This window comes from Pseudopodoces humilis, chromosome 24, assembly GCF_049639895.1.
Source record: "Pseudopodoces humilis isolate 2021_Gansu_Grassland_sample_001 chromosome 24, ASM4963989v1, whole genome shotgun sequence".
Classification (NCBI taxonomy): Eukaryota; Metazoa; Chordata; class Aves; order Passeriformes; family Paridae; genus Pseudopodoces; species Pseudopodoces humilis.
The window spans coordinates 6,312,793-6,587,192 of NC_142223.1; the positions used below are offsets into that span (position 1 = coordinate 6,312,793).

The 274,400-nt window shown below is 56.1% G+C and overlaps 6 protein-coding genes and 2 long non-coding RNA genes across 23 annotated transcripts in view; 5 read left to right on the forward strand and 3 right to left on the reverse strand.

Annotated features, from left to right (window-relative positions):
* Window positions 1–386, forward strand: part of HES4 (hes family bHLH transcription factor 4) — a 2,301-nt gene extending 1,915 nt beyond the window's left edge. For both annotated transcript variants that reach the window (XM_014259162.2, XM_005530442.3), the window contains exon 4: window positions 1–386. This exon is cut by the window's left edge and continues 615 nt beyond it. The gene's annotated coding sequence lies outside the window, so the exon portion shown is untranslated.
* A 24,136-nt stretch (window positions 387–24,522) lies between these two features.
* LOC148182611 (uncharacterized) lies at window positions 24,523–26,047 on the forward strand. 2 transcript variants are annotated; one of them, XR_015774503.1, is made up of 2 exons: window positions 24,523–24,833; window positions 25,639–26,047. It is a non-coding gene; the product is annotated as an uncharacterized LOC148182611 (long non-coding RNA). The 2 variants fall into 2 exon arrangements; XR_015774504.1 differs by having other exon boundaries at window positions 24,523–24,764.
* A 25,824-nt stretch (window positions 26,048–51,871) lies between these two features.
* Window positions 51,872–54,886, forward strand: LOC148182612 (uncharacterized). Its single transcript, XR_015774493.1, has 3 exons — window positions 51,872–52,082; window positions 52,194–52,278; window positions 52,421–54,886. It is a non-coding gene; the product is annotated as an uncharacterized LOC148182612 (long non-coding RNA).
* A 12,860-nt stretch (window positions 54,887–67,746) lies between these two features.
* On the forward strand, window positions 67,747–75,343 carry PERM1 (PPARGC1 and ESRR induced regulator, muscle 1). Of its 3 annotated transcripts, none has more exons than XM_088066675.1 (4): window positions 67,747–67,858; window positions 68,480–71,071; window positions 72,093–72,209; window positions 73,936–75,343. In XM_088066675.1, the coding sequence occupies exons 2-4, from the start codon at window positions 68,482–68,484 to the stop codon at window positions 74,013–74,015; spliced, it is 2,787 nt and encodes a 928-aa protein (XP_087922801.1). In that variant the 5' UTR covers window positions 67,747–67,858; window positions 68,480–68,481; the 3' UTR covers window positions 74,016–75,343. The 3 variants fall into 3 exon arrangements, with proteins under 3 accessions (XP_087922801.1, XP_087922803.1, XP_087922802.1); XM_088066677.1 differs by lacking the exon at window positions 67,747–67,858 and adding an exon at window positions 67,963–68,021; XM_088066676.1 differs by lacking the exon at window positions 67,747–67,858 and adding an exon at window positions 68,317–68,365.
* A 2,755-nt stretch (window positions 75,344–78,098) lies between these two features.
* PLEKHN1 (pleckstrin homology domain containing N1) lies at window positions 78,099–102,355 on the reverse strand. Of its 3 annotated transcripts, none has more exons than XM_014259156.2 (14): window positions 102,055–102,355; window positions 100,512–100,611; window positions 95,476–95,622; window positions 95,096–95,176; window positions 94,004–94,091; window positions 91,620–91,744; window positions 90,910–91,059; window positions 88,501–88,581; window positions 86,247–86,316; window positions 85,844–85,998; window positions 85,122–85,316; window positions 84,112–84,339; window positions 81,470–81,518; window positions 78,099–79,952 (listed from the first exon to the last, which is right to left on the reverse strand). In XM_014259156.2, the coding sequence occupies exons 1-14, from the start codon at window positions 102,132–102,134 to the stop codon at window positions 79,711–79,713; spliced, it is 1,791 nt and encodes a 596-aa protein (XP_014114631.2). In that variant the 5' UTR covers window positions 102,135–102,355; the 3' UTR covers window positions 78,099–79,710. The 3 variants fall into 3 exon arrangements, with proteins under 3 accessions (XP_014114631.2, XP_087922824.1, XP_087922825.1); XM_088066698.1 differs by having other exon boundaries at window positions 81,431–81,518; XM_088066699.1 differs by lacking the exon at window positions 81,470–81,518 and having other exon boundaries at window positions 78,099–79,902.
* Window positions 102,356–107,610: 5,255 nt separating this feature from the next.
* On the reverse strand, window positions 107,611–123,893 carry KLHL17 (kelch like family member 17). Of its 2 annotated transcripts, XM_005530443.3 has the most exons (12): window positions 123,823–123,893; window positions 115,336–115,589; window positions 114,543–114,664; window positions 113,900–114,121; window positions 112,916–113,032; window positions 111,867–112,080; window positions 111,634–111,778; window positions 111,092–111,259; window positions 110,719–110,807; window positions 109,769–109,842; window positions 108,840–109,021; window positions 107,611–108,351 (listed from the first exon to the last, which is right to left on the reverse strand). In XM_005530443.3, the coding sequence occupies exons 2-12, from the start codon at window positions 115,544–115,546 to the stop codon at window positions 108,123–108,125; spliced, it is 1,773 nt and encodes a 590-aa protein (XP_005530500.1). In that variant the 5' UTR covers window positions 115,547–115,589; window positions 123,823–123,893; the 3' UTR covers window positions 107,611–108,122. The 2 variants fall into 2 exon arrangements, with proteins under 2 accessions (XP_005530500.1, XP_087922556.1); XM_088066430.1 differs by lacking the exon at window positions 123,823–123,893 and having other exon boundaries at window positions 115,336–115,671.
* A 1,167-nt stretch (window positions 123,894–125,060) lies between these two features.
* On the forward strand, window positions 125,061–153,818 carry NOC2L (NOC2 like nucleolar associated transcriptional repressor). Of its 4 annotated transcripts, none has more exons than XM_014259192.2 (19): window positions 125,061–125,153; window positions 125,612–125,791; window positions 126,223–126,394; window positions 126,819–126,938; window positions 127,499–127,616; window positions 127,979–128,069; window positions 128,509–128,587; window positions 130,139–130,249; window positions 131,207–131,320; window positions 132,339–132,527; window positions 134,541–134,680; window positions 137,333–137,444; window positions 141,038–141,151; window positions 141,337–141,438; window positions 145,323–145,466; window positions 147,870–147,983; window positions 150,647–150,782; window positions 151,980–152,123; window positions 152,238–153,818. In XM_014259192.2, the coding sequence occupies exons 1-19, from the start codon at window positions 125,134–125,136 to the stop codon at window positions 152,366–152,368; spliced, it is 2,331 nt and encodes a 776-aa protein (XP_014114667.1). In that variant the 5' UTR covers window positions 125,061–125,133; the 3' UTR covers window positions 152,369–153,818. The 4 variants fall into 4 exon arrangements, with proteins under 4 accessions (XP_014114667.1, XP_087922599.1, XP_014114668.1 ...); XM_088066473.1 differs by having other exon boundaries at window positions 152,241–153,818; XM_014259193.2 differs by having other exon boundaries at window positions 126,226–126,394.
* Window positions 153,819–153,960: 142 nt separating this feature from the next.
* On the reverse strand, window positions 153,961–237,770 carry SAMD11 (sterile alpha motif domain containing 11). 6 transcript variants are annotated; one of them, XM_005530445.3, is made up of 15 exons: window positions 237,719–237,770; window positions 236,550–237,349; window positions 235,192–235,283; window positions 212,541–212,719; window positions 208,265–208,315; window positions 197,654–197,778; window positions 184,020–184,112; window positions 177,428–177,592; window positions 171,595–171,742; window positions 163,388–163,503; window positions 162,959–163,037; window positions 162,067–162,776; window positions 157,770–157,894; window positions 156,243–156,353; window positions 153,961–154,666 (listed from the first exon to the last, which is right to left on the reverse strand). In XM_005530445.3, the coding sequence occupies exons 2-15, from the start codon at window positions 237,334–237,336 to the stop codon at window positions 154,430–154,432; spliced, it is 3,018 nt and encodes a 1,005-aa protein (XP_005530502.2). In that variant the 5' UTR covers window positions 237,337–237,349; window positions 237,719–237,770; the 3' UTR covers window positions 153,961–154,429. The 6 variants fall into 6 exon arrangements, with proteins under 6 accessions (XP_005530502.2, XP_087922595.1, XP_014114666.1 ...); XM_088066469.1 differs by lacking the exons at window positions 236,550–237,349; window positions 237,719–237,770 and adding an exon at window positions 235,596–235,852 and having other exon boundaries at window positions 235,243–235,283; XM_014259191.2 differs by lacking the exons at window positions 236,550–237,349; window positions 237,719–237,770 and adding an exon at window positions 235,596–235,852.
* Between the last annotated feature and the right edge of the window lie 36,630 nt (window positions 237,771–274,400).

The window sequence follows — 274,400 nt, forward strand, 5'->3', positions numbered from 1 at the left end:
AAAACAAAACAACTCCTTGGCTCCGTTGTATGGAGCCCCTGTTACGTTTTGGGTTTTTTTTTTTTTTTAAGCAGATTTAAGCAGAAAGGAAGAAAAGGACCTCGCTATGAACGTGCTATTTATTATTTTCAGAGGTTGGGATCTCGACTTGTATTTTTACTCCTTTAAAATGCCTTTATTTGAGATACTTTTTTTAAAGAAACAAACAAACAAACAAAAAAATAAATGAGAAATAGTTTTGTAACAAATATTCAAAAAGTTATAATGCCAAAGTTGTTTGTATCCCGTTGGTCTGTGGGTGTGTGCGTGCCTGTGTCGAAGACTTCCAAAAACGAAAAGAGAAAAAAAAATGCAGGTGTTTCAATAAAGGAACTCTTTGAAATAGACTTTTTTTTTATTTTTATTTTCCACCCTTTCATTTTGTTTGAGAGTGGGCAAGGACGGGCTCATTCTCTGTGTGCAAAAAACAACAAAAAAAAGTAGGACTGGACTTTATGGCCCTATTTAAGGAGAATTGGAAGGGATTTGGGTAAGAAACTGGGGGCTGGGGGAAGTGATGGGGCCGGGGGGGGGTTAAATATCATCTGAGTTTTGCAGTCAGAAGAAGGATTCCTAAAAAAATGGGCATCTGGAAGCTGAGGAAACACCTCCTGCCTGCTACCTGCTCCCCAAGGCGGCTGCTCTCCCCCTCCCCGCGCTCGGGTGGGGGTGGGCTGCACAGAAGTTACTCGGAGCCCACAAAAGCGGCGAGAGAGTCTGTCCCTATTGTCAGGAGGGTAATTAGGAGGTATAAAGGGTCTCATCGAGTATGCAGCGGGCTCTTTGGGAAGTTGGGAGCCCTATTGAAACTCCTGGGAACTCGGAGCTGAGGGTTAATGTGTGTCTTTTTTTTTTTTCCCCGGCGCTCTCATTGACAGGGCCAGATAGACTCTGATACTCAATGCTGTTGTAAATTCAATTGCCTGGCCTCACAATGCCCACCTCATAAAAGAGAATAACTCGGGGTTGTGGCTTTTTCTTTGCCGCTGAGCAGGGGGACTGAGGAAAAGACAGTTTTGCCACCCATTCTGACTCACCCCCGGCACTTGAATCGTGGCCAAGTGGAAGCAATTGCAGCCTCTCGCACACGGAGAATGAACCGCTTCCAATTGTCGCCAATTAATAAGGGCCGCGGTGTGGAGAAAAAAAACATTAAGAGGGAATGCTCGGGATGGAGGGCGAAGCTTTTTGTGCGCTCTGCTCCAAATTTGTGAGGTGGGGCTGTCCTGGAATGTGCAGGAGAAACGCCAGGAGCCGGGCTGGGATGGCCAGAGGCGTCTCCTACCTCGGCTGGGGGGCTGTGGGACCCCGATTTCCCTGATCCCCCTGGGGATTGTCCCGCTGGGTGGGCGGGGGGGATGAGCCCGGTGGGACCAGCAGCATTTCCCAGCTCACAACGAGCTGCTATTTGCAGAGCATCCAATGACAAAAACCCAGGCGGGTTTATTTTTTATCTTTATTTTTTACACTAGAAATGCAATTCCATCCTTCAGGGTCTGCTCCTATTAACAAGCAGGCTGCAGCTTCTGTGAGAGCGGGGCCTGTGTGTGCCGGGGGTATAAAAAGCAGATTATCGGCTCCTGAAGGCTTTTTACAGCTTCCTGATGGCTCAGGCGCGGCTCGATAAAGGAGCGCAGGCTGCTCGGAGCCTGGTACCGATCCAGTCCAGCAATTCCTCCGCACCGCAGCGTGGGCAATCGATCAGTCTGAGAGCCCTCCATCACCCGGGCAGAGCGAGGGATCCGTCTGAATCAGGAGCTTCCCAGGAGCTTTCGTTATGCAATCACAGACATAAAAATCATGTTCCAGCAGTTCTCCTCCATCCCCCACAGCCGGGCCCTACCCCTCCTCTCCCGTCTGAAGGAGGCTCGCAAGAGCAGATGAAAGCCTGGCTGTCGCCTGCCTGCAACCAAATCCCTCCCTGGGGCAGCTCTCACCGCCCGGATCGCCCCGGGACCCGGCACATTCCCTGTCCTGCCGGGGCACTCGGGGCTGAGCCAGGCGGAGCGAGCCCCTCTCCCCGTTCCAGCTTCTGAGTGGTGGCAGCGGTGCAAACGCGCCTTGGAGCTCTCCCCGGGGCTCTGGAGTGTTCCCCTGGGGCTCTGGGGCTCTCCCCGGGGCTCTGGAGTGTTCCCCTGGGGCTCTGGGGCTCTCCCCGGGGCTCTGGAGTGTTCCCCTGGGGCTCTGGAGCTCTCCCCGGGGCTCTCCCTCTGCAGCAGGAGCCCGGAACCCCAACACGGCCTCGCCGGAGCCCCCCGAGCCCCCCGAGGCAGCGCTGCTGCATTCCAGCTGGGGCTGGAATGGCCCCGCTGGGCTGGGCCGCTCCCCAGAAATCCCAAATCCTCCCAAGGAATGGCATTGCCACAGACTCCAGGTGGCCCCAGGAGATGCCCAGGTCTGTTCCATCCCCGGGCTGGAGCCAGAGCACGGATTGGCCCCTTCCAGGTTAGTTCCAGGTTAGCTCCAGGTTATTTCCAGGTTGTTTCCAGGTTATTTCCAGGTTAATTCCAGGTTATTTCCAGGTTATTTCCCCGCAGCAGCTCCCGAGTGCAGCCGCTTTTCCAGAGGGTTCGAAATTTGCCCTTGTCCCTTTAAAGGTGCAGGGCCAGAGCGAAGTGCGCGGATCCCCGGAGGGAAAAGTCCAAAGGGATGGACGCAGAGCCAGAGCGATAATGGCTCAGGAGGCCGGGAATTCTCGGGAATCGTGGAATGATCGGGGTGTGGTGCGGGAAGGAGAGCTGGGAGTGGAACAGAGGGAAAAGTGGAGATTCCTCCTCATCCCAGCCGAGCCGGAGCAGCTGCGCCTCGTTCCATGGGAAAGGATGTGGGGAGAGGTGTTAACGAGCCATTTCCAGCTAAACGGAGGAGCCGGGAATGGAGTTCCAGGCACAAAACTCGCTGGAATGTTCGGCAGGGGCTCAGCTGTGGCTCCACAGAGCCGTGACCCCACGGGCACCCCGAGAAACGCTGCCCAGAGCAGGGAAAGGCTCCGGCCAGGAGCCAGAGCCCTTCCCTGGGCCTGCCCAAGTCACCAGGGGAAAAGAAAAAGCACCTGGAAAATCACTGGAGGTTCTGGATGAGCCTTCCTCCCCTCCCAGCTCCTGTCCTTGGCCTTTCCCCCCGAGCAGGGGCTCCTGAGAGCTTCAAGGCTCCGTTCAGCCCCACCCTGACCACGGTGCTGTGACCCTTCCTGGGATTATCCGGCTGCTTCCTCAGCCTCCCCAGCAGCCTCAGCTCCGTCCCCGCTGCTCCCTGCTCCCCTTCCCTGCCCGGGAGCGCAGGAGAGGCTGGAAAAGGGGGCAAAGCCATCCCTCGCTTCCCACATTTCCCTTGGGAAGCGCAGGCTCCCAGAGGGATGGGGGCTCTGCGGTGTCCCTGATATTCCAAAGGCTGCTGATGAGGGGGATGAAGGCATCGCCGACCCCCGAGCCCCAGGGCAGTGACTGGGGCAATCCCAGAGCAGCCCCGGCCCTTGGGATGGCGAGGAGGAGGAGGAGGAGGAGGAGGAGGAGGAGGAGGAGGAGGAGGAGGAGGAGGAGCGGGAGCCCGGCTCAATGGACGCGGGCAGCTCCACTCGGGCTGTTAAGCTGATTAATTGAAATGAAGTTCCTCCCGAGCCTCGGCGCGTTCTTTGAGGTCAGGGTCACCGCACTGAGACGCTTAATCAGATCTTCCCATTTAGCCCCTCTCAGGCAGGGCCGGAAAGCGGCCCTTTCAAAGCCAAAGTCCTGCTCTATCTCCCTCTCCCATTCCATGGGAGCAGCGAATCCAGCAGGGAAACCCAACCCAGCGCCACCCACCCGGCTCAGGTGAGCTTTCCACCGCCAGGGGAAAGGAAGGGAAATAAAACATCAAATCCGGCAGGTGGATGCTGGGGGTGGGGAGGAAGGGCGGCCGTCCCCGTGGCCGAGGACAGATGTTCCGTGTGGATAACAAATTCCTTCCTCCAGCTGCGCCGATTCTCAGGGAGGTTATGACGAGGTGACCCCGAGCTGTTCAAGGCAGGGATTTTTGGTTTTCCATCGGTCCCAGAGCCGGAGGAATCCCGGCTCTGCTGGGACACAGAGGGCACAGCCCCCGAATGAGAACTCTGAGAGCTCCTCCTTGTCCAGCTGCTCTGCCGGGAGTTTGTGTTTCTGAGGAACAGGACCCTCCGTCCCCGCTCCGGCCCCTGGGAGCAGCACAGGATGTTCCTTCCCCCACCAAGAACAGAATTATTCCTATTTAATATTCTATTAATTACTCTCTGCTGGGGCCTGGGGCCAGCACCTGCATTTCCAACATCCACAGATGGATTAAAAGTGTAACACGAGCACATTGCAGAGCTGCACAAGCGATTTGGGAACCTCCCAGAGCTTGGGAATGCTGGCTGGAACGGGGGTGTTCCCCCCCAAAAAAACCCTTTCCCAAAAGTTGAAGGCAACAGCCGTGAAGTGAGGTTCAAATTCCACATTTTCCTGGGGAGGTAGCTCGGCATCAGCCCCAGGCTGGCTCTGCCAAAGCTGACAGGGCTTTAAAAAAGGATGAGTTTTACTCTAAAAATCAACTTTAAACTGAACAGCGGCATTAAAAGTGTCGGCCCTCCATCAGGCTTTGAGGTTTTAAAGCCATCAGAGTCTGTTCCCAGCTTGGTTTTTTTAGGAATTCAGACCCTCACCAGCTTTTTGCTGGGAGCATCTCCCCGGAGCGGCCACAAACTGGGCGGAAATGGCAAAACTCCTGAATGCTCCTCAAATGTTGCAGCTGGAATCCTGGAATCTGGGAATATCCTGATTTGGGAGGGAGCCGCCTGCTTCACGTCCTCATCTCATGTCAGAGACATCATGGAACAGTCCCAGGAGGAGGTGGGAATTTAAATGCAGAATATGTGAACATGGAATATATTCCAAAGGGAGCTTCTCCCCATCCCTACTCTGCTGTTCCTACGAAAAAAAATCCATAAATGAAATTATTCCTCCCTGCATCCACCTCACCTCTGCCTCTCCATTCATTTTATTCCCTGATTTGCCAGCAGGCAGCTCTGGAGTGATAAATCCTTATTTTTTTCTTCTCTTTTTGGGCAAATTGGGTCTTTCTGGCTACTTGGGAGACGCTGGAATGGCAGAATTGGGAGGATGATCCTGTTCCAAGCCCCTGCCATGGGCACCCATCGCCCACATCTGGATCATTTCCCCCTCACAGCTGGATCCAGGTGCTGCCCGTGCAGAGCTGAGAGGTTTTTCCTCCTCCCTGCTGGAGCAGCAGAACTTCTCCCAGGCAAATATTTGTAAACAGCCTGGTTTCCAAAGGAGAGCGAGATTCCAAGGCCGAGGCACAGAAATAGAGCGGAGCAGATGGAGCAGAGCCCCGAGGATCCGCGGAGGCTCAGCCAAGGCAGCTCCGAGCAGCCCAAGTGTTTCTTGGCAGCGTTTGGGTGTTAAACCAGCAACAAATCCTGAGCTCAGGGGCTGTGTTGGGATTCCCCGGATCCTTCGGGAGCGCAGGGGCTGGGATGGGGAGAAGGCAAAACTTCCCCCAGACACCAAAATCAATCGGCAGCAGCAGGAGCTGAATTGAACAGTTCTGGCAGCAGCCCCTGGCTTGTGTTTGCTCCTGAAAGCTGTTTCCGTGTCCAGAGACCCCAAACCCAAAGGGAAATCACCCAGGGACAGCTCCCAGGTTTTCTCTGGGAATACAAAGCAGGATCAGCTGGGAGAGGGAGGCTCAGATCGTGACCTTGGCTTGGTTTAAAACCTGTCCCCCCGCATGGGAGGAGGCCAAAAAATGATCCCAGAACCTCACTTTCTCTCTGGGAATCCTAAACCAAAGCCCAGTGGGATGTGTGATCCCAGGATTTTTCATGGAGCAATGGAATAAAGCCACGGGGACGCTGATTTAATCGGAATATGGGCGTTTTCCACCCTTCCTGCTCCCGTTCCATCTCCCCTCACTGCTCCTGCTGTCCCCCCTGTTTTGGCACTTGTGGGATGTGGGGTAAACTGAGCTCCTGGGGTCTGTGGGATCCCCTTTTACCCTCCCAGGATCTGGGAGCAAAGACAGGAGAAGGTGGAACAAATCCAGGCACCGAGCAAAGCCAGTGCTGGGTGCTCCTGGTGACACCCAAGACACCCAGAGAAATCAACAGGAATTTTTTAGCCCATTTTTGCTTCTTGGAGCAGCTTTTCCCTTCTAAATCCAGCTGGGAATTATTTTTCTGTCTTTGCCGAGCACGGCAAGCTCCGTGTGTTTTTTTGGGAAGCTCCCAGCACAGGGAGAGGCCACGGAGAGCTTTATTTAACCTCCAAACACGCTCAGACACATCCACCGCCGGGTATTTTTAGTGGGGACCAAAGGGCAGCGACCTGGCCGGGAGCAGGGGGAGGTTGGGCTGCCTTGGAGCGGCTCCAGGGGATGGGAAAGGGTGAAGTGTCCCCGAGGCCGGGCTGGCCGGGCTGGTGGCACCGCCAAGGTGACCTGGGAGCATCCTTGAGAGCCCCGGGCTGCAGGAGGGGGAACTCGCAAGGACAAGGTCAGTGCACGACTGAGAGACACAGAAACATCCTCTGGGAGCTTTTCCTTCTTTCCCATCTTTTCCTCTTTCTTTCCCATCTTTTCCTCTCTCTTTCCCATATTTTCCTCTTTCTTTCCGATTGCTTTTCCTCCTTTCCCATTGCTTTTCTTCCTTTTTCCCCATTGTTTTTTCCCCTTCTTTCCCACCTTTTCCTCCTTCTTTCCCATTGTTTTTCTTCCTTTTCTCCCATTGCTTTCCCTCTTTCTTTCCCATTTTTTCTTCCTTCATTCCCATTGCTTTCCTTCCTTTTCTCCCTTTGCTTTTCCTCTTTCTTTCCCATTGTTTTTCCTCCTTCTTTCCCATTGTTTTTATTCCTTTTCCCCCCATTGCTTTTTTTCCTTCTTTCCCATTGCTTTCCTTCCTTTTCTCCCTTTGCTTTTCTTCCTCTTTCCCATATTTTCCTCGTTCTTTCCCATTGTTTTTCCTCCTTCTTTCCCATTGTTTTTATTCCTTTTTTCCCCATTGCTTTTTTCCCTTTTTTCCCATCTTTTCCTCTTTCTTTCCCATTATTTTTCCTCCTTCCCACTGCTGGTAAAATCCCTGGTGAAGCTCTGCTCTCAGAGCCATGGAATCCTGGCATATCCTGAGCTGGATCATGGATTTTCCTCCCATTCTCTACTTCCCACCTCAAATCCCCTCCGAGGAGTTGGGACAGGGGTGGAAATTCCCCTTTTCCATTCACTGACCCTCCAGGATTCCTCAGACCCAACTCCCACCCCCCTCCACCCCCTGGCCCTGTCAGATCCCATCTCTCAGCCGGGCAGGGATGCTCAGGAAGGGCTGGGATGAGCCGGGGAAGGATTTGCTGCAGCCAGCTCATAATAAATGGATGCTGGAAGTCTCCCACGGCCGCGCTGTCAGGCTGGGCTGGGATGACACGTTCGGAGATAACAAACCGGGCTGTCAATCACCCCCCGCCTGCCCGGCGTGACAGCTCTGCCTGACAACAGCTCTGACTGACAGCTGCAGGGATTGCAGCCCATGGAATGGGAGCGAGCCTCCTCTCCAGCTGGACACAGCCCTCGGAACGTTTTGAAGGCGGGGGAAAAGCAGGCGAGGTTTTGGGCAGAGCAGCTCGTGCCGGCGATCGCTGTTGGGAGCTGCTGGGAATCCCAAATTCCGGATCACGGAATCACACACGGGACAGCTCTGGTGCTGCAGAGATCCCTCACATCCCTCACCCTGCAAGGAGCTGCCTCCCAATTTCACCGCTCAGCCCCGGCTCCGGCTGCTCCCCAAAATCTGAGCAGCCACCTCTGTCCCCAGGGCCATCTGCCGTGTTCTGGGGGTGGCCTTGGTCCCCTCTGTCCCCAGCCCCGCCCGGGGCAGCTCCACGGCCGGGGGGGACCATTTGGAAAGCACAAAATTCCCTGGAGCTGCTCCTGCTCCTTTCGGCCCCAGGAGCTCGGGGTTAAAGCAGGGAGAGCCACGGAACCATGGAATCACCGAAGCTGGAGAATAAATTCACCGGTTCCACCGTGATCCCAGCACTGCGGGGCCAACCAGAGCAGCAGAGCGTGTCCCCAAATGTCACATCCATGGTTCTGCAGCACTCTCAGGGGTGGGGATTGCACCACTGCCCTGGGCAATCTGATCCAAGACTTGACCATCCTTCCAGTGAAGTATTTTTCCCTGATATCCAACCTAAACCTCCTCTGGCTCGAGTTGAGGGGTTTTCCTCTTCTCCTCTCCAGGAGGAGCGGCTGGAATGCCGGGAGGGATGGGCACTGGGGGCACTTCCAGCCATTCCCGCAGGATTTCTGGCACTCTCCCTGCTGCCAGCACCTTTCTCCCAGCACCCAGGGCGGTTTCAGGGCTCAGCCCGGCTTTCCCCATCTCTGTCCCCTCCTCCCTGAAGGCTCCGGGCTGTTTGGGGCGGGTGCCGGGCCGCAGGTCCGTGTCCCAGGAGGGCAGGGGAGGGTGAAATCAGCTGCTGAATCACCGGCAGGCCGAGGCACGCTCTGGGCCGAGCCTTCAGGGAAGTTATTCATCTTCTCCTTCACCCCGGCTTCCCTCGGCCCGGCTTTCCCAGTCACATCCCGGCATCCTGCCCCGGCTCCCGGGCTGGGAGCGGCCCCTCATCCCGGGAGCCTGGGAAAGCGGGAGCGTGCCAGGAGCTGGAATTGTGCCGGTGGCCGCTTGTTTCACGGCGTTCCTCCGTGAGCAGCTTTCGCCTCCCGAGCTGCTGCGGGAGGAGGGCGCGGAAGGCGGCCGGGGCTGGAGCCTCCGTGCTCCGTGCCAGGGACAGCCCGGAGCCAGCAGGGCCAGAGGGGCACTGGGAACAGCGGGCACAGCGCTGGGACGGGGGGTCTGGGATGGTTCTGGGACTCTGGGAGAGAGGACTCGAAGGAATGAGGGAAAAAGGCAGCGGCGTCCCCAGGGAGAGGCTCCCCCACCCCCTCTGTGGCTGCTCAATCCATTTGTTCCCTGTCAGGAGAGCAGGGAACGCTTCCCAAGGGATGGGGCAGATCCTGGGTGGTGCTGAGCCCCCAAACCTCCTCCTGCAGGGATTTGGGATGGCTGGGTGCTCTCCAAACCCACCCATTCCCTGTCAGGAGAGCAGGGAACGCTTCCCAAGGGATGGGGCAGATCCCGAGCGGTGCTGAGCCCCTGAACCTCCTCCTGCAGGGATTTGGACCCTGTTGTACCCCAAAATGTGACCAGAGGAGGGGACACCAGAGCAGGCAGAGACAGAGGGAGCAGAAAAGGCTTTAGCGCCCACCAAAAAGGGAATGAAAATGTCAGGAAGAGCATCCAGGTGTCCCAAATTCCCTTTCAGGACACGCGCAGCTCCCCGGCACTACAGGAGACACAAACCCACCGCTTCACTCATTCCTGCTCCCAGTGCTCCCAGTGTTCCCAGTGCTCCCAGTGCCTCCAGTGCTCCCAGTGTTCCCAGTGTTCCCAGTGCTCCCAGTGCCTCCAGTGTTCCCAGTGTTCCCAGTGTTCCCAGTGTTCCCAGTGCTCCCAGTGCCTCCAGTGCTCCCAGTGTTCCCAGTGCTCCCAGTGTTCCCAGTGCTCCCAGTGCCTCCAGTGCTCCCAGTGTTCCCAGTGTTCCCAGTGCTCCCAGTGCTCCAAGTGCTCCCAGTGCTCCCAGTGCTCCAAGTGCTCCCAGTGTTCCCAGCGCTCCCAGTGCCTCCAGTGTTCCCAGTGCTCCCAGTGCTCCCAGTGCTCCCAGTGTTTCCAGTGTTCCCAGTGCTCCCAGTGCCTCCAGTGCTCCCAGTGTTCCCAGTGCTCCCAGTGCCTCCAGTGCTCCCAGTGTTCCCAGTGCTCCCAGTGCCTCCAGTGCTCCCAGTGTTCCCAGCGCTCCCAGTGCTCCCAGTGTTCCCAGTGTTCCCAGTGCTCCCAGTGCCTCCAGTGCTCCCAGTGTTCCCAGTGCTCCCAGTGCCTCCAGTGCTCCCAGTGCTCCCAGTGTTCCCAGTGCTCCCAGTGCCTCCAGTGCTCCCAGTGTTCCCAGTGCTCCCAGTGCCTCCAGTGCTCCCAGTGTTCCCAGTGTTCCCAGTGCTCCCAGTGCTCCCAGTGCCTCCAGTGCTCCCAGTGCTCCCAGTGTTCCCAGTGCTCCCAGTGCTCCCAGTGCTCCCAGTGCCTCCAGTGCTCCCAGTGTTCCCAGTGCTCCCAGTGCCTCCAGTGCTCCCAGTGTTCCCAGTGCTCCCAGTGTTCCCAGTGTTCCCAGTGCTCTCAGTGCTTCCAGTCCTCCCAGTGCTCCCAGTGTTCCCAGTGCTCCCAGTGCTCCCAGTGCCTCCACTGCTCTCAGTGTTCCCAGTGCTCCCAGTGCCAGCCCAGCGGTAGGAACTGGTTTGGAGGCAGCCGGAGCCACGAGCGGCTCGTGTGGCGATGTCACGATAAAGCCGATAGGCGATAAAGCCGAGCAGGGCCATCCCCGCTCCCTCCCTTTTTCCCAAGCCCATCCCGGGGATGCTGCTCATTGCTCCGGGGGAGCTCCGAGCCCGCTCCCAAAGCCCGGGGCAGCCCTTTGAACCTTTCAACAGCTCCTTTTTCTTTATTTTTATATCGATATATTTATTTTTTTCTTTTCCTTGCAGCGCTCAGCCCCTTAAATCAAACCTAACCCTCGGCTCGAGCTGCCGAGGGAAATCCGGAGCTGCTCGGGGCAAGAGTTAAAATGTGTTAAGCACCGAGATCCAGGCCAGATGTGGAACTCTCCGGGGCCACCACGGGGCTTTGAGCCGCTCGTTTGACACCTCTGCTTTGGACATTAAAAGTCCCAGCGGGGAGGAAATCCTCCTGGCCTGAGTTATGTGTATTTACCGAGGGGGGCTCCCTTGAAAGGAGCTCCAATAAAACCTGGAATAAGAGTAAATTATTAGCATAGGCTGGGAAAAGAGGTTTATTTTTTAAGGCAGCTGGTTTTACAGATTTTCTTTTTTTTTTAAATTTTTATTTATTGGGTTGTTTTTTTTTCAGTGCTGGATGAAGATAAAAATCCTTCTGCCTCTGAGGGACAAGAGAATGCTGGAGAGGCAGGGAAGTGTGTGAAGGCTCCAGGTCCCGTTTGGAAAAGCACTCAACAGGCAATAAACCTCTCTTCTTCCAGCTAAATTGTTGGCATGGGATAGCAGAGGCTTCTCCCCCCGAGTCAGATGTGGGGAGGAAAAATCAGGAATTACTGGCTGGATGCTCCAAGTCCCCATTTGGAATCTCCCCCTCTCTCTGCTCCTCTCCGTCCCCAGGATTTTCCTGTGGGTCAGGGAAGTGCTGGAATCCCTGGAAATGCAGCACTTGGGGACGGGGTTTTGTGGTGACCACGGTTAAAAGTTTGGCTCCAGAATTTTTCCAGCCTTATCCCAGAGCTGTGGGAGCGATCCCAGGATCCTGTCCCGTCAGCTCCGGGATCTGGGAGCCGTGGGAGGGGGATTAAGGATCTGCTCCTGCCTTTCCCAGCTCACTTTCACCAGGGTTGAATCACAATGCATTTCATTCTTTCTGGCTGTCCTAAAAAAACCCCGAATGACCCTTAAATCGCAGGAATGGGCCTTCCCTAAGCTCAGAGGGCTCAGGAATCTCGCTTTTCCAGGGGTCTTCACCCTCAGGTGGGAACCCCACTGGATCAGAGGCCACAGGCATGGACAGAGGGTGGTGCCAGGGCTGGATTTTGAAGCAGGATTCCCAGAATTGGTGAGTGGCTGTGGGCACAGAGCCTTCCCCCGTCCCTGAGGGAGCACAGACCCTGCTGAGGGCACTGCTGATGTTCCTGGCCCCTCTTCCCACGGACTCCAGCTGTCAGAATCCCCGGCCCCGAGCCCTTCCCGGGTGCTGAATCCGTGTCTGTGCGGATTTCCTCTGCCCTGACGTGACGGGAAGTGGCAGCAGCGCTCCTGCCCATCACTGCCTGCCCTTGAGATGTCTTCCAGACACGTTGCTTTTTTTCCCCTTGCAGGGTTTGCTTTCCCTGCTTGTTTGTTTTCCTCCCTGCTTGGTGTCAGAGCGTCCAGAGCGGCTCCAGGGCTCGTTCTGAGGCTGACAGCACCGAGGGGATGGGGTTTTTCTGGCTGCTTTAAACAAATCCTTCTCTTTTTATCGAAAAGGACGCAGCCAGTACTTGCCGGGGATTCACTGGTGCCAAAGACTCGTGGGGGAGAGGAGTAGCAGCTCCTCCATCCCCTCTTCTCCCTGGAAATCCCTCCTGAGGCTTCCCAGGGCCAGCCTAGGATGCTGGAAAGGATTCATGATTCAGGAGGAAGCAGAAAAGACCTAAAAGTACCCATGGGCCAGATTTTCTGGAGAGTTCTGCTCACAAAAAAGCCACCAACTAGAGGCCAGGAAAGCCCAAAGTTTTCCCCTCAGCAGCTCAGATGCACAGGAATTCACAGAGCTTTCACTGGGATATCAGGAAGGAATTGTTCCTCTGGGAATGGATTTCCCAGAGGAGCTGGGGCTGGATCCCTCGGCGTGCCCAAGGCCAGCTTGGACAGGGCTTGGAGAAAGCTGGGATAGGGAAAGGTGGAACAGGATGAGCTTTAAGGCATTTCCAACCCAAACCATTCCCTGATTCTGTGATGACTCCTCGGGGATCCCTGGACAAAGCAGAGTTAGGGACACCGAGGAAAAACCCTGTGGGGTCCCAGCAAAGGCTCCACAGGGGTCACAGGGCAGGCTGGAAGCACCCCCAGAGCCCCCCAGACCCCACTGGGGATGAAATTCCTGTTTACACAGGATCTCCCTGCCCCATCAGCTGCAGAGGAGAGGAGGAACAGCCCAGAGAGACCCACAGAGCATTTCAGAGGAACCAACAGCGAAATGCAGCCTCAGAGAGCGGCTGCTGCCCAAATTCCAGCGGCACTGGAACACCAGGGCTGTCCCAGGGGTGTCCTGGGGTGTCCTGGAGTGTCCTGGGGTGTCCCAGGGGTGTCCTGGAGTGTCCTGGGCTGTCCTGGAGTGTCCTGGGCTGTCCCAGGGGTGTCCTGGGGTGTCCTGGAGTGTCCTGGGCTGTCCCAGGAGTGTCCTGGAGTGTCCTGGGGTGTCCTGGAGTGTCCTGAGGTGTCCTGGAGTGTCCTGGGCTGTCCCAGGAGTGTCCTGGAGTGTCCCAGGGGTGTCCCAGGAGTGTCCTGAGGTGTCCTGGAGTGTCCCAGGGGTGTCCTGGGGTGTCCTGGTGTGTACTGGAGTGTCCCAGGTCTGTCCCAGGTCTGTCCCAGGTCTGTCCCAGGTCTGTCCCAGGAGTGTCCCAGGTCTGTCCCAGGGCTGTCCCAGGTCTGTCCCAGGGCTGTCCCAGGGCTGTCCCAGGAGTGTCCCAGGAGTGTCCCAGGAGTGTCCCAGGGCTGTCCCAGGTCTGTCCCAGGAGTGTCCCAGGAGTGTCCCAGGTCTGTCCCAGGTCTGTCCCAGGGCTGTCCCAGGTCTGTCCCAGGGCTGTCCCAGGAGTGTCCCAGGTCTGTCCCAGGTCTGTCCCAGGGCTGTCCCAGGAGTGTCCCAGGTCTGTCCCAGGTCTGTCCCAGGGCTGTCCCAGGTCTGTCCCAGGGCTGTCCCAGGAGTGTCCCAGGTCTGTCCCAGGAGTGTCCCAGGTCTGTCCCAGGGCTGTCCCAGGAGTGTCCCAGGAGTGTCCCAGGAGTGTCCCAGGTCTGTCCCAGGAGTGTCCCAGGTCTGTCCCAGGGCTGTCCCAGGTCTGTCCCAGGGCTGTCCCAGGGCTGTCCCAGGAGTGTCCCAGGTCTGTCCCAGGTCTGTCCCAGGTCTGTCCCAGGTCTGTCCCAGGGCTGTCCCAGGTCTGTCCCAGGTCTGTCCCAGGTCTGTCCCAAGGCTGTCCCAGGTCTGTCCCGCTCCTGAGTCACCCCAAGCTCCGGGCAGGCTCCGTGCCCTGCCCAGGGAGCCGAGGTTCCCGTGGCCAGCAGCCGCTCTCTGCCGCTCCTGACTCAGCCCCGGACCTGCCGGGCTGGCCCAGCCGGTCCCTCTCAGGTGTGGCCGCGTTATTTGCTCGCTGATTACCGGAATAAAACCATCATTAAAGCTCCTGCTGCCACCCCGCCGGGCGTGTGCCTCCCGTCTGCAGCACTCCCTGACCCCGGGCAGGCTGCTCCGCTCCCCCGGGATGCTCCCGGCTCCTCTCTGGGGCGGGGGTCCGGCCCAGCTCAGACCCTCACATTTCCCAGTTTGTGCCTTATCCCGGCATGGGGCAGCAGGAAAGCACAGGAGGAAGGATGGGGCTTGGAAAGCGCCCAGAGCTCAGCAGCGGCTCCATCCCCGTGTCAGAAAAGGAGGGAAATGACATTTTAAACGGATTTATTTCTTACAAACACGGGCTGAACCGCTGGAACATGAGTGCCCCATCCCAGATCTCGGGCTGAGCCCCGAGGCCACCAGCAGTGGCACTTTGTGGCACTGGCACCTCTGTCCCAGCCCTCGGGCAGCAGGATCCTGGATCTGCATCCCGGGAAAGCCCAGGGAGGCAAAGCTGGGCTGGGACAGTGGTCCCAAACATGTCCCCAGGGCTGGCAGAGACCCCCAGCACGCGGAGCTGACCCCAAATTCCCTCCCCTGATGCTGCCTGCACACCTGGCCAGGTGTGGGGTGGCACAGAGGGCACAGAGGGGACAGAGGGGACAGAGGGGACAGAGGGGACAGTTCCTTCACACGCTGCCAGAGGTACCCAGGGATATTTAGGAGGAGCCCTTCCTCCACCTCTGAATGTTTGATGAATTCCAGGGAAAGAAAAGCACAGAAATTAATTTGCAGCCATTCTCAGATTTATTTTTTTTTTTTTAAAAAAAGTGATTTCCCCCCCTTTTAAGCAGCAATTCCTTCTCACTTCCTTTCCCTGTGACACCAGAACATCCATGGTGACATTCCAGAGGCCGCAGAGCTCTGCTGCCAGCTCCTGCTGGTGTCAGACACGTGGAGCCCCAGGGATCCAGCCCAGGTGTATGAGAGGATGGAAATTCCAGAGCAGAGCAGGCTGGGATCCGGCTGGGAATGTCTCCTGGACCAGCCCAGCCCCACGGAGAGCAGGCTGACATTTACACTGCGCTGGAAACGTGTTAAAGCCGGGAGGATTTCTGCAGGAAAGGGGGTGAATTTGGGTCAGCGGCGCTGTCTGCGTGGAGCAGGGCAGGAAGTGTCTGTGTTTACAGGGCTGCAGTTGTTTCTTCCTGTGGCACACACACGGAATGGTCTCGGAGCCTGGAAACGCTTTCATGGGAGGCAGCAGGAATTGTCCTGCAGGATGCATCAAAAATATTCGCAGTGTAAAGCTTTTGCGTGGATATGGAGGGAGCAGCAGGCAGCAGCTTTGGGAAAGGACTTTCCAAAGGGTCAGGTGGCGTGGGAGGCTGGGAGCAGCCATCTGGGGAGGGATCCAGGGCAGCAGAGGAGGAAAAGGCGCTTTATGACCGGCCCAAATGTTAAAGGCTGCGAGAAACACGGGAATGAATCCATTAAGGGCCAAATGGATGCCATAAACCCGGATTTTCTCCTTTCTTTGGGTTTATTTCTGTTGCTTTCATCCCAATCAAAAACATTTCTCAGCCTTCTGCAGGGGCTTTGTAAACGAGGCTTCAAGAAGGAAGAAGTTCCTTATGGTGGCGTTTTCCCCGTCGCACAAATTCCCAGATTTCCAGCAGGAAATTCCCCTCTCAGCAGCAATCCCAAGGAAAAGCTGAGCCCCGCCATTCCCACGTGCTGCCTGCGTGGTTCCCTCCCTCCCCATTCCCGGGGAGGTTTCCAGGGTATCCAGGGGTATTTAGGAGGAGCCCTTCCCTCCACCTCTCAATGTTTGATGCATTCCAGGAAAAGGAAAGCACAGAACTCTCAGAAATTAATTTGCAGCCATTCTGCAGATTTATTTTTAAAAAAAAAATAGATTTTTTTTTTTTAAATCTGCCCTGATCCTGAGGAGCAGGAGGGGTGTTGGGAGCACCCTGGGGTAATTCATGGGAGACCAGGACTCGTTCCCAAACTTGGAAGCGTGCGGAATGTCGGGATGTGAGGTGGGACTGGCGTCACCTCCTCTCCTCCAGCCTCACCTCAGCACCTTCCTTTCCTCCCCCCTGCTGCTGAAACCACCCTGCACAGGGCTGGGGATGTCCTGCATCGCCCAGATCCCGCTTCAAAAACAAAACCCGCCGCAATTCCGGCCTGGGATGGGAAAATCCAGGACACCACGGGCTCCTCTTGCAGCTGGAAGCCTCTGGCCAGGCTTTCACCTCCCCTTTTGCTTTGTGTTGTTTCTTCTCCTGCTCTCATCAGCTCAAGAAGAGCAATTTTCCTTTCAAATGCAAGGCCTGGCCATAAACTTGGCAGGAAAATCCCTCCCAAGCAAATGGCAAGGAAAGGAGAGGGAATTTTGCTGTCCTGGGGGAAAGTTTTGCTGCCTGCCTGCCCTCCCTGGATCCAGGTTAAGAGCAGCATCAGAATCCTTCAAAAAATGATATTAAAAACCCCAAGCCAAATCCAAATATCCCAAATAAAGAATTTCAGTGGGGTCTTCAAGGAGAAAAGCCAAGTTTTTCCTGGGAAAAGCCGGGAGATTTCAAATCCAGGCGTTAAATCTCCAGCCGAGAACAACTCTGGGATATATTTCATGAAAAGAAAACCTTTTTTTCCCACATGGAGAGGATTTCACTGGTTTAATTGCCATCATTTTTAAGAGCCTACCCTGCCACAAAGGCATTTACCTGCACCTCAGGCACCTGCAGGAATCAGGGGAAGGAAAATGATGGAATTTCTGCAAGGCAGGAGATCTCCTGTATCCCAAGGAGGTGCTGGAAGAGAGCAGCCTCGGGGATGGATCTGGCACAATCCCGGCTGCAGGAATTCCCTCTCCGAGTGCCACAAGACAAGAGGGAACCCTGGATTTTGAGACAAGAGGGACCCTGGAATTTTTGCTCTCCCGGTCCTGGCCACAGGAATTCCCTCTCCCAAGTGCCACAGCACTTCTGAGACAAGAAGGACTCCTGGATTTTGTGCCTTCCCAGGAATTCCCTCTCTGAGTCCTGCAATGCTTTGAGACAAGAGAAACCCTGGAATTTTTGCCCTCCCAGTCCTCAATACCAAAATTCCATCTCCAAGTGCTCTGACACTTCTAAGACAAGGAGGACTCCTGGATTTTTTATTTTCCCAGTCCTGGCTGCAGGAATTCCCTCTCCAGGTGCCACAAGGCTTTGAGGCAGGAGGGAAGCCTGGAACTGGTGCTCTCCCAGCTGCGAGGAGCTGCCTGCAGCCCACCAAACTGCCAGGAAATAACCGAATAAAGTCACACCCCGAGATGAAAGGGGGAATGCGGCCGGTCCCAGTCCCTTCACACCAGCTCCTGGCCATGGGACGGCTCCGAGGGGTGGGGAAGGGAGCAAGGGGGAGCTGAGATTTTGATAGCACCCCCAGCATCCCGGCTCAGACACGTCTGGGAGAAATTCTCCTCTCCAGGAAGAAAATCCGCATTTTCGAGAGCATTGCACGGTTTGGGAAATCAATTATTGAGGAGATTTTTCATTTTCTCTGCTTAGGGAAGGTTTTCTTTGGGAAATTCATGATTTCAGAAGGAGGATTTCTTGCCCAGTTTGTTCTCCCTGCACAGCACTGGTGTGGCAGCTTCTTTCTGGTGACTTTTATGAGCCTGGCTTTCAGGTTCATTCACCAGGGATCCAAGCCCAGGGCTCTCCCAGACTTGGAGGAAGAACAGCCCAGGATGAGGTGTCCACACACAAATCCCGTTGGTTTGTGGGGTCACTGAGCAGAGCTCGCAGGTGGGGCCTTCATGAGAAATCAGCTTTTATTGTCACCCGGCTGCTGCTGCGGTCAGGGAGGGACAACAGCACAAACCCTGGTCTGACACCTGAGTCACCTGGAAAAAGTGGAATTTGAGGGGTGGGGTGAATGTCCTGCAGCTCCCTTGTCCTTGTGGGATGCATTCGGTGCTGGCTGTGGTACCAGGAGGGATCCAGGAGGAATCCAGGAGGGATCCGGGAGGGATCCGGGAGGGATCCGGGTGGGATCCAGGTGGGATCCAGGAGGGATCCAGGTGGGATCCAGGAGGGATCCGGGAGGGATCCGGGAGGGATCCGGGAGGGATCCAGGAGGAATCCAGGAGGGATCCAGGTGGGATCCAGGTGGGATCCAGGTGGGATCCAGGTGGGATCCGGGTGGGATCCAGGAGGGATCCAGGAGGGATCCAGGAGGGATCCAGGTGGGATCCAGGTGGGATCCAGGCAGGATCCAGGACCAGAGGGACCCTTAGCCTGATCCCACTTCAAAAGCTGGGAATGTTCATCTGGAGAAGAAAAGGCTCAAAGAGAACTCAGAGCCCCTTGCAGGGCCTAAAGGGGCCCCAGGAGAGCTGGAGATGGACAAGGCATGGAGGGACAGGACAGAGGGCAGGGATAGATGGGATATTGGGAATAAATTCCTCCCTGTGAGGGTGATGGGGGGCTGGGATGGAATTCCCAGAGCAGCTGTGGCTGCCCCATCCCTGCCAGTGCCCGAGGCCAGGCTGGAGCACCTGGAGGAGCAGAAAGCGTCGCTGGCCATGGGAAGGGTGGGACAGGTTGGGATTTCAGACCCCTTTGACCCCAAACCTCGCTGGGATTCCAGCACCAGGAGCTCTCGCTTCTGCCGCCCCGACATCCGCGCCCTTTCGGCTTCCAATCAAGTGGAAAGCAAACATCTCTGGGACACGGAGAGCCTTTTCTTCCTGCCTTTATCGCCTTTCTCCTCTCCTCATTCTCCCTTTAGCGCTGCCGGGCAGAGATTTCAGCGGGAGCTAAGCCCGGAGCAGGCGGAGGGAGAGGCCTGGGCCCGGTGACTCGGCCTAGGGATGAATAGGCCCGGCCTGCCTGGGCCGGGGACCAAACAGGGCCGGGGGCTGCTCATTGTGGGGCTGCCCGGGGTCAGCACGGACCATATGTCACCATTCCAGTGCCAGGGTCTCCATGGAGCCCCCTCGGCCCGGCCCTTTGTCCCCGTGTCCCCCCAGATATATTCATGGCCTGGCCGGGCCGTGCCCGGGGACAGGAACAAATTGCTACAAGGAGCGCCCGCCCCGCCGGGCTGGCAGCCGCACACAATAAAAGGCCATTGCAGACTGTTTAAAAGCTGGAGAAAGGGCCGTTGCCATGGCGATGGGATGGGAGGCCTGTTGCGGCCCATTAAACTCCAATCACATGTAAATTTATCCCCAGGCCTCCAGCGAGGGGGGACCCCCAGAGCTGCAGAATAGCCCCCGACAATAAGCAGTTTGTTTATCAATTCAGGTGCCGTTTAATTGGCTCCATTCAAGCCCCTCTTTGTTTAAAGTAATAACCTTTACAAAGGCCCGCTGATTTATCATTTCCAGCACTCCATTAGATGGGCTTCTTTAAATCCTTGCAAGCACCTCATCTCCGCGGAGAATAAATCAGGGGGGATGCTCCGAGGTGTGCAGGGTATGGCATCCCTGAGGAGCCTCTGGGATCCCTTCCAGCCTCTGCTCCATCCCTGAGGAGCTCCTGGGATCCCTTCCAGCCTCTGCTCCATCCCTGAGGAGCCTCTGGGATCCCTTCCAGCCTCTGCTCCATCCCTGAGGAGCTCCTGGGATCCCTTCCAGCCTCTCTTCCGAGCAGGTGCAATGACCTCGCTGCAAACTTCAGCTCCTCTGCAGCCTGGAGGAGTGCGAAGGTCACCCTGGAGCTTTGGGATCCAGGCGTGATCCAGGTGGGATCCAGGAGGGATCCAGGAGGGATCCAGGTGGGATCCAGGAGGGATCCGGGAGGGATCCAGGCGTGATCCAGGCGTGATCCAGGCGGGATCCAGGTGGGATCCAGGAGGGATCCAGGTGGGATCCAGGTGGGATCCAGGTGGGATCCAGGAGGGATCCAGGTGGGATCCAGGTGGGATCCAGGACCAGGGGGACCCTCAGCCTGATCCCCCTTCAAAAGCTGGGAATGTTCATCCCCGAGACATCCCTGAAAAACATCCCCAAGCTGATGGGCAGCAAGGGGAAACTGAATTTTTAGTGAGGATCTCCATGGAGGAGGAGGGTTTGCTCCTCTGGAGGGTTTTTAGGGAGAGGCTCAATGTGATGCCACAAGCAGGGACAGAGGGGCCGCTAAAGGTCCCCAGTGGGCAACAAAAGGAGGCACAGAGAAGTTGTGGGTTCTTCATCCCTGGAACTGTCCAAGGCCAGGTTGGATGGAGCAGCCTGGGATAGTGGGAGCCATGGGATGGGTGGCACTGGATGATCTTCAAGTCCCTTTCCAATCCACACCATTCCACAGTCCCACAAAGGGCTCAGGGGGCTCTTTTTCGCTGTTCCTAAACACCAAGAAATGCAGAGTCTTAGTGACAGACAGGGATTGATGGATATCCAGGGATTGATGGACAGCCAGGGATTGATGGATGTCCAACAGCACAGCCAAGAGCTGCCAGATCGGCTGATGAGCCCTGGGGGAAGTCTGCATCCTGCAGCTCCCTATTCCACAGATCCCACTGGAATTCCCTTTATTCCTTGTGTGCAGAATGGGGCAGGTTGGAGCTGGACCCTCTCCCAATCTGGAGTCCCTGGATTGCTCAATGCCTTCAGCTTTTCCCCAGGAAAAGGCTGGAAAAAGCTAAAAATGGAGTCTCCAAAGGGACGGGGATGAGGAAAGCAAAAAAGGACATCAAATATGTCTGGGGCTGGTTTGGGTTTTGTCTGGCTTGGCTCTTTAACCCATCAGCATTTGACTGAGGAGTTTGAACACAGCATCATGGAGTCATTAAGTTTGGAAGAAAGTCCCAGACTTTTTGGAAAAGCTCGGCAAAAACCTCCAAGATCACGAAATCCAACCTTGGAGCGAACACCCACAGCGTTCCCACCGAGCCATTTCTCCAAGTGCCACCAATATCCTCCATTTTTTGAGCTCTTCCAGGGATGGCGACTCCAGCACTTCCCTGGGGTGGCGGTAATTACATCTGCCTAATTAAAAAAGCTCCCAATTGCTTTTTAGCTGCAGAGTGGACAGCAAGGAGAGCGTCCCGAGAGGAGCTGGGATCCCAGAGGATCCCCTTTGGAGCGGGATAGGAGGCCCAGGGAAGCAGCACAGAAGGTCAGGGGTTAAACGGCAGCACTGGGAAGTTTTTTGCAAGTGAAAAGTGGGGTTTGCAAACCTGGGAGTAATCCCGAGGCTTTCCAAAGCTTCCCAAGGTGTCCCCCAGCCCAGGGAAAGCAGTCCCAGGGCAGAGGGAGCAAATCCATGAATTCATTATCCCCTGGACAATGCGCTTGCTCCCGAGCTTGATTTTCCAAATGAGACTTTTAAAAACCCCCAAATCTGACACAAACCTGAAAACCCCTCGGTTTTTCCCTCTCTGTTCCAGGCTCCAGAGGCAGAGAAGCTGCTGGGAATCACCTCCTCCCCGATGGGGAGCCACAGTCTAATTAAGAAGAAACCTCCACAAGCCCCTTACAAAGTCTGAGTGGCAGCTGATTATTGTAGCAAAGTGCAACCTCTGCCATTTTGTCAAGCAAGCCCATCAAATTAGGGCGAAATAAGATGTCCATCTGTTTCCTGAATGGCAGCGCCGCCAAAAAATCAGATTCCCACCAGTTCCTTAAGTCCCAATTATTCCCAGATTATCTTTGGAGATCGGGAGATCGGCGCTGAATAAACCTCGTGGCCTCGTTACTGACAGCCCGGTGCATCTCTAAGGAGGGCAGGGGGGCTCGGTGTCAATCCCCGGGGTGACCCCGGGGCTGGCATGGCCCGGGAGGAATGACAGCGGATAAACATTCCGGGATAAACATTCCCGGCTCCCTCGGGATAAACATTCCCGGCTCCCTCGGGATAAACATTCCCGGCTCCTGGCCCGGGCGCTGCGGGAAGCAGAGGGGACAGGGCTGCAGGAAGTTAAAGAATAACCAGGCAGCAGCAGCAGCAGGAGGGGTGAGGAGTGCCAGAAAACCGGGGATCCCTCCTGGTTTTGGGGGATGTCAAACCAAAGGTGACGGGAATCATTCCGGGAGGAGGAAGGGAAAAGTCATCCTGTGGTCCCAAGCACCCAGAGCTGCCTTTCCCACGGGGGACAAAGCTCAGCAAGGCCCTTCAGGTGACACAAAAATTGTATTTTTAAAGACATTTCCAGCGTTTTCCTGGAGTTTTGTTTCCTTCCCTGTTCCTGCTGGCCAAAAACCTGCTGGGAAAGGATTTCCTTGGAGAGAAAACTCTTGTCCTGCTTTTCCCACTCATCCCCAGATGGATTTTCTCACGCCACATCTCCCCCCTCATTTTCCCAATGAGGCCACTGTTTTCTCTCCCCTCTCTTTCAGGACTTTTGAAAAACAAAATTCCCTTTATAGAATCCCAGAGTTTGGGACTGAAATCCCAGGTTTAGGGTTGGAAGGCTCCTTAAAGGTCATCTCATTCCAAACCCCTGATTTACCTGCAGACTTTTGCTGTGCAATTTTTTACCTCTCAGCTCCCTAAAAATCCATTTAGTTTAAAAAGAGGAATGACACTGGGAATATAAAGTAAGAATTCCAACTTGTTCTCTTCCCTCTGCTTCACCCACTGAGTTTAATCCTGATTTTTCCACATCTAAGTAGAGATGTTTTCTCTTGGAAGCCAACACTGCCCAGAAAGGCAAATTTGTGTCCCACAGGATAAAATTCCATCGTCGTCTTCCCACTGTGGGGCCATGAAAGGAGAGAAGAGGTTTTGGGAGACATCCCCATTCCCACATCCTGTAAACAGGGCAAGAAAAACTCACAATTCTCCCCTTTCTGCTTCCCAGACAGCCCAGAACGTGGAAAAACTTTTTGATGCCTTTTTTCCTTCCTTTTCCCCCCTTATTCCAAGGCTTTGATTGCAAATCCTTTTGTCTCCCAGCTCCAGGGAACTCCCCCTCTTGCAGGTGGTGCTTGGCAGGCGAGGAGGAACTTCAGAGATTCCAGACTGTGCCTGGAGAGAGGCCGGGATGAGCTGGGCTGGGGTGGGAGGGAGGAACTTTATTACACGGATCTAACAAGCAAAGCTTCCCAGAACGTTGCTGGGAGCATCCAGGCTCCAAATCTGCATGAATTTCCACTTCAAACGCTGCACAGAAGCATCTTTATCACTCAAACCGCCCGCCCAGCTCCCCCCAGTGAAGGATTCTCCCATCCCTCTCCAAAAGCTCTGCTGAAGTTAAAAAAAACAAAACCCCGAGTGACACAAAACCGAGGCAAACAAAAGGCCCAGAGCTTGGTCCTGGTGGTTTCTGTCTGGAAACGTCCCAGCTCAGCTTGGTGAGGGTCGAGAGCAAAGCACTGGAGATCTTAAATTGGAAATGAGGAGCTCTGACCGCAGCAGATTCCCACATTTCATCCAACTGCATTCCCAAAACCCGGCCCTTCCTTTGAGCCACATCCTGCGGTTTTCCAATGAAAGCCCAACAGCTTTTTTTGTCCCCAGATAAATCCCCTTCACCTGCTGCTGCCTTTGAGCGCAGGTTGGGATCCAGGATAGGCGGGACAAACCTCCCAGGGATTTTGGTGGCCAGGGAATGAAGTTTCCAGAGGCTGTGGGTGAGCTCTGACCACTGGGGAAGGTGCCCAGCCTGCAGAAATTGAGGCAGAATGAGGGGAAAACCCTGAGGGATGCCTTGGGTTCGGGAGTTGCCAACAGGAATGCAAATCCCGCCGGGAAAATCAGCTGGAGAGAGGCAGGGAGGCTGAAGGAATGCATCAATATTCCAGGGAAAGGTTCCCTGGCTGCACCCTGGGGCAAGGCAGAGCTGTGGGACCGGCCCACATTCCCCACGGGGAAAAGTCCAGGGGTCCCTTTCTCCTCTCCAAAGAGCCCGAAAAAAGGGGGAAAAGCCAACAGCTCTTCCTGCGTGACCCAGATTGTGTTCGAATGTTCCTGGGGAGGGCAAAAATAAACAACAATCTGCTGGATTGGAGTGGGGACACCTCGCAGGTCAAGCCCGGCATTAAATTGTGGGATGGCACCATTTCCATACAAATGCTGCGAGGGGAGAGTTGGGAAAGAGAAAAAAAAAAAAAAGGGGGGGGAATAAAAAATAATAAAAGCCCTCCACAAGCCCCAGCCACAAAACTGCAACTCCCGATTTCATTGTGCGCCGGTGACAAGAGCAAACCCAAAATCAAAGAGTTTCATGGTCATTTTTCTATCAGCAAGTGATGCCGGGTGAATAACTTATTTACATGCCAATGTGGAGGCCTGAAATGGCCCGGGATGGGAAAAACGCAGCCTCTGTTATCAACAATGATAGCGGCAGCTCCTGGGAGCCACCCCGGGAGGAGGGCCCTAACGAGGCCGGGCTGCAGCCGCAGAATGGCAATGGGTTTTTAATTGGTGACACATTATATTTATCAAGCTGACAGCAGAGGGGCAGAGCAGCAACCTCCTCGTTGTGTGTTTGCCTTCCCCGACTTCCTTTGAACCCATTCACGTGTGAAAAGAATTTAAAGGTTATGGGAGGAGGGGGGGGAAAGAGGAGGAAGAGGAGGGGGAGGACGGGAGGGAAGGAAGCCTTGTAATAATCCAGCATCATCCTGAATGATAACACTGAATTATTCAGGAGGCTCCTTAAAGGGGGGGTTAAATCAAGGCTGAAACAAAAGAGGAGCGAGGCCATTGTGAGGCCTGGCTCCTTCCATGCGGAATCCGGGCAGGAGAAGGGAAGCAGGGCCGGGAAAAGTCCTTCCAGAGTCACCCAGAGGAGCAGAATGGACTCGGTGGCGTGGCAGGGCACAGCTATCCAGAAGGGTTTGAGATCTGTGAGCAGAGCTCAGCGAGAGAGGGAGAGCCTGGGAAGCAAAGGGAGGAACCTTCCCAGCCTGGGAAAGGTCACTGGGAGAGTGGGATGGGATCCATGGGATGGGATGGGATCCATGGGATGGGATGGGATCCATGGGATGGGATGGGATCCATGGATGGGATTCATGGAATGGGATGGGGTCCATGGAATGTGATGGGGTCCATGGGATGGGCTGGGATGGGATGGGATGGGATGGGATTCATGGGGATGGGATCCATGGGGTGGGATCCATGGGATGGGATGGGATGGGATGGGATGGGATGGGATGGGATGGGATTCATGGGGATGGGATGGGATGGGATTCATGGGGATGGGATGGGATCCATGGGGATGGGATCCATGGGGTGGGATCCATGGGGTGGGATCCATGAGATGGGATGGGATGGGATGGGATCCATGGGGTGGGATGGGATCCATGGGATGGGATTCATGGGGTGGGATGCATGGGATGGGATCCATGGGATGGGATCCATGGGATGGGATTCATGGGATGGGATCCATGGGGATGGGATCCATGGGATGGGATGGGATCCATGGGATGGGATGGGACTTGTGTCTTTTCCTTCCCCACCTCCTCTTGTTGCAGCCTTCACATCTTTGGCCCCAGAGGAGTTTTGGATGGGGAATTAGGAATGAATCCTTCCCTGGGAGGGGGGGGAGGCACCCAAGACAGGTTATTCCATGGATTCCCCATCCCTGGAAGTGTCCAAGGCCAGCTTGGAGCAGCTGGGGATGGTGGAGTGTCCCTGCCCATGGCCGGGGTGGAACGAGCTGATTTCCAAGTCCCTTGCCATGATTCCCAAGCCATCCCATGATTCCATGATCTCCCTCAGGACCAGGAGCCACCATCCCAAGTGCTGGAATGCAAGATCCATGCCAGGGCTGGAGTTTCCCTGGATTTTCTCCAGGGAGGACCCCGGTGCTGCCTCAGGGGACACAGGATGGTGACAGGCCCAGTGGTGCTTCCCAAACCTCCCTTCCCGGGTGAGGGATAAAGCCGGGATTTGTGTTATCCTCACCCAGCTGTGCTTAAGCTCATCCAGGCTGCAGAGGAGGAGCTTTTCCTCAGAGGGAATTGATCCCAGAATCTCCTGAGCTGGAAGAGACCACAAGGATCTCTGAGTTAAACTCCCAGGTCACCCCAAAAATCCCACCTGAGAGCCTTTTCCAAGCACCGCCAGCCCCTCTGCCTGCAGCGTGGCAGCCTTGGGCTGCCTAAATAAACAGCTTTTGGACAACGTTTTACCTGGGAGAGTTTCTTTTTCCCTTCCCTTTGTAATTCCACCCAGGACAGCAGCACCTCCAAACCCATCTCTTCCCCTCCTAAGCCTCTCCTTTAACCATTTGTTAAAGACTTTTCCCCTCCACATTGGCTTTTTTTTTTTTAATCTCTTTTTTTTTAAGCCTAGAGCAGCCAAAAAAACCAAAGCAAGGCAGAGAGCGTGAGAAGAGCCTGATGAAATATTGAAGATTTGAAGATGATATATTTATTTTCCGTTGGGTTTGCTGGTGGATTTTGCGCGGGATGAGCCCGGAGGAGGTCACCCAGAGCTCTGGGGTGGCTCCATATTGCAGGGAGCTGTGCTGGCTTTGGAGCCAGCTGGGCCACCAGCCCCAGGCCTTTGTGGCCCGGCTTTGTGGCCCCACCGAGCGCGCACAAAGTCGATGGTGGGGCGGCTTTGTTCCCTCCCCGCGGAAAAACAACAACAAAAATAACCCCAAAAAAAGCGCCGGGCATTGACAAGGTGATGAATTCCTTCACTGCTGCGCCTCATAATGGACTCGAGCGCTGCTGCCCTGGCTCGGAGGGGGGAAAAAACAAAAAAACCAACAAAACTGAGCTCGTATCCCACTGCTTCGCTCCTTGGAACCTGATTTTTTCCCACTAACTGCTCCCTGATTTATGGAGCCTCTCCTGCGCCGGGCGGCTGTGGCTCCGGGCGTTTGGCATTCGCTGACATTTCGCTGCAGCGACTGTGAAAGGGCAAATTTTCCTGGAAACGGAGCTGCAGAGGGAAAGCAGCCGGAGCTGCCTGCCCTCCCCTCTCCCCGAGCCGGGCAGGGACCTGGAGCATCTCTGATGAGAGAGGCTGGAGCTCCCCAGGCTCCCTTTTCCATCCAGGATATCCCAAATCCTGCCCTCCCTGCCCCTCCGTGGAGTTTCCGCGCTCAGGGAAGGACTCACAACCACGGGTTATTTTCTCTTTTTTTTCCCCAGAATAACTTGATGGATGGGGATTTTGGGATGAGTTTCCCCCGCCTCCTCCTCTCCAGCAGGGTGTCCCGCTGCCTTGACCCCTTTATCCTGTCCCGCTGTTCACCTTGGGAAGGGAAGCAAACAAAGCCTGGCAGGGATGAACCTTCCTGCCCGAGCTCTAAATCAGCCCCCAGGCCAAGACAGCCAGGATCCCCCAATCCCAAATGGAAAATCCAGGCTTTTCCTGCATCTGGAACCCCTCTGGAGCATCTTTTGACTGCAGGCATTTCTTGGGAGAGCAGGTGAGCAGGGATTGTCCTCGATCAGGGACACCGAGGCTCAGGAACTCCTCATTCCAAAGAAATTCCCAGAAAATCCTGAGCTCTCCCAGGGGGAACAAACCCATGTTTGGCTCCAGTTCACACTCTGTTGTGTAAAGCCCCAATTCCTGCTGCCCTGGGACTGTGAGAAACTCAAGTTCTGCTTAAAAAGTGCTGAAGATACGGCCCTGGTGGCTGAAAAATGTAATTTGAGGAAACCCCAGAGGCTGAAAAAGCTGGGAGGGCAACCAAGCCCCCCTTTCCTTCCCTCTCAGTGTCACGATTTCAATTTCATTTCCCAGCCCTGCACATTTAGGGCCGAGTCGTGATTTTCCCCATGGCTGGGGACACCTGGGACAATTTTTTTTCCAGGTCCCTGAGGGCCAGCACAGAGAATGGAGAATTCCTGCAGAACAGAGGGAATTTTCCCAATTTTTTTTTTTTTTTTGGCTCCATGCTTTTTGAGATGAACCCAGCCTGGGATTTCCCCACGAGTGTTTGTGACAGGGCACAACATCCAGAGCTCCTTTCTGCTCCTCCTGGTTGCAGTTTGAGACACAGAATTCAGTAATAAAGTAATAAAGAATAATAAAGAATTCAGTAATAAGTAATAAATATAAATATATAAATATAATAAGTAATAAATATAAATAAATAAATAATTCCTCATTACCCTAATAAGTAATAAAACACAAGATTTGGGAAGACAAAAAAGGTTTAAAGGCAGGAGAAAATAAAATTTAAAAAAAAAACAAGGAAGGAACCCCCAAAGCATGAACAAACCCCACGAACACATTGGCACCAAAAAAAGGCTCCAGAGCAGCTGTAGGATTTCTCTGTCCCCTTCCCAAATCGTCCCTGTCGGGTTCACTGAGTCCTCTCCCTGCTCTGGGAGCTGTTTGGGAGATCTGGAAGTTCTTTCTAAATGTGGATTTCTCATCATTCACCGCCCTTTTGACAAGGAGCTAAAACGGTGTCGGCTGCTGCGGTAATTCCTGATTTATTGGGAATTTGGAGAAACATTCCGAGCTGGGAACAGACAGCTCTGTGTCACACTGTGCCTCAAAAGGAGGAGATAATAAATGCATGAGGAGCCTATTTATAAAAATGGCATCAGCCAGGCGGGAAAATCACTGGGGAATATTCAGCAACCCCAAAAAGGAGAACAAAAGCTGTTCCCAAACCTCTGCCCACAGGTGGGGATGGGTCTGGGGAGCAGGGGAGCATCCCATTCCAGCAGGGAAGATCATTAAACCTGGGATAACGACTCCGAGGGAGCTGATCCCTGTTACTGCCGCTCGTCCCTGCTCATCCTGACAGGACTCACAGAGAAAATGAACCGGCCCTGAGAATATTCCCAGGGGAAAAAATATCCACAGGCTGCTCCTTGTTCCACAGGGAATCCTGTGACATTCCTGCTTTTGCTGGGCCCAGTCGTTCCTGGGAATTATCTGGGCACGGAGGGGTCACATCAGGGAAGGGTTTGATCAAAGGGATTTTATGGCACTCGTGGCCCCGAGTCCAAGGGCTGAGCCCAGGCTCTGCTCCCAGAGCAGGGAACAGCTCCAGCTGAAGCCTTTGGGCTGAAATATTCATGGAAAAGCCAAATGAATTTTGCTGGGAGTCCTCTGGAGCTGATGGAACAGGGATGGAGCCAGCCTGGGCTGGGGGGGTGATTGGAAAGGGACAAAATATCCAAAGGAATACCCCAAAATTCAGGGGGAGGCAGCTCTGAGGGGGAAATCCCTCATGCCAAAGCCCAGCACCAACCCTGAGCTCCAGTGAGTCTCCAGAGGGAATTCCAGCCGGGAAATGAGGGATAGAACCAGCCCCTCACTCAAAAAACCCCTGCCAGAAATGGATCTGGGGCTGATCCAGCTGATCTGTGAATTGCTGGGAGAGAGGGAGGCTTTGATAGATTTTTTTTTTTAATCTAATTTCCTTCTGGCTATTTTTCCAGGAGAGCTTTCCAGGGAAGCTGGCATGCAAGGCTTGGTAATAAGAATAAATGAGAGCACTTTGGTGAGCTCCTTCAGAGCTGCTGGCTCCTTCCCTCTCCCTGATTCGGGGAAGATTGAGTTTTCAGGGCGAGCCTGCTGCTGCTGCTGAGCCTCATTTCAGCAGAGCTTTTTCCAGTGTGGAGTGGTTTTAATCCAGGTTTCGGCTCCTGGAGTCAAGTGATGTCAGCAGAAAAATCAGCTTGGAGTTGGAATTTATAAAAAAAATAAAAAAATAAAAGCTTTAGAGGTCATGAAATATAACCTGGTGTCCAAAGAGGATCTGCTGTGATTCCAGAGGGGGCTTTGGTGCCCTCAGTCTGCAAATGGCACCAGAGGGAAAGTCCCCTGTGGAAAGAAAACCTGGCTTTTCCTACTTAATTGATGCTGAAGTGCATTGATTTAGCTGTTATTAAATGATCTTTAAGGTCCTTTCCTGCCCAAACCACTGCAGGGTTCCACGATTCTCAGCCTGCCGTGTAGGAAAACCATTTGGCTCTGGCTGTACTGAGTCTCTGTCCATCCTTTCCCAGAAACAAGGATGGATCCCATGTCAGAGCTTTCATCCCTGGGCATTTTCCTGGTGATCTGTATCAGAAAATCATGGAATGGTTTGTGTTGGAAGGGATTTCAAGGTCACCCAGTTCCACCCCTGCCATGGCAGGGCCACCTCCCGCTGTCCCAGGTGCTCCAGCCCCAATGTCCAGCCTGGCCCTGGGCACTGCCAGGGATCCAGGGGCAGCCACAGCTGCTCTGGGAATTCCAGCCCAGCCCATCCCCACCCTCCCAGGGAAGAATTCCTGCCCAACATCCCATCTACAACTCCTTTCTTTCAGTGGGAAGCCATTCCATCTTCTCCTGTCCCTTGCAAATCTTCCCTCTCCATTTTCCCTGCAGCTCCTTCAGGTCCTGGAAGGCCACAACGAGGTCACCTTGGAGCCTCCTCTTCTCCAGGTTGAGCATTCCCAATTCCTTCAGCCTGAAATTCCCACACTGATCTTTATAATCCATTTATTTATTTTTTTAGGAAGTGGGAAATCCCGGAGCAGCCTCAGGGGAGGCCGAGCTGCTGAGCTGAGAGGCCTGGATGAGGTGACAGCCCCAGGGCCAGCACTGCCATGCCATGCCATGCCATGCCATCCCATGGATCCCATCCCATGGATCCCATCCCATCCCATGCCATGCCATGCCATCCCATCCCATGGATCCCATCCCATGGATCCCATCCCATCCCAAAACACTCCCCAGGAAATCACCGGTGCAGGTTCCCCCTGGGCTTTATGGCCAGGAAATGTTCCTTTTCCTAAAGGCTGCGAAAGCATCCAGGAAGGAGCGAGGAGCTGCTCCTGCTCCAGGAACGCTGCATTCCGTGAAAGGGGAAACTGAGGCAGGAGGTGAGTTCCCTGTCTGGCTGATGTTGAACATCTGGGTGAAGAGGCCGAGTTTTGGGGGTAAATAATTTCTTAGGAGTGGAAATGCCCCCGCTGAGAGGCAGGGCTGGGCTCAGGGCAGGCTGAGGCTCCTGCAGAGCCCAAAACTGAGTTTAACCAGCACAACCCCAGCCCGGAGCCCCGGGGGAGGATCCCCCCACCCACCCATCGGGCTCGGCCCTGCCTGGGGAGGGGTCGCGGTGCCAGCCCCGGGCTGGGCAGGGGGTGCGCATCCCCCCAGGGGCGCTGCTGGGGGGGCTGAGCCGCGCGGGGCGGGCTCCAGGGAGGCCTCGTTAGCGGTAATTAATGATCCCTCCGGGCCCGCAGAGCCGTGCAGGCTGTAATCAGCCGCAGCTGGAGCGAGGTTTCCGGGCGGATGGACGGGAGAGTGGCCCGGAGCCCGCCCGGGTCCAGCTCCCGGCGCTTCCCGGAGCTCGGGGGGCTCCCGGGGAGGAAGCGGCTGCGGCCCCCCGGGCGTGGGAACCGATCCAGGCCCGCCCATCCCTCCTCCTCCCTCGTCCCGGGCAGGGAGGGGAGGCTCCCCTGGGCTTTCCTTGGCTAAGAAAAGCCTGCCTGGAAGCCAGGAGCTGCGGGGAGGGCAGGAAAGGGGAAAGGGAAGGGGGAAAGCTCCTCTTGGCTGGGAGGGATGGGAACATCCCGAGTTATCCATGGCTCCGAGGAGCCGCGGGGAGGGAGGGAGGGGATGGGATCGGGATCTGCAGGGAAGGGAATGGATGGATCCAGGCTCTGCAGGGAAGGGGATGGATGGATCCAGGATCTGTGGGGATGGGGATGGATGGATCCAGGATCTGCGGGGATGGGGATGGATGGATCCAGGATCTGCAGGGAAGGGGATGGATGGATCCAGGCTCTGCAGGGAAGGGGATGGATGGATCCAGGATCTGTGGGGATATGGATGGATGGATCCAGGATCTGCAGGGAAGGGGATGGATGGATCCAGGCTGTTCAGGGATATGGATGGATGGATCCAGGATCTGCAGGGATGGGGATGGATGGATCCAGGATCTGCAGGGAAGGGGATGGATGGATCCAGGCTCTGCTCAGCAGTGCCAAGCCATTGGAAAAGCGGCAGCAGGCAGAGCCGGACGCGCAGGAAGCTCCACCTGACCCTGCGGAAGAAGCTCATTGTGAGCGCTGGGCCGGGCAGGCCCGAGCAGGGCGTGGAGCCTCCCGGGCTGGAGACGTTCCAGAAGCGTCCGGCCACGTGCTGGGGCAGGGAGCTGCGAGCACAGGGGCCCCGTGGCCCCGAGCCCTGACCCCGCCGAGGCAGGGGAGGGGGCCGAGCCCCATCCCTGCTCCCGGAGCCGTTCCAGGCTTCCATCCCCGGCGGTGGCCGTGGGGAGGACCCTGGCCCGCTGCCACCGCCGCCGGCCCCCAGCGCGTGCGGGGGCCACCGGGGCCGCCTGACCTCGGAGCTGGCGGCCGCCCAGCCTTGGCAGGGAGAGCGTGAGAAACCAGGGGGCGACACCCAAGTGTCATCACAGCTGCAAAAACTGCTGAGCAGAAAGAGCCTAATTACAAAAATATGCGCCCGGAGGCTTTTCCGTGATGAAAACAGAGCCGCGCTTCAGCCTCGCCTGGCAGGGCAGCAGAGCCGGGCTCTGCCGGGCTGGGGGGGTTTAACGAGCCGGGGGGGCTCCGTGAGGCTTGTCATCACCGAGTGTGGCAGATCTGCGAGATGAAGGAGGAACCTAACACACCCCGTTAAAATTAACAAAGCCCTTTTTCTTCCTGCTTTGCTGTTTCTCTCTCCTCTCCCCCCCTTCCTCCTCCTCCTCCTCCTCCCGGCTGCCTCTCACCCCCGGCTCCTTGGCTGCCTCTGTTTGCAAAGTGACTTCAGGAGCTGATAAAGCGCTTTAAGGGCAGCCAAACACCGTCCTGGCCTCACATGGCAACGCTGGCAGGAATGTCCCACCACCGCACAGCACGGGCGTGACATTAAAATGGAATCTGCTCGCTTGACGCAGGCAAAAAAACAACAACCGACAGCGCAGGCTTGTGCCACCATGTCCCCAAGGGCCGCTGCTCTGTGCCCTTGACACGTGGCTGGCGGGCGGGCAGTGCCACCGGGGCAGCGCTGCTTTATCCAGGAATGGGAATTCCTGCGGTGCACGAGGTCCCTGGGGAAGGGGATGGGTCTGTCCCTCTGCCAAGCCCTGGGACATCACAGGGACAGCGGGGCCTGGCTTTGGCTGTGCTGATCGGGCTGTGGGGACGCTACTAATTAATTAATTGCACATCAGCTCGTGAGGAGGCGGAGGCTGGTGTGACCTCGGCTGGGATGTGGATCCCAGGGAAGTGGCCTTTGCTCCCTCCTCGCCACAGCTCCAGGCATGTGACATCCCACCCCTTCCCCCAGGCAGGGACAGGGCATCCTGTCCCCCTCCTGAGCCCCCGGAGCAGTGACAGCCGATCTCTGCTGTCCCAATGTCCCCAGATCTCTCCTGTCCCAATGTCCCCAGATCTCTGCTGTCCCAATGTCCCCAGATCTCTCCTGTCCCAATGTCCCCAGATCTCTCCTGTCCCAATGTCCCCAGATCTCTGCTGTCCCAATGTCCCCAGATCTCTGTAATCCCAATGTCCCCAGATCTCTCCTGTCCCAATGTCCCCAGATCTCTGTAATCCCAATGTCCCCAGATCTCTGTAATCCCAATGTCCCCAGATCTCTGCTGTCCCAATGTCCCCAGATCTCTGCTGTCCCAATGTCCCCAGATCTCTGTAATCCCAATGTCCCCAGATCTCTGCTGTCCCAATGTCCCCAGATCTCTCCTGTCCCAATGTCCCCAGATCTCTGTAATCCCAATGTCCCCAGATCTCTGCTGTCCCAATGTCCCCAGATCTCTGTAATCCCAATGTCCCCAGATCTCTGCTGTCCCAATGTCCCCAGATCTCTGCTGTCCCAATGTCCCCAGATCTCTGTAATCCCAATGTCCCCAGATCCCTGCTGTCCCAATGTCCCCAGATGTCCCAGCTGGAGCACCCCACTCCTCACTGCTCTCTGAGCCATCCTCACCCCACAGACCCCCCCAACCTTCACCAAAGCCCCCTTAACCCACCACAGGCAGCAAATCTGTCAGAGTTTGCTGCAGCAGCTGGAAGTGTCCCCATCCCAAACTGTCCCTGCTGCAGGACACTGTCCCCACAGCTCCGTGGGACTCCCCCTGGAGAGGGAACATCCAACCCTGCCACCCCTGCCCCAAACAGAGCTGCCAGCCTCCCTTCAGCCCCTTCCCCTCCTGCAGGGGCCCTGGGCTCGTTGTCCCCACACCCCAAAGGTTCCTTTAACACCAGGAGGTGTCTGGGCCTCCAGGAAATCCCTGCTGCTGCACTTGAGTGGCCTGGAGCGAGGGAGGCAAACAAGGGTTACGGTCCAGGGGTAAATACGGGTATCTCCAGCTTTTATCTAATCAAAGTTACATTTTTATCTTTACTGCCACTGATGTTTAAATGTTTGCACTGCTTTTTTAACTGGCAAATGTAAGAGGGGCCATAAATCTGAGGCACATTTCCACTGCAGCAGTTTCAGCTCTGCATTTTCTCTTCCAATTAATACCAAACTCGGTTCCTGGAGTTAACAAATGTGTCCCACAAGAGCCACAGCCATCACCAGGCTGCTGCTGAAGGGAAGATGCCTCACAAGTGGATATTTACCCACGGCAGCCCATTCAGCCCCGCTGTCTCCAGTTAAATCCATCGAACAGCAGCAGGAGCAGGGCTCTCTGCAGGCCCCCAGCTGCAGGTCCAACACAAGATGTTTTTAATCCCAGCAATGCTGTGAGGAAAAGCAGCGAAAGCCCCGTGTGAAGCGCTGGCCCAGGCCTGGGGAGGTGTGCTGGGCTGCACCAGGCACCGGAGGAGCTTTTCCAGCCGGGAAAGGAGCAATCCCCTGGGAGCAGAGTGGGATCTCAGCTCTCAGTGCTCCTCCGCTGGGATTGTCCGGCAGGGATGGGTTCACAGCCCTGAAGTCACTTTTCTCTGTCAGGACACCGGGGACGCACCTCAGGTGTTTGCCCAGCTCCTGCAGGCAGCCACACATCACCCAGCGTGGTTTGGGGTCAAACTCCGGCCCAGGAGGGCGACATTCCCAATTCCCTTCTGAAATCCCACAGGAGGATCCTGCCCCGCTCCTTCCCCACATTCCAGGCACCAAGGGAAGGGTTGGCTCCCCATAAAAGCCCGGGCAAGGCGAGGTCACGGGTGGTGTTTGTCCGTGTCAGGGTCAGCGTGATGGGGACAAATTCCAGCCATAAAAATCCACAAACCAAACAAAAAATGAGGAGAGGGAGAGGAGAGGGAGAGGGAGAGGGAGAGGAGAGGAGAGGAGAATCGATGCTGGCAGCGCCAAAAGGAGTCCAGGCGCAGGGCATGAGTCACCTCTCGGAGCTTCCCAGAGGGAGTGAATGGCTCTGCCACCAGATTTCAGCGCACCAAGTCCCGCAGACAGTGCGGGGGAAGCCTCCATCTGTTCACCCGCGGCCGCTCCTCCCGGAGCCGGTTCCAGGGAGGTTCTGCCCGGGGATTGCCACATCCCCGCTGCCCTTATCGGCCCCCGCCGCGACAGCACCGATAGCACCGATAGCACGGATAGCATCGCTGCTGCGGAGCTGCCAGCCAGGGAGGGGCTCCGGAGGAACCGGGCTGGGTCCCCGCCGGGCCCTCCTGCAGCTCCCCGGGACCGGAGCTGCGCACCCCGGGCCGGGAGCGAGGGGAGCCCGGGAGCTCCAGGGCACGGGGGAGCTGCGGGAGGGTGACACAGGGACCGGCAGGGTGACACAGGGCATGGCAGGGTGACACAGAGCCCGGCAGGGTGACACAGAGCCCGGCAGGGTGACACAGGGCATGGCAGGGTGACACAGAGCCCGGCAGGGTGACACAGAGCCCGGCAGGGTGACACAGAGCCCGGCAGGGTGACACAGAGCCCGGCAGGGTGACACACGGACCGGCAGGGTGACACACAGCCCGGCAGGGTGACACAGGGACCAGCAGGGTGACACACAGCCCGACAGGGGACAGTCACAGCTCCTAACCCGCCCCACAGCCCCCGAGGGACGCATGGCCACGGGAAGAGGGATGAAGCTCCCAGCTGTTCCCAGAAATCTCACTTTTTCCAAGTCCCTGCACATCTGCCAAAGGAGAATGTGATGTAGCACATCCTAAATCTGGGTTTGGGTTCCTTGCAGTGCCCTCCCCACCCCAGATTCCCAGATCTGATCCTGCAGAGCACACACAGGTGCCGTTTCCAGCCTCCAGTGACACAAAGAGGAGAATTGTTGAAAAATTCCTTTGTTTTAAGAATCCAGCTCTCCTCGTGCTGTAACTGGGACTCATTTCAGGACTCTCTGGACATTCCCTGCCCATCCAGAGCTGTGGCACCAAGAAACCCCGAGTGTTTTCCTGCTCCAGCTTCTCTCCCGTTTCACCAACGCGAGCAGAGCTGGAGATAATAAAAATCTAGGGCAAAGCCAAGCCCCAGCTCCCCCTGAGCTCGGCTTTTGTCACGCTGATGAAAGTGGCAGGGAGCCGGCCGGGGTGATTGATCCCTCTGCAGAACGCCTGAGGCTGACCCAAATGAGCTGATCCAAAGCTCCCCAGGCTCCCTCGGAGGCTGGCACAGGCACCCAAAGCTCTCGGGGCCTGGACAATCCCCAGAGCCATCAGGGGAAGCAGGACCTCGGCATGAAGGGGAGAAAAGCACGGCCCCCGGTGACCCCAGGCCTGGCAGGTTCGGAGCGGCTGTGCCCTGAGGTTTATTTAAATCCCAGTCACTGGAGGAACCAGAGAGGCTCCAGCCTCCCCCTGCCACCCCAGAAGTTCCGTCTCCTGTAAGCCAGACACGCTGTGTGCCCCTGGCCTGGACATCTCGTCCTCAGCAGGTGACAAAGTGACACCAGTTTGTACTGGGATCCCTCCCGGGGTCACTGGTGCTCCCAGCAGAGCCTGCTCTGCCCCAAGACCTTCCCCAGGTCTGGCTCCTGCCTTTTTATTGGGAATTAATGACGCCGTGCTCCTCGTCTGGCTGCCTGGCCAGCATCCCACCCTATCCCACCCCATCCCAGGAACGATCGGGGAGGTCCCAGCGCTTTGAAAAGGGATTCAAAGAGGAGCTGGGGCTGCTGCGGGGGTTTGGAGCAGGGAGAGGGGTGGGAGCGGCAGGGAGAGGGGTGGGAGCGGCAGGGAGAGGGGTGGGAGCGGCAGCAGGCACATCCTAATGACCATTTCTCCGTGCGGGGGGAGCGCTTCGTGCCTGGGAAAGGCGAGCCAGGCACGCAGCCTGATCTGCCACCCACGCAGCCGCCACTGGAGCTGCTGGCGTGTGTCACAGGAGCTCCTCGTCATCCTCCCCCTCCTCCTCCTCCTCCTCCTCCTCCTCCTCCGCTCCCTCCCCGGCGCTGTCACTCGTGCAGCCGCCTCGCCGCTGCCAGGGCCGAGCACATCCCCCTTCCCAAAACTGTCTGTGCTGCGTTTCCAGCGTGGGCAGAGCCGGGGCCGCTTCTCCATCCCGGCCGGCTCATCCCGAGAGCGCGGCGTGTGTTTATTTCTGTGTTTGCACACATCCCCTCCCCTTCCTTCCTCCTCTCCACGGCTATTTTTTCTCCTGCCCTGCATTTCTGTCGCTGTCAGCCTCCCCTCCTGCCTGGTGAGAACAAACATTGCCCAGCCGCTAATTCCGATCTGCTCCAGCCAAAACACCGGCAGCTGCCGGGCTGGACGAGACGGATGAGCCGCTGCTGCTGCAGGCTCTGGCAGGGAGCGGCACAAATCCCTGCCGAGGATCCCTGAAATGCCCTTTGGGAGCGGCAGCTCCTCCTGGATAACCTGGATAACCTCCTGCCCTCAAGGGAACGCTCCCTCCTCAGACAGAGCTGGGTTCATTCCCCAAGCACGATGGTGCTGCTCTGACTGTGGCTGGGTGTTTCCTTGTTATCCAGGCGGGCTCCTAATCCCTGCTCCGTGTGATCCCAGCTCCATGTGATCCCAGCTCCATCTGATCCCATCCCCATCTCATCCCATCCCCATCTCATCCCATCCCCATCTCATCCCATCCCCATCTGATCCCAGCCCCATCTGATCCCAGCCCCATCTGATCCCAGCCCCATCTGATCCCTGCTCCGTGTGATCCCATCTGCTCCCTGCCTGCCCCGTGCTGAGCCGTCCTGCACGGAGTGTTTGGGCTGGGATTTCCAGGGATGGAGGGAAATCCATCGTGCTCTGGCTGTCCCTGGCTGTTGGATAATGCCCTTCCAGACATTTTAGGAAGCTGGAGGCACCAGGCAGCGGCTGGGAGCCTGGGGTTTTACAGCTCCTGGAGGATGCAGGGTGAGGATGGCGATGGTTCAGTCACGGCTGCCAGCACCAGCTCTGGCATTGAAACCTCTCCCACAGCCCAGGCCGGGTGCTGAGAGCAAGAACTGGGGCTGCACAAATCCCGGGCTGGCTCTCCAGGAGCAGCGGGATGCAAAGCGTGTCCCAGGGAGGGATCCGGATCTCCCTCCGTGTGCTCCAGGAATGGGGAACTGCAATGGAGCAGGGCTGGGCCGGCCCAGCACAGGGCTCAGCTCTGGTGATTGATGACCCCCGGGACCCCCCTAATGTCCCCTTGCCAGGACCCCGCCCCCTTTCACTGAAATTAAAACCAATTAACCAAATTGCCCTCAGGCCGGGAGCGGGGCTGGGGCGCTCCCGGAGGAAGCGAAACCCAAGGAATGCGGAGTCAGGGAACCTTGGCAAGCAGCGCTCTCCAGGCTTTGCTTCAGTGCTGTCCCGTGGGAAAAGGGAAGCCTTGGGGTTTATTTTTTATCCTTTTCTATCCCTTCTTTTATTTTCCGAGGCTAAGCCATTGGAGCGGATGCGCTATCCCAGAAATCCCATTAATTTTCCAGTGACGAGTGTCATTTTCAAACAAACACACACAAGACAGAGCTCTTTTATTTTGACTTTTTTTCTCTCTCTCTCTCCCCCAAGGACGAGTGAGACGTCCCTGCCTTCACTTGTACCTGGTTGTTATTGTTGGCTGGCAAAGCCTTCCGTGTGAGCGGCTCCTGGGAACGGCTTTTCCAGAGGAACTGGGGATCCCTGCAAGTGTCCAAGGCCAGGCTGGGATGGTGGAAAATGTCCCTGCCCATGGAAGGGGTTGGAAAATCTCAGTCTTCAACCATTCCAACCTAAAGCATTCCACGATTTTCCTCCCAAGGACAGGGAAGCAATTCCTGGGTCCCTGGGGCCGCGCCAGGAGAGCTCAGGGAGGGGGAGAGGAAGAGGAAGAGGCAGCCAGAGCTGCTCAGGTTTTATTGTTGTGAGCTGCTCCTGTCCCGGCCACATCCGAGCTCGGGTGCCAAATTTGTCATTCCTGATAGAAACTGAGGTGCTAAAAATAAACAAGGCAGCTCGGAGGGAAGAACTCACACCGAGGCTGCCGGGGGAGCCAAAATCCTCACGTGGCACCATCGCCCTGCAGCCTGGGAAAACAAACTGGGGCTGCTCCCTGGCCACACCCGGGCCAGAACTGGGATAAAACATCCTAAACCGGGGTAAATCACCCGAAAACTGGGGTAAATCACCCCAAAACCGGGGTAAATCACCCAAAAACTGGGGTAAATCACCCCTAAATCAGGGTAAAACCACCCCTAAACCAGGGTAAATCACCCCAAAACTGGGATAAATCACCCAAAAACTGGGGTAAATCACCCAAAAACTGGGGTAAATCACCCCTAAATCAGGGTAAAACACCCCTAAACTGGGGTAAATCACCACAAAACTGGGGTAAATCACCCCTAAATTGGGATAAACCACCCCTAAACTGGGGTAAAACACCCCTAAACTGGGATAAACCACCCTAAAATGGGATAAATCACCCCAAAACTGGGATAAATTACACCAGAACCGGGATAAACCACCCCAAAACTGGGGTAAACCACACCAAAATTGAGATAAATCAACCAAAAGTGGGATAAACCACCCCAAAACTGGGGTAAATCACCCCAAAACTGGGGTAAATCACCCCAAACCGGGATAAATCACCCCAAAACTGGGATAAATTACACCAAAACTGGGATAAATCATCCTGAACTGGGATAAATCACCCCAAAACTGGGGTAAATCACCCCAAACCGGGTTAAGTCACCCCAAACCGGGATAAATCACCCCAAAACCGGGATAAATCATCCTGAACTGGGATAAATCACCCCAAACTGGGATAAATCACCCCAAACCGGGATAAATCGCCCCAAACTGGGGTAAATCACCCCAAGCCAGGATAAATCACCCCAAGCCAGGATAAATCACCCCAAACTGGGATAAATCACCCCAAACCGGGATAAATCACCCCAAACCGGGATAAATCACCCCGAACCGGGATAAATCGCCCCAAGCCAGGATAAATCATCCTGAACTGGGATAAATCACCCCAAACCGGGATAAATCACCCCAAACTGGGATAAATCACCCCAAACCGGGGTGAATCCCGGCCCCTCCCCTCGCAGTGTGTGCAATAAGCTCGGCCTCCCCGGGGTGCTGTGAGCTTTAATTGCTCGCAGCCGGCCCCGAGCTGCTCCAAGATTTGCAGAAGAGCAAAGGAATATTAATGGTCCTGCCCGGCACCCACATTTCCCATCCTGATCCAACCTGGAGCTCTTCCCAGCATTTGGCTCCGATGCTTTTGCACTTCTTTAATCCATTTTAATTACCTCGAGCTGATTGCTTTTGCCCTTTGTTTAAAACATTGCAGATTTTTAATTGCAGCCATCGCTTGCTGTCGGGGCTGGTTCTTATCAGGCGGGCCGGGTTTGTTTTGCTCGGCTCTCGGGGAGAGAGGAGCCAGGCACTGCTGGGATGGGAGGGAGGCACCAAAACCCCTCTCCAGGTCATGTTTATTTGTTTGATTTCCTCCTGGGCAGGTTTTCACAGCTTCTCCAGGAAAGGGGCCACCCATTCTGCGCTCTGCTGAGCCTCGTTTGAGGCTGGAAGGGGAACAGGGGATTTGGGGCTGCCTCCCGTGCTAAAGGAGAGCACCCGGGGATGGTTTGAGGTGGATGGGGAAGGAGGCTGAGACCTCGCCTGAACCTCACAGGGGTCAGCCCAGGCTGGGCTCGGGGATGTTCCCAAGCCCAGGGTGGGTTTTGGGATGTTCCCAAGCCCAGGGTGGGTTTTGGGATGTTCCCAAGCCCAGGGTGGGTTTTGGGATGCTCCAAAGCTCAGGGTGGGTTTTGGGATGCTCCAAAGCTCAGGGTGGGTTTTGGGATGCTCCAAAGCTCAGGGTGGGTTTTGGGATGCTCCAAAGCTCAGGGTGGGTTTTGGGATGCTCCAAAGCTCAGGCTGGGTTTTGGGATGCTCCAAAGCTCAGGCTGGGTTTTGGGATGCTCCAAAGCTCAGGCTGGGTTTTGGGACCCAAATTCCACTCTGCAGCAGCACCAAAAGGCAGCTGGAGAGCTGAGGAGGAAATCAGCGTGAGGAAGGAAGAAGTCAGCTGAGGAAACTGAGGAAATAAAATAACTGGGCACACACAGAACCCAAACTGGGCACCCACCCTTGGGGACAGCCCTGTGCCAGGCAGTGTCCACAGTCCCTGCCTGGCTGTGGCACTCTCAGGTGTTGAACCTCACGTCCCTTGGGGCCAGCCATGCCAGGGCTCCCCAGCCATGCCAGGACCCCTCCCCAGCCATGCCAGGACCCCTCCCCAGCCATGCCAGGGCTCCCCAGCCGTGCCAGGGCTCCCCAGCCATGCCAGGACCCCTCCCCAGCCATGCCAGGGCTCCCCAGCCGTGCCAGGGCTCCCCCAGCCATGCCAGGACCCCCCAGCTGTGCCAGCTCCCCCAGCCGTGCCAGGGCCACCAGGAGAGGCTCCAGAGGGACACAGGGACACCGTGCCAGCAGCTCCTGGCCAATTGTCACAGCACCCCAAAGCGGACGGGACGGAAAGGTGACCCCAGAGTGACTCGGGATGTGTGAGCAGAGCCTGAACCCAGCTCAGGGGTTTTCTGAGCCGCCTTTGAATGCCTGAGGAGCGTGGGGAGCTCTGTCCCTTTTGTGCCACCCTCAGCCTGCCCAGCCGGCTGTGCTGCAGCTCCTGCCACTCCCGGGCTGCCTCTCCCTCCTGTCCCTCCTCATCCTCTGTGCCCGCAGGCCTGCCTGTCCCCAGGTGCCAGCTGGGACATGTCACAGCCCTGTGCTGGTCACCTTGGGGCTCCTTCCCCGGCGTGCCAGGCACAGCGAGGGTGAGTTCCGCAGCCCTGGGGCCCGTTCCGTGCCCTGCTGGCACTGTCCCCCCGCGGCCGGCTGTCCCCGAGCCTGTCACCCCCGGGGAGCAGCAGCACTTGTCTCCCCCAGCAGGATTTTCCTCCCCTGGCTCTGCCTCGCGTTTAACGATGCGCTGACAGCCGAGATCGAGCAGGCACAAATCTCAGTCCTGGATTCTCTCCAGATTGGTTTTTTTATTATTATTATTATTATATATATTATTTTATTATTTTTTTTTAATCCGCGGGAGCCCAAAGCCTTTCAGCGTTCGGGAAAGCAGCAAGAGGAAACGAGGCAGGGGGAATTTTAGGAGCTGTTGAGATGGCTGCGGTGTTTTCCATTCCCAGAACTCAGCGGGCGGGCGGCTCCTGGCCCATTAATCCTCCTCTCCTGCCCCACAAACACATTCCTGCTGTGCCCATGGAACACGCCGGGCGCGATCCCATCCCGGTGCTCACGGAAAACCGGGAATCACCGGGGCCCACCCCGGAGCTGTTGTGCCGCCTGCCCCAGGCTGGGGTTAAGGCCGGCAGCTGCAGGGCTCGCTGTTCCCAGCCGGATTCCCTGTGGAATTGGGCTGGGGATGTGTGGCTCAGGAAAACCTCCCCGGCGGGATGTGCTGTCACATCCGTGTTTTCCTTCCTCCAGCACAGCTGCCGGAGCTGCTTTCCAGCCATCTCCCTGCCCCGTGCGAGAGCCGAGCCCATCCCACGGCTCCGGGAAAGTTCTGGAGCGCGGGATCGCTCCAGAGCCGGTGTGGATGGAGCAGCACGGCCCGGGGGAGCGCTCGGTGCCCTGGGGAGGTTCCTTTGGAGTCAGCCTCGGGCCCCATCGGCGGGGCCGGCTGAGGGAAGCCACGGCATTAATTGGCATTAATTAGAGGAGCTGTGTGGCTGCCGGAGCGTGCCAGGAGTCAAACCCAGCCCCTGGAACCTCGCACCGGGCTCGGCTGGAATAACCTTGGCATCCAGAGGTGACCACTGGCACGGGCTCAGCAGAAAATCCCCGCTGGCTGCTCCCTCCCCTACCTGCCCGAGGAAACGTGGCCGGGAGAAAAGCCAAAACCTCCTCCCTTTTCCACGCTCCGCTCCCAGCCCGGCCCCCGCCTCCCCCAGCGCTCCGGGGAGCGAGGCCGAGGCCAGAATTCCTCCCCCAAAAGGCAGCTGGAGAGCGGGCACGGAGCCCGGGGGGAGCGGGAGCCTCACACAGGGAGCGCACACGCACGGACACACGCGGGCTGCCGGGGGATGGAGACGGGGGAGAGGCGCGGGGAGGGGGCCTGGGCGGCCAGGAAAAATTTCCTGCTGGCCTCTTTAAAGGTGTGTTATTTGTTCAAGGCTGTCCAAACATTTGCGGAGCGCTGGCAGGCCCGGAATGTGTGCGAGAGCTCCGGCAGCGTGGCTGAGGCGTGGGAAAGCTCTGCTCTCCTCAACCTTTCCAGGCTTGTTCCCCCTCAGGCAGGGATTCAATAAAACCCGAGCCAGAGATTTATTGAGCTGATAATGACAGCTCCAGTCAGCAGGCAGACACCAGCGGGAGGGGGAGAGGGACTCCCAAGTCGCTGAGGAGGGAGCAGAGATCCCAGAGCTTTTCTGGGATGGGATGTGGGACAGGACAGGCTGTGGGGAGGGCTGGGCTGCACCTCGGTGATCCCAAACTGCAGAGGGGGATCAGAGATCCCCAGAACAGGGCTGGGCTGCACCTTGGTTCCCAGTGAGGGCAGAGCCGGGTTTCAGCCCCTGTCTCCCTGCCAGGTGAGCAGAGGCAGCTCCTGGTGGGTGAGGAGCACCCCAGGCTGTGGGAATCTCTGCTGGCCTTGTCCCCAGGGTCATTCAGTGTGTCCTGGGCACCTGTCCCCAGGGTCACAGTGTCCTGGCTGGGCTCTGGGGCTGTGCCACGCTGGCCCAAGGCCACCCACCCAAATTGCTTCACCTCCCACCCTGCCAAGCCCTGGGTAATTCCCAGTCTGAGCTGCTCCCAGTGCTGGAGGCTCTGGAGGCACTGGAAAAAGCTCTGCCCTTCCTGGACAGGCTGGAGGAGGCGTTTGCTGCAGGTCTGGGTGGCCAAGGCTAGCCTGGGCTGCTCGGGGACAGAGAGCCCGGTGTCCCAGCCAGGCCACGGAGCCACCGCCGCTGCCAGAGGCACTCGCTGCTCCTGGGGGTCTTTTCCCACCTTCAGGGCTCTTCTGAGCTCTGGCAGATGCGAGCAGGGCAAGCCCAGCAGCCCTTTTCCCTTCCCTGCTGTCCCCTGCTGCTGTCCAGCCCCTCTGGAGTTAAATCCCACAAACTCACCTGTGCTTATCGATGCCTTTTTCCCAGTGGGAAATGCCTGAGATAGGAGGGGAGTGACTCACCCGGCCTGGCAGCAGCAGCGCCCAGCCTCGCTGCCCCCTGCCCGCAGTGCCCCCGGGCTCTGTGTGCCTGCAGACAGCCCTGGGGGCACTGAAATCCCCCCTGGCAGCCCTGGGGGCACTGAAATCCCCCCTGGCAGCCCTGGGGGGCACTGAAATCCCCCCTGCAGCCCTGGGGGGCACTGAAATCCCCCCTGGCAGCCCTGGGGGCACTGAAATCCCCCCTGGCAGCCCTGGGGGGCACTGAAATCCCCCCTGGCAGCCCTGGGGGGCACTGAAATCCCCCCTGGCAGCCCTGGGGGGCACTGAAATCTCCCCTGCAGCCCTGGGGGGCTCCACACCCATTATTCCTGAGCTGCAAATCCATTCCGCAGCCCCTCCGTGCGTTACCTTGGCGCAGCGGGGAGGGTGGGGTGGGAATTTTTGCTGTTTTCACAGAAAAGCTCCAAGGAAAATCCTTCCCTCGGCCGTGCCAGGGCCCAGAGTCAGCTCTGAGCCTCAGCCTGGGGTGGCTGTGAGGCAGCAGAGGCTCAGAGCAGCGAGCAGAGCGGGATGAAAGGGACCTGGCCTGGCCTCTCTCTTTAATCATTCCCGGCTGTGCTCTGTGCTCTCTCTGGCACCGGGAAGTTGGCAGCAGGAGCACGGATTTTCTGTGGAGTGAGAGTTCTCCGCAGGGCCGAGCTGCCAGGCTTTCCCAAGGGCTGGATCCCAGCAGGATCTGCCCATCCCTGGCTCGGGAAGAGCCTTCTGGGGGTGTGGGGGCTCCGCAGGGCCCTCGGGGATCCAGCAGCCCTCTGCAATCTGGCTGTCAGCAGCCAGGGCAACTGGTTCCTGTAATAAACACCCCGGGAGAGGTTTTCACAGAGCTGCCTGCTCGGGGTGGCTGTGATTTATAACTGAGAGCAAATTCAAGTGTGGAGGCGCTGCCTCCCCTGCCTCGCACTTGGCTCCAGCGCTGGGGCTCGGGATGCGGCCGGAGCTGCTCCTCCGGCGGCTCCAGAGGAGTTTGGTGCAGTTTGGTGTCCTCAGTTCCAGCTGATTTCCCGGATTCCCTTTGCTTTCAGGCAGGAACAGTGTCGGGTTTAGCCTTTACCCCGTTCCCAGAGCCCCGGGATGGATCCTGGGCAGCAGCCGTGGCTTTGTCTGCAGTTTGAGGCACATTTTGTGGTCCCCGAGAGCCCCCCAGCCCCGCCTGGCCCGGGGGAGCCGCCTCTCCCCGTCCTCTGCAGTGCTCAGCTCTTTGGGGCTGCTCCAGAGAGCTGCCTCTGATCCCCAAAACCAGCAAAGCCAGCGGGATTCCAGCTGCTGGGCCATCCCAAAGGATCCCGGGGTGGGTTCCAGCCCCTCCAGCTCCCGGGGGAACGTGGAACTGAATTCACTGGGAAGGGACAGACTGGCTCTGAAAGGGGGGAGTTTGAGGAGGGGCACAAAAAAATCCCCAATCCCACCCAGATTTCCTCAATCCCACCCAGATTTCCTCAATCCCACCCAGATTTCCTCAATCCCACCCAGATTTCCTCAATCCCACCCAGATTTCCCCAATCCCACCCAGATTTCCCCAATCCCACCCAGACTCCGCATGGAGAAGGGAAAGGGTTTGGATGGAGGGAGAAAATTCCTTGCTCTGGGAACCCTCTGCACTGTCCCCAGATTGCTGCCTGGCCCAGGTGTCCCCAAGTGTCTCTGGGTGTCCCCAGGTGTCCCTGGGTGTCCCCAAGTGTCCCCTGGGTATCCCCTGGATGTCCCTGGGTGTCCCCAACTGTCCCTGGGTGTCCCCAAGTGTCCCCTGGGTGTCCCCAAGTGTCCCTGGATGTCCCTGGGTGTCTCCTGGCTGTTCCTGGGTGTCCCCAAGTGTCCCCTGGTGCTGGGGCTGGGATCAATCCGGGCTCACAGCCCCTGACCAGGGCAGCTCTTCCCCATCTCCCTCCTCCTCCTCCCTCCATCCTCGGCCAGAGCTGGGCACGAGAGCTGGCCCAGGAGCCAGCGCCGATGGATGGGGACAATTTGGAGACAATTTGGAGACAATTTGGGATGGGATGTGTGGGAAACCGCACAGGGATTGATGCTGGGAGCAGCACAGCCACAGGTGCGGAGTCCGGGTCTAAAAATTCCCATTTTAGGGTCAAAAATTTCCTATTTAGGGAATTAAAAATGCAAAATAGGGGTCAAAAATTCCCAATTTAGGGTCAAAAAATTCCTAATTTGAGTAAAAAAATTCCCTGCTCTGGGAAACCAGAAAGGTTTTTAAAAGTTTCTATTTAGGGAATTAAAAATGTAAAATAGGGGTCAAAAAATCCCATTTCAGGGTAAAAAATTTCCCTGTTCTGGGATACCTGAAGGGTTTCAAAAATTTCCTACTTAGGGAATCAAAAATTCAAAATAGGAGTCAAAAATTCTCATTTTAGCATCAAAAAATTCCCTGCTCTGGGAAACCTGAAGGGTTAAAAAAATTTCCTATTAAGGAATTAAAAATGCAAAATAGGGGTCAAAAATTCCCTTTTTTTCGGCCTGAAAATTTCGCAGGAGAAAAAACCCCAGAAACGCTCCCGGGGCGGTGAAGGAGCCTCGTGTGGCTCTGAGTCCTTCGGGAGCCAAAGGAGGCTGAGGATTCCCGGGATTCCAGCGTCTCTGGGTTTTCATGGAGCTGGAATGGGGATTGGATCCCGTTCCACCCCACAGACACTTCCCGCTGCTCCGGGACACTCCCGGGATGGGGCAGCCAAGGCTTTCCCGGGACACCATTCCAGAGGCTCCCAGGGAAGGATTTCATCCCAAAATCCCACCCAGCGCTGCCCCCGGCAGTTGGAAGCCCAAAGGCGAGCGATTCCCGATGGATTCGGGGCGAGGTTCAAGGCCAGGACACCTCCGGTGACAGCCGTGGCTTCCCGAGGGAGCACCGGGAGCAGGGCCGAGCTCCACGGCATCCACCCGAGGGCGGGGCGCTGCAATTAACGAGCGGCGCTAATTGCGGGCCATGAGCTCAGAGGGTTCCGCGGGGGCGGCGCTGTCCCCACCACCCAGTGGCACAATCCCAGGCTAGGAATTCGCAGGGATGGATTGGGATCGGCTCTGCTCGGCTTTGGGGAATGAGCGAGGATGGAGAATCCCTCCGGCATCACCCCCGTGGCCGCTGAAGCGTCGGGGAAGCTCCACATGCGCTGGGTTTAGGGGCATTTCCAGGGATGGAGACCCCACCACTGCCCTGGGAGACTTTTTCCAGCTGCTGTGGGGAGCCCAGCCAGGCTCCTTCACTCATCCCGGTATTTCCTGTGCGTTTTTACAGGGTTTTCCAGCATTCCCAAGGCGGCGGGGGCAGGATGGAGCTGAAGCTCAGGGAAAGCCCTGCGAGGCCGGTTCATCCCGAGCTCCCCACCCCCGGGGCCCCGGGTCCCCTCCGGAGCGTGAAAAACGAGGTTCACTCGCTTAATTAATTGTAAAAGGTTTAATATAAACCAAAAGGCAATTAGGAGACAAAGATTATAATAAAGCAAAGGGTTAAACCGGCCGGGTGCCGTGGAGCGCTGCCAGGATCACACCTGATATCTTTGGAACACTCCTTTTATCCCACCCTGCTGTGGGGTTTTAATGCATATTCCTATTTTTCCAAGAAGTATTATTTTGCATGGCCCTGAATCCTCCTTTTTAAAGGTTTTAAAGATTTTATTTCCCTTTATCACATTTTTATTTGGGCTGGGGCTCCTCCTTCTGCAGACCATCAGTGTTGAGAGCAGCCTGGCCCCATCATCTGGAGGTTTTCTGGCTCTGCACAGACAGGACACTGCCCCAATGTCCAAAATTCTTCTTGACCTAAAACTTGCTAGCAGGAGAAAAAGAAAAAGACACAGCAAAAGCGTCTAATATATAACATTCATCTTAATATTTGTGAAAAGCCAATATCACAGTATGGATTTATAACAGGAGCTCGGTGAGGGGCAGCCCCTGGCCCTGTCCCTGCTCTGTGAGGTTTCCCTGGCAGGGAGTTCCTGTCGGAAAGGAAAGGGAAAGGGAAAGGGAAAGGGAAAGGGAAAGGATCAAACCCCAAACTGCAGCTGGACAAACACTGCAGTTCCAGGCTGGATCAGCAGCAAGGACAGGCTGCTGCTCTCTGAGGGGGACAGGGATGGGCTTTGCTGTCCCAATTCTAATTTGGGATGAAAATAGCTCCAGGAGCAGGGTGATGGGTGCCTGGCCCTCCCAGCCTTTCACGGCTCATTTGTGGTTCCAGGAAGGACTTCTGGGCCACCAGTGCTGCAAGAGACTTCATTTCTTTGGGCTGTCAGTTTTCCTTAACTCCCCGAGCGGTGTCATCCTGATGGAGGGAGGAATCACCGGTCCTTCCCCCTGCCCTGTCTCTGTCAATTGTCTCCAGGACTTCCCTCTCTCGCCCACCTTTCCAGTCCAGCTCTTTTTTCACTCTCAATTGCCTTATTGGCATGACACGGTCGGCGAGCATTGCCAAAGTTCATTTATCAAACGGGCCTCCCTGGAGCCGCCTTTTCTCGGCACAATTGCTCCCCAAAGACTGCCGGGGACGCCCCGGCCACGGCTGAGCGCTGCGGTTTAATGTCCTCATTAAACAGCGATGAATAATCGCCCCAGCCCTCGGCAGTGTCAGCCTGGCGCTGGCAGAGCCCGCAGCCTCTGCTCCGGCCCCGGGCAAGGGCTGCGAGCTCACCCCGAGCTGGATTTGGATTGCGGGCACCCATCCAATCCGGCCAGGAAAATCCCCGGCCGGGTGGGCTGGGACACTCAGACACAGAAATGATGATTCCTCTCCTTTTCCTGGCGTGAGGGGAGCTCAGGGGTTTGCCCAGCTCGGGATTAACACACACACACAAAACCAGTTCTCCTTCCAAAGTGTAAATCCAGTTCTGCCGGGCCTTCCCATGGAATTTGCTCCGCTGAGGGTGCCTGGGGCACTTGCAGGACTCGGAGCAGCTCCATCCCCGGCTGGGAAGTTCCTCTGCTTCCAGAGGGATGTAACTGGTGGATGTTGGAGGTGAAACTGGTGGAACTGGGAAGGAGCTCTTTGCAGGGGCACGAGGTGACAGGACGAGGGGGAATGGCCAAGGGTGAGATGGGATCCGGGGAAGGAATTCCTCCCCGGGAGGGTGGAGAGGCACAGCTTATTCCATGGATTCCCCCTCCCTGGAAGTGTCGGAGGCCAGGTCGGAGCTAGCTGGGACAGTGGCAGGTGGCTCTGCCATGGCAGGGGGTGGGAAAATGGGATTTATGTCCCATCCAGGATTCTCTGAGCCACGGCAGCCTCACCCCTGTGCTCACCCGCATCCCCCGGGATCCCGGCACAGGAGAGCCCCGCACGCGCTGACAGCAGGAATTCTGAATTCCTGACTCCTCCCGGGCAGGGCAGGGCTGGCATCCGCACCCCAATTCCCCCGGGAGCACAATCCCCGAGGGGAGCTCTGCTCTCGGCCGGCGGCACGGGCGGGTCCTGAGCCCAGCTCAGCTGAGCCGGGCTCGGTGACAGAGCCGGGACTGAGGGGACAGCGCTGATGGGCGGGCGGTGCCACGGCTCAGCTGCTGCGTGGTGACACGGAGAGCTCCGGTCAGCCCGGCCCTGGGGACAGATCCCAGCCCTGGGGACAGATCCCAGTCCCTGGGACAGATCCCTCGGGACAGATCCCAGCCCTCGGGACAGATCCCTCGGGACAGATCCCAGCCCTCGGGACAGATCCCTCGGGACAGATCCCAGCCCTCGGGACAGATCCCAGCCCTGGGGACAGATCCCAGCCCTGGGGACAGATCCCTCCAGACTCATCCCAGCCCTCGGGACTCATTCCCTGTACCCGGCCTGGGCCACTGAAGAGCTCAGGGGTGGCTCAGGAAGGAACCTCAATTCCAGGCTTCTGCTGGAACCACTTCACCCGGGCTTTTCCCACAGCCTGATGGTTTTTGGATCCTGAATCCTGAGCCACAGGTCACATCTACCTAAGGAAGGCACTGCCCCACCAAACCGCACAGGATAAAGCTCAGAAGATGCCCGGACAATTCCCCCACCTCTCTTCTTCCCTTTCTAGCTCCAAAACCCTCGCGTTTTCCCTGTTGGTTTTGGGGCTGGGCACAGCAGGTTTGTGCACGCTGCATCCAGGTCCCCTTTCCACGGCTGGGAGAGGATCCCAGCTGGAATAGGCAGCGCCCGTGGCCTCACATCCTCCCCGCTCCTCCCCAACCCTCGGGATGTTCCAGATATTCCAGCAAAACAAAGCGGCGGCCTCGTAAAGAGAAAAACCTCCTATGGAGGCACTTGAGGGAAGATTTCCCCATCCCTGCTCCGGGAGACAATGGTGGGAAGGAAGTGGGACTCATCCTCCTCATTGTTCCCAGGTTCAATCGGCTCCCGGGGATTCGCACCTCGGCAGCGAGCTGGGCTTTGTGCAGCCCCGTGGGGCAGAGCCGGGCTCTGCCGATCTCGGCTTTGCTCGGCTGAGGCCCAGCCCGTGGATGTGAGCCGGGAGGAACACCGGGCACAGAAAGGCTGCGGGTTTTTGGGGATGCTCCAGGGCTTAGGGGCCCCTGCACCGCGTCACAAGGAGCCGGCAGGAGGGTGTTTTTCTCCAGAACCTGTTTTCCAGATCCCTTGGCATCCTTCCACGGCTCTCGCCACCTGCGTCATCCTTTTACGAGGCTGCCTCGTTCCCCGGGAGCCCCTTCCCCTCCCCTTCCCTTCCCCTTCCCCTCCCCTTCCCCTCCCCTTCCCTCTCAGCACTGAGATTTTATTTATTTGTTTATAACACTTCTCCTGTCCCCAGGACGCCTTTCATCCTGGAAACACGGAGCCGTTTGGGTGACAGGAGGGAGGGAACAGCCTGGGGACACCGGCAATTGCTGTCACTCCTTAGCGTCCCTTGGGGATGCTCCAGAGCTGATCCCTGCGGGCCTGAGCCCCCGAGGACACGGAGCAGCCGGCCCGGCCACCCTCCACTGCGGCTGCTGCCTGCAGACACCAACTGCGGCTCTTGGCTCCTCTTTAAAGGCATTTTTGGTCACGGATGGAGCAATAATGCCGGGAGGTTCTGCTGCTCTCGATGCTTTCAGAGGGGGCCGTGGGCAGGGGATGCCCCCCATTATCCCGGGTTGGTCCAAACCCGGCCCAGCCTGGCCTGGAACACTTCCAGGGATGGGCCGGGCACGGGAATGGCACAGAAAAGCCCAGGTGAAGCTGCTGGGGAGGGGCAGAGGAGCTCAGGTGCGGCTGGCACAGCTCGGGGAGGGCAGGTTCCGATTTCACAGCCGGGCTGGGGGGAGCTGAACCCCCCGGCCTGGCGAGTGTCAACAGCAATTAGCGCTTCACACCCGGCCCGAGAGGGATAAACACTCCCGAGGCAGCGGGGAAGGAGTGCCAGACAGGGAGGAGGGGAGCCCCCGGGACAATGCCTGCGGATGCCACCGCCAATTTCCCCTTTTTTTGCCAAGTTGGCAGCTCGCTGGGACAGATGTTCTGCTATCCCAGACCTTTTCCTGTCTCCCCCGCGCTGCTTTGGGGTTCCTGGCTGGGGGGGTGGCCCAAGCAAGGGTTTGGTGCCCTGCAGAGTTTCGGAGGGGAGGGGGTGTGCAGGGAGAGCGGAATCACAGCGCTGATAAGGTCGGAAATGACATTTCTGACCAGCAGGTCCAGCCATTCACCCAGCGCCAAATCCCATCAGGCAGAGCTGGGATGGAGCTTTGTGCAGAAAACACCTTGGTTTTTCCGTGCTGGGAACGTGGAACAGGTACAAGTGCGGCAGCCTGAGAGGAGCTGAATGCACACATTGAGCACACTTTGTCACCGAGCCAATTTCCCGTCCTCCTTCTCAGGGAGCTGACGCAAATTTGGCTTTCAGGGTTCTCCTGTTCCTCCTGACAGTTCCCAGGAACCGTGGCTGGCTCACTCCTGTTTGCCACTCGCTGGTGAAAAACAAGAGAGAGGTGCTGAGCCCCGGGGTTGGTGGGATTCGGGATTCCACAGCATTTTCCCTGCTGGAGCCCCACGGTGGGCTGAGAAAGCAGCACTAAGGAGCTGCAACCACACCAGGTCTGGAATTAAATATTAAACCTCTCTCCCCTGCAGCCTCCACAGTGCCACTGCTAATGACATTTCCTGCTGGCACTGATGGATCCGAGCCCTGCCGTGCCAGATGCTGCCGCGGGAGCGAGGCCCTGCCGTCCTGCTGGACAGAGAGGGCAGAGAAATGAAGATTGATTCCTTGTTCCAGCACCCAGGAGCAGAGGCCCAGCAAAACTGAAATGATGATGTCAGTGCCTGAGTGAGCAGATCTCTGAGGAGAAGAGGGTCTGGCTGATTCCATCCCGAATGCAGTGTCAGGAGCTCCCAGGGAAGGCTGGAGCAGGCTGGTCTCCTCCTCAGCAGGATGCAAAGGCTGTCTGAGCCCAGCTCCTGCCCCGGGCTGGGCTCTGGGGCGAGCACAGAGTGCTGGAGGCCCGGGAGCTCCGGGCTGTGCTGATCCCCAGCTCAGGTGAATGTCCCTCCCTGAATGTCCCTCCTGGCCACCAGCCCTATCCCGGCTCCTGGAGCCCGAGGCGGCGCTGCCCCTCCTCTCCCCCAGCCCTGAGCTGCTCGGGGCCGCTCGAGCCTCGCACAAAGAGCCTTTGTGGACACGAGGAGAGGGCAGGCGGGCTCTTCAGGAGCCTGGCAGCAGCGAGTCCTGGCTGCCCATCCATGCTTGCCCTGCTCCCCAAACCTCCTTCCCTGGCTCCCCATCCCTTCCTGCCCTCCTCCCCTGGCTCCCCATCCCTGTCTGCCCTCCTCCTCCTCCTCCTCTCCCCAGCGCTGCCCTGCCCTCCTCACGCGTGCAGGGATGCGCTGCTGCTGCGGAGGGAGAGCTCCCCAAAGCGGGGATGTGCTCCTGCCTGCAGAGCCCGGCAGCTCCCCAGGGAGCCGCTGATCCCACCCAGGGCAGCTCCCGGGGACCGGGAGGAGCATCCGGAGGGTCCCCTCTGGGGGCCCGGGACCCGCAGTGCCCGTGACCCGCAGTGCCCGGGGCTGGCACCGCCCGGGACCCGCAGTGCCCAGGGCTGGCACCGCCCGAGACCCGCAGTGCCCGAGACCCGCAGTGCCCGAGACCCGCAGTGCCCGTGACCCGCAGTGCCCGTGACCCGCAGTGCCCGGGGCTGGCACCGCCCGGGACCCGCAGTGCCCGGGGCTGGCACCGCCCGGGACCCGCAGTGCCCGGGGCTGGCACCGCCCGTGACCCGCAGTGCCCGGGGCTGGCACTGCCCGGGACCGGCACCGCCCGGGGCTGGCACCGCCCGGGGCTCCCCGGGAGTGACAAACATCAGGCAGGCTCCCTGGCAGATGCGCTGCCGTCAGTTCGGGGGTTGTTCCCCCGCAGTCACATGGATCCCATTAGCGCTGCGCTTAACATGAAGCAGAAGCAGCCACAGCCACCAGCGCCGCCCCGGCACAGACACAAATCTCGGGATGAAATCAGGCCAGAGCTCTGCTGTGCCTGGCTCCAGGGCTCTGGGAGCCGGGAGGGCACGCAGGGGCCGCCTGGAACATTTTTCCTCGGGGCGGGGGAAGCCACCCGGGGCAGCTCGCTGATGTCAAGCGGTTGTTTTTTAGTAGAGGGATGGGAACTCCCTGTGAGCTGTAATTCCATGGGTTTCACTTTCTGCATGGGAACTCCCTGTGTTCCACACGTCCTTGTTATTTACCAGCAGCGCTCCATAATCCTTGTTTTCTGGATGGAAACTCCCCGAGCTCCATCCACCCCCAGCCCCGTGCGAGCGGCCCCGGGCAGGCAGCGCTCGCCGACGGCTTTGCAAACATCCATTTATTTTCCTTCAAAGAAAGCCACCGAGCGCCTTTTCCTCGCCCTCTCCACCCCCTGTGTTCGTGCAAATCCACAGAACCCGCGGCCGGGACAGGGATTGCAACACGCGGCTGGTTGGGCAAGAGTCCGGCAGCAGAGGCGGGCGGGGGGCACCCTCCTGCAGGGTGCTGGTGACACTCTGTGGTGACAGCTCTGACACAAGCCACCCCTCCTGGGGGGCTGGCACAGCCCCTCGGGCTCGGCCCGATTCACTGCAGTGTCAAACAATTAACTTTTTCACACTTGCAGCCTCTAAACTCGCCCATAACTCAGAGGCGACAGACTCGGTGTTTATTTTCTGCTTGAGGAGGAGTCGGGTGCAGCTTCCAAAGGAAAACAAGCTCTTCCCAGATTTACAGCCGGGCTCCGGGCCGCAGGACACGCGGCCGGGGGCTGGCACAGCTGAGGGCCGGGTCCTTGCCTGCAGAAAGCGGCATTGAGGAAGCGATTCCAGCGGCATAGAGCCGGGCTGTGGATGAGTCACTGTCCCCTGAGTCACCGTGGATGCAGCAGCAGCCGGTGACACCGATGGTGACACCAATTAGAACATGATGGGCTCAGGGCATGGGGAAAGCCTGGCTGGGTCATGCTGTGCCCTCGAGCCCCATGACGAGGCACAGCTGCTCACCTGCCGAGGATTTTATTCCCTTTGGAAGCTTTTGGGAGCAGGGATGTGAACTTGTCCCGCGGGAATCCCGCATCCACGCTCAGGGCTTTGGATTCTGTCCGGCTGGGCAGCGCGGCTGTCGTGCTGCACCGAGCCCCAGCTCAGCTCCAGCTGCCCCTTGTTCTGCTGCCCACAGCCCTGCACAGCTCCCCTGCCACGGCAGGGTGTGCCAGGGCTGACAGGCCATGGATCCACACAGGAATATTCCCAGCGGGAAGCAGAAGCTCCGCTCCTGCCTGCCCGGGGGCTGCCCGTGGTGGGGCTGGGTGAGGAGGAGGAGGAGGAGGAGGGGGAGGAGGGCTGGGGCTGGGTTTGCAGCAGGTGCTGCTCAGCTTTGCCACCCTCTGTTTGTTTCTCCAGGCTGGAGATGTTTTGGGTGCTGTAACAGGGGAAGGGTTGCATAAAACCCGTGCCTGAGGACAGCCTGGGTTTGCAGCCTGGCCGGGGAGGGACACCAGGGACCAGAAATCTGCAGCCAAAGCTGGGCCTGGCTCGTGAGTGTGGGTCCTGATGCTGCCAGATGAGCCAAGGAATTTGCTCAGAACATCCATATTTTGGTTGGAAGCAGGAGCACCTTCCCAGTCTGCTGTAAGCAGTCCAGTTGCTACACAGGGATTGTTTTTTATAGCAACATCTCCAAGGCCTCAGCCTCGTTATCCCCATTTTTAGAAATGGAGAAGTAAGCAAAGGGAGGTGCTGCTGCTCTCAGAAGGTCTCCTGAGGGGCCAGCAGCACATCCCAGCTTCCCTGGAAGCCCCGTGGGCAGACAGGGAATCATCCTGGGAGCAGCTCCCAGCCCCCCCAGCCATTCCCTGCCCCACAGCTGCTGCTCCAGGCTGACGGGAGGTTAAAAATGCAGCCCGTGGGGAGAGCAAAGCCTGCCCGTGCCTGCAGCAAGCTTCTCGCCTGCAGTTATTGCCTGGGGATTAGCAAAGGTCAGCCTTTAGTGCTCCAGCCCTTCCCAGTCTCTTCCTTTACTGCAGGTTCAGAGATTTTGTTGATTTAGCCTGATCTGGAAGTGCGTGGAAAAATCCCAGCCAGCCCGGGGGAGCCAGGGGAGCAGAATTCCTGCAGCAGATGTCATGGTGCTGGCAGGGTATAATTCCCCACCCCTGGCTGGGAGTTTACGGGGTCCTGGTGGGCACCAAGCTCCTCATCAGCCCAGGCTGTGCCCGCCTGTCCCTGGCACCCTCCCTCTGGAAAAGCTGGATCCTGCTTCACCCTCTGCTCCTGCTGCTCCTGCCTGTTCAGTCTTTTCATCTCTTTTCTCCCTCCCGCCCATCTTCACTTTGCCCTGACAACTTTTCCTCCTGCCGTGCAGGATGTGGGAGGGATGAGAGCTGCAGATAATGAATAACCCCGGCTCTGCTCAGCTCTGCCTTCCTGGGAGAGCTCCGAGATTCCTGCTGCCCCCACCTCTGCCTCCCCCTGCAAGTGCTCTCACCCCAGTCATGTGCTGTCTGTTCCCAGAGCCTGATAAATCACAGCTGGCAGCTCCTGCTCCCAAAGACTCTGCTTTTATGGCTTTGGATCCGGTTTGAGCTTTTCCCCCGTCAGAGGGGTCACTGCAGTTTATCCCCAGGAAACTCCAGTGTGCAGCAGCAGCTCTGTGCTGAGATCTTGGGTAGGAGAGACTTCCCAGCTCCCCAAGGAGAGGAGGAATTGCTTCTCCTGCCTCTGTCCCTTCCTGCAGCTCTGCAGGTGGGTCAGGCTCAGGGCGAGGGTTCCTGATCTCTCCTCTGTGTGCTGCCTCCACTGCTTCCCTGCTGTTGGCTCAGCTGCAAAGAAGCACTTGGCCTGGAAAAAGAAATGATCCAGAAAGGCAAACTCAGCACCTGGACAAAGTGGAGGCCTGGGACAGGACCAGATCGGTGCTGCTGCAGAAATTGCCCGAGCAAAGAGCAGGAAAGCAGGGAGAGGCCGAGGAGAAGCTGCTGCTGAGCTCTGCTCTCTTCCCGAGCCTCGGGGTAAGTCCCACGCTGGATCCATCCCGCTCAGGAGGCAGCAGCCAGGCAGGGCTGAACTCTCTGTGTCACACCAATCCTGCAGGAGCCCGGCCACCAGAAACCTCTCCCGCCCTGCAGAGCCCCGGGGAACACTCCCAGTGCTATTCCATGGTGTGGATGCCACCGGCAGCTGCAGCTGAGGCTGTGGAGCCCATCCAGCTGTGCAGCTTCTCCAGCTGTGCAGCTTCTCCAGCACTCCTGGCGCTGCCAGATCCACTGAGCCGTGCTGCAGAGCTCTGGTGTTATCCAGGTGAATGTTCCATGCACAGAAAGGAGCCTCTGGCATCCCTGCGGGGTGGGGGATGCTGGGGAAGGGCCCCCTTTGCTCCAGAAACCCCCTGGATCCCAAAGCTGGATCCAGCAGCTGGAAAAAGAGCAGCCCTGGGATCACCCAGGTTTATCCCTCTCCAGGGTCTGGATTTGGGATGTGGGGCTGCCCCTTTTGCCACATCTCCCCAGGAGAGGGGCTGAAGGACATTCAGCCTTTCATCCCCCTTTCCAGCTGTGCCCCTTCCCTGTGGGGAGCTGGGGGTGGACACCTCCCTCAGCTCCAGATGTTCACACTGGTTTATTTTGGGTGCTTCCCTGGCTCTCTGTCCCCTTTCCTCTTCCCATTCCAAGAGCTGGAAAAGCCCTGTGACTTTGTTTTCCATTCCTGGCCTGACTTTAATCCCTGTCCCGGTGTTCTGTCCCTGCACCTCCTGCCAGCTGCAGGAATCGAGCATTCCAACACTTTTCCCATCTGCTCCCCAAACCAATATCAACCAAGACCCCTTGGAGGTGAGGGAGAGGAGGTGAGGACGTGGCTGCTCCTCAGAGGGCCCCATCCCTGTGGGATTTTGTGTCTCCTGGGCAGACACAGCCCCAGGACACTTTTCCTCTTGCCCGGGGGATGCTGAGAGAAGAGCCAGCGGTTGCTGCTCCCCACCCAGCGCTGCTCCCTGGAGCTGCCCCTGCTGTGGGAGCACAGGGAGAGGAGGGGCTGGATCCTCCAGAGCAGGAGCACATTTCCACCTCCCACTCAGGTTCACTTAAGGAGCGTTACGGGGCTGGGCTTGGCCCCGAGGCTGCGGGGTCAGCACCACACAATATCCTGTTGACATCACCCCTGAGGGGCAGCTCCCCAGGGGAAGGGGCCTTGCCGAGCTGCTCCTCGGCACAAACACCTCCAAGAGGGCTCTGGCCTCCCCTCCAGCCTCCCCTGGCTCCCTTATCCAGCATCCTCAAGGAAAAGGTGGCGAGGGAAGAGTGGCCCTTTTCCCTCTGGCCCATCCCGGCCGCGCTCCGGGGAGGGGGCCGGGGGTCTGGATAACCTGCCTCATTAGTGGCTGTATGACATCATTATCTCACATTAGCCACACTCTTCCAGAGGTAATTGTGAAGCCTCTGGAATGGCCCTGTGACCTTTAATTAATGCAGCGGGGCCTTTTCCTTTGCGGTTCCTCACTCTGCCTCGAGCAGCTGCTTCTTGTTAAGATGCCAGAGCAGGGGAGCCTTGGTCCCATGCCGGGAGTTTCTGAGCCTCTCTCCCCCGGGGGAGGAATAAAAAAGGTGCAGGAACAGCCTCAGCTGCGCCTGGCTTGCTGCAGCCTCTTTCCAGCAGCCTCTCGCTGGCTTCAGGCGCTGCCTGGGCAATTACCCAGGAGCTGATTATCCCAGCCAGGGCTCCTGCCCTGCCCACGCTGCCGGAAGGGCTCTTGGAAAAGTGGGGATGTGGAACCAACAGAGAGACCAAGGACTTTGGCTTGGAAAAGGAAAAGGAAGAATTCAGGGAGAAATTTTGGGTGGGGAAGTCCTGGCACAGGGCACCCAGCTGTGCCCCTGGATCCCTGGAAGTGTCCAAGGCCAGGTTGGACAGGGCTTGGAGCAGCCTGGGACAGTGGGAGGTGGCCCTGGCCGTGGCAGGGGGAGGGACTGAGCTTTTTCCCAGCCCAAACCATTCCAGGATTCCATGATTTGTCCCAGCGCTGGGTTTTTATGTTTTCTGCTCTGCCCAGGCTGCTGGGAGCCCCCTGAGGCACTGGAATGGATAATCCAGAGTCATTCCTGTGGCACCAGCTCTAATCCTAATTCTGCCTCAGCAACCTCTGTAAAACCCTCCAGCCTGAGGAGATCAGGGCTGGCTGCCTCTCTCCGTGGGGCTTCGTATTCAAAAATGTGGAAACAAATGAAAGGCAGCTCCGTTCAGATCGGAGCTTTTCATTCCCAGGTGAGGGAAGGCAGAGGATTTCAGGATTGGGGAGTGCTCAGGTCCTTGGGAGCCATCAGCAGGCAGAACTTGAGCTGTTCTGACAGTGGCATTTGCACTGCTCAGGCCTTGGGGCTGAGCCTGCAGCTGCTCTTGGCACAGCTGGCACAGCTGGCACAGCTGGCACAGCTGGCACAGCGTCACCGTCCCCCGCTGCCGCCGCATCCACAGGCGCTTGGAAACCCTTCCCGTGGGCAGAGCGGGAATTCCCAAATTCCCGAGAATTTCGGAATTCCTGCTTTGGAGCCTCGGGATCGAGAGGGTTAATGGATGTCCTGGGTTCTGCTCTAATCCAAGCAGGGCTGGAGCCGGGAATGAGCGAGCCGGGAATGAGCGAGCCGGGAATGAGCGAGCCGGGAATGAGCGAGCAGGGAATGGGGAGCCGGGAATGGGGAGCCGGGAATGAGCGAGCGGGACTGAGCGAGCCGGGAATGAGCGAGCAGGGAATGGGGAGCCGGGAATGAGTGAGCCGGGAATGAGCGAGCAGGGAATGGGGAGCCGGGAATGAGCGAGCCGGGAATGAGTGAGCAGGGAATGGGGAGCCGGGAATGGGGAGCCGGGAATGGGGAGCCGGGAATGGGGAGCCGGGAATGGGGAGCCGGGAATGGGGAGCCAGGAATGGGGAGCCGGGAATGGGGAGCCGGGAATGAGCGAGCAGGAATGAACGAGCGGGAATGGGGAGCCGGGAATGAGCGAGCCGGGAATGAGCGAGCAGGGAATGGGGAGCCGGAAATGAGCGAGCGGGAATGGGGAGCCGGAAATGAGCGAGCGGGAATGGGGAGCCGGGAATGGGGAGCCGGGAATGGGGAGCCGGGAATGAGCGAGCCGGGAATGGGGAGCCGGGAATGAGCGAGCCGGGAATGAACAAGCCTGGAATGAGCGAGCCGGGAATGAACGAGCAGCTCGAGCAGGACCTGCCGGGTTTGGCTACAACCAGACCTGGGCCCGATCTTGGGAGCTGCTGGCAGCGGGTGGGATGGGATCAGGGATGGGATCAGGGATGGGATCAGGGATGGGATCAGGGCCGGGATCAGGGATCAGGGCCAGGATCAGGGATCAGGGCCAGGATCAGGGATCAGGGATCAGGGCTGGGATCAGAGCCAGGAACCATGTGCAGACACTACAACACCGCAGCCACAGCGCCCGGGCGGGAGTCGGAGCTGCTGGGAACGAGGTGAGGAAGTCGGGACCTTGCGGGCTGCCAGGGCCCTGCAGATGTGGAACAGCTTGTGTTTGGGGCTGGGCTGGGAGGAGAGGCCCTTTCAACCCCAAACATCGTTAATCAGCGCTGGGACAGCGCGCGGAGCTGAGGCTGCTGCTCCTGCTACCGTTGTCCTTTCCAGCCGGAGCAGGGAGGGGAGAGCTTGGACGCTCCGGGAGAAGTCTCAGGTCCTTCTCCCTTTCTATGCCTCGTTCCAGAGCCTGGCCTTGCTCCTGCTGGCCAGGCTGGTGACCGTGGTGGCCACCAGTGCCCATCCCAAGGCAGCCTGGTTTTGGGTGCAGGAGAGGAAGGGCACAGAGGGGTGGCCCAGGAGACCTCACTGCAGGGGCTGCTCTGGGGAGCAGGGACAGGAGCCAGAGGAAGGCTGGAGCTGTGCCAGGGGGTATTTTTGGGAAAGGTTGTTCCCCCAGAGGCTGCTGGGGCACTGCCCAGGCTCCCCAGGGAATGGTGACGTTCCCGAGGCTGCCGGAGCTCCAGGAGCGCTTGGACAGCGCTGCCAGGGATGCGCAGGCTGCGATTTTGGGCTGTCCTGGCAGGAATAAGAGCTGGATGATCCCTGTGGGTCCCTCCCCACTCAGGACGTGGCTCTGTGAGCTCTGATTTGACTCAGCCTGAGGCTTTTTGCCCCAAACACCCCAAAGGGAGGACAGACCCCACCCCAGAGCCCTTTGGGTGCTGCGGGCACGGAGCTGCTGCTGCCTCGGGGGTTTGGCACCAGGGACCTCCCTGCATCACCGAGCATTTCTGCTCCAGCATGAGGCAGGGCAGCTGGGGCATTAATAAGCAGACAGGACTCAGTTCCTTCATGCAGGAAAAGCAGATTTTTTATTCACATAACTCATTTTTATACATTTTTCACAGGCCTCATGCGCAGCTCTGGGCACGAGTAGTTTCCTTGCCACTAAATTCACTGGTTAAAAGATGTTTTGAGTGTTCGTGCTGAGACTCTTCCTATTCATAGATGTTTGTATTTTTCTTTGTGCATTCTCACAGGACAAATTTATTGTTTATGTAGGTGCAAACTTATTTTTCTCTCTGAGAATAGGTTATTGTGCTAAGTGCCTTCCTTCTTACGATTTTTCCTTATGGGAACTCAGAAGTTACTTCTGGCTTAGCTAGAGCAGCAGAGTCTAAACCATTTATAATGCTTTTGTAATATCTCTGTTTGCAACAGGCAGAGAGTCCTGACTTGCCCGAGGCAGCGTCAGCAAAGACCCCGAGGGTTTTCCCCTCTCCCGGAGGCACCGCAGCAGCCGGGGGGATGCTCAGGAGACCCCCCTGCCCTCCCCGGGCTGCTCCGGTACCACCACAGCCCCCGACTCCGGTTTCAGGATTCCCACAGACTCGCTCCACAGAATTTGAACCCCCGGAGAGGAGTTTAAAAATCCAGGGGAGCCGCTGACTTCGTGGCTGTAAGTGACATCTAGTGGAAGCGGCAGGGAAAGGAGGGAACAGGTAAAAAACACCCGATCCCCTCGGATTCGGGAGGGAGAAACGGATTCCTGGGAGCTGGAACTTCAGCCCAGAGACCCTTTCAGGACTTGTAAGTAAAAAATAAATCGAATAAACAGAATAATGATATGGATTAATAATGGAATAATAAAATAGGATAAAGAGAGAAAATAAAGAGAATAAAGAGAATGGCTTTGTCTGCCAGGGGAGAGATTGTCTCTCCTCAGTGGACAGCATGGGAAGGGAGGTGGCTGGGACATGGCAGAGGTCACCTGGCCCTGCAGCTGCTGTCCCCAAGGCAGGAGCACCACAGGCCGTGCTGTGTGCTACAGAGTCACGGAATCATGGAACAGTTTGGGTTGGAAGAACTCCAAAGCTCATCCAGTGCCACCCATGGCACAGCAGGGACACCTTCCACTGAGCCCTGCCCAGCCTGGCTTTGGGCGTTCTCAGGGGCAGCCACAGCTGCTCTGACCCAACCCTCTCATCCCTTTGGCTCGTCCTGCTGGCATCTCCACCCGGGGACAGTGTCCCACAGCCCGGGCCTGCCCAGACCGAGCTGGGGACTCACAGACCCTGTGCCCTGGGACCACTGCCCGCGAGTCCTGAGCCCTTCCTGCTGCCCCCGGGACATCTCCCTGCTCTGTTCCCCTCTCCCCGGGACATCTCCCTGCTCTGTTCCCCTCTCCCTGCTCTGTTCCCCTCTCCCCGGGACATCTCCCTGCTCTGTTCCCCTCTCCCTGCTCTGTTCCCCTCTCCCCGGGACATCTCCCTGCTCTGTTCCCCTCTCCCTGCTCCATTCCCCTCTCCCCGGGACATCTCCCTGCTCTGTTCCCCTCTCCCTGCTCTGTTCCCCTCTCCCCGGGACATCTCCCTGCTCTGTTCCCCTCTCCCTGCTCCATTCCCCTCTCCCCGGGACATCTCCCTGCTCTGTTCCCCTCTCCCTGCTCCATTCCCCTCTCCCCGGGACATCTCCCTGCTCTGTTCCCCTCTCCCCGGGACATCTCCCTGCTCCATTCCCCTCTCCCCAGGACATCTCCCTGCTCTGTTCCCCTCTCCCCGGGACATCTCCCTGCTCCATTCCCCTCTCCCCAGGACATCTCCCTGCTCTGTTCCCCTCTTTCCAGAACATCTCCCTGCTCTGTTCCCCTCTCCCCGGCGCTGTCACTGTCCCCGCTCCATCTCCCCTCTGTTTCCCCGGCCCTGCCCCGGCCGGAGGGTCCCGCCGGCTCCGCGGCCGCTGCCCGGGGCTGCTCTTGCGAGAGCGAAGCCAAAGCTTGCGCAGAAATCTGAAACCCGGCGAGACTTGGATTAGCAAGCCGAAACTCCGGCCAGGAGCCGGGCTTTGGGAAGAGCTTGGCAGAGTTTCAGGCGAGTGCGGGCTGGGTTTCAAGGGAGCCGAGCGTGACCTTTGCATGAGCCCGCTGCTGGCGGCTCGGGGAGCACGGGCTGGAATTTTAACAGAGCTTGGGGAGCGAGTTTCAGGCAAAAAAAAAAGAAACCAAACCCCAAAACCAAAAAAACTTAATGGGTTTGGGCAAAAACAATGCGGAGCTGGGGTGGTTTGGGGGTGATAATTGCTGCTCACCTGCCCCCAAACCAGCAAAACCAGCCGGGTGGTTGCGGCTTCGCTGCACTCGCAGTTTCACTGCAGGGTTAACCCTTTCCTCAGCTCGGAGCTGTTCCTCCCGGCTTTCCCTGGGCTGGATCCGAATTCCTGTTTTTTCAGGAATCCCCGGGGAAGTTTCCTGCGGGGTCCGGGCTGTTCGTGAGCAGCCCAGCATTCCCTGATCCCGGGCTGAGCTCTGACAGCTCGGACCGCGCAGGAATTTGTGGGAAGGAAGGGATGGATGGGATCGGGGGCAGATCCCGAGCTGGGAGGGCAGGGCGAGCACAAGGCCGCTGCTGTCAGTGCCTGAGGCACCGGGATCATCCAGCTAAAAGCGAAGGAGGAATGAGAAAATAATCACAAATAAACCTCTCTGTCCCGGGAAGGGCCGAGCTTGTCTCTCTCCTGGAGCTGTGGACAGATTTCTTTTTCCGTCGTGCTTTATTTTTTTTTCCATTGCTTTTGCTACAATCTCTCCGTTCCTGCCCTGCCGCGCAGCGTGTGATGGGTGTAGATCAGGGCAGGGAGGATCTTCCTAATCAAACCCACATTTCTCTGCATTGTCTGGGTTCTCTCCCGGGGAACTCAGCCAAACCCCCGCCCTCGGGAGCTTTCGGCCCTGCTTTGGAAAGCTGCACAAAGGTAGAATTCTCCCAAATGGAGTTTCTTGGGCAGGAAGGGAATTATTCCACATTGCCCCGAGAGCTCCTCTCCCAGAAACTGAGGTTTCTTTAGGCTGGGAGTGGTGAGTGCCGAGCCTGGAGCCACAGAAGGTGTCTCTATCCCGAAGGAAGTGCCCTCCACGGCATTCCCGGTTTTCCTGCCTTTTCCATGCCCTTGATCCTGGCTGTTTCTCCCACGCCGTGTCCCGCCAGGCCCAGGGGCCACAGCTGCTGCGTTATTCGGGGCCCTTCTCCCGTTACAGGTTGGCTTTGGATATTTATATCACAGCCAGATCCCAGGGCATCCATCCGGGACGTGCTGGGTGCCATCCACAGCATGGCTGGAGTAACTGCAGCGTCCCAGTGTCATCCCAGTGTCATCCCAGTGTCATCCCAGTGTCATCCCAGTGTCATCCCAGTATCATCCCAGTGCCATCCCAGTGTCATCCCAGTGTCATCCCAGTGTCATCCCAGTGCCATCCCAGTGCCATCCCAGTGTCATCCCAGTGTCATCCCAGTGTCATCCCAGTGTCATCCCAGTATCCCAGTGTCATCCCAGTGACATCCCAGTATCCCAGTGTCATCCCAGTGTCATCCCAGTATCCCAGTATCATCCCAGTATCCCAGTGTCATCCCAGTGACATCCCAGTGTCATCCCAGTGTCATCCCAGTGTCATATCCCAGTATCCCAGTATCATCCCAGTATCCCAGTGTCATCCCGGTGACATCCCAGTGTCATCCCAGTGTCATCCCAGTATCATCCCAGTGTCATCCCAGTGTCATCCCAGTGACATCCCAGTATCCCAGTGTCATCCCAGTGTCATCCCAGTATCCCAGTATCATCCCAGTGTCATCCCAGTGTCATCCCAGTGTCATCCCAGTGTCCCAGTGTCATCCCAGTGTCATCCCAGTATCCCAGTGTCATCCCAGTGACATCCCAGTATCCCAGTGTCATCCCAGTGCCATCCACAGCATGGGGCTGGAGTAACCCTGCAGCATCCCAGTATCATCCCAGTATCATCCCAGTGTCATCCCAGTATCCCAGTATCATCCCGGTATCCCAGTGTCATCCCAGTACCATCCCAGTGTCATCCCAGTGTCATCCCAGAGTCATCCCAGTGACATCCCAGTATCCCAGTGTCATCCCAGTACCATCCCAGTATCATTCCAGTGTCATCCCAGTGTCACCCACAGCATGGGGCTGGAGTAACCCTGCAGCATCCCAGTATCATCCCAGTATCATTCCAGTGTCATCCCAGTATCATCCCAGTATCATCCCGGTATCCCAGTGTCATCCCAGTGTCATCGACAGCATGGGGCTGGAGTAACGCCCAGTGTCATCCCAGTATCCCAGTATCATCCCAGTATCCCAGTGTCATCCCAGTACCATCCCAGTGTCATCCCAGTGTCATCCCAGTGTCATCCCAGTGACATCCCAGTATCCCAGTGTCATCCCAGTGCCATCCACAGCATGGGGCTGGAGTAACGCCCAGTGTCATCCCAGTGTCATCCCAGTATCATCCCAGTATCCCAGTGTCATCCCAGTACCATCCCAGTATCATTCCAGTGTCATCCCAGTGTCACCCACAGCATGGGGCTGGAGTAACCCTGCAGCACCCCAGTATCATCCCAGTATCATTCCAGGGTCATCCCAGTATCATCCCAGTATCATCCCGGTATCCCAGTGTCATCCCAGTGTCATCGACAGCATGGGGCTGGAGTAACGCCCAGTGTCATCCCAGTGTCATCCCAGTGTCATCCCAGTGTCATCCCAGTGTCATCCCAGTATCATCCCAGTATCATCCCAGTATCATCCCAGTATCATCCCAGTATCATCCCAGTATCATCCCAGCATCTGGCACCTGAGAGCTGCAGCCAGGAATCCCAGGAAGGAACGGGAACCAAGATGGAAACGGGCCCCGGGCTCTCCAGTGCCACTAACCGTCCTTGGCAAGGTGGCACCGTGCCCCTCTGCCACCCCTGGGCTCAGGGACAGCTGGACATGCCCCTAAGGCCACGCTGGCCTTTCCTGGCCCCGCTGAAAGGAAGGGAAGGGGTGGCTGAGGTTTCATTTCCCCGTGGAGCTGTGTGGGTTCCTCCCTGGGCAGCCGGAGGGGAACACAGCCTGGGCCGTGTCCTGCTCCTGTGGGGTGTGTGTGGGGTGGGTGCAGCACGGCTGGGGCTGGCCTGGGGACCCCGGCCCCTTTCACGTTCCCTGCTGTGCTCTGCAGGCCGAGTGGAAAGGTTTCTCTGACCCAGCCCGGCTCTGAGAGAAGGAAATCGGCTGCGGCCAAGGAAAGGAAACCGCTCGGTTTCCCCTCTGCGTCTGCGAGGCGTGCGAGGGCAGCCGGAGCAGGGTGGGGATAGGAGGGGAAGGCGACAGCTCCTTCCTTCCATGTGCTCTTGGCCAGGGAAGCGTGTCCTGGGCACTGTCTGCTCCTGCTGCGCCTGGCCGGGGCTCTCCCGGCTCCCTCCCGGCCGTGCAGTGCGGGACAGCAGCCACCACGGGGAGCTTCCATCCCGCGGGATGGCCGGGCAGGACCAGGGCAGGAGCTGTCCCCTGCCCGCGGGGACACTGCCAGGAGCTGTCCCCTGCCCGCGGGGACACAGCCAGGAGCTGTCCCCTGCCCGCGGGGACACAGCCAGGAGTTGTCCCCCGGCTCCCTGGGGTGGACAGAGGGCCATGCCCATCACCTGACCCTGGGGAGGGTCCCCGAGGGGATGCAGAGCCCAGGGGTCCCTCCCAGCTCCCACAGCACCCCGGCCACAGCCATGTCCAGCTGGGGTGTCCTGGTGGCCGAGGGGACAGCTGGAGCCTCGGGGCAGGGCCGGGGGGCAGGGGGGCAGCAGGGCCAGGGGGCAGAACAGCCGGGGGGCAGGGGGCAGGGGGCAGCAGGGCCAGGGGGCAGAACAGCCGGGGGGCAGGGGGCAGGGGGCAGCAGGGCTGGGGGCAGCAGGAGCCTCGGGACAGGGCCGGGGGGCACTCTCGAAGCCCCTGTGCTCAGGCAGCTCTTCAGGGCAGCTATTTCTGGCCCTGGGACAGGGAGGGCGTGCTGGGGGAGGAAGGTGGGAGGAAGGCTCCGGGGCTCGTGGGAGCTGAGGGTTATTTCTGGCTGGGCTTCGTGACCTGCCAGGCCACCCTTGGCACTCTGCAGCTCCCCCGTGCCAGGCTCTCCCTGAGCCCACAGCCCAAGGCTCCCAGCACCATGTGGCCCTGGGTGGCGTGGGACAGCTGCCACACACCCTGCGAGGTTTGTCACAAGGCCGTGATGCTGCCTGTGGTCTCCTGATGTCACCCTGCTGCTGCAATAAATGCCCTGGCAGCGCCCTAAATAGGTGAACCCTGCCCCGAGGTGATTTTGTGTCACCCTGGAGCGGGTGACTAAGGCAGAGAAGTGGCTCTGTGGGAAAAAGGACGGTCCCTGCCTCCCGGGTGTGCCAAAGGCCGGGAGCTCCATGGCCTGCCCCCCTTCCCTTCCCTGCTGGCCACCCCATGGAGTGACCCTGAGGGGAGCGGGGGGCACTGGGACCACCAGCCGTGGCTGTGGCACAGTCACACACACCTTGGCTGGCACCTGGCATGTCCCCACCAGTTCTATATATGGGCCTGCCCTCTCCCGGCCGGTGGCACCGGGATCTCAAGTGACACCGGGGAGGGAGGGGGGGGTCTATTTTTAGCCCCTGAATGGATCTGAGCTGGAGCCGGGCTCTCTGCCCCCGTCAAGGGGACGGCATCATGTTGTGCTGGGAGGGTTCTTCTGCGTGGCTCCTCGAATGGCTCCATCCCCGCCTGGCGCTGGGGGACAGGTACGATGGGCTTTGTCACCTCCCCGCTTGTCCTGCGGCCGGGTCCCCCCGGGCTGGGCTGGCCAGGGCCACGGGCAAGCAGCGGCTACTTCCGTGGCTTTGCTGGAATGTCCCGTTTGTGCTTCGTCAGGAACGCTCAGGAACATCAGTCCCTCTTCTTAAGGTGGATTGTAGGAAAAATGAGTAGGAAAGGGTGGGTGTGAGGTGTGATGCTGCTCTGGGGAGAATCCCAAAGCCCCGGTGCAGCTGTGGGGAGCATCCCAAAGGGCTGGTGCAGCTGTGGGGAGCATCCCAAAGGGCTGGTGCAGCTGTGGGGAGCATCCCAAAGGGCTGGTGCAGCTGTGGGGAGCACCCCAAAGCCCCGGTGCTGCCGTGCTGGGGCGCAGAGGCAGCAGGGACAGGAGGGGGTGGCAGTGGCTTCTCTCACTGCTGCCTGGGTTGTGTTCCAGCACAGCCATCTCCATCCCGCTGAGGCTGCCAGGGGCTGGGATTTCCAGCTGGAAACGGGTGAGGACGAGTAGATGGAAGGCAGGAACCGGGGAGGGGCACACGTCTCGCCTCCGTCTGCCCACACCGCTGGCACCCCCTCCTCCCTGACCTCTCCGTGCTCCCCCGCTGCAGGCATGGATAACTTCGAGTACAGCATCCAGCTGAACGACCGGGAATGGGCTGAGTTCTTCCAGGCTTCCGAGGAGTGCAGCCTGGCGCCCGTCTCGCTGGCCACGGCCGAGGAGCAGTGTCTCAGTGACATTGAGCAAGGGGAAGCTTCGGGACGGGACGGCGAGGTCGCCTCCAGGGCGGGCAGCGAGCCAGGTCCTGGCAGGGCCAGCGCTGCCCCACGTGGGGCCGGCACCGCCCCGCGGCTCTGCCCGGAGCGTGGGCACCGCTCCGAGCCCGAGCTGCTCCCGGACAGCGGCGGCGAAGCGGGGCCGGGCTGTGCGGGCGCGATCCCCGGTGCCAGGGCCGAGGCCGGGTGCCTGGCAGGCTCTGCCATGCCCAGCGCCCAGCGGAGGCAGCCGCCCCCCGGCCCGGCCGGTGCCTCGGCTCCGGGCGGCCCCGGGCAGGGAGCGGCCCCCAGCAGCCGGGTCCCGGAGCCCGAGCAGGGCGGGGATGCAGCAGCGGGACGAGCCCGGGGGGCCCAGCCGGCGGCGCGGGCGCAGCCGGAGGCTCCGGCAGCCTGTGCCCCCGCCGAGGGATCGGCCGAGAAAAGCGCTGCCCCCTCGGAGCCCGGGCTGCGGGGACCCGCGGGGGACCCCCCGAGCCCGGCCCTGGGGACGGTGCCCGGGGCGGGCACGGAGCCGAGCTCTCCGGGCGGATCCCCCAGCGTGGTGAGGCCGAAGGTGCCGGCGCAGCCGAGGAAGAGCCGCAGGCAGCGCGGAGCCACCGAGGGGGACAGGGACCCTGCGGCGGCCGCGGCACCGGGAGCCACTGGAGCCGGGAAGGCCCCTCCGGGCTCCCCGATGTCCCCTCGGAAGGGCAAAGGGAAGGACAAGGCGGCAAAGGGAGCGCTGGTGAGGCTGGGCAGCGAAGAGGCTGCGGAGAACAAGCGGCCGGTGCCCGGTGTGGATGGCGGCGATCCCGGGGCTGCTCCCCCGAAGCAGAAGGGCAAGGAGCCGGGCCTGCAGTCCCCAGGGAAGGCAAAGGCCACCAAGCACCCAAAGGCAGGGCAGGCCGGTGGCTTGGGCGTACGTGACAGTGTGCCAGTGGTCCCTGGTGATGGAGCCGCGGCTCCTGCAGCAGAGGCGTGCCAGGAGATGCCAGGGAAACCTCTCCAGCCCTGGAGCTCGGCAGCGTTTGGAGGGAATGATGCTGAGGGGGCTGGGGGGAAACCTGCAGCTGAGATCCCTGGAATTCCTGCAGCTGAGATCCCTGCAGTTCCTGCAGCTGAGATCCCTGGAATTCCTGCAGCTGAGATCCCTGCAGTTCCTGCAGCTGAGATCCCTGCAGTTCCTGCAGCTGAGATCCCTGCAGTTCCTGCAGCTGAGATCCCTGCAGTTCCTGCAGCTGAGATCCCTGGAATTCCTGCAGCTGAGATCCCTGGAATTCCTGCAGCTGAGATCCCTGCAGTTCCTGCAGCTGAGGTCCCTGGAATTCCTGCAGCTGAGATCCCTGCAGTTCCTGCAGCTGAGATCCCTGGAATTCCTGCTGCTGAGATCCCCAGAAAGCCCTCAAAGGTCCCTGCAGTTCCTGCAGCTGAGATTCCCAGGAAACCCTCAGAGATCCCTGAGGTTCCTGCAGCTGGGATCCCATGGGAGCCTGTGGCTGTGATTCCCAGGAAACCTGTAGCTGAATTCCCTTGGGAGCCTGCAGTTGGCATCCCCAGGATTCCTGCAGCTGGGATGCCCAGGATCCCTACGGTGGGGATCCCTTGGGAGCCTGCAACAGGGATCCCCAGGAGTTCTGCAGTTGAGATCCCCAGGAGTTCTGCAGTTGAGATCCCCAGGAGTTCTGCAGTTGAGATCCCCAGGAGTTCTGCAGTTGAGATCCCCAGGATCCCTGCAGCCGAGATCCCCAGGATTCCTGCCATTGAGATCCCGTGTGAGCCTGCAGCTGGGATCCCCTCGATTCCTGCAGCTGGGATCCCTTGGGGAGCTGCAGCTGAGATCCCCAGGGGGACGAGCCCCCTGTGCTTTGCTGATGGAGCCTCTGGCAAGCCCAGCTCTCTGGATGTGACCTGGCCCGAGATGTACGAATACCTGTTCTGCGATTCCCAGGAGGAGGAGGAGGAGCTGGGCAGCTCCGTGGAGGGGCGCAAATCGCCCTTGCAAAGGGAAATCTCCTGGCCCGAACTGTACGAATATTTTTTCAATGAACCCGAAGGAAGCAGGAAAAAAGGCAAAGCTAAAGACAGGAAAAGAAAGAAGCCCAGCCGCTTGGATCGCCCTGGGCTGCAAAAGGAGGCTCCCAGCTTGGCTCCAGGCGAGGACACCGTGGTTATCCCAGTCCCTGATGTGTATGAACACTGCTTCCCAGAGAGAGCCCACAACACGATGGGCTGGAGAGGGATTTTCTCAGTGGCTCCGGCCTCCGAGGTGAAGAAAGCTGTGGGGGCTTTGAGGTCCCTGCTGCAAAGGCAAATCCAGCTGGGAGGAGGCCAAGCCCCGACATCCCAGGCCCTGGTGCCCAGAAGATGCGGAGAGAAGCTCGCCCTGGTCCCGCTGGGAGGAGCCCAGGTGTGGCCAGAGGATGCAGACACGGCCCTGGCACTGAGAGGTAAATCCTGTTATCCCCTGTAGGGACATGTGGGATTCTCCCTCAGGATTCTCCCTCCCTCTGTCCCCATGCCAAGCGGGTGCTCCTGACCAGCTCCCCCAGCATGGACAGGGAATGTGGGACTGTAAAACCCACTGTGATCAGAAAAACACCCTCAGGAGACCTCAGAGGTCACCTGAGCATTGCCTGTTCCTGGAGGCAGGTGAGAGAAATGGGAATAAAGGGAGAAGTTTGACCCACAAGGACAGGCAGGGGATTTGTCTTTGAGCTCAAATGATGCTCAGAGCCTCAGAGTTAATATTAAACCCAAACAATGAGGGAGCCATCCCAAAGGGAGCCTCAAAATCAAGCTTCCAGTCTGTTTGTATGGAGAAAAAACCCCTTTGAGGTGGTCACAGCTAATTAATAAGCCAGTTTTAATTAAAAGCCTGATCAAATGAATAGGAGCAAAAATAGTCTGATCTTGAGCTAGGCCTGCAAGTTCTTGCAGCAGGGCAGGGAATGCAGGGCAGGGAATGCAGGGCAGGGAATGCAGGGCAGGGAATGCAGGGCACTCAGGGATTTCCTCATCCCTAGAGGAGGCAGGAGAAGGCTGGGGTGCCTGGAGGGATGCTGAGCACTCTCGGGTGCTGTGCCTGGGGACACTGGGGACAGGAAGGACACACAATTCCTGTGTCCCCAGGAATTGCTCTGTCCTAAATCTGCTGCCCAGACCTGATTCCAGCCGCCACAGAGAGCTGGCAAGATCTGCGGGGAGGTGGTGAGGCAGCCTGGGTGGCTTTAACAAACGTTTCCTTGGGGTTTTGAGCAAAGTGTGAGACTGAGAGGGGTGGCAAATGTGCCACTGTGCCCTGGGAGTGCACAGAGCCCTGAGCAGACCCCTGTGACTTCACCCCTGACCCAAAACCACCTTCAGCGATGATGTCCCGGGAGCACCAGGGATTTGCTGTCCCACAGGGAGGGGAGGGGTGGCAGAGGAGGTGGCACGAAGCCCCCAGACCTCGTGCTGGTGTCGTGGCAGGAGCAGCAGAGGACCCACGGGTGCTGAGCCACAAGGACATGTGCCTCGTCTTCTGCGCCTTCGCGTCCTGGGCGGTGAAGACATCTGACCTGCAGGCTCCGGATGCCTGGAAGACCAGTACGTACAGTGCCAGCCTGGAGAGGGCTGGGCAGGGCTCTGAGGGACACTTGGCAGGGAGAAAAACCGGGGTACTTATACCTGCAGTGGGGAAATGCAGCCTTTTCCTGGTTTTCCAGAGTCGTTTCCATGCCTTGTCTCCCCTCTAATCCCGATTCCCGCTCGCTTCTTTTGTGCTTTCCCTACAAAGTGGCTGCTGAGCTGAGCTGTATCCACAGCCTTGCTCCATCCAGCCCCTGACAGGGATTGGTTTGTCAGGGCTTCCTCAGGAGTCAGAGTCAGCAGGTTTAGATTCCCTCATCCCAGCTGGAACAAAATTCCCGAGTTTTTCTGATGTGCTCAGAAGTTTTAATCTTCTCCCCAAACACAGCTCAGCTGAGGCAGCATCTCCTGCACAGAGTCCTGCAGTTCCCTGGCGATCTGTGGGATCCTCTCCTCCCCAACCCCAGCACTTGGAAGCTGGTGGGGAGAGAGGAAGCTGAGGAAACACAAATTCATGGAATCCCACAGGAGGGGGATGGCTGCATGAGCAGGGAACGGCTCAGGGAGAGCAGCATTCCCAATGGCCTGGAGAAGCCTTCCAGAGCAGCATTCCTCAATTCCTGCCCTGGAACACCCCTTCCATGGGAAGAAATGCCAGGATCAAGGCTTCCCGCTGCTTTTCCAGGCGAGGAATGTTCCCTGCGAAGGTCACCAGGAAGCTGACACCCCAGGCTGGGAATAGCTGCTGAGCTAAGGCTGCTCAGTGCCGTCATCACCAGCAGCTCCTGGCCTGTTCCCCTTGGCTGCTGAGTTTTTGGGATGGAGGACGTGGCCCTGGGAAAGGTGTGGAAAGCGGGATATGCTCCTCGTGCCCCGGGATGGAATAACCGGGAGAGGAGGGAGGCAGGAGCGGTTCCACAGCCCGGAGCAGTCGTTCTCTCTGGGCATTTGGGCTTCTAACAAGCTGAATTTGTAGTCCTCTACCACATAAATCAAAATCCAGCCTGAATTTAAAGCTTTGGAGTCCAAAAACACGGCTTGGATTCCCAGTTTTGCTTGGGAATCAAGGGCACTTAAACCAAATCAAAAACATTTGGGTGCAAGTACAGAGCAGAGCTTGATTTGTGTTTCATCCCCATTCGTTATTTCTTGTGTTCCTACATTTTTTGATTCAGAGTTTTGGATATTTTCTGCTTTTGGCTGGGACCAGAAAATCCCCAGAAAATCCCCAGAATGAGAATTTTCTTGGTGCCCTCCTGGTCCAAACAGAAGCAGGAGATGAAGGTGCTGTCCTGAAAATCCTGGTGGGATTTTCCTAGTGTGTATTTCTCATCCAAGATCAAATCTCCAGCTGAACCTGTGGCTCCAACCAATCCATGAAATCCCCATCTGGATCTGTGTATCCACCCAATCCATGAAATCTCCCTTTGGATCTCTGTATCCAACCACTGCACATCACCTATTGAGCATTTCCCTTAAAAACAGCCATTTTTATGGAATGCTGGTGTCTCCATGTACCCAAACTCTGGGATTTGATGTGGCCAGTCAGGCTTTGGGCAGCTGGGAACAAATTCCATCGCGGAATTGTGGAATCCAAATTGTGGTGGGAATGAAAATCAAAGGCAGGAGGGGACTGGGAGAGGGAGAGCAGCGACCCCCCCGTGTCCCACGGAGCAGTTTGGGACCCCCAGGGCTGGGAAAAGATCACGGAGTCACCGTGGGAATGTGTCGGGCTCTTTTCCAGTGTTCCTGGCGAGTTTTGGCACCCTCTCGGCCATCCGCTACTTCCGAAGGCAGGTCAGGGAAGGGCACCCCCGGACTTAACCCCTGCCGCGCCGCAGCCGCTGCCCGAGGCCGCCGGGCAGGGGCCGGGACTTTGTTCTGGACGCTGGGACAAGGCTGGAGCCAGCAGCGAGAACTTCTCCGGCCCCATCCCCGCCGGGCCAGGGAGCGGGAGCCTGCCGGGAACGGGAACTGACGGTAGGACAGGACAGGACGGGACAGGGAATGGCCCCGGTCCCTCCGCCCTGCTGCGGTCACCTGGTGACGCTCGGAGGAAGCGGGGAAGAGCTTCGTCCCGACAAAAGAGCCGGGATATCTGAGAAGGAGGAAAAGACGGCTTTGGGAAGAGCTGGGCTGCGGGGGGATGGAGGGGCCGCTCCCTCGGCACAGCCCGGCGCTCCCAGCACCGGTTTGATCACAGATCCAGCCCCACCAGGGCTCATCCTCTTGCATTTCGCTCCAACAAGTCCCAGCTCGATGCAGCAGCTCGGGGATAAGGTTTCTGTCGCACGTGGCATGCAGGGTCTGTCCCTGGGGACACGTCCCGGGGGACAGGACGGGCAGGGGACACGTCCCGGGGGACAGGACGGGCAGGGGACACGTCCCGGGGGACAGGACGGGCAGGGGACACGTCCCGGGGGACAGGACGGGCAGGGGTCGCTCGGGGGAAGGGGCAGCCGGGGGGACCCTGCGGGACACGCACAGGGTGGGAAGGGCAGCAAGGAAAGGGGCTGAGCTCAGGGAATTCTCAGGAAAGAGGACAGGGGGATGTTGGACAGGAGGGAGAAGGATGTGGGCGGGTTTGGCTGTGCCAATCAGCAGGGAAAGGGTCTGGATATTTGATTTATTTCCTTTTGTACCTCCCGTGCTGGGGAGACAAGGCTGGCTGGGGGAGACGTGGGCTGAGGGGGCCTGGAATGGAAAGTGTGAGAGGAAAATGGAACAGTTCCGTTTGCCCCTCTCCCCAGAGCCTCCATCACCACTCCAGGGCATTATTGAGGAGGAATTTCCTTCCCTCACGGGGCTGGTACCAGCAGCAATGTGGGACTGAGATCACAGAGGCTCTGAGGGCAGTCAGGGCTGCGGTGTGGGAGCTCTGCAGGATCGCTGTGCTGTCTCTGAGAGCAGAGAACACAGGTTTCTGTCCTTGTGCTCAGAGTGCCATCAGGCTTTGGCGTGTGCAGGGGTGGGCTGGAGGCCCTGGATTGCTGCTGACAGGAGGGCACAGCGAGATGTGGGACTGGGAGTTAGAGCTGGATGGGCTCTGTGTGGGCTGGAGCAGCTGAACACCCACCGAGAGGGGTTCTGTGGAGGAGGAGAACACAGGGAATGTGCTGGAAGCTTCTAATAAAGTTCTGTCTCATTTACTACTCCTGTGTCCATCCCTCTGTCTGTGGGGAGCGTTAAAGGAGTCCTGGGCTTTCCAGGAGGATAAATCAATGCCCTGTGTGTGTGTGGCTGCAGAAGGGCAGGGTTTGGAGCCCTGGGCACAGAGCAGGCAGGGGGATGGGGCTGTGTCCCCTGTCCTTGGCTCAGTCCCCGTTCCTGCCCCTGGCTGTCACATGTCACCAGCAGCCGACCCAGAGATCCCTCCTGGCTCGGCTGCCCCTGGCTCGGCCCCAGGCAGCTCCTCTGGACAGAGCAGGGAGATGGAGACACTGCCCAGCAGCACAGCCTCCATCCCCTCCCTGCTCCCACATCCCTCAGCAGCCAGGAACAGCTGGCACTGCCTCCTCAGCTCTGCTGGCATCCGCGGGATTTACCCCTGGCCTAAATGGTTTGTGTCTGTCCCAGGGCTTGAGGATTTCACTGAAACTGGGAGGGTTTCTGGCAGAACCCCTTCGTGCCGAAGCTGCTTTTGGTGCGTGGCCTGCTCCAGGGGCAGGGAATGGGACAGGGCTGGGGTGTGGAGGCTGCCTGTGCCCGGGACAGCAGCATCTTTCCCAGTCCTTCCCATCTTCTCCTGGCTTTGGGGACCAGTCCTGCTCCAGAGGAGAAACACCAGGCCCTTGGGGTGGGGACAGTGCCTCCTGGCTGTCCCTGAGCTGCTCCAGCAGGGAAGGTTCAGTGCCCCCAAATCTTCCCCCTCCAAAGGATTTGGGGGAGAATAGTGGGAATACCCCGCTGTCCCCATGCCTCTATCCCAGTGCTCTTCCCAGGAGAGCTGAGCGCTCCCAGGGGTGACAGGAGGTTCCTGTCACCCTTTGCTGTCTGTGATCTTCGCTGTCTGACCCTTCAGAGCTCGGCTGGGAGATGCCAGCAGGACTTGGCACCCCTCCCTGCCCCAAGAGCGCTCCTGGCAGGTCCCAGCCGCGCTCCACGCTCCTTTTGATCCGCCCTGCAAGGGGAGGGTGGGATGAATATTTCAGGAGCTGGATGCTCTCAGCCGGCCGCAGGAGTGAAAGGAATTATGGAAAGGTCCTGCTGCTGTCGGGTGATCTGGGAGCCTCTGCCACGCTCAGCCAGGGAGGAGAGCAGCCTGAAATTTTAACGCTTGGTTTATTCTCTGACCTTTTCAGCTCTCTCCTCTGCCTCACAGCAAGGCCGAGCGTGCCTGGGATGTTTTTCTCCACGGCCAAAATTGAGACAAAACCTCACAAATTCAATATACCCAAGGATTTCTCCCAGACAAAAGCTGTCGGGACCGAGGGGCTTTGACCTCCTGCGGGCAGCCAGGACCTGGCACGATCGCAGCGACCTTTGGGTGCACCGTGGGCGCCCTGAGGCTGCTGCCGGGAGCGGTGCCATCCCTCCCTCGCTGTGCCCCGCACGTAGCTCCCTCATCTGACACCTCCCCATGTGCCAGGCACATGAAAAAGTCAGGCAGGTGCTCCCCGTGTTTCATCCCTCCCGGACGCTCAGGGATGTCTCTCCCCCTTTGCTTGGGAATGGCTTTGGCCCAATTCCTTCGCTTGGATTTTTTTTTTTTTTCCCTTTCACTTCTCGCTGCTGTAACCGGAGCAGAGCTTCCCGTGGGAATTCCTGCGGCCGTTCCCGGCTTTCCGCTGCCCTCCAGAGGGGTTTTGGGGGGTTGATGCTGTGTCAGCCCCGGCAGAGCAGAGGGAGGAGTGACCCTGGGAGCGGCAGGAGCTCCGCTTGCTCCTCGGAGCAGGGAGAGCTCCGCATTTTTTGGTGGATTCTCCCACCCTCAGGGCGCTCGGGGAGTTGCTCCTCACAGCCCGGAGCGGATCCCGAACATCCCTGGGATTCGGGAAAGCAGGGATGGGTCCATCCCGAATTTCCTGTCCAGCAGAAACTGCGCCCCGAGGAATCCCCCAGCCTCAAATGGCTTCGTAAAGATAATAAAAACACAGGACCAGGCTGATTTCTGCTACTCCCTGTGTGTTCTCATGGGGAATTTCTCCCAGCTCCCAAAGCCAAAGGAAAAGGTTACAAACTCTGCTTTCTTCTGATTATTTTCCCCCGAAATTTCACTGTTTATTCTTCGAGAGGGGAAAAAAAAAGTTTGGAATTGTGGCTTAAAATTCAGAGAGCAGAGAGAAATCCAACATTCCTGCTGCGGCCAGGGGAAGGATGGGCTCAGTGGTCGGGATTTAAGAGGTTTTTGTGTGTTTGCAGGTACCAATTTCCACCTCAATGCAACCCAGACAGATCTAAATAAACCAGTTTTTAAATCCTGAGTCTGCTGAGAAATGTGTTGGAGGAAAAGCAGGAGCAGGGGAATTTTTACAGCCACAAACCTGGGCCAGCATCCGAAGAGGGAAAACCCAAACCCAGGTCCTGACAAACGCTGGGGAGACTTTGGTCAAGGATTAACCCGAGCTGGAGACACTCAGGAGTCTGGAAATCCCCCTGGACATGGACCCCAGACCTCCCTGGGCAGTGGTGATGGGCAAAAATTCACCTTCATCAAAGCAGAGGATGGCAAAGAGAGGGAAATGATCCCGGGGGATGGCATTGGGATTGTCCAATCTCACAGAAATCCACAAGGAACTTTAATATCAACAGGAAAGGGATCTCCCCCTTTGATCATTGCTGTTGTAAGTGCATTAAAATACGATGGTGACCCTCAGAGTGCTCACTCAGGGGCATGGGGACCTCCCAGGGCATTTGAGATGTCCCCTAGCACAGTTTTGTTCAGAATAAATAGATCTTTGGGGGGTTATCAGCTACAAATCCTCTCCCCAAAACAGAGCAAACCTGAGAGAAAACAACAACAGCTCCAAGACCCGAGCCCACACGGCCCTGAGCGTGCCCCTTTTACAGAACTGAACACCAGCCACAGCTAGAAAATTAAATAGCTCTTCAACTCAGCCACATTTACATTTAAATACACAGAACCCACTCAGACTTTACATGTAAACTTTGTTGGATACCTCCTAAAAAAAAGAAAAAGAAAAAGAAAAAGAAAATACAACCAGAGATATTCAAGTACAAATTGTTGTGGTTGCACCAGAGGAAGAACCAAAGCAGAGGTTTTGTTGCTGTGTTTGATTTGCAGCCTCTGCAGGGAACAAAGGTTAAGAATTTAGAGCCTCAGGTGAAAACACTGGGATTTGCTGCTGACCTTCTAAAGGATCTGGCCTAAGAGGCTGGAAAACCATAACCCTGAGATTCTGTCCCTTGTTTGTGTCCTGTCCTGGCTCTGGAGGGGCCCAGAGGGACATCAGGGACATTCCAGCTCCCCTGGCACTGCTCTGTCTGCGGGGCTTTGCCCATCCTGGAGTTTCTCCTGCAGGGAATTTCCACAGGCAGCATTTGGGGTGAGCCCAGATGGGCTGGGAGGGATCCCCTGAGGGGAATTTGGGGTTTTCTCTGCAGGGAGGACCTCAGGGAGCACACATCACCTGGCATTTTTGCTGTCACCAGGTTTGGAGCCAGCACCGGCAGGAAGGAATTTTGCTGGCATAAAGTGGAAGGGAAATCCCACTGCGCTCGGATCTGGTCGGGGTTTTTCCCCCTCCATCCCCTCTCTGCTGCCTCTGGTGGTGCAGGAGGACAATCCTGGGAGCTGCCAGCCCTGTGTGCCAGGGTGGGGAATGTCCTGAGCCTCCAGAGCTCACCGGGGGAAGCTTTGGCTGCTCCCAGGGGATCCTCAGAGGGAACAGCTGCGGGCTCTGGGGAGAAGAACCCAACTAATCCAGGCTCCTTTTTGGTTTAATCCAGAGCTGCTCCCTCTGGACACCGAGTCCCTTTCACCTGAGGGAGCCTGACCCTTTCTGCTCCTCGATTTTCAGGGGGCAAAGCTGTTCTCCCTGAGCCCCCTCCTGCTCCTACAGCCCCACAGAGCCTGGGGCTGCTGTGCTCTGCCCCCACCCTCGGATTTAGGGCAGGGATTGGAGCCCTGGGCTTGTGGAGCCACAGGGAGCAGAGCTCGGGGCTCTTCCCTTCCTCAAATCCCAGATTTAGGGCAGGAATTGGAACCTTGGAGCTGTGGGGCCATGGGGATCAGAGCTCAGGGCTCTTCCCTTCATCCCAGATTTAGGGCAGGAATTGGAACCTTGGAGCTGTGGGGCCATGGGGATCAGAGCTCAGGGCTCTTCCCTTCATCCCAGATTTAGGGCAGGGATTGGAGCCCTGGAGCTGTGGGGCCATGGGGATCAGAGCTCAGGGCTCTTCCCTTCATCCCAGATTTAGGGCAGGGATTGGAGCCCTGGAGCTGTGGGGTTGTGGGGAGCAGAGCTCAGGGCTGTTCCCATCACATCCCTGGGCCCCTGATCCCGAAGTGAAGCCCAGGGAGGGAAGGGCCCGGAGCTTTTCCCCGGCTGGAGCAGCCCTAGACGTGGTAGATGTGCTGGGCACACGGGGAGCAGCGCGAGCCCGGCTCCCTCTCCTCAGCCTCCCACAGGTTGTCGTAGCTGAAGTCGCTCTGGAAGCTCTGGAAGCTCTGGAAGCTCTGGAAGCTCTGGAAGCTCTGGAAGCTCTGGAAGCTCTGCAGCTCGGCGTAGTCATGCTGGGACGGGCAGTCCTGGCAGGGACAGGGGACATCGGCCAGCTCCTGGGGACCTGAGCTGCCACCTGCACCGAGAGGGGGAGCAGCATACATGTGTATATGGAATATCTAATTAGACATGTGTATATGGAATAACTAATTAGATATGTGTATATGGAATATCCAATTAGACATGTGTATATGGAATAACTAATTAGATATGTGTATATGGAATATCCAATTAGACATGTGTATATGGAATAACTAATTAGATATGTGTATATGGAATATCTAATTAGATACGTATATATGGAATATGTAATTGTATATGTATATGTAATATGTAATTATATACGTGTATATGTAATATGTAATTATATATGTATGTATAGAATATGTAATTATATATATGTATATGGAATATCTAATTATATATGTGTATGTAATATGTAATTATACATAAGTATATGTAAAATCTAATTATATATATGTGTATATCTAATATCTAATTATATATTTATATGTAATATGTAATTATATATATGCAATATGTAATAATATATATATGTATATGTAATATGTAATATGTAATTTTTATATATATGTGTGTATGTGTATTTATATAAAATTAAATTATATATCTATAAATATACATATAAATAGATATTTATATTTATATCCATATATATTTTATATATATATGATATATTAAATATAATTTATTATATTATAATATATATACATACATATATATACATATATATGTATGTGTATATATACAATATTATATATTATATATATTTTATATTATATATATATTATATAATATATATAAAATAGATATAAATGTGTATATATAATGTATATATATAATCATATATTAAATTATGTATAATATAATTGCATATTAACATATATATAATGTATAATATATATCGTTATATCTGATATATAAATAATATCTTTAAATAATAATAATAAATTATTTTAATAATAAATAATGATAAATGTAGAATATAGAATAATTTACTATAAAAATAGATAATTGTAAAAATTAATAATATTTTAATATTATGAATAACATATAATCGGTAATTATATTATATTATATTATATTATATTATATTATATTATATTATATTATATTATATTATATATTATGTGACACGGGTTACACAGGTGACACAGGTGACACAGGTGACATAGGACAGTGACACACACACAGGACAGTGACACAGGTGACACAGGTGACACAGGACAGTGACACACACACAGGACAGTGACACAGGTGACACAGGACAGTGACACAGGTGACACAGGACAGTGGCACACACACAGGACAGTGACACAGGTGACACAGGTGACACAGGACAGTGACACACACACAGGACAGTGACACAGGTGACACAGGTGACACAGGACAGTGACACACACACAGGACAGTGGCACACACACAGGACAGTGACACAGGTGACACAGGACAGTGACACAGGTGACACAGGACAGTGGCACACACACAGGACAGTGACACAGGTGACACAGGTGACACAGGACAGTGACACACCCGAGGGCCCGGCTGTGCCCGGTGCCGGGGCAGCCTCACCTGGGGGCCGCAGGGAAGGGCCCGGCTGTGCCTCGGGCAGGGAGCGCACCTGGGGAGAGAGGGACACCTGGTGTGGCTGTGACACCGCTGGGCCACCGCTGGGCCACCCGGGAACTGTCCCTGGCACTGAGCAGAGGGCCCAGAGCCCTGCAGGGACCACCCCAGGCCAGCTGGGACCCCAGCTCTGTCCCCTGTACCCCGAGTGTCCCTTGTACCCCCCGAGTGTCCCCTGTACCCCGAGTGTCCCCTGCACCCCCCGAGTGTCCCCTGCACCTCCGAGTGTCCCCTGCACCCCGAGTGTCCCCTGTACCCCGAGTGTCCCCTGTACCCCCCGAGTGTCCCCTGTACCCCGAGTGTCCCCTGCACCCCCCGAGTGTCCCCTGCACCCCCGAGTGTCCCCTGTACCCCGAGTGTCCCCTGCACCCCCCGAGTGTCCCCTGCACCCCCCGAGTGTCCCCTGTACCCCCCGAGTGTCCCCTGTACCCCGAGTGTCCCCTGCACCCCCGAGTGTCCCCTGTACCCCGAGTGTCCCCTGCACCCCCCGAGTGTCCCCTGTACCCCGAGTGTCCCCTGTACCCCGAGTGTCCCCTGTACCCCCCGAGTGTCCCCTGCACCCCGAGTGTCCCCTGCCCCCCGAGTGTCCCCTGTACCCCCCCCGTGTCCCCCGTACCCCGAGTGTCCCCTGTACCCCCCGAGTGTCCCCTGCACCCCCCGAGTGTCCCCTGCACCCCGAGTGTCCCCTGCACCCCGAGTGTCCCCTGTACCCCGAGTGTCCCCTGCACCCCGAGTGTCCCCTGTACCCCGAGTGTCCCCTGCACCCCCCGAGTGTCCCCTGCACCCCCCGAGTGTCCCCTGCACCCCGCAGGGAATCTCCAGCCTCACCTCCCCCAGGTAGGAGCCCTGGGCAGGTGCCCGCAGGTGCCGCGGGGTGCCCGGGCTGCTGTCGGCGGTGGCCGCGGGCGGTGGCCGGGGCTGGCAGTGCCACCGCTGCGGGGACAGCTGCTGCTGCTGCCCGGGGACGAGCCCTGCGCTCCCCTGGGCCGCTCCCGGCTGCCCGCGGCACCGCAGGAGCTGCAATAAAAGCAGCCCCGGGCTGGATCCCGGCCGTGCCCAGCCGGGAGGAGCCGCCCGGCGCTGCCCGCCTGGAATCCAGCCCTGCTGGAAGCACCGGGCTGCGGATTCCGCCCCCTCCCCAAAAACCCTGCAGGGCTCAGGCGGCAGGAGAGGCCGTGGGGCATCCCCAGGGATCCGGGCGTGCCGGGAGCTGGCCACAAGTGGGAAAAGCAACTCAAGGGATGCAGAAGGACAGGGAAGAGCCGGGAAGGCTCGAGGGAAGGGGGTTGGATCCCTGTTGGATCCCCACGGCTGGAAATGCGGCCTTTAACAGGCGCTGCCTTATCGCAGCCGGGAGTTTTTGGGGCTGGCCAAAGTGGGCTCTGGCTCTGACTCATTTCCAGTTTCGGGAGCCTGGCTCACGTCTCTGCCTTTGTCTGGGGGTTTCTGCCTCCTCCCGGGGGGGTTGTGAGCAGACAGGGGAAACCTGTTCCCCTCTGCCCCGCCCCGAAACGCTGCTCTGGAGTTTCCCCATCCCTCCTCAGATGGCAGGGAAAGAAGCAGCCCCAGGGCTGAGCCAGGAGCCTGGGAGCTGAGTCAGGGCCAGCTGGAAGCTGGAGCCGGCCCCACTGGGAGCACTGGGGGAACTGGGGGTGTAGGGATCCGTGCAAAGGGGGAGCAGCGGCTGCTCCAGGGAGCTGGGAGCTGCTGAGGGATGAATTCCCACCCAGGGCAGGATGGAAACGGGGACAGGGCACAGGCAGCTCATCCCCAGGAGGGGCTGGAGCGAGGTTATAAAGCCCCAAATGCTGCTCATCCGTGTGGGATGGTGGAGATAACTCCCGGCTGGGCCAAGGAGGGGCATTCCTTAAGGAACAGTCACTGAGGGGTTGGGAAAGTGGCATCACTAAAAAACCGGTGGAGACATGCTGGAAAACCCTTGGAAGAGGAGGCTGTGTCCCATGAGGCAAGAACTTCCTGTTGATGGATTGCCTCAAGAACTGGGGCCCACATCCCGGGCCTTGCTCCATGTGCCACTGCAGGGTCCCCTGCCAGCCCCTTTGCCATGGAAATGCTTTCACACCTGCTCCAAGGACCTGCCAGGCCCCTGTCCCTGCCAGCAGCACCGGCAGGGAAAGCTGAACCTGGCTCTTCCCAGGCAGGAGGATCCAGCCCCATCCCACATCCAGCCCCATCCTTCATTCATCCTGATCCTTTATCCATTCTGATCCCACACCCAGCCCCATCCCACACCCAGCCCCATCTCACGTTCATCCCCATCCTTCATTCACCCTGATCCTTTGTCCATCCTGATCCCACATCCATCCCATCCCACACCCAGCCCCATCCTACATTCATCCCCATCCTTCATTCATCCTGATCCTTTGTCCATCCTGATCCCACATCCATCCCATCCCACACCTAGCCCCATCTCACACCCAGCCCCATCCTGCATTCATCCCCATCCCACATCCAGCCCCATCTCACATTCATCCCCATCCTTCATTCACCCTGATCCTTTGTCCATCCTGATCCCACATCCATCCCATCCCCACCCATCCCTCACCCATCCCATCCCCATCCCGTACCCTGCCCAGCTCCAGCTGGGAGCCGTGTGCCGAGAAGGGCTCCTGGTACACCGGGGACTGCATTTCTGCCGCGGGGTTTTGGGACACGAGGCTGCAGACACTCCTGGCTGGCTCCTGGCTGGGCAGCTGCTGCCCGCTGCTCTTGCCCTTGGATTTCCTGGCGCTGTTTCCCCTGCGCAGCTCCTGCGTGGGCAGCGCTGAGCTGGGCCAGCTGGGCTGTGCCAGGCTCTGGAATGAGAGGACAGCTGGCTGTCCTCAGGCTGGGAGTGCACATGGCCATCACTCCAGGCTCGGGAATGAGAGGACAGACCCTGGAGCTGGCTCTCCTCAGGCTGGGAGTGCACATGGCCATCACTCCAGGCTCGGGAATGAGAGGACAGACCCTGGAGCTGGCTCTCCTCAGGCTGGGAGTGCACATGGCCATCACTCCGGGCTCGGGAATCGCCCCAGGCCCTCCCTGGACCCTGCCCCACACGCTCTGAGATTCCTGCCCAGGGTCAGAGCAAAAACCCTGCCTGGTCATCACCTCCACCCCCCTGCAGCTTTGGTTTTGGGATTTCCCAGCCTCTGAACCTCCTGTTTGTCCTTTTGTAATCCCCAACAGCACCAGTACAGGGATGGCACTGGGAATGGGACTGGGAATGGGACTGGGAATGGGACTGGGAATGGGATGGGACTGGGAATGGGACTGGGAATGGGACTGGGAATGGGAATGGGACTGGGATGGGATTGGGAATGGGACTGGGATGGGACTGGGAATGGGATGGCACTGGGATGGCACTGGGATGGCACTGGGATGGCATTGGGATGGCACTGGGATGGCACTGGGATGGCATTGGGATGGCACTGGGATGGCACTGGGATGGCACTGGGATCCCTCAGCAGTCTTCCCCTGACCAAGCTGAGCCTCCAGGCTCCAGGCAGGGATTTGCCCCAAGCCCACAGCAAACACCAAGGGCAGCGTCCGGCCCCGTCCCAGGGGATCCCCACAGGTTCTGGGGTTCACTCACATGGAGGGGCTGGGAGTGGCCAGGGGACAGCGGCTCCTCCAGCAGCCGGCCCTCGGTGCCCCGCAGGAGGGAGTGGCCGTCGGGCAGGGAGCCGCTGGCCTGGGACAGCTGCTGCAGCGTGGTCACTCTCCCTCCCGATGCCCAGGAGTTCGTCCGGCCGTCCGAGCTGAGGGACCCTCTGCCACTGCTGGGGAACTGTGTGGGGACAAGGACATCCGTGGGGACATCCATGGGGACATCCATGGGACATCCCTGGGGACATCCCTGGGGACATCCTCATGTCCCCGCTGTCTGGGCTGTGTCCTCTGGGCCAGCAGTGGCCCGGTGGCCATGCTGGGGTGTGGGATGCGCTGGTTTTGGGGTGAGTGAGGGGAATGAGGCGGTGCCCAGCAGGAAAAGGGTGCCAGGCACCAGCCCCGTCCCAGCTGGCAGAGGGGTCACCCTTTCCTTGCAGGAATCACAGAATATTCCAGCTTGGAAGGGACCCACAGGGATCACTGAGTGCAGAAGCCACCGCTGTCCTTGTGCCAGTGCCTCACCACTCAAACCTGCCCCAGGCCGTGCCCAGCCTCTGCTTTCCAGGGAATTCAATGTCATTTCTGCCTCTCTAAAGTCCTGCAGTGCTTTCAATCATTTCCAGGGATCAGCAGCCTGCTGACAGCTCCGAGCTGAGTGCCACCGAGGTGTCACACACGGGACACGGAGTGCTCCGGCACCCTCACCTGCCCGGGCTGCGGCGGCTTTGGCCCCGAGAAGCTCTCGGAGCCCGAGAGGGAGGAGTCTGCGTTTCGGAACTGCGCGGTTTTCAGGCAGTAGAGCCACTCCTGGTAGTCCTGGTAGCTGGGACAGGTCACCCGGATGGAGTTTATCAGTCGGCCTGGAAAAACATCCCCGCGCTGCTGATCCCGGGCTGGATCTCTCGGGAATCCTCGGGAATCCTGCTGCTCCACCCCACCCCACCTTCCATGGGATGTGGAGGTGTTGGTGTAGGGAATGCCCTGCCCTCGGTGCTGCCGTGGCCCCCAGGCTCTCCTGCCAGGCAGGACACGGAGGATCCCAAATTCCCAAGCGGGGCAGCACGGCCGAGGCTGTGCCAGGCGCTCTGTGCCCGTGCCAGGCACCCACCTTCGATCAAAAAGGAGCTTTTGTCGTTCTCCTCGAACAGTACCTGGATGGCGTTGAGCGGGAGCTCTCCCTGTGGAGAGAGGGGCAGGATTGGGATCACGGAGCCAGCAGAGCTCCTGTCCGTGCCATGGGGCACAGCTCTGGGGCAGCCCCTGCGGGCACCCGGGCAGCCAAACTCGGCTCCCACGGGAGCAATCCCAGCGGGATTCCTGCATCCTCCTGCACATCCCAGCGGGATTCCTGCACATCCCAGCGGGGTTCCTGCATCCTCCTGCACATCCCAGCGGGATTCCTGCACATCCCAGCGGGGTTCCTGCATCATCCTGCACATCCCAGCGGGATTCCTGCATCCTCCTGCACATCCCAGCGGGATTCCTGCACGTCCCAGCGGGATTCCTGCACATCCCAGCGGGATTCCTGCATCCTCCTGCACATCCCAGCGGGATTCCTGCAGTTCCCAGTGGGATTCTTGCATTTCCCAGTGGGATTCCTGCATCCTCCTGCACTTCCCAGCGGGATTCCTGCATCCTCCTGCACTTCCCAGTGGGATTCCTGCATCATCCTGTACATCCCAGCGGATTCCTGCCCCCGGGAGGACTGTGTAGGGCCGGCGCTCCATCTTCCCCTTCCCAGCAATCCCTGAGACACCCTCTGGATAAAAGTCCCACCTCGAGAACCTTCACCGAACATCCCACAGCTAACTCCAGCCGCTTCCCCTCGCTGCTTTCCACCTCGCCCGGGGTCTTTCCCCACCGGAGGATCGGGGCGAGCCCCATTTCCCTGCGGCGCAGGCAGGGGCGGCTCCTGCGGGAGCTGCGAGGCTGCACAAGGGCCGGGCTGTTCCCCCAGCTGCGGGGAGGGAAGCGCCGCAGGAGCTCCCGTGCCCGGACACGCCGGTGGAAAAGCAGGTTCCCTGTCCCAGGCTGCTGAATCAGCCCCGGGAGAGCGGCACCGTGGGAATGGAACACGGCCTGGGAAGGGAACACGGCCTGGGAAGGGAACACGGCCTGGGGAGGGAACACGGCCTGGGGAGGGAACACGGCCTGGGAAGGGAACACGGCCTGGGGAGGGAACACGGCACGGGACAGGTTTAGGGTTTCAAAAGAGATGAGCTCATGGGAGAGCCGGGCCCAGGCCCCCTTGCGTGGTGCCCCATTCCCAGGAGCTACAAACAGCACATTCCCGAAACAGGGCTGTGCCAGAGGCGTGTCCCAGCTGCTGGAAAACGCCTTCCAGAGCTGCTCTGGGATGGGGAGAGCTCCGCCTGGTCACGGCCCTGCCCACGGGAAGGAGCCTCCCGGGAGATGCTCCTGGCCGGGAGAACAATGGGAGCTCTGCAGGACGCGGAGCAGGGCCCCGCTGGGTTCACGGTGGATTTCACAGCCCTCCAGCCCTGCAGGGCTGTTTGGCCCCGGCTCCCGGCTCGGTGACTCAGGGATGCAGCAGAGCAGCAGCTCCGGGGTCACAGCCAGGTCACTGCTCCTTCTGGCACATTTGTTCCAGCGCAGCAGGAGCAGAGAGCGCAGGGCTCTTAAGGAGCCATCAGATGATGCTCCAGATCCCAGGAGCACAGAAGGGAAGGGTGGAGAGGCCCTCGAGCGTCACCGAGCCCAGCCACGCACCAGCACAGCCGTGCTCCCGCTGAGCTGTGTCCCCGAGTGCCACCGGGGCTGTCACTGCTCCCCTTCAGGGCCGTTCTGAGCACTCGGTGCCACCGCCTGCCCGTGCTGAGGCTCCAGCATTGCTCCCACAGGCAGACACAGCACAGAAGCTGCTCTGGCATCCCTTGGGATGCTCCCTGTCCCTGCTGTCCTTCTGCTCCCGCAGAGGGAGAACGCTGCCAGCGCTGCAGCAGCAGCAGCCTCCCCACCCCTGCCCTCCCCTCGCTGCCTGTGCCCTTCCCCACAGCATCAGCTGCGCTGCCAGGCTGCTCCCAGCTCCAAAGTGGTCCCGTGGCACCGAGCCTGGCAGGCAGAGCCCCCTCAGGGGCACTCTGGGGCCGTGCCAGCTCCTGTCTGGAGCAGGAGGGCTGGGCTCCCTGCCAGCACAGCCTCCCCCTCCTCCTCCCAGAGACTCCTTGGCAGGCGGCTCCCTCCCCCTGGGCTGCTGGAGGAGGGCAGGTGTTTCTCATGGGAAGGGATCTTGCACCATCCCTGCGCCTGCTCCCTGCCAGCTGGCACGGGAGGGAGCACCAGGAGCACGGGGAGCACAGGTGGAGGCGAGACAGCGGCAGGATGCTCCGAGAGGAACTCACCTTGAAACAGAGGCCGTCGGGCTCCTCGGACATGATCACCAGCGTGGAGGGGTAGAGCACCAGGAGCCGGTCATGCTGCTCCTTGGGAAGCAGACAGGAAAAGGGTTGGATCCCTGGGAACAGCCAGAGCTCAGAGCTGGAGAGCCCTTGGCCTTGTCCTTCTGACAGCGGCCTGGGGCAAGGGCTCTGGGAACAGCTTAGCTGCTTCCCTGTGCTGGGAGAGGGGTTTGGGAACATCTGAGCTGCTTCCCTGTGCTGGGAGAGGGGTTTGGGAACATCTGAGCTGCTTCCCTGTTCTGGGAGAGGGGTTTGGGAACATCTGAGCTGCTTCCCTGTGCTGGGAGAGGGGTTTGGGAAGGGCCAGGCTGCTTCTCTGCACCAGGAGATCCCTGCCAGCTCCAGCTGCTAGCGCTGTCCTTGTGCTGTCCCCAAGCCCCACTGCCAGCCCACAGGAGCAGCAGGAGATCTTTTTCCCTTTCCATGTGGGTAAAACACCCCTTGGGAGCTGCTGGATTGGTGGCAGCAGGGAGGCTGCAGCAGTGATTCCATCCATGGACCCATCCATCATCCATCATCCATCCATCCATCATCCATCCATCATCCATCATCCATCCATCATCCATCATCCATCCATCATCCATCCATCCATCATCCATCCATCATCCATCATCCATCCATCCATCCATCATCCATCCATCCATCATCCATCCATCCATCATCCATCATCCATCCATCATCCATCATCCATCCATCCATCCATCATCCATCCATCATCCATCATCCATCCATCCATCCATCCATCCATCCATCATCCATCCATCCATCCATCCATCCATCCATCCATCCATCCATCCATCCATCCATCATCCATCATCCATCCATCCATCATCCATCATCCATCCATCCATCATCCATCCATCCATCATCCATCCATCATCCATCCATCCATCATCCATCCATCCATCCATCCATCCATCCATCCATCCATCATCATCATCATCATCCATCCATCATCCATCCATCCATCATCATCCATCATCCATCCATCCATCCATCATTCATCCATCATCCATCCATCCATCATCCATCATCCGTCCATCCACCCATCTATCATACATCCATCATCCATCCATCCATCATCCATCCATCCATCATCCATCCATCATCCATCATCATCCATCATCATCCATCATCCATCCATCATCCATCCATCCATCCATCATCCATCATCCATCCATCATCCATCATCCATCCATCCATCATCCATCATCATCCATCCATCCATCCATCCATCCATCATCCATCCATCCATCATCCATCCATCAATCCATCCATCCATCATCCATCCTCCATCCATCATCCCTCCATCCATCATCCATCCATCCCATCCATCCATCATCCATCATCCATCCATCCATCATCTATCATCATCCATCATCCATCCATCCATCATCCATCCATCCATCATCCATCCATCCATCCATCATCCATCCATCCATCCATCCATCATCCATCCATCATCCATCATCCATCCATCCATCATCCATCCATCCATCATCCATCCATCCATCATCCATCATCCATCCATCATCCATCCATCATCCATCCATCCATCATCCATCCATCCATCATCCATCCATCCATCATCCATCCATCCATCATCCATCCATCCATCCATCATCCATCCATCCATCATCCATCCATCCATCATCCATCCATCCATCATCCATCATCCATCCATCATCCATCCATCCATCATCCATCCATCCATCATCCATCCATCCATCATCCATCATCCATCCATCATCCATCCATCCATCATCCATCATCCATCCATCCATCCATCCATCCATCCATCCATCCATCCATCCATCCATCCATCATCCATCATCCATCCATCATCCATCATCCATCATCCATCATCCATCATCCATCCATCCATCCATCCATCCATCATCCATCATCCATCATCCATCATCCATCATCCATCCATCCATCATCCATCCATCCATCATCCATCCATCCATCATCCATCCATCATCCATCCATCCATCCATCATCCATCATCCATCCATCATCCATCCATCCATCCATCATCCATCCATCCATCCATCCATCCATCATCCATCATCCATCCATCATCCATCATCCATCCATCATCCATCATCCATCATCCATCCATCATCCATCCATCATCCATCCATCATCCATCCATCATCCATCATCCATCATCCATCCATCATCCATCCATCCATCCATCATCCATCCATCCATCATCCATCCATCATCCATCATCCATCCATCCATCCATCCATCCATCCATCCATCCATCATCCATCCATCATCCATCATCCATCATCCATCCATCATCCATCCATCCCTCCATCCCTCCCTGGAGCCATGTCCTACCTGGAAGGGCAGGTGCTGGAGCTTCACCTTGGAGACACAGAGGATTTCTCCCAGGGATTCCCGCTGGGTTCCTCTCCATTCCTGCACGGGCAGGTTCTGCACGGACCAGCGCAGCTCCTCCTTGTCACTGGTGCTGGGCGTCCAGCCGCTCTAGGGACAGCACACCCTGAGCACGGGCACTCCCCTGCCTGCAGCAGGGCCTGGCCCACCTGGGGACACTTTTTTGGTGTGGCAGGAGCCGGAAAGAATAAATAAATCTGGGCAGGGGGCAGTTTTCCAGCTGGGAATGGATAATCACTCCCCACACCCAGCATCGCCTGGAAGTGCCTTTCCAAGGGGGATATTCTGTTGTGGGGAGGGAATTAGAACACCCTCAGAGCCTGGGAGAGACAATCTCCTCAATCTGGGCCTGTTTTCCATCCTTCAGCCTCCTCCTCCTCCTGATGTTTTGCAAGCTCTGGGTGGTTGCACAAGCACCCAAAAGTGTGAGAGCTTCTCTGAGCCAGAGCTGAGCTCCGACCCACGGAGGTTGTGCTGCTGCTGGTGGCACCCGTGGGTGGCAGCTCTTCTTTCCAGCACACCCCTCCCCTGCCAGCACTCTCAGACCCCCCTTGCAAGCTCTTTTTGCCCCCTTTTTCCCCAGGAAAGCCCCCCAAGGGAATCCATCCCAGCTGGGAGCCGGCAGTGGGACACGGCCGTGGGACACCCACCTGGGACAGCAGGGGCAAGGCCAGGCCCCCTCCACAGAGCTGGATCTGCTTCTCCAGGTGGTAGAGCCACTGCTTCAGCTCGGCCTCCGAGGGGCAGAACACGACCAGGGGGTTCAGCAGAGGTCCTGGGGCGGGAGGCAGGCGGTGAGTGGAGCTGGGCAGGGACTGCAGCATCCAGCCGGCACAGCTGGCACTGCACGGCCCTCCACGGGGCGAGGGGACACCCCTGTCCTGCTGCCACCACTGCCAGCCCTTCCTGCCACCCCCCTCCAGCTCTTCCTGCCACCCTCTAGCCATGGCAGAACCTCCACGCTCTGCCCACCACACCAAAGGGCTCCTGGGGACACTCCTGTCCTGCTGCCACCACTGCCAGCCCTCCCTGCCACCCTCTTGTCACATCAGCCTTCCGAGGCTGCTCCAGCCCCTTCTCAGGTGCACCAAGCCCTGACCACCAGACGCTTTTTAACCCCAAACTGGGCTAAGAACAAATCCCAAGGACGGCACAAAAGCCAAGCCTGATGTCCACAGCTGGATTTCAGCTTTTGAACCCCCCAGCAGTTTGTGGGCAGCCTCTCTGGGGCAGGGACCGTCCCAAGGCACTGCTCCCTCAGCAGAAATCCCTGCCTTATCTCCCAGTCTCACCTTGGCTCTGCACAGGGAGAGCACCAGCAGCTTCCTGACACTGTTTGTTTGTTCATTGCCTCACTGAACATCACCTGTGCCAGCCAAGCTGAGGATGACTCCAGACATCCCCTGGGAGGGAGGGACAGCCCTGCAGCTTGTTGATTTTAGTGTTTCCAGCTCTCACTCATCCCAGGGCGGGAGCACAGCCTCCCACACCCTCTGCAATAACCACTCCTGGCAGGCTGCAGAGTGCATGTTGGCATTAATAATTTACCACTCAGCCCGTGTTAAACCCTGCTTGCTGCAGGCCCAGGAGGATCTGCCTCTGTGGGACTTGCAAGTGCCCAGATAAGGCCGGATAAACGCGGGACTTTGCCCTCCTGCGGTATCTTTAGTGCCCTAATTCCTGCATTATTTATAAACAACCTTTCACTCAGCCTTTGAAGCCCGTCTGTCCTGCAGGAAACGCTCGGTAAACAAAGCTGAGCTGGGGCAGAGACTCCCTGAGCGACTCCAAACCCAGGACAGCAATTTGGTGTCGAGCATTTTCTGGGCATCCACGTGTCCGTGGCTCTGCAGTTCCCCCGTTTCCTCTTCCCTCGGTTTCCCTGTCCTCACAAGGAGGATTCAGGGATGGTGGAGCAGCCAGGAGAGCTGATGCTGCTCTCTGGGCATCCCCTGGCCATCCAGGTCCTCGCAAGAATTACAAATGCAAATGGAAGGCGGCAGGAATCACAGGGCATGACCCTCACCCCGAGGACATCACCCATTGCCACATCTAAACAGGGCCCAGAAGGAAGAGAAAATGAGGAAAGAAACTCCCGGGACACGCCTGGGGCTGGGGCAGGAGCTGCTGCGGGAAGTCTGAGCTGTGAATTCAGCCCCTGCCATCACCTCGGGCCCCAGGGACACGTCCCAGTGCCCCAGCCGGCCCTCGGGCTCCTTCCTCTTTCCTTGGGACCGCTCCCAGAGGAACGCTGCAGGCAGGAGAGCCCCTTCCAGCCCAGGAGCAGCTTGTTCCCGCCCAAACCCCTCCGAGGGGAGCCACCAAAGGGTGCCCAGGTGCTCCCCAAATCCCTCAGCACCCTCACCTGGGGGGCTGCAGGTGACAGCCAGCCCCTGTCCCCGTGCCAGGAGGGCTCTGCATCCTTCCTTCCCCACATTTCCAGGATCCTGCAGCAGTTTCCAGGGAGCTGAGCCAGCCCTGGCCGTGCAGCAATGGGGAACTGCTGTTCCCACAGCATTTCACAAGCCAGCGGCTCTGGGGTGCCTCAGAGTCATGGGATGAGGCTTTTCCACCCTGACCCTGTGTGGGGACACGGGAAGGGCTCCTGGCCCCTCTGTGCCTCGATTCCTTCCCCTCTGAGCCGGGAAATAAAACTGTTCCAGCATGTCCCAGCAGTCCCCAATATCCCTGCTTTGCTCCAGAGCGGTGCCACAGGGAGAGAGGCAGCTCATCCCTGGGCACTGCTGCTCATCCCAGGAACCTGAGCAGGGCCCTCAGGGTCACTCCCTGCCCCCAGCAGAGGTGGGAGAAGGAATTCTCCTCCATTCCCTGCTCCCAGTGACCCGGCAGAGGTGGGAACTGTCCCCACGTGTCCCCACATGTCCCCGGGCCCATCCTTCCCCTGCCCTTCCCTGGGGCAGCCCTGGGCGTCCCGGAGCAGGGAAAGACGTTTCCAGAAGAAAGGCAGAGTTATCCCCCTGCAGCCTCAGGGGCAGCCACATGCCAGTCCCGCTCCCAAAGCTCTCACACCCACCTGAGATGTGGAAAGCGTGCTCCAGCTGCCCGGGGCTCTGCCCAGCCCCCAGCTCCCGCACCTCCAGCTCCTTCAGAGGCAGCAGCCCCTGGGGAAGGAGAGCAGGGTCATTTTGTGCTCCATCCCACAGCAACCTTCTGCCACGCTGAGGAATGTCTTTATATTCCACGGGGTTTTGGGCTTTTTCTTTCCATTTTAAGAGAAATCTCGGTAAAATAATGGTAGTTCAACAGGAGAAAGCCAGAAAATGGGATTGGCCCTAAAGGAAGATTGAGCTGTCCAGTTCCCAGACTCTGGATGTTCAGATTCCCACTCTGGCAAAGGCCAGGAACAGGGGACAACTTTGTCCTCCCTCTTCTGGGCTCCCTAAACAACCTCCACAGAAGATGCTAATGGCTCTAATGCCTTGGGGCACATTAATTCCTTGTTAATTCCTCCACAATTAATAAACTCAGGAGCTGCTTCTAAAGGAGTCAGGAGAGTTTGGGATGTTGTTTGTCTCCTGACATGGGAATTTTCAGTTGAAGGCTGCCTTGGGGGTGACTGGAGAGGTTTTACTGATGTTTTACATCAACCTCAAGTCCCCTAAAGGCTAATTAATCATTTCTAAGAGGAGCTAATTCTACAATCATCTCCCAAACACGCTCAGTTTTAGTTCCTCACTGGTGTGGAGGAAGAGAACATTCAGGGGCTGTTGTTTTACAGCTGTGGCTCTTTGGCTGAGGTGCAGAACAGCTCATTCATTATTTGTAACTCCCCAGCACCACCGGCTTAAAAGATTCATGAGTGGTTTGCCAGCAGAGCTCCCCGAGGCTCAGGTTTCTCTTCCCACCCTCTCCCACAGAATAATGAATGCTGGAAAAGCCCATCCTGCAGCTGGAGAACTCCCCCTTGGCCCCAGGGCCAGGGGAATTTTGGGTTTGCCAAGGGCTCAGCACAAAGGTGGCTCCAGGGCTGGGCTTTGGAACAAAACCCCCTTTTGGAGTTCAGCAGCCCCAGGAAGGGCTTGGGGACATCCCCTGGAGTTTGTCTGCCCAGTGCCCCCAGCGTGGCCGCAGTGCCCAGAGCCCAGCGCGCCCAGGTGATGCCCACCTGGTAGGTGAGGCCATTGGGACCCGTGGACTGGAAGTACAGGTAGGACTGGAACAGCTCCAGGAAGCAGTTGTTGACCTCCTGCAGAAGGGACACGTTTGGGGTTATCTCAGGACACCTTTGGGGTTATCTCAGGACACCTCTCAGCCTCCCTCCGCATCCCAGGCTGATCCCTGCACGGAAAAGCTTCTCCAAGGGCCACATCTGTGCTCCTGGAAGCACTTCCCAGGTGCCCACAGGGACGATGCAGGTGGGCACCATGTGGCAGTGCCCAGGGAATTCTCCACGAGTCCCATTTCCCAGACCCCTCCCTTCCCAGCCCTGCAGGGTCACACCATCCCTGGGCAGAGAAACACCCCAAAGAGGCGTCTCAGCTTTACCTGGCAGTGCTGGAACTTAAACTTGACCTTGGAGTAATAAATCATTTTGCCCAAATTCCTGACAATTGTTTTCCTTCGGCCCTTCTTGAACAGGCTGGGGAACCTCTGGTCCAAGTTTTCCTTCTGGTTTTCCTGCTTCTGAATAATCTGTACCGAGGATACGAGAGGGGAAAAACAGATGAGAGCTGGTGGAAGAGACATTCCCAGAACATCTTCCCAGCAGGGATTCCTCGGAAAGGCGCCCTGGGCAGGTGCCCAGGATGGGCTGTTTGTTTTTGGGTCTCCTTGCCAACGTGGGGCCGGGGCTCAGTTACTGCCGGGAGCAGATCCTGCCCTAAAGCTGCGGGTTCTGGGCTGAAAAAGAGGGGGGCAGAGGCACATTTCACTTTCAGGGTGTCCCAGTGCCACAGAAAACCATCCCAGTGTGCCCAGTGCCTTCCACGGGGGTGAGGGAAAGGTTTCCTGTGCTCTGATTCCAGCTGGGTTCCCATCTCGGGTCCCTGCTCGTGGTTTCTCTGGCTTCCAGGTGCCGGACAGTTCTGGGGCAGAGCCTCACAGCCACAGAAGCGGCTGCAAGGCAGATTTTGTCCCTGCAAAAAGCCTGGAAAAGCTACAGGAATGCAGGGAGCAGCACGGGAGAGCCAGGGCTGAGGAGAGGAGGCAGCACACAGGGCCGGGGGCTTCCCGGATTTCCCAACGGGAATTCTTCCTTCTGTGCAGCACAGCCCCACAACCCTCACCTCTCACACCGGGGGATAAAGTTTCCTGCGCTTTTCCTGGGAAGAGCACTTGGATTGCTGGGGCTGTCCTGGGGAGAAGGGAAGATCCAGCAATCCCCCCAGCTCCACACCCCGCCTGCGGAGCCTGGGACCTGAGCTTTGCTGGGCACTTCCAGACCCCGGGAATTCATTCCCAAGGCAGGATGGGCGAGGGGAGGCTCGCGGTGCTTCCCTGCGGTTCAGCAGGGCTGCTGACACCCCCGGCACGTCCCCGCTCCCGGTGCATTCCCGCTGTGCCAGGGACAGCTGCGGGTGCCCGTGATGGATGAGGATGAGGAAGAGGCACAGACACCCAGCTCCGTCCTGCGGGGCCCCTCCGTGACTCACCCCGCAGGCATGGGGTCAGTCATCCCGCTCCAGACATGGCAGGGAATGGAGCGGGAATGGAGCTGGGGAACTGGGAATGGAGCTGGGAATGGAACTGGGGAACTGGGAATGGAGCGGGAATGGAGTGGGAATGGAGCTGGGGAACTGGGAATGGAGCTGGGAATGGAGCTGGGGAACTGGGAATGGAGCTGGGAATGGAGCGGGAATGGAACTGGGGAACTGGGAATGGAGCTGGGAATGGAGCTGGGGAACTGGGAATGGAGCTGGGAATGGAACTGGGGAACTGGGAATGGAGCTGGGAATGGAGCGGGAACGGAACTGGGGAACTGGGAATGGAGCTGGGAATGGAGCTGGGGAACTGGGAATGGAGCTGGGAATGGAGCGGGAATGGAGCTGGGGAACTGGGAATGGAGCAGGAATGGAGCGGGAATGGAGCTGGGGAACTGGGAATGGAGCGGGAATGGAGCGGGAATGGAACTGGGGAACTGGGAATGGAGCTGGGAATGGAGCTGGGGAACTGGGAATGGAGCTGGGAATGGAGCGGGAATGGAGCTGGGGAACTGGGAATGGAGCAGGAATGGAACTGGGGAACTGGGAATGGAGCTGGGGAACTGGGGAACTGGGAATGGAGCTGGGGAACTGGGAATGGAGCTGGGAATGGAGCTGGGAATGGAGCTGGGGAACTGGGAATGGAGCTGGGAATGGAACTGGGGAACTGGGAATGGAGCCGGGAATGGAACTGGGGAACTGGGAATGGAGCTGGGAATGGAGCTGGGGAACTGGGAATGGAGCGGGAATGGAGTGGGAATGGAGCTGGGGAACTGGGAATGGAGCGGGAATGGAACTGGGGAACTGGGAATGGAGCGGGAATGGAACTGGGGAACTGGGAATGGAGCTGGGAATGGAGCGGGAATGGAGCTGGGAATGGAACTGGGGAACTGGGAATGGAGCGGGAATGGAACTGGGGAACTGGGAATGGAGCTGGGAATGGAGCGGGAATGGAGCTGGGAAACTGGGAATGAAGCCGGGAATGGAGCTGGGGAACTGGGAATGGAGCTGGGAATGGAGCAGAAATGGAGCTGGGAATGGAGCTGGGAATGGAGCTGGGGAACTGGGAATGGAGCTGGGAATGGAGCGGGAATGGAGCTGGGGAACTGGGAATGGAGCTGGGAATGGAGCGGGAATGGAGCTGGGAATGGAGCTGGGGAACTGGGAATGGAGCAGGAATGGAACTGGGGAACTGGGAATGGAGCTGGGAATGGAGCTGGGAATGGAGCAGGAATGGAGCTGGGAGTGGAACTGGGGAACTGGGAATGGAGCTGGGTATGGAGCAGGAATGGAACTCGGGGACTGGGGATGGAACTGGAGAACTGGGAATGGAGCTGGGAATGGAGCTGGGGAACTGGGAATGGAGCTGGAAATGGAGCTGGGAATGGAGCTGGGAATGGAGCTGGGAATGGAGCTGGGAATGGAGCTGGGGAACTGGGAATGGAGCTGGGAATGGAGCGGGAATGGAGCTGGGAATGGAGCTGGGAATGGAGCCAGGAATGGAGCCAGGAATGGAGCCAAGGAACTGGGAACAGGAGCCCAAAGCGGTCAGGACCCTTCCACCTGCAGAGCACAGGGCTCCTTCCAGGGCCTCGCTGAATCTGGGTTGCTGTTTTTAGGACACAAGTTAACCCTTTCCTGCTGAAATCCTCCCTCCAAATTCCCAGCTACAGAACAGAACTTAGGGAACACCCTGGGTGCCCAGTAAAGGTCTCACTGGGGCAGCTCAGCGCAGGAAAAATGGTATTTGTGCCACAAATGCAGAGCAAAGAGCAGCTGGTGACAAAACACAGCTCGGATAAGGGCACCAGCAGCACCTGGGAGCGGGGAGAGGGTGAGGGTGAGGTGATAAAATCGTGGGCACGGAGATAAGGAACAGCACCAGGCTCCAGCTGCCAGGGCACTGCTGCTGCCTGGGACAATCCCCAGGAATGAACAAGGCACCCAGAATCTGGGAATGCAGCAGCAGCACCGGGAAAGAGCTTCCAGAGGGATGGGAGAGCTTCCACAGCCACTGGTGTGTCAAGGAATAAATGGAATATTTCCCTCCCCGAACGAGCTTGGGAGGGGTGGCAGCGAGGCTGAGGAGAGGGATGTAATGGCTGAGCACAGGAGCAGCTCCAAGGCCACGGAAAACCGGGATCGCATCCCTGAAATCTGCTGCCCCTCCAGCTAAAGGGGCCGGAGTTTTCCCTCCCGCTGGAATTCTCCGCAGGCCGGGCTGTGCAGTCTCCTCCAGCCCCATCCCGGTTCCCGTTATCCCAGCGTTATCCCTGGAAAGGGCTGTTCCCGGCCGGGGAGCGGCTGTCCTGACACGTTCTCACCGTTCAGGTAGAACGAGTTCCTGAGCGAGCGCTGAATCAGCGGCAGGAGGAGCCCAGCGCTGCCCCGGGGCTCCCGGAGCTGCCGTTCCATGAGAACAGCACGGAGCCTCCCCCCGGAGCCACCGGCAGCCCTGGGAACGGTGCGGGGGTGCGGGATGTCTCTGTCCTGCCCGTGCGCTCAGAGCCGGGCGATGCCAGCAGCTCCCGGGAGGTTTCTCCCCGCGCTCTGCCCCGGCCCTGCCGCCGCTGCCGCTCCCAAAATCGCGGCTGGGGACAGGGGCAAAGCCCAGGCTCCTCCAGGCCGCACAGGGAGCTGGGCCGAGCCGGGAGTTTGCATCCCCTCTGCCCCAGGCGAGGGTGAAGGCCAAAATCCTGCTCCCCGCTCCTTCCTCCCGTGCTGGAGAGATCCCGGGAGCTCCCAGGCCAAGCATCTCCCTTCCCCAGGATCCACCAACACTGACGGCTCATCCTGCTCCCCACGGAACCGGCCAGGATCCGTCTGGGACCTGGTTTTTGCTGCCTGATCCCTTTGGATCCAGCCGATTCCCACGGGGAGCCTTTCCTGGAATTCCCTCTGCCTGGCACTGAGGCCGTGCCTCAGTTTCCCCTTCCCCACACGCACGGGATTGATGAACACCCAGCGCAGCCCAAACGCTCCCAAAATTCCACCCACACCTCTGGCCCACCCAGCGGGACCCTCGGGGGCTCCCGGCTCCCCTCTGCTCCCCCGAGCAGCGTTGGGAACGGGGCCATGTGACCACAAGGCTGGGCCGTGCCTGGGGCAGCCCTGCCCTTCCTGATTCCCTTCCCAGGCTCCTCGCTAATCCGCTCCTGCTCCGTCTCATTCCGGCGTGGGAATGAATCACCCCACCTGCCAAAGTTCGCTCGGCTTTTCCCTTCCCTCGCAGGCGGCCCAGAAACAAAGGAACCGAGAGTAAAAGGTGTGGGGGAGATGTCCCCCTGTCCCCCTGTCCTCATGTCCCCACATCCCCATGTCCCCCTGTCCCCTGTCCCCCATCCCCACATCCACACATCCCCCTGTCTCCTGTCCCCCTGTCCCCACATCCCCCTGTTCCCACATCCCCCTGTCCCCCTGTCCTCATGTCCCCCTGTCTCCACATCCCCCTGTCTTCATGTCCCCACATCCCCATGTGCCCCTCTCCCCAGGTCCCCATGTCCCCTGTCCCCACATCCCCCTGTCCCCACGTCCCCCTGTCCTCACATCCCCTTGTCCTCATGTTCCCCTGTTCCCCTGTCCCCATGTCCCCTGCCCCCCCACCCCCCTGCCCCCTGTCCCCCTGACCTCACCTCCCCCTGTCCCCTGTCCCCCTGTCCCCTGTCCCCCTGTCCCCCTGTCCCCTGCTGGGCTCCCAGCACCACCCCTGGCTGAGCCAGGTCCCCTCAGGGCTGGGAGAGCTCACCCCTTGCTGGGGTGTCCCTGGGACGGAGCTGCTGCCACCCCCAGCCCCAAAGCAGCGTCCCCCCAAGGGCTGTGCTCGGGGTGGGTGGGAATAAACCCTGGAGCAGCGGGGAGGGGGCTGGAGCTGCTGGAACTTGCCTTTGCTGGAATATACTGCAGGATTTTGTCCGTGGTCGTGTCTCTCTCCTGGCCTCCGTCTATCCCAAAAAAGCTGGGCAGCTTTTTCTTGCCATTTTGTCTACAGAGGGAAAAAAAAAAACCCAAAACACAGATGGAAACAGATCCAGGCTGAGGCACAGTGAATCCTGCCCAGAAATAAGGAAGCCAGAACACCAAGCGAGCGATTTGTCACGGGCTTTCGAGTCATCCCAGCCCGGCCGAGGGCTGACAAAGCCTGGGAGAACTGCAATGGGATTTTGCTGCACTTGTTGGGGTTTCTCTGCTTTTTTACAGCCAAATGATCAGCTCGGCTCATCTGTGCCCCCAGAGCAGCGCAGGGCCCTGGCAGCTCCTGCAGAGCCCCTGGAACGGGGAGGGATCCGCACAGATCCGCGGGCAGATATTCACAGAGGGTTTGTTTCTGCCTCGGTGGCCTCCCTGTCCCTTTCCTCCCATTCCCAGTTTCTCCTCACGTGCACACCAGTACCAGGCAGCCACTGGGAAGTGCTGGGACATCCTCAGATTGCAGCAGAAAACCAGGATAATCCCCATGAGTGTGGGGAGCTGGGGGTCAGTGGGACAGGAGGAGCTCTGGGGCTTGGCTGTCCCACCACAGGGCCCTGATGTGAGACCCCCAGAGCCCAAATTCCCTGAGGGATCCCCCCTCTTTTACCCCAAATTCCCTGAGGGATCCCCCCTCTTTTACCCCAAATTCCCTGAGGGATCCCCCCTCTTTTACCCCAAATTCCCTGAGGGATCCCCCCTCTTACCCCACAGGAGCTCCTCAGGCTCCCACAGGTTTGCTGCTGATTTCTGGCAGCACAGGACACCAAGGGGACACTTCAGGGTCTCCTTTTAATCAGAAACCCCTCAGCGTGGCAGAGTTTTGGGGATTTTTGGCATAGCCCTGTCACTAAAGCCAGCACAGCCAGGGCTGGCAGGTCCGTGAGGAATCACCCAGCTCCCTCCAGAGCTCTGTCCCAGCTCTGGCTGTGCTGCTGGGGGCAGTGGGAAAGCTGGGAGATGAATTCCCTGGAGCTGTTTTGGGACAGCCACCCACGGCCACGCTCCCTGAGCCCTGCCCTGGCCAGCCCTGCACCCAAATCCCCAAATCCCGGGTATTTTCTGCTGCTCCTCCTTCGGGTTTACAAACACAAATCCTACAGCAGAGCGCTGGGATTTGGGGCGTTCTCCCTAAAACCTGAGGAGTGGGAGCGTTGTTTTCTCACAGCAGCACCACCACTCTGAATAAAACCACTGGCAAGTGAAATCTGGGAATATCAGGTGTTCTGCACCTCGTCCCGCCGGGGGGAGCTTAATTACCGAAACAAAAATTAACTCATTGGCGCTTCTCCCGAAGGCCGAGAATTCCATCCCAGGCACTCGGGGCCGGCTGATCCCGGGGTTTGGAAATGCCCAGCGCCCCCGTAACCACCGGGAATTAGGAAATCCCAGCCAGGAGAGATCCCGCAGGGGATCCAGCCCCGCTCCCGCACCCCAGAGCCGGACGGGGGGTACTCACTCCTTCTTCAGCGAGGGTTTCCTTCGGAAGGAGCTCCTGAAGCCGCCGGGAGCCTGCGGGACACAGGCGATGTTCCCCATGCCGGGACCGCTCCGGGACCGCTCCCGGCAGCTCCTCTCTCCCCGCCGGGACTCGAGTGGGTGTGGGCACAGCCCGATCCTGCCCCTCGCTCCCGCCCCGCGGGCTGGGAGGGGCGAGCCCGGTACCTGTTCCCAGGGAATTCACCCCGAGCCGGCCGCAATTCCCGAGGCTCCGGCGGCTCCGAGCTGCGGCCGCACAGGAACCCATCCCGGAGCGCTGTCCCGAATGGAATTCGGCCGCCGCTCGGGCCGAGATAAGGCTGCAGAGAGATAAAGGCGGTGGTGGTTGTTTAAGCATTAACAAAAATCTCCGGGGTTCCAAAGGCCGCTCCCAGCCGGGTTAAAAATACAAAAATAAATGGATAAAAAGTATCGAACTGGGAACGCTTATCCAAATCTAGGAATGGTGGGAAATGGATGGAGGAAGCAAAGAGCAAAAGGAGATGAGCACGAGCAGAAAAAGGAAAAAAAGAATTTTTGTAGGAGAAATGCTTTAAAAGGAAGGGAACTGAAGATTTCTGACCGTGCTGCGAGCGACTCGCTGCGTGGAAATACAAACAATAAAAAGGAGAAGTTGGTGACAAAAGGTAAATGCAGACTCAATATTTCTGTGCTGAAAAAAAAACAACCCAGGAATTAGGAAGAATTCCCAGCCATAGGAAAGGAGAAAGCCTTTTCATTTTTGGGTGGCTGCTAAGATGTAAACACAAAACTTGAATGCTCTGGATCCAAAAATAGAGAGAATTCAGGTCAGAAAGTTTGAAAGAGCTGAACACAAAGGGCTTGGGTTGCTGTTGCAGTAAAGTCTTGCAGGACCACGGATTTGCAAAGAAATTGCATAATTTAAGAGGGATATCAGCGTTTCCACGGGTAAAATACCACCCCGGTAATTATGGGGTTGCCAGTTGCCAGCAATTCCTGGGAAAATGATGTAACAGCTGTGAGGGAGTTGGATTAACTTTGAGAATTACAGGAGGAGAACATAATTAATACAAATCAACACGGGGCTGTGGAAATCAGATCTTGTCAAACCGACTGAATTGATGGCACGTTTGAAAAAAAAATCCGATTTAGTGAACATTAATAAATAACATAAAGGATGTGATGTGACAAATCTACAGGTTATTTTAGGAGGACTCTGAGAGGAGATTTTCCTGTTGGAATCAAGCTGGGGTTGACAGACACACACAGGGTGTGTTGGACTGTTCCCATTTGAGTTTTACCCTCGCAGTAATATTCCCCAAAAAGGGATGGCACGGTCAGGCCGCACTCGCCAGGAGAGAGCAGCTGAAATCAGATGTGCCATAAAATTTCTCCCCATCTCTGCCCTTTGAAAGCAGCTCCTTTATCCCCCTCCCCTTTCTGTCCAAAAACCATTAACCCTTCCTGGCCCAGCGAAGCACCAGGACACCCCTCCGGAGGGGCCCCGGTAGAAATTCCGTGATTTTCATGGCAGGGCTCGCTGGTGTGAGCTGGGAAATGAGGCTGTGACGGGAAAGCAGCAGCCCAGCACCTCCTGTCCATGGTCAGACACTGCAGCAAACAGCCCCAGCTGTGCTTCACGCAGGAAAAGCTCCGTTCCTCCTGGATCCGTGGCTAACGCGGTCAGGCCGTGACCACAAACGTGCTGTTCCTGCAGTGTGCTGCAAATAAAACCTCCTGCTCGGAGCAGGGACACAGCTGCTGCTGCTGTCACAGGTCCTGTTTGCTCGTGGGACACCCCCGCTCACAGGGCCAGGGGGCACCAGAGGCTGAGGACAGGATTGCCACCAGCCTGAGGGCACAGAGCTCTCCTGGAGCCACACTTCTGCTCCCAGGACAGCCTGAGCCGGAGGGAAGCAGCGCCGGGACTCCGGGAAGGCTTTCAGAGCCCCGCAGTTATTTATAGGAGGCAAAGCAGAAGCAGGAGCAGCAGGAAAGGGAACACGAGGGGCTGCAGCCGGGCCAGGCATTCCGGCTCCCCCTCGGGCCCCAGGGCAGCTCCTTCAGCCCCTGCAGGACACAGCATTCCCCTCCCTGGGCAGCAGGATGGCACCAGCTGGGCCTGTCCCCAGCCACGGGGACAGAGCGAGGGTGGCAGCTGGAGGGGCAGCACGGGGCTCCTGCTCTGCTCCACGCAGGGAGAGCTGCCAGGGAGCCCTGGCGAGGCCAAACCGGGGCTTGGTGGCACCAGAGGTGTAAATCAGCCTGGCTCTGGAGCCTCTGGGCTTTTCCCACAGGGGCCCAGCACCAGCAGCACCTTTGTCCTGGGATCAGGGGAGGGTGACACACTGGGGACAAAATCCCCGCTGTGAATACAAAGCCCCCCACACCCACCCAGGCCCCCAACAGCCTCAGCTGAGCCTGGGATTGGGCAAAAAGCTGCTGCTTTTAGCTCAGCTGTGCCACAGCAGAGCATTCCAAACTGGTTTGGGCCCCTCTGGCCTCCAACACCCCCACCAGCAGGGCCAGTCCCAGCTGGAGCACAGTTCTGAGCAAATGCCTCGAGGCCTGGAGCAGCACCCTGGCAGGTGAGAGTTCACAGAGTCATCCCAAGTCAGAGGGGATCCAGAGTCCAGCCCCTGCCCAGACATCCCAACAACCCCACCCTGTCCCCAAGAGCGTTGTCCAAAGACTCCTGGAGCTCTGGGACCCCTTCCCCGGGGGGCCTGGGCAGTGCCCAACACCCTCTGAGGGAAGAACCTTTCCCTGATCTCCATCCCAAACCCTCCCCTGGCACAGCCTGGCTGCTCAGAGCAGATCCCTCCCCTGCCCTGGGAAGCAGGGAGCAGCCCCAGGAGGCAGCCAGGGCAGGGAGAGTGAAGGATGCACGGGGCAGGATCCGGTATCCAAGAAAACGTCTTTATTGTACACGTTGGCTTCTATTGCTTGTGTCCCCTCCCCAGTCCCGTGTAGTGCAAAAAATTCAGAGAAACAGAGTTCCACATAAATAAAGTTACAGAGAAATCAAAGTGACAACGCTTGGACATGGATCTGGACCAGGTGTGCCCAGCAGGGAGGCCAAGGCAGCCCCCAAATCAGGGCAGGGGCTCCTGCCTGGCCCTGCTGGAAAAACCCCCAGGGCCGGAGCCCCCCGGCTCAGGGACGCTCCTCTGCTGGGAATTCAGACAAGGAACACCTTGGGTGAGACACCACGAACTAAAACTGGCAAGGAAGCCACACAGAGTTGTTCTCCTCCCCTCAGACAGGGTTGCTACGCACAGACAGACAGACACAGACACACGTCCCCTCCGAGCTCTCCTCCTCCTCCTCGGCAGGGGACGTGCAGCACCAGGAGCAATCCCACCCTGGCATCTCCCAGGGCAGATGCTGACACCTCGTGTCCACACAGTGTGGGTCGGGGGGCTCGGGACCCCCAGAAGATGCTGGGGAATTGTTTTGCCCTTTCCCTTCCTCCTCCCTCCGGCACAGGGAAGCAGTGAGCACCTGCATAGTTTGGGCAGCAGAGACAAGAGGCTCTCTCCTCCCGGCTTTCCCTGCCTCAGGCTCAGGGGATATTGCTCAGGACCCAGCCAGGAGGGACAGGAGTCGCTGTGCCCCCGTCCCTGGTGCTCAGGACAGCCTCACACACCATTTGCAGTGTGAACATTCCGACGCAGGCCAAGGGCACGTGGCACCACAACTCCCCTCAGCTGCTGCATTTCTCTCTTCCCTCAGGTTTTGCCCCAAGGCACAGCTCCCTCATTCCTTGTTTGAAACCAGCCCTGTTTCCCCCTCAGCAGCTCCTGCACTGCCCCTCCTGCCTGGGCTCCACTCTCCCTGTGTTCCTCTCTCCTCCTGAGCGCCTCGGGCCAAGCCCAGCTCCAGCCCCTTCCACCTCTCCATGGCTGATCCTCCTCCCAAGGGGACCCTGGAGCCAGGGACACCTCCCTGTGAGCCCAGCAGGAAAGAGAAATCCTGATGTTGCTCACAGGAATGGGATGGAAAGGGTCAAGAGCTCGCTTGGGTGGAGACACAAGCACAAAACAGAGGGAATTCACCGATTTCATCATTTTTTGAACAAAGCAGATTCCTCTGACCTTCCTGGGGCAGTCCACATGGACCAGGAGACAGCTGCAGAGCCTGGACACTCCCCTGCAGCACAGGGAGACGGGAGCTGCTGAGCTGTGACAGGCTGGGGCAGCGGCAAGGGGACAGAAAGAAGATTTAGAGCCTGTTCCAAAAGCCAAGAAGCTCAGACTGTCCTTGGGGAGAGGCTGGAGGGAGAAGCAGCCCTGGTTTCCAGAAGCTGCTGGGAATTCCAGGTGTACAACATGAGGCACTGTGAGTGGGCTGAAGGATGCCAGTGGGCTTGGAAAACCTGCAGGCACCTGTCCAGGGGAAATCAGACTGCCAAGAAAAGGATCTCAAGTTGGGGAGCCCCTGTCTCATTTCAAACTCTTCTTTCTCCCCCCCCAAAAAAGAGAAATCTCTTGCTACTTAAAAATTCAGGCCCACAGGTACCACAGGAGTGAAATGTGAGCTCTGTGAGTGAGAACTGGGGAGCAGTGGGGGGAAAAGGAGAAAGGAATGAGTTCCAAACAACTGGAGCATATTTGCAATGCTACATTTGAACACAATTGAGGTACCAGTGGTTGAGTCGTTCCTCTGTGGTGTGGAGAGCACCTGATCTGTGCCTCAGCTCACGGCTCACACACACAGCACACCCTGAAAACACCACACCACGGGGGCCCTGGCTCTAGGACAGGCCTTACAATGCTAATTTATCCAACCTTTAGTTCATTAAAGTGGTTGCTTCATTGTCAGGGAGCCGCTAATTGGAAACGGTCCCTCCCGTGCTGCTTTTGGCATCTCACACATGCACACACCCCACCCATCCAGAGAGAGCCCAGGGCACAGGAATCATCTCCTCAACAAATGAGAAAAGGAACTGCATCCCTTCTGCTGCCTCGAGAGCAGAGGGGATGGGGAATACCAGGGCAGAGTAAAAAATAAAGGGATATGAAGTCATATCAGCGTTCAAATAAAAAAAAAAGGGCAAATAAAAAAATTAATACCCAAAAAAGTAATGCCAGACAATCCTCCTCGTTCAGAAGGCTGGGCTGTTCTTTCTCCGAGAACTGATTCCTTTCCACAAACCCAGGATCTGCTTTGCAGAGAGGGGAGCAGCAGACAGGCCAGGCCAGGGGCAGAGGCACAGCCCTGGTGCCCGGGCCAGCGATGGCACCGAGGTCCCCGTGGCCACCGGCCCCGCCGGGCACGGGCCGAGGCTGAGCCGGGCTCTCGGTGCCCCAGGGCACCACCGGAGGGCTCAGGATGCTGCGTCCAGCTTCGCCTCCGACCCTCCTCATCCCGCGGGGCTGTGCCTGGGGCTGCTTCTCCTGCTGTGTTTAAGGCATCAGAGACACCCTGGGAGCCGGGCAGCGGCCCCGGAGTCCGGAACAGTGCAGGCTTGGTTTGGCTACAGTGACATTCAGGAGCGGCCGTGTCCCCCGGGGCCACCGCGGGGCTGGCAGTGCCCGGTGGCACGGCTGGAGCGCGGCAATCCCGGAGAGCAGCGACGCTTCGGGCTCCCCCTGCCCAGAGGAGATTTTTGGGGGATGCTGGATGAGTCTGGCAGGGGGGAGAGCCCCCTCTTCTCGCCCTCCAGGGAGGGGCCGGCCCTGGAAGCACATTTGGTGGCCCTGGTGACCCCCACGGGTGTCCCCAGAGCAGGGAGAGCCCCCCAGAAGGGCTGGGCTGGGATTTGTGCTCCCTGCTCAGAGCGAGCGGCTGTCCTGCGGGGCCAAGCAGGTGCCACCTCTGTCCTGCGGGGCCAAGCAGGTGCCACCTCTGTCCTGCGGGGCCAAGCAGGTGCCACCTCTGTCCTGCGGGGCCAAGCAGGTGCCACCTCTGTCCTGCGGGGCCGGGAAGGTGCCACCTCTGTCCTCTGGGGCCGGGTGGATGCCACCTCTGTCCTCTGGGGCTGGGAAGGTGCCACCACTGTCCCCCCGGGCCGGGAAGGTGCCACCTCTGTCCCCCGGGGCTGAGGCACGGCCGGGCTCGGTGTCAAAGGCTCGTGGAGGACACGGAGAGGGTGGGCGAGGAGGGCGGGGGGAAGTTGAGGAGCTCCAGCACAGCCACCCCCACGCTGCTCCGGCGGGTGAACATGCAGGACGCCGCCACCCACTTGTTGGTGCGAGGGTTGTACTTCTCGATGGAGTTCAGGCTGGAGCTGCCGTCGTTGCCACCCACGGCGTAAAGCCACCCGTCCATGGCCACCAGGTCGTGGGTGCTCCTGGAGGGACCGTGCAGAGAGCGCGGGGGTGAGGCTGAGTGTGGGGGGAGCTCAGCACCCCGGGGACCTGCCCAGGCTGCCCCACAGACACCCCCTGGCAGTGAACTCTTGGGGCACAAACGGGCAGAGCTCACAGATCTTCACCCCGACACTCTCATCCAAACCTCACCAAACACCGAACCCTCTGAGCCCAAAATCCTCGGACCTGCAAGCCGTAATTCCTCCCGCAGCCCAGCAGTGTCTCTGTGGGCTCAGCCAGCTCAAGCCCTGCTTCTTTACAGCCACACAAACTGCTGAGGATAAATCCCTGTGCAGAACATCCCTGCTGTGCCCTCCTGGCACACCCTCCGGTCCCTCTCAGCACCGCAGGAGCGCGGTGAGCCAGCCACAAGCCCTAGAAACCCTCTCTGTGCCCGTGTTTATGGCTTGCAAGGCTCAGCGAGGTGAGATCCCCGCTGAAGCTCCAGAGGGGGCACAGCCCCTCTTACCTGCGGATGTTCATGGGGGCCACGCTCTCCCAGGTGTTGGATTTGGGGTTGTAGCGCTCCACGGAGTTAAGGCAACTGGTGCCATCATTGCCACCAGCCACGTAGAGCATCCCCTCGAGCACGGCCACGCCCGCGCTGCTCCGGCGGCTCAGCATGTTGGCAATGGGGGTCCAGGTGTTGATCTGGGGACAGGGAACCCATCAGCCACCACACAGGGCATTTCCCACACATCCCTGCCGGGTTAGCTCTGTGGGGTCAGTCCTGCTGTGACCACACAGCTCCTGCCATGACAACCCCTCCAGGGGGACCTCGTTTCTCTCCTCCTGCTCTCCCACAGCTCCCAAGAGGAATCTCCTGCCTGGCTCAGGAGAGGACAGCAGCAGCTGGCAGGAGCCATCCCAGGGGCACAGAGACCCCCCTGCCAGGCCACCAGTTGTGTCCCAGCTGAATGCCAGCCCAGCCACGGGGCTTGAGCTGTATCTATTCCCAACCTGTGTGAGTGCAGCTGGGGCTTTGCAGCTCATGAAAAGCCTCCAGGACCTTCTCTTTGATCTTCCTGCAGTGAGTGACCCTGCTGGAGCAGAGCTGCGTGTCCCTGGGCACAACGCATGTCCCCAGCCTGCCACCCTCCCTGCTCACCACGCTGGCTGTGCAGTCAGCAGGAGCTCAGTTGGGAGCTGGGAACAGCTCAGGGCAGGGACAGGATCCCTGCCTCCTGCAGAACTGCAGGCAGTGGGGACAGAGGGGGTTCTGGTGGCTGAAACCTCACGGAGAGCTCCCACAGAGGAGCTTCTGATCATTCTGCTCAGGGCTGCACCCTGGCTCTCTGTCCCTGCTGATGCCCCTCCATGTCACAGCCATGCACGGTGGGTTGGGCCCTTCCTGAAGAGGGGAGAGGCAGAAGAGTCACCCAAAGCTCCTGGATTTACCTGGGGCTCGTACTTCTCCACCGTGGCTAAGTGCGATGAGCTGTCGTAGCCCCCGACTGCATAGAGGTTGCCTTCTGCAAAGACAGCCAGGGGGGCACAGGGATGAGCTAAGGACACGTCCCTGTGCCAGCACAGCCCCCACAATGGCACAGGTGCCACTCTGGAGGTGCCCACACTGGTCTGGGCTGAGCCCCCCTGCCCCAGGCAGCTCCTCCCAGCACGGCCAGCCCGGCTCCCTCCCCTTCCAGCGGGAGTGGGGTGAAATATTCATCAGGCAGCTCCTGTCAAAGCTTCCCAGAGAGCTCCTTCTCCTGCTGCTTCTTGACCTCCTGGTTAGGGAGCTGCCAGTGCTCCCTGCCGGAGCCCCGGGGTGTTTTTAGAGGAGGAGGCTGGAGCAGGGCAGTGCCAGGATGGGCTGTGGCAAGCTCAGGAGCTGGGGATGGAGGGGAGGCTGGAGCAGGGCAGTGCCAGGATGGGCTGTGGCAGGCTCAGAAGGAGCTGGGGATGGAGGGGAAGGAAGCTCTGAGCCAGCAGCAAGAGCTGAGAGCAGAGAGCAGGGCAGGGGACAGGCACGGTGACACCAGGACAGGTGGGAAGCGTCCCCAGGGAGATGCAGCTCCTGCTGGGGTGGGAGTGGGGCTGGGATCACTAAAAGGGACTGTCCTTTGATCAGTGAAGGACTGATCAGGCTATCCCTTCCTTTCCAGGGACAGGGGATCATCCACAGGCAGCCCCTTGCTCCAAACTAGAAGGGAACAATTTGTGGATCCCCTTGGGAGCTGCCTCCAGAGTGGGATGAATCCCAGTTATTAGGGGGGCTGAGGAGGGCAGAGGCAGGGAGCACATCAGGATATGGCACAGGGGGCAGGAACTGCAGCAGAGCAGCAAAAGGAAGCCCCAGCAGTGCAGGAGAGCCTGCCCAGGACCCCCAGCCCCCGTGCAGCACCCACCTAGCGTGGCCACGCGGACGTAGCGTCTCCGGGTGCTCATGGCAGCGATGGAGGTCCAGGTGCCTGTCAGGGGGTCGTACCTCTCTGCGCTGCAGCAGGCAGGGACACAGGGACAAAAGGTGGGACACTGGAAAAGCCCAGGTCAAAGCTCTTGGAGGGGCAGCTCCCAAGGGAGTCGGGGATAGACAGGGAAAACAGAGGGAACTGACACAGGCTGGGTTCTGTTGGGGCACAGGGCTACAAAGTGGGGATTTTTTCCACTGGAAGAAGGAGCTGGGCTGCAAAACATCTACTCAAGGGTGAGGAGCAGGGCTCCCAGCTTCGGGGGCAGCACATGCAGGAGCAGGGAGGGCTGGAGCAGGGCAATCCCTACCTGTTGAGGCACGAGGCCCCATCGTACCCCCCAGCAGCGTAGAGGAGCCCGTGAAGGGCTGCCACACCCAGGCAGCTCCTCCTGGTGCCCATGGACACCTCGGGCTGCCAGGAATTGGTGACAGGGTCGTAGGACTCCACTGTGGCCAGGTCAGAGGTGCCATCGTAGCTGCAGGGAGAGAGGGGGAGAACAGGCTGCTCAGAGAAGCTGTGGCTGCCCCATCCCTGGAAGCGTCCAAGTAGGACGGGGTTTGGAGCAAACCGGGATGGTGGAAGGTGTCCCCGCCCATGCCAGGGGTGGGATGAGATGAGCTTTAAGGCTCCAACGCAAACCAGTCTGGGATTCGAAGGGAAGCGGGAGGGAAATGCCCCATTTCAGGAGGCAGACTGAGCTCCCACAGCGCAGGGACGGGGCTTTTCCGTGGCTACCGCAGAGATCCCGGATCACACTGACTCCAGGAGGCCCTGCTGAGCATCCGTGCTCCCAGAGCAGCCGCTGCCACCCTCCCCAGCTGCTCCCTGCCCCGTGCCGTGCCCCCTTACCCTCCCACGGCGTAGAGCTTGTTCCCGATGGCCGCGACGCCCACGCGGGCCCTGCGCGTGGACATGGAGGCCACCATGTGCCAGCGGTCCGTGCGCGTGTCGTAGGCCTCGCAGTCGCCGTGGATGGCGAACAGGCTCCCTCCACCTGCTCGGGGAGGGCAAAGGGAGCAAACATAGCCCAGAAAACCCCGGGCTGGGCTCAGGGCTGGGGTTGGGGGGCGGCAGGGCCTTACCCACAGCGAAGAGCACGGTGCTGGCCCCCTCGCAGCGCCGCGGCCGCGTCCGGCTGTTGCTCAGGACCCCTCTCTGCTCGGGCATCAGGTGGTACTTGAGGGCCTCGATGAGCAGGTCCTTGCACTCCGAGTGGTGTCGCACCAGCAGCTCCGTGTCCACGTTGCTCATGAGGAAATCGCGGCTCAGCAGCGGCAGCCGCACGCACTTCATGAGCTGGGGGGACAGCAGAGCCTTGGGACACGGGCACGGGGCAGGGGGACAGGGCTAAACTAAAAGGGGACACGCTCAGCTCAGAGATCGGGGAGAAACTCTTTTCTCAGAGGGTGGTGGGGCCCTGGCACATGTTGCCCCATCCCCAGAAGTGTCCAAGGCCAAGTTGGAGCACCCTGGGATAGCGGAAGGTGTCCCTGCCCATGGCAGGGGGTGGGATTTAAGGTCCCTTCCAACCTGGACTGGAAGTGGTGGGACAGGGACCTGCTGTTCCTGCAGCTTCCTCCAGCCATGTGCCCACCCAGCCCAGGCACTCGGAGATGGTGGGCAGAACCAGGCCCCCTTCCAGCACTCTCACCTCTTTCCCAGCCACTTTCCCCCTTTCCCAGCACTCCCTCCCCCTTCCCAGCACACCCTCACCCCTTCCCAGCACACCTTCACCCCTTCCCAGCACACCCTCACCCCTTCCCAGCACACCTTCACCCCTTCCCAGCACACCCTCACCCCTTCCCAGCACACCTTCACCCCTTCCCCGCACACCCTCACCCCTTCCCCGCACACCCTCACCCCTTCCCACCACACCCTCCCCCCCTCCCCCCACACCCCCACCCCTTCCCAGCACACCTTCACCCCTTCCCAGCACACCCTCACCCCTTCCCAGCACACCTTCACCCCTTCCCAGCACACCCTCACCCCTTCCCAGCACACCCTCACCCCTTCCCAGCACACCTTCACCCCTTCCCAGCACACCCTCACCCCTTCCCAGCACACCTTCACCCCTTCCCAGCACACCTTCACCCCTTCCCAGCACACCCTCACCCCTTCCCAGCACTCTCACCCTGGGCACGTGCTGTCTCCTGCTGTCCACGTCGTGTTTGACCCAGCTGAGCACAGCCCTGTACACCTCCTCCTCCGAGGGCACGTTGAGGCTGTCGCTGGAAATGAGGTCCAGCACCTGCAGGGTGGGGAGGGCAGTGCTGCTTGCTGGGGACTGGGAGGAAAGGAGACATTCCCAGCTCCCGGCACGGGGCCCAGTGGAACAGCAGAGCTCTGCCTCCCGGAGATGCTGCGGGTTCCAAACAGCAACTGGGTGTCCCAAGGGCAGCAGGTGCAGCTTTGTGGGGACAGCTCTGACCTTCCTCCCTGTGCTGTGGCTGAGGCTGCTGGAGTGCCTGACAATTCCCATTTCTGTCAGTGCCATCAGGGCTCTGCTGGCATTTGTCCCTTCCATATTTCCTGGGACACACCCAGGAGCCCTGGCTGCTCCCAGAACTGTCCCTTCAGCTGCCCAGGGCTGGGCAGGGGGAGATGTGAACCCTCCCCTCGTTGTGACCCTCCCACTGCCCCGGGAAGGAGTGAAGGGAGGTCTCTGGTCCTGCTGAGGGACCCCACAGGTCAGTGATGCAGAGCAAGGACTGGGAATTGCTCCTGCCCAGAGAGACGAGCCAGGGGCCACACGGGCACCACATGATGACCAGCAAACATTAGCTGTGCTGACTTAAACACCCCAGCCGCATGCCCAGGGCAGCCAGGACCTATTCCCTGGGCTGTGCTCCCAGAGCCAGGGCAGTGTGCTCAGAGCTCACGTGGCAAGCACCAGCGACCAAAACTACCCCCTGTCCTACCCTCCTACCCTTATTTCCCGTGGGATTCACCTGCTCTTCCCACAGCCTGACCAGAGTGGGGCCAAAGCCCAGAACCTGGGTACAGCCCCCTGCCAAACCCCGTCCCCCCAGCGCAGATCCCTCGGGCTTTTCGCTCACAGACAGAGCAGGAAAAGCTTTGCTGCACCCAGACCTCCCCACTGCCAGCAGAGCCTCACCTGTTTAAGGGGCAGCAACATGAACTCCTCTGTCTTGGACACCTCCACGAAGTGCTGCAGGACGTACTTGTGGGCAGACTTGAGGAGGTCGCTGCAGGAGTGCGTGTCAGCAAAGCCACGGATGCCCAGGCAGTTGGAGGGGTCGAGCTGGCTGAGCAGGAACTTGCAGCAAGCGTCCCGCACACCATTGAGCTGAAGCAGGCTGGCAGCAGGAAGGAGGGTCTGGCACGGTGGAAAAGAATTGGGGAAAAAGGGAGTTTCCAGGGCAAGGAAACGATTTTCACCCTCGTCCCACCGTGAGTCACGAGCAGAGCGGGTTTAGTGAGCACCTCCAAGCACAGAAGCAAAGGAAGGACAGAGCACTCCTGGTTTCTGAGGTAAAGAGCAGCTGGGAAGGACTCCTGTAACACCCCCCAGGGCCAGGAGAACGGCAGGTGCTCAGGAATGGAGCTGGGAACCGCACAGTGCTTTGAGGAGCCGCCTCTGGGAAGGGAAGCAGCTAAAGCCCCTGACCACTGCCAGACCCAGCTGCCACCACAGGAACAGCTGGCAGTGCTGAGCAGAAGGAGAGAGGAGTCCCCAGGAGGCAAATGTGCTACAGAACAGCTTTGTGGAGAAGGGGGATTTGGGGAAAAGCTCCTACCTGCACATTCCCCTCTCCCACCACGATCTCAGCCGTGTAGGCGTATTGCACCAGCTGCTCCAGAGCCTGGGGGTCGATGTCATGCAGTGTCACATGGGTCTGGCGGCTCTCACTCATCTCATCTGGGGCAAAGGACACCAAAAATGAACAAAAAGCCCCCCAGCAGGGCTGTTTCCCCACAGGAGGATGCGTGGAACGAGCTGCATCCACCTCCACATCCCAGCCCAGGGAGGCTTTTCCTTCCAGCTCTAGGGAACGGGGACCAGGACTGGAGGAGGGACCCAGGATCCCGTGCAGGGGGCTGAGGGCAAAGGGAGTCAGCGGAGGGGGTGACACGGGGGATTTAACCATGCATGGAATGAGCTGCATCCACCTCCACACCTCAGCCCAGAGAGGTTTTCTGCCCAGCTCTTAGCAAGGAGAAGCTGTAGGTATTGGGGGCCAGGACAGGAGAAAGGGCACCAGGACCCCTGTGCAGGGAGCTGTGGACAAAGGGAATCAGGGAAAAGGATGATTGAACCATGCATGGAACAAGTGGTTTGTTTCTGGAAGGTTTCCTGCCCAGCTGTAGGGATTGGGGGCCAGGACCCTGTGCAGGAGGGGCCGCCAGGATCCTGCACACGGGCAAAGGGATTCAGGGAAGGCAGCGAAATGAGGACTATTCCTGCTCTTACTCACAGAAGCGACCCATGAAAGGGCAGGGCAGTGAGAACAGGGATGGGGAGAGGATTTGGAGAGGGGAGGGCTGCGAGCAGGGCCAGCCTGTCCCTGGGGAAGAGAGGACTCTACTTGCTTGTGAACATGGCGTGGAAGTAGGGGCTGCACGACGCCAGCACCACCTTGTGGGCCTTGATCTCCTTGGTGGCCACGTGCAGGACGATGTCGCAGAGCAGCCCCCGCTGCCGCATGCGGTTCATGCACACGAAGGCGTCGTGGTAGTGGCGTTTGGAGTTGTGTGAGATGCTGTGGCCATCGCGGTTCAGGAGCTGCACTCCCCCCTCCATGGCTGCGGCGGGCAGGGAAGGGGACAGTCCCTTCCCACCGCCTCTGCGATGGGGGACAAGCAGAGGGTTAGCCTGGGCCTAAAGAGGCCACCGGAGCACAGGCTGGGCACACGTAAAGGAATAAAGTGGGGATTTATTAAAAAGCCCTTCAAAGGATGCACCTTGGGCAGTGCAAGAGCCGGGCTGAGGCTGCACCAAAGATGGACCCAAGCTGAATCCAAGATGGACCCAAGATGGACCTAAAATGGGACCAAAATGGATCCAAGATGGACACAAAATGGACCCAAGATGGATCCAAGATGGATCCAAAATAGACCCAAAATGGATCCAAGATGGACCCAAGATGGACCCAAAATGGATCCAAGATGGACCCAAGATGGACCCAAAATGGATCCAAGATGGATCCAAAATAGACCCAAAATGGATCCAAGATGGACCCAAGATGGATCCAAGATGGACCCAAAATGGATCCAAGATGGATCCAAAATAGACCCAAAATGGATCCAAGATGGACCCAAAATGGATCCAAAATGGACACAAAATTGACTCAAGCTGCACCCAAGCTGGACCCTGGGTCAGGAGTTTTCACTCTTTTATAAGTTTTGGTCCATGTCCACATTGGGGTTAATTGCCCAATCACAGCTTCAGTTAATGAAGTCCCATCCTCCCAGTTTGCTCCATCAATTCGCTGTTTACACTTTCTGGGCCTGAAGCTGTCAGGTGTCCTTGGTTCTGGGGCTGGAAGGGATTGTTTTGTCTGACTGAACTGTCCTAAACTGGTCCCACTCCAGATAAAGTCCAGAGTTATATCCTACTGCAGCACAGAATCTGGAAAACATGGAAGCTAAAACTGAAGGCATCAATCCAGGCTTTAGCCCTGGGTGATCCCTGTGGGAGCCACCACAGCTCAAACACCCCGTGCTGACAGCGACCCTGACCAGGGGAAATGTCACTTGGTTCAAACAAAGAGGGGAAATTCAGGTTCAATATGGGGAAGGAATTCTTCTGTGTGAGGGTGGGGAAGCCCTGGAATGGATTTCCCAGAGAAGCTGTATCTCTGGAAGAGTCCCAGGCCAGGCTGGATGGAGCTTAGAGCACCCTGGGATGGTGAAAGGTGTCCCTGCCCGTGGAACCAGATGGTTTTTACAGTCCCTTCCAACCCAAACCATTCTGTGATTCTAGGAAAACAAAACCTGCCTGATCAAGGAACGTTTATTCACGCAGAGATTTCCTCCCCCAGGTGCCGTTTGCATCCAGGCTGCTCCGAAAGGCCTCTGGCTGCCTCTGTGCCAGCAGCACCCGAGAGCTGGGGGGGCGAGGAGGGGATGACTGAGCAGCAGGAGGAAGGAGGAGGAGGCAGCAGCAGGGAAAAAGGCAGCTTGAATCAAAACCGAGCCTGCAGCTGCCCCCGCATCCCTGCGGCGAGAGAATCCCCTCAGCCTCCTGCTCCTCGCTCCTCGCACACCTCCACATCAGCCCTGCTGAGCCTAAAAATAGCAGCCCAGCATCCTGTGCCTGCTCAGCCACGGCTGCAGCCAGCTCTTCCCTTTCTAAAGAGCAGTTGTAGCACGTACGAGAGTCTGGGGGAGGAAGAAAAGATGAATAAACATGTTTCCTGAGCGGGGAGAAGCCTGCAATGCCCTTTTCTATTGGCATCACCCAGAGTGCTACGAGATTCCTCCTCTCCCTGCGGCGGGGAGGGCTCGGGGGCACAGGGCAGAGGCAGGGCCTGCTGGTGCCTTCCAGCAGGGACACCGGGATGTCACCGTGCCCTGGGCAGCGAGGAGGAGCCCACGAGCGTGGTCATGTCCCCCCACATCCCCTGGACACCCCATCTCCTAATTCACATCTGCTGGGTGAGGTGCCCACAGAAAGGAGGTTTTTCGTTATTAGCACCCCTGCCTGGGCTCCAGAGGGTCGGGGTTAAGCTCCAGACGTCCTTTCCCAGAGCTGCTTTAGGGCAGGGAGCAGACAGAGCTTCCCCACCTCCACCCCCAGCTGCAAGCTCAAGGGCTTTCCTGCTGTGCCTGGGCCGCTCTCCCTGTGCCATCCCTGCTGAGCACAGTCGTCCCCATCAGTATTTCAGTCATGTCCCCGCTCCAGAGCTCTCTCCTGTCCCTCCGGGGGGCTGGGAGCGAGGGATCCGCAGCAGTGGCAGGGCTCGGCGGGGACAGCGCGGGACACAGCTGGGAAAAGGTGGCACTGCCGCTCCTGAGAGATCTGGGACGAAGGGTTTGGCACCCCGGGGCAGCACCCAGCGGGCACAGGAGGCTTTGGGGGGGAGACTTCCAAAGAGTTCCCTTCCAGCCCTGCCACGAGTCCCTGCCCAGCCCTGGGCGAGTGGCAAGGGTGACACTGTCCTCCCTTGCAGTGACCCCCACGGCAGGAGGCAGAGCTGGCACAGGGCTGGCACAAGGCTGTGCCACCCACCCTGAGTGACACCGCCACCGTGTCACCCGGCCTCTGACACGGCCCAGCAGGAAGCAGGACAACACGGAGGTGCCACCCCTGCCACCGGGCTCCACGGGTGTCCCCAAAGCAGGGGACAGTGCTGGCAGCCTGAGCCAGCTGTGCTTGGTGGGTTTTTGGCTCCAGCCTCTCTGAAGAGCTGCTCACCCTCCCAGCAGCCCCATGGGACAGCGTCACCCTCCAGGAGCCCTGGCACAGGGCTGGCTGAAGCCTGGCAGTGGGTACAGTCCCCACTGTCCCCTCTTCGGTCCCACCGTCCCCTCCACCCCACAAGAACTTGTCCCCAGCAGAGCTGTTCTGATTTAATGGCTCAGAACAAAGGATGGAACACCCCAGCGCTGTTCCCTGTGCCGAACTCCCCACCTCGCTGGCAGTGCTAAATATTCCTCGTTTCCTTGTTAGAACTTCATTCCCAGGAAATGAGGGTCTGTGGGATGTAATTAATGGGGAATGCTGCCTGCACCACAGGAGACAGTGGAGCAGTGTCCAGAGCTCCAGAGGGGGAAGGAAGCACAAGCCCACTTTTGTGGGCAGCAGCAGCAGTGCACGTGTCCCCATGGGCTGGGACGGATGTGCTGCCTCCCTTGGAATAACTCTGAGGTTATGGCACAAAAAAAAATCCCCCCCCAAAAAAAAGGAGGCGTTTGTTTGGCTTCTCTGCGCCAGAGCGTGGCCATGCATAACAGCTCTGTTAATTAATGCAAATGATCCCTGCCCAAAGGAAGGCCTGTTCTCTCCACACAAAAAACCATATTTTGCTGGGAGTGAAAAGAAGTGTGCTGAGCAATAAACAGGGAACAGAGGATCCTCCAGGGACAAGTTCCGAGCCTGCCCTTTCCCCAGGAAGGCCCTGGAGAATAGGTTTTTGTTGACAGCCTGGATGGGGATTTTGTGTCTGGCAGGAGGGCTGGGAGGCAGCAGGGACACATCCTGTGCAGCTGCTCAGATGGTGGGCACAGGGGATCAGGGGACAGCCCCATGCCCGCAGGCCTGACACGCAGTCAAGCTTAAACCCATCCCCTCCATGTGTCCCCATCCCTTTGTGCCACATCCCTGCGAGCCTCTCTCCTGGAAAATCAGCTGTTTGTGCACAGCTCTGCGTCTCCCACACAAGTGCTGCCTTTGGAGAAGGCACAAAGCCCTCGCTGGCGCTGGGCTCCGGCTGGCACAGCAGCACAAACCAGGTCTGCAAGGTGGCACCGTGGTGCCAGTCCCCTTCCAGGGCTGGAGCCAGAGCAGTGCCCTCCAAAATGGCACAGCCAAACTCCCCCTGGGATGGAGCAAATGAGGACCACAGTGGAGCAGCATTTTTTCATCAATAATCAAACGCCAGGGCTGTTTTCACAGCTCCAGCAGATCTGCACTGCCCTCACCCCGCAAACTCGGATATCCCAATTTATGTTTTCTTTCAGAAGGCAAATTACAAAATAAATTGCATTCCCACCTTCCCTGCTCCCTTCCCCACAACAAACACAAGCAGAGAGGATGGGAAGCGTTCAGCTGTGCTGCCCAGAGCCCAGATGCAAAGCAGGCACTAAATCCAGGCAGTTGTCCCCAGCAGGATGTGTCACACCAGTGTCACTGACACAGAAATGAAACGCTCTGGGCTGCAGTCCTTTCTCAGCCCTTGCAGGGCTGTGCCTGCACGCAGGGAGCTCAGGCAGGCACTGGCAGCGTGCAGCAGCTCCCTGGGTTCATTGTGTACAGGCTGGAGAGTCAGCACTGGCAAGGAGGCAGAGGGAGGGAGCTGCTCCGGGAGCAGGGGGATGCTCTGAGCTGCAGATCCTCACGCTCCCCACGGCTGAGTTTTGCGCCTGGACAGAGCTCAGGGCTGAGATTTTTGATGCAGGGAGTGTGGCAGTGAGGGAGCTGTCCCTCCTGGAACCATCCCTGCCTTCAGGAGGGAGACACAAGTGGGGAGCTGGCAGTGCCAGGGCAGCTGGGACCCCTCTGTGGGGACACAACAACACAAATGGGGTGAGCAGCAGGGACAAGGAGCACAGCCCAGCCCTAAAACCCCTCCAAACCTCCTCACCTCCATTCCCTCTGCCCCTACCTTCCCTTGGCGAGCTCCCTGGCATGAATGTGCTCGGAGGGAGCCTCAAGGCAGAGCAGGGCAGCACAGACAGTGCTGAGTCTGCAGGACTGAGAATCCCCAGCTCCCAGGAGGGTTGGGGCTTTTTTTTTTTTTTTTTTTTTTAATGAATTAGGCATAACTGACACGCACTGAATCCTCCTGTCTAGACATCTGCAGAGAAGTGACAAGCTGCCAGGGAGGATGTGGAGCCTCGGCAAGGGGGTGGGGAGGACAGGGAAAAGCTGCACTCCGTTGCCAGCTCCAGGCACAGAGACAGCGCTGGCTCCAGGCGAGAAGGGCACTCAGCACACTGACCTCGGCACAGCCTCCCTGGGCTGGCCCTGTGCTGCACGCTCCAGGCTGGAGGCCTCTCCTAACGAAAGCCTCGCTCCTCGTTACTCCTGGGGAGTTTTGTTGGGAAGCTCCAAGCCGCTCTCAGCCGCCCCAAGAAGTGAGAGGAAGGAGCACGAGGCAGAGGCTCAATGCCCTGGGACATTGCCATGTCTCAGAGGGATGAAGGGCATCCTCATCTCGGTGCCCACAGCCTTCTCCTCACCTCCCACAGGCAGCAGCTCTTCCTTCAGACACCTCCCAACTCAGCTTTTGTCTCCCGTGTTTTGCAGCCCCAAGCAAGACACCACGGTTGAGGGATTCCGAGGCATCTGCACCGATATTTGGGTCATTTTCAAGTAATTGGCTGTGAGGGTCAGGACTGGAGGAGGTTTGGGACTGCTGAATTCCCGGGTTAGGGAGAAACAAGGAATAGAAATGGATTCTTGCCTTGAGATGCTCAGCAAAATGTGCAGGTCCCCAGCTGCACTGGGGTTAGACTGCAGCTCCCAGTCCAGCACAAAGCACACCAAAATCAGCAAAAAGAGACAGGAGCTGGCTCATGTCCTGATTCCCCTTCCCAGTGTCCCCAGCAGCCACGGCAGAGGAGACTCTGTGGCACAGGCCTCATCACACACAGCAGGTGCCCTGCCCTGCGGAGCTCCTGCTGCCTCCTGTGACACAATCCCTGTCCCCAGCTCATCTTCCAGACAGGTGAACACAAGGGGAGAGCGCTCAGGCTGTGGGAGAGCTGAGCACAGCCACACTCCCGGCCCCCAGACCTGCTGGGAGCTCCCTCTCTGCAGCATCCTTGCTCCAGGGAGGGACTGTGTCCTGCAGCCCTCTGCCAGGCCAGCTGCTGCTGGTGACACTGGGCCAGCTCAGAGCGGGTCACCACTGCCCAGCACTGCCCTGGTGTCACAGGACAGTGATGAATTTGGGGAGGTGCAGCAGGAGACACCACCTGGCTCCGAAAGGGAAGGATAACTCCATGACATGAGGCAACAGCTGGAAATGACATGAGAAAGCAGGAAAAAGCACTCGGATCTGCTGGCTGCAAACAGGCAAGGAGATCTTTTCCATGTGGACAGGACAGAAATAATCCTGCTGTCTCTCCAAACCAGGAGGTCACCAGTGGGCATTGCCTGGCTCAGCCCTTCCAGGGCACCCACAGAGCTTTCAGGAATGGTTCCCAAGGCCTCCTCCAGCCTCTCTCTGCCAACACAGACCAGACCAGCTCTGCACCTCCTGCTCTGCACAAGCTCTGAGCTTCTGTGGAGCAGTGGGAAAGTCTTTCCAAGCCAGGAAACAAAAGAATTCCCTCACATCTTCTGGCAAGCGGCAGCACAGGTCACATCCCTGAACACTGAGCTGTGAGGAGCGGCTGACACCATGGCCTTGAGCTCACTGGCACAATGGGGCCCTGCCAAGGCCAGCAGGTCCCAGACCCTGGGAACTGCAGCTGGAGGAGCTCGAATTCCCATCCCTGAGGAGACACATCCTTTAGGGATGGTTTGCAGCAGGCCAGGCAGAGCAGATGGAGCCTCTCAGGCCTCCCAGACCCAGCCTGGCCCAGGCTTTGGGGGCAGAGCTCCAGCTCCTGAGGAGATCCAGGAGGCAGCACTGGGACTTCAGCAGGACCGCTCGAGTTTTGGAGCTGCTGAGCCTGAAACGCAGCAAAGCGAGGACCCAGAGCAGCCTCCCCAGCAGATCTTCAGCCTCCAGAGGACGCCTGCTTTGATTTGCACTCCATCTCCAGAGGCCCAGGCTGGCGCGAGGGAGCAGGGGCAGATGGCTGCTGTCTGTGCTGGCAGAACAAAGACGTCCCACTGCCACCCCCACCGAGCTGACCTCGGCTGGCAGGAAGCACCAGGGACCGTCCCAGCTCCCCGAGATGCTCAGGAGCGGCTCCATTTGGATGCTGGGCTCCGAAGCCAAGAGAGCAGGTGCCTGTTCCGCCTGCCAGCTCCTGGTGTGCTCTGAATTAGCTGCTCTTTGCTGTGATTCATTAATCACTCAGTGCTCAGGAAGGAAACTCAGATCTTTACACCCAACATCTCCCCGAGTCTTACTCACTGCTGTGCTGAATAAAGGATTTCCAGCAGATGTTCCCGGGCAGGGAGAGAAACTCGGGGTGCAGAGGGAAGGGTTTGCTTTGGCTGCAGGGATGAAAACCAAAAGGCCACTGAAGGGTCAGAGAGCCCCAAAACACTGCAGCTGTAACAAACCAGCACCTCTTGGTGCTAAAGGCACCCAGACACATCCACGTGTTGCTGAATCACTCCAGAATCACCTCCAGCAATGCAGAGACCCCTGGAATAATGCTGTGGACAGCAGGCATTGAAGTCAAAGCAGAGCTGGCATCCTGCACAGAGACTCACCAAAGCAAGGCCACTGCTCCTGCAGGCTGGCACAGAAGGGACAGTGCAGGGACAGTGCAGGGACAGTGCAGGGACAGTGCAGGGACAGCCACCTTCGCCTTCCTTGCTGAGTCCAGGGCCCTGCTCCCCGGAGAGGGAGGCGTTTGCTCAGCCAGCAGAACCAGCCCAGCTGCCAGCCTGGCCTGAGCTCCCGGGACCAGCTCCAGCTCCAGCAGCAGCGATGCTGTGGCTCAAGGAGAGCCCTGTGTCCTGACAGCCACTGCAGAGGCCACAGAAAAGCTGCATCCCACGGCCCTCACAAGTTTCCGGAAAACCCGAGGCAACGCTTCTTTCCCCCGTGCCCTTCAGCTCGGCCGGCCCGGCCAGCACCGAGCCCTCGAGTGCGGCACCGGGGGCAGGGGACACGGCCCGGCCAGCCCCGCTCTGCGGCGGCTCCCGGGGCTCCGGAGCTGCGGCTTTTCCCTTTTCCAACGGGATCTCGCCAGGACTTGGCAAAGGACAGGGAAGGAGGGCACAGGGATGCTGCCGGTCCCGGGGATGATGCCGCGGTGCAGAGAGAGCGGGCACGGGGACTGAGAAGGGCATCGGCTGTTCCAAACCTCTGCAAACATTTGGGAACGGCACCAGTTGTGCCAGAACCTTTGAAAACGGCTCCGGTGGTCCCCCCGGACGTGCTGCGTGGTACCCCGAAAGCAAACTTGCTCTCCGAGGAGGGATGCGCAGGAGCAGTGCCGGGAGTGATGGAGCGGCAGCTCCTCCGGGGGTCCCCCCATCATCCCCCGGTGAGCCCTCCGGTGTGCCCCCATCCCCGGTGACCCCTCCGGTGTGCCCCCATCCCGTTACCCCTCCGGTGTGCCCCCATCCCGTTACCCCTCCGCTCCCCCTCCTCCCGCGGGTCTGAGCGCCCCGGCCCTGCCGGGCAGAGGGACAGGGGAGGAAGAAGAGGGAGAGGAAGAGGCAGACGAAGAGGAAGAGAAAAGGAGGTGCGGGCGGCAGGGCCGTGCCCCGGCGGTACTCACGGCTCCGGGGCGGCCACGGCCCAAGCCGGGGGATGCTGCGGGTCGCCGCTACACCCGCACCGCTACCGCCGGCCCCGCGCCGGGGATTCGGGGCGGGCCGGGGGCGGGCAGGTGCGCGGCGGCGGCGGCGGCCGCTCCTCCTCGAGCCGGGGCGGCCCCGCGGCTGCAGCTTCCTCCGTCACCCGGAATAACCCCGAGGCGCGGCAGGGGAGGCGCGGCCCGGCCCCGCACGTGTGTCCGTGTGCGGGCCCAGCGCACCGAACCGAGCGGCACCGGCCCCGCTGCGGGCCCGGCACCGGCACCGGCACCGGCACGGGGGCGGGGCCAGCGGGTGGGGCGGGGCCAAGAGGGAGAAAGGGGCGTGACTATGGAGACAGGCCCCGCCCCGGCACCGCACAAAGGGTGAGACGGGCGGGGTTATACTGGGGGCGGGACCAGTTCTGGTGGGCGTGGCCTGAGCGGGGTGTCCCAAAATAATTTATGCAGGAAAAGACCTTTGGGATCATGGTGGCCAACCTGGGACCTTTCCCAACCTTGTCACCAGCCCAGAGCACTGAGTGCCAGCTCCAGGAGTTCCTCAGACACCTCCAGGGATGGGCACTCCAACACCTCGCTGTGCAGACCCCTCCAAGGCCTGGCCACCCTTTCCACGGAGAAATTCCTCCTGGTGTCCAACCTCCAACCAGCTTAAAACTCTGTCCTCGTGTCCTGCCGCTTGTTAGGGGGGAGAAGAGACCGACCACTGCCTTGCTGCAGGTTGTTGTGCACAGTGAGAACGTCCCCCCTGAGCCTCCTTTCTCTAGGCTCAGCTCCTTAAACTGCTGCTCATGAGACATGTGGTGCCCTTCCCCAGCTTCATTCCCCTTCCTCGGACACACTGCAGCCCCTCAATGCCTTTCCAGTGGACACACTGCACCCCAATATCCCTGCAGTGGACACTGCAGCGCCTCAGTGTCCTTGCAGTGGACACACCGCAGCACCCCAATGTCCTTCCCGAACTGAGCGGCCCAGGACTGGACACAGCACTCGAGGTACGGCCTCTCCAGCGCAGAGAACGGAGCTAATCCCTTCCCCGCCGCCGCTGGCCGCGCCATTCCTGATTCTGTCCTGGGATGTGCAGGACAGAGGGATCGGCCGGCGGGGCGGGGAGGAGGCGGGGCCAATGGGGAAGGGGCGGAGCCCGTGTTGTTATGGGGCGTGGCTACCCATGGAAATATCCTGATTTGCATAGATATGGGCGTGGATTGATCGCCCCGCCCCCGCCGCTCTGCACGCCGGGAGCGGAAGCGGCAGCCGCGTGGTGGAGGCAACATGGCGGCCCCCGGTAGGAGGTGAGCGCTGCACCGGGAACACCGCCGGGATGAGCTTACCCTCACACGCTCCTTTCCTTTCCCTCTCACGCTCTCCTTTCCCCCCTCACACTCTCCTTTCCCCCCCCACACTCTTCCCCCCTCACGCTCTCCTTTCCCCCCTCACACACTTTTCCCCCCCTTCACACACTCTTTCCCCCCTCACACTCTCCTCCTTTCCCCCTCACGCTCTCCTTTTCCCCCCTCCCCCTCTCCTTTTCCCCCCTCACGCTCTCCTTTTCCCCCTCACGCTCTCCTTTTCCCCCTCACGCTCTCCTTTCCCCCCTCACGCTCTCCTTTTCCCCCTCACGCTCTCCTTTTCCCCCTCACGCTCTCCTTTTCCCCCTCACGCTCTCCTTTTCCCCCTCACACACTCTTTCCCCCCTCACGCTCTCCTTTCCCCCTCACACACTCCCCCCTCACACGCTTTCCCTCCGCAGGAAGCTGGCGGAGCTGAGCCTGGACGAGTTCCTCGCTGCCGGCTCAGACTCGGAGCAGGACGGCGGCTGGCAGGAGGAGGAGGAGAAGGAGGAGGAAGGTGGCCGGGCTCTTCAGGGCACTGCGAGGCGGCGGCGGCCGAGCGGGAAGGCGGCCCAGGGGCTGCAGGCACGGCCGGGCAGGTGAGGGCTGAGCACGGTCTGGGAGGGGAGGCTGAAGGATCTGGGGGCTCCTGCCTGGAGCAAAGGAGCTTTTTGCTTTCCACAGCTCCCTGACAGGAGGGGACAGCGCCAGGTGGGGCTCTGCTTGAAGGGAACAGGGACAGGAGGAGAGGGAATGGCCTCAGGTGCACCAGGGGAGGCTCAGGTTGGACGTGAGGAGGAATTTATCTGTGGAAAGGATGGTCAGGCATTTGAAGGGGATGCTGTCCCCTTCCCTGGAGCAATTCTCAATAACTGAGAAAGAGATTTGTGATGTTTTTTTCTAGATATTTTCATCTATCCCAGTGCAATCTGGTATTTTGCTATTGTGATTTCTTAATCCTTAATGAAATGTTTTTCTTAGAGCCTCAGCAGAACTTTGAGCAGTGAATAAACAGTTAAGTTTCTCCCAGCAGGAAGAAGGGAAAGGCATCTGAACACAAAGATCAGCTCTCCAGGCTGAAGGACAGAGACCCCGAGTTTTATAAGTTTCTGGAGGAGAACGATCGCAAGCTGCTGGATTTTGATGCCTCAGACAGCTCTGAGGAGGAGGAGGCTCTGCACAGACCCCCTGATACACTCGAGGTACCTGCCTGGGACTGCTGGGATCAATTAAATCCATGTGCAGTGTTTGTGTTCTAGTGCCAGCCCTGAATCATGGAATGATTTGGGTTTGAAAGGAACTTGAAAGTCACCCAGTTCCAGTCCCAACACCTTCCACTGTCCCAGGTTGCTGCAAGCCCCGTCCAGTCTGGCATTGGACACTTCCAGGGATCCAGAGGCAGCCACAGCTTCTCTGGGCACCTGTGCCAGCCCTCCCCACCCTCACAGGGAGGAAATTATTCCCAGTATCCCATCCAAACCATTCCTGCTTTCCACAGAGTGCTGGCAACAGCATTAATCAATCAGCCCTGCCTGCCTCCCTCCTCATCAGCTGCTCAGTGAAGGAGCTGGGGCCGGGCAGGAGTTGTAGAAACCTTTCCTCAGTCTCTCCTTCTGGTCTCTCTAGGAAGCCAGTGATGAAGATGAAGATGATGGAGATGAAGAACAAGAAAAAGTCAAAAGAAAGAAAGTTTCCTTCATCCATGTGAGCTTGAAAATGGTGGAGGAATGGAAGAAAGCTGCCCAGGTGAGCTGGGAGTTGCAGCACAAAGCACTGGAGTGTTCTCTGCCCTGCCTATAAAAGGCCAGTTTGGGATTTGTTAATCTGGCACAAAATGTATGTCCCAAGCCCCCAGAGCTCTTGTGCCTTCAGCATGGCTGTAATTTCTCTTGGGCTGCAAGATTCAAGTACTTCCATTCCATATGAGGGAGAAGCTGCAGAAATGTGGCTCAGAAGAGGCCAGAATGATCAAATTTGGATTTTTCATCCTCTTGCTAAGCCTTTGGCAACTCCAGGAGCTTACTTAGTCACATACTTAGTAGCGATGGAATAGCTGAGGGGAATGAAGCTCAAACTGGAAGTTGCTTGCAGTTAATTAATTCTTTCTCAAGCCTCAGCAATTAAAAGCCAATTTTAGGAGAGGTGAAGGCCACTGAGTTTGTCAACCCTGCCGTGATGCTTGGGCATGGAGCTCTTTTTGGCATCAAAGCTCCAGTGAGTTCCAGTACTCCTGTCCCAGTCAGGAGCTTTAGAGTTCCAGGAGATCCCTTGCTTCTCCTCAGCAACCTCTTTTCTTCTTTCCCCAGAGGAATCTCACCCCAAAACTCTTCCATGAAATCACCCAAGCCTACAAGGCAGCTGTGGCCACCACCAAAGGTGACAGTGGTGGCGACCCCAGCAAGTTCCAGGTGACTGACACTGCAGGTGAGGGAAGGGAAATCATTTAGGGGGAGCTGAGCTGTGGGAGAGAGGGGAGATGGGCACTGGGAGGAGTTAATTCACCCTTTCAGTTCATTAAGGAGCTTAATCTTGCTGTGCTGCTCTGGGATCTTTCCTTTCAAGGATGGGTTCTTGGTGCTGTTTCCTTGGAGAGGTGGCCCCTGTGCCTTCTAATCTTTGATAAAAAATTTGAATAGAAGGCAAACTGGGGATTTCTAGAAGGAAATGCTGGAGTTCTGCCATGGAAATTACTTGCTTCAGTTCCTCAGGGACCCCTTTTCCCATTAGGAAAATCAGGAATACATGGACAATCACTTACAAATGCTTTCCTGGCTTGTTTTACCCAGTGTTCAATGCCCTGGTGTCCTTCTGTATCCGGGACCTCTTCCTCTACCTGCACAAGCTGCTGCTCCCCAAAGCCCCCAAGAACAAACTCAAGTAAGTCTGGGGGGGTTGAGACCTCAGGAAAGCTTTGGGGATTTTCAGAGCTGCCTTTGAACCTGGGAAAAAGGTGCCAGCTCTTCCTAATCACTGAATGCCTGATGATGCTCTCAGGGGTCTTCTTTTCTTCCCCCCAGTTGTGTTCCCTGCAGTATCAAACTGCAGGCATTTGCAGAGGATGTGTGGCTTCAGGAGGGTCTGGAATTGCCTGTGCTTGCACTCAGGGTACAGTTCAGACACTGAAATTCAGTTTTCAGAGGAAGGGACCAACCTTTCTGTGTCCCTGCAGTGTCACCAGAGTGTGACCCCAGTTCACTCCATGCTTTGCAGGCAGTTTTTGGTGCAAGGAATTGATCTCTGCTCATTTTGCTGCTGAAATCTGATTTATTTGGTTGGGGTTTTTTTGAAGCTAAACCCACCTCTTGCTCCTTTCCAGAATGGTTCTCCCTTCCACCAGCCCCCTATGGGGAAAGCTACGACTGGACATCAAAGTTTATCTTGGCTGTACCATAAAAGTAAGAAATAGCATCATTTTCTGTTTGTGGGGTCAGTCTGTGCCATGCTGGGCTCTTTAGGATATTTTGGAGTGAAGCAGGTGGGGTTTGCCCCTCTGAAATTTGTGTTCATTGTTTCCCTGTGTTGTTTTGGAATTGTTTGGTCCAGTTAGCAGTTTGGAGGTTCAGAGGATGCTTGGGTCAGAATAGATAAGGCAGTAAAGAAGGGTTGAATTAACATTCTGGCAGCTCTCTGTGTTTTAATTTGTCTGGAAGATTAATATTTAATAGGCTTTAAAGTAGTTTGCAGTCTGTGTTCCTGCACTCTGCATCGTTAATTCATTTTTTGGTGCTGTGATCTCTCCACTTGAGGTAAATACTGAGATGTTCTGTTGCTGATCTCACATGTGGCATCTCTGACTATGATAATGTTCCATCCTATCCATCCAAAATTTCTGGTGTTTCAGAGACAATTTGTGGATTATTTCTGAAGGAAACTCCTGCCCCCACTTAATTTTCTTTTTATGTTTTTTTGAGACTGCTTCATCAGCATCCCCAAACTGGAATATTAAAATCAAACCAACACTAAAACACTGATTCTTCAGCAGCTGAGGGAAGGGATAGCAGGAGAGACGACCCAAGAGCTGCTGTCCCTCAGCTGGGAGCTGGCACAATGACTTAGCAGAAAGAGCAATTTGATCAGGAGAGCTGGTTTTTTTTTTCATTTTCCCTCAAGCTGTGGTGCCTCTCTTCAGCAGCAGAGGATTGCAGACAAGGAAAAGCTGGGAATGCAGTGCCTGGGCTGACTCCTGAGAGCCCTCAGTCCCAGCCTTCAGCACAGTGGATTTTCTGGCACAATTTCTGAACAAAATCTTCTCCTTTTGGTGTGTCAGGGACTTGGCAAAGTCTGCTCAGTCCAGAATCTTTGCAGAGCAAGGAGGAGGCAGATTGAATGTGGACAAAACGTCTGTGCTGGTTCCAGCAGCTGGGGCTGCACCAGGCAGAGCCTCTCTCAGGGACACCCGGAGCTCACCTTGTCCTCAGATTGGAAACTGGGTTTGTCTGCAGTCAGCTGAGCTGAACAAGCTGCAAGCACCAAGATTTGCTTGTCAAAACCTTTCCTTGAGAGAGAGTTAACCCAAATACCCAAAGTATTCCAGCTTCCCACACAGAAATCCTGGAGAAGTCCAGTGTGCTATCAGCCAGCTCAGGTGATGTTTCCTTGTGCAGACTGAGGGTGAATTTGGCCATTGGCAGTGAGGTGACATTTTGGTGTCCTGCACTGCAGATAAAATGGGATTTTGCAGTGTCTACAAGGGAGGTGCTGTGTGATGAGCTCAGGGGCCATGAGCCATACAGCTGCAGCAGCCTGAGCTCCCATTTTCAGGCTGAGGGACCTGCAGGGCAGCTCTTTAAGCTGCCCTGTGTCTGCTCCTGCCCTGGTCCAGCTGTTGGGCTTTCTGTGAGCTCCTTCCTGACCGAGAAGTGTTTGGAAGCAGCAAAATGCAGCTGAGAAAGGGAGGGCTGATGAGCCCTGCTTGCAAACTGGGGGTGTTTTCTTCTCCTCCACAGCTGCTGTCTTGCCTGACTGAGGCCTCAGTGGGTGCAGCAGTCCTGCAGCACGTGAATTCCACAGTTCCATATTACCTGTCCTTCCCAAAGCAGTGCCGGGCCCTCCTCAAGGTAAGGGGACGTGCTGGGATGTGCCATTGGCATCTGAGAGGCTTTTTCCCCCCTTCAGCTGAGTCTTTTGTGGTATTTGGGCTGGATCCCCAGGCAGTTCAGTCCCTTGTAGTGTTTTGCTGTTGTTCCTGGAGAGCATTCCTGCGTCTCTCCAGGTGCCACGAGGTGATGCCAGGCTGAGGTGTGTGAGTGGCTCTGTTTGTAGCTGCTGATCCCCAGGGAGGTGTTTTGGGAAGCTGCTTCCTGCTCCCAGATGGAGGAATTGCTGCCAGGCCCTGGGAATGTCTGTGCTGCCTCTCCACTCGGGGAGCTGGGGGTGGAATATTTCTGTGGCAGCTCAGTCACAACTGCTGAGCGTGAACAACAACACAGGAGCTGTGGGGGAGACACCCAGGGCAGCAGGGTGGCAGCTGAGTGCAAGCTGCAAGGCAGCTCTGGGAGGAGGCAGGGAAGCCTTTGATGCTGGAGATGACTGGAATCACGCATGGCTGGGAGGCTGGCACACCTCACAGCTGAAGGGCTGCTGCAGGCTTTTCTGGGAAGGCTTTTGCAGCCCTGCAGTGAGCCCTCTCTGCTCTGCACTGCATCGCTGCAGGGGAGCTGACTGGTGTTGGGGGCACCAGGTGCTTCCTGCCAGGGCCAGGTGAACCTGGGGGAGGTGGAGTCACTCTGGAGAGTTAAATGAGTATTTAACCACAGAAATAAAAGTTGTGTCTGTTTTAGAGGTGCTGGTTTTGGACAGGTTCCTTTATTGATCATGGAAACACCAGCCTTGGCTGTTGTGTGGTGTCCCAGTGAGAGTGTGAGGACAGAAGGGCTGCCAGTGACTGACTGACAGCACATTGTGTCACCTGCCTCCTGGCTCCCTTCTTGCTGGGAAGGAGCGAGGTTCAGGCCTCTCTGTGGAACAAGGAGCTCTTTGTGCCTTCACTCACCTGTCTCTGTGTTTGACCCCAGCAAACCATCGCCCTGTGGAGCACAGGGGAGGAGACAGTCAGAGTCCTGGCCTTCCTGGTGCTGAACAAGATCTGCAGGTACAAGAAGGAGGTTTACCTCAGCCCCCTGCTCAAGGTAAGCCAGGCTTTTATTGACATCTGCACCTTTTCTTCCTCATGTTATGTGCAAATACCTCAGAGCCTTGAGCTGCACATGGGCACCTGCTGCTGGAGGTGATGCTGGCAGCCTCCAGAAAACCAAACAGGACGGAAATTCTGTCAGGTTGGGGTGATTCCTGCTTCCCACCGCTGCCCTTCCTGCTGGGGGCATAGAGACTGAGCAGGGGAGGTCTCTGGTGCCTGATGAATATTCATCTGCCAGATTTCTGAGAGCTTTCCTGAATGCTGACATCCTCCTGAGCTGCTCTGACCTTTCAGCTGAGTTCCCAAGTGAATTTTCCTGCCTCAGTGGCACCTGAGCAGGAGAGCTGTGCCCAGCCATCCCCACGTGTGCCTCAGACCCTCCTGCAGCCTTGTCCTCCTGCTGCTGAGCAGTGGTGGGGACATCTCCAAGCTGAACACACTCCTGTCTCTCCTGGAGAAGGAGCAGGCTGGGTTATTCCTTTCTGTCATTAAAGCAACATTTCAGCCCTGGTTTTATAAGTAAAACCTTACAAAAGAAAGACCTTGTAAGACATAGTTCAGGCCTTACTACTCCAGCAAGCTAGCCTGATAAGTTCCCATAAGAGTAAAATCCTGTAACAGTGAAAATCGGCTTATTCTGGTGAGAAAGAATTCTAAGACTGTAACTGTTAACAGCACCTATAAAAACTATCCTGAATCATTAAAAATGTGAACAGTATCTAAAAAGAGATGCTTCAAAGCACGTAACCACCTCTAGTGAGATACCCAATCAAGGTAACAACTAGTTACCAACCAATTAGAATTAGGCACAATGCTTTTAGAAAACCCTATAAATTCGGTCTATAATTAATAAAGACACCTTCTTTTGCTGCTTAAAGAAGTGTGTGTCTCATCAATCTCTAACTCAAGGGCACAGCAACAGTTTGGATACAGCTGGGAGGGGCAGAGGGGTCTGAGAATGCTTTTTGCTCTGTTTCTCATGGTGGTTTCTCATCCTATTCCCCTCACAGCAAATGTACATTGCCTTTGTGAAGAACTCCAGGTTCACCTCTCCCAACGTGCTGCCCATGATCAACTTCATGCAGCGCACGCTGACGGAGCTGCTGGCCCTGGACACACACACCTCCTACCAGCACACCTTCATCTACATCCGCCAGCTGGCCATCCACCTGCGCAGCGCCATGACCCTCAGGAAGAAGGTGGGCACCCCTCCTTGGTGGGGAAGGAATTTTCTCCCCCTTCCTAGGAGGAAATGTGTGGAGAGGAGGAATTGCAGTGACCACTTTGGTGGTGTGGGAGCCGTTGTTGGGGCTCCAGGGAGCACCTGTGCTGTGTTGTCTGTGCTAAAATCTCAGCCAGGAAGGAGAAGAAATGGAAGCTTTGGGGTGACCTGAAAGGAGTCTCGGAGAAAGGCTCTGTCCAGCTATTTCCAAAGGCCTGCAGTGGCAGGATGGAGGGGGATGGATTCACACTGACAGGAGGGTTAGATTGGATACCAGGAGAAAATTCTTCCTTCTGGGAGGGTGGGGAGCCCCTGGAATGGATTTCCCAGAGCAGCTGTGGCTGCCTCATCCCTGGAAGTGTCCAAGGCTGGGTTGGATGGAGCTCAGAGCAGCCTGGGGTGGAGGAAGCTGTCCCTGCCCATGGGTGATCTTTAAGGTCTCTTTGAACCCAAACCCTCCTGCAGGGTGGGAGTTGCTTTTCTCTCCTACTTTTAAGAGTTTGTGCTGCACTTTCCACCTTGGACGCCCTTTTCCCGCTCTGAGGCTGCTGTTTGCAGCCTCTGTTTCAAAACCTGCAGGTAAAGCAGCTTAGGAGCCACCCTGGGGTGTTGCACCTCCCCAGCAAAGTCCGTGCTGTTTAAAGGACTTAACTGAACAAAGCAGCTTTGGGGAGCAGCCCTGGTTTCAGCCACCTCCAGTCTGACCTGGGAAATCTGAGTCAGCTTGCTAATCCTGGATTTAGTCCTGTTTAGCAAAACAGACCCCCCAGATTAATTGTTCAGCTGCCCCCAAACAGGGCAGGGTTGGTGCCCAGCTAAATCTCCTGGCTGGTCAGACATGGGGATAAATAAGCAGAGATAAATGGAGTCTGGGCTGCAGATCCCCTAATTGGATTGCACTGGCTCCTTACACCCTCAGTTGTGGCCCAGACAGGGAGTAAATCCACTTGATTTCACAGCTGGGGATGGACTTCACGTGGGAACGGCACCGCCAAAATGTCCAAATGCAAGCACTAAGCCTGTTTAAAATGGAGCAGGGGATGGTGGTGGAAGGTGATTACCAGAGCAGATTGCTCATCTGTTCCTGTGCAGGAGGAGCTGAGAAAAGCTTTCTGGTGCATCTCCGTGACCTGGGGAGAGCTGACAGAGCTCTGCCATGTCCAGCTGTGCCTTGGCTTAAGTCCCTGCTGCAAGGTTTGGCCCAGTGGCTGCAATTAAAGGATTGTGTCCCTTCTCAGGACTCATGCATCCTGCTTTTCCATGCAGAAGAGATGAGCTGGGCCTTGGAAGTCTGGAAAAATCCACAAGTGGGGGCTGAGGCACCTTGTGAGTGCAGCCTGCTGTGGTTTTGGGCAGTACCTGCGGAGCTACAGAACTTTTAGGAAAGGGTTTCCTTCAGGGACTCTTGCTCCAGCTGGGCTTTTATTCAATCTGGCACTAAGAGCTGCTGCAGCACCTGCCCAGAGTCTTGAAAACAATGTCCTGGTGCAAGCCTTGGGCTACTCTTGGCCATGCTTCTGAGCCAGGCTGGCTCTGTCACTGCTGTCACCGTGTCACTGCTGGCCTGGTGCAGTGCTGGTAGCCAGAGCTCTGCTCTGCTGCCTGCCACTTTTACCCTGCAGCTACAAAAAATGAAGCTGTCCTGGGTGATGTCTTTCCCAAAAGTGCTCTGCTGATCATTTGCTCCAGTGATCAGCTCAGGATTCCCTGTGCCTGCACATCCCAGTGCCTGCTGTGAGGCTGGAGCTCGTCCTTCTCATAACAGCCACACCTGGGCACCAGCAGGCTGGTTTTATTCACTTGATTTCCTTCGGGCACTGACTGGTACCCAGTGAACTTGCTGCCCTGGGAATGGCAGCTCCGGTGTTGTTATTCCTCCCTGGGAATTGCAGTGTGCTGGATAAAACAAGCTGGGCAGGAAGCAGGGTGAGCACCTATCAAAGGCCACATTTTCAAATTTCTGCCGTTGTTTTTTCCCCCTTTCCTGCAGGAGAACTTCCAGTCAGTCTATAACTGGCAGTACATCCACTGCCTGTACTTCTGGTGTCGAGTTCTCAGCACCATCCACCCCAGTGAGGTCCTGGAGCCCCTGATCTACCCCTTGACACAGGTCATTATTGGCTGTATCAAGTGAGTAGAATTCTTAATTCTTTTTGCTCTGCTTTGTGTTATTTTACAGTTATGTGATCCGGATTTAACCATGAATGGCCATCAAAGCTGCTTTTAATTGAAATTTTTCCAGCCCAAGATGTGTGTGAGCAGCTGTTTAGGTGGTGACAGAGTTGTGGCGTGGGTTCTTCTTTCCTCTTTGTGTAAGAAAAGTCTCAGTCTGAATAACCTGAGCAGATTATCCTTGTAACTTCAAGGAAAATGATCTGCCTTGCCTCAGAAAATCCTCATCTGCAGCTCTGTAAATACATTTAGAAGCTGCATTTTTGGTGCCTGTTTGTTTGGATTTGAAGAAGTGGGACACAGTTGTTATTTTCAGGATGTCTGCTGAGAATTCCCTCCTCCCATCAGAGTTTGTGTGAATGAAATGTTTGCGCTGTGAGGTGGCTGTTAACAACGAGCTTTGAGGGAATTTTGGGATCTCTGGTGATCTCCCAAATCCTGTTAGCTCTGTTAACCAGATTCTCAGCTTTAAAACCCAGGGCTGGAGCAACTCCCCAGCAGTGATGAAGATAAGCAGATTTAAACGATCAGATAAGAGGATGCAAACATCCCTCCTGCCTTCCCCACTGCTCCTGGGATGGATCCAGGCGTCTTCCTACCTGTCCAGCAGATAAATCAGGGATCTGGGGCCGAGGAGAGGGGAGTGGGGGGAGGCTCAGCAGTTCTTCAGCAGCTTGGCATGAGCTGCAGGTACTGCCTGGCGAGGCTTTGGAGATTTGGGAACCCCCACAGATGGGTTTGGGGTGACCTCACTGTGGCCTTCCAGGACCTAAAGGAGCTACAAGAGAGATGGAGAGAGGATTTCTGAAGGATGGAGGGACAGGACACACAGGGAATGACTTTAAACTGAGAGGGTGGCTTCAGATGAGATATCAGGAAAAATTCCTCCTCCTAAGGGTAGTGAGGCCCTGGAATAGATTTCCCAGAGAAGCTGTGGCTGTCCCATCCCTGGAAGTGTCCAAGGCCAGGTTGGACAGGACCTGGAGCACCCCTGGGATAGTGGAAGGTGGCCCTGCCCATGGCACTGGATGAGCTTTAAGTCTCTTCCAGCCCAAACCGTTCCATGATTCTGTGATTCCAGCACTGGGAAAACAGAAACAGATCCCACCTGGATTCCTTCCCAAGCCAGGCTGGTGGCTGGGATGTCGAGGAGGCAGATTGGCAGGTGTGGGGATGCTGTGGCTCGGTGGGACAGGACACTGGGTGACCTCTGCAATCCCTTTCTCCTGCTCCCGGTGTGCTGTGGGATTTATCCCGAGGGATGGACGGGAGGAGAATCCCATTCCCTGCTGTCCCCTGCGCCGGGAGGTGGCGCCTGGCTCCAGCACAAGGACAGTGTCCCTGTGTCCCTGGGACCTGCTCCGTCCTCCCTGGGCTGCTTTTAACCCCTATGCTGGCCCCTCTCCTCGCTGATGGGTGTTTGCAGCAGCAGAAGCTCCTGTTCTGGTATCCCTTTTTCCATAAACTTTTCCTGGCCTTGCCTGCTCGGGTTTGTGCCCTGCTCCCAGTCTGAGCTGTGAAAATGCAGCTGTTCCCTGGTGTGTGTGGTTAAATGAGGATTTTTGGATCCTGTGCATTCCAGCCTCTCAGCAGGTGCAGGGAAGGAAGCAGGGCCAGCCCGGGTGACCTGGAGCAGAGGCTGAATTGCTCTGTCCCCTCTGGCCACCAGGGCTGTGACAGGATGGGCTGTGCCAAATCAAACGAGCCTTGAGGCTGTTCCCAACAGCCTGGGATAAGGGCAGGAGCCATTCCAAGTGATGGGAAGGCACTGGGGACCCTGCCCTGAGAGGAAAGGAGTCACTTTGGAGGGATTGGGAGTTGGAGCTCCCCGAGCAGAGCTGGTCCCAGCGGTGTTTGTCATTCCCTGTGCATCCAGCCCCAGGATGTGGAGCAGGCTGTGGCACAGCCACGCACTCTGAAATGAATGGGTTTGGTTTACAGTAAATCCATACACTTAGCAGCTTTATTCCTTGATCAATTAATTCCTGAGAATGGCTTTCGTCATCTCCAGAGGTGCCAGAGCAGGCGTGCAAAGTAGATTTATTTCTGCAATGGGTCCAGTGATAATTATTTCACTATTTGGAAGGGGGATGCAGCTGATTTATGGTGCCTGGTCAAACATTTTGATTTTGTGGGCTCTCCTGGATTGCTCAGCAAGTCCTTTGGGGAAGGAGGGGTTCATTTATCAGCTTGGGTCTGTCATCTGTGAGCTGTGGTTTAAAAACATAACATTTTTAATGCGGGAGGCTTCTGTGACTTCAAGTGCAGGTCACTGAGTGAGGAGCTTTAGAATGGGACAGAAATGAGTTTTAGGGGTTGCTCTTCATTCTCTGCCTGCTCCTGGGGGAGGTGATTCTGCTCAGTAATTTTGACAGGCTCAACTTTTGTCTTAATTACCTTAATTATTTGAAATATGAGTGAAAGTCAGTCAAGGCTCTTCCTCCTCCTCTGGGAATTTTATTTCCGGCTATGGGATGGCTTCAGCAGCCCAGGTTGCTGAGCAGATTTCTTCAGCAGGGTAGGAAATGCTTTCCTGTGTCATTGGAGGCTGCAGGTGCAGTTCCTCTATCAATTTGTTATCATTTATTTTTATTTCTTTTTCCTGCCCAGACTGGTACCAACGTCTCGGTTCTACCCCCTTCGCATGCACTGCATCCGTGCCCTCACCCTGCTGTCCCAGAGCACCAGGACCTTCATCCCCGTGCTGCCCTTCATCCTGGAGGTGGGTTGTTCCCTGCTGGCCCCTTCTCCCTGCTAAAAACACTCACTGCACCCACCAGCAGCTCCCAGGGGTTCCCATTTTGCTCCCTAAAATCCCTGGAAAACAGCACCAGACTTGCTGAGAAAATAGGATTCAACTTTTGTTGTCTGTGAGTTGTACCTGAGAGCAGCTGGGGGCAGAAAGGCATTCCCAGGGGGTTGAACTGGAGCAGCTGGAGTAGGCAAAGGAGATGCCAGGGAAATTCCAGCTTCAGCTGGCTGCAGGAGTTACCCAAGCTTGCTCCTGCGGTCATCTCTTGGTGAAGGCAGAGTTGTTTCTGACTCCAGACAATGAGAAATGGAAGAAAAACAAAACACTTCAAGAATTAAAAAAAAATATTTAGGAAGATATCTGTGAGAACTTGAGCTTGGCATAAGGCTGGCCACTGAGGAGGAGGAATAAGGCTGGAATGAGGGCCTGACCCAGCCAGGCTCACTCCTAATCAAGCTCTCTTGAAGCAAAGGCTTCTGTGGTTTGGGGTTGTTGTAAAGGTCCCTTGCAAACCACATCCTCAGCCTGTGGAATGTTTATAAACCTCCTGCTCCCTGGCCTGGGTGGCTTTGCCATTGCCCTGCTTCCTTCCTCTTGCTCCTCTTGTGTCTGAAACCCTGCCAGACAGATTTTGGGATGGAGGCATCTTCCCTCTGCGGTCGTGGCCCTTTTGCTTTTTAGTGCTGCAAGAGAGAAAACTCAGAGCCTTCCCCCCTCTTTGCATTCTGGCCCTGACACCTTGTCCCTAATCTGGCTGTCAGGCCCCAGCCAGGTGTTGTCACTCTGCACCCTGATCTCCCTCAGGTGTTCCCACTGATCACCCCTATCACCCTCCTTTGATCACCCTCCATTGATCACCCTGATCACCCTCCATTGATCCCACTGATCACCCTGCACTGATCACCCTGATCACCCTCCACTGATCCCACTGATCCCACTGATCACCCTCCACTGATCCCACTGATCACCTTCCATTGATCCCACTGATCACCTTCCATTGATCACCCTGATCACCCTCAGGGGTTCCCACTTGTGGAGGGCTCCCTCCCTGGAGATGTCCCCTAAGATAAGACAGAAGTACTTAGTCATGGTGACTGAGCTGTGGAGCCCTTCCTGCACTGGGACCCCATGTTATCTCCCTGTGAACTGTTGGTCATTTTACCCCATCTCAGACCATTGGTCCCTTTCCCAATTCTCCTCTTCCCTATAAAAGCCCTGTTTTTTGCCCAGTTCAGTGGATGTGACCCTCCCTGGCTCCCTTTGCTGATGCCTCCCAATTAAGGACCCCATGGAACACCACACAGCACCCCCTCTCTTGACTACTGTGGTAACCCATGAGCTGGGCTGATCTGAGCTATCACAGAGCCAAAATCCCTGCTAAAACAGCTGATCACAGTGAAGCTTCAGACTGCTTCTAAGCTGGAAGCTGCCTGAGGCTCCCTGGATGGCCATTCCTTCCAGGACCCCTATCTGGGGTGGCAGAGCTGGGGGGTCACACAGACCCCTGGAACCAGCCATCAACACCCACTCAGCACCTTGACCACCCTCAGCTGTTCCCACTCAGCACCTTGACCACCCCTGGGTGTTCCTTGACCCCCTCAGGTGTTCCCACTCTGCCCTGCGTGTCCCAGGTGTGGGAGGTGACCTGCCCACGATGCCTGGGTGGCTGTGGTGGTGTCCAGCCAGTCCTTCAGCTCTAAACCTGACAGCCCTCAGGTTCAGCAGTGATTTGTCTGTAGATGTGAATCCCACACTACACCTTGCCCTGAACCAGAACCCCTTTGAAGCCCCATACCCAAAGCATCCCAAAGGGTCTCAGTGGGGTGTTGGTACAAGCAGGGTGTGATCTGGGGCTGGAAAGGGGAATGAAGGATCCCAGGACAGGATGTGCTCCATTTGATAGGAAGGGGGAAAACTGCTCTGTTCCAGCTGAATCCAGGAGCAGTGAAAGAGCAGCTGTGGAGTTTGTGACCCTGTTGTGGGCAGGTTTTGGAGAGGGCTCTGCAGGGTCTGGACAGTGGGTTCTGTGGAGCTGCTGGTGAAGGAGTGACTGAAACTCTGCATTTCCCTCCTGCACCAAGCACGTTCAGGGGACACAGATGGAGTGCCTGTGCATTCCCAGAGGCACAGGAATTCCCCAAATGCCATGGGAAGTGAGAGCTGGATGGGCTGATGCAGTGGGAGTGCTGTGGTGCAGAGCTGGTTTGCACTCTGGAGTGGGAACTGTGTATCCCAGCTCCCTTCCCGCTCCCCACGTGGAAACTGGGAGTGCCAAAAATCCCTCTCCTTCCTGCCTGTGCTGCCCTGTCCCTTCCCTCTGTCTGCCAGTGGTTATCCCTTCAGCCACATGGCTGGCTTGTGACGTTTTGTGGTGCTCTGGTCCCTCATTATCCCCTTCCCAGCCTGCCCCAAGGATTCCTAGACATCAGTCACGCTGTGCCTCAGCCTGGCTGTCAGCCCTCAGGATAGGAACCACACTTCCTCCCCTTCCCAGCTCCCTGCCACCTCCTGGGTGAGTTCCAGAGCCTCTGCCTGCACTTCCCTGCCTGCCTGGAGGCATGGGAGGATCCCAGGGAGCCCCCATCCCTTTAATGTGTCTGACCTGGGGGATCAATAGCTCTGTTTGGGCCCAAGAAATAACTGTGCATAACGAGGTTTATGGCATCGATTGCCCAGGCAAGGGCTCTTTGTTTGCACGAGCCCCCACACTCGTCCCTCCATTCCAAATAACCTGGATTGACAAATAAAATGTAAGGAATCAATAACAGTCTCCTGCTTCTGTGGCCTGGGGGCACTGCTGTGACCTGAGCAGCCTCTCCCTCCTGCTCCACTCAGCCTCCCCTGTGCTGCAACCCCACCGTGCTGGGCTGCTGATGGATGTGCTGCTGCTGCACACAGGGAAGAGAAATGATTTCCTGCTCAGGAGGGCAACCTCGAAATGTTTGGGCACAGGGAGAGAGGAGCTGGGGCTGCTCCAGAGTGTGGGTGAGCAGGACGTGGTCCTCACCTCTCTCTGGGTGCCATCAGATGTGCAGATGTCATCAATTGGTGGCTTTTTTGTTGTTGTTTAAATGAGATTGAAGCCTCTTGATTGCCACATGGGATCCTCTGGTGGGGATCTCTGGGAATCTGCCTCATACCCAGTGGTTTGAGCAGTTATTTCAGTGGCAATAGTGAATTTGGTGTAAGCATCACTTAGTCTTGCTTTGGAACTCTTCTCACCTTCAGGGACAGCTCCAAAGTCCAGTCAACCTTCAAGGTACAGCCTCTGACCATGAGAAAAGTGGGGCTGAGGAACAAACCTCAGTTTCTTGTGCTCTTGCTTGTGTTGGTCTCCCCTTCACACCACAGCACCTGTCACAGCCTGGTCTCCACAGCTTCAGGTCTGCTTGGTCCCTGTCCCTGGCTGGGATATTTAGGAAAGCTGTGGGGCAGTGATGAGGAATTGGGGTTTCTGGATTGCCTTCTTGGCTCTGTCACCACCTGCATGCTCTTGGCTGAGTTGTTCGGTGGTTGCTTCGTGCTGTGATCACCTGTACACTCTTTTCTTTTTTCTCTTCCAGGTTTTCCAACAAGTGGATTTCAACAAGAAGCCAGGACGGATGAGTTCCAAGCCCATCAACTTTGCCGTGATCCTGAAGCTCTCCAATGCCAACCTGCAGGAAAAGGCCTTCAGGGTAGGTGGGAGCTCGGCCTCCAGCAGTGCCTGGTTCCCTGTGACAAGGAATGTGCTCCGTGTCCCTGTCCCCAAAGGCTGGAGATGCCTTTCCCAGGTTGGGAAATCCCCAGGGTTTAGGTGCTGTAGGAAATCTGCAGGGTTTGGGTCATACCCAGTCTCTTGATTTGTGTTTCCTCTGCTCAGGATGGACTCATTGACCAGCTCTATGACCTGATGCTGGAATATCTCCATGGCCAAGCCCACAGCATTGGCTTCCCAGAGCTGGTTCTCCCCACTGTCATCCAGGTAAGGGGGCAGACACTTCTGCTGGTGCCATGAATGTGCACACAGCAGGATAAAGTCATTTAAGCTAACAGTGAACTCAGGATGGTCCTCAAAATGAGCAGAGAGCCATTTACCTTTGCTTCATTTTAATTTTTATTTGTGTTTTGGGGAGTTGTTGGAGAGGAGCAGAGGCATCACATCTAATTAGGCTGGAGGCAGGAGAAAGTGGCTCTGGAGTTTGCCATCTGTTGGGAGCCAAAATGGAGCAGAAGCTGCAGAACTGCTCTAGGATGGGGTTGGGATGATGAACTCAGGGGAGTTCTTGGGGATTCAGAGCTGTCCCAGTTGGGACAGCTGGGGGGTCTTGGAGCAGAACCTGTGCTCTGAGCCCCAGCTTTTTTTTCCTTGTCCTCAGCCTCCCCAAGGTGCTCTCCACAAGATGGCAATCTTCCCTCCCAGTCTTCCCTCTCAATCTTCCCTCCCAGGCTTCCCTTCCTCAATCTTCCTTTCCCCAATCTTGCCTTCCAATCTTTCCTCCCCAGTCTTCCCTCCCTTCTCAGGCTCCCTCACCTGGAGCTGCAGGCAGCACTGCTCGCTGGGAAAGTGTTGGAATGTGTTCCCTCATTCCCAGCCCTCTGGTTTTAACTCAGGAGTGGCTGCTGTCACATCCCCTGTGGGGACACAAACCTCTGCTTGTCCTGGTGTGTGCCACAAGCCCCTGCACACCTTGGGATGCCCCTGGCTGCTGGGGCAACGGGGGCTGTGCCCCACAGGCGGCTTGGGGTGCCCCTGGCTGCTGGGGGAGCACTGGCTGTGCCCCCCAGGCAGTTTGGGGTGCTCCCCAGGCAGTTTGGGGTGCCCCTGGCTGCTGGGGGAGCACTGGCTGTGCCCCACAGGCAGTCTGGGAAGCAGAGCTCTGTGTCCCTGCCAGGGGCTGGCATCTGCCAGGCCCGGGGCTCTTGGCCGTGTCCCCCAGGCTGGCACAGGGGCTGCCTTGGCTGGTGGGAGCTGCCAGCCCTGTGTGTGTGCCTGTCCCCGCTCCCCCGGCAGCACACTGAGCCCGTGCTCTCAGCCAGCAGCTGGCGGAGCCGATGTTTGGCTGGAATGAGGAGCTGCTGACGGCCCCGTGCCTTCCAAACACAGCCTGGAATTCTGCAGAGGATTGATGCTCTCGGATTCCTGCCTGGCTGCCGCTGCCCGCAGCCTCGTGGCGTCTGCCGGGCTGGGCTTGGCTTCCCAAAATCTCCGCGCCTTCGGGAAGGCGTGTGGGGAGAGGCTTTTCTCCTGGAGCGCTTCCAGCCGACTGTGGAGCTCCATCTGTCCCGAGCCTCCCTCCCTGGTGAGCTCACGCCTCTCGCAGCGCCGTGGCAGGGCTGTTCCAGCTGGCAGGGGCTGTGTCCCTCCTCCTCCTCCTCCTCCTCCTCCTCCTGCCGCTCTGGTCAGCGGCTCCGGGGGAAGCTGGGCTGAGCTTTCCAGCCGCAGCTTCCCGAGTTCTCTGCCTGGAAGGCAGGAAGCACCCGGCAGATGAAAGGAGAGCCAGTGGGGATGGGAGCCACTTCAAAGCTGCTGCTGCTGCCCCAGGGCTGACCCCGTGCTGGTCACTGCCTGCAGGGGCTGGGAGGGAAGAGCCCCTTCCCTCTCCAGATCCCTGGCAGGCAGCACGGAGCAGCAGTGGGAGCTTGCAGGGGAAGAGCTGGCGCTGAGGCAGGAGCTGGCAGCAGCAAGGCTTGGCTTGCAGCGAGCCAGAAGGGCAGGAGGTGCTGCCTTGCACTCCTGCTGCTGCTCCCTCTGTCCCCAGTGAAATGTTCCCTGTTGAGTGGGGCACTGGGCAGGGTTTGGCTTCCCTGCCTCACTTCCAGTAAGAGGAGCTGGGGTTTTGCTCTGTGGTCTCTGCTGGGAGAAAGCTTTGGTGTTGTAGGCTGGCAGTGGGACAGAATCAACCCCAGTAATGACAGGGCTGGGATGGGAAGCCTTAATGCCATATCCACACACACACACACTGGTGTTCTGATGGCTTTTATCCTGCAAAGATCCAATTGTTCCATTTGGCAGAGAAGGGAAAAGCACACACCAGACCCTTTTTTCACCCCCTCTCTGTCCTTCATCCTCTTTTACCTCCCTGGTTGTGTCCCTGCCTCTCCACACAGGGCTGAGATCTCATTAGGTTTCGTTAATATCTGTGGCAGATAGGGGTGGGATGTGAGGGGAGCAGGGGCTGTGTGAGGGAACACAGCTCCAAACTGCACTGACAGAGCCCAGGATTTTGCAGGATTTCTGGTGACACTTCTGCAAGGGAAGAAAAATGATAATGTATGTGGCAGCGGATGGAATGGATCTGGGGCTGCAGCTGGGGGATCAAGTGAGATAAATCGAATGACAAATGCATCTCTCAGTGGAGATAAATATGCAGCACCTATAAAAAATAAATATTTTAGGAAGGGGGGGTGAGGGCAGGACAGGCTTCAGCAGCAGCAGAATTGTTGTGCTGACGGTTTCTTTGTGCTTTGGGGGAAGCAGGGAAGGTCAGGGTGTGAATTGCCATTTTTCTGAGCTGGTGCTGGGCTGGCAGCTGGGGTGTGCTGCAGGGACAGGGACGAGGGAAGGCCCTGCTGCTCCTGAGCAGGGACATCCTGCAGCAAGCACCCCTCAGAGAGCAGTGTCCTGCAGGGAGGGGCTGGCTGGCACTGCCACCTCCTGATGAACAGCAACACCTCCCCGGGTGGCATCTACAGGAGGGAAACATCTCTGTCCTTCCCCCAGCTCTGTCTTCCGAGGCAGAACCTTGGGAGCCATGGGTGGAGGAGGCAGTAATGGATTTGCTGCCTGGAAACCCTTTATCTCCCTCCTGATAGCATCTCCTGGTCCCACTGAGAGGAAGGTTCCATCGTGGTTAACCATTTTCTCCTGCCTTATTGGGTCTCTTCCTCTAAATCAAATGTCTGTGCAGTGTTTGTGTATTTATGGCTCCAGCAGAGAGCTTGGCCTGCAGGATTCAGACAGCACTCCTGGAGCTGGGGAGAACCGTTAGCAGGCAGGGGAGTCACTGGAATTCAAGCCTGGACACCCCCACCTTTCTCTCTGTCACCAAGAGTTTGCTTCAGTTCTTGGTTTGTGGGTGCCACAGCAGCGTGGTGCTGCTGCAGAGTGTCCTTTTGTCATTTCTGGTGTGGATTTGAGCCCTGGGAAGGTCGGGGGTGCCAGCTGGGGTTGGGTTTGAGCCCTGGGAAGGTCGGGGGTGCCAGCTGGGGTTGAGTTGGTGGGGTCAGACCTGGAGCAAACCTCACCCTGCTGGCTTCATCCTGACCCTGGAGCAGCACCAGGTTTTCCCACTGAACCAAAGCCCATCATTCCCAGTTCACAGACACCTCCACACCAGTTTCAAGTCTCTTCTCAAACCCTGCCTTCAGTCCCAGCCATCATTCCCACCCACAAGCCCTGTATGGGATATTCCCATCCCAATCTCAGTCAATGTTCCACAGCCAACCCCCAGACACCTTCCCTCACTCCAGGGCTCCTGTGGTTCTGGCCTTGGAGCATCCTCATGTGCCCACTGTTATTCCTGCTCTTGCTGCAGGTCCCGTGCTCCTTTTGGTGTGGCTGAGCCAAGGCACAGCAGTTGTAGCTGCACTGGCTGCAGGAGCACAGAGCCTTTCCTCCACTGACCCATCTTCTCCAGAGCAAAGCAGTGCTCAAGAGCTGCTCTGGGGCAAACTGCAGCTCTTTGCATCCTCCCAGGCCAGGGAGCAGCACCCCAGGCCTGACTGTGGGTGATAAATCCCACGGGAGTGTGGGATGGGTTCAGGGTGCTCTTGGTCTCTGAGGGTGGGAGATGTTTCTGCACCGATGGGATGTTTATGGCAACCATCACAGCGCTTTCATTCTTCCTCTCCTTTTCCTCCTGCCAGCTGAAATCCTTCCTGAAGGACTGCAAGGTTGCCAACTACTGCAAGCCCATCCGGCAGCTGCTGGAGAAGGTGCAGGAGAACTCAGCCCACATCTGCAGCAGGCGGCAGCGAGCGGCCTTCGGTGTGGCCAGCACTGCGGCCGTGGTGAGCCTGGGGCTCCTCTGGGGCCACAGCCTGGAGCTCCTCTGGGGACACAGCCTGGGGACACAGCCTGGAGCTCCTCTGGGGACACAGCCTGGAGCTCCTCTGGGGACACAGCCTGGGGACACAGCCTGGGGACACAGCCTGGGGACACAGCCTGGAGCTCCTCTGGGGACACAGCCTGGGGACACAGCCTGGGGACACAGCCTGGAGCTCCTCTGGGGTCACAGCCACAGCCTGGAGCTCCTCTGGGGACACAGGGACAGCCTGGGGCTCCCCTGCGACTCCCCTGAGGACACAGGGACACCCTGGGGACACAGGGACATCCTGGGGCTCCCCTGGCCTGCCTGGGAGCACAGGCAGGGAGAGGAGGAGCTGCTGGAAGGGGGCTGTGTGAGGTGGGGCTGAAGCCTGGTGGAAAGCAGCCCCTACACTGCATCCTCCTGTTGTTGGGATGCACACATGCACACATGTATGGCAGGGCCTGGCCTTTGCTGGCTTTCATCATCCCATTCCTGTAGTGCCAGTTTGTGCCTGAAGGGATTTTGGGGATTCTGCAAGCCTGGGAGCAGGTGAGCCGTGTGTGAGCCCTCTCTCTGAGAGGGATCCAGCACTTCCCTGCCTGCTGCAAATGTGTCTGCAAGGTAATTGATGGCTCAGAGCAGTCTCTGTGGCCACAGGGGTTTTGGAAAGGCTGGATTTGTGCATCCCTGGATGCTCCACCCGTTAGCAGCGAGCTGAGGCCGGAGCAGCAGCACAGAGCTTGTCTCCAGAGCGAGGGCAGGGACCAGAGAGGGAGCTGGTGAAACCCTGGCACCTCTGCCAGGGCACAGCAGAGCTATTCTGGGAGCAGAGCTTGGTGGCACTGGCTTGGCAGTGCCTCAGCAGCCTCTGGAGCTGGAACTGCTGCTTGCTCCCTGTCTGCAGCGAGGCACTTGGGTGCTCTGGGGGGATTGCTGGGCTGGGATCTTTGTGGGCACTGCTGTGACCACCCACCCACTGCAGGGGCAGAGAGCCCAACCTCCTGGGCTCTCCCTGAGGCAGAGGACCTGGGGAGGCTCTGGAGCTGAATAAAACAGGGTTTTCATCAAGCCTGACACTGTCTGCTCTTCCCAGCAGCTCTGGCAGGTCCCGGGGTGGGAACCTGAGGATTATCTTTAACTTCTTGCTGCCTGGGTGTCTGGCTGAGCAGCTGGAATCAGGGGAGCTCCCTCCTTTTGGGGCTCAGCTCCCCTGGAGCACCTGAGTTGAGATCTGCTGCTATGTTGTGGGGTCTTGCAAAGCTTCCTGGGTTGTGTGGTGATCCAGGGAACAGGTACTGTTCTGGGAGGGAGTCTGTAGCTAAAGGGATGTTGTCAGGTGAGGAATTAGTTTTAATCTTACATCCCACCACCCCTTTTCAGCACTTGGATGCCAAATGATTGAAGGGTAGAAGGGTTTGTAACCATCTCATTTGCTTCCTACCATTTATGGGCTCCTGACTGCCCTGCCTGGGCAGCAGAAATGGGCTCTGCACTTGCTCACACCCTGCTCTGCCCAGGCTGGGCCCAGTCCAGGACCCTGCAGGGGAATGTTTGGTTCAAAAATAAACACTTGGCTGTAGGACAGGGGGAAGGCAGTCACACAGCTCTGGGTGATACTCAGGGCTTGGAAATGCTCGTGGGAGCTGTGCCTGAATTGACAGCAAGGGCTGAGCAGGTGATGAGAGGTATCCATTGAAGGAGCAGGAGGCAGATTTTCTGGGATAGATCCTCTGCTCTGTCCCTGTCTTGTTCCTGCCTGTGGGTTTCATTTGAAGGCATTTTTTTCCATTACAGCATCATCTGCCTTGCCCTCTGTGCTGTCTCCTCCCTGCAGCTGGAGCAGAGGGGAGTGTTCAGGGCCAGGACAGTAACAGTGGGTCCCAGAGGGCACTGAGCTCATTCTGGGAGAGCCTCTTGTGAGTTCCCAGCAGCTCTGGGACTCGACCTCTTCCAGCAGGCAGAAATTGGAATCTGGCAACTCCCATTTCAGGCCACCATGCAGAGATAATTTGGGGATCTGCCATAAGCTGAAGCATCCTCTAAACCCCCAGAGATTCTCCTTTGTGGGGGCTTTGTGCTGCCTCTCGGTGCCTTTGGCATCACAGGATTGCATTTTCCAGTTTTCCACTTCAGCTTTTGGCTGCCCAGGCTTTGCTTGGCCTGAGGAGAGTTCTCAGTCCCACCACTCCTGACTCAGCAGCTGCTTAAATAACTGAGGCTAAATTCATTCAGTCCTGCTTGCCTCTGAGTTGTGGTTGCCAATTTCTGCCCGGGAGCTGGGAAAATGTGGTTTGGGAAAGGGTCTTCACCTTGTGCCCTTGACTCCTTGTGTTTTTTGGAAAACTGCCTGGAAAACCTTTAAATTTGTACCCTTTCTCCACAGGAACAGTGGGAGAAGCAGGTGAAGGAGGAGGGAACGCCCCTGACCAAATATTACACTCAGTGGAAGAAGCTGAGAGAGAAGGAGATCCAGCTGGAAATCAGTGGCAAGGAAAGAGTGAGTACCAAACCCTGAATGTGAGCCATGGGGAGACCAAAGCCACGTCCTGGTGATACCCAGGGACTTTCTGTCTGGCCATGAATGCCCAGGCTGTCATTTCCCACATCTCCTGGCCCAGGGAATGCTCAGTGCTAGTGCAGAGAGCCTGCACCTGGCTCCTGGGACATCACAGAGCTCAGGAGCAGCCTGGGATGAGGGGCTGGAGCACCCCAGGGCAGCCCTGTGGGGACAGAAAGCACAGAGAGGGCAAAAAGCACCTGGGAAGTGCAAGGGAGGGGGAGGAGTGGGACAGGGACAGCCAGGGGATGGGGACAGCCAGGGAATGGGGACAGCCAGGGAATGGGGACAGAGACAGCAGAGTGGGAACGAGCTCCTGCCCCAGACTGGCCCTGCTGCTCTGATGAGACATTGCCCTGCTGCTGGAGCAGCTCTCTGCACAGAGAGGCAGATTTGGGGTTTGCTGTCAGTCAGTTCAGAGAGGCAGATTTGGGGTTTGCTGTCAGTCAGTTCAGAGAGGCAGATTTGGGGTTTGCTGTCAGTTCAGAGAGGCAGATTTGGGGTTTGCTGTCAGTCAGTTCAGAGAGGCAGATTTGGGGTTTGCTCTCCAAGAGGCTGCCTAGCAGCTCTGCTGGTGAATGGAGCTGTTGTGTGGCTCGGTGGGGACTGGTGGCTTAATGATGCAGCTTTGTGAGCCCCAGCAGGAGAGGGAACACCATGAGGCCCATTAGGGCTGGGAAAATCCATGTCCCATTAGCAGCCATTGGGGGGAAAAAAGGTAATAACAGGGAAAAAAAAGAAACCCAGCCTGGCTGGGAGCTGCCTTACACAACAGCTCTGACCCTTTCTGCCCATTCCATTTGCTTTTCCCAGTGGTTTTTAATGGGATGGGGACTAAGCAGCTTGGTGAGACTCAGCAGATAGGAACCCTCTAGCTGGGGATTAAAAGGCTGGCTCCCAAATTAGCTAATTAGTACTTGTGTGTGATGAACACAGGGGCTGTGTCAGTGCAAATCTCAGTCCTTTGGGATCACTCCACAGCTACTTTGGGGTTTATTTTGAGTGCCCATCCTGAGGCTCCTGTGGGGTTTCATAAGGGTGGAGGTGGCACAGTTCATCCAGCACCAGGTCCTGTTGGATGTGCCCAGGTTGTGCTGGTGTCACCCAGGGCTGCCGTTGGAAATGGGGATTGTTCCTGGGCACTGTGGGAATGCAGAATCCCAGCCCAGACAAGGAGCCTGCCTTGTCCCCCAGAAATGATGGGAATTACAGAAAATGCTCTCAACCCTCTGATCACCCCCAGGCTGTGGCTGCCCCATCCCTGGAAGTGTCCAAGGCCAGGCTGGATGAGGCTCTGAGCAGTGGAAGGGTCCCTGCCCATGGCACTGGAGGAGATTTAGGGTCCTTTCCTCCCCAGACCAGTCTGGGCTCCTGTGAGCAGCCTGGGATAGGTGCCAGCCGTGGGGTCAGCTGAGGGCAGCAGCTTGGCAGTGTCTCTGATCACTGCCCTGCTGCATTCTGCTTCCCAAATCTCTTCCCTGGCATCTCTGAGCTGTTTTTAAAGGCAGGCCTGTGCTGCTCCCTTCACACCCCTTCCCAGCAGGGCTAGGGGAGCCTCTCCCTGGCAGAGCAGGAGGGAAGGTGAGGATTTCAAATGAGGCCCCTGCAAATGGTGGTGGGTGATTTGCTCCCCTCTGCCCTTCCCTGCCCAGCTCCTGCCTGCCCTGGGAAGTGCTCAGCTCCAGGATCAGAATGGCCCAGCTGGGGACCATAACCTGGAACAGGCCGGGAGAAATTGCTGGAATTGGCTGTGAGAGCAAACACCCAGCTCCATGTCCCTGCCCCTCAGCCCCATCCTGCCTCTCCGTCTCTGCTTTTCCACACAGCCTCCTCCTGGCTGGGGTTCCCGAGGGGAGGATGGCTGTGCTCAGACAGGAGGGCGTTTAGGGCTGCTCTGAGGGGTGGCAGGGAGAGAAATGAGTTCCCAAGCAAGCCCTAATGTGTGCTAATGCCTGAGCGCTTCCCAGGAGGGGTGAGCAGCCAGGCAGGGCAGGGGCAGCTGATGCTCAGAGAGCACTTGGGATTTCATTTGCATTCTGATTATCTTTGCCCTGCTAGCCTGAGCCCTTGCAAGTAAATCCTCCCCCTAATCCTCCTCCGGAGAGGTGTAAAGAGCACTGAGGTGGTGTCAATTGAGAGGACTTAATGGCATTGATATTGGCTGCCTGCTCCAGGGGCTCTTGGCCCATTGATCTCCATCAGGGCAGGGGATGCAGACAGACCTTGAGCATCCTCAGCTCCTGAAATCCTGAAACCTGCACCCAAAGCCAGGAGTGCTCCAGAGATGCCCAGCACAGCCTGGCCTGCATGGCTGTCACTGCAGAGCTCCCTCAGCCAGCCTCTCACGGATATCCTGCATCTTTATCCCTGCACTGGATGTTCCATTAGCTAAAGTAGTTTATTAGGGGAAGATCAATGCAGCAGCAGAGCTCTGCGTGTCTCACACCCCTGGGACCCCCTCACAAATCTGTGGCTGGCAGCAGACAGACCCAGCTGCTCTGGGCAGGCTGGGAAAAGCCAAGTTCCTGCCTTTAAACACAGCCTTTGACATTTAAAAGCACAAATAAGGGCTGTTCTTACTGTTGGGTTTGTTTTCTTTCCAGCTTGAAGACTTGAACTTCCCAGAAATCAAGCGCAGGAAGCAGGATGAGAGAAAGGAGGAGGATAAGAAGGAATTCAAGGATCTCTTCGAGCTGGACAGTGACTCTGAGGAGGAGAACGGTGGATTCTCTGTGAAAGGTACAGGGCTGGGGCTGGGTTTTTCCTGGTCCACAATCCCATTTTCCTGGTCCACAATCCCATTTTCCTGGTCCACAATCCCATTTTCCTTATCCTCAATCCCATTTTTCCTTGCCCACAACTCCATGTGCTGGGGGTCAGTTTGGCCCTGTCCTAAGGGGGTTTCATGCTGGCCATGTTGGGTTCAAGATAAGGAGGGAGAGCAGAGGATGAAGTGGCACTGAAGGTGTTTGGGATGCTTTTATCCTGCTCTCCCTCTCAATCCAGCTCTTTTTAAAGCCTCAGCCGTGTGTTTCTTTCCCTGGGCATGTCCCACACTGCTCCCCTTGACTCTCCCTTGTCACCCACAAGGTCTGAGCCCAGATCCAGGGGCTGCTTGGCTGCACAGAGCCCTGTGCAGGTTCTGGGCCTGGCAGGGGCTGTCACCAGCACAGGGATCTTTGGTCCTGTCCTTGCTGCACTTCTGGTTTATGTATTTCACCCCACCTGAGCTTCCAAGCGTTCCCAACAAGCCAAGAAATCCTGGAGAGCAGGGGGTGATGCCACCTGGGCTGTGACCACGAGAGGGCCACAGTAAATTGTGCAACCTGCCTGGGAAGCTCACCACAGAGTTTGGGATAAATCTGGGCATTCCTTCTGTGATTTGGAATGTTTGGGATGTCCCAGGTGCGTGCAGCAGGAAGGGAAGGGAATCTGCAGTCCCTTCTTGGTGCTGTGGATCCAAGGGAGATTCCTGCTCCTGCTGCAGGAATTTCAGCAGGATCACACCCCCAGAATCCTCCCAGGGCAGCAGGAATGGTGCTGGATTCAGGGAATTCCATCACATCAGGATGAACTTTCCCCTGGAATGGGAAATGTTTGTCAGGCAGGAAAGAATCCCTGGCTGGGGTCTCTGCAAGAGCTGAAGAGGGGAGAGAATCCAGTTTGGGAATCTGAGCAGGAAAGAACCAGGAGCTGGGGAGGAACCTGCACTCCTGTATCTTCCAACTGGATTTCTGGCAGAAAGGGAAAGCTGGGAATTAGGAGTGGCTCAGGAAGAGGTGCTGGGCCTCTGGAGCAAAGGGGGGTGGCTTTTGAGGGGGATGTTTGTGAGAAATGTGGAGGAATCTCCCTGTGAGTGTGCCTGGCACTCCTGAGCTCTGTGCCCTCCCGTGTGCTGCTGTTCACGTTCCACTCACTCCCTGAAAACCCCTCCAGGGAAGGGCAGAGCCAGGCAGGCCTCAGATGACAGCTCAGAAGCCAGCAGCAAGGAGTTTGGGGAGGAGGATGATGATGCAGAAGGAAATTACGAAGTGGAGGAAGAGGAGGAGGAAGAACTGGAAGAAGACAGCGAGTCAGAGGGTGAGTGGGGAATTCCTGACAGCACCCCGGGGCCTTTTTGTCTTGTGAGGATGCCAGGAGGGGCTGCACACAGCCTGGAGGGGCAGCTTACTGACACCTCTCCCTTGCCCCCAGCAGAGGAAGGCCGGGAAGGAGCCCGGGATTCCCGGAGCTGCCCCCGGGGGCTGTCCCGCTCCGACCTGCAGCAGCTGGCACAGGGTGGGGACGACGTCGTGCAGGACCTGCAGTTCTCTGATGAGGACTGAGCACCTCCAGCCCCTCTCCAGCCTGCAGCACCTGCAGCTGCTGGCAGAGCCAGAACACAGGTGGGACCAGCCCCAGGTGCCACCCAGGACCCGCTGGGTGACACAACTTGGACTTTTCAACTCAACTTGGACTGTTGCAGCTTTTTCTACCAGCTCTGTTTTTGGTACCAATAAAACCGTGGCCAAGTCAAGGCCAGTGAAAACTGCTCAGCAGAGGGAATAAAAGCCCCTCATTAAAATGTGCTGCTTTCAATAGCACAGAGTCCACTTCCAGCCCCTGCTAAGTGAGCTGAGCAAGGGAAGGACGAGGTTTTTGTCCAAGGTTCCTCCTCTCTGCCCCACCAACCACCCCAGAGTAGCACTGAGGCCCTCACCAAACCCTTCCTGGTGCCCAGAAGGCCTCAAGGACTGCACAGACTCTTCCAGAGTCTTCCATGGAAGCCTTGATCAGTTCAAGCTGGCTCTAAGAGTGCTGCAGAAGGAAACTTTAAAGTTCCACGTTGTGCAGGCATGAAGGAATAAGGAAAGGCAAAATTGTTCATGTAGGAAACACTGCCCAGGTGAGAACTGCACCACTGTAAATGTAAAGGTTTTCACTTTGAAAGAGTTATTAACTTACCTGTTCTTCCCAAAGAAAAAGGGATTCCTTTTTTCTCCTGGCTCTAACTTAGCTGGGTAAGGTCCTGGCTGCCTTCTGCCAGCTGGGAACCAACCTTGGCACTGGATTCCAGGCAGGAATTGGCAGCTCAGCTGCACCTGTGGGGAGGCACCTGGCCCAGGTGGGCACCCAGGAAAGCAAAGACAGAGACTGCTTGGGTAAAGCCAGGTACCATTTGTAAATTAAGTGTTTTTCTTTTTTATTTAAATTGATTGCTGGAAAGCATTTTTATCGTGATGTGATGGATAATGATTTTTTTTTCCTTTTTTTACAATATAAAGAAGCTAAAGTACCACCAAAGCTATTCTGTAAGAAAAACGGCAGCACGTGCAACGTTTAAACAAAAAACAAACCCAAAAAAAAAAAAGGGGGGTGGGGGGAGAGAGAGAAAAGTACCACATGTGATTGTTGTTCACAACTGTACAAGTCACAGGAGGTCACCCCCAGGAGTTCCCAGCTCATTCACAGTAGTAAAAACTCTGCCCATTGTTTTCAGCCTGCCCCCCTGCCCTGCTCCCAGGGCTCTGTCTCGTGCTCCACAGCAGGCCAGAATGTGCAATACATCCACCTCTGTAACAAGGCTTCAAATAAAACCAACCCCAGCTGCAGCAGTGAGGCTGGGGCAGCGAGGCTGGGACCCCTCCTCCCCCAGAGCATCCCTGCTGCTGCTCCTGGAAACCCAACGTGCCATGGAAAACAGCTCCCAGTGCCCTCCTGGCGCTGCCAGGCCCCTGTGCCAGGGCAGGCTGCCTCGGTACCATCCGCACAAAGTAAACATGGACGGGAACTTGCCTTTTTTTTTTTGTCTTTTTTTTTTGTCTTTTTTTATCCTTTTTGTCTGTCTTTGGTATTGTTTTGAAAGTTGCTAGAGATGCATAGAACACCTGAATGAGGAACTGAGCCCAGTTTCCAGGGAGGAGGAGAGCTCTGGGAAGGTGGCTGGGGTGGGTGTGGATGGGTTTTTTTGCTCGAAGTAGCGGTGGCAGGAGCAGAGCCCCTTCCCTTCCCTGTGGAGTCACAGCCCGGAGTTCCTGAAGGCCAAGAGCAGCCTGTCCATTATTCCCTGTGCAGGGCTCTCCAGCTGCACTGAGGAGTGTGGAAGGGAACGGGAATGCTGCCTCCATCCTCCAGCATCCTTCTCTTCCCTTGGCGTCGTCCCACGACAACATCTTTGGATAATCTTCCTCCCTTCCCTTTAATTTTAGACAGTTCAGAAATCTCCGTGGTTCTTTCTTTTTTTTTTTTTTTTTCTATTTTCCCCGAACGAAAGAAAAAAAAAAAAAAAAGCAAATGCATCCAAAAACTAAAAAGCAAAGCCTCCCTTCTTCCTCCGGAGCGGGCGCTGCTGCGGGGAGGCGGCGCCGCCCTTTCCTGGCGTTCCCTGGGTCCGGGCGCGGCCGGAGTTAGGACGGAGGTTTGGTGGTGTCGCCGAGCAGGGAAGGGTTCCCGTTCTCCTGCTTGGGGGAGCCGCGGCTGGCCGGGACGGCGCTGCCGAAGGGCGAGGCCACGCTGCCGGTGGAGGCCGGGCGGAGCTCGCCCGGGGCCACCTCCCGCTCCGGGGGCCGCAGCCCCGGCGGCTGCAGCGGCAGCGCCAGCGGGAAGCCGGCCATGTACAGCACCCGGCCCAGCCTCTTGGCCACCTGCGGGAAAACCGGGACAACAGCTGTGGGATGGACGAACGCAGGAGAACACCCCGGGACCGGCGGAGGTTTGTGCAGAACGCCGGGAGCTGCTGACAGAAGAGGGTCTCCGGAGCAGCCCCATCCCTGCAAGTGTTCAAAGCCAGCCTGGACGCAGCTGGGAGCGCCCTGGGATAGAGGGAAGGGTCCCTGCCCATGGCGGGGGGTGGCACTGGATGGGCTTTAAGGTCCCATCCACCCCAAACTGTTCTGTGGAACATCACTGGAATGAGCAATCCCGCTCCAATGCACCTGAAAACCACACCAGGGAAGGTTTCCTCTCTTTTCCTCAAGGATTTGGTCCCGAGGTCCTGCTCCTGTTTTCCTGCCAGAGCCCCCAGGTCTGCCCTGGCTCCCCCTGCCCCAGCTCCAGGCGTGCTGGGACACCCCAGGTGAGGGGAGCCGGCTCATTCCTGCCCCTTTTATCCATGGACACTCCCCCAGGACTCTGCTCTCCCTGTGCTGCTGGCACAGCACTGCCCGGCCTCTTTGGAACAGCAGGAATTGCTCTTGAAAAGGCCAAGGCAGGCAGGGAGAATAAAACTCCTGCTGGAAGGAGCCTGAAGCCCTCTCCTGCAGCAGCTCCTGCCTCCCAGCACGGGCCAAAGGCCCCACAGCCTCCCAGCACCTCCACAGCTGCTTCCCATTTGAGCTTAAACAAAACCAGGGGCTGCTGCTGGACCCAGACAAGTGGGACATTATTCAGGGAGCAGCATCAGGGCTCTGCTCCCCCCCATCCAACCCCCGGCCCTGCCTTGTTACAGAACTTTAAACAGTATTGATTAAATTGAAGGAATTTTTCACGTTCCAGCCCCTATCTCACATTCCCTCCAGCCCAAGCCCCATCTCTGAGCTGTTCAGGGCTCTCTTGTTTTTTAAGGAACATAAGAGTTTTATTTCCTCCTGAATTGACCCACGGGGAACAATTGCCCACAGAACCTTTTTATGAGCCCCCTCATAAACAGCGAGGGCTGCAGGGAAAGCAGTAAAGCCGCTCTCATTGTTCCAGCCCAGCACAGGCAGCGTGGCTCTGGGGACCTGTGCCAGAGCTGTCCCCGTGGGCCCAGGGAGTGCAGTGACAGCCACAGCCCCACCCAGGACAATTCCCGAGGGGACCCAGCACAGCCTGGCTCTTACACGTGTCAGGAGAGACTTTGAGCACTCAGTGGGGAAAGAATCCAGCAGAGATATTCTGGGTTTGAGTCCCACTGAGGGGAAGGAGTGCAACTGCTGTGGCTGGAACCAGCCCCTTGTAAGAGCTTCCCACTGCATCCCTGTTATTCCTCCCACCACTCATCCTGGACCGTTTATTTCTGCCCCTGGGTACTGAATTCTGTCAGTGGTTTCTCCCTGACACAGCTGTGACAGGTTTCAGGTGAGGCTATGGAACATTTTCAAGGACAGATGGAGCAGTCTTGAAACAGAATTGCAACTAAATTATTGCTTAATAAATGATATTCTATCAACCACATTTCTGGACAGCCCCAGGGGCAGCTTTAAATGGCATCACTTGTTCTAAGAGAGGAGATTTTCCTACCTGTGACCTGATCTTCAGGGCAGGTCCCAGCTTCAGCCCCATGTTGTTCAGCAAGTGCTCTTCTGTCAGGAGGGGCAGGGTCTCCCCGTCGATGGCCTGCTCTCGGAATACCTGAGGGGACAGTCCCAGGCCAGCCTCAGTGACACACCCGAGCCACCTGTGCTGCCTGCCACAGCAGGGCACCGTGGAAAAGGCCAACCCAAAAATCCTCAGCCCGTATTTATCCACCAGGGCTGTTTCCAGCCCTGGATCCACAGCCTGGAGCCGTCCCTTTGGGGAGTGGCTGCTGGAGCCAAGGGGATTTTTACTGCTCTTTGACCCAGGACAGCTCACTGCACCCATTCCCTTCCCCTCCTCTGCAGCCAGCACAGCCAGGAGCCAAAACCCTCCCTGAAACGCTGCACAAGAAGCCTGAATTGGGAACAGCATCCCCTGGGTGTCCCCCAGCTCTAGAGCTGAATCCAGGCCAGGCCAGGACAACTTCTACTTGTGCTGAAGTGCCCTGGTTTGCCTGAGCTGTGGTTCTGGAATCAGCATTCCAGGGAAGCCTGCAGCCCTTTCCTGGTTCTGGAATCAGCATTCCAGGGAAGCCTGCAGCCCTTTCCTGGTTCTGGAATCAGCATTCCAGGGAAGCCTGCAGCCCTTTCCTGGCCAGAGCAGGGAGCTGAGCAGTGCCAGACCTCCCAGCAGCTGTGGGCTCCGAGCCGGGAATGGGCAGAGCCTCAGAGCTCTGGCATTTTCACACATTAAAAAACCCCATTAAAGCCCCCAGGCAGGGCCTGAAACCCTCATCCCCCAAAGCCTGGGAGCCCCACACGACTGGGCAGGGCCACGCCAGGGGCCGTCTGCAGCAGCTCCAGCAGCCTGGAACTGCCTGGGGTGCACTGGGAAGGGAGAAGCTCAGTCCCACTTGTTGATTCCTGCCCCATTGGAGCACCAGTGGAGCTGGGATTTGGGGTGTAGAGCCTTTTTCCTGAGCTCTCATCAGCTCACACATCACAGTCCTGAGCCATCCTCATCCTCACTAAATGCAGCTCCTGAACTCCCCTCTACACACAAACATCCCACAAACACCCACCACCCATCTCCTTTTCTCCAGACTCCTCTCCCTCCCTCCCACCTCAGTCAGAACCTGACCCTCCTCTCGCCCTGATCCCCTCCCAAGCGCACCCTCCATCCCCGTCCCTCCCCTTGGGGAAGGCTCCCTGTCCCCCATCTCCAGACAAACATTCCTGGCCCTCAGTGCCCCTCTCCCAGGCACAGCTCCAGAGCCAGGCTGCTTTTCCACGTGGTTTTAACAAAGCCTGTTCTACCTGAGCTCAGGCCCTAATCCCATCCTCTCCTGCTGAACTCCCTCCTTATTTCTGCCCAAGACTTCATCCCACACCTTGGCTGGCAGCAAACTCAGCAATCCACGAGGAAATCACCCAGCAAAGCCCTGCAGGGCTCTGAGAGCTTCAGGAGGGAATGGGGCTCCCAGGAACGTGGATGTTCCTGCCATGACCTTCTGGGGCTGCTGGGATTTACCTGAGTGTACTCAGTGCAGCCAGACAAGTTGGACACGAAGCTGCAAACGTCCTCCACTGTCCATTTGCTGATGTCTTCCAGCGCTGGGCTCTCCTCCCCATCCAGAAACAGACCTCCCATGGTGCCTGGATTGTTTGGAGTCGGGGGGTTGGAGGGAGGGGAGGAGAAAGGAACATAAATCATTAAAATCCCACCCGGACAACAACTAGCCTGCAATCTGAATATTTTTCTCTAGCCACACATTCATCTTTAATGACCTGTCAATTAAAGCACTGGGCAGGGTCAATTCATAGGCCTCTTCCTCCTGGAGGTCCCCGGCTGGGGGAAGGAAAAATCCGAGCTAATGCATTTCATGTGTTTAATGTTCTTCAGCTGCGGGGGGAAGCGGGGGAGGAGAGGGGAGAGCAGCAGAGCCTGGAGGAGTTTCTCCACACACACCACAAAGCGGAAAACTCTGCCTGCCCTGTGGGCTCCTCTCCCAGCCCCGCTCCCGAACGTGCTCGGAATGACAACGGGAACCGCTGGGGAGCTCCTGCTCCTGCCAAGGGCTCCTCTCCCACCCTGGCCAGCCTGGCACGTGTCAGGGACAGAGCCACTGTTCCCAAAACACCCGAGTGGCCAAGGGCCAGCCCTGTCACACGGGGGACAAGGCAGCCCCCAGCCCTGCAGCAGCTCACTGCCACAACACTCAGAGAAATCCCAACGGGAGAGGCACGGGGAGTGGAAATGGAGAGAGGAACACCTCAGGTAACCCAGACCTGCTGTGGGGGAAAAAGGAGGACACAGAACAAACCAAATTGCACAAAACACCTCTTTAGGGTGGGGGAAAGCCAATGTTAACCCCTGGAACTCTGCTGTGGGGTGTTGGACCAGGAGAACACAAGGACATTTACAGGGATGAGAACATGCAGGATTCTCAGGCAGGGAAAGACTTTATGAGGGGTATGAGCTGTTCTACTCAGGACATGCAGAACTGCCAGGAGAAAAAAAATTATTTCTCCCAGGAGCCTGTCATGACAAAATTATCTGTCCTGTGGGCTTGGGGCTTTTCCCCGGTGGATTTGATGGATATAACCCCTCGCTCCTGCCCACAGCAGCTGGGCCAGCACTTCCACATGGGATGACAAGGGAAAAATGGATAAAACAAAATCATGGTGGGGAGCACAGGCCAAGAGGCCAGGGAGCAGCCAATTCCCTGGGGAATACCCCAGGGCCGAGGGAAGGGGCAGGGAAAAGAGCAGAGCCCCACACGCTCCCTAGGAAGCCTCGGGCACACCCGGGGAAGCAGGAAAAGCTCGGGATCTGCACAGGAAGTTATCGCAGCCATGAGATGCTCTGAACCAGCAGAGCCTGCACAGGGAGCAGCCAAAGGCTCTGCAATCATTTCCACACATTTCCCTTCCCATTTTCCCACTCCCCTTCTCCCTCGCTGTCCCTGCAGCTGCGCCCCCTCAGCGTGGGCAGGATCCACAGCCCTGCACAGCCCCAGAGCTCAGGGTGAGCCATGTCACAGCCAGAGCCAGGACGTCCTGCCTGGAGCTCTCCAAGGCTCTCCACAATCCAGAGGAGGCTCTAAGGAGATCCTGGAACAGGGGTTGGACTAGAGGCGCTCCAGTGGTGCCTCCAGCGTGAGCCCTCCTGGGGTCCTGTGCTGGCTGCTGCCTCTGCCAGCTCTGCCCGTCCCTCTGGAGCGGGGACAGGGCTGCTCCTCTCTCCTCACACCTTTGTGCCCCTCCTCGCCAGCGCTTTGCTCCAGCCCAGAGCCCTCGGGACACTCACCAGCCCTTTCCCAGTTCCAGCTTCGGGCAGGGCTGGTGCTCCGGTGTCCCCCCGGCCCTTCCTCTCCCATCCCAGCCCTGTCATGGCTCAGGAATAGCCCTGGGAAGGATTTCTGGAGCTGAGGACGATCCCTTCCCCTCAGATCAGCGCTCCCCAGCTCTGAGCCCCCCGGAGCAGAGGAGCTCCTGCCCTTCCTGCGCCTCCTCGGGAGGAGAACGCTCGGGCTGTGTCCCCTCCGTCTCAGGCAGCCCGGACAATGAGAACAAATAGGTGCCAAGTGGCTGCAGGGCCGCACCTTCGATCCCAATAATGACATGTCAGCGGCTGCCGGAGCCACAAAGGGCAGCAGCCATTCCCTGCCAGCCGCCCCTGCCTGCCTGCCTGATAAATGACGGTCCAGGGGGCTGCTAATGGATTAGGGAGCGTTCCAGCAGCTGGGGCCCGGCGTGCGGGGGCTGAAAGGAATCCATCGTCCCAGGACAGGTGTCCCCAGCACAGCCCAGCCACACGCCATTTATAATTCCCCTCCTTCCTCCTGATGTCCAGCTGCTCCAGAAAGAGAAGCCAGAGGCGGAGAGCGGAGCCCGGCCAGGGAGGGCCAGCGGCTCCGGGCTGTGCAGCAAGGGCACGGCCGGCTCTGTGCTCCTGGCACCCCGGGGACAGCCCAGGCGCCGCCTGGGGACACAGTGCCAGCCCCTGGCAGTCAGCCCACCTCTGGGTTCCATCGGTTTTGCTCCCAGCCCCGCTCCCTGCAGCCCCTCCCGTGCCCCGGCAAGGGCTGGGGTCAGGAGCAGCACAAGGCTGGCGTTAATTGCTCTCCAGACTACAATCAATAGAAGGATTTTAGCCTCCTGCACACTCCATCCTTCACCTTTTCCGAAGGACGGGGCTGCGGGAGGAGGAGGAGGAGGAGGCTGCTGAAGCCTTGAGGAGATGAGGTCATCGAGCCACAGCCCCAGAAGGCAGCTCAGGGAATCGAGCCGACCCCGCTGCCTCATCACAGGGACAGAGAGCAGCACAGAACTGCCTCAGCCTCAGCGTCCTGCTCTGCTGGATGCTTCTCCCCTCTCCTCTCCTCCCTCCAGCTCTTCCTCTTGGCCACCGGCCCTGCCTGGGCGCTTGTGTTGGAGTTACACTCTCCAGGGTAGGGCAGAAGCTGCCACCCCTCCTGAGGGAGCAGTCCCTGGGCAAAAAGGGGGCACAGGGATTGTCTGGCACAGGGGGAGAGGTGGGTGCAGCTCTGCCTGCCCGCCCTCGGGTGCTTTGTGTTCCCCCAGAGCCTCTGAACACATTTTTCGCTCACCCCAGGACGGCTGCAGCCCTGGGATCGATACAACCCTCACTATTTCAGCATCTCAACTCCCACCTCAACCCCTGGTGCTGCATCCTGCACAACCCCCGGTCCTCCCAAGGCTTTGCAGGTGCGAGGATTTGCTCTGGAGCAGCACAGCAGAGCCCAAACCCACGGGGAGATCAGCCCCAGCACTACGTGAAACCAGCCAGAAGCCAAAGAGCCCTCAGGAAAAGACCTCCAGCCCTGGCACAGGCTGCACAACCCGGGAGAGGCGGGCAGGGAAACCCAGCCTGGAGCTGTGCCGGGGCCGCGAGATGTGCTGGTGATATAAATCCAAAGTGATAATAATAAATGGGCTATTACAGCGGCTCACAGGCTGCTGGGGGAGGGAGGGGAGGCAGCCCCAGCCCAGGCCTCCCTGCAGAGCTCTCACAAGCCACGAGCACCACGGAGCTGAGCCCGTCCCTCTCTAATGGCCGGGAGGAAAAGGCTCCTGCGAGGAAGCCTCGGCAGCCCAAGGCAGCAGGAATATTTATCATCCTGGCCACCTGCCTGTCGCTGAAAAATCGCTTCCTCCTTCCTGGCTGGGAGGCAGCTCTAATGAGGGACGGGCAGCCGTGCTCGCAGGCAGCTCCTGGCGTGGAGAGCAGCACAGCACAGCCCCCCTCCTCCCTCCCGTGTGCCAGGCAGTCCTTCCTCCCGCTAATTGCTCTGCCAGGTCATTAGCTGGGGCAGATCTGGGTTCTCGGCTGGGCTGGGGGAGCCCCCTGGGTTTGACCCCCGTTTGTGCCGCCGGTGGCCGCTGCCCCTGCAGCGAGGACAGAGAGTGGCAGTGCCCTCCCTGCCTGCCCGGCGCCTGTGACGCTGAGCAATGCAGCACAGAGCCCAGCAGCCCCTGCCCTGCAACAGGGACACCTGGAACCAGGCTGGAAAAGCTCCTCAAGGTGCAGTCCAACCTCTGACCGATGCCCACCGGGTCACCAGAGCACCGAGTGCCACGTCCACCCTTCCTCAGACACCTCCAAGGATGGTGACACCATCACCGCCTGGGCAGCCCTTCCAAAGCCTGACCACCCTTTCCATGTGGAAATTCTTCCTTTCCAAACAAGGAGGAGAAGCTGACAAAGCAACCACAAGCACACTGTGCAAGGAGCAGGGGGACAGCCCCTCTTCCAGCGCTGCCAAACACGTCCCTGCTCCACCCCAGCCCCGGCTGTGCCTCACCTGCATGGAAGTAGGGGCTCATGGTGTAGGGGAATCCGAAGGGCAGCGGCTGGGGCGCGGGCAGGGAGGCCGGAGGGAGGTATTTCACCTCGGCCTTGTTGATGCCGGGCCCGAGCAGGTGGCTGGGGGACTCCGCGCTGGAGGAGCTGCAGGGGACGCTGGGGGCCGCGGCCGCCTCGCTCAGCTCCTTGGCCCCCTCGCACGCCTTGCCCGTGCCGTCCTTGCACTCCTTGAGCTCCGCTCCCGAGCCGCCCTCGGCCTTCAGCCCCTCGGCCTTGTCCTCTCCGGCCTCGGCGTCGCTCTCCGAGTCCTTCATCTCCTCGTCGTTACAGTCCTGGGCCCCGTCCCGTGTGCGCGGCTCCGCCGGCTCCCGCGCCTCGCCGGGGCCCTGCGGCTCCGTGCGGGGCTGCGAGGACTTGCGGCCGCCCCCGGCCCGCCGGGGCTGCTCCTTGGGCGGGGTGTTGGTGCCGGGGCCGCCGGGGGTGAGGGACAGCAGCGGGGCGTTGTTGTGCCGCAGCACCAGCATGGCGTTGCGCCGGGACAGCTCGTCCCGCAGCGCGTGGCCCTCGGGGACATCGTGCACGCTGCGCAGCGCGGGGTGGTCCGGGGGCAGCCCCGGGTGCAGGCTCAGGGGGTCTCCGGCCAGCAGCCTCTGCCGGTGCAGGTTCTCCAGCTCCTTCTGGCGGATGAGCTCGGCCGACATCTCCAGCCTGGGCGGGGAGAGGCAGTTTCGGTGGGGGGGTCTGGAGGAAGGCGCTGCCCCCCAGCCCCGCAGAGCGAGGTGTCAGCTCCACACCCCCCAGCCCTTCCCCAGGCCTCGCTCGGACACCGCTGTGTCATCCGTGCCCAGTTCACCCCACACCAGCACAGACACAGCCCCTTCCACTCTCACCTGGCCAGGTTTTGCTTCCGTAGCATCTCCTGCTGCCGTGCAAACATCTCCGCCTGTGCCGGCTGGAGGAACCCGTAACCTGGGGAGAACGCTGGGGGTTACTCACCTCAGCACCGACCCTTGGCTGCCTCAGGAACAGCTCCCCAGAGGGAAAAAGGGCACCCGAGCGCTGCCTTTCTGCTCCAGAGCCCAGCTACCCCTCACTGCCACTGCAGTGCAGCCAGAACACAGCACCAGGGAGGCAGGTGGGGATTAAGAGAAGAGCAGCCAGGGCACCGGCTCCCATGGCTGCACAGGCAGGGTGAAGCTGGCCCAGCAGCCGTGGGGACACACAGAAAACGCGTGTGGGCCTCTGGGCCGCAGGGCAGATTCTCACAGGCTGCACCTCCACCCTGCCCTGCTGCCCACGAGCGGCACCCGAGCCCTCACCTGGCGTCTGGCACAGCGCCGAAGGCACCCCGAGGAAGGGAGGTCTCAAGTGGGGCCCCAGGGCGATGTGGGGAGCGTTCTGGGGCGACAGCAGAGGCGGTGGGTGGGATATCTCCCTGCAGGAATCAGAAAATAAAGCCGTGTTGAAAACCTGGAGGCTCCGAAGGGCCCTGGCTCAGGAAGAACATCTTGGCTGCAGATGAGCTGCATCCTGCCCCAGAGGCTGCTCTCTGCCTCTTCCCCCTCATGCCGAGCTTCTGAAATGGAGAGAAAAAACCAAAAGCAGCAGAACCAAAAGGGGAAGAAAGCAGCCAGGACTCCACAGGTCCCGCACGTTTCCCACCTTTGCTTCTGCAGCCTTTCAGCCGGGCTGTCCGAAGGGATCTTCCCTGCCCGTGGCAGGTTAAAGGGGAGGGCTAAAGATGCTGCGTCTGCCTCTCCCCTTATCACATTTGGGGTTCTACCTCAACCACCTCACACCTGAGAAGGAATTCAGTGTTCTGGGGGCTGCAGGGTGGGTTTGGGAAGATCTGGAGGCATCACTGGCTTGCCTTGCAAAAAACGCCTGTCCCAGCTGGATGTGCTTTAATTCTGGAGAGGAAAGCTGGAAGTGAGGCAGAGGAAAATACAGACAGGAGAGGGATGTCAGCAAGAAGGGCAATGGGATCAGTGGGAAGGAATCTTGCTGGAGAAGGGGTGGATGAAGCCAGGCAGAGGGAAATGGAGGGAGGCAGGATTGGGTGGCGGGAAGGGGACAACGCCTGGAAAAGAGACAGGGAACACTTGCAGCAGGAGGGAAGGCAGAAAGAAAAAAAAAAGAAAAAAAAAGCAGGAAGGGAGTAAGAGCCAAGGTCTCTTCCATTAGTCAGATCTGCCCTGGGAGCCTGCAAGCCAATCTGCTTTCCGGCTGCACATCTCTTAATTCCTTTTGATGGCCACTTACAACATTATTACCTTCAGCAGGGCATCCAGAGGCACAGCCAAGTGTGGGGCCGTTTATTTTCATTTTGCAGTATCTCCCTGGAAAAATCTGCTCTGGGAGAGGCTGGAGGGCAAGGGAGAGGGAGGCAGAAGGTGCCTGTGACTTTGCAACAAACACAGCACGTGCAGAGGCACCGCAGTGGGGGGATAACAACGGGAGCATCCTGGCCATCCACGGATCAGCTCGTGGGCATGGATCAGCCCATGGGCATGGATCAGATTGTGGGCATGGATCAGCCCACGGGCATGGATCAGCTCAAGGGCATGGATCAGATTGTGGGCATGGATCAGCCCATGGGCATGGATCAGCTCAAGGGCATGGATCAGATTGTGGGCATGGATCAGCCCATGGGCATGGATCAGCTCAAGGGCATGGATCAGCTCAAGGGCATGGATCAGATTGTGGAAATGGATCAGCTCATGGAAAGCCAGACAAGGATCCCTGGGCACGAAGTGGGCGAGGAGAGCCATTCCCAGCACAGCTTTATCCCCGTTCTGTGCAGCCACTACAAAACACTGATCTGGCTGCATCACCTCTCCAAAATTCCTCCTCTCCCCCACCCCGTGCCCGTCTGCCTCCCGTCCCCGTGGCTGTCTCCCGGCTCTCCTTCCCCTCCTCCCGGCTGCCCTGGCTCTCCTCTAAACTAATTGCGGAGCCGGCGGTGTCTGGAGGCGCGGCGCGGATCGATCGGGGGCTGCTGAAATGTTAATGCCGCCCGTGCGCCGCGCAGCGCTCCGCTGGCAGCTCCAATTAATCTCAGGTAACGCCGCGCTCGACCTTCGGCTCCGAGCCGGGGCAGCAGCCAAGCGATGCTTATGTAATTACACCGTGAAGTGTGTAATCACCTGCCCTAATCCCCGAGGCCTCGCAATTAGCCGGGGCCGCGGTCGCGGGGCTGCCAAGTGCTGCTGCCACCCGGGCCGGCCCCGCGCATGAATAACGGACAATTAAAGCGGCGTGACGGGGGCTCCGAGGTGGCCGCTCGATCGTAATTAGCCCTAATCACGGCGAGACGAGCCTGGCAGACGTGCTGGGCGTTTTATAAGAAGCAATTTAGGAAATCAAGTTGCTGTTAACCGTGGCGTGGCCGTAGGGATGCGCGGGGAAGGGGATCCTGCGGGAGATCCCCGGATCCTGCGGGAGATCCCCGGATCCTGTGGGAATCCCGGATCCTGCGGGAGATCCCCGGATCCTGTGGGAATCCCGGATCCTGTGGGAATCCCGGATCCTGCGGGAATCCCGGATCCTGCGGGAATCCCGGATCCTGCGGGAGATCCCCGGATCCTGTGGGAATCCCGGATCCTGCGGGAATCCCGGATCCTGCGGGAGATCCCCGGATCCTGCGGGAGCCCCGGGCTGCCCGTGGAGAGCTCCAACACAAAGGAGCTCCTCGACTGAGGCCAGTCTGTGCCCGGGAAGCAGAGTGTGGGACGGGGATCGGGGCTGGACACAGGGAAATGAAAGGTTCTCCCCTCGGTGGCAGCCCAGTGCTCATCCCAGGTTGTTTTTGTGCTTTCATGCTGTGCTACGGGGCATGACTTTGATCCCTGAGGAATTCACATCTGCTCCAGCCTCAGTTCTTTCCCTCAGAGCTTCCCTGCCTTCCTGGGCCTGGATGGGGAATGGGATGGAGCACAGGGACAAAGCCATCGCTCCCGGACACAACCCCACGAGCACAGCAGCCTGGAAAGCAGCTGGAGGTGGCTGGAAGAGGGGCTGGACAGGACACGTCAGCCCCACACCCTCCAACACACGCTGGGGATGAGCCCCAAGGCTTAGGAAATGCAGGGACACATCCTGGCACACGCTGTCACCGTGCCTGCCTGGCACAGCAGGACAGAGACCCCTCAGCAGCCTGGGGCTCCCCCAAACATCCACACAAGGCTGCTGGTGGGGCCAGGGGAGCAGCAGCAGCCCAAGGGCCCTCAGCTGGCACTGTCACACCCCTGGGGTCAGAGCAGGGAGGCCAGATGGCCGAAACAGCCCAAAAAAGGCTGCAGATGGCCGAACACAAGGGGGTCGCTGTGCCTCAGCACAGTCCCGGCAGCAGAGACCTTAGCAAGCAGGCAGGTATGCTCAGGAATACTTGGGGGAGAGAGGATTTTCCTCCCTGCAGAGAGCCTGACACTGCCCAGCTCCAGAGCCCCAGGGAGCCCCTCAGCCGTGTGGCCACCAGGGACAGACCCCCTGTGCCACCCACAGTGCCAACCTGCCTGGCACAGAACCTGCCCCGCTCCCTGGCAGCCCGTCTGGCCCGTCCCTGGCACGGGAGGGAGGCAGCAGTGCCAGGTCGTGCCCTGGCACAGGGCTGGGCAGCCCTCCCACACTTCCCAGCCAGCTGGGAAAAGAACTGGCAACGCCAGAGGGAAAAAACCCCGAGACATCAACAAAGGCTGCAGAGCTTTTGGACGGGTGTGCACCAAACGCTGAGCCCTGCCTCCTCTGCCAGCTCCGTGTCAGCCTCGAATCCCACATTCAATTCCTTCCTCCTCTTCCTCCACGGCTCAGAGTCAGAATTACAGTGCCCTACTCTGAGGAGGTGAATTTAGCCCCTGGCAATTACATCTGATAAGCCTTGTCCTTACCTCGAAGAGAGCAATTCTGTGCTGCTGCACATTCCTCCCCCTGCCCCCTTTTCCTTTTCCCCCCCTAAAATGCCAGCTGGAGGCTTGTGAGCAGGGTATTAGGGGATTTGCACTGCACGCTGCTAAATTTGATATGTCCTTTAACAGGAGACAAATGGTTCACAAGGCTTAAAAAGTATCGACTTTTCTTTAACAATAAGCACTAATGGCCTTCAAATAATCAATATTTAAAGTCATTATGGGGTTACACATTATACTGTTAAAACCAAGCCTTTCACTTTAACCCCATGATATCCTCCCAAGCCCGGAGCAGAGCTCCCCCCGGCTCAATCCAAGCTCTCGGGGAAGGCTCGGAGCACAGGCTGTGACTGGAGATGTGAGAGGGTCAGGAAATGCAGATTGAAACCGGCAAGGCATGGAAATAAATTTAGAACGGATGGAAGAAGAGGTGGGGGAAGGAAAGAATGCATGAAAGCTCTGCTTTCTTCTGCTCTGCATTTGATAGGAAGAGACACTTTAAACCTGAGGTAACAGGCAGGAGGCACAGAGCTCCTTGCTGCTCTGCCATCCCCAGATACTGCCAGCAAGGGAGAATAAATAAAATCAAAGGCCTTGCTAAAAATGGTGTTTGGGATTTCCAGGCAGGAAAAGAACACGTGCTGGCACTGCCCTCCCAGGGCAGCAGCGAGGGCTGGCCACAGACAGGGGCTGGTTTGTGCTGCCCCCTCAAAATCCAGACTGGTTAAATCAGGTCAAGCTCTTCGGCCTTTGCTCTGCAGAACATTCAGCCAGATGGGAACCAGGCAAGGATCCTGCCAGGGCAAAAACCAGAACATCAGAGCCTTCAGAGAGGAGAGGGGGACACAGGGCTGGGATGGGTGAGAGCAGGAGAGAGATGGCACCCAGAGAGGGCAGGAGGGGTGCCCAGAGAGGGCGGGAGGGGTGCCCAAGGAGGGCAGGAGAGGTGCCCAAGGAGCCAGCAGGGAAAAGGAAAACCTCCCCAAATCAGGGGGGAGGAACGAGGTGGGGGAAGAACAAACGGCAGCAGCAGCAGCAGATGGGAAGAAGGGAATCCAAAAATGCAGGCTGGGTATTTTGGGCACATCTCTGCACAGAGGAAGCCTCTGGCTGGCACACGGTGTCTGTCAGCTCCTGCAGGGGAGGCAGTGGGTGCCTCTCCCACCCCCAGCTCGCTCCTGCCTGGGGCTGGGCTTCCCAGGACCTGGGGATGGGGATGCTGATGGCACCTCAGGCTGGCAGCATCCCGTGTTCCTTGGCATTCCTGCTCCTTGCCCGGGGCTCTGGGGGATGAGCTGTGCTCCCACGAGCTGCTCAGAGCCACTGAGTGCCTGCACCAACACCTGCCTCAGCACCTGCCCTGGCTCTGCCTCTCCCCTGAGAGGGGCAGGTCCCTCCAGACCCCCCCAGACCCCCCACCTCACGCTGCAGGCACAAAAACCAACTCCCAACAACTCCCAGCACAGCACCGTGGCATCAAACCCAGGCAAGAAGCTTCACCCCACTGACCACACCGTCCAGCAGCTCTCCCAGCCCTGCCTCAGCTCCTCTCCAACCCCTTCTGTGTGCAGGGCATGGAGGATCTTCTCTCAAGAGGAAACCTTCCTCAGGCTCCACACGGAGAGAAGCGGGGATGAGCACCTCGGGGAAGAACACGCCAGGCTGAAGGACCCCAGCAGAACATTGCCAACAAATCTCGGAGGCAGCAGGCAAGGAGCAGGATCCAAGCAGCTCTGCAGGGTACAGCCACCTGCCAGCTCTGCAGGAGAGGCAGCAGCCTGGAGATGGGAAGAGCTCCAGGCTGGAGCAGCTACAGCAGCACCTTTCAGCTGCACCCTCTCCTCTTCCAAGTCTTTTTATAACACTGAGCTCAACCATCTTCCCAAACAGACCGCCAGGCCCTGGCACTGCAGCACCCAAGCTGGATCCGCCTCCAAAGGATCCAGGAAACCAAAACCATGAAACCAAATGAATTCTCCAGACTGTGGCTTGAGTCTGCTTTTGGCAAGATGCCTCAGTTTCACCGACTCCTTCCAAGAGATGAAGGGACCACTGTGCCACTGCCAGGACCTTGGCCCAAGAAAATCCAGATCTGTGTGCTTGAGTGTGTCATCCCCACAGAGCCAAACCTCCCAGCCTGTCCCTGACCAGCAAAGATATAATCATTAATTAATTAATGACAAATATCTGAGCACACCCACCTTCCCAAGTGTCCCCTGGCTCAGCCCCTTCACAGCTGGGAACTGGAGAACTGCAGTTCCCATTGCCAGGCACGTTCTCTGCATTGCTGCCTTTGCAGAAACACCAGCACTGCCCTGACAAATAAAACTGGGTCACCACTGGGGGTTTTCCCCTCTTGCTGGGCCAGACAGAAGGGCTGAAGTCACTGATTATTCCTGTTCACAAAGCTGAGAGCTGACCTGAGCCGCACAGAGGAAGCTGAAATGGAATTTGAACACCGTGCCAAGCGCTGCTCATCCCCCTGCACCGTGGCTGTTACTCCTGCTCCTGGGAAAGGAGACACCAGAAATGCACCTAGGTGTGCCTGGGAATGCAAGGCAGCTTCCTCCACTGCCTCCTCCCCTGCCAGTGCCCACCCTGAGCCTTGGAAATTTCTGTTCCCCCAGGACAAAGGTGCACGAGGCTGCTCTGATTTACCCCAAGGACAAACCCAAGGCTAACAAGGAATGCAAGGGAGGAATTACCACCTACAAAACTTCCCTGCTCTGCAACACACGGCCACAGCTTCTCCTGGCATTCCCAAAAACACCTGTGGTGTTCTGGAGGAACAGCTGGCACAGGACAGCTCCAACCACCTCTGACAGGGAGCAGAGGGACACACACTGACCCTCAGTGGTGCTCAGGGGGCTCCAGACCTCTGGGGAGAAATAACAACCTGTGAGATGATCCCAGACTGGTTTGGATGGAAAGGACCTTGAAGATCACCTCACTGCAAGCCCTGCCCCACCAACACACCCCATTCTGCTGCTCTTGCAGCTGAACCTTCCCAAATGTTGAACACACCCTCCTTTCCAAATGAAAGCCACTGTCACCTGCAGCAGGGGAAATTGGGACACTGTGGGACTCCTGCACACTTCCCACATGGATTTCCCTCAGCATCCAAGACAGGCTGTGTCCCTGTGTGTTCCTCCCTCGCCAGGATCTCCCTCTCCTGCCAATCCAGCTATTCATGGGGCTCTTTGGAGAACTGACCCAGGAGGAAAAGCAGTGGTTTGGTCCAAGAGCCACCTCCTGGCCTTCAGCCCCCATCCCAGCATCTTCCTTCCCCTCCTCCCAAAGCATGAACACTTCCTGGCCTAGCCCAGCTCCGTGCCCCAACACCTGCCTGCCAGTGGCAAACTCTGGGTCTGATCTGGATCTCCCCATCCTCAGCCCGCCCCTCCTGCGAGCAGCACCTCCCCGTGAGCAGCCTCCACCCTTCCGTGGATGCTTTTCCAGGCAGCTCTGGGGCCGGCCTGGCTCCTCTCCAGCCCGCACAGCGCTGGGGAAACGTTCCTGAGAGCGGCTGCAGGAGGCTCCTCCATCCCTGCATTCCTCCCAGGTCTGCTCAGGGGCTGGGATTTATGGGGTGGGTTAGCCAAAGTACACGCTGTGGGAGAGAGGCTTCCAGGGCTGCCCAGCCCCTCCACAGTGCAAAGGTGTTGATGGGAGAGGAGGAAAACCAGACGGGATCTCCAAGGCTCTAAATGGGGGAAAACTCTGGACTCAGCACATCCATCCACACACTACAGAGCTGATAGTGCAGCCTGCTCTGCCCCCACCCCGACACAAAAGCCAAGAGAAGTGTAAATACCAGAGCCTTCCACTGCTCATCCCCTGATATCCAAAGCCTCTGCATCCCCAGAGCCCCCTCCTGTCCCTGCTATCCCTGTCAGGAACGCACGCAGCTTTAATTTAATTTCCCTCTGAAGTTCTTGATTGCAGAGGGAATGGCTCGTGGCACAGAGCAAGATAAATGAGCTAGAATTTCATGGGGGTGGGGGATATCAGCTTTCCAGCACTCCTAGCACTGGGAAAGGCAAGCTGAGGCTCTTTTCCTGAACAAAGAAAACTTCTCTTTCTGTTCCGTCTCAGAGCACTTCTTCTCCCTCATTATCTGGAAATGCAAACTTGGAACACCTTAACTTGCTCAATGCCCAAGAACAGGCGAGAGTGGCATCTCCAACACAGCTCTGGGATCATTCCAGCCTGGCTGGATGTGGATGCAGATGTGCACACACACAGATTCCTCCCCTTTCCATACAGATACCCTGGAGCGTGACAGGAGCATCCCCAGCACCCGCAGAACCCCCAAAGGACATGGTCACACCTTGCCCAGGCAATTCAGCTCTGCCCAGCCCCAGCCATTGCTGCCCTCTCCCATGCCCTCGAAAATCACCAAGTGCAGCCATTACCCCGACACCACCGCGGTCACCACCAAACCACGTCCCCAGTGCCACATGCACAAGCTTTCTGAACACTTCCAGGGACCGTGACTCCCCCAGTGCCCTGGCCAGCCCATCCCAGAGCCGACCCCAGCGCTGTCCCCTTCCCACACCCCGCATCCCTCCCGCCCGGCCCGAGCCCCGGCCAAACCCCGCCCCGGGGCCGAGCCGCGGTACCTGTCGGGGAAGTGGCTGTCCCTGTGCTGGGGGAGGCCCTGCTTCCTGCGCTGGCTGGACGAGTTGCTGGCCGAGGGGATGTGCGCTTCCATCGCGCCCGGGGTCCGCGCCGCCGCCGCCGCCACCTCCTGCCGCGCCCGGAGCAGATCTGGGGACAGCCGAGGGGAGGAAGGGAGGGAGCGATGAGGAGCTGCTGCTGCTGCTGCTGCTGCTGCTGCTGCTGCCCGGCACCGAGCCCGTGACCCCCGGCCCCCGCTCTCACGGACACACACACGGACACACACACGGACACACACACGGACAGACACACGGACAGACACACGGACACACACACGGACAGACACACGGACACACACACGGACAGACACACGGACACACACACGGACACACACACGGACAGACACACGGACAGACACACGGACACACACACGGACACACACACGGACACACACACGGACACACACACGGACAGACACACGGACAGACACACGGACACACACACGGACACACACAGGCTGCTCCGGGGCTGCTCGCGGCTCCCCGCGGGCGACAGCGCTGCCGTGGGGCTGCTCCCGGCCGTGCCCGCAGCCCCCGGGCCACCCCCGGCTCAGCCGTGCCCGCTCCCCGGGCCACCCCCGGCTCAGCCGTGCCCGCTCCCCGGGCCACCCCCGGCTCGGAGCGGCTCTCGGGCGCCGGGGCGGCGGCGGAGCCCGGCGGGGAGCGGCGGCCCCGGCACTCACCCGGCCGAGCGGCTCCGGGCGCGATCCGCCCCCGCCGCCCAGGGAGTTTGGCAGCGGAGGAAATTGTGCAACTACGGCAGGGGGGTGGATTTGCTGTTTAATTGCCTTCCTGCCGGAGGGAGGGAGCGGAAAAAAAGGGAGGGAAGGATGGAAGGAGGGATGGATGGATGCGAGGAGAGCAGCGGGAGAGGGAGGCATTCCCCAAACTCCCTCTCCCGGTCGGTCCCGAGCGGAGCCGCGCTGGCACCTGCCCCGCTCCCGCCGTGTCCCCTCCGGCCCCCGAGGTTACCGGGGCTCTCTCTGCCCGGGACCCCCGTCCGGGGCTCTGCAGGGCTGGACATGCTTGGCACAGCCGGGACAGGGAAGGGCTGGGCCCCGGAGCAGCTGAGGATGGGGCACAGAAGGGGAGGGAGCTTCCTCCCAGCCCTAGCACAGCACTGCCCGGAGACTGCTCCGCAGGAAACGCAGCCTTCACTCAGCCTCACTGCCCTGGCACCGCGGCAGGACCCGTGTCACCCTACCTGGGACACCTGCACAGCCCCTGCAGGACCCGTGTCACCCTACCTGGGACACCTGGGACACCTGCACAGCCCCTGCAGGACCTGTGTCACCCTACCTGGGACACCTGCACAGCCCCTGCAGGACCTGTGTCACCCTGCCTGGGACACCTGCACAGCCCCTGCAGGACCTGTGTCACCCTGCCTGGGACACCTGCACAGCCCCTGCAGGACCTGTGTCACCCTACCTGGGACACCTGGGACACCTGCACAGCCCCTGCAGGACCTGTGTCACCCTACCTGGGACACCTGGGACACCTGCACAACCCCTGCAGGACCCGTGTCACCCTACCTGGGACACCTGGGACACCTGCACAGCCCCTGCAGGGGCTCAGTGCAGCTCACTGCCCACACAGTGCCCTGGGATGGACACAGCAGGCAAGGCCAGAACCACCTCAAGCAGAATCCAAGGAGCCCCAGGGAGGGGCAGGTGATGCAGGTACAGCCCACGTGCCCCTGTCCTGGCCTCAGGGAACAACAAGTGACACGGACACCTGTGCCAGGCACACTGAGCCTTTCCCAGGGGGCTGCCCTCTCCCAGGTAAGCATCAGGAGTCCCCCAGTCCCGGTGAAATCCCCCTGCACACAGTTCACACCCCACACCCCAGAGCCTCTGCTGCCGCTCCCGTGGTGCACAGGAAACATCCCCGCAGAGGAAACCTCCCTCACACCACCACCCTGCACCAGCCTGCCAAAGGAAACCAAAACACAGCTGGGGACAGGAGCAGAGGCAGGTTTATCTCCCTGAGCACACCCTGGGCAAGATCACCTCCAACACAGACCCTGCAAAGCCCTCCCATCCAGCAGCACATCCAGCTGTACATCCACCTCTTCCCACAGCTGCTTTGTAAAGCCACACTGCTGTAGGAGCATTGCACAACCCTGGTAATGTCACATTCCCCATCTCCTTGTCTTCCCCTTTTCCCCACCAGGCGCTTTTCCCTCACTTCTGGAAATCCCAGCCACCCCCTCTGGCACCGAGATGTGCCCAGCGCAGCCCCAGCTCCATCAATCACAGCATCAAACGTTTTGGTGATGCTCAGGGCTGGAGCCCCGTGCTGGGCTGAGAACGTTCCCACAGCTGCTGCTTCTGCTGGCAGGAAGGGGGACGGCAGTGCCCACATTTCTGTCCCCACTCCTGTCCCTGTCCCCATTCCTGCCCCTGTCCCCACTCCTGTCCATCCCCACTCCTGCCCCTGTCCCCACTCCTGCCCCTGTCCCCACTCCTGCCCCTGTCCCCTCCTGTCCCTGTCCCCTCCTGTCCCTGTCCCCACTCCTGTCGCTACTCCTGTCCCTGTCCCCACTCCTGTCCTTGTCCCCTCCTGTCCCTGTCCCCACTCCTGTCCCTGTCCCCTCCTGTCCCTACTCCTGTCCCTGTCCCCACTCCTGTCCCTGTCCCCACTCCTGTCCCTGTCCCCACTCCTGTCCTTGTCCCCTCCTGTCCCTGTCCCCACTCCTGTCCATCCCCACTCCTGTCCCTGTCCCCTCCTGTCCCTGTCCCCTCCTGTCCCTGTCCCCTCCTGTCCCTGTCCCCACTCCTGTCCATCCCCACTCCTGTCCCTGTCCCCTCCTGTCCCTGTCCCCTCCTGTCCCTGTCCCCACTCCTGTCCCTGTCCCCACACCCCCAGGTGAGGGGACAAACCCTAAAACAAAAACTCTGAACTGCACGAGCACGCAAGAAACAGCCAAACACCATCAGATCACAGAAAAAGCCCAGAGAATTCGCGGAGCCAGGGAGACCGTGCAACCTTCCAATGTTTATAAATTAATTATCTGAAAAACCCAGGTCACTCCTGATTGCCACGGCGGCTGTAATTTAGAAGGCTGGCGTGCAGCCAGCTCCAGGAGCCGCATTGATCCTGAATGACCGCAACAACCCCCCGCACACACCCCCTCTCCTCTCGCCTCCCCTGCGCCCCTTCCCTGCTGCCCAGACCCCCCCGAGGATCTGTTATTTACAATCCTGCACTCTGACAGTTGGGAAATCAGATTGATTGACAGTGGGACGCTGGCGGATGGAGGTTCCAGGCACGGAGACAGACTGAATTCAGAATGTGGGATGAATGCCACTGGGAGAACGGGGGCGGAGGAGGGGGGCTGAAAAGCAATTAAAAAAAAAAGATTTCTAAATTATTAACATTTTTTAAATTATTAATGTTATTGGTGCCTCCATGTGAGCCCGCAGATAAACTGCGCTTTGTACTGGCACTAATAATTTATATCCCAACCAGAGCCCTGTGGTGTGGAGACAATCCAAAAATACACCAAGTTTTGTCTTGTCAGTGTTCCCCGAGCGAGTCTGGCTGTGCAGGCCCCTGCTCCCCCCCGCCCACCCCAAAACCCCAGCGTGACCCCCCAACAAACGCTGGTGAGACAATTTCATCATCACCATAAAAACACGTCAGGCTCTCAAGGTAATGAGCTGCTCTGCTTATTTTGGGGGAAGGGGGTGACACAGCTGTCCCCCAGCACACCCTGGGGGATGGACACGTCCCCGTGCCCTGCAGCCAGCGTCTGTCACAGCCCTGGTGACACCCCACGCTCTGTGCTGCCCTCCAGCCAGGGCTGAGCATTCAGCACCTTCCAGTGCCACCCCTGTGGCACACGATGTCCCTTCCCTGTGCATGTCCCCACACATCCATGTGCCATCCCAGCCCTGTGTCACATGCTGTCCCTCCCCTGTGTGTGTCCCCACACATCCACGTGCCATCCCAGCCCTGTGGCACACGCTGTCCCTCTGCTGTGTGTGTCCCCACATGTCCATGTGCCATCCCAGCCCTGTGGCACACGCTGTCCCTCTGCTGTGTGTGTCCCCACACATCCATGTACCATCCCAGCCCTGTGGCACACGCTGTCCCTCTGCTGTGTGTGTCCCCACATGTCCATGTGCCATCCCAGCCCTGTGGCACACGCTGTCCCTCTGCTGTGTGTGTCCCCACATGTCCATGTGCCATCCCAGCCCTGTGGCACACAGCTCTGCCACTCGGCCAGGGGCTCTGCAGTGCCTGGCACAGCCCAGCCCCAGCCCCAGCCACGCTCCCCACGGGGCCGGGGCAGCTTTGTGCCAGGCCTTTGCTGATAAGCAAATCCTTCCTCCACAGCAATCGCCTTCCTGCCCCCAGAGAAGCCAATCAAATCAAACAGAGTGGAAAAGAAGACAGCCTCTTCATTAACCTAACAAGGAGCCCTGGGGATTCACACCGGAGACCAGAGATCCTCCTGCAGCTCTCGCGGATGCTCGGAGGCTGCCGGGGCTCCTCAGCCAGGCAGGGACGTGCCAGCCCGGCACAGCCCGGGCAGGGAGCAGCACGGGGACAGATCCTTGCCTGGCTCTGCCCTCTGGAACAGCATCACCTCTGCCATGTCCCTGGCTTCGCCTGACCCAGCTGAGTTATCTCTGTCCCTGGCAGGAATAGGGCTCCAGACAGGGCACGGCTCTGCTTGGGACCAGCTGGGCCAGTGCCAGCAGGGTGTGATCACCGAGGGCAGGTGACGAGCAGGTACCTGCAGAGAGAGGGATGCTCTACCTGTGGAGGGATGCTCTACCTGTGGAGGGATGCTCCACCTGCACAGGGATGCTCCACCTGCACAGGGATGCTCCACCTGCACAGGGATGCTCGTGATCCTGCAACCTCCTGGTGCCCCCTTTAGGCCCAGCCCAGGACGTGCCAGATCCAGCCAGCTCCCTCCAAAACTCTGGAATAACCTTCCAGCCCTCAGTCCATGTGGGACTCGCCACATGCTGGGCCTGCAGGACCTCCAGACCCTGCTCCAGTCCCAGGAGAAGGCAGCAACATCATCTCACCATTCCCATCCCAAAACGCCAGGGCTGTCTGGCTCTGCCAACATCTCACCCCCTTGGCTCCACACCAAACACAAATCTTCTACTCCAGACATTCCGAATTTTCAGATGGACACAAACACTTGGAACAAGAGAAGGACCCCCCTCGTGCCCCCTGAAAAACACAGCATGGCTGCTGCTGATCCATTGCAGCCAGGAAAAGCCCATCCCCTTGGATGGCTACAGAAGAAATCAGATTTACAGACACCCAAGAGGAGATTCCTCCACAAAGATGGAGAAGGGCTCTGCAGGATCCCCTTCAGCATCACATGTATCCAGGGCACAACAAACACCCAGCACTGCAGCCCACCCACCCCTCCGTGCACAGAGGGCTTGGGAACATCCCCCAGACCCAGCCCAGGGCTTGGGAACATCCCCCAGACCCAGCCCAGGGCTTGGGAACATCTCTCAGCCCCATCCCAGAACAGTCCAGGGCTCAGGAACATCCCCCAGCCCATCCCAGAACAGTCCAGGGCTCAGGAACATCCCCCAGCCCCATCCCAGAACAGTCCAGGGCTCAGGAACATCCCCCAGCCCATCCCAGAACAGTCCAGGGCTCAGGAACATCCCCCAGCCCCATCCCAGAACATTCCAGGGCTCAGGAACATCCCCCAGCCCATCCCAGAACATTCCAGGGCCGTTCCCCAGCTGATGGCCCGAGGCAGCAGAGCCGCTGTGCCCGTGGCCAGCCCTACCTCCGTGGCTGGGCACTGCCATGCTGTTGGCCAGCTGGTACAGGCGCTGCTGCTGCTGCTCCTCGAAGGCGCCGTGCTCGTTCAGGGCTGACATCATGCGCCTGTAGTGCTCCTCCGGGGTCATCTGCGCCACCGCCTCCTCCAGCACCGGCGTGTGCGAGTTTTCTGTGGAGCACACACATCTGGTCTTTTGGGTTTTTTCTCAGACAGGAATACAGTGGGGAGTCACATAAATGCAGGGACAGAGCAAAAAGAGAGAGGAAAGGGGGTAAAGGGATGTTAGCACCAATTCCCACAGCTCCCTGCTGTGCCCACTGGGTCTGATGCACCAAGCTGTCACATCAGCTGGCCTTCTCCTCCACCAAATGTGGTCAAGACCACCTACAACCTATTTCATCTCCAAATTTACATACAGGAAAAGTCCACAGCACCCAAGAAACCTCACCAAGTTTTTTTCCTTTCCCCCTAAAGCGCCAAGCTCTGCATCATAACAGCAAAAAATCACCAGCAAGCTCTGTTCCCTCAAAGGGGAGAGGGAAGATGGGAGAGTTCACTGAATTCTCAGCCCTGCATCTCTGGAGGATGTGAGTTCTTTGTTGAGCTCACACCTGACCAGATGGGCACCTCTTTCCCACCCCCTCCTGAGCACTCAGAGGACACCAGGAAGAGAGAGGTGCTCGAGCACCCAAGGGACAGAGCTGACATCCAGCTGCCCAGCCCCCAGAGGGACACCTCAGAGCAGGTTGTTTCCATCTGTACCCGTGCCCAAGAGGGTAGAGCTCTTACCCTGAGGCCACCCAAAGCACCCCTCCCTGTCCAGGTTCCCGGAATGCCTGCAGCTCCCGGGAGCTTGGGGCTCCGGGGGCAGGAGGGATCCCAGGCTGGCAGTCAGGCAGAGAAAACCACAGGGGTTTGGTGTTTACTGTAAGCACAGCTCTCAGTAATTACTGCTCTCCGCCTTGGCTGCTCCAACACTGTTTTATCTCGGATCTTTCCCACAGGCAAAGCCTTTTCATTACTCAGAGAGGAACTCCCAGGCACAGCCCGGGCAGGCAGAGGGGAAGGGGGCGGCAGGACCGGCAGCCGCAGGACCACCAGTGCCCGGGGAGGGGACACACACCTCCCGGGTGTGCCCCAGGCTCCTGCTGCTCCTGCAGCCTCCTCCTGAGCCCCTCGGGGAGCAGGGCAGGTGCTGCACGGCCCCAAAGCCACGGGGGTGGCACCTGTCACCCGCACTGGGCGCTGCTGGGAGCGGCTGTGGCTCTGTGCCACAGTGAGAGCAGGGCTCTCACAGGTAAAGGTGAGCGTGGGGCAGCCAGGAACGGCCCCAGACACAGAGGGCTGGGAAATGAGGCAGCCCAGGGACTGCTGCTGCCTTTGTCTGACACCAAACCCACGGCACAGCCCAGCCCACGGGGGCTTTGGGGGGATGCAACTTTCACAGGTTGTAGTGAAGCCACCCCCTCCCCAAAATACAGGAGGGAAACACCATCATCATCATCCTCATCATCATCTCATCCTCATCATCATCCTCTCATCACAATCCTCTCATCATCCCAATAATAAACAAATATAACAATAATATATTATAAAAATAAATAACAATGTATAATGCATAATGATAATAACAATAATAATAATAATAATGAAGATTATGGTAATAACGACAATAATAACAATGATAATAATAACAGTAGTAATAATAATAAAGTCTTAGCTGCACAATATTTCAACACCAAAGGGCTGCATCCCTGGCTCCCAAGAGCAGAAGGGAAATGATTCCAGCTCAGCTCAGCCCTCCAGCACAGCGAGGGCTCTCCCTCAGCACCGCACTCGGGCTGTCCCTGCAGCCTCAGCTCGTGCCCCAGTGACACACATCTGCACCCTGCTGCCTCCCTGGCCACATCCCAGGCCCAGAGGCTGCTCCCAGCCCCGCTGGGATCAGGAGCTAGGTCCCCACGCTGCCCTGGGCCCCCCAACCCCAAAAAACAGACCCCAAAGGCAGGGGCTGCTCCCTCAATCCCACCCCAAACCTGCAGGACAGCCATGGAAGCAGCAGGGGAGGGACGAGAGGGCAGAATTCCCTTCCAGGTCTCCTTCCCACCAGGGAGGATTCCCTCCTCCTCCTCCTCCTCCTCCTCCTCCTCTGCTCCTGCCACCTCCCCCAGGGATGCAGGAGCTCACGGTTTCAGTTCCCTCCTGATGCTCTTACCCAAAGGTCTAAGGAGCAAAGCCACAGACCTGATTTAGAAAAACACCCATTTCCCCCCACCCCCCCCCCCAGCTGTGTCATTAGAGCAAAAAAGGGAGGGGGGAGGGGATTTAATAACACTTAATTACCATAAACTCTATCGGATCAGCCGCAGAGCAGATTTCAGGTGCAGGGAGGGGAGGGAGAATGGGGGTGGTGAGGGGAGGCTAAGAGGAAGGAGGAATCCAGGGAAAGGCTGGATTTCCATGCTTAAAACTTGGAAGATTTCACATGACTCAGCCAGCAGTAATTCCAGCTTTGCTGGAGCTTTGCTGTCTGCTTTTGTCATTACCAGGGGTAATGCGGGAGACTGATCTCGCCAAATCTCCTGCAGCCACCAGGTGTGAAATGGACTCTGGCACAGCCCTGGGGAGGCAGAGCCAAGCCAGGCATCTGCTGGGCCCTCTGCAGACCCAGCATATCCCCCTGAGCAGCCCAGCCCAGCTCTGCCATCTCCCACCCTCTGCCAGGTCCTGCTGGCACAGCCCCGGGAGCTCTCGGGCACTCAGCTCCTGCACAGCCCCAGGGACGTTTCAGTGCTGCACGGTCTCCCCACCACGTTTTCTCAGGCTCACCCTCCCCAGGCAATCCCAGACCAGACAGGAGCATCCAGCCCATCCATCCTCCCCTCCTGTCCTACAACAAACCCACAACAGGCCAAAGTTCCCTTCATCCAACCCCAAGCCGAGCTCAAGGACCTGCAGCAAGCCCACCTCACCCCAGAGCCCAGAGCGGGGCAGGGCTTTAGGGGTTTTCCTTGCCCGTGCCCACTGCCCCCACTCGGCAGCCTGGCTTTGGGGTCAGTAATGCCAACAGGGCCAAAACCTGCTTTCTTCCCTTGGCCTAGCTGCACAGCTGCCACAGCCCCCAGCACACGGAGGTGCCCCCCAGAGGAGAGGGACAAACGGACAGAGGCTGGATCTGAACTGCCCAGCTGCAGCTCAGCTCCAGTCCTGCGCTCCTCCGCTAACCAGAGATTTTGGTTTGGTTTAAATGGTCCACAGGAGCACAGAAAGGAGGATGGCAGCAGGAGCAGCCTGTGAGCTCATCCCCACGCCAGGGGGTGAGCCCAGCACTGTTCCCTACGTGTGTTTTCCAGCACTCCATCCAGCCTGCTTTCCAATCTCCCCGAGGCTCCTACCAGACGGATTCTTCAGCTGCTCAAATGGGAACCGAAACGCTCTTCCCGATTTTCCCATCCTTCAGCCGCATTCCGCATCTCCAGGCAGTGGGGAAGGAGCTCTCCAGCCACGCAGGAGCCAGGTTTTCCCTGGGGAATCGTCTCCCCCGTGCCCTGCCAGCGCAGAGCTCCGAGACGCTCCCATCTCCCCAGGAACGTTCTGCTCCGTTTGACAGCGGTGGCGCGGCCCCGTTTCCTCGAGACAGGGCTCCTGATCTCCAGAGCGAGCTCTGGGAGGGGGCAGGGAAGGGAAGGAGGCTGCTTCCCTCTGGAAGGGTTTCCAGCCCTCTGGAAGGGTTTCCAGCCCTCTGGAAGGGTTTCCAGCCCTCTGGAAGGGTTTCCAGCCCTCTGGAAGGGTTTCCAGCCCTCTGGAAGGGTTTCCAGCCCCTACAGGTGTTTTTTCGTTCAGCCAGGGAGCAGCAGTGATTTCCTTGGCTGCCTCTGCTCCCCTCGCCCCGTCAGTGTGAGAGGAGCCACGGGGTCACTGCTCCTCTTCCAAAGGCTCGGCTCCTCTTCCAAAGGCTCCTCTTCCAAAGGCTCTCCCAGAGCCAGACCAGATGTGCCCAAGCTAGAGCTGCTCCCAGGGCCACTGTGGGATGGAAAGGGGCAGATCCTGCCTGGGATGTCTGGGATGGAGAGGGGCAGATCCTGCCTGGGATGTCTGGGATGGAGAGGGGCAGATCCTGCCTGGGATGCAGAGGGACAGATCCTGCCTGGGATGTCTGGGATGCAGAGGGACAGATCCTGCCTGGGATGCAGAGGGACAGATCCTGCCTGGAGCCTGTCACCAGCCCGGGGATGCAGGAGGTGCAGGGACAGCACCTACACGAGGCACGGGACCACCAGGCTGCAGGGAAAGGGTCCCAGGAGATGCTGCAGCCCCAGCTCCTCCAGCAGGACACTGGGGCTGATGGGATCCCAAATTCCAGCCAGTCCTTGCTTCCCTTCCCACTCCCAAACCCCAAAGTGCACTCTGGGTGCCAGCAGTGCCCTGCAGAGCAGTTCCCAAATCCCAGGTCAGTACCCACCAGGGCCCATCCCATTTGGGAATGGTTTGCCACACAAGGTGGATCCTTCTGTTCCCAACCAGAGCTGGGGACACAGGGATTGTGTTTTCCACATGGCATCCATGGCACAGGGATGCTGCTGGAATCACAGCAGGATGGGAGCACTCAGCTCTGTCACTGCTGGGGGCTACAACACAAACCTTGGGGGTAGCTCCTCTGTCACGCCCTTTTCAGCAGAAAACAGCCCCAAAGCACAGAAACCTCAGCCCCTCACTATTCCAGTGGAATTCCAGCATCAGCACAGGGCTAAAACTCCTGCTCAGCTCTGGAGGGAACAGGGGCTCCCCAGGGATTTAATGAAGAACAGTGGGACACCAGAAAAAGCCCCAGCTCTGAATTTCCATTCTGTCTCACCTCAAAGTGGGAGTAGAAAACAAAACTTTGCTTTATTCAGGGCTTCCTGGGAACCCCTCTGTTAAAAAGTTGAGGGAATCCCTGAAACTGCAGGAGCCAAGGAGCAGCATTTAGATGCTGAGTGCAAAGCCTAGGGCTCCTCACCCTGCCCTCAGGCAACAAAAAAGGTGGGAAGGCCAAAGGAAAGGAACAGAATGAGATCACTTGACCCCAATGCTCCCATGCCAAAAGCATCCACCTGTGCCAGCTCAGGCACTCGCTTAGGATGAACCCAAAGGCAATCCCCTGCTTTCACCTGGTTAAAGCTCAGCCCATTCCCAGCCAGGCCAGGTTCTGCTCCCTGGACTCGGCTCCCAAGCACAAGCTTGGAATTACAAGGGGCACAACCTCAGCAGGGACAACAAAATATAAATATAAAAAATATACAAAATATAAAACGTGTCCCAAGAGCCTCAAGTCCAATGGAACAAATCTGGCTTTGAACCTGTGGAAGCATCACCTGGAGCTCACCTGCACAGCCAGAAACATGGCAGGGGTAACAGGAATAGAGCAGATGGAAAATAAATCAAGGAAAACATAAAGAGGAGCAGTTTAAATGGTTCCCAGTAAAATCTGAGACATTTCTGCTGTTATGAAAGAGTTAACAGGCAGGAGAGGGTTACATAAAAGAGAGGATTTAGTATTTTCTATGAAGTGACACCAACATTCTCTCAGAGAATTCTCCTTCAGATCATCATTTGGGCACAAGGAGGGAAGAAACAGGAGCATTCTGTGAAATCAGGATGCAGGACAGGTCCCCACAATGGATCTTTATAAAGCAGAATATAAAGTATGTGGTTTAAGAAGGCTCCAGGACAAACTGCTGCAGGAAGTGCCCTTTGAGATTCCCTGGACAGGTGACTGGGAATCCAGCCCTGGAAGAGTCTCAGCTGGACTCCAAACCCATGGAGCAGGATCCAGCCTCACTCAGCTGCTCTGCTTTGGGTTTTCAGTGGCCAGAGAGCGCAGGTTTAGGCACAGGGATGGAGGTGGGTATTACTGACAGCTAATTAGTCTGATATTAACAACAAAGCCTTTAAGTAAACGGCCTGCAAAACCTCATTTACTCAACCTGGAGACAAACTCATTAACTGCAGGCTCCATTACCCATCCCACTTTGCCAGTCGTAAAGAAAGTTTAAAAATCGTGTTTATAGGAAAGAACTGAAAGGCAAATCAAGAGATTAAAAACAAAAACCCATAAAAAACACCAAAAAAACCCCCAACAAACCAAACCCTAAATAGAGAAACCTTCTGCAGATTCCATCTCTATAGGAACGGTGCCATAAATGCATAAGAGAAAACTCAGCAGCCCCATTCTCCCTGACAGGCTCCTTTTTTCCCTTTAAAGGAGCAGATGCCAGCACGATAAGCCTGTGTGTACCTTTCACATTAAACATGTAATCAAGACATTCTGCCTGAAAAAGTAGGAACACCCCGAAAATCCACCTTGAAGGCTGCAGCCTGCTTTCTTTTAATCATCAAGCAATTACTGTAATTAAGAGGCAATCCCTCTCTCGCCCTGCGAGGCTCCCTCCGAGGAGATAAAGGAAAAACAGAGCCCTGGTCGCCTCCTCCTGCACCCCCAGTGCCAGACACAGCTCCCACCCCACAGCCCTCCCTCCTTAATTTCAATTAAGTTCCACTCACGGGAAAGGAGAAGAAAGGGGAAGGGGATGGGGGAGGGAGAAGCAGCACTTACCCTTTGGGGACTCACTTCGGGCTTTCTTGCTCTCTAAAGGACACTCACTGCTGCTGTTGGGAGAACATACTCTTCTCTTGCCTAAAATTTCATCTGGGAGAGAGATGAGAAAGCTGAGTGTCAGAGAAAGCTGCACTTTCCTCTTTGCAGGGGCGACCAGAGAGACTTTTGGTATTTTGCTGCTCTCTCTCACACGCACGCACACACACACACACACACACACACACTGATATTACAAGCAAAGAAAAAAATGAAAGTAAGAAAAATCATCATCTTGAGAGCCTTGATCTGCTTTCCTAATCACGCAGCCCAAAAGCACATAATGACTATTCATACACTGATCAATGCAACGTTTTCCAGCCATAAATTCTGAATCCAGTTGATTTCCTTACTGAGTTTCATCATTTGCTCTGGTGCCTTTTGTCCCCCCGGTGTTTCCACTCCTTTCATGCCCTGATGCAAAGCAACTGGGGGAGAGGAAGGGTTGGAAAAAAACAACACAGGAAAAAAAAAAAAAAAAAGCACAACAGATCTCTGAATCTTCCTACCACAGTATCTCTGTCTCTCTCTCTCTCTCTGTCTCTCTCTCTCAGTCTCTCCCCCTCCCTTCCCCCTCCTCCTTCAAAACCTCAAGGTCCTCAGCAATCTTCCCCCTCTGGATTGCACGGAAACACTCAAGCCTTTTGCATTACTGCAGCCCTCCGAACCAGCACCAAATCTCTAATACACAATTACAGCGTCCCCGAGCAGATTTCGAATCAATATCCTCCCCTAATAACGCTGGGGAAACTGAAAGCATGATGGTGCATATGGGCAGGAAGGAAGAGCCTGTTTGTCACTGCAAGCATCAAATTCTCATCTATCAAGGGCTTGTTAAAGATGCAGCATCTTAAAAGAAGGGAAAAAAAATTTAAAAAAAAAAACACCTCACAAACAGGCAGCACATTTGAGTGAGAATGGATTGGATCTGCCTGTGAGCCCAAACACAGCCAGGCTGCTGCAATCTGCCCAGAACGTGGGGGTTAAGGAAGGTTACAAAGCCCCTCGGTCCTATTTATAACAACAACAACATTATCGTTGTTCCAGGGGACATTTCCAGCCAAGCAACTGTCCCCTGTGCTCAGGATCACTCCCTGTCACTTGGAATGCAGCTGAGCAGCCCAGGTTGCTGCCGTGGCAGGGATTTATCAGGGGATCAGAGCGCGGGGCTGAGCAGAGCAGCCCCAGCAGGTGCCTCTGCCCGAGGAGCTCTGCCAAGCTCCAAGTGGCATTTCAAGGCTTTAAAGAGCACAGGCTGCCTCCAAAGTCAGCTTGTCATGACCCTGTCACCAAATCCCTCAACAAAACTGGCACTGGGGGACGATGCAGAGGCTTGTGACCGTGCAGAACCCAAAGCCAAGGCACTGGAACAGAGGGAATTGGGCAGAGCCAGGGAAGGGCAGCAGCACTGGAGCTCTCTCAGCACTTCACATCCCAGCTCCTGGGTCAGCCGGCCCACACAGTCAGAATTGTCTCGCTCCTCCTGCCTCAGTTTACCCCTTATGTAACTCCTGCACAGGCACTCCCAGCTGCCCAAGTTCGGAGGTACCTGGCCAGGGAGCACAGCCAGAGCCCCCGGCTCCCTCCCTCTGGAATGCTCCCTCCTTCACGCTGCTTTTCCTGGAAGCATTACCCTGATCCCGCAAGCCCTCAGTGCTGGAGGCCAAGATCATCTATCCTGCTCCTCCTCAGGACTGTTCTCAGCCAGGATTTGTGGCTTTGGAACAACTCGAGTCCCACTGCTCCGCTCGCCCCTCCCAGCCCGGGCAGGAGGCAGAGGAGTCTCCATGGAAAAGAGCTGGTGACAGAAGCACGGGGTCCATGTGACAGCAGTTGGAATGTGAGCAGTGAAGATTCCTTGGTTTCACAGCTCTGCCAAGGCACCTCGTTCCCCCCATCCCTGCTTCCCTCCCGCTGTTCCTCTCCCACCCCCGGGCCCATCTGCCGGCAGACACTCGCTCCGGGCCCTGCTATTCCCAGCTCTTCCCAGCCATTCCCAGCTCTTCCCAGCCATTCCCAGCTCTTCCCAGCCATTCCCACACACGTCAGCAGCCCCATCTCCCTCCCAGCCGGCTGCAGCGGGGCAGGGCGAGGCCAGCACCACGCAGGAACTCTGAACTGTCATTATCTCCCTCCGATCCGTGTCCCAGCAGCCCCGAAGGCCACAGGGGAGCAGCCAGGTGTGACACCTGACACACAGGGGTCCTGCCGTCCACATTCCCTCCCACGTTTGGGGAGACCCCACATTTATCCCCAGGGGACCCTCCCGGCCTCTCGGGTTCACCTCGAACCCCACGTGCCGAGGCTGGATTTGGGCTGCCCCTGGCAGCTTCTCTGTGCCATCTCAGAGTGAAACATTCCCTCTTTTTACTCAGTTCTCCAGTTAAGGCAAAGCCACCTCTGGCCCCAGAAGTGTGGGGAGTAACTCAACAAGAGAGACAGTGAATAAAGATCAGCATAAAGATCATCACAACAACCAAGCCCAAAGGTACAGAACCAGGAGCAGAATTCAGGACTGAACTCCAATTTTCTGAGTCCCACCTCAGTGTTTTAAAAAGTCAAACCCCATCTTTGCTTCCTGAGCTGCAAAGCAGAGACCTGGCAGGTCCCACTTGCTTTAATTACTCAATTAACTCCCAGGGAACAACCTCACAGCGAGGCGTTGGTGCTCCTGCACCCATCCTCTCCTCCTCACCACCTCAGCCCTGTGCACAGCTGTCACCCCACCTCCACCTGCCCAGCCCTTCCACGGGCCCCTGCACCCCCAGTCCAGCCCTGGATCTCCAGCTGGCACCCACCCAGCACAAAGAGCCCGGGCACCGAGGTGGGAGCGGCCACCGGCCATCTCCCCGCGACTTTGCAGCAGCAGCAGCAGCAGCAGCAGCAGCAGCAAAACCGAATCTGTTTTGCAAATGAGCTGGCAGAGCAGCTCCTGGATGTCTCACCACCCTCCCAGAGACAGGCTGTGCATTTAGTGCCTTGCTGCTCATCGACCACAAAGCCCCAAGACATAATTTGCTCAGCCCCTGCACCTGCAGAAGGCAACATCCACCTGAAAGGATGGGGAGGGATGGCTGGGGTTTTGTTCCCCAAATCCCTGCTTTTGTCTCCTCTCCCCTGCCTTCTCACAAAGCGCTGCAGCTGAAAGGAAGCCAAATCGGGGCAGGTTTTAATATTACAGCTGAAAATGAAAGACATTATCAGTAGAACTGTGGAGTTATGAAGCCAGGCCAGGCAGTAACACCAGGAAGGGGGGCTGGGGGAAGCCCCAGGAGAACTGAGCACCCACTGCCACAGCACAGCCCTGAGCCCAGAACCCCTGAGCCCAGAACCCCTGAGCCCAGAACCCCTGAGCCCAGAACCCCTGAACACAGAACCCCTGAGCCCAGAACCCCTGAACACAGAACCCCTGAACACAGAACCCCTGAACACAGAACCCCTGAGCCCAGAACCCCTGAACACAGAACCCCTGAGCCCAGAACCCCTGAGCCCAGAACCCCTGAGCCCAGAACCCCTGAGCCCAGAACCCCTGAGCACAGAACCCCTGAGCCCAGAACCCCTGAACACAGAACCCCTGAACACAGAACCCCTGAGCCCAGAACCCCTGAGCACAGAACCCCTGAGCCCAGAACCCCTGAACACAGAACCCCTGAGCACAGAACCCCTGAACACAGAACCCCTGAACACAGAACCCCTGAACACAGAACCCCTGAGCACAGAACCCCTGAGCCCAGAACCCCTGAACACAGAACCCCTGAGCCCAGAACCCCTGAACACAGAACCCCTGAGCACAGAACCCCTGAACACAGAACCCCTGAGCACAGAACCCCTGAGCCCAGAACCCCTGAGCCCAGAACCCCTGAACACAGAACCCCTGAGCCCAGAACCCCTGAACACAGAACCCCTGAGCCCAGAACCCCTGAACACAGAACCCCTGAGCACAGAACCCCTGAACACAGAACCCCTGAACACAGAACCCCTGAGCACAGAACCCCTGAGCCAGGCCTCCCACACAGGTCCCCAGATCCCACATCACATCCCAGGCTCCTGCTGGCCTGGCAAGGCAGTACAAGGAGGGACCCAGAGGGAGGATTTGGAGACAAAGTCGAACATTTCCCCCAAAGCTGCAGAAACCAGAGTGGACTTTTGTTCTCCCCTCTTTCATGGGAGGTCCAGCACTCACCTGCTGCACTCCTGCAGCGGGGCATGGAGACAGGGCTGGGCAGCAGCTGGAGCAGGACAGCACCTGTGTCCCTGCTCAGGGCTCACCCCAGGCTCTGCAGCAGCAGGAGAAAGGACGTGGGCACGGCCCCATGAAGCAGCTGGTGTGGCAGGCAGCCTGGGGGGTTATTTTGTCTCCTGCCCTGCTCTAATCCTCAGCCTCCCCGCACTCAGCAGAGCTGCCTGGCTTAAGAGTCATCCTCACCAACACATCTAAGAACCCCAAGCCTCCTGATCAGCTTTCAGGAGAGGACTTGGGAGCCTAAGTCTGGGGAGATTAGAAAACCTATCCCTAGGCTTCCCCAAAGACAGAGGGGCTTTATCCCACTCTTGACAGGGAATCTGCACCAAGGACACTGCTGGGGAGAGCTGAGCACAGGGGTCACCTGGAGGAGGGAAATCAGTGAGGTGCTCACAAGGTTTTTGCTGAAGGGGCTGCAAAGGGTCCCAGTTTTGGCCGAGGGACTGCACCAAATTGCTCTGCACTGTGCTCCTGCTCCAGCACAATGGGAAGAGAGCAGACCTATCTCACGCTCCCCATCCACAGCACTGGGGCTTCTCTGAAAGCTTCTTGGACCATGAAGTCCTGAGTAAACAAAGAACGGAGCCAACTTCCCTGGGAAACCACCCAGGCTGGGCCAGCCAACATCCAACCAGACCAGAGCCCCTCTTCCACCTCCTTCCCCATTATTTTAAGAGAGGGAAAAACATCCTCCCTTGCTCTTAACTCCAGCTCTGAAGATGACAATCCCCACTGGCCAGTCTGAGACATCTTGGCAGCATCTTCCCCTTTTCCTTTGGCACGGAGAGGCTCCCACCAGCGGAGCTGCTCCGCTCAGCCCAGCCCGGCCACTCCTCCTGTCCCCGTGTGCAACACAACAGCTTTGGGGACACCCTGGGGACTCCCTTTCCCAGCCACGGGCCTTTGTGAGGAGCTGCCCCAGCTTGCTGGGGCTCAGCAGGCCCAGAGCTGCTCCCAACAAAAGCTGGGAGAGGGGGATCCGGCCGCGCATCCATCGGCACCAGCCCTCGCCAGCAGGAATCCACGGAACAAAGGCAGGGGGAAGCACAAGGTCATGGGAATAACGGGCCATAATTTAACTGAGGGCAACAAGAATGGGGGGAAAAAAATATTGGGGAAGCTGGGGGCAGGGAAGCAGTCAGCTTCTGGGATTTGGGATCCTGGAACAATACCAGAGCAGGGCAGCTCCCAGGGCAGGGAGAGCTCCAGCAAGGAAGGAGGGGAGAGGGAACATTGCTGGGTCTCTGCAGCCCAACGCCAAACCTGCTGCAAAATAAAGGCAGCGATCCCCTGCCAGCGGGTCAGTGAATGGTGCTGGGACATGGCAGGAGCAGCTCCAGCCTCAGTTACTGGCCCAGGTTATCTCCTCATGTCCCCACACCTCCACCTGCCTGGGGCTGTCATTTGGGCTCAGACTGGGAGCGCTCCGTGCAGGAGCAGCCTGGCAGCACGGGCACAGGGCAGGCTGGCACTGCTGCCTCAGGACTGTCCCCAGCACAGCCCAGGCTGCCTGTGAACCCTTCCCCAGCGCCACCCTTCCAGCTCCCTGCCACAAGAGACTCCTGGAACCAGAAAGAAAAGCAGGAACCGCAGGGGAGGGAAGGATGGGACACGGGAACGGGCTCTTTGCAAAGCGAGGAGGACACACTATTGAATAACCCAAGGGGTTTCTCCTTCTTGCTCGCTTTTGGAGGACTTTGGCTCAGCCTGGCTGTGCAGTCACTGCTCTCAGCAGCAGAGGAGGGCTCCAAGGACAGCCAGAGCCCACCAGCACTCTGGTCTCAGTGCATCTCACAGGGGCACCCCAAAGGCTGGCCCAAAACTCCCCAAAGGCCAGTTAAGCACAGCTCCCAGGAAAGAGGGGGCTGAGCAGGATTCCCAGGGGGTAACACACCAACCAGCCTTTCCTGGGCACAGGAAGCAGCCTGGATCCCCTTCCTCAGCTCCACAGGACCATCTGCCTCTCCTCCCACCATCCACAGGATCCTGCTACTTGCCACCTCCTCACACTCCATCTCCCCGGCTGGGAGCACCTGAAGGGAATGTCCAGTATTTCAGATCCCAAGGAGTGAAACAGAGGTGATGCTGGAGCCACGCTGCTGTCTGTCTGGAACCAGGCTGTTTATTAGGGAAGGCGCTCCAACATCCCCCTGGCTCCCAGGTTCTTACAAAATTCATTTCTACAGCATGCTCAAAGCCACGGAAAGGTGGTAAATATTCATAGTATGAAAAACGCTCATGGAAAGGATATACTGCACTTAAGAGAGAGATCTGAATTAATTTTATATGCTGCAGAGAGGCTTTTTAGCAATCACAAACTTGTGAATCTCAACTTTCTTTTGGAAAAGATTTAAAGAACGCAGCTGGGAGAGTGGGCTGGAAGTCCAGGCCTTTTGGAGGCTCATTTTCCTGTCTGGAAAGGAGCAGGTTCCAGTGGGTAACGCAGGAGGGGGAAGTTTGATAAACCAGAGACCTAGGCACAGACAGGTTATGAATTCTCCATCCCTGGCAGGGTCCAAGGCCAGGCTGGAGGGGGCTTGGAGCACCCTGGGACAGTGGATGGTGTCCCCCATGGCAGGGGTGGCACTGGAGGGGATTTCAGTTCCCATCAGTCTGGGATTCTGTGACCACAAACCTCCTGGGAAAAGCTTGTTTGGCCACAATTTCTCCATCAGCCCTAACAAGCTGTGAGAACTGGAAGCACTGCCCTGCCACAGAGATCCCCTGAGCCCTGGCAATGTCACCTGTCACACAGGGAGGCAGGGACAGCATCCCCGTGCCCTGCAGCCTCCTGGCTGCTCAGGAGCCTGGGGTGGCCTCCAGGACCCAGCACCGCTGCTCCACCTCCCTGGCTGCTCCTTCCAAAGTGTTTCCTCAGCACAGGGAAGGCGAGGACAGTGATTTCCAGCAGAGCTGCTGGTGGTGCTGGACCCCCTTAGCACCATTTAAATGTCCAATTGTACTCATTCAGCCCCTGAAAAAAATGCTGCTCCTCCAGCCCGTGACAGCTTTGACAGCCAGACTCCTTAATTCCTTTTTCTTATTCCCTTAATCTGTCATCTTTATCAGGCTGGGGAAGTGCCAGGCAGCAAGCAGGAGCCCCGGCCCCGATCAATCTCCACATTACAGCTGACAGAATGGTGCTAATAACTTATTGATCTCATGTTTGCCAAGCCCCAGTGGGGCTGAAAGGCTCCCATTGATTGGCTTGAGGGAAGGAGCCTCTCAGCTGAGAGCAGAGCGGAAAACCTTCAAATTGTCTTCTTCCACAGGAGCTGGGAGAGGGAGGGAGCTGGGGAAGGAAGGGCAGGGACCAGGACAAGGAACTGAAGAGGAGGAGGAATGGAAAGGAAGAAGGATGTGTGTGTGTGTGTTTGTGTGTGAGTGAGAGAGAGATGGGGGTTAAGGAAGTGTTGGGAAAAGGTTTGAGAAGAATGAAATGCAAGGAGGAGGGGAAAGAGCAGGGAAGGGGAAAGAAGCAAAGGGAAGAAACTGAATTGGGAACAAAAAGATTGTGTGGAGCTGAAAAATGAATGAAATAGGCAGCTGAAGCTCTTCTCGCTCACAGCAAATCATTAATAAAATCCTTCCCATTAACTCTTCCCAAGCCTGCTCGTGTCTGGCACAAAGCTCAGCCCCTGTGCAGTGGGAGCCCACGAGCTCTGCCTGGGGACAGGGCAGCAGCAGGACACCCTGCAGCCCCCACAGTGACAGATCCACAATTCAGCCCTGGAAAATCCCCACCCCACTCCTGGATCTGCTCCAAAGAGGCCAAGAACCACCAAGGGTGACCAGAGAGGCTGAGCAGAGGGAAGGGAGCTGGGTCTGTACTGAGCCCCTGCCATGTGCAGGGACAGCAGCTGGGAAAACAAACCAACAACAAACCAGACGAACAGTTCAGTCCAGTCCTCATTCCCACTGAGCCCCGGGGCAGGGCTGGGCTGGCAGGAATTCAAACCAAGGCAGTGCCAGGGTCACTCACAGCCTGCCACAGGGCCACTCACATCCTGCCCTGGGGCTCTCAATGCCCAGGGCTCTTTTCCTGGTGCATTTCTCTCAAGTTTATCCATCCCAAAGCCTGGGGAAACATTTCCATGTGACTCCTCCAACACAAACAGGTCCCTGCACTCCTTTCCCTTCAGCAGGACTCATCTCCCGTGTACCTGTGGCACACTGGGCACCCCTGGGTGCCTGGCAGAGCAGGGGGCAGAGCAGCAGCTCCCAGGGACAGGGGACAGAGCTGTCCCTGAGCAGCAGGGCCAGGAGGCTGTGCAGGACTCACCCACAGCACCCTAACCTGGTGCCAGGGTCAGGGCAGGGACACTCTGCCAGCTGTGCCCAGGTGCCATCCAGCAGCCAGGGTGGGTGCCACATTCCTGGATGTCTCTACAGAACACCAGGGAGGTGTCACAGCACCAGGGATCTGCTTCCAGCTCTTCCCCAGCTGCCTGGAAAATCACCTGGCACAGGAGGCGGAGGCAGGGGGCGGGGAGAGGTTATTTCTGGAAGCAGGATAATCTTGCTCTTCCCAGAGCTGCAGGGAAGGGAGCAGGAGTCAGTGTTTGCTGGAGTCTCAGAGCTGCTGTGTGAGTTTGGTGGATCCAGCCCCGGGGATTCTTTGTCCCCACCAGGCACAGCCTCCCTCAAAGTGAGGGAGACAGCCCTTGAAACCCCACAGCCTCCCCTTGAAACCCCACAGCCTCCCCAAAGGGCTTTGCAGAGCCATCCTCCACCATCCTACACGAGCCTTCCTGCAAGGAGCAGGTCCAAACCCCTGCCCAGGTTGGCCTCGTTGATCTCAGAGGTCTTTTCCAGTCTTAACTGAACTCCAACAAAAGGGTCCTGAACTGCCTCAGCTCCTTCTCCTCCAGCAGTGGCAAAGCCAAGAATAAAACCTGAACAAAGTGCAAAATCCCCTGCACCGACCTGTGCTGGCACAGCCAGAGCAAACGCTTCCATGTTGCCTTTTCCCACTTTCCCCTCGCTTCCCAAGACCTCTGCTTGGATTACAAACGGCTGTTGCTTACCTCCCACTCCTGCAAGGCTTCAGGAGATGTAAAAATAAACTTAAAGAGAGCACAGAGAGGGGACAGTGCTCAGCTCCAAGCCCAGAGGATGCAGAGCAGTGACAGAGCCCCAACCCTCACGTTGCCAAGGTAAACAATTGTCCTTCACGGGAAAACACGTCAACAACAGGGCCTGGGCTTCCAGCTCCTGGATGCCCATTTGGTGCTGATTTTCTGCTCAATTTAAGGCAGCAGTCCAATAAAGGCTGCTGCTTTTTTTCCCTGTTGTTTGGCTTAGTTAAATGAAAACATGTCTGCAGCCCAGCTCATTATCCTGCACCCCGAGAGCGGCTGTGCACTGGGATCCTGTCTCCAACCATTAGCAGCAACATCCCTGATCCCAATTCTGTTCCATGCCCAATGAGAACGCCTCCTCAGCATATGAAAGCTCTGGGTCTCTGTGCAAAACCGAACGAGGTCACTGCAAGGCCTCGGTGGCCGTGGCAGGGACACAGAATGTGGGGTTAGGCCCACAGCTGTGGATCCACGCCACAGTTAAAGCACTATTTTTCACTATTTTTGTGAATAAAAACCCAATTCTTCCATTTGAAACTCTTTACAGTCCAAAAATTCCTCCTTTTCCCTTGCTTAGTCAACAGGGCACCACGTGGAAAGGTGAGACAAGAGGCTGAATACAGAACAAATCATCTCACAGAGAGGAATCTCAGCTCCGTGACGTTTTTGAGACACGTGAGTGAACTCTGATCTTCAGGGCTGCAAAAGCACCAGGAATAAACAGCTGCTGAGGGAGCAGGGCTCCTGAAGTGGGGACACAGGTGTCACAATGTCCCCAGCACGTGGCATTCCCACAGGAATCACTGCAGGTGAAGATGTGGCTGCAGAAGACACCGAGAACATCCCTGCTCCCATGGGACCAGGCTCTCAGGGTTTGTCATTCCCATCACATTGATCAAAAACCCCTGGAAAAGCCTCTCTGGGAGCTCTGCCCCACAGGAAAGCTGCCCTGCTGCTGCTTCCCACACCACAGCCACAGGAGCCGCAGTCCCAAAGATTTTCTGCAGAACCACAGAGAATTTCTCCCTGTTTGGGGCAGGACCTGAGGCTCTGTCTCTACTCTGTGCCCTCTCAGACCATCTCCAGGTACCAAACCAACTCCCTGAGGCACGAGGGGCAGAAGGAAGAGAGGGAAGAGCTACCCACCTTCCTCTAGCATGAGGGAGCCTGAATCCTCCACTTCTATCCATGCAAATAGTCCTACTGCAACTGGAAACCCATGAAATCTGGCACTGCAGAACAGAGGGTGTTTGAGGAGAGAAAGAGGAGAAATTAACAGGATTTTTTTTTGCAGGAGAGGAATGAATTAGAGCCTTGGGACCAGGACTCTGGTGCAAAATGCTGGTTCAGGCCCTAAAGCAGCGTGCAAAGCACACAAACATGGGGAGGAGGCACTTTCTGAGACCCTGTGAGGCTGTTCCCGAGGAAGCACAGACCCCATTCCATGCACTTTTCCTCTCTTCCTTCCCTTCCATCCCCAGCTGCAGTTTAATTAGCACCAAGGAGAGCATCTGAGCCTTCCCCACTGCAGAGCCACCACGGGAGGGGACAGCAGGGAATCCTGCAGGGTCAGCCGAGGAGACACCAGTCACAGTTTGTAGGGAAACTGCTCTGGGGGCTTTGGGAACCACCAAAGCTGCTTTTCCAGGTGGTTCTCCCTGCTCCCTGTGCAGGCTGGCACTGCCAAGGGCTGGCTCACCCCTCTTCCCTGCACAGGGAGCCAACCTCACCCCCCAGCACCAGGCAGCTCTGGCCTGAGCCCTTTCCTGCCTTCTTAAAGTCAGAAAAGCCCCAGAACCACATACAATTATTTTTCATTCGTTTCAGCCCCTTTCTGCATTTCAAAGACCATTCCAGATGCAGTAACATTGCTGATTTTCCAGCCCATGCTGTTTGAAACTACAGCACTGCCTCTAATCCTGGTTGTAACAAGGGAAGGAATTCCCTCACAGAATTAATCACAAACCAGCCAACCCTGCCAGCTCCAGCCTTTTTGCTGCCCCCACGGGCTGGCAATAAGCAAATCTCTGCCATTTGTGCTGTCCTTGTTCCCAATCCTCTCCTGAAGCTCAGGCACAGCCAGGAAGGACCTGGCACTGCTGGGTCCTGTTCCAGCAGCACTCTGAGCTCAGAGGGGAGCCCAGGAGCCTCCAGAGAGCTCCTCCTGCCCCACTGGGACCAAACCCCAGCCACAGAGCAGCACCAGGAACGTTTCAGAGCAGATGCAGCGGCCTGTGAGAGCACCTGCAGCTCCCAGCCAGGAGTGACGCAGGACTTTTTGAACCTAATGGCACCAGCATCACTTATTCAGCATTGTTTATCTCCAGCTGCCTTTTTGAGGGAGAGATTCTCACAACCCAACAGACAGAGTTGTTCTGCATGGCAGGCAGCTGGGGGCAAGGTTCTTCTCCCCTTCTTGTTGGAACAAAATGGTTTAAACAACAACCAGCCCTTCAGACTGATCCAGCACCACCTCTGACAGTTCTGTGTGTAACAATTCAGGATTAGCCAGCTCCCCTCCCAGTAAAACCAGCCCCAGCAGCGCTCAGCCCCAAAGCCCAGAGTGGAAGTGGCCCTGGGGAGAGGTGACAAAGCCCCTGTCCCTTCAGAGACCTCCTCTCCCCATCACCCCCTGCTGAACACCCCAAACCTGTCATGTCCTTGACAGCTTTGTCACTGCCTTGGTGGCCTCCTGTGAGCATGAGCCTCTCCTTTGTCACTCATGGAATACTTCATGGGATCATTAAGGTTGGAAAAGACCTCCAGGATCACCCAGCCCAGCCATGAACCCAGTACCACTAACCCACATCCCCAAGTGCCACATTCATGGGTGACCTGCACACCTCCAGGGGTAGTGACTCCACCACTGCCCTGGGCAGCCTCTGCCAAAGCTTTCCCTCAAGAAATTTCCCCTAATATTGAACCCAAACTCCCCCTGACACAACCTGGGGCCATTTCTAACAGTTTCTTAATGTAAGAAACAAACCAGAGCACCTCAAACACCAATTAAGAAACAGGAATCAGAGCTTCTACATCTCATCCTTTCTCCTGATGGGAATGAGAACCCCCTTCATTTCTGGAATACCACAGGCCTCAAAGAATTCCAGCAATGCTGCTCAAGCCCAGCAGTTTCTCTGCAAAGCAAACAATACTGAAACCCATTCTGACATCCAGGGTCAGCTGAGCTGCACAGACTCCAGCAGGGTCATAGGGAAAAATGGATTTATGGCCAGCTTGGCTTTTGGAGCTGTGCAGGGAAAGGGGCTTTGGAAAATTGTTAATGATGAGATTGGAGATTCAGCTGTGAAAGCAAAGTCTGGGAGCTGCCCATGGCTGATTTACAGACACACCACAAATCCCTCCTGGGCATATATGGGACTGAAGATGTTCTTTAAGTTTTCACCCTCCAAATACATTCCCAAAAGGTGCCAGGTGTGCTGTTCCCTCTGGATTTCGGGTTCACTCACACTCAACAGAATGGCTGACAAAATATATGAACAAATGCACAAGCAGACAGATTTTCAGAGAAGACCTAAATCAGCACACAGATTTGGAGGGGCAGGGATCACTCAGTATAAAAACTGACAGAAACCCCAGTTTTTCCTCAACTTTTACTTATAACTGAAGGATCCTGCAATCAACAAGCAGATCTTGGTTTATTTATTCCAGACTCTCGCTTGTTGACTCCTGCACGTTTGCCACCTTCCCCACACTCCCTTCCTGACATCCAGGGACTCCCAGGGCAGGATCCCACAGCAGCATTCCTGGTTTCACACTGGCTGGAGGTGAAAGCAGGGAAACAACCCAAAAACTGCCAGACAGCACCAAGAAACCAGAAACACAAACAATCCTGGCTCCCAGAGGAGCTGGCAGGCCCGGCAGCAGCGTGGGGAACCTCTGATTAATGAAATTACAAATCAAATCATGCTCTCTGCAAGGCCTTTCTGCTTCACTTGGCACCAGCCCTGGGGACATTTCACTCTCGTGCTGGCACAAGCTCCTTTAACACAGACCACTGGCTTTGAGAACAACACAGGGCTGGGACTTCCAAAGGGCTGGGACTTCCAAAGGGCTGGGACTTCCAAAGGGCTTCACCACCACCGAGAAATCCTTTCCACATTCATCTTTAGCCAGAATACGAAAATATTTCCTACAGCTAAAGCATAATGCAGAGAAAAAACAACTGGAAAACAACGGGACTGGGGAGAGGAGGGAAAGGGAGAGGAGGGAAAACAGAAGCCCAGGGCAGCAGGAGGTGGCCCAGCCCTCACCTGCTGCTGCCAGCCCCACGTCCAGGCTGTTCCTCTTGAACTCACAGCGGCTCTGGCTCTCTGGCATAACGAGCTGGCGGCTCTGGTGCAGGTTGGAGATGATGGTGGAGAGGTCGCTGTCGCGGCTGCGGCAGAGGACAAAAACCCCACGTTAAGGAAATCCCATCTGCCCCCCCAGAATTGATTCCCCACCCCACGTGAACACATCTGGGAGAGGCTTTTGTGTGCTCCAGCACCGCTGCATTGCAGGAGAGGCCCCCCCTGCCCTCCCTCCCTCCCAGGGGGTGCCTCGGTAACCTCTCCTCGATTTTGGGGAGTGCAAAGCCCTTCCCAAGCTCCCTCTCATTTCCCATCAAGGACCCTGCAGCTGCCAGAGCTCCTGATTCCAGCCCTGCCAGATATAACTTGCGTGGGCCAGGACTCACATCTAGGATGGAAAAACTGAAAGTGGAGGAATTGGCAGATCTGCTCCAGAATTAATAGGAAACTTGAACTGAAATAACTGATAGTTTTCTATCAGCTACCACCCTTCTATTCTTAAAATCCTAAGTTTTTCCATTCCATCACTGCTGGGACAAAAGGCTGTTTGATTTGATTGAATAATAGTTTTTCTCCTTAGAGAGTAACCCACCACGAGCCTGGGCAGCAGTGTTACTCAGAGCTGAGGGGACAGATTTATTTACAAAACCCATTTTCAACTCTCCCCTCCAAGAGATCCTGAAACAATGCTCTTCCTTCTGGGGAAAGAGACTGTGTTAGAGCAATTCAGCATTATTTTGCCTGTTTTCCTTGCACCACATTGCTGCTAACTAGGCTGGTTTAGTCATTTTTTTCTATTTTTTTTCCCCTTCTATGGAGAGGAAGAACACAAAAACCAATTCACTATAGCAGATACTGCAGCTCAGTGGCGAATGCTTTTGCTGGCAAATCACTCTCCAGTTACAAAATATTCCTGAATAAACGATCTACAAAGAGCGAGGAGGAAGAACAAAGTGGAAGCCCTGGTAGGAGCTGGTGGTGCTGGAACATCTCCCTTTTGCTTGTTTGCAGGAGGGGCTGAGCTCCTCATTCTCCCAGCACCAGGGGCTCACCCCGACCTAAAGAGGGCTACTTTTCTTCCTGCCCTCTCTCTGAAGGGAAGATGACAGCCAGGAGAGCCACTTGGAAATATCGACACAAATTAGGAATATTGCCCGCCCTGCCCAGCCACAGCTCCCACCCAGGGGTGTCCTCACCTGGGCCCGGCAGGGCAGCCCGGAGGGTGCATTATCTGCAGAATTACCCGGCACTGATCTGCCTTAAATATCCCCCCAAGCTGCTGCCCCTGGCCCCAGCAGGTGCTCCCAGCCCATCCCGGGGCTGCAGCAGGGGCTAATCCGTGTCCAGCTCGCTGCTAAGCAGATCCGTTTAGGACAGAAAGTCTTTAGGTACTTTCAGCGGGCGTCTGGCTGCAGATTTTCACGGGAGGCTGCAAACACAAACAGCCCCGTGACTCCCCCCAGGATCCCCCCATCCCTCAGGGGGATCAACAGGAGAAGGGAGGCTCGGGTCCCAAATCCTCTGAGCGCCCATGGGATCCCAAATCCTCCGAGTGCCCATCGCATCTGCCCCCCCAAAGCAGTTCAGAGTGCTCCTTATGCAAGCACGAGGCTCATTACTTAAGCAAGCCCACAGGTGAGTGGGAAGCCCATTTCTCCTGTGCCAAGCAGTTTTGGGTCTTATCCTCTTTTAGCTGCCACCTTTAAGATGCATTATGCAAATATTTTGGTGTCTTAAGTCATTTATGGGATTAATGTGAAGTGATTATCAGTTCTTTTTAATCATGCCAATCAATAAGTGGCTGTCAGGGACAGAGGACAAATGCAGATAAACGCTGCCATCAGCACAAGGCCCGGAAAGGGCGGAGGAGAGGAGCCAAGAGAGCAGGGAGTGGGAAGAGAAAAATGGGATAATTACATCCTTGCATTTGCACAGTGCCTCGCATCCCAATCGAGCCCAGAGCAGCGCTGGTGTGTAAACACGTTCAGCTACGAGGAGGGATTGTTTTACCCACCAGGAAAATGCAACTCCCTCTCTCTGGAGCTGCTCCTCAAAACTCAGAGAGCGCAGAACACCGGGATCTATCCAGTGAGAACAGAACCCAGGAGATCTCCGTGGAAGGAAACATCCCCACACCAACAGTGGTGTTCTCCTTCCCCCAAAATCTTGCGCTTTCAGGAGATTTTCCACGGGTTTAAAACTAAAATCGTCGTGCTGTGCAAAGGTGCATCAGCAAATCCAAGCTCAGGGACCCGCAGGGTCTGAGCTGCAGGCTCTGAACCCCACTCGTGGAATCAGGCAGAACCCAGCCCCTCTCCCCCGGTCCCTCCCAGCCCTTTCTGAGCCAGCACACTGGGATGCAGGAACTCCAGCAGGGGGTGAGACAGGCAGGGGCAGCCGTGAGCCAGGGTGGGCACAGAGGTGCTGCCAGATGTCCCCAAGGGTCACACGAGGCTCCCACAGCCAGGGGAGGTGGCAGCTCCCAGGGCCTGCTCAGCCAGACCCAGACTGGGAGCAACGCCTTCCAAATGTGTTTCATTTACAGCCATTAGCAGCGACTGCATCTTTAACGAGGAGAGGGATGAGCAGACTAATGGCTGGAGACAATTAACCAAAATATAAATCAGTGTCAGGGCTCAGCACAGGCAGCCAGGCGCCCGCAGGCCCTGGTGGCACTCCCCGGGCGCTGCTCAGAGGCTGCAAGGAGTGACTGCAGAGTGGGGGAAGGAGGCAATTTGGTGAAAATTTAAATAATTTTCAATAGAGGCTGCCTTTCTGTTTGCTGCAGTCTCCGGAACCAGGAGACAAGGGAGCAGTGACCTCGCTCCAAATGGCCCGTGCTCCTCTCGGGGCGAGGCTGCAGGAGCCTGGCAGAGCTGTCCCACCCTGCTGGCAGCCAGGCTCTGCAAGGGCACTCCCAGAGCGCTGCCAGGGCTCGGCAGCGGGCAGGAAAAGGCAGTCCCTGTGCAGAGGAGGAATTCCAGCCGCGCTGCAGCTCCCACAGAGGCTGCTCCAGTGTGAGGGTATCTGGGTACATCTGGAGCTCAAGCTGGGGGCTGGTGCTCCAGGCCTCCCTGGCACGTCAGGGACTGCTCGGGGCTGCTGCTCCCTGGGGATGCACGGGAACAGGCAGAGCCCACCTGGCCCTGCAGCCACAGCAGCTCCAGAGAGAGCTGGGGCAGAACCAGAGCCAGCCCTAAACCAGCAGACACAGAATTCCACAGATCCAGGAACTGCAAGAGAGCTGAGGGAGTGCAGAATGAGTTACCAGACTGGGTAACTTTTCGTAATACTTAATCAAATCAAAGGAAAGCTGGGAAAACACAGTCCAAATTCTCTGAAGAGATGCAAAGGAGGAGACTGGAAGAGAAGAGAGTCAGGAAGGAAAATGGGGAGGAAATAAAATGGAAAAATATTTCTTTTAAAACACATTTCACCAGCTCTCCATCCCCTTAACGATCACCCAGTAAGTGCAGGGATTATATTAAATTTTACTGATCAATACAGCAGCCATAAAACTGTCCCGACCCTCTGCCCCTCCCTCCAATAAAGAAAGGAAAAATCCAATATGCAAAAGGAGGAATGTCAGGGCCTGCAGGGGAGAGGGCAGTGATCAGGCAGGGCAGGGGAGCTGCCTGCCTGCAGCCAGGGCTGGCTCAGGGTGTCTCACCTGGCTCAGGTGCCAGGTTCAGCTCATTCACTCTGCAGTGATCTCCCTCCCTGCCCCCTGTGCTCCCTCCCTGCCCAGCCAGGCTGAGGCACCATGTGCGGCAGAGAAGCTCCAAGGAGATGAGAAAAATCACCACAAGCTGCAGAAACACGAGGGGTTTTTCTCCTCTGTTGGTCTCAGCAGCACAAAAAGCCAAGTTTGAGGCGTCAGGAGCAGTGTCCCAGCCAGAGTCACCGGCTGCTGCAGCAAACAGCCTCACATTGCACAGGGAGGTTTAGATTGGATGTAAGGAAACATTTCCCACCCAAAATAAGGGAATGCAGCCCTGGACAGGCTGCCCAGGGCGGTGCTGGAGTGCCCAGCCCTGCAGGGATTTGGGAGCTGCAGGGATGGGCCCTTGGGGACACGGGGCAGGGCTGGGTTAGGCTCGGATTTGGCGACCTTGGAGGGCTTTTCCAACCTGAGGGAGGCAGGATTTAGCAGACATGGCTCGGGGCTGCCCAAAGCACACGCCCAGGGTCGGGAGGGATGTAAATCAGCAGGGACTGGGGAGGGAATAATGAGCTTTTTATGGAAGCCATTAAAGGAGAACCCAGATAGGTCCATAAATGCTGTTGCATCATTCCAGCCCCGAGAAACAACCTTATATAACAGCATAACTGTGGGATGGCAGGGCTGCTACAGCACAGGCACTCAAGGGTGCTCCGATTTTCTAGTTAACATTTAAAAAACACCCTAATAACTAATTTCCAAACAAACATCAGCACTTCAGTCCAGCCCCTAGAAGAAAAAAAAAAACAAATTTCTATTTGGTGAATCTGGGGGTTGTACAAGGACCTGGAAGAGCTGCAAGAGCAATTCCTGCTGCAGCCCCCACATAAACCACCACCAGTATCATTGCTTTTCCCTCAACCTGCAGTGTCCAGCCTCCATGGGCCATTTAATCACAGACTCATTGATTTTTAAGCCCCAGAAGGGACTGCTCTATCTCCCTGCCCTGACCTCCTGCACAGAACCTGTCAGAAAATCAGCCCCTGGTGCTCCCAGTTAATGGTGGCAGCTCAGAGTGGAAAAAATGTCTGAGCTGTGTCTCTGCTCAGTAGGAACAGAGACACCCCCCCCCCCCCCATCCCCAACCTGACCATGCCAAATCCAGTGCTCTTGGAATAAAATCATGTTTATTCCAAGGAACTGATGAATCCCCTCAGCTTCTTCCTTACTAGAACACAGTTTCCTAAACAAATTTTAAAAAAAACATCATTTCACAATCTCTGACTCCCACACACACAGGGCACCAAACCAGTGAAGGCTCAACCACCCTCCAGCCCAGCAGAGCCCAGAGTCACCCCGGGATAGGAAATTCTGGAATAACTTTGTCTCAGCACACCTGGCTGTGCCCTGGCGTGGCCTCTGAGGCAAGGTCAGTGTCCCTGAGCCCAGCAGTAAAGCCCAGGTGCCTGAGTAAGCAGGAAAGGCAGGGATGTGGATCAGGGAGAGCTGGGAAAGGCTCAGCTCAGCCCCACCGTCCCCTCCTCCCGCTGATCACCTGGCCCAGAGCTCCAGGCCCCGCAACATCCCCTGGCCCAGGGCTGGATTGGGGTCAGGGATCTGCAGCTCTGGGCACGGGCAGAGCTGGGGGGAGCAGGAGGGGCTGCACAGGAGCAGTGTGACCCTGGGCACCCCTGCACCCCTCTGCCACCCCTGCACCCCTCCTGCCACCCCTGCACCCCTCCTGCCACCCCCCTCCTGCCACCGCTGCACCCCTCCACCACCATGGGCACCTCAGGCACAGCAGGGCTGTGCAGCTCCAAGCAGCACCAGGACTCTGCCTCCTCCTTCAGAGCTCCCCCCATCCCCTCTCCTACAGCCCAGGAGCTCTGGGGCAGTCTTTGGCCTGTCCCCCATGGCCTGTCCCCCCTCATGGCCTGTCCCCTATGGCCTGTCCCTCATGGCCTGTCTCCCATGGCCTTTTCCCCCTCATGGCCTGTCCCCCCTCATGGCCTGTCCCCCCTCACGGCCTGTCCCCTCTCACGGCCTGTCCCCCCGTCATGGCCTGTCCCCCCTCACGGCCTGTCCCCTCATGGCCTGTCCCCTCTCACGGCCTGTCCCCCCGTCATGGCCTGTCCCCCCTCATGGCCTGTCCCCTCATGGCCTGTCTCCCTCATGGCCTGTCCCCTCACGGCCTGTCCCCCCTCATGGCCTGTCCCCCCTCATGGCCTGTCCCCCCTCATGGCCTGTCCCCCCTCATGGCCTGTCCCCCCTCATGGCCTGTCCCCCTCATGGCCTGTCCCCTCACGGCCTGTCCCCTCACGGCCTGTCCCCTCACGGCCTGTCCCCTCACGGCCTGTCCCCGTGCTCCTCTGCTCCCTCTCCACGCTTCCCAAACTCATCCCAGCTCCAGGATTCTGTGCCAGGGGCTGAGGTTGGTCCCCAGGGGTGACCCAGCCTGGGACCTGCTGCAGCTCCTGGAAATTCCCCTGCCACAGGAACAAGATGTTCCCTTTAGGAATTTTGTGCTTTGCCAGCAGGCAAAGCTAAGGGAAAGCTACCACTCAGCCACCTCTTATCATTACTATTCTCATTTTTAAAATCATATTTATATATACTTCTTACACAAATATATATTTTATATTTATATTTTTCTATTGAATTGTATATTATTATATATTGTATATTATTATAGACATTGTGCATTTATGTATTATACATTATATATTACATAGTATATTATTAGATATTTGTATTATATAGTATTATTATTATTTATTCAGTTGTATTTATATATATTTTTTTTTTTTTTTTTGCTTGGCCTTTTGGGGTAACTTCTAAAACTTCACCATTGGTACAAAACCCTCTGGGTCACCCTCTGTCCTTCTCAGACATGAATTTGACAGACAACAATTCAGCATCCCACCTGTGCCTCCACCTCCTGCAATGTCACCCACCAGACACAGGAAAAAGGGAGGAAAAGGGGGAAAAGAGGGAAAGGAAAAGAGGAGGGAGGGATAAACAAGTTTTCCCAACTGGAGGGAGCAGAGAGGCCTGAAAATCCCAACCCTACCCATGGCCAGCACAGCCCTAAATCTCCCTGCAGACTGAGCCTGAAAAAACAAATTAATCATCCTGCAATGTCCCGAGCAAAATGCCCATAAAATTTCATTAATGCTCATGACAGATCATAAAAATGATCAGTAGGGCTGGCAACTCCAAAATAAGGTGGAAATAAGTATGAAGATGTTTTTACTGTAAGCCTGCTTTGTCATTCAGTTCTCTGCAAGCTCATAAATAAAAAAAAGATGGAATTACACTACCCTGAGAGATGCGGAGGAGAGAGATCCCCAAGTTTGGGACTTGTCAGGGACACACCAACAGATGTTTTGCTCAGCCAGTAACAGGAATGTGTGGCTGGCACAGCTGATGGGGGTGAGGGCTCTTGAAACATCCCAAATTCCCCTCGTTTGCTCTGCTCAGCAAGCCTGAGCTGATGAAATATGAAAATCCTCGGCTGAGCAGCTTTAATTGGTGCTGGGGCAGGAGGGGACACCCCGAGCTGAGGGAAGGGAGGGTCCCCAGGCGTCCCTCACATCACCCAGGCGTTCAGAACACCCCGAACCATCCCGGTCCCACAGGAGGGAGGACAGGGAATCTCCAGTTCCAGGACCATGCCCTCAGACCCAACTGCAGGTCCTTTCTCTGGGGATTGGACCTTCCAGATGTGGCTCTTCCTTTGAGGATTATGTCAACTAGAAGATACCAGGAATTCTTCCCAAGGCTGCAGCCAAGCCTGTCTGGGTCTCAGCAATGCACAGAGACCTTCAGATGCTCAGTTTATCCCAAATCCATCAGCATACCCTGCAAAAGATCCACTGCCCCCCTCCCGTGACAGACCCACCAGAGATGACAGCACCCTGGGGATAAACACGGCCAGGAGTACTCTTAATAAACTTTCCCCCTTTTCTAAGAGCTCTTCTCACCTTTTATTTGAAATGCAATTTTAGCTTTAAATGCAAGTTAAAACTGGTGTATCAGCTCCCCATTCCCCTTTCAGTACTTGAATCTCTGCTAGTCCATAAATGGTCTCCTTTCCCTACCCCATCCCTGTAGCCAGATAAATCTTCCTGGGAATGAAAGCAAGAGCAGAAAGTGCTGCTAATGAAATGATGATGACATAATTAATTCAGATTAAGTCATACTTTTCATCACTCCAAATTTTCTCCTTGTTTGGCCTTGTCCCTACAGGGAAGGGAGAAGCCACTCAGGTACCTCTGCTGTGCCCGATTCCTAAAATCCAGGGTGAGGATTGAAGTATTTCCCTGAGCAGCCCATTGCTCAAACCCACAGCAGAAATGATCTGGATGGGCTGAGCTCTGTCTGATATTGAATAACTGTCCTTTTCCTGCCAGTGCAAGCCACGGCTGATACGTCTGTGGTGTCTCACTGGGCACTTTTAGTCTTCCAGAGAGTCTAGAACCAGCTTTAAATCGTCCCCCAGAGTCCCCAGCAGTCCTGGGAACAGCTCTGCAGGCCCCACACAGCTGGCATCTCCCCAGTCTCCTCTTCCCTGACTTTACAGGGGCAAAACCCAACCTGTTCAGCTCAGCAGCAGCTTTTCCAGCTGGAGAGCAAGCAGGGACTGCCAGGGGGGAAGGCAGGTCCCCAGTGGCTGCTGTCCCTGCTGGAGCTCCAGGGCTCTCACCTGGCAAAGCCCAGCTCTGGCAGCACCTGCTGCAGGCTCAGGCTGCTCAGGGGTCACGTTCAGCCTCCAGCTGCTGAAACCTCCCTCTGACCTTTCAGTCTCCGGTTCAGGCCTTGGAGATTAGAAGGGAAAAGCTTACTAGAGAAAAAAAAAATAAACCCAGCCACCCCCGAAGGCATTCTTTATCAGTGTGGAAGGGCAGGGCAGAGCAGCAGGGCTGTGGCACTCAGTAACGTCACCTGTGCCACTCAGCAGAGCTCTGCTGAGTCAGGAGCAGCCTTGACACCTCCACCAACAGCTGCTTTTCAATCCTCCCCTGCTCCCCTTTCCCCTCCTTGGCCGTCTTTCCAAAGGAAGGAGCTAAATCACTGAATTTCCCATTTTGTTTGCTCCTGCCATCTCATTTCCCAGGTATTTTTTGTCTCCTGCCTCCCCTCAGCCTGATTGATGTCCTTTTTGCTCTCGCCTGCCCTGATCTGATCCTGTAACACAGCTGCACCTGGCCCAGCCTGCACATCCACCAGAGCAGCTCACTGCAAACAAAGCTCAGCTCAGCCTTCCTGCCAGCCCAGGCTGGAACTGAGATCTGTTTTACAGGGCTGTGTGGCACCTTGGGCCACTCAAATAGAGAAAACCTTATATAAGCCCCAAATCCTCCTCCTGCCACACAGCATAGCCGGGTTTTTTTCCCTCTAAATGGGCTGGATGGGCAGCTTTTGACAGCTGGACTCATCAGGAAAAGCAAAACTTCTGTTCCCAAGGGGAATTACTGAGGTTTCTTCCAGGACAGAGCTAAACTGAAGGGAATAGTCAAATTGAGGAAGACCAGGAAATGTATTTGACATAAAAATCAGACCATTATTTTAATTCCATGCATTGCAATTTCACAATTATTTTTTTGAAGACAGGGATTCTAATTTCCAAAGGTGTTGGCACCCTCAGCTGCCATTGTGCAGAATCATTGCTCACAGGGCCATTAATTAAGGCACTGTCAGCACTTCCATCCCAAACCTCTGCCTTTTAGGAGTTTATAACTCAGCCATAAAACTCTGCTCTGGGCTGAAATTTAGCATGAAAGGCTCTGCCTGGAAAGAATCCATCCTTTTGTATTTGAGAGTCCCAAAAACTTGGAGCAGCAAACCAGGGGTTTCATTCTAAGGGCTGCCTTTCAAAAACCTGTTTTTATGGGTGCTGGCTGGGCTGGGCCTGCTGCACTGGCTCATTGTGCTCACTGTGGGATGGGGTTTGTGCTCGTAACGCTGGAAAAATTAGGAATTATTGGGGTTTGTGGTTCAGAGCCACAGTCTGTGCTTAGTTAAACACTAGAGAATTCCTCTGCCCTCACTGCTCCCTATAGGAGGATGAGTCCACATGGATTTCTCACCTTCATTCCCATGAAGTTTAATTCCCATGAAGTTTAATTCCCTTTAATTCCAGCAGTCAGTTAAAGACATGGGAAATGTCCTCTGCTCCACCAGTGGTGTTATTTCCCCTTTTTTCCACCTCTAACTGACCAGGTTCACACAAAACATCAAGAACTCCTTTCAGCACAGCTCCAGTTTCTCACTGGGCTGCTCTTTGCCAGCAGATCCTGACTGCGCCAGCAGCCCCAGAGCCTCACTCTGCCCCTCCTGCCCTCAGCTGCCTCCTCCTGCTCTGTTTTCTCCTCCCTGAGAAGTTTCCCAGCTGCCCAGATTTACTGTCCTCACTCTAAAAACCGAGCAGTTTTCTACAACTCAAGGGCTGCATCCTCATCTGTCAATCCAGAATAAAAGAGACCTTTCAAAATCCCAGCTTTTAGTGCGAATTTCTGGATTTTTAAAGGATTAGAAGAGTTTGTGACTGCTGGCAGCACATGAAGATAATGCACCACGCCCAAGAGATCAACTGACCCAGAGGTCACAGAGGAATATTCATGTTTGTAACTGGAGATCTTCAATTTATGAATTTCCACCTTCTTGGGACCAGAGTAAATGGATCAAAATTGGGCTTTCTTTACAAGTCTCATCAATTCTCTCTTCCAATGTGAAGGGACTCGTTATCCCCACAACTTCCCCAAAATAAAAGAAGAGGGCATGTGGGAAGGGGAGAATGAGGAACAAAGGAAGACAAAAAACCCCCAGAACTGACAGAAATGTTGATTTACATCCAGAAACAAAGCAGAAACTCTCAGCCTACCACACAGAGAGGTGCCCCAAACCACTACCTGCAAGAGGTCTCTCGGAAGGAGATGTTCAGATCCCAGTGGGTGTGGATCCTGTAACAAACAGAAGAGAGGTCAGAGGCACGGGCTGAGCGCTCTACTCCTGCCCCTCAAACCCTGCTCCCCACTGGGGACCCCCACAGCCCCCTCAGCCCCAATTCCTGCCCAGTCCAGCCCCAATTCCTGCCCTGTCCAGCCCCACTTCAGAACTCACAGCAGGACCCAGGAGCTGCTCAGCACTGGGAAATTCTCTCCTGCCCCATCCTGACCCTCTCCTGCCCCATCCTGACCCTCTCCTGCCCCATCCTGACCCTCTCCTGCCCCATCCTGACCCTCTCCTGGCTCCATCCTGACCCTCTCCTGGCTCCATCCTGACCCTCTCCTGGCTCCATCCTGACCCTCTCCTGGCTCCATCCTGACCCTCTCCTGGCTCCATCCTGACCCTCTCCTGGCTCCATCCTGACCCTCTCCTGCCCCATCCTGACCCTCTCCTGGCTCCATCCTGACCCTCTCCTGGCTCCATCCTGACCCTCTCCTGGCTCCATCCTGACCCTCTCCTGGCTCCATCCTGACCCTCTCCTGGCTCCATCCTGACCCTCTCCTGGCTCCATCCTGACCCTCTCCTGGCTCCATCCTGGCCCCCTCTCTGTTTCACCCTCTCCCTGGGAGCTGCAGGGCTCTGTCTCAGCTCCCAGGCCCCGTTCCAAGGGGGCAGAGCTCAGTGCTGACATTTTGGGCAGAAGCCCCAGCTGTGCCTGTGCTCCCTCCACAGCTGGAAATGAATCCTCAGCGATTTCCTCGCTCAGAAATGAGCCCAGCACGTTCTGTCACTGCCTGAGACATGCAGGAGCAGCAGCTTAGGGATGAACAATGTCCTAAACTAAGGCAGAACAGCCAGGGGGGATTTTTGATGGGATTTTTTTGGTTGGATAGGCAGAGCTGGATCCTTCCTGCTCCTCCCAGTTATCCCAGTCTCAGCTTCCACAGTCTCCCAGTATCCATGCCAGGCTGTTTCCCAGCACCCAGAATGCTGAGCAGGACGTGAACAGAGATTCAGGGAATCTCATCCATGGATCCTGGAAGAACAGCCTGACAGCTGCAGCAGGACCTGGGGCATCTGGGCTTTCTCCAGCACAGAATTGCTGCTGCAAGGGTCAGCCCCGAGGAGACAGGAGAGCTGTCAAACACAGGCAGATGGGCAGAGCTGCCAAGAGCACTTGTAGGGCAAGACCTTCTTCCTTTCCTTTCCCCTTTCTCCTTTCCCCCTGCTCTCACATCTTCCTAGGCAAGCAGGGATGTCGTGCTGGCTGGGATATTGTACCCTGCAGCATCCCTGGGAAGCCAGTGGCTGTTCTCCCCCTCTCCTTCCCCCACATCCACATCCTCACACGGTCAGAGAGACCTTCCCAGCACTCTGAGCAGGTGTTTGAGCTTCACTCCTCCTCAGCCACACCACCCCACTGCTGGGGACTCGGCCAAAGCTGTTCCTGACACACCCTGTTCAATCCCCGATGCTGTCACTGCATTTCTCTTCCCACACCAGTCAAAGAGGCCACTCTTCAAAATCGGAATTAAATGCATCAACCCACAGGACAATGCTGGGCTTAAATCCAGCAGCAAGTGAGGATCTTGATGTTAAAGCTGAGCCTTCCTCCCTGGCTCCCCTGGCTTTCATCTGCCTGGGATTCCTGGGATGACATCCTGGAGATCCTGACAGGCAGTTTGCACCTCGGGGTGGAAACGCTCCCAGGCTGAGCTCATGCATTTCTCAGGGCTGGGTGGAATCTCCCTGCGAGGGCAGGGAAGTTAAAGCTTCCCAAGCTACTGCAGAGCAATGGAATTTGTGGAGTCTAATTCAGAATTACAGAATCAGTAAGGTTGGAAAAGCCCTCTAAGTTCATCCAGTCCAACTTTGAACCCAGCCCTGCCACGTTCACCACTAAACCACCTCCCCAGGTGCCACATCCACACCTTCCCTGAGCACTTCCAGGGATGGTGATTCCACCACTTCCCTCCTTTGGTGTCTGGGATAACCCAGAGGGCAGCAACAGAAGCCAAGGCTGTTAAAGGCTGAGGTGAGGGACCAGCCAAGAAACTTCCAACTCCTGCTCTAATCCCCAGAGTCTTTCCTTCACCAGTACCCAGCCCTCGCAGCATCAGGAAACTGGGAACAGGGAAAAGAGGAAAAGGCAAAGCGTTGAAAGCAGCAATGCAGGTGTTCACAGTGCCAGGGGGCACATCCAGGGCTGCAGGAGCAGAACCCAGGTTTGCTGAGGCCTGGCCTTGTTTCCCCATCCCAGTTTAACCTATTTCTCCTCTCAGTGGGGGCCAGTAAAGCCCCAGCCCCGGGGGGGAGGACACAGCAGGTGAATTAAGGCAGGAGCAGATGGGGCACAGTCCCTGCAGGGCCCAGCTGTCCTGTCTGGGCTGTGGTGCCCTTGTGCTGCTGCTGTCCCCAGGGCCACCCTGGACACCCCCAGGCCAGCAGGAGAGGGACAAGCTGCTCCTGCTGTCCCCAGAGCCATCCTGGGTCCCCAGGGCCACCCTGGACACCCCCAGGCCAGCAGGAGGGGGACAGCTCCCCACTCGAGGCCCTGGAACAGCTGGAAGTGTCCAGGCTCCCCCTGTCCGAGGGATAAAATGCTTGGGAATGCTGCAGGTGGGAGCAGTAGATGTTCCCTGCCTGAGCACCAAATTCCTGTTTTTTCCCTTGTTCCTGTACTCACAGGAGTTCTGCCTGCTCCCCTTGCCCCACTGTCCCAGCTTTTCCCCCCACTCTGCATCCCAGCTCCCAGGAAAAGGAAAGGAACAGCCACACAGAGGCTGGGAATTTAACCCAGCTGGGAGAATCCTGCTCTCCTCCAAGGAAATAAAGCTTAACCAAGAGACCTCCAGACAAACTGATGAGAACTGCTGGAGAGCACAGCCGTGGCGAGCTGGGGGATCGCTGCCTGAGAGCTGCCAAACATTTTTCCTTCATTTCCTAATAAACAAGGCAAAGCAATTACAGTAATTAAAGATTTAAGATAAGAGCACTTTGTATTTGGGGGGCCCGGCATTATCAATTACGGAGTTATCGTGTTGTTCTCCCTCCTAATGAGACAATCTAGCACTGCAATTCTGCAGCATTAAAAGCCTAATTAAAGGGGGCAGGAGGAGCAGGGCAGTTCCCCAAAACTGATTGGGAGTATTCCCTGTGCTGGGTGGCTCCTGGGCAGCTCAGGTGCATTCCCAAAACACCTTTCCATTTCCAGGCTCCTGGACAGCTGCAATGATAAACCCAGACTTTAATTACAGGAGGGTTTTATGGGAAGAGCTGGTTGCTCTTTTGTCTCCCTGCTCCCAGCCCTCAGCTGCTGAGGGTACCAGCATCTGTCGGAGGGAAGGGGGAAACAGCTCCTCTACTGCCAGGCAAGGAACACATAAAACATTAGAAAAGCAATTACAGCCCTTCAGTTCCCTCTGCTCTGGTTTTATAGGGCTTGTCTCAGGATCTGAGCCCTGCTGTGCATCACGGGGGGATGACAGCCGAGATGAGCCGCAATGATCTGCCCGGGAGGCTCAGGCACGGCGCCTTTAGGGGTTTGTTTTCCTGGGGTTACAGATTTTCTGCAATTCCTGGTTTTTCAGAGGGGTGAGAGGACCTGGAATTTTGCAGCTGAATTTTGAGGGCACTGAGGCCTCCCAGGAGAGGCCAGGTGAGGGTCACCAGGACATAACTCAGGACAATTCTTTCTCCTCTTCCTCTAGGACTGCACAATTCCAGGATGAATGTTCATGAGAAAAACAGGATCAAAATCAAGCAGTTCCTCCTCCCTGCTGCAACTCCATCTATTCTCCCTCGCTCCTAGAAGCTCTCAGGATGCTCTGACACTTATAATCAAACATAAAACCCCACACCTTGCTGCTACCCCTTCCCAACACTGAATTCCCCAATTTCAGTGACATCCCAATTTGAGCACAACTGAAAGCAGAAGGCAGGATTTGGGCCCCCACACCTCTGTATTCCAGACAGCTGAAGCCCACAGATGATTTCTTGGTCACAAAACCACAGAGCCCTGGACAGAGAGTGAGACCCAAGTGATCACCTGCAAATCCAGAGCCTTCAGTGCAAACTGCAACCAGGAGTGGAAAATCCCCCCCGGCTGCCCTTTGGGAGCTGAAATGTGACATCTGCAGTGAGACTGCAGCCCCTGGAGGTGACCCCACGGGCAGTGCTGGCTCTCCAGGGCTCTGCCCAGGTTTCTGTGTCTCCCAGTGCAGCACAGACTGCAACTACCTTCTTTTCATGATACTGATGTGCAGATCCTCCTCCTGCTTCACTTCGGGGGGCTGCCCATTGCTCTTGTCGCTCTCCTCGCTGTCCTCGCTGTGAGAGAAGATGGAGCTCAGCTCTTTCTTGGGGACCCTGGTGGGGGGCAGGGGGATCGTCCTCTTCTCTGCCAGGCGGCCCCGGTTCTGGGATGTGTTTGGAATGGGGAGAGGGAAAGAGAACAAAACAAGGATTTGGTGAATAATCTCAGAATTTCCTCAAACACCAAACAAAAACTTGTTTACTTCTGTCAAAAAGCTCTTTTTGACAAGCCAAAGCTGCCAGTCCCTGCATGGCTCACGCTTTGTCCTGGTCACTTTGCAAAGGATTTTCCAGCACAGCCATCCCTGTTTCTAATTTTTCCAGTTCTGACCAAGCCTTGCAGCCTCTCCCAGCCCTTCATCTCATCCACACCAAGAGGAAAGGAAGGTGGCAGCAGAATCAGGCACCAATCTCTGTCTCCAGAATATTTCCCACCGAGTATTTCCACCTCACCGTTCAGTTAAACTGTGCCAGCAGCCCAGGGAAATCACAATCCAGGGCTGTAAAGGGACACCTGCCTGTGCCAGCCAGCAGCAGGGAAACACCCTGGAAACCAGCGAGGTTGTGGTGCCACTGCTCCACGGAATCTGTCATTTTAGCCAACAAAATCATGGAATTGGGACAGGAACCCCAGCGAGGGAAAGTGAGGCCACAGCTCTGTGCCCGTTCTCCAGACAGAGAGAAAGGTGTGTGAAACAGGGCCAGTAAATGCACAGGAACCCCTAAATAGTAACAGCTTCTCTGAAAAAACCTGATTTCAACTTCCCAAATAAACCTGGCAAAAGGAGAAGCCCTGGGAAAGCCAGGCAGGCTCTCTGCAGGGGAGGAACACATGTTTTTTTAATTAACCAAATTAAGAACTTTCCACAAATACCAAACAAAAACTTGTTTACCTCTGTCAATAAATTCCACTTGTGCTCGTTAAGGGCAGCCCTAATCACTGTGATAACGAGCTAAACCCATCTGGAAGGCATCACCCCGAGGAGCCACAGGGGCTTTTCCCCTTGAGCTGCAGGTCCCAGCCAAGAGCAGTCTGAGAGCAGCACCCGGGGGAGAGGGGAACAGCGGGCCAAAAATGGCATAAAATTGGGAAAATGTGGGGGAAACCATGCACTTTATGAACTGTGCATATCTTGCCCTCAAATACTTTTTGTGTTGAAGGTGCTTTCCCAGTCCTGCCCCTCTCTGTGCACACAGGGAACCTGCCCCAGGTGCAGCCTCTGCCCAAAGCCACCTCAGGAACAGGAGCAAACTCAGCCAAAAGAGGAGAAGAACCAGGGCTTGTAAATCCCAGGATTTCAGCCCTAACAATGACATTTTAAAAGTCCTGTTTGCTTTGTATTTTTACCCTCAGGTTTGGGGTGCGTTTTGTTTATTTACTTACTACGTCCCTCTGTCCCCAGAAAATTAAAATAGACTGAGCCAATCAATTTTACCTTTTTTATTCATCTAGAGCCAGTTTGGAATCAATTGCACTTCCCTAATCTGTTTAGAGGAGTCCACCAGCAGACACACATCACTTTCAAATTAAGCACAAAGGTAGCCAGAAGCCTGGCCCAGAACCTGCTCCATAATCAATTGTGCCATTGACTTGGAAGGGCTCTGGTCCAAGCTGCAAACACAAAAACCTCTCCAAACACGCCCAGCACATCCCCAGGGAGGAGCTGAGGGAACAGCCAGGCAGGGCAGGTGTCCATGCAGAATTACAGCCCAGGAACCCTCCAACAACCCCATCAAGGCCTGAGAGGAGACAAAGGTGTTTCCCAGCAGTGATTCAGCTCGAGGAACCCCTGGGAGGTTGTATCCTCCTCTCCCAACACCAGGATTCCACCAGCCCCAGGATGGGGGGCAGAGCATCCCTTTTCCTCTCTTTCATGAACCCAACCCAACATCACAATCCTCCAAAGCCTCTGCGAGGGCTGAGCGTGAAGGACACTGCAGAACAGCCTCATGCTCCAGGCTCCCCTCCCTTCCTACATGGTTAAAGATTCATTTTGTGGGTTCTGGTTGCAGCTAACAAAGCACAGCTGGGGTTGGAGTCAATAACCCCCCATTCCCCCTCTGCGTCCCCACCCTCCCAGGGTCTTTTGACACCATTAATTGCTTTCATTGCCTCTTAAAAGTATTGTCAGGGTGGGGGTGGCTTTGCTTTTAAAAAAAAAATTACAGCCAGGAATATTTCCTTTCCCCAGGAAAAATCAGATGGGCACCAGCACATGATTTAAAGTTACCCGAGTCCAGAGATGCAGCTGCAATTAAAGAAAAACAAAAAACCAACCCAAGAACTTGGGAACAGCAGCAGGTTCTGGGAGTGGAGGAGTCTGGAAGGCTGATCTCTCTATCCAGAGAGGAAAGGAGCATCAGAAAGACGGGAAACGCTGGGGGTATTTCTTCTCTTCTGGATGAACAGGGAAATTCTGCTCTGTGAGGCTGAGCAGGGTCAACAGAGCTACAAAAATCAAACCCTTCCCCTGCAGCCATCCAAACCCTCCTGGTGCTCAGTCCCCCCAGGCCAGAGCCCCCAAATCCAAGGGGCTGCAGGAGAGCCCTGCTGGGAGAGCTCGGGCTCGGGGCAGACACCGGGAGGGAGAGCTGGGAAGGTTCCCTGGCCTGGGAGCTGCTGCAGCCAGACAGCCTGGGGTGATGAAGGGGAAGGGGAAGGGGAAGGGGAAGGGGAAGGGCCCTCGCCAGGACAGTCCCTGGTGAGCATTTAATCTATCCCAGCCATAGAGAGCTCCGAGGCAAAAACAGCCCCCCGGAACAACAGAAAAATAACGAGGCAGATGAAAGTAAAGGTTTTGGCAGTCCAGTGAAACCCTGGAGAGCTGATTCCAGTGGGAACTGACCCCAGCAGAGGAGCAGGTGCAGTCCCTGCCAAGCCAAGGCCACCAAAACAGACACACAAATTCAAGTGCCCCAAGAATCTGCTCCCACCTAAAATATCGAAGCTGGTTGCAAGATGATTCACGTGCCTGTGATTCAACCCTCAAAAATAATTACTATTGGGTAAAAAACCTGCAGGAAAAAACCCCAGGCTGTGCATTCCTTCTTCATAGGTAAAGCTGGGAAACACAGGGAGCAGACAGGGAATGCTGGGGGGAGGTCTGTGAGCTGCCAGTGCTGGGAGCAGGAGGATTCTAAATCTCTTCCATATGTGAAGGAAATCCTCAAGTCCAGACAGCATTTTCTCTCTCTTTTTATTGATAATAAAGATAAGGAAAAGGAAAGGGGGAGGTTCAGAGAGCCTGGGATATTTTTGTTTTGCTTTTCCAAATAATAAACCTGGCGGAATGGCTTTAATTAAGGACATTATGCAGCAGTGGGGACCACACATCCCCCTGTAGAATAACTGGCAGAGTTTGCATTTACCTTCAGCTGTGATTAGTGTAAACACCTCGGAGAGGGTCAGGTTGCCTTCCAGGATAATCCTGCCCTGTCCCCTGGGCCCTCATTAGCCCTTCCAGCCCAACGTGCTCCCAGCCCCACTGCTCCAGTAGCAAATCCAGCTCTGGGTGCACCAGAATCTGCATCCAAGCAGAGGTCACAGGCAGGAGGAGGTGGCCAGGCTCTCATCCCACCTCCTGGCCCAGAGCTCAGCACTGGACACCTGAATAAAGCAGCTCCCGAGGCATCCCCTCCCCAGCCATGCCCAGCCCCGCCACCTGGCCACTGACAGGTTTGTCCTCCATCACCTCCTCCCAGGGACGCCAGTGCCACACTGGAACTGTTCCAGCACGGCAGGGATGGCCCAAAGCAAGAACAGCCAGCAATTAGTAAATAGGAACAGCTTCTCTGAAAACAAAAAACCTGATTTCAGCATTCCAAATAAGCCTGGCAAAAGGCAGAAGTCCTGGGAAAGCTGGGCAGGCTCCGCAGGGGAGGGATGCTGACAGAGGAGTCCCATGGTCAGGCAGAAAAGGAAAGGGAGACAGACCAGGAAGCCTCTCCCAGGTTTTGGGGACTGTCACATCCCTCATCAGTGCCATGGAAGGGCTGTCCAGGCTCTGGCAGGGACTGGAGGAGGAAGAAAGGAAAGAAGCAGGGCACAGCCAGACAGGTCCCACAGCTGGAACCCGGGGACAACAGCCCTGGGAGACAGCTGTCCCCAGCAGGCTGCCCAGAGCCACCCCTCAGCAATGGCTTGGGCTGGAAGCAGCTGCTTCAGAGAGAGCTCTCAGCTCCAGCACAGAGAGCCCAGCTCCTGTTGGGGTGTTTCATCTTCAAGTGCACCAGAGAAGAAAATCACTCTTGACCGCAACTTCCCTGAGTAACCCGAGCAACGCCCTCGACTGCTCGTGCTCAGGCTCCTGCTACAAACGCCAGCAGCAAGAGGTTCCCTCCTTGTCCCTGGCCCTCATCCTGTTCACAGGGTTTGTCCCAGTTATGCTGGAAGCTCTCTGGGGCAGAGGGTGATGTGTGGAGCAGAGAAATCGGCTCCTGCTATAATTGAAGAAAATACGGAAGTTTTAACCCAAAAGGAAGGTGCCCAGAAGGGAAGCTGCAGCTCTCCCCATCAATATTCACAACGTTTTGTGAAGCCCTAAAGAAACAGATGAACAAGATCTGGGAACAGAAGGGAACATTTCCCATTCAGAATCTCTCAGAGAGTTATAAAGCCCAAAGGATAATTTGTTAATAGAGAGAGCCACGCTTTTCTGGGAAAAGCCAATCGGAATTTCCAGGCTTTGAAGGGAAGTAGGTCTAAGATAGAAAATCTATCAAGGCCTTTGGAGCTACCCTTTTTCAAAACCTCTTTGGAAGAAGGCTGAAAAGTGTCCTGCTCTTTGTTTTCTGTGTCTGTTTCCACATCAAATGACTTTGTCCCTTTTAGCCTGAGGTCGCAAAGGAGGAAGCAGAGATGTGAAGCCAGCTCCTCAGGCAATGTAAGTCAGTTCTGATGGAGCAGAAGTCAACTTCCACCAGCTGAGAGTGGAACGCTGTTGCTATCTCCTAAACAAAGGCAAAACCTACAGATTTTTTCCTTTTTTCTTTCCTTGTCTGCTCTACCTCTCAGGTGAAGAGACAAGGAGCAAAGGGTGTGGATGCTCTCAGACATTTCCCCTTCTCTTCCCACACCTCGCTGCTGCACCTCTGGAGCGGCAGAAGAACAGGAGAGCAGCTCTTGGGACTGTCCCTGCCTCATCACAGGGCTGTCTGTCCTGTCCCCCTGTCCCTGCCTCATCTCAGGGCTGTCTGTCCCTGTCCCCCTGTCCCTGCCTCATCTCAGGGCTGTCCTGTCCCCCTGTCCCTGTGTCACTCTCAGGGCTGTCTGTCCCTGTCCCCCTGTCCCTGTGTCACTCTCAGGGCTGTCTGTCCCTGTCCCCCTGTCCCTGTGTCACTCTCAGGACTGTCCCTGTCCCCCTGTCCCTATGTCACTCTCAGGGCTGTCTGTCCTGTCCCCCTGTCCCTGTGTCACTCTCAGGACTGTCCCTGTCCCCCTGTCCCTGTGTCACTCTCAGGGCTGTCCTGTCCCCCTGTCCCTGTGTCACTCTCAGGGCTGTCCTGTCCCCCTGTCCCTGTGTCACTCTCAGGACTGTCCCTGTCCCCCTGTCCCTGTGTCACTCTCAGGACTGTCCCTGTCCCCCTGTCCCTGTGTCACTCTCAGGACTGTCCCTGTCCCCCTGTCCCTGTGTCACTCAGGACTGTCCCTGTCCCCCTGTCCCTGTGTCACTCAGGACTGTCCCTGTCCCCCTGTCCCTGTGTCACTCTCAGGACTGTCCCTGTCTCCCTGTCCCTGTGTCACTCTCAGGACTGTCCCTGTCCCCCTGCTCCTGCCATCCCCTCCTCACAGCACCTTCCTCGGTATCACCCACAGAATGATGTAAAACCAGCCCCAAAAGGCCATTTCCCCTCTCCCAATTTCCCTGGTGCCTCTCCCCCAAGGGGCTGTACCTCTCCTGCACCTTTACTCCTTTTCTCAGCCTCGTGTCCTTCCCACCCCACATTCCCTATCCAAACCTCAGTCCCACGTCCCTCCCACCCCACATTCCCTATCCAAACCTCAGTCCCACGTCCCTCCCACCCCACATTCCCTATCCAAACCTCAGTCTCACGTCCCTCCCACCCCACATTCCCTATCCAAACCTCAGCCTCACATCCCTCCCACCCCACATTCCCTATCCAAACCTCAGTCCCACGTCCCTCCCACCCCACATTCCCTATCCAAACCTCAGTCCCACGTCCCTCCCACCCCACATTCCCTATCCGAACCTCAGCCTCACATCCCTCCCACCCCACATTCCCCATGCAAACCTCAGCCTCCAGCCCTGCTCTGCAATTTGCCTGCCACACCTGGGGGATTTCCCAGCAAATTGTATTACTTTATTTGGTCAATTGGCCTACAAATTGATTTTCCTGTACAAATAATGAACATTTATGGTTATTTTCCCCATAGACTGCTTTATTTCACGTGTAACAAAGACTGATTTCCTGCAGGTTTCGAGACCTGAGCACATGAACTGCAGTTCCTGTGACCCCTGGCTGATGGATGGCAAAGGGCTCCAAGCACAACTGGAGGGTTTGGGGTTTTTATTTTTACCCTGACTCTGTACAGAGAGAGGCGACTGCTGAAGCAAATGTCGGTACCAGCCCAAGGCATTCTAGAGAATAATGGGAATAAATTGTTTTAGAAGAGATCCAGTCCCGGGATCGGGCAGCCACAAGGCCAAGCAAATGCAGGTGAAGGAGCTGGAGCGGCCGCATCCCCCCCGCCCTTGGGGACACCCTGCAAGGCCCTTCCTCCCTCTGCATTCCTTGGAGGGAAGAGGAGGAGTCAGGGAGGCCTCCAGGAAAGCAGCTGGGCTGAGGTGCCCCGATGGGATTTGTGAACAGGAGCTGTGGGATTGCTCTGCCCCGGCAGCAGCTCCACACACCTTTCATCCCCACGCCATCCATCCCCACCCATTTCATCCTCACCCATTTCATCCCCACACAATCCATCCCCACCCATTTCATCCTCACCCATTTCATCCCCACACAATCCAAACCCACCCATTTCAAACCCACCCATTTCATCCCCACACAATCCAAACCCACCCATTTCATCCTCACCCATTTCATCCCCACACAATCCAAACCCACCCATTTCATCCTCACCCATTTCATCCCCACACAATCCAAACCCACCCATTTCAAACCCACCCATTTCATCCCCACACAATCCAAACCCACCCATTTCATCCCCACTAATTGAGAGGGCAGCAGAGCCTGGAGCCAGTTCTGGGGTCGCTCCTGCAGGTGGGGGAAGGTTGTTTGTGTGCAGGGGGGGCTAACAGCCCGAGCTGAGCAGGGCATGTTTAATTTTGTTTAATTTAATTCCTCGTGATGGCTGAGCCTGCCAGGAGGGCCAGAGGCCTCCGAGGGCAGAGCCAGGGAGGTTTCTCAGGTGCATCTGATGGAGGGTGGCCACAGAAGAGAAAGTCAATTATCAGCCCCAGGCCTCGGGGGTGGGTTCAGCCCGTGAAACCTGACTCAAATCCAATAAAAAATTAACTGATTGTGAACAAGTGCTCACCGTGAGTCTGGGCAGCTCCCTGCCACAGAGGGAACTGGTGAGTGAGACAGGGGCTGCAAGCCTTGGGCTGAGGAAAACTCCCAATTCCTGCCTCCATCCCATGGCTGGGGGATCCCTCCCCTGCTCCTGGCACTGCTGGGGAACGAGCGGCCCTCAGCCCCTGGAGACACCGGGAGCCCAGGAAGGTGGGCACACCTGAGGTGCTGAGAGCTCCAGGAAGGTGGGCACACCTGAGGGGACAGGAGCTCCAGGAAGGTGGGCACACCTGAGGTGCTGAGAGCTCCAGGAAGGTGAGCACACCTGAGGGGATGGGAGCTCCAGGAAGGTGGGCACACCTGAGGTGCTGAGAGCTCCAGGAAGGTGAGCACACCTGAGGGGATGGGAGCTCCAGGAAGGTGGGCACACCTGAGGTGCTGAGAGCTCCAGGAAGGTGGGCACACCTGAGGGGACAGGAGCCCAGGAAGGTGGGCACACCTGAGGGGACGGGAGCTCCAGGAAGGTGAGCACACCTGAGGGGATGGGAGCTCCAGGAAGGTGGGCACACCTGAGGGGACGGGAGCTCCAGGAAGGTGAGCACACCTGAGGGGATGGGAGCTCCAGGAAGGTGGGCACACCTGAAAGGACAGGAGCTCCAGGAAGGTGAGCACACCTGAGGGGACTCATCCTGGCCACAGCACAACCCTGCCTGCTCCCAGGTGTGTTCTGCACTGGGGTCACTCCCAGCACCACAACCAAAGATCCCTGACACTCTGAGCACCACCAGACCCAAAGCATTAACCCCTGGACTCCAAAAATCACCAGGAACACACACCCAGCTGCAAAGGATAAACCACTGTACCCCAAAAATCACCAGGAACACACACCCAGCTGCAAAGGATAAACCACTGTACCCCAAAAAACACCAGGAACACACACCCAGCTGCAAAGGATAAACCACTGTACCCCAAAAAACACCAGGAACACACACCCAGCTGCAAAGGATAAACCACTGTACCCCAAAAATCACCAGGAACACACACCCAGCTGGCTCAGCATGCTGGGAGCACCACCAGGTGACACCACACGATTTACAACATTTGTATTTATAAATAACACTGGGAAATGAATAACCAGTAAATACAGTGGCTTCCCAACGAGCACGGGAGGATGTGGGGAGTGTTGGGAGTTGTGTGTTTTGAAGGGAAACACAGAGAGAATATAAAAAAAAATAATACAAGAGAGGTAAATAATTCATCAAAAGAATGAAAAACAAGAAGCTGGAAGGGAAGAAAGAAAAAGAAGCAATGCCAGAGGGAATGGTTTTCTGAGAAGGTGAAAAAAACCTGATCTCGCATGGGAGTGAAAACCAGAACCAAAGTTAACTGGAGTAAAACAGAGGGGAAGTGTTAAAGGTGGAACATTTTAGCTGGAAATGGTCTCTTCCCTGTCAGGCACTGAGCAATTCCCAGGGTGGGAAGCAGAGCTGGGCCAGGGGGGATCTGAGGTGGCTTCCAGCAGCACCAACACCATGGACAGAGCCTTCTCCCAAAGCTGCTCCTGAAGGAATTCCAGCACTCCTTGCACCCAGAGCCCCCCAGCCCTCAGTCTGCTGTACAGACCCACACTAACAGTGTGCCCACAACTCTTTGTGAGCCTTGGAGCTTTCCTTCGGTTCTGAACCCAAAACTCTCTGCAGAATTGCATTTTGCCGATGGTCGCTGTGCAGCTGCCGTGCCCTGCTTGAGGACACAGCACAGCTGCACAAATCCAAGCCTGCAGCTTTCAGTGTGAACACTCTGGGGCTCCCTGAATGAGGAAATCCTTCCCGTGCTGGAAGGACCCTGGGCTGGGCTTGGAAAGCCCCTGGATGGGAGTTCCACCTGGAGAACCTCAGGTGAAAGGCACCTGTGCTGAGGCTGCTGAGGAGGTGAGACCATAGGTGGCACTCCTCCCCTCCAGTGCTGCACAGCAAACTGAGCCCCAGCTCTATTTACTTGCTGACTTTCTGGGCCTGTTAAAACAAAAAAAGCCCAGCCAAACACAAGCTCTGCCAATTCCACTCTGCCAGTCCTAATTCCCCCCTGCAGCTGCAGCAGACACAGACTCCTCAGAGGCCTCCTGATCCTCTTGTGCTCTGCTAAGCAGCTCTGGGTCACCCCGGGAGCACCTGCATGGGAGGAGGCTGGCAAAGGGAAAGTGAAATCCCAGCCTGGGTGTGCTCTCCATCACATCTTCCTCCTGCAGGGCTCACCACTTCCAATTCACAGCTTTGGTTTTCCCCTGCAAACACCCAAGGTGACACCTGCTTGAAAGGTCAAGGAGGAATCCTGCCCCAGGAATTCCTGTCCCCAGCACAGGACAGCCCTGCCATGGACACATCCTGCTCCAGGAATCTTTCTCTGGATTTCCCTCACTCCAGCTCAAAGCAGAAGTAAAATATAAATGTCAGAGCAGAGCACAACATCCCCAGAACTCCACAGGGTAATCCTTGCACAGGCACAACCCAACTCAGACCCAGCACAAACCCGAATTCTGATGGAGAAACAGCCAAAATAAGGGTTAAATCAAATTCCGGTCAAACTCCTAACAGCCATTAGCTCTGGAGATGCCAGATCAGGTCTGAGAGACAGCTCCTGAGAAGTAAATGCCCCACGCAAATAAACCGGGATCAGATGGACAAATCCCTGCAGACCTTTCCAGAGGCTCAGCCGGATCTCCCCGCGCCCTGTGCTGAGGCAGGTGAGCCCTTCCCAAACACACAAAGAGCAAAGCAAAAGCAGGCACACAACAGGCAGAGGCCTGGCTTTGTTTGGACACTGGGTGCCAGCTGGAACTCCAGAAAAATCCCCTCTGAAATCACATTTAAAGTCGGGAGGGTAAACAAGAGCCAAGAGCAGTGCTTAAAAACACAAAGCTGAACAAAAAGAAGTGCTGATTCTTTCACCAAGGGGGAATTCAGGTGGGAGGAAGTTCGGGCCCTTGGGAGGCCACTCGCTCCTGGCTGATCCCCTTCCCTGGGGAAGCAGGAACCCTTCCCAGGTGTTACTTCCCCAGCCCAGGAGGGATCAGAGACTGCACCTCCCCTGCACAGGGTCCCTCACCTGACTGCCACATCCCTGTGCTGGCCCTGCTGCTGCCTCCCCACCCTGGGAATGCTCTTTTGGAACCAGAAACGGGCCCTGGCAGCTCCTGAGCTGCTGCCTCTCACCTGTTCTCTCCTCCTCAGAGCCAACACCTGGTTTTTATCCCGCTGCCCTCACCTGCAGTCACAGCACAGCAGCTCCCAGACAGGGAGAGCTCCGTAGGCTGCTGAAGCTCCCTGATCCCCCAGCTTTTCCCCTTCTTCCTCTTCCCACACAAACCTGGGGCAATTCTCTGCACTGTTAGCCCAGGAAGGCTCCAGGTCAGGCTCCTGAGGCTGTTTCCTCACTGAATTTTCTGCCTGGAATGACTCCCACACATGGTGGGTAATCCCTGAGTTGAAGACAGGGATGACTCAGATGGGCCACAAGGGCAGTTTTGAATTTCTGACTGCATTTTGAATTAACTGCATGGCACTTACAGGCCAACCACAGGCTCGTGTTCTCTAAATCTGAAGTAATTAAATAAAAAAGCACCAACTAAATAATAGTTTTGTGTGTGCCATGCATATTTAAATATTCAAATAATGAGTGTGATATTAATAAAACGTATCAAAATTCACCTGATATAAAGCAGATTTGCTGGCTTACATGTATGGTACAGCTGGGCCTCACAGGGGTGGCAAAAGCAGTAAAAGGCAAAAAACCCCAAAATCTGTTTGTAGGCAAGCAGCCACTGTGACATGGGGGGTACCCCATTTCCAGCTCTTTTCCTGGAGGATTACAAGGGTCGTTCCCCTCCTCATGCCCCTCTTCTCCCTCACCCCTTCCCTTTCTAAACCAGGGGGTTTCACACTGAGGGAGAAAAGTGCAGGGCCCAAAGCGATCCCTGCGTGCAGGAACAGCCCAGCCTCGCTCCCATGAATTCCAAGAGCAAGCCCCGAAATGCAGCCTGCTCCCAGCCACACGCCCTCCCCAGCTCTCATCACCAGGATCCTCTGATCAAGGGGGAATTATTGGCTGATCAAGGCTGGTATCGATCGCCTGCCGTCGGCCTGCTGGGATCAGAGCGAGCAGCAGAGCATCCCCTGGCAGAATGAACACTGCCACAACTGAGGAGGACCAGAGGGAAGGATCTCCCTCCTCACTGCCAGAATTCAGGAGGCTCAGAGGGGAGAAAGGATCTATCTCTCTCTCACCCCGAGGACCTCAGGAAGGCTGGGAGGGAAGGAAGGATCTCTGTCTCACTCCCAGAACCTCAGGAAGGCTGGGAGGGAAGGAAGGATCTCTCTCTCACTCCGAGGACCTCAGGGAGGCTCAGAGGGAAGGAAGGATCTCTGTCTCACTCCCAGAACCTCAGGGAGGCTCAGAGGGAAGGAAGGATCTCTCTCCTCACTCCCAGAACCTCAGGGAGGCTCAGAGGGAAGGAAGGATCTCTCTCCTCACTCCCAGAACCTCAGGGAGGCTCAGAGGGAAGGAAGGATCTCTCTCCTCACTCCCAGAACCTCAGGGAGGCTCAGAGGGAAGGAAGGATCTCTCTCTCCCTGCGTTTCCCTCAGCATATGGCAGTTTCACAGCTCGGGGACAGCGAGCTGCTCCGCGCCAGGCAGGGCTCACACACCCAGCCCTCGGTGCCAGCAGTGCTGGGGAGGCTCCTCCGGGCAGAGGAGTGGGAGGGAGCAGGGCAGGAGGCATTTCCTGATGGAAATGGGGGTGCAGGTGTCCCACACCCCCGTTCTCCTGAGCACAGCCCTGCACCGCCACCGCAGAGGAGCTGAGGATGCTGCGGGAGCCGCAGCCCTGGAGAGATGCTGGGATCCAGCTCAGAGCTGGGCTCGGGCTGGGAACCTCCCCGGGGAGCAGGAAAACAGCAGAGCAGAAGGCAGGAGGGAGAGCCGGAGCTGCAGCGAGGTGGGCAGGCTCAGCTGTGCCAAGGCAGCCCCAGAGGTGTTTGTTTGGAGCACAGCCCATCCCCATCTGTGGCTCGGGGGGCACGGGGGGACAGCAGCACCCCCAGAGCCCAGCACAGCTCCAGCCCTCCCACCAAAGCGGCTCTGAACAGGGGCAAAGGCACAAATCCCACCAGGGACACAAAGCAGACCCCAAGGAGTGAGGAACTTTGGCACATTCCAGCACAACTTCGGGGGAAGGCCCTTTGGAGGGGAAGGCCTGTCCTTCCCCACCCTTCAGAAGATTTTGATCTTCAATAATTGCATGTGTGACTTTAATCATGCCTTCATTCACTGGAGAGCTCCAGCCTGGCTTGTTGGGAACAGGAGGTCACAGTGGCTTCGGCCCTTTAATTGGATGGCGAGGACAGAACCACCAGAAATAAGGAAAAAAATTAAAATATTCAGTAAATATTTTGTTTCTGCACTGAGAGAAAAAGCCAGCTCTGCCACAGCATGGACATGAAATACTTTTCATTCCAGCAGTGAATTAGGAGGTGTCCAAACAGAAGCTTCCAAAATGAATATGGGTTTAAATCAGCAAATTTGGGTAAGTTGCTCTCAAAGACTTCCAGAATACTTATCCAGGGAACTTCTTGAGACACTTCACTCAGGTTTTTAATGAGCCTCAGAACAATGAGGAAATACAAGGTAAATGGGAAAACACTGCACTGTGACTGTATTTTAAAAAGCTTAAGCAGAATAATCCACGTAATTTTATAACCCCCAGGAGAAATAATGAAATAGAAGAAACCGAACAAGTAATAATAAATTAACAGAGGGTGATATAATTTATGCAAATTAAAGCTTGTTAATGGAAAAGATGTTAAACCAATATATCTTTTTTTGCTGAGACAATAGTGCTGGTGTAACGTGCTTGGATTTCTGCGAGGTATTTGCTCTGACACCACACAACTTTCTGGATGTGGAATCAGAATTCTCCTGCAAGGAGAATTCTGCCTGCCTGAATCCTCCCAGCAGCCTGGGGAAGGTGTCCCTGCTCAGGGCTTGGGATGAGATTTAAGAGCATTAAGGTCCCTCCCAACCCAACCTATTCCAGGATCCTAAAAATGAGCAACTTGTCCCGTTCTGCTGGTGAGCGTGGGGTTATTCCCAGGGCAATCAATTTGCTCTCAACTCCCACCACTCTCACCCAATTCTCAGCCTCCTCTGTCCTTCCCTCTCACTTTGCTCTGTGTCAGAATTTCCTTATGGTATGGGGGGGAAATCAGTTTTCCCTCCTGTTTGCAGAGCTTGCCATGAAGAGCAGCGCAGGGGCTTGGAGGAGTCCCACCACAACACCAGAGTGACTCTCAGGATGGAAGTTTTTCAGCTAAAGGAAAAGCACAGCAACTTAGAGCACATAATTTCAAATATCCTTTAAACACACTTTTTGCAGGTCCTACAGTGATTTAAAGACAACAGCAGACAGATCAAAGGTAGAACTAAATCCTCCCAAAGCAAGGATGATTTCTGCCCTCTGAACACACCAGGGGACAGAAATGCTCCCCAGCCTCACGGAATTACTCTTAACTGAACTTATTCCTGAGAAATCCATCACAGCAAGGTGAGACTTCAAAAAAACTCCAGATCCACATTGCTGATACAAACAAGTCCAGATCCAGACCTGCATGAGCAGCTCATGAATTTCAAGCCAAAGATGTTTTAAGAAATCACACTGCTAATGCAGGGATTAGAAAATGAATTAGATTTTAATTCAGAATTCAAAGCATTCTGCAGAGGAGCAGCCAGGCTCTGCTGTGAGACCATGAACTGTCCACTGTGCCTGCAACCCCCTCAGCAGGGGTGTCTGGAGCTGCACCACAAAAAAAATCTACCTGAATAAATCCCTCTGCTCTGGAAGGGCCAACACAGCCTGATAAAATCCAGAACTGCTTGAGGGCCAGAACACCCCAGATTTTCCACGCTCTGCTGGGTGTCCTCTGGTGCACAGCAGATTTTGATGCCAGCCCTGCCAGTCTGAGGATGAAAAAGAAGTCAGCAGAGTTGGACTGATGTAAATCTTGGCTGATTGTGATCCAAGTCCACCCTGTTTTAACCCACTTTTACTGGAGCTGTGAACACGATGGCATCGGTCCCTCTGCAGCCGAGCAGGATGAGCTCCTAAGAGTCTGAACACACAAGAAACAAAAAACTACCCAGCCATTCATGGCATATTTTCATGTATTTTCATTTTCTTTCTGTAACTCTAAAACATTATAATACCTAGGAGTAATGGTGTGCAATGTTTGAGTAACCCCAGAGTTGTAAATTCCAGTGCATGAATCATCCCTGAAGAACCTTGCAGCGCCTTCCTCTGCAAGGGTACTTTAGGGTTAAGTGGGTGAATCACAAGGGGGAAATAAAAGAGGAATTGATATTATTGGCCCCTCTGGGAGAGGAAAAAAAATAAAATTAAAAAAAGGCAGGTTTGTGTGCTTCACCCCATGCCACAGAAAAAGAGATCTCAAGAATCACAGCTGTGACGAGCAGTGGGGAAAGTTATTGATCTAAAAGAATTCATTTTTATTATAAGGGCTGGTACTTTTACTTATTTAATAAAGGTCTGGCATCAAATCACTGTGAATTTCAGGATTATCTAATTCCATCTAATCTCATTCAATCACTGATGCTCCAGACTGTAGCAGAAAGGAATGTTTGCCCTTTCCTGTCTTCAGGGGCCATCTCTGGTTGCCCTGGCAACCCAGCAAAAGCAGCTCCCACAGCCAGTGGCACCTTTCACATCCATCTTGGGATAAAAGGCAGGGATGGGGTCACAGGGGAGCTTTTGAGATTTGATGGGCAGAGATGGGCAGGGAGAGGCGAGCAGGAGCTGCCCCTGGGCTGGGATCCACTCCCAACCCGAGTTAGCAGAGCTGATAAACACAAACCCCAGGCCAGGACACTCCAGGCAGGGAACTCTTGCTCTTCAAAGGCATCAGGGAAGTTTCCTGCCATGATTTAGAGGCCCAAATGAGCTGAAGTCCTTTAAAATTCCAGAGCTGCTGTTGAAATCAATCCCAGCACCAAACTGGGCACCAGCTCCAAGCAAACACAACTTCACTGCGGTTCTGCCACCAGAAATATTCCAGCTTCTCCATTTTCTGCCCTCTGGCTCTTTCATCACCAAAACTTCCATCGGTCTCGAGGTTTCCTGCTTCCCAGTTCTCAGGAATTGCCATTCCCAGCCCTGGCTGGTGCCTGTGGATGTCACCCCAAGGCGACGCCGCCTCCCTGGCGGGGCTGGTTGGTGAACGCTGCCGTGAGTCTCCTGCAGCTGGACATGTGGGACATTGAGGAACCTGCTCTGGACAGGGACTGAAGCTGTCTTGACATCTGAAAATGAGGGATTTGATGTGCAGCAGTATTTGTGTGCAGCTAATCAAAAAACAGGGTAAATTTGGGCTCGATGGCCTTCCCAGATCCTGTGGCTTTGTATCCATGTGCAAAATGAAGTAAAATGTACAATTTTCCCATGGACTAGAGGCAAAATAAATGAGCAAGAACATTTTAGTGCTTGGGAATTCCCTCCATTCATCCCTCCTCATCCTCAGACACTGTTACAAGAAAACCCCTTATCAGATTGTATTTCTGACCCAGGGGAATGTGTAATTTCCTCCCTGTCCTCGCTGCTTTGCCTGAAATAAGAGCCAAAAACAACAGGAAGGAAAGGCAGAGCAGGGGGTGTGGGCAGAGACACCTCCACTCCGAGCAGGGGAGAGCACAGCAGAGCTGCTGGGCTTTATTTACAGACTGCACCCGATTCCTGCAGCATTCAGGAGCTCTTCAGGAGAGCCTTTCCCTGCCCTCAGCTGGAAAACACAAGTTTGGGACAGAGGCCCTGTAATGAGCTCTCCAGTGACATCTGCCAGGAGTGAGAGAGGTGAGCGTGTCCTGACAGGAAAAAGCAGCCCTGAAATGGTGAGAATGGTGAATTCTTCAGCTGGGGAAGTGAAGATGATGCATTTCAATAGAGGGGAGAAGGGAGGGAAGATACCAAACAAGGATTTCTGAGCAGCAAAACATTTTCCAGATAAAGGAAACAGACTGGGCATAGGAGAAACAGGGCAGGACAATGCACAAGGTGGGAGGGGGAAGGAAAATCAAACAAACCCCACAGAAACAAGCAAACAAGGTAGAAAAAAGAAATATAGAGAGAGCAAAAGAAGTGATTTGATAAGCACAATATTTTGGCCAAGCAATAATTAAATAAAAACAGCGGGGATTTCTTTTCCAAAGTCAAGGGCCAATCATAAAATCCCAGACTGGTTTGGCTTGGAAGGAACCTTAAATCCCACCCCTGCCACGGCAGTGACACCTTCCAGGTGCTCCAAGCCCTGCCCAACCTGGACACCTCCAGCAGGATTCCAGCAGGGAGCTCCTCTCTGCCCTCCCTGTCCCAGAAGTGAACCAGAACAAGCACTCTGCAAAGTTCATCATCCCTGCAGACCTGAACTGCTCAATAGTTTTAAATTAACAAAGTTTTTGAGGGAGTTCAGCCTGCTCTTGGTCACCCTTTGCCTTTCAGCTCACTGAAGGCTTTTGCCACCGGGCTCCAAACGAGCAGCGCTCCCCTTGAGCCAGGCCAGCGAGTCTGGACACAGAGCACTGCAAATTAAAACCAGGTGTCTGTGCCCTCAAGCACCAGAGACAGCCCTAAGCACTTTAATGACATCTCTAAATAATTTTGACAGCAAAATTACTTCTCCTGTGTCACCTTTACACTGCCCTTGACACGGCGCTAACGAGATGATGCTGTTTCCCCTGCTTCTCTACATTTATTTGTCTGTCTTTCTTCCCAGGCTTCACTTTCTTTTCCTCAAAGCAGAATTCCAGCAGCAGGCAGCAGTGCCCAGATTTCCTGGGTCAGACTTGCCCCCAGAGGGGCTGAGGGCTCAGAAATTGCCTTTTCCTACAGCAGAGCCCAGGACATTCCCAGGGAATCAAGCCCGTGTTGTTGTGCGGTAAGGAATGCCCTCTGCAGCCCGAGAGCACCCCAGGAGAAGATCTGCTCCCTCCACACACCAAGCTCAGCACAGATTTTCTTTGCCTCTCTTCCAGGCAGGGTCAGACTGGCCTGGTTTCCACAAGCACTGACCTCACACAGCTCCTCCTCTGCCCTTCCATCACACCAGACCTTTCGCCTGCATTGTCTCCTCCCTGCTCCCTGGAAGAGCAGAAATCTTCACCCCAGTTCCTGCACGAGGGCAAACCTCGCCCCCCTGAAGCTCCTTAAAGCTCCCTGTAAGATAAAATTATTTTCCTAAGCCACAGCTGCTTCTACATCTCTGCTGTTCACTCACAAGCCAGCAATCCAATTAATATTTTCCTTTCCAGAGGGTATTTAATAATCCACAAAATTAAATCCTTCAGCATTGTGCTGGCACTCTCAGAGCCATTGATCTGGGTTTGTTTTGCCTCAGTATAGAACAATAACTGCTCCTTTTCTTGGTGCACCCTCCAGCCCCTGGCAGTGGCAGCTGCCCAGGGAGCAGAGCCTGGACCATGAGGAATCATTTCCAACATGCAGAGCATTCCAGAGCTCCTCTCCCAGCCATGCTGATTCCCATTTCCAGCTGTTTGCCCCTGAAAATCCCCTTTTGGCAGCGCTCTCTGACCCCAAAGCAGTGGGGTTTAGGGGTCTTTCTGTGACAGCAGCAGCACAGAGGCTCCCACTGCCCTCAGAGCAGGAACCCTGCGAGCTGGAGCCAAACTCAGCACCCCTGCCCAGCACTGCATGGGCTCTGGGAGTCTCTCCATTTCAGAGCAGGATACACCTTATCTCCAGTTCCTCCATAAAGCTGAAGTTCAACAGAGTTTGAATCAACTTCTGTTAAGAATTCAAGTTGAACTTGGAAGTCTGCAGAGCAACACAGATTAAAATCCACCTTGGCCAAGTCCTTCAGGAAAACAAAATAGAGCTAAAAAACCCCACAAACAAACAAAACCCCCCATCTATCTCCAAAACCTCCAACAGACACCAACCTGAACTAAAATGTGCTGGATTATAAGCAACAAGTCAAATCAGCATGAAACCACAAATAAAAATCAACAGACTGTGCCAAAGACCTTGGGGGGATTTGGAGGTTTATAAGTCTGCTTTACAGAGGGGCTTTTTCCACATTCATGAGGCAGCCCCGAGGGACACAAAGGCAAAGTTATGAAAACAGTCCCCTGCACATAAACCCCAACATTCTCCAGCTCCCATCCCTAAGCCCACGGCAGCTCAGAAAGGAACCTAAATCAAATCTACTAACAGTGAAATTTCAGAATTAATCCTGCTTCTACAGGCAGCCAAGGAAATTCTCCAGCAGGCAAAGTCCTCTTACCATAGCAAAGTTCTCCTGGAAGACTCGTGCCCGGTGTGGGAGATTCCCCTTTTGGTCAATGCCTCTGAATTTGGATCCCACCACGCTCAGTAGCCCAAGGATCTCCCTTCCTTGCCCAGGTGCTGCTCTGCTCCTGGCTCTCCAAGGAAACTGAGCAGCCAGGAGGGGAAGAGCAGAAAGGAGATGGAGCCAGAGCCCAGCACCACAAGTGACACAAAGCCACCCCTTGGGGTGACACAGAGCTGCCTTCCACCCCTGCACCCAAAACAGGGACCAGGAGAAGGCTCAGAAACCTCAGGGCTAAACAACAGATTTTGCTCATTACTGGCATTTTTGAAGTTAGCAGCAGATAGTTCCTCCTTCCATCCCTGACAAAGTCTTGGACTGACGCCTGAACCTCAGGGCAGCAAAGGAAAACAACAACCGCGATGACGAAAAGCAAAAAGCAGCAAATAAAAGGAATCAAATATAAATCAAGCCAAGAGCAAAACACGACCCCAGCAAACAAATGAATTCCCACTGTCAGTGCCCCAGCCACCACAACCACCCTGTGTGCACGTGATGGAGATGGGACAAAACCCAAACATTCATTGCTTTTTGTTTTGCTTTGTTTGAATGTGGGGGGATGGAGAGATGGAGGGATGGAGGGATGGATGGACGGATGGATGATGGATGGATGATGGATGGATGGAGGGAGGGATGGAGGGAGGGATAATGGATGATGGATGGATGATGGATGGATGATGGATGATGGATGGATGATGGATGAATGGACGGATGATGGATGGGTGATGGATGGATGGATGGATGAATGGATGGATAGATGGATGGATCCACGGATGGATGGATCCACGGATGGATGGATCCACGGATGGATCCACGGATGGATCCACGGATGGATGGATGGATGGATCCATGGATGGATCCACAGATGGATGGATGGATGGATGGATGGATCCATGGATGGATCCACGGATGGATGGATGGATGGATCCATGGATGGATGGATCCACGGATGGATGGATGGATGCACAGCCGGCCGGCGGCGCGGGGGCAGCCCAGGGGAGGAGGCGCCGGCGGGGCCGCTCCCCCCGAGCAGAGCAGGAAACCGGCGGTCGGTGGCAGAGCGGGGCCCGGCGCCGGCCCCGTCTGCAGCTGCAGCGAACGAGCAGCGCCGGGCGGCGGGGGGCGGGCGCCGGGCCCCAGCCCCCCCGGGACACGGGCGGGGGACGCGGCGCCAGCGGCGGGCGGGGGGGACCCGAGGGGACCGGGGGGAACTGGGGGGCACCGGGTGAACCGGGGGGGGGGGGGGGGGGGGGGGGGGGGGGGGGGGCGGGTGAACCAGGGGGAACTGGGGGGCACCGGGGGGCACCGGGCACAGAGCCCCATGGGGAGCAGGGACGGCTCAGGATGGCCCGGGGGCGCTGCCAGCCCAGGGGCCGGGGCTCGCTGCAATTTCCTCTCCAGAGAGACCCCTCCTCTGCCCCCCGAGCCCGGCAGGGACCCGGGCAGGGGCTCGGAGCTCACGGTGCTGCTCAGGCTGGCAGGGGACACTCGGCACGTCTCGTTCCCGTTCCCGCAGGGAGAGCCGGGCTCAGCCCTGGGAGCACTGCCCCTGCCCTGGGGACCCATGGATGGGGCTGCAGACCCCTACAGGCGCTGCCTTGCCCCCTTCCAGAGGCACTGCTTGAGGTTTCCTGACCTATTCCCGCTGTCCAAGGACTGATTTCAGCGCAGTGGAACCAGCTGCAGAGGGGATCAGCTCCCCATCTCCACACCCGATCACACAAGGAGTGGGCATTGCAAGTCTGTCATCGCACTATAAAATACAAAGCATTTCTGCTTTTGAGGAGAATCAGCCCTTGGATCTCAGCGGTGCTTGAATGGGCAATCACTAAATGGGGAAATATAAACCGTGCCAGACTCCTAATCCTCCTCCTGGTGTGACTGTTCTGGATGTGCAGTGCATGTAGCTACCACAAAGCACAACTAAAAGACTTCATGTTCAAAATGTGGAACTGTCCTTTGGTCAGGGACGTGCGCTAATTACAGCACAGAAAGTGCAGGGAGCATTGAGAAACACAGCTCTGACAGAAGTCCTCGCTGGGCTCTGGCCTTGCTGTGCAAATTCTGACATCCAAACCCCCTTTCCCAGCTGGGGAAGCAGTGGGAAGTGAGCCCAAAAAGATTTATTTCTCCTTTCCCAAAACTGCAGCAACCTCTTTTTCCCTCTGTCTGTACTTTCCAAGCCCAGTTTTCAAAGGCTGTACCAGCCACTGGTTTCATGCAGAGCTGTCATCCCATCTGGAAATGCAGAACCCAATCCCACACAACTCCTGAAAATGCAGCTGCTAGCAAAGTGTGTTATGACCTTTTGGCTACTGCTAGCCCAGAAAATATCCAGCAGACAGAAGATCTGGCCAGGTACTTCTCAGCATCCCCACAACAGCAGCACATCCCTGTCACCGGCAGATTTTTGGCTCTGAGCCGCACAACTGGCAACTAAAGCACAGAAAAACTCAAGAGCTGGAGAAAGCTGCTTACACCACTCACAGTGTGTCCCACGAACTCCAGGAGCTGGGAAGAGCCAGGTTTCAGCACAAACTGCCTGGCAGTGCTGTGGGGTGGCTGCTGCCACAGCACACGGGCAGGACACATCTCCCCATTAATTGGTTAATTGATGGAGCTGTTGATTACTGCTCCGAGCCCCTTTGCCCATGGGATGTGGGTATTTGTAAGAGCCAGGCACAGACACCACCAGGAAGGACTGAAACTCCCAGCTCTGCCACTCTGAATCACAGACACTGCAGGTGAACACACATTGTCCACTCTAGCCCGAGCAAGCAACAAAATCAAAAATGGTTGATTCCCACTGGATTAAAGCACTTTAATTTCCAGCTCTATCTGTTTCCACAGTGCTACTGGCAATGTTTTAAGTCTCTGTTGTTCTTTCAGACCAAGACCTGCTTCAGCTCCCCAAACCAACAGCTCTGCCCTCCAGTTAGATGTTATTGTACTTTATGGTTATTTTTACACACAATGAACTGTTTTAATGCCTTACTTTACTATGAATTCAGTCGCCTTTTATTTATAGCATCAACATCTTTTCCACAAAAACACTGATGAGAGATTCTGGGTGTCTCAGGATAAAAGCAATACACAAGGAACCCAAAAGTTGGGAAGGAAAGATCTGTAAAGCCATAACTGATCTATGCCATGAAGGACGCTGGAGTTGTAAGCATTTGAGCTGCTCCTCATGCAGCTCACCTACCCGATGGTTTGTAAACTGTGGCTGTTCTGACTCTTAGCACGTGGGCACAATCACGTTTCCCTTTTGCTTTATTTAGCCCCTTTCACACCTCTGCACAACGCACAGAAACGAAGGGGTGGGAATTTGGAACAGGCTCTCAAGGATTTGCCTCTGCACACACACAGCTCCTCCTGAAAACCGAAAGATCCCACCGAGTGCTGCTTCCTTCAGGTCAAACCCTGCTCTTCCCGTCTGCTCTGCTTCCAAGCTCCTCTCTGCTCACCTCTAACACTGCTGGAACCCTCACGGCACAGGCAGGGCTCTGGCAGCCTCCATGAACCTCAGAGATCACGGTTCCACGAGCACAGAAGCAAAGAGATTGGGTTTTTTCGGGTTTTTTTTTCTTTTTTAAGGTTAGGAGGCAGAGGAGAGGGAAGATGTCTTAACTAAAGCACAAAGTTTAACAATAATCTTACCACTGGAGACGAAATTCGACACCCAGGGCAATCACAGATTGGAGGATGTACCTGTAAGATTCCTTTGGACATAAGAGTCTTCAAACTTTTCCCTATATGCAGAGAAGAAAAAGCAGAAGAAGAAGAAAAAAAAAAGAATCAGCACGTTTATAAAAGGAAACTATTCAGGGAAGGGGGAAGGGGGAGGCACGCGTCTGCTTCCATATAAACAGCCCTCCCCTCGCCTGCCTACCAGCACCCACCCCCGCCTGCCCCTGCAGCCAACTTTGTCCCCCGCGGGTCCCTGCGGAGCGGAGCCCGGCACGGCCCCGCAGCCCTGCCCGGGCTCGGTGCCGCAGCCCCGGGGAGCCCCGGGCACCTCCCGCCGGTGCTCCGTGCGCTGCGCCTCGCTGCTCCCGACTCACCCCCGAGCAACGGAGCCTTCCCGAAGGCAGCGGGAGCCCGGCCACGAAAGAAACGGCAGCGACAATTAGCGCGGCGGCGAAGCGCTGCCCCCGCTCTCCGGCGATCAATAACCGAGGCGAGGTGTCAGTCACCTCCTAATCGCTCCTCAGCCCCCCGGGCTGACACCTCCAGCTCTCAGCTCATTACGTGCCGCCCGGGCTCTGCCCCCCCGGCCCCGCTCTCCACCTGCCGCCCGCAGCAGCAGCTCCGCCGCGGAGCCGCGACTGCGGCGCCGGCTCGGGCTGGGAGGGGAGGGAGGCAGGGCAGGCGCCCGTCAGCAGCCGCCGGCGCCGCGGAGGTCCCGCACCACCCAGCTGCGAGGGGAACACCCCCTCCGCCCCGCCCGCCGCCCCGCCGGTGCCTGGCCGGGCCGTGCTGCCGCTCCCCGCGGCGCCACCGCAGCCACCGCCACCGCCACTACAGCCGCCACCACCGCCACAGCCACAGCCACCACCACCACCGCCACAGCCACAGCCACAGCAGCCACCACCACCGCCACAGCCACCGCCACAGCCACCACCGGCGGGCGAGCGACCACCCCGAGCCCCGGGACCCGCACCCCGCAACCCGCCCGCTGTTCACATCTCCGCCCGCCACATGAAACTTCTCTCTAGCGGAGAGCAGCCCCCCAAATCCCCCTCCCCCGCCATCCTTCCCAAAAACCCTCCCTCCCCAAACGCAACCGTTCCCAAATCGCTCGGAAAAGTTCGGCGGTACCGGAGCGCGGGGATCCGGCGGAGAGGGCCCGGGGTGCGCGGGGAGGGGGCTCGGCCGCGGGGGACGGGGGCTCAGCTCTCCCCGCGAACGCTGCGCTCCCCGCGGCTGCCGCTGCCCGAGCACGGGGGCGAGAGGGAGGATGCTGAGGAGGAGCGGGGCGGCGCGGGGACCCCGCGCACGGCGAGCGCTGCCTTTACCTTTGTGCCTGATGCTGCGCTTCCAGTCCTTGGCCGTCTCTCTGCCGCTGACAAACTGGAACTCGTTGGGGGTGAGCCACTCTCCCCGGTACCGGATAGAGGGTCCTTTGCTCCCTTGGCACAACTTATTGATGTAGAGCAGCGCCTTGTTCTCCCCGCACTCCACCTCGATGCAAGGCTCTCCGTTGTCAAAGAAGGGCTGGAAATCCGGGATGGAGGAAAACCTCTCCAGCATCAGGTCCTCGGGGAGGTGGTGGGGGTGGTGCGGGTGGGGGTGGTGGGGCTCGTGGAAGCCCAGGTACGCGCGGTGGGCAAAGATCTGGTCGTAAGCCGGCGGGTGCGGGGTGACCACCGGAATGGCAGCGGCGGCCAGAGGCGCGAGGTAGTCAGGTAAGGTTTCCATGGGCTGGTTAAAAGCTGCCAGGGCCATCTCTTCCCTGTCAAGTCGCTCCTTCTTGATAGCAGGCATGGTGCCGCCGCGCTCCCCGTGCGCCCTCGTCTCTCCAAAGCACAGCGGCTCCAATGTCTCCGGTTCAACTTGCCCTCGCTCTGGCTGGAGTTTGGATGAAATGCGCCAGCAGCAGCAGCAGCAGCAACACAGGCACCTTTGGCGCTCGGGTGCCGGAGGTGGCTGGTATCCCCCGGAGCAGCCCGCTAACAAATCTCCTGGGCTGGCTCCCCAGCAGAGCTGTCTGGGATCCCTCTCCCACGGAGAGCCTAATGTACCGTACACCCGGGAGCTGCTGTGTGGCTCGCAGATCTGCCCCTCCGGACTAATACCTGACATCTCGGAGAGGTCTCTGCTGCCGTAGACATTATTTTGGTTTAAGGAAGAAAAAAAAAAAAAAAAAAAAGAAAGGGAAAAAAAAAAAAAAAAGCTTATTGATTCCCCTAGATCAACCCACCTTCTCGCCAGGCTGAAGGGTTCCCCGCCGCCCAGCCAGCCCCCTTTCACCCTGCCCCCCTGCTTCCTTTAAACTGACACCTGGTTTATTTATTTATATGCAATAATTAAAATTAAACGCTGCGCCCCCGCCGCCGCTCCGCGACCCCTCCCCGCCCCGCCGGCGCCCGCCGGGAGGACGGAGCCCCGGCCGGTGCCGGCTCTGCCCGCGGGGCTCCAGACACCCGGGCGGCGGCGAACTTTCCCCGGGGCCGCCCACCTTCACCTGCGCGCTGCAGACTCGCCCCGCTCCCACCGAAGCCTTCCTGATCCCCGCCAGTTGGGTTTTAATCCCCACTCCTGCAGGAAATTTTAAGAAAGGCGGTGTTACGCTCCTTATCCCTCTGTGTACATATATATATATAAATATAAACACATCTACACACGCACAGACACACGGACATCTACAGTGCCATCCCCGCCAGCTCTGCGCTGCCCACGCCGCCGCCCGCAGCCCCCGAGCGCCGCGCCGGGCTGGGCTGGGCCCCCCGAGCCGGGACAGACACGTATTGATCGGGGCTCAGAAGTCACCGCACAGTTCGGAGACTCTGACCAAACAAGATTTCCCTCCGCCGCCGCCGCCGCCGCTTCTCTAACTTGGCCCATTTAAACAGCGGAGGCGCTGGGAAGCGCCGCGCCGGCGGCGGCGAGGGGGTGAGCGACGGACGGCGGGGCCAGCGCCGGCTGCCGCCAGCCCGGGAGGGACCCGGGGCCACCCGGGACTGCCCCGGCCCCGCGGGGACACGGCCGAGCTCCGCTGCTCCCCACCCCTCTGCACCCCCGTGCAGGATGCTCGCTCTCCCTGGCAGCTGGGACCTGGCTCCAACCTTCCCTTTTCCATGTAGGGATGGATGGATGGATGGATGGATGGATGGATGGATGGATGGATGGATGGATGGATGGATGGATGGATGGATGGATGGATGGATGGATGGATGGATGGATGGATGGATGGGTCCATGGATGGATGGATGGATGGATGGATGGATGGATGGATGGATGGATGGATGGATGGGTCCATGGATGGATGGATGGATGGATGGATGGATGGATGGATGATGGATGGATGGATGATGGATGGATGGATGGATGGATGGGTCCATGGATGGATGGATGGATGGATGGGTCCATGGATAGATGGATGGATGGAGCAAGGCTTAGGACACACGGGGTGAATTTGTTTTCTGTCACAAGCTGTGGCAGACACAGCATGAGGTCCATGCTGAACTGCCCCGAGAGGACAAGGTGGCCCAAAATGAAGTTGTGTGGTTGTCACAGGGACGTGACACCTCAACAAGATGGGGTTCCCTGCCTTTGGATGCCAAAATGGGATTGACTGGGCAGGAAGAATCCTACCAAGGAGGGAAACAAAAATAAATTATCCCCCTAAACATGGGACAAGGAATGTGACCCACGAGTCTCTGCCAGGACACAGAACAGTGAGAGTTCTGTGTGAGCTCTGCCTCAGAGCTCCCAGAACAGCACACAGTTCCCAGCTTTGTCCCAAGCCGTGTCCCCTGATTTGCCTTCCTGCAGGGCGAGGTGGGGGCAGATTGGCCCTGCCCTGCAGACGGTGAGCAGAGGATTTGCTGTGTGACACCAGCCACTGGCAGAGCTGGTGGGGTCATTTCTGCCCTGCCACTTCTCAGTTTGCTCGTGACACTGCCTGACCACAATCCTTGTTTCTTGCCATTTTTTCTCAAGGAACTCCAGCTCTGGGATCCATCTTTGCTTCTGGCTCTAATGAAGGAGGCAGATCCACAGACCCATCAAACCCTCTCATTCAGGCTTTCAGGCTTAGGCTCTTATTCTTAATGCTTCTGATTGCTCAGGATGACAGGGGAAAATCACTTTCTATTATCACCTAATGATCCAAGGAAAATGCTTGGAAGAGGCTGTGGGAGACAGACATTTGTGTGGCAGTCAGGATTCTGGATGGAGGGCAGGTGAGGGGCTGTGTGGTGAGAGGAGCTCACTCTGAGCTCCCAGAAACCTTCATTCCTGGCACATCCAACTGCACTGGGCTCTTAAGAGCCTTGAGATCTTCTTCAGACTTCTCTTGACTCCATCTTCTTCAGAACTTGGCTTCCTGGGCCTGATTTCTTTTCACTTCCTATAAGGGAGTGGGGATGTTTTTCTCAAAGCTTCCTTCCTTCACAGCCATCAGGGTTATTACTGTTCCAGCTCCGTTCCTAATGGCAGCTCCACCTCAAGTGCAGGGACAGCTTGGCCACAGCCTTCTCCAAAGGAAGGCTCCATGTTTCCTCCAGGAGAGGTCACAGGAGAGCAGGACAGGAATGGAACAGATCCTTGATGCTGCAGGAACCTTTCTCACAGAGGGAGGATGTTCTGGCAGAACTCAGGGAAATTTGAGGGGTGCAAGAGGCACAGATTGAGACCGATCCCAGCAGCCTCTGACAAGCACTGGAGCCACAGGCAAGTCCTGCCTGTAATGAAGAGCAAGAGCTCTGGCTGAGTGCAGCAGCAGAGCCTGCAGTTGTTCAGCTCCAGTCTCTTTAATAGCAGAGCTTTTGGGATTAGTGTAAACAGATTCACCACTGGAGAGCAGATCAGAGAGCACTACGCAAATCCATGTGGTTAGAGGGGGAGCCAGGTACGCTCTGCAAACTCCACACGGAGCAATTGGAACAGGTTTCCCAGTCTGGGGGCAGGAATCTCCCTGGCTTTTGGTTCTGTGTTTCCAAAGTGAAAGCATGATTCTTAATTTGCTCACAGAGGCACTACCACAGCAAACAGAGCAAATAGTGATAATTTTTCAACATTCAGTTCCCCTCCTCTGGGATACATCACCTTGGATTGAAGCAAAACCTTTCTCTCAGGTCAAATGTGTCAACAACTGCCAAGAGTTACCTGTGCCAGAAAGTGTTTTCTAAGTGGAGATAATGCTTCAAGCACAGCTCTTCAACTTAAGAAAGAAAGATTTTCCTCCACATCCTATCACCAGTTTCAGGGACAGGTTACTTATCCTGGATATTCCTCCACTATGCAACCAATAAAAGAAGGGAAAACTTCCTAAATGTAACTTATTTACATGTGTTTCAGTAAACCTCTAACTAAGTTAGGTTCTAGAGATCAAAGGTCCTTTGAGCTGTTTTAAAACCTCATTGCAGATGCAGGCCCTGCCCCTTTACAGGAAAGACAGGTTGGGAGCAGAGAGACACCCAGCTACCTGTCAGATGAGCAGCCTGAGCTCAGGAAGGAACCCAGAGCTCCTGTCCCTGCAGGGATCCAGCACAGATTCCATCCAGAGCTCCTGGATCCATCCAATCCAGCACAGATTCCATCCAGAGCTCCTGTCCCTGCAGGACCCAGCACAGATTCCATCCAGAGCTCCTGGATCCATCCAATCCAGCACAGATTCCATCCATAAACCAATCCTCTCCCTACCAAGTCACTGCCCCTACCAAAGGACAGCGGAGGAGCCCAAAGAGCCACACCAGCACCTCCTGAGCCAGCCAGACCCATCCCTCAGCCTCTGCCCCAGTCTCAGGGACAGCAGGGCTGTGGCACAGCCAGGATTCCCTGCTCTTTGTGCTCCGTGTGAGCAGGCAGAGCCAGGCTGGGGATGGGGATTGCAGTACGAGTAGCCTCAGGCCAGACTGCTTCATTAGCAGAGATATTCTGACAGCCCAGCACTCAGGGAGGGCACAGGTGGCTGTTCAGGGGAGGGAGGTTGGGAAAGGGCTTTGCCTCAGGAAAAATGCTTTCCCAGGAACTGCTGGGCTGCTCCCCTTTTAATCCTGCTGCTTCAGAGCGCTGCCTTTTGTTGGGGTGGAAATGGAGCACCGTGGAATTCCGAGTTTTCCTGCCTTTCTGGAAGTGTCATGGTGCTGTGGGCTCACACACCAGCCAGAGCTGGAAGCTGCGTGCCCCCCTCGTTACTGAAGGTGTTGTGGCTGCCTCCAGAACAGCCTGGGACACGAGCTTTGAGATGTCTCTCCTTACCCAAAGCATTCCCACAAAATGCCTCTTCCAAATCACCTTCCCTGCTAGTGCTCTGTGCAGCTCTATAACCAGTCTGAGTAGATCAGAACTCAAAAAAACCTGCAGGAATTAAATGTCTGCTGGGAAGGAGTGAAGGAACTTTTATTTGGGAGGCAAGAATTCCAGTTCTAAACCTAGAATTGCTCCTTTCTCCTAAATAATAGGGGCACAAATCTATTTCTGTTAAAACCAATGAGAAATTTTTTAGTGACTTCCCTCTTCAGTGTCCAGTCCCCACAACACAGCAAGAGGTTGCCCTTCTCTGCAAAGATTTTGGAAAACAAGTTTAGTTACACTCAAGTGATGCCTCCATGGTGCAAAAAAATCCCTTACAGAAATCACCAATGGAATAAACCTTAAGTATTAAAGAAATAACAGTTCTCGGGCCTTTTCCCAAGGCAAGAGCTGCCTCTTTGCAGCTTCAGTCGCTGGGCAGCTCCCTGTCCTCCTCCTCCTGTCTGCATTAACCATTCTTTGTGCACACTGCAATTAAAAATGCATCTTTCTCCCTTGTCTGTTCCTCTCTCCTCAGAGGTTATTTATTGCTAATCTGTAACTGGTGTGAAAGAGATTGGTGTTGTGAGGCATCCACCAGACTCCCCTTTTTCCTGACACCTTTATTCCTCTCTGCCCACTGCTAAGAGCACCTCACTGCATCAGGAGATGCTGAATTCATGGTCACATTAAGCCTGGCTGTGTCCCAACACCTTTTCCTACTCCACTTCCCCATCTTCCTGCCTGCCTTCTCTCCTACAGCCATGGTAACAAAGAATGGACACAGCGAGGAACTGACTGTCCAGGAATGTGTGCCTGCCTGGAATCCACGGCCAGCTTACAGCAAGCAGAAATTAGGGACCCTTGAAAAGCAGGAAATGTGAGGTGTGCCCTCCTGGCATCAAACAGGGCCATGAAAAATAAGCCATGGGTGACTCCTGGAATTCACAGGTGAACTCAAACATGAGTGCACAGAGCAGCTTTTTGGTGTGAGAGAGATGAACCTTTTTCAAGAACCCTTTGGAAGTGATGTGCCAGAAGAGTCTGGTGTAGTCAAGGTGTGACTGCTTTTAATACACTCTAGGAAGATCAAATTAAGGACTCGGTAGAACCTGTCTTGACCAATTTAGGAGGTGCTGAAGTGCTTCCTTGAGCTGGCTCCCAGCTCCCAACAAGTCAATTAGAGCCAACATCTTCTGAAGTCTTTAAATCACCAAGTGTGATTTAAACACACTCTGCAGAGAGGTTTTGTGTTGCTCTGATTCTCCTCCTTTCTAGAAACGGGTGCAGTGGAGTCCCTGCCCTGGGATTAGCAGCCAGCACCTCTCCTGCCCAGAGCTGCACCCCAGCAGGGTGCAAATCCCCGCAGGAATTTAGCCCAGCAATTCTTGTTCCAGCACCTGGAGCTGGGTGTGCACACAGGGCTGCTCAGGGCTGTGGCTGTCCTGCAGTGTCACACACAGCAAATCTGACTGAATTCCCTCTGGGACTGTGGAGGGACATCCCACAGGAGCTCCCCAACAGGAACCTGTGTTTCTGCGGGCAATTCTCTCTGCAGCTCGTGGTGCTGGGCTTGCCCTGCAGCCATTTCGTGGATGATGTGAGTTCAGGAAGGCAATTCCAGCATCACAGTGACCAGAACATGATCCCTTCTACACATTTGTTATATTTGAACAAAGCACACCCAGAAACAACCCCACAAACAGTCCCAGGCATGAGCAGTGGAGTCACAAACACACACCAAGAACTTTGTTCTTGCTCCTCACTCAGCTCCGTCACTCTGAGGTCCTGGGGCAGGATCACACGAGGGCTCCTCTTGTTTGGTTCAGTTTTCTTTTAAATCCCACAATTCCATAAAAACAGACTACTCGATATAAACCTGTTGTCATGACTACGCTGCAACACAGGGCTTTAATCAAACAGAAACTTAGATAAGAGATAAGGAAGGGATAACCAAAACAAAACAATGGGAATTTCAAAAAACATGTAAATAGGCATTTGCATTTTTGGATCTTCTCATGTTGATTTGAGTTCCTCAGAAGAGGAGCAACTTCCCTGCTCCTTGACAGCCAATACAGTGTGGACAGAAAAGCTGCTGCTGCAGCTGGTTACCACTGGGTTTTATTTCTTGACAGACTTCCAAACAGGATCTTCTCTGCATGTGGAGTCAGGAATTCCAACCTCTGTCCCTGCCTGCTTTGCTTCGCTGGGGGACTGCAGCAGCACCTGGGGGATTCAGGTGTTTCACTCTTCAGCCTGGGAGCAAACATCTCTCTAAAACTCCTGAGGCATTTCCATCCCTTTCTATGGATTTCCAGAGCTCTGTTTCTCTCAAGTTCAATAACTCAATCACTGAGAAAAACCAGGGAACTGTGAGTAGCACACACAGCAAAGGCAGAAATGCCAGAACAAGCTGTTTATGAGTAATTCTAATGTCTGATGCCTAAAATTATTGTCTAAACTCTCTGGAAAATACACACCACTGTTTTGTTCACAGCAGGAGAGAAGGATTTTGTTTGTCACACATCCTCCTTTAGCCAAAAGTGCTCTATCCAGACATGGCACCCCTGGGTTCCAGCACACATTTCCTTCCGGATTACCTGGGAAAGGCTGGGGAGGAAGGTGGGACCAGTCACTGAGGATGAGGAGCAGAGGAAAGAGATCTTTTAAAGTTCCTGTTGTTCCTTTTAAGTCCAGCAAGCAGCAGCCACTTCTCACCCATGCTCTGCACCCATCAGCCATAAACCACTGCTCAGGGGTTAAAGCTGCACTGACCCAAAATAAAAAAGCCTAATGCACTGTAAATATCCAGGAGACCCTCAAGTCTATTACAACCCAGTTTTTCAGGAGTCTGTCTCTCTGCTATGGTCTCTACTCACAATTACAGCAAAACACTGATTAGGGTGCACATGGGAGCAGCACAGGAAGCAAATATAAAATTGTCCTAACCAAGTAACTGAGTGCATTTGTAAGGATGGTATTGCTTTTAATTAGCCTTAATTTCCAAAGAATTATTGCTTGCTCAAAAAAAATCTTTATGGATCCATGAATTATTGAGTACAGGATTCTCCCCCTGCCTCCTGCTGATACCCAAGAGAACAGCCCCAGCATAACTCACCAGGGAATTCTCTGTATTTGACTGCAAGAATGCCTGGTGTTCCAATCCATTCAGTATTTCTGTTAGAACTCCAAGGAGTGGATCAGTTCTTGCTGAGTGAATATGGAAATCAAGTCCCAGTCTGGATTAACCTTGAGAGAATCACAAATGTGTTGTGTTTCTTAGGAGAGATCTGTGTTTGCACACACGTGCCCACAAACACACACACACACACTGGCCATGTGCAGCCATGTCATTTTATACGTAACATTAATCAGATATGTACTTTCAAATGCACTAATGCAAATTATGTCATTTATTTCTCTCTTTATGAAATTAATGTGACTCTTTTCAGCTTTGGGAAGTTCAGGTACAAACCCAGCAAGATGGATTTGCTTAGGGATGTTATATCCACGTTATTCCGAGCTGAGCCTCCCATTCTTCCAAAATACCCCCATAAAACCAGTCCCAAATTTCACCTCCAAAAACAACAGAGAATCTGTCCTTGGTTATGGAGATCAGCCCAGCAATGTGCCTGCTGAGCTTTCAGCCATACATACCTGAAATTCCTCCCAATTTGCTCTCTGTCGCGCTCGTGTGCAGCAGAGCTCACATCCAGCAAGCCCAGGAGCGTGGGGCTTGTGGGACATTCACAGAGCCTGCAGTGGGAACCAGCTGGAGATCATCCCACCGGCCCTGAACTGGAATTCCAGAGTGTTGGGCCCAGGGTTGAGGGTTGGGGATATTGGCACTTCCAGAGACACTGGGTTTGGGATTCCTTTGGGAAGGACCTTAACCTTTATCTCAGGAGGAAACACAACATTTCAGAGGGGACAAAGGCACTCTGTGCTCCTGTTGTACCTCTTGAGGACCTGGGGATGGTGGGGCACAGGCTCCTCTCTGTCACATTCCTGGGTGAACGCAGCTCTTCTTTCCCTCTGCAGCTATCAGCCTTCAGGAGTCAAAATTCCCTTTCCATGGATGTTCTTGGAGCTGTCTTCAGACTTGCTGCTGCAGAAGCTACCACGAAATGCACCTAAATCAGTAAATCTATTTATTGGAATGGTCATACAGGACTGCAGCAATGAGACACAAATATAATCCAATTCCAGCCTCTTCAAAGCAGGAGGAAATAAACATTTAGCTCCGTTCCCCATGAAATTTGAGTAAAAACGGGAAACCATAAGGATGTATGTGACAAAGAAGAGACCATTCAAGAGACAACACGAATAAATCTTAGCAGTACCTCAACAAGGACAGGAAGGTGAGTGGTGTCCCAAGCATTCCTTTGGCAGAGCACTGGAAATACCCCTGGAATTGTCCCTTGTTTCAAGACACTTCCTTTCCTCAGCTCCCAAAACTCCTCAGCAGCAACCCCTGGAACCCCCCTCCAATTATCAGATGAAATGCAGGAGGATCAAAGGGAGAGTTCCAGGATAAGCAGGAGCGTGGGATAATTAGTGCTGCTGAGCACCTCTCCCTCGTTAGCGGTTCTCAGCTCCCTCTGCACGTGCAGCTCGGGAGCCCCTGGTCCTCTCCTCGTGTCTCTCCTGCACCAGCAGCCGCCCTGACCCAGCCCCAAGCGATCCCTGAGCTTTTTGGGGTGAGGTTTCGCTGCTTGGGAGTGGCAGGAGGGAGAGCAAAGAGTTCAGGAGCTCTGGGGAACCAGGACATGGAGACTAGCAGGGGACACCAAGAGAGAAATCATAAACAATATACAGCTAAACAATAACTAAATAATATTTCCACTGCTGCCTGTTCTCCCTTGTGTCCAAGGAGCTCTGATCAGGATGGGAGAGGTGTTCCCATCTTTTTCACCTGGGTAATACCCTGCAAGCAGCACAGAAGTTTCAAGTCCGAAAGGCACCTTAGCAATCAGGGGATCAGCTGTCAGGAGCAAGGCTGAATTATGAGTTGCCTGTCTTTGCAGAAGAAATGGGGGTGTCCTGTCTGTCACGTGTGGGGACCCTGGAGGTGTCTCACAGGATCAGGGCTAAGTGCCTGTGCTTTCCAGGGAGAGCAGCAGCCAGGAACTCTCCTCCATCCAAGGGACAGACCAGGCCAGGTGGTGCAGAAAGGAAACCTTGGCCTGGAGGGCCCACATGCCATGAAAATTCCCTACAAATGGGGGAATTTCCCTGTGACAAGTCAGCCAATGAATCAGGCCTTGCCCTGATGTCCTGATGTTCCTGTCCCAATACCTGGAGCAGGCTCATGTCCCAATCCCAGGGAAAAAAATCCATGGGAGGACCTGGCTACTGCCAAGGGAACCAAACTGATTTGGCTCACAAAGAATTTGCATGCAAGGAATCAGGCGAGCTGAAATAAGGCTGAAATGTTAATGAACGTCTGGAAAGCACTAGGAAATCCTTGGATTAGAGGTATCCTAGGAACACAACACAGTCGGTGACAGCAGATAAGGTCAGCCTGGGGATTGCATTCAGTTTTATCTAAAAATCCAACTTAGCATGCGGTGACTCAACAAAAATGTAATAAATGTAAATTGTGTAACAGTGCTGCCCTGTGGATTTTGAGTCATTTTTCATCGGGACCAGTGTGGCTGGCAGGATGCCACAGCTCTGACCCCACTGCCCAGCCCAGGCTGGGCACTTCTGGAGCCCAAGCAGACAAGCACACACCCCAGAGCTGTCCAAAGGCTGTCCCAGGCATGAGTGCCTCACTTTTCCACCTGATCTCAGGTATGAGCCCCACTGTCCTGCAATCCAGCTTGAGAGCCGAGAGCCCCCGGTGCCCGTGAGCGCAGGCTCTGCCAGCCTCGCCAAGGCACTGCTCCCTCCGAGTCTGCAAACCCACATTTCCTCTGCTTGACAGAGCTCGTCATTAAGGAAGGGCTGAAGCTTGTTTAGGGCGTCAGGAGTCTCAGCTCAGCGATCCGCACTGGGATGCTCCACTGGAACGCTGTCTCCAGCACCACCGAACCAAATTACAATCAGGGATGCATCAAACTCCCATTTCCCCCAGCTTAGCTGAGGAGCTTTTAAACATCAGACTGCAGAAAAGCCTTTTCCCTGCTGCGCGTCCCTTTCCGAGCAGCGAGTGCCCCGGGAATGCTCCAGGACAGCGGGAGAACCGCGGGCCGGTGCCGAGCGGGGGACAGGGACGAGGCACAGCCGGGCTCGGAGCGGCACGGCCGGGCTCGGTACGGCACAGCCGGGCTCGGAGCGGCACGGCCGGGCTCGGAGCGGCACGGCCGGGCTCGGAGCGGCACGGCCGGGCTCGGAGCGGCACGGCCGGGCTCGGTACGGCACGGCCGGGCTCGGAGCGGTCCTGCCAGGCTCGGAGTAGCGCTGCCAGCCCGTCGCTGCTCGGGAACCCCCCGGCCGGTCCCCCCGGCCGCCGCCGCGGGTGGCTGGCAGCGGCCCCGGAGCCGCAGCGCTGCCGCCGGGGAGAGAGGTAATAAATAACCCGGGGAGCGCGGCGCGGAGCCCGGCGGGCGGCGCAGACTCTGACCTGACAAATACCCACTGGAAAATCATCACCTCCCGCCCCCGGGAGCCTGGAGCCAGCCCCGGGCCGGCCCCAGGCGGGGGGCGGCGGAGCCAGCCGGGCCCGTCCGGCCGCGCCGCCGGGGGGGGCGGCAGGGGGGGCGGCCGCGGGGCCGGGCGGGGCCGGGGGAGGCGGGCGGGGATGGGGACGGGGATGGGGATGCAGGGAGGGGAGGGAGATGGGGACAGCGGTGGGAATGGGGATGTAGGGAGGGGATGGGGTCCAGGGAGGGGATGGGGGTTCAGGGAGGGGATGGGAATAGGGATGGGGATGCAGGAAGGGATGGGGATGCACTGAGTGCGGCCCCACATACACACACACACACAGAGCGGGATCTTGCCTCGGGCCGGGGCACGGGGAGCGAGCGGGACCGTCCCGCAGAGCGGCGGGGATGCAGGGATGGGGGGATGTTGGGATGTTCCTGCTGGAGGGGATGTTGGGATGTTCCTGCTGGGAACGGTGCTTCCCTCCCTTCTGTGCCGCTGGCGGGTGCTCAGCCCCGCAGCCTCCTCTCACCTGCTCCAGGAGAAGGCGGCACCCAATTTCCCAGGGGTGGTGAGGAGGGAAAGGGGGGGATGGAGAGAGAGATGCTTTATTTTCCGCCCCATGCAATAAAGTGTGATTATAAAGAATATAACAGGGAGCACAGCTTGAATTCCAATTGGTGGAGGGCCTGTTGTTAACCATCAGGGAACTATTTATTCTCCAGCCTTACTGGTGCTCCTTGGTCAATAATGATAAAGGGGGGAAAAGAGAAGAAGTTGAAGCCATTATAAAGCAGCAATCCCATTACAGAGGAGCAGCAGCAACAGCCCCCCCAGAATCTATGATTCCCTCAGGTCATGTCTTGTGTGCTCAGACCACTGGCCACTGTCAGGATTTACCCTGCATCATTAACCCACCAAAGAGGGGCTTTTTTCTTGCCAGAAATGACTGATTCCTCCAGCCTGATGGCAGTCATCGTCTGGGAGACAGAGCAGCACTCCCCTGCTGCTGAACTATCTCCAGCAATATTTAATAAATAAATAAAATAGCTGGATGCTCGACCAGCTCCTCAGGAAAAGGGAAGACAATGTGGCTATTTATTGTGATTAACTATTTGCTGCTCCCTAACTCTGACACTTATTCACACACACAGACAGGGAGCACCTGTGTGTGCTTGCCCAAGCCCTGATCAGCTCCCCAGACATTATTTATCATTTGCATTGCTCTTTCACCCAGGCCCAGATTGTCCCAGGCTGTGCACAGGAGCAGAGACAGCCCCTGTCCCACACAGCTGCTGTACTCCCAGACTCTGCTCTTTTTTTGCATTACTGGATCCCACGTGAGCTCTGCCAATGTTTCAAACAGGATCGGGGTCGCTCTGGGCCAGCTTTGGAAACTTCTGGCATCCAAACTGGATGCCAGATCAAAAGCCCCAGCCTCGGTGCAGAAACCTAAGCTCAGAGTTTGTTTCCTTTGCTCTGCCACAGGGGAAGGGGTTGGGTTGGAAGGTTTTGGTTCACTGGCTCTGCTCCATCCCAGGGGCTCCACTGGCTGCACACCCAGAGCTGAACACCCAGCAAAGGGGGCTGGAGCCTCCTCACACTGCACAGCCCACGGAAAACTGAGCTGTCCTGACATCAACCCACACTTCACCCCCTCACTGCTGCATTCCCAACCCCAGGAAGTTCCCACAAACTTCTCCCTGCTCAGACCCATTTCCCCAGTGGAGATGATCCCTGGCTGTGTCCATCACCAGCATCCAAACCCTGCCCATGCAGGAGTGGGAGGACGGGGTGGGGCTGTTTTTATGGTTGCCATGGGTTTCCCATAACTCCCAAACCCTGACCCTCCTTGCAATGGACAGCATCAGCTCCGGGAAATCCCTGTTTTCTGGCAGCTTTCCATTCCCCATATGCATCTGGGGAAAAGCCCTTGAAGCACAGGGGTGGATGAGACAGAGGAGGAGGATGTGGGGAGTGTGGCAGAGGATGGGATTTGGGGGGGATGAGCTTCAGCCTCCTTTACATTTCTTTGAAGATTCTGCCCTTAACCTGCAGAGCAGGTTCCTTCTTCCAGCTGAGTTATCCTGTTACCAAAACAGGACCTTTTGGCTCAAGACCTGTCACTTACAGCCTGAGGTTCCTCCAGGCAAACACTGAAACATCACTGGCAACTCAGAAGGCATTTTGCACTTGATCATTGCTATTTACACACGAGGACCCAGGTGAAAAGCTCCCACTCTTGTTGTGAGTTTGGAAATGTCCTTCAGTTGTGACTGATTTTAAGAGTAGCACTGAGTGAAGCTGCTCTAAAGCAGCCAAGGAAGTTCCTCCCCAAACAGAACAAAGATTGCTTCAAGGGCAATCATGAAATTAATCTCTTTTAATAGGCAAGATGAACATGAGGACCTAGAAGAAGCAGGAAAAGGAAGGACAGCAGCAAAGGAATTGGAGAGTGGGAGTTTAGATAAAAGCTTGACTTGAAGCCTTGGTACAACTATACCCAAATCCTTTTGTGGAAGCCCAGGAATGAGGTTCTTAATGGCTGAGAAGGAGCATTAGAGCTGCTGCTCGGGGAGAAAGCCATGTTTCTTCCCCTGAACAGGGCTGCTGTCTTTTTGCTGTGTGATGCCTTCCATAAGCTCTTCTGGGGATGGGGGTATAAATCATAATAAAGCCATGGCATGGCATATAAATCATAATAAAGAATAATGATACGTAATAAGGATGAATAATATTAAGGGGAGAATTGTGTGAGAGAGCCTGCACACACACACACACACACACACAGAGCTGTGCAAACACAGACAGGAGAGGTGGCTGTCACCATCAACACATTGATCCCAACACCCTGCAGCACCTTCCTTCCCTGCACTCCCTGCCCTGCTGCACATGGAAAGGCAGGGAATAACCATGTGCAGGAATTTCAGTGCTCAGAAGGTCCCAGAAGGAATCACAGTGGGCGTTTAACCCCCCAGTTCCCGGGCCTGCCTGCACACAAAGGCTCTCCAAAGAAATGTGCCAAATCACACATTTAGCCCCACCGCGTCCTGCCTGTCTCAGGTGATGGGAACATTGCTCCCTGTCCCCCACTGCTGCATCCCTCCAATGCAGGGGGTGGAAGTGGAAGTTCTAATTCCCAGTTCTGCTGATTGCAGCCCTGGATTAGCCCTCTGTACAGATGTGTTTGTCAATGTGCAGCGAGGGAAGAAAATAAATCCTGGGTTGAGATCTTTGGGGCTGGATGCAAAGAGCAGCTGAAGTCAATCCCCAGTGCCTGGAGAGCACAGAAATCCAAGTCCACATCCTCCTCCTCCCAGAGAGATCTGGCCTGCCCAGCTCCTCACACAAATGGATTTATTCCCTGCCTAAAGATCAGTCTAAATTTGAGGGGTTTTATGTGTTTGGGTCACCAGATTCTCCACAAGAGCTTGACTAGAAAACCTCAGGGATCACGAGAGTCCAGGATATCTGATTATCCAAAGAACAGGGGGGGTGGGTTGCTGTAACTTTACAGACCTGACTAAATTTGGGCTACTGGTCAAGGTCCATCCAAAATTATCTTCTGGCTGAGTTAGGCAGTTCCATTTTGGGCAGGAGGAAGCAGCTTCCCAGGCACTGAACATCAGCAGCAGAAACAGCACAAGGGGAAGATTGCCTCCCTGGTTAAATGTGTATTTAAAATGCTGATAGCCCACACTGAGACCCCAGAAAAAAAATGTATTTATCATTGTTATTAACAATAATAGAAATAAAACCAGTTCTAATAGCATGCAGGGTTTGATGCATTTCCCAAATAAAAGGATTTATTAGTTTAAAGCCTGGGTATTTATTTGTTTCTCTCTCCCTAGTCCTGCCCCCCTCCCAACCCTGTTGAATTTTTAATGCCCCCTGTTTCTAATGTCAGCCGTTTTTCTTGTGAAGGTTTTTTGACATAACTTTATATTGCGGCATCCTTTTGTTGTTGCCATTCCCCATCCTTGTTAGAGACTCCACTCCCCTAATGAAGCTCGGCTCCTGCCAGGATAATAAAAGGAAATAGATCCAGGGCTGAGGAGAGCCAGGCAGAGGGCAGTGCCTTTGAGTGTGAGATCAGAAATGAGGGTGACACAACATAAATGCAAGAGAAGTGTCCTCTGGGGACTCCCAAGGCTGTCCCTGGGACCTGAGTGTGTGTGAGATGCACAGACATGCAGATACACAAAGTTTGTATGGATCTGTGTGCACGTTGGAGATGCACTGATGTGATTTTATACGCACACACTGACCCGTGTGGAAGGAGATGTTGGGAAAATGTGCCCTGCAGGTGCCAGAAGTTGGGGACATTCTGCCAAATTAAAAAAAAAAATTGATTCAAAACCTCCCTCTTGTGCTTTTTGGGAGGGGTTAACTCATAGTCTTGCTGTAAGTTACGAAAAAAAAAATCCAAACTCTACAAAGCTTCCTTCTCTTCTGTCCATCAAGAATGAGAAACTTCTCCACGTTCCTGTGACTTTCCTGCAGTAGCAACCAGGCCTGGTGCTTCAGAAATAACAGCAAACCAGAGCCAGGCAGCAGTTCCAGCAGGCAGGACCCTTTCAGAGCTGGTTTGGACACTCTGCAGCAGCAGCAGCCCTGCTGGGTTTGTCTGGGACAGCAGCGATGCTCGGAGCGGCTTCACTCCCGGTCCTTCCCCCACAACAGAGCAGCACCAGGTGAGCCCTGACTCCTCTGCAGGAAATGTCTCCAAAATCATTAGCTAGAGAGTCTGAAAAGGGCCCAGCAATGCACAGATCCATCCCCTGAGCCCCAGCACATCCTCCTGGATCCTCCAGGGACCCAGACATTCATCAGCTCCATGTGCAGCAAAATTTCCTCAGGGAACTTCACTGCCTGTCCAGCGGCACAGGAAGCACCGGGGCTCCAGTTGAAACAACAGTGCCCGAAGGATCTGTTCTGACTTGTTTCCAGTGGGATCTCGGGCTTTTAAACCCATCAGACACATTAACATGAGGAGAACCTCTATATATTTGTGGCTTTCAACCTCTGAAATATTTAGGGCCATGCACAGCCCCACTCAGCTGTCGGCAGCAGTGCCACAGGCTCGAGAGAAAACTCTATTTCTTCCTACCAGACCAATTCTAAAATTCAAACCCCAGAGTCATCATGTCTAGGCTTGGCTTACACGCTAATTCTACCCTGAAAAGCTTAATTGAAATTTCAGGTGGAAATTAATCTGGCCACCTCTTGTTCCCTAATGGATTTTGATCTACTTTGCCACACTGTGACAATTCCTGGCATGGTAAGTGATGTCTGTTTTGAAGAAGGCTGTAATTATGAAGTCTGCAGGGAACTGTAGGTCAAGCCAGAGATGCAATGACAGAGCTCTTACTAGACCAGAAAAACAGGAATGACGAGGACTCCTGACACTGCAGGAACAGGGACAGATCAGGAAGGAAAATCCTTGCAGCAGATCTCTATTTTGTTCTTTTTGAGCCGCATTTTCAGAGCTATGGAAAACATCAGACCAATAACATCATCTACTGCCCCCCTTGCAGAGCTCTGTGGCACAGCTGCAGCTGTGCTGTCCCTGGGGACAGGACACATGATCATCTCCTGGTGCCAGGAGATGTGTGTGATCCTAGAAAACTTTTTTTGACCTAAAGAGCTACAGAGACCTCTTCCAAATCAACCCCAAAATACCTGTGCCAAAGCAATTCTGATCCACAAGTCATGGAAGCCACAGTGACATCAAGACAAACCCACTGGTTTCACTCAGGGTGCCAGGGTGAAGCCAAGAAAAGAAAGAATTGGTCATGGATGGATGGATGATGGATGATGGATGGATGGATGGATGATGGATGGATGGATGATGGATGGATGGATGGATGATGGATGATGGATGGATGGATGGATGGATGGATGGATGGATGATGGATGATGGATGGATGGATGGATGGATGATGGATGGATGATGGATGGATGGATGGATGATGGATGGATGGATGGATGGATGGATGGATGGATGGATGGATGATGGATGGATGATGGATGATGGATGATGGATGGATGATGGATGGATGGATGGATGGATGGATGGATGGATGGATGGATGATGGATGGATGGATGATGGATGGATGGTGGATGGATGATGGATGGATGATGGATGGATGGATGGATGGATGATGGATGGATGGATGATGGATGATGGATGGATGGATGATGGATGGATGGATGGATGGATGGATGAAGGATGGATGGATGATGGATGGATGAAGGATGGATGGATGATGGATGGATGATGGATGGATGGAGGGATGGATGGATGGATGGATAATGGATGGATGATGGATGGATGGATGGATGATGGAGGAATGGATGGATGGATGGATGGATGGATGGATGGATGGATGATGGATGGATGGATGGATGATGGATGATGGATGGATGGATGGATGGATGATGGATGGATGGATGGATGATGGATGGATGGATGGATGGATGGATGGATGATGGATGGATGGATGATGGATGGATGATGGATGGATGATGGATGGATGGATGGATGGATGGATGGATGGATGGATGGATGGATGGATGGATGGATGATGGATGGATGGATGGATGGATGGATGGATGGATGATGGATGGATGATGGATGGATGGATGGATGGATGATGGATGGATGGATGGATGGATGGATGATGGATGGATGGATGATGGATGGATGGATGGATGATGGATGATGGATGGATGGACGGATGGACGGATGGACGGATGGACGGATGGACGGATGGATGGATGGATGGATGGATGGATGGATGGATGGATGGATGGATGGATGGATGGATGATGGATGGATGGATGGATGGATGGATGATGGATGATGGATGGATGGATGGATGGATGGATGGATGGATGGATGGATGGATGGATGGATGGATGGATGGATGGATGGATGGATGGATGGATGGATGGATGGATGGATGGATGGATGGATGGATGGATGATGGATGGATGGATGGATGGATGGATGATGGATGGATGGATTGATGATGGATGGATGGATGGATGGATGGATGGATGGATGGATGGATGGATGATGGATGGATGATGGATGATGGATGATGGATGGATGATGGATGATGGATGGATGATGGATGGATGGATGGATGGATGGATGGATGATGGATGGATGGATGGATGATGGATGGATGGATGATGGATGGATGGATGGATGGATGGATGGATGGATGATGGATGATGGATGATGGATGATGGATGGATGGATGGATGATGGATGGATGATGGATGGATGATGGATGGATGATGGATGATGGATGGATGGATGGATGATGGATGATGGATGGATGATGGATGGATGGATGATGGATGATGGATGGATGATGGATGGATGATGGATGATGGATGGATGATGGATGGATGGATGATGGATGGATGGATGGATGGATGATGGATGATGGATGGATGGATGACACAAGGGGAATGTGCTCCTCAGCCAGCAGTTCCTCAAGTAAAGATGACCTTTTTTCCTTTGGGATCTGAGGCAGAGCAGGACACAACTCTGAGGCACAGGGGCACTGGCTACAGAGCAGTTCTTTACATGGGGACAATCCATACAAATGCATTTTTTGGAAGGGGAATTTGTTGTGGTTGTCAACTTGAATTTCATTGACAGATCTGCTCAAGGAGCCCAGCAGGTGCCCAGCCATGGTGGAACATCCCAGCCATGGTGGAACACATCCCAGCCATGGAGGAACACAGAAACACATCCCAGCCATGGTGGAACACATCCCAGCCATGGAGGAACACAGAAACACATCCCAGCCATGGTGGAACATCCCAGCCATGGTGGAACATCCCAGCCATGGTGGAACACAGAAACACATCCCAGCCATGGTGAAACACATCCCAGCCATTGTGGAACATCCCAGCCACGGTGGAACACATCCCAGCCATGGTGAAACACATCCCAGCCATGGTGGAACACATCCCAGCCATGGTGAAACACATCCCAGCCATTGTGGAACATCCCAGCCACGGCTGCAGTGCTCAGGAGGTGCAGGCTGTGCTGTATTAATATGCAAACTGTGCCTGCCTTCCCAATTAAATGGAAAATGCTATGATTAAAGGCAGTCAGAAGATATTAGATGGATGGTGCTGAACCACGGGCTTTATTTCCTGCACACAGGAGCCCCACAGGAGCACAGGGGGAGAAACTGAGCTGGGGAAGGGAAAATGCCTGAATCTGTGGAAGGGGGGAAAAGGAGGAAGCAGTTTCCATCAGGGCTGAATGAACACAGTGCCTCATCCTGGGCTCTCAGACACCAGCCCTGGAGGGAAGCCGAGCACCGCTGCTCACAGCAGCCCAGTTCTGGCCCATCATCCTGGGGGCAGGAGGTGTGAATCACAGCAAAAAGCCCAAAGAGCATCACAATTCAGAGCTGCAGAGCCCTGAGGCAAAGCTCAGAGGGGACAGACCCTTCCTAGGCCCCCCCTTTCCCTTGTTAGCATCAGCAGTTTCTCCTTTACCACCTCCCTGGGCTGGGAGAAGGAAACACAGCAGAGAAGTGCAGCGTGCTGGATAATTTACAATTAAAGCCATGAAGATGAGAAGATAAAACAGGAAACATTAATAACTGAGTGCAGGGTTCCCTTTGCCTGCCTGCTCTAAATCAGCCCCACAGCTTTAACCCTCCTGGCTCTGCTCTGAGCCCCAGGCCAGGCTGGCACTCCCCATTCACTCTTGCTGCTGTCTCTGAGCTCTGCTGCACCCTGTCACCAAAGCACTCCCTGCCCGTGTTTCATGGCTTGCATTTAATTAAAAGAGATGGCAAATTCAGGTATATTTATGGGGGCTTCTAATCCTCACACTCACATTTCCAGTTGCCATGGGCTTCCTTCCTCCCCCACCCCCAGCACAGAACGTGCTCCGGGATAAAGCCCAATAAATTCTGCTCCATAATTGGCTGTGCAGGTTAGGGGTCCATCCAGCCCAGAGCCTTCAAGACAGGGAAACAGGGCCTTCAAAAAATGACTGTGAGGACAGCAAACCCTGGGGGAAGGAGTCCAGAGTGCTTCATCTCCTCCTGTGGCTGCTGCTGAGCTGTGCCAGGCACAAGGTGGGAGCAGAACCCAGCCAGGGCCACCTGCAGTCACTGGGCTGGAGCTGCACCTCTGTCCAAAGCCAGAGTTTGCTGCCCTGCTGGGCCTCTCTGAGAGCAGCAGAACATCCCAGGACATGAGCAGAGGGACCTCTGAGAGCAGCAGAACAACCCAGGACATGAGCAGAGGGACCTCTGAGAGCAGCAGAACAACCCAGGACATGAGCAGAGGTTCTCTGAGAGCAGCAGAACATCCCAGGACATAAGCAGAGGCTCTCTGAGAGCAGCAGAACACCCCATGACATGAGCAGAGGCTCTCTGAGAGCAGCAGAACAACCCAGGACATGAGCAGAGGCTCTCTGAGAGCAGCAGAACACCCCATGACATGAGCAGAGGCTCTCTGAGAGCAGCAGAACATCCCAGGACATGAGCAGAGGCTCTCTGAGAGCAGCAGAACATCCCAGGACATGAGCAGAGGCTCTCTGAGAGCAGCAGAACATCCCAGGACATGAGCAGAGGCTCTCTGAGAGCAGCAGAACATCCCAGGACATGAGCAGAGGGCTCTCTCTGCCTGCCCAGCATGCAGAGCAAGAGAGGCACAGCTGCCAGAGGTATTCATACAATCACTCTGGGTTCTAGAGCTGTTCTCACCTGCCTGCACTCCATGAAGAGCCAGGGGCACTCCTGAAACGAGCCTCTTCCACCACAGACTCTTCTGGAAAGGTTGGGAAAAGGTTTCCACGGTTTGAGGAATACAGAATTTGAGCTGTTTTGATTTGTCTTTAGGGAGGGATTTCAGAGCAGTGTGCCCCAGCTGAAGCCACACAGAGGAGACAGAGGGTGCCCATCTCTGCACAGCCAGAAGTTCTCCCACCTGTGCTCATCATTTCAGATGCCACATCTCTACTGGAGACAACAGGAACTGTCCCTGTGCAATGCCAGCACCCACAGGGGCCCTGCTGGACATCCTGAGCAGGATTTTGTGGCTGTAAACTTCCATCGCTCAGGGAAACCCTTCTGCAGGAGCACCCACACCTGGTACCATCACAGCAAAGCCTCCCTCCACATCCAAATTCCCACTGAAACACCAGATCCACATCCACTGCTGAACGCAGATCAAACACAGCAGAACAAGAGGGAGGGAGAAATCAGATTTCCTCTGGGTTATTCACGTAAGTAAAAGAACACAAAGACACAAGGAAAGAGGAAGGAATTCTCTGACCTTGTCACATACATGCCTGCCCTAAAAACACGGAGTTATGGTCAAAGCTGTCTGCCTGCCTGGCACTGCACAGCCTCTGCTCCTTTCCTCTCCTTTCTCCGTGATGTTAGCAGGAGTTAACATCCCTTAACTCACAGCTTTCCACATTCTGGCTTTATGTCTAATGTTAATGTTATTTAAACGTCACTTTTTTTTCTCTGTGAATTTCATGATGAGTTTCTTATTTCCCTCCATTTTTTTAAGGAGTAGTTTATTAAGAAAAGCTGACTGCACCCCCAGCTCGTCTCCTGGAACGACACTGATGAATAAAAAACCCCCCTCACAGGAGACAGTTTTATTCTGTTGATCGGAAGTCTGCCAGCCCAATTTATGATTGGACATAAGATCTCCAAATCTGGATTTATGTGTTGTAGTATAACGACAGGTCAATGAGATTAAAACTATGTTCATGAGAGAGCTGTGAGGCAATTTGAGTTTCATGGTTCTGTGGTGATTGGGCATTCAGTCTAAGAAAACCTGCCTTAATAAAACACTCCCAGCCCGGGAACAATCTGCACATTATTCATTATTGCAGCCTCCCCAGCACCCCCTCACCATAAAACCAGAGCAGGGAGAGCAGCTCCCCCCTCCTCCCCAGCAGATGAAGCCATCAGGGAGATGGTGCCACTGATAACGAATGGGCTGAATTAACAATAGGAACACTTTTCTTCCTTATCATATGGTTCACATAATCAAAACAGGGCAGGGGAGTGGGAGGGGAGAGAAAAAGTCTCAGCCTCTCAAAAGTCTCCTCCACCAGCTGAAAAATACAGGGAGTAAAGGCAGCAGCTCCTGCTCCCATCCAGAGACCTCCCCTGCCTTCCAGTTCCTGTTATTGAAGAAGCATCACCCTGCAAATGTCAAGCAGGGGCTGAAATGAGCCTTAGCCAGGTCCTGGACTTGCAGAGGTCACCTGGACCAGAGCAAACCTGTGGGAATCAGAGCCAGGGCCCTCCCAGGGCCAAACAGCCTCGTGGTCACATCATAGCTGCCAAACAGAGCTTTTCTCTTCAGGATATTTCATTCTTCATCAGTGCTTCTCCATCATCCCAACTAAGATTTTAACTCAGAAGAGATCAGAGGATGCAGTGTGGTGGTAGAAAAGTGTTCCATGCTTTGTTTGCATGTGGACTCTATCTAAATAAAGCAACTCCTCGTGTTCTTTTCCCCATGCAAGTGCAAGGGCCAAATTCCCCTTGGCCTGAGGATCCCCAGTTCCAGTACATCTGGATGTATACAAAATTGCTGAATATTGCTGAATATTGAGCACAAATGCTGAAATACCAGAGCAGGAGCACATGGAATGCAACAGCAGCAGCCCAAGGACAAAGGAAGGACATGAAGAAAGGAGCCTGAAAAAGGACAGGGCCCAGAGGAGGCAGTGGGAGCTGTTATTTGTGCTGTTCTGTGACTGTTCCAGTCATTCTGCACTGGAGACCCAAAGCAGGGAGCCCTGTGCACCTACAGAGTTGCTGCTGCTGCTGCTGAAGGGGCCAGAAATGCTTGTGGAGCAAACCCATCTCAGATAGGCAGCGAGATACCAGGACGTTCCTGTTTCATCCTTGTTTAATCTGCTCTGTTGTCAGGCAGGGCACTGGGCCAGTGCAAATTCCCACTGCCTCGGCTTCAGGGGGGGACTGGCTGCAGAATTTACACAAATAAAAGGAGAAGCGAAAAGCGCCGGCAGCACCAATCTGATTACAGAGTCATTTATTTTCTGGTCGTTAATAATTTGTGCAATAAAAGATTGCGTGCCTTTCTGAGTTAGTAGGAGTTATTGGCATGAATTTCCCTCCACACTGGTGTGAGTCTGTGCTTGGAACATAAATTATTAGTTTCTTATCGCACTCCTCCTCATTTTTCATGCTGCCACAGCCGGATCGCCAGGAGCCAACCCCTCAGCCTCGCTCTTATTTTATGCTGCACGGGAAAGGCAGCAAAGATGGCTTTTCCATCTTTAATTACACAGCTCCCTCCTGCTTTCCTCCCTCCCAGAGTCCCCACCTGAGCTGGGCTGTGCCTCTTGTGCAGCCACAGTTGGGGACAGGCGGGTCCTGTGCCATTTGCCAGCGGGATTTTGGTGAAAACCCCGTTGTGTGACAACAGCCAGAGCAAGGGAATGACAGCCCCAGCACCCTGCCAGCTCCTGTCACGGAGCTGTTTGGAAGCAAATCGCATGTGTGGATCTCAGCACGAGGGTAAAAGAAGGCTGGAATTCAGACCATCCTGGAAAGAGGAGGAGGAAAGTCCTGGCAGGGAGTCAGGCCCTACACAAGATGGTTGTGGCTCCAGTGGAAGATTGAGAAGTTTGAGGCCAGGCTGTAGCTGTGGAAACGCTTGGGCTTTCTCCTCTTACAGCATTAAGCAGGTGAGTGATCAGAACACTGCCCTGAAAAAGTGCTACTTCCCGTTTCCAGAGTATTTGAAGTGCAGTAAGGGAAACACACGAAGAATTAAGACTCATTTAAAAGCCATCAAAACAGCCTCCTTGCTCCTCTGGCACAGAGCACTGCAATGCTGGCTGCTGATGCTGATTGCCCCGTGAGGTGCAGCAGCGTGCACAGAAATCACCCAAAAGCCCCGGCCCTCGCCACCTGTCAGCCCCGTGGTGCTCTGCACTCAGGGTCCCTTCCAGCGTGCCCCAGGAACATCTGCACCCACATCGGCTTCCCTTCCAGGGTGGCACGGACAGAGCACAGATGCAGCTGCAGATGAACTTGCCAAGGGCTGTGCAGACCAGGAGTGCTCTGGAGAATGGAGCAGGAGGTGCAGCTTTGCCTTCCTTGCCTTGAAAGAGAAAGCTGAGGGAGCAGCACCATTCCCAGTCCTGGATCCACATTCCCCAGCTCTGCCCTGACACTCCACTGCCACTCCAGACTCTCTGCTCATGGCCAAAGCCCTGAAACAGAACCCTGGGAATGCTCAGGGCACCCCTGCCCACTCCATTCCAAGGGGATTCACAAACACATCATTCCCAGGACCGAGATCATGGCTGGAAGCAGACTCAGACAAAAAGGTTGAGCAGGAAGGTACCTGGCAGCAGAAAGACACAGAGAAAAGGAGGAAATGGAACCACGAGGTTCCAGGCTCAAACCCAGATCAATGATAGGGGACCTGAAATCAGGGCTTCATTCACCACATTTAGAACAAAGGTCCCAAAATCACACAAAATTTATTGTGACTCCCTGGCATAAGTAAACGTCTATCCTTGGAGAGGAAAATACTGAAAAGAAAAAAGAAAACAAACTTAACTGAAATCTTAGGCTTTCATCAGGCCCCCAGATGAAACATTTGATGCATTGGAGGACAGTCCCGAAGTGCTCCAACAAACACATCTTCACTCTTCCTGTGATCCAACAGTTTCAAGATATTTATCGCTGCTTTTTCCACTTCCCAGGAGAACTCCCTTTATCACGACCTATTCCACATTTGTTTTGCTGCCATCAGCACCTGCCAGGGCCATGCTTTCTGCAGAATAAGTTGGAACTGTGCCACGGGCAGGATTTGTCAAACAGGGTTTCCACGATGCCTCTTGGGGGATCCCCACCTGGGGACAATTCCACGCCCTCCCAATCCCTCCACCCCATTCCTTGCATTTGATATTTGACTCCCATATTTCTGAAAGGGGAACTGTTCCCCCGATTTCTAAACACTTTCATGATGGTCCTGCAGACCTGCCACCCCTTGGGGTAAAGGCTCTCTTTTAATCTATGTGGTGACTATGCACCCAAATCAGGGAAGAAATAACTAAAAAATCCATGCTACAGACGCATTTCCAGGTGTGTCTTTGGTAGGGTGTGGGAATCCACGGGGAGACAAAACAATACCGTATTGTACCTCCCGTGTACGGCTCTGCATCAGAGCGACTTTGTGAGTAATCCGATTATCTCCTCTCCGGAATCAAAACAGCGAGGGAGAGAGGTTTTTCCCTAATCCTAGCGCCATCTCCGGGAACGCTTCATCGTGCAGAATCACTTTCACAGTGGGGACGGGAATTAGAGGAGAAATTTCCAGCTTCCCGGCATGAGCGGCTATGGGGAGTGCCCCCGTCTGGGCAGCACCCCGGAGCCGGGGCAGCATCCCGGAGCCCCCCGGAGCCCCCCCCCGAGCCATCCCGGAGCCACCCCGGCGGGATGCGGAGCGGGAGGGCTGGCTCGGCCCCGGGGGCTCGGCCGGGGGCCCGCCCGGGCTGGCGGCGCTCGGGCCCCCCGGGGCGCAGCCGCCGCCGCCCCGGTCGGAGCGGCCCCGCGGGCGGAGCGGAGCCGCCGCCACGGCTCAATTACGGCGGCGGCCCGGGCCCTCCCCCCCCGGGGCGCCGCGGGCGCGGCCCGCCCGCTCCGCTCCGCCGCCCCCGCGCTCCCCGGGCGGCCCCGGCGCGGCGGAGGGGCCCGGGGGGGCTGCGAGGGGCGAGAGGCTGGAAAAACACAGCCCTGCCCAGAACCGGCCGGGATCGAACCCCGCACGCACCGCGGGGAGCGGGGAACGGGCACCGGGCAGAGCCTGTGGGGACCGAACCCTCCCTCAGTGAGACCGGCCCGGGCTGCAGAACCGGGCAGAGCCTGTGGGGACCGAACCCTCCCTCAGTGAGACCGGCCCGAGCTGCAGAACCGGGCAGAGCCCACAGGAACCGAACCCGCCCTCAGTGAGACCGGCCCGGGCTGCAGAACCGGGCAGAGCCCACAGGAACCGAACCCGCCCTCAGTGAGACCGGCCCGGGCTGCAGAACCGGGCAGAGCCTGTGGGGACCGAACCCGCCCTCAGTGAGACCGGCCCGGGCTGCAGAACCGGGCAGAGCCCACAGGAACCGAACCCGCCCTCAGTGAGACCGGCCCGGGCTGCAGAACCGGGCAGAGCCTGTGGGGACCGAACCCTCCCTCAGTGAGACCGGCCCGGGCTGCAGAACCGGGCAGAGCCCACAGGAACCGAACCCTCCCTCAGTGAGACCGGCCCGGGCTGCAGAACCGGGCAGAGCCCACAGGAACCGAACCCGCCCTCAGTGAGACCGGCCCGGGCTGCAGAACCGGGCAGAGCCTGTGGGGACCGAACCCGCCCTCAGTGAGACCGGCCCGAGCTGCAGAACCGGGCAGAGCCTGTGGGGACCGAACCCGCCCTCAGTGAGACCGGCCCGGGCTGCAGAACCGGGCAGAGCCTGTGGGGACCGAACCCTCCCTCAGTGAGACAGGCCCGAGCTACAGAACCGGGCAGAGCCTGTGGGGACCGAACCCTCCCTCAGTGAGACCGGCCCGAGCTGCAGAACCGGGCAGAGCCCACAGGAACCGAACCCGCCCTCAGTGAGACCGGCCCGAGCTGCAGAACCGGGCAGAGCCTGTGGGGACCGAACCCGCCCTCAGTGAGACCGGCCCGGGCTGCAGAACCGGAGGAAAGCCCCACAGGAACCGAACCTGCCCTCGCAGACAGGAAAACGTTCCAGGAGAGTCGGAGGTAATTTCACCGGGGCACATCCCGGAGTCAGGACCTGGCCAGGGATAGGATGCCAAAACAGGTGAATAAAAGGAGACAGTGAGATAAGTGTGGAGAATTTCAGTCCCAGAAGCCAGGAGGGGACAAGAGTCGTGTCAGGACTTCTAAAGCATGGCCTTGCAAAGCTTTTTTAGCAAATTTCGGAGACAGGGGAGAAGAATTTGATTTTATCAGAACAGTTCTGTCAGTACAAGGCCTGAGAGGATGCAGCTCTGCCATTGTGATGGGCTCTTTCTTAGCAGGGCTCAGTGCAGTTCCATCGCTTCAGTTATACTGGCAGAGTCACTGGGGAAAGCCCTTAAGTAAACAGGGTTATTTTTAATATCCCAAACAGGTAATTCTGAAATTTTCAGCTTCACCATCTGCCCCTCTGACAGCCAAATTCAGTTCCTGGGCAGATTAAGAGTTATCCCATATGTTGAGGGATACCAGATCAATTTAAGGTGTGATTTTAAGTGACTGAAAAACAGAATTCGCATTTTGAACCAGGCTTTTTCCAGTTTAATTTCTATCACAGATCCAAATGAAACTGGGAAAGGAAGCTGGCACACCTCCACTTCCAAACGGACTTTGCCTCATTCATTTCATTACTGAGCCAGTCACAAAGCCAGGACAGTGGAATGTGCAGAGCTCAGGTTTTTCAGTGTAAAACACACAGGTTTAGCACAAACCCCCATGAACACCAGGGCACTCTGTCCCTTGTTGCTCTCCTACCCTCCTTTATCCCAGTGATGAGGAGCACTCACAAGGCTCAGCTTCCAGGCTGGAAAATAGAGAATACTTCTGCTGCAAACAGCTCTGCCAAGAGCAGTGCCAACATTCTGTGCACCCCATCCCCTCCCAGGAAGGAAAATAAGCTGAGCATTCCCATCCCTGGCTCACAGGGAATGGAGCTGGGGTTAAATGTCAGCCTCATCAAGGGCACAGCAAGGATGCTCCATCCCCATCAGGCTTCCAGAGAAGGAGAAAGGCAATGCAGGAAGGAAGGGGAGAGGGAAGCAAATAAATAAGGACAATGCACAATTTATGAAGACAAGAAGGTAGTAAGTGCTACTCACCCAGAGTGTAAATTGGTATTGATGTCACAGCACAGCCCAGCCAAAAAATAATGATGATGATAATTTAGGGCTCGCACTATATCTCACTCAAGCCCCAGTCCTACCCAACAGCAGCTCTCACCCTGCCACTTTCCTCCCCTTCCCTATTCATTGGTGTCCTCCTAAATCAAATACACTCAATGTTGATTTGATTATATTTCCTTATTTTATTTACCATCCATTGCTCTCTCCTCTCGGGCCCTCAGTGGGTGTCCCAGGGACGTTCTGCTCCCTGGCACTGGCAGAGGAGCACACCTGTCCCGAGGCCACAGCAGTGAGGATGCTCAGGCTGGGGAGGATTCCTGCATCCTGCCCAGCCCTCATCTGTCATGCTTTCATCTCTCCCTGTTTATGCCTCAGCTCCTGGCTCCCCTCTCCTGCCTCCCCAGGTTTATGGCCCTGCCTGACTTCCCTCCTGTAACATTTTACTGCTCCGTTATGGGCCCTCGGGGGCCTCATTTCCACAAGTGCTGTTTTTGCTGTAGTTAAGCCTAATTCACTGGGTTCCAGTTTTTTCTCAGTTCCCAGGCTCTCTTCTCCTGCACAGCATTTTCCTGCGGATGGGAGATTTTAAAATTTTTAGGTTTTTTAAGTATTAATCCCCTTTTAGGTGTTTCAAAGCCTGAATTAAGTCTTTCCCCTCCATATTGTTTTTCCTGTCTTGCCTGTGTGTGTCTGTGCCCCGGGCCCCCATAAGGGCTGGTGGACCTTGAGAAGGAATCTGGGATCTCTCATCATCCACTTGATGTTCTTTGGGAAGGGCAGAGCAGTCCTGGGAGCTCCTCAGGAGCGAGGTGTGTCCCTGTGTGTGCCTCCAGTGCAGCTGACAGGGTTCTGCTCCTCCAATGCTTGTCTGTATTCCTTTTTTTCTTTTTTTTTTCATTTATTTTCACTCTGTCATCAGGGAATTAAATACTTCCTTTGTCATTTACATTCATTTCTTCCCTGAAGCTCTGTGTGGTACTCTGTGACCATTAGAGATCCACCCTCCTAGCATACCCAGGTACAGACACAGGTAAGCACACAGAGATAATATCAATTGGTGAATGATTCATTCCAATAAATCTCCCTATCCGAGGCTCATTTTCCAGTGCTGCTTTCTTCCGCTGTTCCAGCTCCATCTGGGGCTGTGATTTATTTTGTTTTAGGACCAGTTTTCACATCCAACCACAGCACAATCCATGTCCTCCTCTACTCCTCCTGAGCCCAAACCACAGAATCACCTGAGGAGGGGCAGAGGACACACAGAGGTCACGGCCAGGGCTGTCCCTGTGCTCCCAAGGCAGGGGGGACAGGTGGGGCTGTGGAGAGCACTGATTCTGTGGGGTGACCTGCCTGGGCTTTGTGCCCAAAAGGACTGAAACTGCCTAAAGGAAAAAAGAGAAGCTTCACACTGGAGTCCCATCCCACGTGCCAGGATCCAGACTGTTTAACTCTGCTCCAGTAAACTATTGAACATCAGCTTAATCCCAAATAGCTCCATAACAGTGCCAATTACCTGGGAAAGGAAACATGAATTTGTAAATAATGCTGTCTTCTGCCATTCTCTGTTATTTTACAAGATCAGAAGCTTATTGCCAGTGTTTATTAGATTGCCAGCCTATTGCAAGAGATAAATAGGTGTTTGTAGCTTCCTCCTATTTTCTCTGAGAGATAAACTGTGGCACAGAGAAATTAAATGAGCTGCCCGAGGTCATACAATGAACAGTTTGGGAACTGCATCACTGGACCAAATCTTTTCTCCTCATTTTTGTGTTTCTGAAAGGCAAAACCTCCAGGGGTTGGGCACACGCTGCCAAATGATCTCCCAAAATTACCAATACTGGCACATCTCCATCCCTACAGAAGCTGTGAGCAGAATCAGAGCAGTTGGTATCTTAAGTAGTAACAAACAAAACTAAACCCAGAAATGAAAAGCCAATCCCAAGCATTTGGGGGTTAAAAATTATGCTACTGCATGTTTCTGTTCAGTGGGGAAAACTCCAGCTCCTGACTCCTTCAGCAAACCCTGCCAGGTGCCCCGGTGGCAGCTCCCTGTGGGATCTGGGGGCTCAGATCCAGCTCCAGAGTGGGCTCCTGGTGCACAACAGAAATTCCAGGAAGAACCATGTCCTGCCATGCAGCCAGCACTGCCCAGGAGCTGCTGCAGGTGGATAAATCCCATGTAGCTGGAGCCTGGAACAGCCACGTCCCTACTCAGCACCCCAACCCCAACACTGCCACGCTTTTCCATGGAAAAAGTGTGATATATTCCAGCATTCCTACAGGCACTACAGGCATTGCACAACGCTGTGGGGACTTGGATTGGTAAAAGTGACTGTCCCTCTCCTCAGGGAGCTCAGCTCACTGACTCCACCAGACCTATTTATGTGAGCAATAATTACTGCTCTGAATAAGGGATTAAATCTCCAGCTATTAGACTCTAAAGTAAAAGCCCAAATGACAGACACTAATCTCTTCAGGGTATAAAAGGAGTTTTTAGCTGGTGCATTAACGGGCTGTGTGGCATCATCCAGAGTCCCTGCTCCGTGCTCAGTGTGTGTGTCCTGTGCCCTGCCAGCAGCCCCAAGGACAGCAGGAGCTGTCCCTTTTCTCCTTTTCTCCCAGCCAGCAGCCCCAAGGACAGCAGGAGCCGTCCCTTTTCTCCTTTTCTCCCAGCCAGCAGCCCCAAGGACAGCAGGAGCCGTCCCTTTTCTCCTTTTCTCCCAGCCAGCAGCCCCAAGGACAGCAGGAGCCGTCCCTTTTCTCCTTTTCTCCCAGCCAGCAGCCCCAGGGACAGCAGGAGCCGTCCCTTTTCTCCTTTTCTCCCAGCCAGCATCAGCCCTCCCTGATGGTAACACACTGCTGAGAAAGGCAACAAAGGAATTCACCCCTCCCTGGTATTCCAGGGTGATTTTTTGGTATCTCAGTTGTGTTATTCCTACAGAACTGATCAAGAAGTTTAAGTCTGGCTGTGAAAGAATGAGGAAGAGGAGGGGTTTGTCCAGTGTTGGTGCTGGCTGAGGAACTGGGCATTTCCATGGATTTGTGTCTGCAGCAGCAGCTCCAGGTGACAATCATTGAGTTCCAGCACTGAAAATTGAGCTGCTGGCTCAATGCTACATGAAGGTGGTGCCTGCAGAATCACTGCTGCTGCCTGGTACCCAACTGGTGCAAATCAGAATCCTGCACCAAGAGGTTCTGCGACAAGGGAGAATTTCCTTGCCCTGCCTTTTCAATATTCCAGGCCCTTTGGAACAGCCCTATTGGCTGTTTCCACCAAATTCCTTCCCAGACGTAAACAACTTAATTTTTCCTTGGTCAAACACCAGTGAGGAGAATTGAGTTATGCTGGAGGCAGATTTATCACAGGGAATCTCTCTTGCCACCAGCACCTGAGCTGAGCAATTATATTTTTAATAATAACTTACACATAATGGTTCAATAGGCAGAATTGAGCATTGATGTTTTTCCATCCCAACCTGCAAATTACTGCATTATGACTCTCACATCGTGTCTCCAGTTTTTTATGACCAGACTTTTCCCCTTCTTTGCCACACTCTGCTGATGCAGACGGGGATTCAGGAGGGCTGAGTGAGCTGTTAACCACACCATTGATGAAAATATTTCTGATTGCCTATTAATAGAACCTCTCTGCTGCCTCTTCCCCAAAGGCTGGTTACTGCTGGTGCTAACATGACAACACTCAAAACTCAGTGATTACTTGAAAATTACAGGTTTGGATGAGAACTCTGTTTCACTCAAGGATGTTTCATACCACAATGATCTAAGAAGAGCTGGGTTTTGTGACTGATCAGTGCTCTTAATTTTCCCACTTGTTTTGCAGCTGCCTCTTTGAATAATTGGGGGTTGCAGGGCAGGCACATGGAGCTTGTTCCTTTATCTTCCACATCATAGAGCATCACTGCCCTTTATTTCTTACCTTTGTCTATCAATCTGAGTGGGCTTTTATATATATATGTTTTTTTTAATCTGTAAGTCCTGACTGAACTGGAAAACAACAGCTTCCAAGACATGATTTAACCAGTAATAAAGGTGGACAACCTGTGCCTTAAAGAGCATGAGCACAGCCCCCAGTGGCTTCAGTGGAGCCCACTGATGTGTTGGAGGGACAGAATCCCTGTGTCTGTCACCAGCCAGACCTGAAGCACAGGTAAGAGCTCCTTTTCATCGCTGTGGGATCTGATCATTTGTTAGGTGCTATTAAATCTGCATGGCAGTAAAGCCCCAGCCCTGCCCATGAGTAGAAATCACGGAGGGAGGTTCTGCAGCTGGAGAGCAGAATCCACACTGAGTCACATCCACATTCCTGCCTCTCCCTCTCTCCTCTTGGGACAGTGAAGGTTTTACTGGAAGGCTTGGAGAAGATTCAACACCCACACAGACCTCTGTCCTCTGCAAGTCCTGCCTGTGCCCAGGGTGCTGGGGCAGGGTCACACGCTGTGCCCTCTGCAGCCCCGTGTCACATCCCACCCCACGAGTGCCGGGGTGAGCAGGGGGCTCCCGCGTGGGCACAGCTGTGCCCATGCTCACAGCAGGGCTGCACCTGCCCTGGACTGCCCAGATTCCCTGTGACACGTCCTGGTGAAGGACAGGCCTCAGATGGAGATGCCCCGGGCTGTTTGTTTCACTGCCTTTCCCCCTCAAGTGGTGTCAAAAATCAGGACATTTCTGTGAACTCTTTTAGACAAACTCTCAGTTGATCATTTCATAATCCACAGCCTCCAAGAACCCAGCCCAGCTTTGTATCACCAACATAAAAGTCATTAATTTTGCATTTTAATTGACCACGGGAGCAGTCAGAATTTACATATGCAGGAGATGCAAAAGAGTTAATGAATACACAGGATTGCCAGTACATCTTAGGGAATTCCTCATCTTTATGCTTTCTTTTATTTCTGAGAACCTTTGGATCCCTCATCTCTGGCCATTCCTGGCATATTCTAAAGGGCTGGTGCCTCCACATTCCCTGTCCATGCTTTGGAAGTTTACAGCTGGAAAAATGGAAATGGAGCAAAGGCAAGGGCACATTAGCACTGACTGGAAAAGCATACACACGTGTCCTCAGAGCAGAGAAGGAGGGGATAAACCCCACCTGCCCTCGGTAAGCAGAGACTAAATTAAACAGGAAGAAAGGGGAGAGAGAGAAAAAAAGTGAGAAAATGAAAAACACTGAGATTAGCTTTGGACCCCATAAAGGAGCAGCTCTAGGAACATTCGACTTCCATCTGTGTCAGAAAAGAGCTGCACCTTCTGACCCACTGTTGGTATTTTTCATTCTGGAGAAGTTAACAACAAAACCAAAATAAAGCCCACTCTGGCATTCTCAGCTCAGCTTCAAGGAATGGGGTCCAGACAAACTGCTGGAGGGAAGGAAGGCTTTTGGATTCTGCATTTTATTTTATTAGGTGCCAGTGAGTTATTTTGATTATGTTGGCAAGAAGTGGGAAGAAAAAGCCTTATGGCAGCAGCTCTGTCCCCTCTCTGCCCACATGTGCACTCCCAGCACCACAGCCACAGGATCTGGCCAGCAAAGGCTCGTAGAGGCCCATCTCCACTGTGCATTTGGGAGGCAGAAAAGCCTCTTTTTTAAAAAAAAATATTTTAAATCAAAGCATGAAGGCAGGGAAAGGAAGAGGAGGAGCAAATCCCCTCAGTTTGGGGCATTGCCCTCGGGGTTTGGCAGGAATGAATGAATGAATGGTGTTCTTTCCAGGCTGCCCTGGAGTTCAGTGTGTGTGCTGGGATGGGCTGGGGGCCCCAGGGACATCACAGCTGCTGCCACCAGCCCAGCCCTGCCAGGGGGACCTGGGGTCAATCTCTGTCTGTCCCTGGAGCTTTGTGTGAGCCCTGAGCCTTGCAGCTCCACTGCTCATCCCATTCCTGGTGCTCCTCACCTTCCAAAGGGGAACATGGGAGCTCTGCCATCCCCGCACTTCCCAATGTGTGCAGCAGAGTTCGAGTCATTTAAATTTTAATTTCTGCAAAGATCTCGAAGATCGGCCTCATTGCCTGCATGTGAATGGTGTGTGCAGGAATGTATCGATATCAAAGGCTGATCCCAATGGGAAGTGATTAAAATGGATGGAAAAGATCAGAGGCAAAGAGCCTTGCCAGGCTGAATTCCAGGAACACCAGACACAGGAAGTCAAAAGTGGTGCTTTGAATTCCCCACCCAAAGGGCATCCAGAACCAGGCAAGATGGAAGCTGTGGTGCTGCTCACAAGGGTTTCCTGTGTTATTTTCCAAAGGATTAAGAGCTATTTATTGCTTATGTTCTCCAGACTGCTCTTATTCAGGGATCACTCGGTGTGCAGATCTCACAGCATCTCTCTCCTTTCCCTGACAGGGAAGCAGAAAAGACCAAAACTGTATTTCTCCACAGTGAAACCAGTGACTGTAAACTTTCAGATTTACAGAATCTTATCAGCATCTGCCTTCCCTCTCAGCACCACTGAGGCAACTCAGATGGCTTTGAGACCTTGCAGAGAGCCAGAAACTCGAGGGACCACCACATCCCTTCTCTGACAGAGATCCTGCTCTCGATACAAACCTTGGCAGAGGAGCACAGAACCTGAGCCTAGGATGGGTATGGAAAAACACAGCTTGAGGAGAACTCAAGCCACAGAACCCTCCAGAGGGTCCCAAATTCCCATGAACCGAAAGCCTGAAGCATGGCAGTGCAGCAGGGCCCTGCCCCAGCTGTTCAGCACATCAGGCAGGGCATGCAGGCTCCCAGGCAGAGCTCTGATCACAGCCCCAGCCCAGCAGAGGCTGCACGACCTGCCCTGGAGCTGGCAGCCGAGCAGAGCAGCTGCCCCTTCACCTGGGGCCAGCCCATGCAGCTGTGATGGCACAGGGAAGGGAGCAGGTTCTCAGCTCCCCTTGCTGGATGCTGGGAAGGGTTGCAGCAGCAGGAACAGCAGTAGCTGGAATTCCTTAGGCTTCATCCAAGCCTACCTGCCCACAAAAAGAGGTTTATGCATTAAATATCCCCGGCAGGTGGAATGGAGCGATAGAACAGGCGGATCACACCTTCAGTGCATCCACAGAATAACCTTTCCTGCTCTCAGCCACGATCAGGGCAGCTTTAGCAGAGAGCTGAGCCTTTCCCCACAGTCCCTGCAGTGTCTGGGATCCGGGAAACGCCTCCAGAGCCTGAACCTGGATCTCAGCCCCAGCAGCAGAGCTGCCTCCACCTGATATCACCTGCTGGGACAGGACTCACCTGCTGTGTGACCTCTGGGGCAAAGCACTTGACCTGCAGGTGCAGGCCAGCCAAGGGGGCTGGAAAAACACTTGGAATAAACTCTGGCACTGCAGAGACTTTGGGAAAGGCAGAGCAGGGTTTTCCAAGGGTCAAAGCCCCCCTCAGTGCTGGCTGCAGTCCCCTCACTGAGGAGCACAGCAGTGACATCAGCTCTCTGCTGCCTGTCCCATCCTGCTCCTTGCTGCAAAACCACCTTTCTTCTACCAGGTTCTGTCTGAGCTCAGACATTTGTGCTTTAAAGCACACTCAGCAGCCTCGCAGCAGGCAAGGGTCAAAGCTACACTGAGCAAAGCTGCACTGGGACTGAGCACAGCACTCACCCTGAGTGAGGGGAGAATTCTGCATCTGTGTTATGGGAATCAGCTCCCACTGCTGCTGCTCACTGCAACCTCCTTAGGCACCGGGCACTCTCTCCAAGAACAAGCAGAGGTTAGCAAGTGTGGGCAGGGGCCACAGGAGCACCCCTGCAGCACTGCTGGGTCTGACAGGAGCACCCCTGCAGCACTGCTGGGTCTGACAGGAGCACCCCTGCAGCACTGCTGGGTCTGACAGGAGCACCCCTGCAGCACTGCTGGGTCTGACAGGAACACCTCCACAGCACTGCTGGGTCTGACAGGAGCACCCCTGCAGCACTGCTGGGTCTGACAGGAGCACCCCTGCAGCACTGCTGGGTCTGACAGGAGCACCCCTGCAGCACTGCTGGGTCTGACAGGGGCACCTCTGCAGCACTGCTGGGTCTGACAGGGGCACCCCTGCAGCACTGCTGGGTCTGACAGGAGCACCCCTGCAGCACTGCTGGGTCTGACAGGAGCACCCCTGCAGCACTGCTGGGTCTGACAGCACCTCTGCAGCACTGCTGGGTCTGACAGGAGCACCTCTGCAGCACTGCTGGGTCTGACAGGAACACCTCCACAGCACTGCTGGGTCTGACAGCACCTCTGCAGCACTGCTGGGTCTGACAGGGGCACCTCTGCAGCACTGCTGGGTCTGACAGGAACACCTCCACAGCACTGCTGGGTCTGACAGGAGCACCCCTGCAGCACTGCTGGGTCTGACAGGGGCACCTCTGCAGCACTGCTGGGTCTGACAGGAACACCCCTGCAGCACTGCTGGGTCTGACAGCACCTCTGCAGCACTGCTGGGTCTGACAGCACCCCTGCAGCACTGCTGGGTCTGACAGGGGCACCTCTGCAGCACTGCTGGGTCTGACAGGGGCACCTCTGCAGCACTGCTGGGTCTGACAGGGGCACCTCTGCAGCACTGCTGGGTCTGACAGGAGCACCCCTGCAGCACTGCTGGGTCTGACAGGGGCACCCCTGCAGCACTGCTGGGTCTGGCAGGAACACCTCCACAGCACTGCTGGGTCTGACAGCACCTCTGCAGCACTGCTGGGTCTGACAGGAGCACCTCTGCAGCACTGCTGGGTCTGACAGGAGCACCTCTGCAGCACTGCTGGGTCTGACAGGAGCACCCCTGCAGCACTGCTGGGTCTGACAGGGGCACCTCTGCAACGCTGCTGGGTCTCTGGGAGCCTCTCTGTGCCAAAAGCAGCCCCGGCTGCGCTCAGGAGGAGGAGGAGGAGGAGGAAGCAGGGGCAGCCCGGCTGCTCGCAGCTCTGCAGCTGGAAATGCAAACAAGGCCTGGATGGCAGGAGGGGCAGGGGGAGCTCCGGGTGCCCCCACCCTGCGAGTGTGAGCGGCTCCCACCCCTCCCTGCAGGGCTGATGCACTGAGCTCTCCTCCTGACATTCGGCCTGGTGTAAATGAGCCATTCATCCCCCTGATTCCCTGAGTGCTGCTCAGCCATTGGCTCCCCTGCATTCCCATCCTTTTCCAGGATCTGGAGCTGCAGAAAGAGAACACAAAGTCCCAGCAAAGTTCCAGACCTGCCCTGTTTCACCTCCCTGAATTCTGTCTCAAAGCTCGGGCTGAAGATCGACAGCACTGCTTCATCCAGGCCCCCAAAATGAGCAATATTGGACTTTGCAGAGTGACTCACTCCTGACCTCTGAATGGATGGAATGTCCAAGTATTTAACAGATCCCGAGTTCCCACTGACATCACCAACCTTCAGGAGGCTGGGAGGACATGACTGCACCCCCTGAGCT

Excerpts from the sequence above, each read along its gene's own strand:
- PERM1 (XM_088066675.1), top strand. The coding sequence starts at position 68,482 with ATGGATAACTTCGAGTACAGCATCCAGCTGAACGACCGGGAATGGGCT. Across the intron at positions 71,072-72,092 it reads CACGGCCCTGGCACTGAGAG|GAGCAGCAGAGGACCCACGG; the intron begins GTAAATCCTGTT and ends GTGTCGTGGCAG. Across the intron at positions 72,210-73,935 it reads TCCGGATGCCTGGAAGACCA|TGTTCCTGGCGAGTTTTGGC; the intron begins GTACGTACAGTG and ends GCTCTTTTCCAG.
- PLEKHN1 (XM_088066698.1), bottom strand. The coding sequence starts at position 102,134 with ATGGGGAACATCGCCTGTGTCCCGCAGGCTCCCGGCGGCTTCAGGAGC. Across the intron at positions 95,177-95,475 it reads TTAAGTTCCAGCACTGCCAG|GAGGTCAACAACTGCTTCCT; the intron begins GTAAAGCTGAGA and ends TCCCTTCTGCAG. Across the intron at positions 91,060-91,619 it reads CCTTGCCCCTGCTGTCCCAG|AGCGGCTGGACGCCCAGCAC; the intron begins GTGGGTGTCCCA and ends TGCTGTCCCTAG.
- KLHL17 (XM_005530443.3), bottom strand. The coding sequence starts at position 115,546 with ATGGAGGGGGGAGTGCAGCTCCTGAACCGCGATGGCCACAGCATCTCA. Across the intron at positions 114,665-115,335 it reads CTTCCACGCCATGTTCACAA|ATGAGATGAGTGAGAGCCGC; the intron begins GCAAGTAGAGTC and ends CCTTTGCCCCAG. Across the intron at positions 114,122-114,542 it reads TGGGAGAGGGGAATGTGCAG|ACCCTCCTTCCTGCTGCCAG; the intron begins GTAGGAGCTTTT and ends CCACCGTGCCAG.
- NOC2L (XM_014259192.2), top strand. The coding sequence starts at position 125,134 with ATGGCGGCCCCCGGTAGGAG. Across the intron at positions 128,588-130,138 it reads ATCTTGGCTGTACCATAAAA|CTGCTGTCTTGCCTGACTGA; the intron begins GTAAGAAATAGC and ends TCTCCTCCACAG. Across the intron at positions 145,467-147,869 it reads TGGCCAGCACTGCGGCCGTG|GAACAGTGGGAGAAGCAGGT; the intron begins GTGAGCCTGGGG and ends CTTTCTCCACAG.
- SAMD11 (XM_005530445.3), bottom strand. The coding sequence starts at position 237,336 with ATGTCAGGTATTAGTCCGGAGGGGCAGATCTGCGAGCCACACAGCAGC. Across the intron at positions 235,284-236,549 it reads GCGCAGCATCAGGCACAAAG|GGAAAAGTTTGAAGACTCTT; the intron begins GTAAAGGCAGCG and ends CTCTGCATATAG. Across the intron at positions 163,038-163,387 it reads GGCGCTGTGCCAGACGCCAG|GTTACGGGTTCCTCCAGCCG; the intron begins GTGAGGGCTCGG and ends CGTTCTCCCCAG.